We start from the raw sequence: 280,443 nt of genomic DNA, 5'->3' as shown, positions 1-280,443 counted from the left end.
GCTGACTGTGCCTGGGGTTAGGTGAGGCCAGCCTGGCAGAGCATCTCCAAATCCAAGTGTAATTCTTTCGGACCAGAAAGTTGCTGAATATCAGAATATCTGGTGATATATGCACTGCCGAGCTGGAGAGGGACGCAGTGGATTTATAATGCAGCAGGCAGGAGAAGCACAGATGTGTTGAGAGAGAGAGATACTAATTGCTTACATATTTAAAACAGCATCTTTAGTCTGAATGGGAGGCACCATTAAGCAAAACAGAGCTATTAACTGGGGCCACTTGGAAAGCTGCCATTTTCCTTTCTGTGCACAGCTTTTTGCATCAATAAAAGGTACCTTGCTCAGAGTGTGATGCTGCCAGTGTTGTGTGGGTGCTACCCAGGACACTGAGGTACTCTGCATCGGGGTAAGAGTGTCCATAGGTATAGGGATGCATCACACTGGCATAGTGTATGGGAAGATGTTCTCAGCAGAAGACTTTTTTTCTTTATCTGGGTTAAATGGTGGAAAGTATGTGTTAAGGCCAATGTGTTCTCCTGGGGATTCTGAAACTTTTCTAACAAGAGGAGACAAACAAATCACTGTAGCATTTATAGGTAAAAATTACAGCATAGGTGAGTCTGGCACAATTACACTGTAGTATATGTGGCAAATTTACAGTCCAGTATAAAGCTTTTCTAATAGAACATAGTCAGGCCCCAGGGGAGAAAGTGATTTTAGGCGGTGTAAGTAGCCCCATAATTTACCTTTTGCATAAATCTGAGAAAAAACTAATTTTCCTTCTGGTTTATCCTCATTGACTCCTTTTGCTCTCCCTATTTTGGGAGTTTCACAGCAGTGTGACCTGCCTGAGGATGAGGAAAGAGGCTTTGAGGTGACCTTGCTGGTGCAGGGAGTGATGCTGGAGTTTGCTGAGATGCAGCAGGGCAGAGCACTAGACCCCTGTGATTTAGGAGCACCACTCTGCAGCTGGCTTCCCATTTTACCAATCCTTGAGAATACAGATGGAGATATCTGCTCCAGCATCTTTTTCAGCTCCATCCCAGGTGGTGTTTAAGCTTCTTTTGTCTGATCTTTTTGTTCCAGTTGCCAATCACAGTAGCGATGTACAAGAACAGAAGCCCTGATGGAGGCTGAACAGTGAGTGGGGGAATCATTCAGTGCACAGTGGGAGTTGGTTTGCCTGGAGGGGGACCCTCCCTGGGGCAGGGACATCCTATCTGCTAGGATGCCTCTTCTGCTGAAGAGTAGCTTGTCTTTTAAAAGAGTGGCTGGGGTTTGACTCTGCTCCTGCATAAGTCAATGGCAATGCTGCTATTAACTGGAATGAAAAAATTCCTCCTCGCAGAGCGAGCTGAGAGTTAAGCTTGATGCCCTTCACTGGAGAGCTTCACTGCTAGGAGTTTGCACAAAGAGCTCTGTGAATCCTGTACTTGGTGTCATCTGTTGCTTTATTCCTCTGAAAGATGTAGGTCGGAGAGAAAGGTCAGTCCTCAGCTGATCAGGCTTCAAACGGGAGAGCAACACCTTGAAGTACAGCGGGTTTTGAGTGAGGAGGAAGCAGGCTATACAGAAGAAGCAGGAGCAGTGCAGCTTGCTGAAATATTTTGTAATCAATTAGCAAGGTTGTACAACATCACCAAGTGTGACTCTGCAATGAAAACCTGGAGTTCTTGTTGTGCTGCTGAGGAATTAATGGTGCACGAGCAGGAGTCTTACTGAAGTGATAGAAAGAAATGAATACAATAGGTAGTGACTGTAGGAGAGGACATTTTTATCTGCCTTCACTCCAAGTCCATCCTTTAGAGCATCCTGGCCAGATCTGGGGGTGAAGGAGATAATGCACCCTAGTTTCATGCATTGTTCATTATCCTGAAGAACTGCAAGCTGCTTTGGAACATTTGCTGTAGTCTCTCAAGTGTCAAGAGTTGTTCTGCACATTCCATTGGCTGTGAATCCTCACATGATTCAACTTAAGCAGGTGCATCACTGTTGCAGGACTGGGGTCCATAAGCATCCAGAGCCTCAATTTTATGTCTCATTTGCAAGACGAGTTGCAGGCAGATGAGAGCAAACTGTCGCAAATAGAGTGTTGTGGTAGAGTAATATGTCTGAAACAGAATAAAAGGCTATTACATCTTCTAGTTCCTAATAATTTGAGGAAATAATTCTGTGTATCCAGAACATTTGCAGTAAATATAATAAGGTGTACTTAAATAAATAAATAAAATCTTAGCATAATGGCAAAAGTAACTGCACCAGAACAATATTGTGTGTTGCTGCTTTGAAGGGAGAGGAGAAAAGGAATGGCATTTTTACATTTTCCTTTGACCTTTGAGAAATATCAGGAATATGTAATAGCCACATTCACCAACAATAGCTCAGAGGATTCAGGGAATGAGACTTAAACACCTGGGGACATTTACAAACAACTGGCAGAGAGGCAATGAATTTAAGATGTGAATATGAAAGGCACAGATACACAGAGTGCAAAAATAATACATATTTAAAATGCTTTTAATCTATGTGAGAAGCATCTCTGAGGAAGGCAGTGGCTCCTGAACAAGCAAAGAAGGGACAGAGAAGATGACCCAGGAGGTCCCTGCCGTGCTATAACAAATGATAAGACCTGGAGCGGAGAGAGGTCTCAGGGGACATTTCTCCATCAAATTCCTAATGCTGTGGAACACACATAACCTTTATCATATCTGTCAGCCAAAATGAACAAAGTTTACAACCCATTTTATACAGCTAAACAGTTCCCTGACGTGATGAACGGGCGTGACAAGCGGGAGCCTGGATTAATCAGGGTTGCAATGTTTCATTGCCTCATTATTGGCAAAAAACCTGCCCCTAGGTGCTTTCTCCAGTGAAACCCTCAGATCCTCCTGTGAAAGTCAAGCAACCCCCAAGGGGCATGCAGTGGTTTTTTTCCTCCCCAGTAAGTTCATCAGCAGGAAGGAAGGATGCTGACTCAGTTGGTTTGGTGCCCTCCATCTTCTCCTGAATGTTCCAGCTGGTCTCTGTGCAGAGTGAGGGATTGAAGCTCCAGCACCTTTGTTCATGGATGGAGAAACACTGGTGATAAGCAAGCAGCTTCCAGAGCTATCAGTCTCCTCAGCTGGCGTTATTTACCCTTGGGTAAATGTTTTCCAGCTGGATCCCAGAGTGGCTAAAGTGCATACACCTGCCTTCTGGAATGACTGAGGGCCTTACTAAAGGACTCCCAAATGCTGGAGAGATTGTTTGTGATGGGGAGGGTGATATGAATATAGGTTTTGGTTTGGTTTGGTTTGGTTTGCTTTTTTTGGAGGAGCAGGCAGCACTGAGATGCAGTCCTTACACAGGTGTTTAAATATGTCCTAATGCTGGTGAATCTGAGTTTAGCCACATCAGAGGAGTTCATAACTTTCTGTGCTCTGTCTCCTGTTGAACTGAGTGAAGGAGCATCCCTGCTCCTCACCTGTTAGGCTGGAAGGGAGAGCCTTTACTTCTGTGAAGAAAGAGCCAAACCCTTCCTGACTTTCTCTTTTAAGGGATTTTTTGCAATTAGGAAGAAGACTCCAAGTCTATTATCTTCTTTATACTCATAGTGGTGGAGCAGCAACAAGCAAGTGAGAAGAAAATTAAACTATATTAATTTCCAGCTCTGTTAGGTTTTTTTTTTTTTGTGTGTTTGTTTTTTTTTTAATAAAATCAATAGGAAAAGATGGACTCAGTAGGGAACGTGACCTTATTTTCTCAGTGTCTGAAGGGGAAGTGCACACAGTAGAGAGACAAAAATACTCCCATCTACAAAACCAGATCAGGTTCTTTGATGTTGAAGAAGAGAAGTCAAAATGCTTACGTAAACTGGCATCACTTGACTGGCAGTTAGCAGAAGCATCCTAAAGAGAAAAAAAAGAGCAAAGCGAAAATAAACAAAGAAGGCCAACCTCATACCCCACCCAAAAATCCCCCCCAACCGAACCCCACCCATCAGCCCTTTATATTTCTTTCTCTCATGCAGTAAATTGCAATAAAGGTGTGATCCATGCAGCATTTCATCAAATATGACTCGCCGCTGTCAGAGCAAAATGGTTGATATAGAACAAGAAGGATCTTTCCTTCTTTTTGGTCAGGTAAGCTGGTTTGGATTAATAAAAATGCCACATTCACAGTGATATTGATAATTTGCATGTGAAAAGCTTTCCACCCTGTAATGAAAACAATTTTTCAGTTTTGCCACCACTAGTCGCAAGAGATAAGGTCTGCTGTCCTCCCCCTCACAATTAACCACGCAGACACAAACAAAGGCAAAAGGTAGAGGAAAGGGAAAAGGTGGAACGTGTGTGACAATGGCAAATTGTCTCTCATCTGGACCTGATGATGAGGTATTGATATTTCCTGTTATGGTGGCCCCAGCTGGCACAGGGTTACAGCCTGGCCACGTGTGTGTTGTGAAAGCAGAGCTCAGTGCTTGTATGAAGTTTTTATACCATATGAATGGCTTTTTGGGGACCCCCCCGTCCCCCCCCCCAACCCAGGTTTGCACCCCCTCTCCCTATGTGGTTAGCAAGCCACTGGGTGGCAGTGCTGTGTGCACACGTCTGCCTATACACGCTGCACGGGGGGGACTCCCTTTCGGGGGGATGTCTCAAATCTGGCTATGCTTTGCTCATCCTTGCTAAGCTGAAGGCCACTACAGGGCACAAGGCAGAGAGCAGAAGAAAAGGCTGAAAGAAGCTTCATTTTTGAAAAGGATAGATGATTGCTACCTTTCCATGTTTCCATCAACTTCTGCAAAGCTCTGTGGTTGGGATAAGTGAGTGCCCAAGGGTCCATCCCTGGGCACTCCAGTCTGACCCAAGCTGTCCCTGAAGCATTTGTCTTGCATGGTCGTCAGAGGAACAAAGAAGCCCCTTGCTGGTAGTCCTGAAAGAATAATGTCAGGAGAGAGCTGCCCTGTCCTCTGCCTCTCCCCTAACCCCTGTACCTCACCCTTGCTTTTCCTATCCCATAGAGAAATAATTAACCCAGGAAGGCTCCAGGTTCAGTGACTTGGGCCATGCACCTGTGCTTGGTGCATGGGAAGTAAGTTTCTTGCATGCAACCAGCACTTGTTTGAATGTGACACCATATCCCCCCGAGGTAATTCCAAGCTGATGAGTATTTCTCACTTCTAATGGCAGATTTGAAGTGGCTGAGAAACAGACAGAGTTTTCAGATGACAAACTGAGAGCTCAATGGGTTTCAAATGTTTTCTCTTATCTCGGTTCAAAGCTGCTGAGACCATGGCATTTCCTTTAGGTCTATTTCTGCTGTACACCTTCATCATGTTACTTCTTCCTGCATTTCATGGCTTTTAAAGCACAGGTCATACCTGACTCTAGTTTTGGCCTGTTTCAACTTGGCAGGTTTGATTAATTTTTGCCCCATACTTGACAGACACCTAGTTACTCTCCACAGCTGTGTCAAGGAGGTAAATCCACCTAGTTTGGAGAAACAGTTCTACCTGGGGAATGAAGAAGGCTCTGGTGAGGCCTAATAATGACCTTCCAGGACCTCAAAGGGGCTACAAGAAGGATGGAGAGAGACTGTTTACAAAGGCCTGCAGTGATAGGTAAGGAGGCAATGGTTTCAAACTACAGAAGAGCAGATTTAGATTGGATGTTAAGAACAAGTTCTGCACCATGAGGGTACGGGAACACTACAACAGGTTTCCCAGGGAGGCAGTTAAGTCCCCATCCATGGAGATGTTCAAGATGAGGCTCATCAGGGCTCTGGCAACCTGATTTAGTGGAGGATGCTCCTGCTGACTGCAGAGGGAGTTGGACTAGATGACCCTTGGTGGTTCCTTCCAATCCAAACCATTCTATGAGTCTATGAAGAAATAAGCTTGCTATGGGCACCCATAAGTATGGGAGGAAGGTTCTTGTAAGATTATCTACAACTACCTGAAGGGAGGTTGGAGCAAGTATGGGGCATCCTCTTCTCCTTGAGGACAAGCTCCCAGACCAGAGGAAATGATCCCAAGCTGCACCAGGAGAGGTTCAGGCTGGATATTAGGAGATATTTCCTCACTGAAAGGGTTCTCAAACACTGGAGTGGTCTGCCCAGGGCAGTGGTGGAGTCACCATCCCTGGGGGTGTTCCAGCAGCTGTGGACCTGGCACTTAAGGACATGGTTTAGTGTTGACCCTGCAGTGCTGGGTCGAAGGTTGGACTGGATGATCTTCAAGGTCTCATCCAAGCAGATGCATTTTGTGACTCTATGATTTCATTGTTCCTGCCTGTGAGGAGTCAGAGCAAAGAAGAGGACTGTAGAAGACACAAGAATAGATAAAAAAAGAGGAAAACTTTATCACTCTTCTTTGGGGCCATCCAAAACAGTGCAGCTAACCAGTTGAAAATCTATCACCTCAGTGATGAGTACTCCTGAGAAAACCTACAGGGCAGCTGCCTTGCTTTTTCCTCATCTTCAGATGGCCCTTGGGAAAATTCTGATCTAAATCTTTGCAAAATGTGCAGTTTACAACTGCAACTGAAACAACAACAACAACAACAAAAAAGAAGAATCAAAATTCACATGCACACATGGTTCTTGGCAGATGAGAACTTCTCTGCAAGGAAAACAGAAGATGCAACAAGATGTTTCATTTAGCAAAAATGACAAAATCCTAAGGTGCAATGTAAAGAATGTCACTTTTTTTTTTGTATTCTCTCTCTCTCTTGCTAGCAGCTGAAAAAGTGCTGTGCAAAAGGCCTTTAATGGTCCTTTCAGCTCCAGAAAGGCCCTTGGTTTCTGTCTACAGGATCTGTCATTTTGCCTCCCATCAATAATAAATGCTTTTCCTCCTATTTTATAGTAATATTTCTCATCTTTCATGTCCTTTCTAATCCTCATCCATGGGCAGAGCTGCTGAGTGAATTGCCAAGGCTTCAGAACAAAGGGAATTTAAAGAGCGAAAAGTAGGGCACTGGGATTTCCCCCAAAGAGCTCTAGCCAGAAGCTGCAGGAGAGATTGTGGACCCCAGGTTAGCTCCTTCTGCAGGAGCAAGAACAGAACTTCTTTGCATAGAACTCACCAAAGATCTTTGCCTCTTGGTGGTCAGCACCAAGGAAAAAAAAATCACCTACAATCGATTCAGAAAACTCTGAGAGCTCTGCAAACATCCCAATCACATTAGGAGCAGCCAGGGCTTGATCTCTTCAGTATCATATTCCCCTTCTGGATCCTAAATTCGAGTTGTTGAATACATGACCCTGGGTGTGCAGCACCACACACTTGAAAACCCATCTCTTTGGAAAGCTGATTTGTCAGTCCCATGAACAAGTTCCTCAGGAAGGAAAACTTCAGTGCAGCTTGTGCCAAAATGTGATTTTTTTGCTCTGATCTTAGATCATTACTGTCCTCTGTGGTGAGGAACATGAATGATTGATCTGCTGCTGGATTGCACCTAGCACAGCCAAGACACCAGCAGAAGTAGGAGACTGCATGTAACACTGCTCGGAGGTTTAAGTGCATTGTACAAATCTGGAAGGAGTAAGGACAGAGAAAAAGAGCCAGCCTGGGGGAGAGGGACCACATGGATGCAGCAGCCTTCCTGACCTGGTGATTTATTTCTGGCATTCCTAGAGGGGAAGAAACCATGCAAAGATCACGAGGCTGCGTGCTACAATAGGTGGTATGCCCAGATACATTCAGCAAGCAATAACACAAAGCACAAAATCTGCAGACAATGGGGAAATCCTTCTGCTCTGTGTGAGGTTATTGAGTGGTTAGAGTCAAGGAATCAGGGAGTTTTATTTGGAGGAAGAAGAAAGATTTCCCTTGCTTCTTTCTATAAATAAATCACAGGAAGATTTTTGGGTTTGCTTCTTTGAAAGCCAAGGTTTTTCCTCTCCCAGACCACACTTGCTTCCTGGTCTGACCAGCTGATTCCAAGGAATGAGCTGCAGGGAATTTTTGGATACTGATAGCCATCTCAGATCTGTAAGGGAAAAGGCTCTCTTTGTACTGAGATGCCTGGGAAAGATATTTCACAGCGAGCTGCTGTCTCCAATGTAGGTGAACAATGAAAGGAGGGCTGCAAAGAATAGGCCTTCAAAATAGCACAAAAAAAAAAAGGCAGAATCTGTGTCAGTTGAAGCAAGTTGCAATGTTCATTGGCCTGATGAATACTTGCATTGGCAGATGGAAAGTTTAGAAAGCACAGCATTGCAAAAGGGAACTGCACAAAGATGAACTCTGAACTCACCCAAAGGCCTGATTCTGTGAGGTGCTGAGTCCTTGCAGCTTCTGTTGAAAAGCCCTTGGCCACCACAAAGAGAAGTTGCTGAAGTAGTTCACCTTTGGGCTTGAGCAAACCTTGGGTTTCCCCAGGATGATGCAGTCAGCAGCAGAACCTGCAGCAGTGTAGCAAGAGGCAGCCCATGCTGAGGGGAGAGCAAAGGGCAAGGTGGGGTATTCAGCAGCACTCATCAGACCTTTCACATCACAAAACATTAAGCCCTAAATAAGGTCAGAGTCACATTTTAGAGCTCTTGACTCTGTTGTCTAAATTAAACCTCATCACAACTAAGAAATAAGATCTTAAACACCAGCCTGGACCACCCCATTATGTTTCTGAACTTGGGGATTTCAGCTTTGGGGATTTGAAAATGGAGAAACCTCTGTGGCCTTCAGGTCCTTGAGATGTGTGGGGACAGAGGGCACCAAGTGTCCCAACTTCCTCTCCAGCCCTGCAAAGCTGAGGGTCTGGTGACTTGAAGAAGGCTCAGAAGACGGCACTTGACTTGAGGAGCTGCATTTAATTACTCCAGGAGTGGACTTAATGCTTGGACTTGCATCTCAATCAAACTTGTCTGTCATTCATAGATCCCTAGGGGAAGCAAAAATAACCTCCACTTATACATGGGAATATAATAATCAATCAAGCTTTATCGCTCCTGTTTCCATCCTAGCAGCTTATAACCACATAATAAAAGCACATCATGAAAACATCATAAAAACACTCAGTAAAAAACACATTCACCATGCAAGTATTGCCATCTTATCACATCCTGGACAGAAATGCTGAAGAGTTCTTGAGGCTTCTGCTCTGTACTAGCAGCCTCCAGAACGCTACATCACACCTCCCCTTTCCACTTCAGTGTTGTATGTTTATTAAATGGCCATGGAAGGCACAGGTGAATGTTTGTTTTCAGCAAACTAACATCCCTAAAGGTCTCAAGAAGTGTTTTGCCTTCCTGGCTTTGCAAATTTGATCAGAAAAATGTTGTGAGAAAAGCTTCCTCAGCTGCTTTAATTGTAGCACTTTGCTGGAAAAGCCACAGGAGATGGGTGTTGCATTAACACTCTTCTTACCTCTGCTTTCATTTAAGGTTAATCTTCACAGGCACTCTTTGTTTTATTTTGAAGGACACAACTAGCTGCCTTTGCCTCCTGGCTTTAGCTTCATTCCTCTGACATTTTTTTCATCTAACTTTGCCCTATCATTCTATGGTGCTGCTCTGGCAGGAGGATTGGACTCTGTGATCTCCCAAGGTCCCTTCCAACCCCTAGCATCCTGTGATCCTGTGGTGTGCTCTCATTGTAGATGAATCAACACCCTGAACCTGCAACAGCACCTGGACTGAGGGATGATTCTGCACCCTGACAAAGGATACTGGTCCATATTAACTCTGCTTTACAACCAGACTGTTTTGATCCATGTCAGATGACTCTCGCTGCTGTTGTAAAGAGATATCAGTGGCAAAACAGTAGTACCCTTGGTCTTCTTTCCCTACCCTGTGTAGCAGCAACTCCTTCATGGGGGGAAAGTTGCTTAGGCTGCCCTGTGTAGCTGGCCAGTGAACCCATTGGTTTGTCCCTTCACACCATTTCCATGTTTCTCACACAGTTATTTCAGTGAGTAAATAAACCAGAAACAAATCATCAATCCCTTCAGCAGCTTTATCCTTCACTTCAGTAGTCACCTCTCACTAATAAGAACCTCTTGAATTCTTTTCACTTTTCAAATATTTTGTTTTGGGTTTCAAGCCAAAATTACAGTGACACTGTGAACTTAATGGCTCAGCCACAGGTTGATTTTTGTATTTATTTTTCAAGCCACAGATGTTAGCAGTAACATCTAAGATGACTGCACCTGGTTATCTTGGAGATTAAAGGCAATATTATTCCCATTTTTTTCTAGCTGGTTGTTTTGCTTCTTTGGGAAGCACTTCGTGCTCACATGGCTTTGCTTTTTTCCTTCCTTCTCTCTCCTTTGTTTGCTTGACACTTTCCTGCAGAGAAAGGAGAGAAACATAAACTAGGCAAATGTGATTTGATCACAGAGCTGGTAGGGGGCAGGTACAGTCAATCACGCTGCCTTGAACTGTCTTGTGTGTGATCAGCTGGAGCTTGTTTGGAGAGAGTCCCCTGAAATTATGTAGCACAGAGATGCTGATACAAAGCCCACGGTCAAGAGATGCCTTTGCACACACTCTGGATGGGTTGTAGCAAGCAAATATTCCGCCATATAATTTGCAGATGTGGGAGAAGCTGGAAGGTAGTTTACCAAAACCTGTAGATTGATTCAGCTGCAGAGACGAAATTCCTTGCCCTGCTCCTTCAGTTCCTCTCTTGAAACACAAAACCACCATCAGAGGCATTTTTTTCCCCCAAGTTCTCAGCCTCTTCAGAGACACACTGAATGAACCTGAGATCCCCTGGCTTCCCTTCATCTGACCAAAATGCAAGATGCAAAGCAAAGCCCTTGCCAGCAAACACTGCACAGAGGAAGGCAGCAAAGCTGCCCTCCTTATGCCAGCTCTGAATTTGATCCCTGGGATTTTAACTGTTCCTTTATCTACTGAAAAGGAATGTTGAGAAGTTTAATTGGCATGTAATGAGATAACTATAACAAGTTAATTAGTTCTCAGTTAACTTGTGTTTACCATACATTCTGAATATGCTGTTGGCAATTAACGACACCTAATGAACTTGCAATAGCGACTGAGTTTACAGAGATAAGGAAAATAACAATAAGCAATAATAATAGTAATTAGTAATAATTAAAATAATAATAATAATAGTAATAATAATACTACTCACACATGGTTTTGTACTGCCTTAAGAGCCACCAATGATTTAATAGTTATGTGGCTAAATCATCTCTGTCACTGGGAAACAGCCAGGAAAATTCTGGCACATCTAACAGGGTCTGGGAGGAAAGAATTGGTTTTCAAGATGGATCATCTGGATGAGAAAGAATTCCTCAGGAGCTGTAAGAGAATGGCAAAGGAGAAGGGAAAGAAAAGCTGTGGGGTAAGGTCAATTATTCAGGTTAGGCTTAAGCCTGACAAAGAACAAACAATTGGAATAAGGTGGAAACCCCAGAGGATGAAGGGAAAGAGTTAAATTCCTTTCCAAGATCCCTTAAGCAGGTAACTATATAGAGAGCAATTTGTCTCTGTGCTTCCAGTTAACCTCCCCTTAATGCTTTGTGCCATTAAAGTGCCACACTGAATAGGCATTAGAAGGAAAAAAAAAAAAAAGAAACCCTACAAACTAATTTACATTTTAATGAATTTTTAATTGAACCAAAATCTGTTGTTTCTGTTTAAAGATGCAGTGTTGACTTTGTGGTCTGTGCTGCTTCGAGCCAAGTGGGATCTTAATGTGATAAAAACAATGATAAGGCTAAGCTTAATTAGGTTTGAAAGCCTGCCTGGTAAAGTGGTGTGGAATAAACCAGTTTCTGTCCTGCAGGGAAGGTGAGGACAGGGCTGGGCAAAGCTTGCACCACTCAGCTGTCCTGAGAGCCACAAAGCAAGAACCAGAGATGCTGCTTCTTGCTCATGCAAAGCTCAACCAATGGCATGAATGGGGTGGGAGAGAAAAGCCTGATCCCATGTGCAACAGGATCATCCACAGTAACTTTGGCTCCAACCTCTGCTGCCCTTAGATCCAGCTTTAATGCTGGGCAGGACCTACTGGGGTTTCCCCAGTCACTTTTTTTTTTTTTTTTTTCTTTGTAACAGGCTGTATTGAAATGCCAAAGCCTGAAACTTCACTTTCTAAGACCAGGATTTGGAGATGTTGGGCTCTCAAGCCCTTCTCCATCCTGGAGCATGCCTCCAGCAAAATAAACACATCCTCCTCTTATGCATCCAAGCTTAGCTAGAGCTAGGAGACAAGAGACAAGCCCTTGCATAGTGATTTCTGGCTAGCTATGTTTGGATTTAATCAAAAATGCTCCCTAGTATGGAGGTGCACTCATTTGTGCTCTCTCTGGGGCACCTGTAGTTCCATACCAGACATTTTAAGGCATTTTGTTGTGTTTTTAATAGCTTGTGCTGAGTCATTTGCCAGGCTGATGGTGGCACACACACATACCCAAGGAGCTCAATGAAATGGCAGCAAAGCAGTTTTTTTTCCACAGGAGTTTCTTGCAGGCTCTCTTCTTTCATCCTGCTTCTGGCTGCCTCTGCCCCTGTGAGGATTGCTCCCTTCCTAACATGCTCAGGGTTTCACATAATTAAACCTTGGATTTATTAGTTATTATCTGCCAGGTTATTGTTGATTTGCTCCTACAATGAGCATAAAGTGCATTCACCCCTCGCTTCCACAGAGAGCCTGAGTCCTTGACAGTCACAACAAGCCTAAATAAAATCACAGCAATCAAAACCCAGCTATGGCAGCAGGTTTCAAAACCTGTTAGAATCACTATGTGAGCTCCGTCTTCAATATCCTGCTGCTACCTACCAGGCCCTGCATTCTGCAGCAATTTTCTCCACTCTTGCTCTGTTACAACACCTGAATTTCTATTACAAATGAGTCACTAACCTTCCACGCTCAACTCTGACCTTTGCATTATATTGCCACGTTATTTTCGACTTTTCAAAGCAAGAGTTCCCCCAGACAATGTTATTTCATGCCTCCTCCTCCTGGTGGTAGTCATTTGGTAAATTCCTTCCTAAAGAGAACAAGGTTGTCACTAAAAGTATGCTTACATGCATAGGTGGGCACAAAACAGCTAAGACAGAGACCTTCCACCTCATCACACGCCTGCAGCTCCCCTTATGTCTGGTTGGTAGCAAGCAACCTTTCACTGCTCCATCAATTTTTCAGCTGCTGGTGATTTTGCCTTCAAAAGCATTAAACTCCAAACTCTCTTTGCCACTGTGTCTCAGCTGCTGCTCTCTAGGGTTAGATCATCCAAACGGAGCCAGCCACAGCTCTCCTTGCCTTGGCTTGGGGAATTATTCCTGCCTGCCCTGCCTTGCTTTGCAGCAGCAGGAGCTGTCAGTGAAGGCTACTGTTGCTGAGTGTGATAAGCAGAGCAGTCCAAGAATAGCTCTTGGTCTTGACAGGGCACAATCCCAGAATAGCTGGGACATTAGGAAGTTAATGGAGGGGAAAAGGAGTCACTGGGAATTCTGAATTTCGTTCAGGCACATCGGGACCCCCAAAGCCACACATGCTGAGTGAGGTAATTTGTTGAGCACAGGACTCAGCAGGTTCTTGCCTTTGCTGAGGACATCACACTGGGGATTCACCTACATTAGCAGGTTATCAGGACCTCCCTGGGCAGAAGGGGTGCTGATGAGTGCTGGCTTCCCAAAAGCAGTCCTGGCAGGGGTTAGTGTGTTTCCAGTGTATTGTGGTCTTCCTAAACTCCTTCTTTTGATTTGGCCATTGAGCACCAGCAGTCCCAGAGATGGAAGGCTGGCTGCAAATCCAGTCAGCAGGGCTGGGAAGCTCTCAGGAGACAAAGGCTCTAAGGAGAGGCCTTTTTGCATGTCTTTGTACTGCACTCATGTGGGAGCTTGTCACCTTCCTGCCCATAGGAACAAGCTATCCTGAAATCCAGGCAACAGCTGCTAAATGGCAGAGTTGTCTTTGCATTTATAGGGTGATCATTCTTGGAGTGTGTGAACCCAGGCTCCTGCAGATGAACACTAAATGTGAGTGGGTGCCACCTCACTTTGCTTCCTCCTTCAAAAAGGGTCTTTCAACAAATACTGCCCTTCCTCCCCTGCCTTCCTCTACTCTCCTTTTTCCTCCTGTGCTGCTGCTGTCAAGTCAGTTGAACAATTTTCCATTTTGTTCTGACAGTTGCAGGCATTTGAGGCCACCTGGAGCTCCTGTGGCACCAAGCGATGGAACAGACCAAGGGAGTGCAATCTCCCTCTCTAAGCACCCTCAGCAGTGTGGCTGGCAGGTCCCAATGAGCACCACAGCAGAGAAGTCTCTCTGCCACAAAGATCACCTACTAGTCATCTTAGCACATTTCCTTGGAGGGATTTGTAGCTGGGGGCTGTGGCTCTGAATTTAGCCTGATCTGTTCTCAGATCCAGACAACATTCATTTTCCTGCTTTCAGAAATAGACTGGTGAGAATCAGCTTGAATTCCAGGCAAAAGAAATGGCAAAGAGGTAAAAGCCATCATTATTTACTGTTGAGGTCTTTGCTGTCTGCTGGGTCCAGCTGTGCTGACGCCTTCAAGACCAGACCTCGTGGCAGAGCCCAGAGAGAGACACTGGATGTGCTGCCACAGATAGCTTTTCCAGAGCACACTGAGGGGTTAGTGCACCCCAAGGCATGCCTTGGAGGTGTATCCACTGCTGGCATCTGCCTGCAAAGTGCTAGAGGGTGGCATGTGGAGCTGGCTGTGCTTTTCACATGGAGTGGGCACAGCTGGTAGTTCTAGCACAGTGAAAGCTGAATGTCCATTCCCAGGTGCTACCAGCCAGGATTCACTCACCCCATACCTAGCACACAGTTGCTTTTATGATGGGCTGAAAAAATTCCAGCAAAGAAATAGCTGGCTAGCTGCCTTTTTTGCCTATTTAGGTGCTGGTGCTACAGAAAAGACGCTTCTGAAGTGAAGGATCTCTTGGAAATGATTTCTTTCCATAGCTCTATGTAAAAATCTCTCTATTTCTCCCTCACAGCTGAATCAGATCCATTGATCTTACACTGCAAGCCTAGCCTCTCCCTTTTCACCTGCTTCTGCCTCTGTTCTTCATGGTATGGTAATGAATTCAAACTACAAGAGCTCAGTGTCTCCTCATAATGATGCCACTTGTATCACAAAGCCTAATTTTGGGCACCTGGATGGAAAATATTGCCAAGGTCCCATTTATGTAAAGGTTTTTCTTTCTGAAAGAAGAATGATTTTTGCAGTTCTGTTTAGGAAAATGAGAGCAAAGAAAGGAATTCAGTGCAGATGGGTCTACAAAGCATCTGGTCCACGTGCTGCAGGCCACAGGACACTTTCCATCTCTTTACCTAACAATGCCTACAGAAAAAAAATAGGCCAACCATGCAGTGTGCTGCAGGAGGTCTCCCAGGGTCCTAGGTTAGTATTTTGGGGAGAGAAACATACCTGAAAGATGGGTTTGTTTGACAGTTGCTCCAGGGGTTCAAAGGTGCTTCTTCTTCCTCAGAGGGAAGCATGGATCTGGACCTCAGCTGCACACAAGCAGGTTCTGACATCCTTCTTCAAAGCCTCCATCACCACGTCACAAGGCACAGACCTGTGTGCAGAAGAGGTTGAGATGTTTTGCTGAGGGGAAGAGAAGCTTTGGCATACAAGCAGCAAAAGGGCTGGAAGCTGTGATTTCTGAAGCTGCTGCAGCAGGATTTCATCTGCCAGCACTCTGGAAATGGGAGGACCCAGTGAGCATCTTGTTGTACTGCCATTTCCACCCAGGCTAAGGTCAACCGTGATCATTTAGTCCCCCAGCCCTGTAACGGGGTTAGGCATAGAAAAGCTGTCTTTGGAAGTGATTTGATATAATTGACTCAAGCAGAGATCAAAAACTCCTAGGAGATTATGGGTATGGTCTTTGCATGCAGATAGCTCCTAGCACAACAGTTCCCTGACTTTGGTTAGGCCTACTGCAAATTAATAAGGGTAATAAATTATATAATGGATGGAAGAACTCTAACAAAACACTTCTGCCCAAGAAGGTAGATGTGATTTTTTTTTTTCCAATTGCATACTTTTCAGGTTTCATCTGCCAGGCTTCAGCTCCTTTTTGAATAATGAAATAGATGAACAAGTGAAATACACCTGCTTAAAACATGATCCTGATTGAAACACATTGTGGTCAAACGGGGCATGTTCTACATGAGATCAAGGTGATAAAGCAAGGAACGAGATGGACTCGTGCTTCAGAAGTGTTTGAAAGCTTTTCCTGCTCGGCAGGAGTGGCTCACATTCGTGGAACATTTATTCAAGCCTTAGCTGAAAAATAAATCCTTGAGTGTAGCTGTGCTATTGCCAGGTTGCAAAGTGGCAGTGGCCTCTTTAATCATTGTCCCATTCAAGCCCTAATCAGGGCAGCATATGCAGGAATGAGTGGTAGGAGCCCAGAATTCACTGCCCCAGCAGGGTGAGGTTTCCTGTGTCTCTTCTTTCTAATTAGAAGCTCTATTCAAATGTTAATCAGCAACACCGTGATTAAGGAGGATTAAAAGAGAACACTTGGACATCACTTCACTGATGTGGCTAAAGAGGTTTTTATCTTTTTTTTTCCGGTACAAAATTAGGGTTTTCTCCTGGTGGAAGTCGGTTTGATTTCCAAGTGCTGTTTGGCTTCACCTTAGCAGTGACGATGCCACTCCTCCACCACAGTGCTGCAGCTATGGAGGGCAGCTTTACATCCAAGATCTTCTGCCTTTTGTCACTCATCTGAGCCACTGGTCCTTGGGGAGTGTTGCTGCTCTGCTGAAGTAGCAGTGAGGGGCTCAACCACCACAGCCAAGAGGAACTCGGGAAATACTGAGGACAAAGATGACCTGACAGAAGGTCACAGGAATAAGCTCCCTGCTCTTCCAGTATTAGCTTTGAGCTCTCTCCTGAGCTATTCCAGTTTTTTAATGCCCTTCTTGGCCCATATCCCTCCTCTGCCAGTATGGGCTCCTAAACTGCCCTGCTTGGATTTTAATTTTGAGAAAGGAAGAAAATCACTGCTGGGGTGAAATGGACTCAAGTAAATGTGAGCTGAATGGGAGAAGTCAATGAAAGAATATTACAACAGATGGAAATGGACATAACCCTGCAACAGGGAGGGACAAAACCTCAGGAGATTATATCAGGATGACTCCAGACTAGATAGGGATTAAGATGGACAGAATCAATGGACACTTTTTCACCCAGAATTTCTCTGCTCTCCTCTATTCAAGGGAAAGGGTGCTACACAACCAGAGACCATGGCCTTCTCCAGTGTCCTCTCCCAAGGTGTCTGCATCACATGCCATGCCTTGCTCAGCAATGCCATCTCATTCCCAGTGCCTTCCTGTGCCGCAGAATGAGGGGAAACAAAAAGCTCTGTGTTTCTTCTGAGAGCTGACCTCAGCTGGCATAAAGTGAAACCATTTGTCTAATGGTCTAATATTTGGAAAAAGTCCCTTCCAAGAGACTGTACTGGAACTGGCTATTCCTCCAAATACATGCAATGATGTAATTAAAGGTGACAATTTAAACAGAAATTTTAGTAGATAGTGACCTCCTTGTAAGTCTTTATGGCTCCATTACAAAAAGTTAGCAGCAGGTGAGAGTGCCCTACTAAAACCAACGCTGTAACATAACCAGATTCCCAACACAGGAGTATTCCCCTGATCTCTGGGGCCAGGGAGAACTCCATTTGCATCTTTCAGAAAAATTAAAAAAAAAAAAAAAGAAAAAGAAAAAACAGAGCAATCAGCGCATTCCTGGTGGAGAATTTGGATGCTACCCCCTGCATCCATGCATAATCCGCAGCACAGCGTTCATTAAGCTGTGATGATTCATGCCTGGCTTCTCCAGCTGAGGCACAGGATGGGTTCAGCCTTCAGTTGCCCTCACTGTCTGGAGGCATTTAACTGTGGGGGTAACACCACACAGGTTGCTGTATTTTGGGGCTGACTGCTCTGCAAAGCTAAGTGCTGATTTCAGCTGAGCTTCTGGCATACAGAAGTAGGCAAGCAGGGATTCAGCGCTGCACTATGTATTACATATGATTGCATGTGGCAAAAAAAAAACCCACCAACCCCAAACTACCAGTGTCTTTAGTTCTTGATATTGTAGAGGGGGGGGGGGGGGGGGGGAAATAGTGGCAATAACAGGCTGTGTGCTTGCAGAGTACTTCCAGGCTGGGTTAACATTTAAAGTCAGCTAAAGGTTAGCAGAGAGTTGTCAGGGATTTCTGAAAATTAGGGGGTTTCAAAGTGTACAATTCCCACATTGAAATGCTCTTAGCAGTCAACATCCAGCCCAAGCCTTTAAATGGCAGCTGGGCCCTTTGACTTACCTTCATGTCACACTAATAGGCATTCACACCTCAGCCACCACCACTAGAAAAGTAACTCTTTGAGCTGGAGTCCTGTCCTGTCTAACAGAGATAGGCTGTAAGGCTGAGGGGGGCATATCTACACCAGATTTGATGTATCCAGCACAGGCAACAATGATAGCAGATCACAGGATGTTAGGGGTTGAAAGGGACCTCTGGAGATCATTGAGTCCAACCCCCACTGCCAGAGCAGGACCACAGAATCTATTGCAGGTCACACAGCCACACATCCAGATGGGTCTTGCAAGTCTCCAGAGAAGGAGACTCCACAACCCCTCTGGGCAGCCTGCTCCAGTGCTCTGTGACCCTCCCAGTGAAGTTCCTCCTCATGTTGAGGTGGAAACTCCTGTGCTGTAGTTTATATCCATTGCCCCTTGTCCTATCCCAGGGTGCAACTGAGCAGAGCCTGTTGCCTCCCTCAGATATTTATAAACATTTATTAAATCCCCTCTCGGTCTTTTCTCCAAGCTAAAGAGCCCCAGGGCTCTCAGTGGAAGTCTGATGGAATAGCCAACTGTGTAAGCTGTACAAACATGGTCTACTGACCCATGGCAACCCATGGAAACATCTGCATCCCCCCTCCCCACTGTCACTGCTACATGAGGTAGATTAAGTGTGGCTAGATCATTCTGCCCACATTACAGTACAGCTACACAGAAAAAAAATAAAAACCAAACCCAAAAACAACCAGTGGAGAACTGGAGCTGCAACAAACTGTGCCACAGGGAAGGTAAGAAACAATTATTCCCTGTTCTTGCAGCAGAAGAACAAGGGATCATCAAATGAAATTCTCAAATTGCAGACTGAGGCAAAGACAAAACAAGTATTTTTGCACACACACATTCAGACTGTGGAATTGCTTGCCACAGGATTACGTGGAGGCCAAAAATATTCATGGGCAGAAAGTGCTGTCAAGAGGCATTAGAAAGAAAGACTGAAACATTGCCCAAAGTAATGCACACTCTACTGCTGCCCAAAGGGGAAAGGACACAGAGAGAGGTTTCCTCTCTCCCTGTACAGAAAGGTTCTGCTGCTGATTGCTGTTACAGAACAGCAGGGACCTCTGGAGATCATCTAGGCCAAGAGAAGAGGTAGAAGCCAGAGCAAGTCCAAGATACAAGTAGAAGCCAGAGCAAGGCAGCTGCTTGGTTCAGCTGAGTACAACCATTCTTACATCTTCATAAACAGAAAATGTTCTGTTCATGGACTGGCCCTTTCTGGGGAAGTTCAGGATCTCCACTTAACACATTGACAGTTTTGGGTAACTAATCAAATAGTCAAATGTGTCTTTGACTGATGCTGGACAGGGACCATCTTTGTTGGCTGATTGCAATTAATCCCAATAGTCCATCCATAGCCCAATGGATTATCACCATGACTCCTAAAAATCCTCTACAACCACAGAGCTCTGCCAGGACAGAGGAACCCCACGTTAGCAAAGCCATCCATGTCCTTATGCAGTCAGAACAGTGTTGCATGCTTCTCCCTGCATTCAGGGTCTCAGTTCCTCTGTCCCTCAGCATGAGCCAGCAGACTGAGAGGAGCCTGCCTCAGCTTTGTAGCTGCCCAGGTCTCTAACATTTTACTGCTGTCACCATGGCTGTGTCTATACAGCATAATTCAGTGCTCTGCAAAGCTCTATCAGCCAGCTCTGAGTCAGGTAGCATCTGCACTGTTGGCACTTGAGCTGCACACACTTGGAGCTCCCTGGAAGGTAACCTATAGTATTTCTCCCCCACAGGGCTACTTTGGTGTCTCTCACACCTCTGCACCATGGGATACACCTTTGTTTCATTTTAGGCCCGTGGTGATGAAGTCTGACATCCCCTTTGCTCAGCACTGGAAGAGTAAAGACAAAACCTTCAAAGAACAACCGTGTTGGGCTGTGCCATCTTGACACAGCACTCCCTGCCAGCCTTGAGGGGGTGAGGAGGAAGACTGGCAGGAGCAACAAAGCACCAGAGGTACAGACTTACAGCTTCAGTTGTTAGCAGAGCTCCACTGAACTCGGGAGTGACGCTTAGCAAGGCAAGCAGCACATCTCTCATGGTTTCTGCAAGCACCTCTTCAGCAGCCTGCAAGAGTCCTGACAGCCTGCCTGGTGCCATACAGGTCCCAGGTGGTCCAGTCTAGCCTCATCAGAAGCCCATACTTGGAGATGTTTTGTCTGCAGCACAGCTGAGTCACATCTTGGGGCAGCCCCAGGTCTCTCCTTGTGTTCATTGTGGCATTGACATTTCAAGAGCTTGAGGTCTTGTGGACAAGGGTGAAATACTCTTACTAATGAGCTGGCTGTCCTTAGCTAAACTGTGGTCAGCTGGTGCCATTTAGCCAGGAGCATCGAGTAGGTGCCACTGCACTGATCCTCTCCTTGAGAGCTTAGGAGAAAGCCTGGAAAAGGAGGAATTCCCTGTCTCCTTATCTTTTGCTTAAGGAAAAGGTGGCTTTGCATCAGACCCCTTCCTAGTGCTTAATTATGGGGCACTTCCATTGGCAATATAATTCCCTTGAAACATTTAAAAATTAAAAAACCCCAACAAAACCCAAAATAATTAAAATTAAAGAGCTACAAAATGCTTAGGGTTTGACCCAGAATCATTACACTTCCCATGTGCTTAGAAACATATTTATATCCTTCTTGTTTGCGGCTTTCAGCTAACAATATCTCCAGAGCAGTTCTTCCAACCTCCCCTATTTCTTGGCTTGTGAAGAGGTAAAACTCTTGATTGATGATGGCAGGCAGATGTGATGAATGCAGCCCAATCAAAGGTAAACCACCACAGCCTGGCTCATGGGTTTCCCACCCTCACAGGGTGCAGCACACACCAAGTGCTGAGTTTGCTCTTGTTGCAGGCAAAATCCTGCACCATCAGATCTCTATAAAAGTTCACTTCCCAGGGCAAGAAGAAAGCAAATAGATAAACTCAAAGTACCTCCTTACCCCTGTCTGGATGCTAACATGCCCTACTGTGGCAGTAGGTCATTTGTTTTGAGGTGGTATTTGGCTCAACAGGGAGTCCAGACAGGGGAGTGCTCTGTTGGTCTGACAGGTTCCCTTTGCTCTTCCATCCATCAAGCAAATCTTGCCTCAAAGGCACAGCTCAGTTCTGCAGGGAGGCTGGTAGGGGCTTTACAGCAGAGCAGCCTGGAGGAAGGGTCCTGGCTGACCAAGTCAGGTCTCCTCTGGAAGCAGGAGGGGAAGATACTCCTCTTCCTCTGAAGCAGGGATGGGACATTCCACAGCACCATGACAACAGAAACTTTTTTTCCAAATCATAAGTGAAAGGAGTGGTAGACAAGCTGCCAAGGCCAGTGTGAATGAGCAGATGGGTTGCTTTTTAGGGCAGCAAGATTTTGCTTTGCAAAAACTGTAAAGAATAATTGTGTGCAAGGCACTGGGTCCTACCTTAGCCTGAGACTCGGTGGGAACAAAGCTGGATCCCTTTGCTGCTTAGAAAATCTTCAGCAATTGGAAACAGCTGCATCTTATTGATGTGTCTTCAAGGTGCTGTAATCCTCACCCCCAAGCTGTTCTCTGTCTGTTGCAATCCTCACACCCAGGCTGTTCTCTGCCACCCAAAGACACCCTCTTAGTGCATTTTCTTTAGTGCATATAGGTAACCTCTGCCATAAAGAGGTAACTACAAATCTCTGCTGTCCCATAACATCATCCATTGCCATAGTTCCAGACAACCTCTGAGCAGAGGCTAACCAGCATAAAACCTTTTAGGAGTCACCAGGAGTTCTGGAACCCCATTCTGCATGCATGCTTGAAAAACAGGCAGCTGCTTCAAGGCCAGGCTCCTGATACTGATTCACTACTTCTTAGAGCAGCAATAATCAGCCACAGAAGTAGGGGCAGGCCAGGTTCATGTCACATAAGGTAACCATGAAGAAATGACAGTGTGACAGACAACTGCAGGAGGAAGAACCCTCTCCACAGTCAAGGCTCTGCTGATAAAATGATTCAATTTCCAAGCAAGAGCTGCTCAGTCAGCTCCAGAGCCTCAGCTCCTGGAATTTCTCAGATGACACCTTCCAGGATTGAGGAGAAGGAGAGAGGGAATGAAAATGATGAGATGTGGCTGTTTTGGGATAGAGAGCTGGAAGTAAGGATGAACATGCCCATGGCACCGCACAGTCTGTTCTGGGTTTGTATTTTGTTTTGCTCCAAGATGCTGAGTGCTCTGTCAGCGAGGCCAGGAAGCCAGCATTCATCTACAAGCATCCATCCTCTGTTTTCCCACCTCAGCTGTCCACAACTGTGCATACACATCCACAAAATCATCATCAAATTGCCAAAACCTGCTTCTGAGGGCAAATATTAGTCCAAAGCCCTGGATGCTGCCCAGGGCAGTTGGGGCACCAACTTTCTCCAGCTGTTGTAACTAAAGGGGAGCCTGAAACAACTCCTGTGTGCTGAGTCAGGCCTGATGCTGGCCTCTTCCCAGAGATGCTCCTGGCTCTGCCTTTGTTGTGTGGTGTCCAGAGCTGCTGCATGCTTGCTGCACACCTGCACCCCAGAGTTTTACACGAGCAGAAGGGACCAAGGAGGCAGCTCCAGATAAAGATTTTTGGCTGCAGCCCTGAATGCTTCTCTGCCCATGAAATATTTATGATGACATGTTGCCTAGCAATGACCAGATTGCCCTGAACAGGCAGGAGATAAAATATACTATGGGATGTGGGAACCTGAGAGAGATTGTGAAGAGGGGGGAGTGGGGAAAAAAAAAAATCAAAGAAAACCCAACTCCAAACGGTCACTGATTTTGCTGGGCTTAGGATGTTTTCTTAGTAAGAGATGGATTTTGCTCAGTGAAGTGTTGGACTGGTCAGGGTAATTTCACCAGCTAGGTAGAAGCTTACAGGTGATGAAAGCAGGCAGCACTTAGCTTTTATGTAGCAAAATGGTTTATTTTTGTCACTGCTTGTCGAGGTGTGCCCGGACAGGGCTCTTCCATGGCGTTTTCTTCCCTCTCGCTGGTGATGTGCCAAAGCTAATTAAAGTGAGCTGGGTCTATCTGTGAAATGGGATTTGCTGAAACAAACTCATCAGGAAGGCAAAAATAGGTTGGTGTGGTGTTTTTTTTTGTTGTTTTTTTTTTTTTTTTTTTTTTTGTCATTTCAAGGCATTTGTTTGGCTCAGAAAGAAGATGGAGGGAAGAGCTGACACCGGATGTTGTCTGTTTTGCCATCTGATGCTCCTCGTTCATCCAGGTGTGTATTCAGAGCACTTTCAGGTTGTATTTTTTGTTTGTTTGCTTGTTTTTGTTTTTCACCTGCTAGATTTAACTCCACTTCCAGCAAGCTGAAGAGCCAACAGGTGAAGGAGCTTTCATTTCTGCAAAACAACCACCTAAGAAAGGTGCTGCTATGATTGCTTTATGATGGACCTGGGTAAAAAGGAGTGGGAAGAGGGGAAGAGAGAAGTTCTTTTATCTGTGAAAAGAGATCATCTTATGACTTCATTTGCAGCATTTGTTTGCTGGAGCCTTTGCAGAGGGCAGCTGTTAAAGGGGGGCTGCAGGAGCCTTCTCATTCAATTTATCACCAATCTTGCACGAAATGATTCTGCTGCTTTGGTGGGGGCAGAGTAAATCTAACTGCCTCACATATCTGGAGAGTGCCCAATTGCTTTAGTATGCATTGCCTGGCAGTCTTTATTCTCTTCATAATCCTGTGGGCAAGGGATGGCTGCTACCTCCATTTCACAGAATCACAGAGTAGTGCTTAAGGCCAGAAGGGAAATCTGCATCATCCAACTTTAACATAGACTGCAACATCTCATTGCTTACCTCAATTCTTTGTGCCTGGCCAATGTCCTCCTTCCACATCCCACCACCAAGGGAAGGAGACTCTCTGGAGAGATTGTTGCTTTGGTTAACCTCCTGGAAAACTGTGTTTAGGCTCAAATCAATGAATATCTAATTCCATCTTTCTCCAACACTGGTCATCACTGTGGAGCTGCTGGAAGCATTGGGGTGTTTGTGCCATCCTCTTGCAGCAAGTTTGGGGACAAGGTTACCTCATGCCCTCCTGGTTCTCACTTAGATTCAGCAGGGTGGAACTAATTGCTGTCTTCTTCAATAGGCAAACCAAGGCCTGTTTAACCTTTGATGACTGAGTAGATCTGGGAAATTAACCAACCAATCTTAAACACAACAAATTATATGGTCAAAAAGGAGCAGAAAGCAATGGCAGGTCCATTCAGCTGCTAAAATTGAGGTGCAAGGGGCCAGAACATGACCCTCTCTCCTCCATCCAAATCAAAAGCTATCCATCAGAAGTTCAGGGGTGGGGTGATCAGATATGGCACATCTGTGTCAGGAGTCAGGCTCATCAATTACCACTGATGGAGTGTCACCAGGGAGATATTCCCTTTGGCACCGAATCAGATAATGCTGAGTCAAACCTGTGCCCTTCAGGAGATTTCAGAGGCCCTCTCTTCTTCCCCGATGCTATCACTTTTATTAACAGCTGGAAGTGTGAGGAGCAATGAGGAAGCACCAGCTCCCCTGGGTGCAGTGCCTGGCTTTGCCAGTGATTTGCTGGATGCCCTTGGAAAAGCCAATTAAGTCTTTGTTGCCTGGGATTTCTCAGTCGTACGATCCAGAGCTGTTCGCAAGCATAATTAACTCGTGATCTGCCCGTGGTTTCAGGAGTGTGGTTTGCAAGGGGAAGGCAGGATTATTGCAAAAATCAGCTATTGAAAGTATTAATGGACTTTCAAGGCCTGGAGCAATGACTGTGCTCATTTATTTATACAGCATCAGTTAACCACACCACAGAACCCCATCCAGCAGTATCTACACGCAGGCAAGCCTTTAAGTCCTTCCTGCACTCCAGCACACCCTCTAAAGAGGTGGCAAGCCTTGATTTAAGGACCTCAAGTGACAGAAACTTCATCACATCTGTAGATCAGCTGTTGAAGAGCTTGTTTACCTGCACTGCTAAAGTATAACCATATTGCTAGCCTGACTGTATCCAGGATCAGTTCCCACTGCCAGAAGATTAAAGAGCTGTAAATGTGAGCAATCTCTACCCCAAGTGGGAAACTGCAGACGGTGACTGAGTGAGCTCTTTGCATTCTGGTGGATAAGCTGAATAGATTAGGGTTTAAGCCTCTCAGAATAAAGCAGGGTTTCAAGATCTTAAATCATTCCTGGAACTCTCTCCAATTTTTCCAGCATCTTTCTTTGAGTTGATGCCCAAACTGAAGAAAATCAGAAAACCTGATCTCACTGATGTTGCATTTAGATGTAACATCTCTGCACTGCTTACAGCCTCTTTCCATATTTATTCATGGCTCATATTTGTGCTCCTAGCTACAGCTTTGTGAGAACAGTTTGTGTTTGACTTGTTTTCTACTACCATGCTCTGTTTCTATTCCAACAAAGTTTTTGAGTATCTGTTTATAACTTGATCAATGCTTAGGCATAGGGGTAGGATGCGGAACTTGGTATTTTTTTAATCAAAAGATCTTTAAGAGTTGTTTGGATAAATATTCTGACTGCCCAGAAATCAGAATTGGAGAAGTGGAGTCAAATTCACAACTGGAGCTGTTCAACCAAGGCTTGAAAAGATACCCTAGATGGGGATTGGAATTAACTTCCAAGGTGGGGTTTGCCTCTGGAACACATCAAGCCTGGCATCAAGCTCAAGGAGTAGACTTTTTTCTATTCTTTCCTCACTGTGGCTTTGAGCAAGAACCAGCTAAAGGAATTATATAGGATCAGATGCTGCAGGCAATTTATTCTAAATCTTTGTTGCTGAGATGAGAAGGTGAGGAGGACCCCTGACCTGAGCTAGCACAGTAGACTAAAATATAGCCAGGAGGAGATGATCTTGGGCTACCCATACAGGACAGAAGGTGGACAAGGAGATTTGGTGTGAAACTGCTGGCACCTTATTTAAAGCTAGGTTTTGCAATACCTCTATGAGTTGCTGTGAGGCCACAAATGTCCTCATATACATCCAATAAGGACCCATCTCAAGTGCAAAAAACCAAAAATCCCATCCTCTTCCTGTTGTTTCTTCTGTGTTATGTCCTCCACCCCCTGGTTTGTGAGAAGTAGCCCAAGAGTTAAACCTGCAGGGCAAAGCCCTGGGATGCAGCACAGTGAGATGCTGATGCTCTCGCATTTCTTCTGCTGGTCCCAGGGCAATTTATTTGGAGTCCAACCCAGGCAGGAGGTTCTAAGGCTTGGCAAGAGAAGCTTTCCTCTTCTGCTCTGTGCTGAGCAGCTGGCACATATCCTGTGCTTCCACCACAGCCCAGCTGAAACCTGACTTAAAGCAAATCAATTCCCTGACAAGACTGTGAATGCTGCTAGCAAAGGTAACCCTGTGGGCTGTGGTATCCCAAAGCCTTCACCTTGTCCCTGCCAAGAAGACCTGCTGATTGCTCCAGCTATACAATGACTGCTTCTAGAGCAGCTTGTACAGGTACAGGATGCTGCAAACATCCAGGGGGTGTCCTTCTACAAAGTTGTGACCCTTGGAGGAAGACAGGATGAGGAATTCAAGGAAGATGCAGGACAGTGGGAGAACAGCTCAAGGAGGGGTATCTGGGAAAAAGCTCTGTGGGAAGTGAAGGGTGTTGTCAGGCTGGAAAAGGAGAACTAAATGGAAGGGTAGTTGTGGTAAGAAACAATAAAATCCAGGAACTGCTTTAATAAAAAATGAAGGGAAAAAGTTGTGAGTGTAGTAGAGCCACCTGGAGAGAAATTTGGATTTGAAAGCTGCTGTCTTACCTGAACTAAACCCAGGGCTGGCTAATTCCAGTTAATTAACCCAAGTCAAGAACTCAGTTTTCTTGCCAAGGAGATATATATCCTGCTAAGTAGAACAGACAGTAGGAGAAAAACAGACAGCGTAGAGTGAATGCGAGGTCTCAGAGGGACGTCCTAGGGGCTGTATCAGAGCAGGAACAGATTTGAGTGTTTGGTTTTGAGGGAATAAAGGAGAAATGGAGAAGGGGAGATGAGAATTGTCTCAGCTCAATGGTGACTGAAAACTAGGAACTGTCAAACCAAGGGAAAGAGAAGCTGAAGGGAATGAGGACAAAATCCTATACAACAACGGCAAAAAAAAGAGAGAAGGGGGAACGGTTTGCAAGGCTGAAAGGGAAGGCCAAGTTCCTCTGCAAAATCTTGTACAGGAAAACCATGACCAATTGCATAATGAAATGTTTTGGCCTCTGGGAAAGCCTCTGAGGAGCTTCATACAGCACTTCCAGCTGCTGCACTTAGATAGACAAATGTCACCTCAAAGGTTTTGTGTTGCTGTGTTTGGAGCTGGGCTATGCCGTGCTCTGGCACGTCATAATTAACACTATCAAATGATGGCTGTGTGGTTATTGGGGTATATGGTGGAGTGTGTTTTACTCCGGGCAATAAATGTAGTGTTTGCTTTGGGATGTCAATCAATGAAATACCTGTCCTGAGTGCCATTGATTTCTTCATTCATTGCAATACTGCACAGTGAAAACCAACACTCCAGCATTGTCACATCCCCTGCAGCAAGAGTGGCAGAGCTCTCACAAAATCCATTTTGCACAGCACAACTCAGGATTTCAGATGGGAATAAACCTCTGTGAAACTCCCAATGACTGCAGCTTTCCACTGGGATACCAAGAAGCCACCATCCATCACATCTTATTGCTGTGGAAACAGGACTGATGTTCACTTTTACCTCTTCCTTCATCTGATGCTGACTTTCCTTCTGCCTCAATTCAGCAATGGAGAACAAAGCTTCCCCTAAGTGAAAATGTAAGCTCAGCTACCCTGTTGGTTCTGAGGCATGGCTGCAGCCTGCAGAGAGGCTCAGCAGCACAGCTTTGTCTCAGAATGACGACAAAAGCTCCTTATCCTGCCAAGGCAGCACTAAACCCTCCCTGGCACAAAGGGCTGGGCAGGCAGCAGCAGGGCTGTGGAGCTCTGTCCTGAAGATTCCCAGCTTCTGCTCTTTTCTGTTTACAAGGCAAACAGGTTTTGTGCTGCTTTTGGCTCAGTGGGATCCTGCCAATATAACACCACCCCTCTTTTTTAACCTGGGAGGGGCAAACCAGTTGAGTCAAAAGATTGACTCTCATTACAGTGGAGGGGCAGAAGCGATGCAGTGATGCTTCCAGCTCAGGTTGGTGACACAGCTTACTGGATTTTTTTTTAATTAAAAAATACCTGTTTTCTTGCTATTCTTATGCTTCAAACAACAGTCAGTATATCAGGCAGTCCTAGGACAAGGCTGCTGATGCTTACAGCATTTCCTCCCTCACTGGTACCTTCAGTCACGGCTTCTTTCTTTGTTCTGGGGATGCCTCTACAGCCCCCTCCTCCTCCAAACACGAATATATGTGCTGGCAGTTAGACTTAGTACAGGTAGTTATGCTTCTGAGGGTTCTCTCTGGTCTCACCCTCATCTGAACAAGTCAATTAATCTCTCTGCCTCTCTCTTTCTCAGCCTGTAAAAGTGATAATAATGTGGGCACCACCCAGCAGGGCTTATGGAAGTGCTGGCATCTCCCTGGCTGAGAGGGCTGCAGAGGTATGCTGGCATTTTTATCCCAGGCAAAGTACAATGCCCTTGGCTGAGTGGTTGTCATTACATTGCCCAACCACAAGCAGCTTGTGCCCACCCCTGGGATTCAGTGGGTCACCTCCCAGGACCTCCTGCCTGCTGTGGCTTTGAGCCACAGGAGATCCTGCTAAAAATAACAGCACTGGCACTTCAGCTCCTGATGCTTCAGTCCATCTATTTTTCTTTCCTTTTCTTTAAGCACTGATTTCACTGAGATTTCTAAAAAAATATATAAAAATGAGGAAGGAAGAGTGAGAAATCATTCAATTAGAGATGGCCCTGTTAGGCTGAATCAGGCAGGAGGGAGGTGAACCACAAACATCCCGTGCTGGGAGCAAGGGCGTGCGGGGTGCGAGGATCTCTGCTGCAAACAGCTGTGGGGTCTGGTGTGAGCAGAGCAAGGCTGTGAAGGGAGCAGCCCCAGAGGACCTGTGCACTGGGGAGCAGGAGCAGTGCCAGGCTCTCCTGGGAGGACAAACCACCCCCAGGCCACCACAGCTCTCCACGTCTCCCTCCTCCACGCCATGTTGCTCCTCGCAGCACTACAGAACATTACTCCCAGCCTTTCTTGCAGTGAAAAGCCACCCAATTAGGTTTCAGGATGAAAATTTGCCAATTAAGTAACTTTTCTGCAGAGAAAATTGCTGTTCACATGCCATATCACTTCAGGAGGGGATGTCCATTAGTGCTAATTGTGCTGGTGGCTTTGGTAATGCAGGCACTACTCTGTTTGGAAGTCGGAAGGACAAGCTTAATCCTATTTCAGTTACACTACTGAACAGATAGTAGCTGTTAATTACTTTAGTCACTAATTCTCTGGATCACAGTGTAACCCATGATCCAGAGGGGAAAAGTTTGGTATCCCATTATCATAGCCCTGGCATCAACTAATGAATCAAAAAATAAGCAACATGTTTAAATTAAGAGCGATCCTCATGTGCGCCCTGACCACGCTGCTTGCAGCAGGCACTCCTTAAACACTCCACATTTCACTGCAGAAAATGGATTCAATGGAAAACTATCCAGTGGGCATTTCTGGTATCCAGTGAGTGCTTTCTTGGCTTTAGTCCATCTTGTGTCCACTTGGATTTTAAGGAGAGACTAAGTGGCTCTGACATAAATAGAGGGTGAGCAAATTGAAGAAAGGGTAACTAAAGCAAATGAACTTTCCAAGACTCCAAGTGGGTTGTAAGAAGAACCACTCTAATGTCTGGAGAATCTCCACAACTTGTTCCAAGGAAAAGCCTTTAGGTCTCCAGTTGTGTGTACACAAGCAAGACACAGGAGATGGAGCAGATGGAGCCCTTCTCTGAAAAATCCTCTGTATTGCTCAGCAGAACAGATCCTTCCACAAGGATCTGCTATAAAGCAACAGGACCACAGATGGACTCCAAGGGGACCTTAGAACTGCCTTCCACTACCTGAAGGAGTCCTACAGGAAGGCTGCGGAGGGACTTTTCATGAGGGTGCCTACAGACAGGACAAGAGGGAATGGTTGGAAGCTGAGGGACAGCAGGGTCAGACTGGATCTTAGGAAGAAGTTCTTCAGTACGAGGGTGGTGAGACTCTGGAACAGGATGCCCAGGAAGGTTGTGGCTGCCTCCTCCCTGAGGGTGTTCAAGGTCAGGCTGATTGAGGACTTGAACAGCTGAGACTAGTTGAGAGGTGCCCCTGCCCATGGCAGGGAGTTTAGAGGAGATGATCTCTAAGATCCCTTCCAACCTGATCCCTTTTATGATTCTGATACCTTGGCCCTACCCCAAATTTCACTTTTTCATTTGAAAGATATAGATTTGTCTATGGAAACCAATTGCTTCTCACAATTTGTGGTTTAGGGACTGAAAATGTTGGTTTACTATAAAACAATAAACAAAAAAAATCCTTAAATTCTCACCTTTTCCCATCCAGTTCCCATTAGCCTGCGCTCATTCATCTGAAAGCATCCCAGGAAGGGGGTGTTTGGGGTGTGATGTTTTTCAGAATGTAAGCCTAAAGCACCATTTGGAATTCAGCCTTTGTCATGTCTGGAGGGGTGCATGGAGCCTTCAGACTAATTTTTTTTTTTTTTGGTGACAGGTAGACAGGTGAAAGGGAGAAATCACAGGAGGATTCAAAAACGCCTTATAAAACACAGGAACCAACCTGAGTGTTCCCAGGATGCTGGAGCAGATGGCTTTCTGAGAGGTAATCTATTTTCTCCATTTGGTGTTGTGGAAGGCACATAAACATTTCCTAAGGAGAAGATGACTTCTTGTCTTGCAATAAAAGACATCTTGCACTCCATGCAGCCAGCACCTGAACAAGGAAGAGATAAAAATGGGAGGGGAGGGGGAAGGAGGAGGAAGATAAAATAAAATAAAAATCAACTTGCATTTTTGAAGTCTTTGTTGGAAAAAAAAGATGTAGAGAGGGTGAATGCTCCTAATTATTCTCTGAGAAGCATTCCTAGCTTTGGGGAAGCCTGTGGCAGGGTAAGAGGACACATCAGCAAGTGCACACAAATGAGGAGGTACCTGCTGGAAGAAAAACAATGCATAAAACATCCTGCTTATGCAAATGGATGATGATATTACCAGGCACTGATTAGGAAATAAGTCTGACTTGCTTAGAGCTCTTTTTATCTGCAGTATACTGGGGTTTGAAGGTCTCTGCTTGGCTGTAACCTTGGCTTATTCCTGAGGTCAGGTCCAGTGCTTCACAGATTGGCAGAGGAGGGAAGATTCCTTTTGCTCTGAGGTGCAAGACTCCAGAGAGGGCTGATGAGCAGGTCAGGGTGGCTCTTGTGCTTGGCACAGATGAAAAAGGCTCTTTACCCATCCTGTAAGCTGCATTGTTCTTGTTCCTAAGGACGCTCAGGTGTCATCAATTCCTCTCCAGCCTTGCCCCATGAAGAAGGAGAAATACAGAACTAGCTTACAGAGCAGGCTGGTTAGAAGGTCACTGGCTGTGCTTACCAGGGATTATAACTTTCCAGTGTTCTCTGCAGGGACAGAGACATCAGGGAATAGCAGGAATGCCCCAGCACTCTCAGATGATGTCGTCCCAGATACCAAATAGCAGCACAGTTCTTCTTCCATGGCGTTGATTCCTAAGGATATTTTTCTGATAAACAGTGGCCATTAGCACATTCTGCAAGTGCCTTTTCTAAGCCCATCTCATCTTGGCATCCATGACCTGCAGAGACTGGTTCCTAGCTCTAAAAACTGGCAAGAGATCATATTAACAGATGGCCTGGAGTACACACGTGCCAGGACTCATTATACACCTCTTTTTTTCCCCTACTTTTTGTTTCTTGTCTTTTTTTTTTTTTTTTTTTTTTTTTTTTTTTTTTTTTGTAAGAGTTAAGTATGGACTCTGTCCAAGTATGTGGCAACATCTCTCACTGGGCTGATGGTGATACACCTTTGTTACACCAAGAAAGGAGCTGCCTCCATTTGTGATGCAATCTGAAGTCCTCACTCACACTCACAAGGAGGGAAGCATCTGTCTGGTTTGAGTAAACAGCTTTGCATTCGTTTTGGATAGCTTGGAGAGGGCTGATGGCAGCCAACATGAAATGAAGCCACTGGGATCCATCCAGTCCTCAGCAGACTCCTGGTCTCAGCAGATTTTCCCAGCTAAAGAAAATTCCAAACACTCCCTCAGCTGATATTCCCATGGCAGTCACAGGCACAGCACAGGGGAAAGAGGGCATGGAGTAGGAATTTCCTGGCAGATGGCAGCAGGATGCCCAGGTTGCCCGCAGAAAGGGTGAATGGAGCCTCTGGTATTTACAGCCCAGGGCCCATTGCTGGGGCTGCCTCCACTGCAGACCTGGGCAGAGAACCTCCCACAGTTTACAGCTAAAGGGACAGAGGCACCACAGGCACCTCCTGATCTAACAGACACCAAGTTTGAGACTTTAAGCTGAATTTGCCTGACTTCAGGTCTGTGTTGCTTACCTGATGGACAAAGACACCTCCCTTTGTCTTCCTGAAGCTCGTCGTGACACTGCTGCCTCCCTGCTTCTGTCAACTTCCAAATATTTGGGGGTTTTTTTTGGTCTTTTCTTTTTTCCCTGGGAGAAATATGTCGTGCACTGATCTGTCAGTCCTCCTTCAGAGATACTGAATCTATTAAAAAGAAGAACCTGGTTTTAAATGACATGTCATACTAAACTGTCTCATTACCTCCAAAGTGAGATGAAATGCATTCTCTCTAGACATTATTTTTTTTTCCTCCCCCTCATTCCTCAGTGTTATTCTTCATTCATGGGAACAGTGTTTAGCCTGGAAGATTATAGACTGGTCATAAGAAAAGAAAAGGCAAGATTTACTCCAATCATGTCAAAGGGACTTCAGTGAATATTAACTGATAAAGCATAGAGAGATCTCAGCACACCCTCACTGCCTGCCTGCGAATTTAGCCGGAGTGATAAATGGGAGCAGTTTAGAGAGCAGGCAGAAATTGATATGGAAGTGGTTTCTATCTGGAATGCTCTGTATAAATTACTGGATGCTTATCTGTGAGTAATCCCCTTGCATATGCTAACTGTCCAGACACGTACAGCCTATGGCAAAGACGTTTGATAACCTTCGAGTCACAATTGCCGGGGGCCATCTTCATCCTCAATAAATAGTTCATCTCTTTGGGACTCCCATGATAGATCTGTTTGCAAGCATCACAGCTGTTGGTCTAGGAATGCATACTTAAGATAGACATATAGAGATTCTTCTTTTTTTTTAAGCTGTCCTTCCTTCCTTCCTTCCCTGCCCCTCCCCTTCTCTTTTGGTGCCTGCAATTTGTGGCTTCATTTCGTGTAATTTAGCAGCCTTCTCTTCTGCCTCGTTTCTTTTACCCATCAGGTTCCTAATGTACCAATCTAGGAGCTTGTCAGGTAGATGGAGATTAACAACAGGATGGTTTTAGTTTACACTTTCTTGCTATGGATGCTCTGTGGTGGGTAAAAACTACCCCATGCATATTCCTGTGATTCACCCATATGGGAATTTTGTCCACAGTTCTTTCTTGCCACAGAGTTATGTGCTGAGCTGAAAAGGAAACATTTTCTTCTATTTTCTGCAGGCTTGAGATCAGAAATAAACAAAAAAGTGAGGCCAGGATTCAGACAGGGTAAAACTCAAGCATTCAAGAGCATTTCCCAGCACTCAGACAGGTGAGTGACAAATACCATCCTCTTTTGACATAACTCCCCCCCTCCCTCCAGCTTAACATGACATTACAGAGCTTTTGTTTGGCATCAGCTGGGTTTATAGCTCTATTTTCTAGAAATAAAGTCACTACCTCTGCCTGGATATCAGATTGTTTTTTTTTTCCCCAAAGGAAGCCCATCTCCAACCAAGTGAACCAGGAGGAAGTTCATCACACAAAGAGAAAACACCATGCTGCTGAAAGGCTCCAGGCATCTTACAGCAGCAGATCAAAATCAGGTGGTCAGAAGTTGCTACTTCTCCAGCTGTCAAGTGCTAAGCCAGAGATGTCCATCCCATTGTGACCCAGCTCCTGAGTCAGCGACATTTTCAGCCTCACAATGAAGGTGAGCTGTGATCAAGAGCATGTGGCCAGAAGTTGTGGTGTGCTGGGAGGGGATCTGCTGTCCCCACCTGGGGGACACAGCCTTCCATGGAAGGTGAACACAAGACTCGGGAGGTCCCAGCTATTGCCTTTGACTTAAACCTGCTGCTACCCATGAGTCAAAGTGTGCACCTTCCAGCTAGCCTGCAACAAGCTGGGTGAGGGGAGCTGCACTGCCTGCCTCATCCTGGCCAAGAAATAAACTGGAGATCAGTGTTAAAACCTAGGTTTAAGACACTGTTCACCCAACAACATTCTTTGCTCCAACAAATGGTGCTGATAAGTGTAATTTCCCGTGGAATTTATCAGTGAAGCTGGCTCTGCTTGTTTGCTGGACTTGTATTTCTCAGCTGTGGAAGAGGTGCTGATCCCATGCCTCATTCTTGGCATTGCCGGGGTCCCTGGCAAAAAGCTGTGCAGAGATTTCTCCACAGCAAAATACTTCATTAATCAAATGCTGACAGACCTCCTTGCTGTTTTTTTTTCCTCCCCCATGATGGTCAAAAGTGTCATTTTTGCTCCTAAAAGCTGTTGCCTGTAATTCTGCAAGGCACAGGTGCCTCGCACAAGCCTTGGTGGCCTTCAGACTGCAGCTTTTCAGAAAGGACCAACACTTCCCACCAGCCCTCTGGGATCTTGTACAGATGGAGATACAGAGCTTGTAATTGACAAGCTGCTTACCCCCTCTGGGGTTGAACAGCTAGTTCCAGCCAGGCCGTTTCTTCTGGTCAGAGCCTGTGTGAGTGCTGTAAGCTACGGTATCATCTCCAGGCTTGGCTGTCCTCTCTCTCAAAGCAAAAATTAACTCATCCTTTCCCTGATGTGCTGTGTGAAAGCAGCACTCAGCTGCAAGGCAAAGCTAAGATAAGCACCTGGAGTCTATATCTACATCCCACAAGGGGTATTCCACCTCCAGAGGCTATCCCAAGGGCTCATATAGAGACAAAAGTGTCTTGTTCTCAGTAACATTCCTGAGGATGTCCAATGTTTTGCAAGCTTTTTTTTTTTTTTGGTTGCCACTGCACATTGAACTAATGACCTTGGAGAACTGTCAAGAGCAAACCCAACTATGCCCAGTCCAAGCTCAGCACACATGGAGATGGCTCAGATTATGTCTCCCTAGATTTGTAGAATTATAGAATTGTTAGGGTTGGAAGGGACCTCGAGGATCATCCAGTTCCAACCCCCCTGCCATGGGCAGGGACACCTCACACCAGAGCAGGTTGCTCACAGACACATCCAGCTTGGCCTTAAAAACCTCCAGGGATGAGGCTTCCACCACCTCCCTGGGCAACCTGTGCCAGTGTCTCACCACCCTTACAGTGAAGAACTTCTTCCTAACATCCAATCTGAATTAATTTTTGTCAGTTACTCAGATTTACCTTTTCATGCTGATTTCCAGGATCCTTCTGAGGTTCCCCACCATCCTGATGACATTTGACTGCCCAAAAGACCTGAGCTCTTCCTCCTCACTGCAGTTGTGTTGCTAGCAGAGCCATAGCTGAAGGGATGCCCAGCTTGTTTGGGCATTAGAGGAGCAGATACTGCACATTGAGCTCAGCTCTCTATGTGCCTCTTGCCTGCTGACTCCTGCTCATAAGCACCTGAGGACAGATTTTACATCACCATTATTTTTGTCACAAAAAGCTGACATCAGTGACTATTAAGGTCAGTGAGAGGAAGAGACACCTTTGCAGTAGTTTCTTTTGCTGAAATCTAGGAGCTACGGCCCACCTGCCAGGCTATCGATGGAGATAAGCCCAAGGTCCAAACTCAGCAACAAGTTGCTACCCTATTAGACCTGTCCAGTGCAAAGAACATCTCTTGCTACTGCTACACACCTGTGATTTAGGGCAAAGAACCCTTTTTTTTTTTTCTTTTTGCCTCTGAATGCTTTCAACAACAGTTTGCACAAATGTCTTCACACCCAGGGTCTTCTGGATGTGCAGCAGAAACTGGGTCCAAGTTTCATTGTCTCAGCAGAACCACACACTTTTCATCCTGAAGGAGAGAAAACCTAGATGTTATTTCTACCTCCTCTTGCCTTGTTGCTACAGGGATTCTCCCTACCACCTTTCCCAGAGGGGAGAAGAGTTGCCTTCATTCCTAAATTTAGCTTTAATGAGTGCAAAATGAATGAAGCAGCAGGGGAACCTAATCGGGTTAGCAGAGCAGCAGCAGAAAGCAGGAGATGTTTGCATACAGCACTGGGGTTTGATTCTCTGCTGAATCCACAGGAGCCTTGAAAGGCCTCCTGAAACTTCAGTGCTTTTGTGGCTCTATGGAGTTGGTGTGACTGAGGTAGGTAGTCCTTCCTGCCAGTGATGACAGCAGAGCTGCAGTTGGCCCTGGGCAAACACACCTGCCTGCTGACTTTGCTTCTTGGATGCTGTTGATGAAGGGAGAAACAACACAGGCTGGAATGTATAAAGTTCCGTGCAAAATCTTCCACTTGCCACAGCTTGTAGATGTACTTCACTCCCAACATGTACCTTCTGGCTGTTGCTGCTATCATCCATGCTCTCTGCCCTGACAGGGCCTTTCTTCTCCAGACCTGGAGCACTACAGAGCTCTGCTCATTCATCTCATTTTGAAGCAGCATTATTTACTGCATTGATTCAACTCTGAGATCCCCAAACAACATTATCAATGCACCTCAGCTTTTCTCCAGAACTGCTTCTCTGAGTGTCTGCTGATACCCTTTGGTCCTGACTTGCATTATGATTCCCACCCTTTGCAGCCCAAAGCAAGAGTGCTGCTGAACTCAGCTAAGCTGCATGGCAGCAGCAATCTGTGAAACACCTAAATGGATTAGGATGGTCTTCCTGGGTTTTGCAGCTGGGATTGGGGATTTACATCAAATGCCTTGTCCAAGGACCCAAAAACTACTCAACAAACCTTTCAAATCCAAATTCCTTGGTCCATTGCTGGGAAGCAGCTCCATGGGCCAATAGCAAAAACCAGAAACTAGCACCATTAGAACCAAAGTAGCTTCACTGCCCCAAAACACAAAGAAGAATATGCACAGAGATATAAATCATTCAAATGCCACTGCAGGGCATTTTAAGCCAAGACTCCAGACCTAGCACCTGGCACTTGTCAGAAATGACAGAGGATGGCTCATGACTGTAAATGATGAAGGCATTTCCTTTGGTCTCATATGGATGCTGAACCTTCAGAAACAATAAGTTCTACTAGTTTTGTACTGATGCCACCAATTTCTGCAGAGTCCTGGGGCTTCCTTGGAGGCCTGTGGACCAGACACAGATAAAGGATGTGCAGACTGAATTTCAAAAGCATCTCTGCACCCACAAGTGCTAGTCAAGTCATCTGAGGAGGGTGCAAGGCTCCAAATCCTTTCCTAATTAGATCAGCAGTCTTGTCACCTCCCGAGAATGCTTTCTATATCCTCTGGCTTTTGTAGGAATTCTGTATGAAAAGCAGAGATCTGACAAATCTGAGCCTCCTCAGATAGAGAAAGAAAGGTAAAGCCAACAAAGACCTGCTTTTTTGCCTCCCCCTCATAGTTTTGAGTAATGTCAGCCACAGAAACAATCCTTGTTTGTAAATAACCTGTGATCTTTTTCATCCAGAGGGATCTCAGGAGTAAATTAATCCATTTTTTTCCCTAGACATAAAGGGCACTGACACCATGCTAGGTCAGTTTTCTCACTTGGCTTGCAACTATATCAAGGCTGCGCCCACGCATTCACAGAAGAAGAAATAGGTTAATAATATCTTAAGTTTCTCACTAATTTTCTGTGGACTTCTGTTCAGAGGCCTAAGCAGGGAACTTACTTATTTATTTCTTAATTTTATTTACACATTTGTATTTCAGGGACTGAACAAAAACAGACAGCACCACCAATTATTCAATCAAGCACAGAGCCAGCAAATCAGCTGTGGAGGAGCACAGCACTCATTGGAGCATCAGGGGCAGTTCCTCCCTATGGGAGAGACTTCAGCAGTACATAAATTCCTACAAAAGGATGGATTCACATTTCCACTCCAGGTGTGGCCTCACCAGTGCTGAGCACAGGGGGATGATCATCTCCTGTTCCTGCTTTCTAATCCAAGCCAGGATGCCATTGGCTTGCTTGGCCACCTGTGCACCCTGCTGACTCATGTGCAATCAACTATCAACCAACACCCCCAGGTCCTTCTGCAAGTTGCAGCTTTCCCACCACACATCCCCAAGTCTGGAGCTTACCCTGCGCATCCATAAATGCCATGGGCAAGACCTATACAAAGCAACACAAGACAACAGCAATGAAGTACTTGTGAACACTTACAGAAATGATGCTGGAGGGTTTTCCTTGGAGATATTTCTGACCTTTGCCCATGGAAGTTGGTACAAACGATGTTTCTGTTTGCAAGAACAATTGTACAAAGGCAAACACTCAGGAAGATGCATCTGAGTGAACCTGCACCACAAAGGGGCTGACACAGCCACACAGAAATCTCTTTGCTGCCTGCAAAGGTTTCAGTCCCTCAGGAAGGGAACTGAAGCAGTGTGATCTAGGTAATGCATTTTGCAAACCAGAAAATAGCAACAAAAGGCTGGCAAACAGCCAGCTGCAATTGAAACCAACTCGAGGACCCAGGTACCTCCCAGACCAGGCTTGAATAAAAAAAAAACAACACATTGTCATAAAGCCCCAACCTGTTTATTCATGAATAATGCAGGACCAAGAGACAGGTCTGAATTTGTCATGTAAATTATTTACTGGAAGTATGAAATGGCCACCTGTCTCAGCCTGCAGCAGCACCTGAACACAGGCCCTTTAAATCTACAAGGAAAAGATAAAGCTGCTTAAGCTGAAGAGGAACTTCTGCTGAAGAGAAACTTTGCTACTGTACAGCAGTGCAGTCCTGCCCTCAGTCTTAGAGGCATGAGTGGAGGACAGGCGGAGGGAGCTGGGAGTTGTTCAGTCTAGAGAAGTCTCCAGGGGGACCTTAGAGCTGCCTTCCAGTACCTGAAGGGATCCTCCAGGAAGGCTGCAGAGGAACTTTTCATGAGGGTGTCTAGAGACAGGACAAGGGGGAATGGTTTGAAGCTGAGGAAGAGTGGGTGTAAAATGGATCTGAGAAAGAAGTTCTTCAGTATGAGGGTGGTGAGACTCTGGAACACATTGCTTAGAGAGGTTGTGGATGCCTTCTGCTTGGGGGTGTTGAAGGCCAGGTTGAATGAGACCTTGAGCAGCTGAGTCTAGTCGAGAGGTGTCCCTGCCCATGGCAGGAGGCTTGGAGTAGATAATATTTGAGGTTCTTTCCAAACGAAGCCATTCTATGACTTGCAGCTCAGGCTGAGCTGGAAGAGAGCTGAGGTGCTCAGGCTTTCACTGGGTTGTTTTAGTGTTTGGTTGGTTTTTTTTTCTTTTTCCTTTTTTTTTTTCTATGCTATTACTCTACAAAGTGCTTCCAAACAAATCCCAGCAGGTCTATGATAAACAAGAGGTACTCTAGGAAGCCACTTGGCATGCCTGTTTAAATAACCTCTCTTATTCTCCAATTGCCTTGTTTTTCTTGGGGGTTGTCGTAGAGAGGAAGATATTGATGAGTTAATGGTGTGTCAGGGAGTGCAGATGAGAGTGAAATCATTCACTCTGTTGTTGAAAACATTTATTTTGACCTATTTCTCCAGTCTGTGTAACTCCAGTAGCTCTCTCTGCTCCTTCATGTCAGTTTGGGCATTGGGAGGAACATCCTGCAGCAGAGGCACTGCACAGAAAGGGTTAATGCTGCACTGCCAGGGACTAAAGGAGTGTCTGTCATGTTCAATGCATCTGGAAAAAGCAGACACCTTGTAGCAGGGAGGTCAATAGGTTGTTTAGTTATCCTGAGATTCTAGAAGGCAAAAACTCATTTTCACCTCTCTAAAGGAAGGAAAGGTCTTGGCTATCAGTGCATTAGATCTTAAGAATGTCCCATCCAAACAGAGGCTCTTGGAGATGTTACCTTTTAAGAGAAACATCTCTCTGAAATCAGCAAGGTCTTTGCTCCCTCCTTCAGATGAGAAAGGTGATAAATGAAAACAGGCAGTAGGTTCTTAGTCAATTTTCCCTAGAAATAACCCAAAACTTTTCTTCCTGGTGCATTCCAGCTGTGTTTGCACTTAACTAGGAAACTGGTAAAGAAGAGATAAGAGGTGAATGATGCCAGGCCAGGCTGTCTCCAAGTTTTAACCATCAAAAGGCTCCTTCAGCAGAAGCAGCATCTTGAAAAAACACAAGTCATCACATACAGAGCTACCTACAAACTCCAGCCCTGCTAGAAGGTACAAGAACTGTTGAAAATTCTCCTCTGGGTCATTTTTTTCCCCTGCCCTTGCTGAAAGGGTGCACTTTCATCCCTGATCCACACACCACATCTGTCCTTTTCAGATCTCTCTCCCAGCCACTCCAGTCACACTGGCAGGCAGCACTGCCAGTAGGAGAGTTTTGATTGTAGCAGTGTATTAACCAAACATGCTAATTAACTGCCTCTTATTGTCTCACCTTTCCACTCTCAGGTGGCCTGCTGTGCTTTAACAATACTTCAGCATCCTGACTTATTTTGTCTCCTCTGCCATCTGCATACCATTGCCTTCCCATCTGCAGCTTTGCATAGGGATACACAGGAAAAAAAAAACACTAAGTGTGCATTTTGTACTCACCTACTTCTGTAGGCAACCCTTCAAAGGCTGCTGCTGTTCATTTCTAAAGCCTTAACCCAAGTGGTGATGGCATTTAAATACAGCTACAATAACACCAGGCAGCTAATTCCACTGATTGCCACAGAGCAGGGAAAGGAGGGAGGGGAAAAAAGAACCAGCTTAGATAATATTTGCTGAAAAGACAATCCTGGATGTTATTAACCTGATTCTCCTCTGCCATCAAAATTACACCCTGATGTCTCTGGTTCAATGAGAATCAAACCCTGAAAGATAACAAGATCCTTTCTATTAACAAGGCCATAAACTAATGGCTCTTGAAAAACTCAGCACCCCAGGCCTTATGACCCACAGCAAAAACAGATTAGACTTGATGTAAGGGCAAAGAGAGTCCCCTCAAACCTCATCTTCAGCTGCAAAGTGTCTTTCTGTGAAGAGCAAAGCTTTGGTTTGCAGCTCAGTACCTTCTTCTGCACCTCCACTCGTGGTGCAGCAGCATGTTTAGAATATGGGTAAAAAAAATACAATAAAAATAATCAAACACTTTTTTTTTTTTTCTTCTCTCCAATGTCATTTCAACACAGGCTGGGCTGTGTTCTGTCTTCTGGCTTCATCCAGACATCTAGATGTCTTTCAAGTTGCTCTTTCCCCAGGCATTGAGAAGCTGTGTGGGTGTCAGTGCTGGATGAGGACTGATTTCAGTGGGGAATTAGGACATGTTCTGAATGGGGAAGATATGCTTTGTACACACATAAGGCTTGCAGCAAAGAGGTCTCCAGGATTTCAAGTAAGTGCATGATGAAGTAATCTAGGGGGAAGGGTAACATTCAGTGTCCTCCAAGAGCTGCCATGACAACATCATCATATCAGTCATTCACATTAGCTGTTCAGCAGGCTTTCTTCTTGCATGTGAAGAGAGGACTGGGAAGAGAACATATTTAATACCAGAAACCAGCTATGAGAGAAAAGCAGGATGGGGCTCCACTCCAGCCTGAGCATTTCCTAGCCTTCTGAATTTCTGGTTGCTGGATTTGCTGGATTCTTGCACTTGCCTGTTGGAAGCAGCCTGAGGATCCCTGTTCATCTTGCACAGGCCATCCTGCAGCACATTCATTCCTCACTGGCATCTTGAGTCCACCCAAAAATAAGATAAAAGTCTCTGTCCACTTTTTCCTCCCACCTTTCCATAGAAGCTTTCCTAACTTGCTGTATCATGAGACCTTTTTTGTCATCTCCTAAAGGTGAAAACAAGACCTCTGCTGCCCATAATCATCCCATATTCAAGGCTTTTCATTAAAACCTGAAAGCCCTTCTATTTAAGGCCAGGAAGGTGACTAATGGACTAAACAGCCTGAGAGGTGGAGGAACAGCTCTGCTGAAAAGCACTGTGGCAGCCAGCAAGGACCATGTGCTGTGCTCACACCAGTCAATGAGCCCTATGGACCTCAGAGAGGGAACAAACTCCCCTGCTCTTCACTTTGTCCTCCTCAAGCAGCATTTCTCTACCTTCAAGGCTGGTGAAAACACCACATTTCTACAGCTCCCTTTTCCCATTCATGGACTTTCACCTCTTAGAAAATGATGCTCCTGCTGAGACCTCTGTACTCTGAAAAATGCAAGCTCCAGAGGTCTCTGAGTGTGGTGCTCCCAGCCCAAGGCTGAGTCCAGCTCCAGCACCGCACTGGCAGGGCAGCACTGGCAGAATCTTCCCTGGGAGCACCAGCGGGGGACAGGGATTTGTTAAAGAGCAGACACAAAGCCAATTTTTAAATGGATGTTGGCCTCAAACTAACAGGGAAAAGGCCCCACTGGCTTTGATTTTTAAACCCATGAGTTCTTCTCTTAAAGACTAGATCAGTGCAGAGAGGCAACTTAGTGCCAGATAACCCTTTGCTGGCTCAGGAGTACGTTTATCCTCACACTGCCCAGCCAGAGCATGGCTTGCTCTTGGGTAGCTCTGTGCTTCTGCATTGCCCTCACAGCAGCTGTGTCTGCTCCCATGTGCCAGGTTAGGTCATCACAGAATAGCTTAGGTTGGAAGGGACCTCAGAGATCATCTGCTCCAGCCCCCCTGCCATGGGCAGGGACACCTCTCAACTAGACTCAGCTGCTCAAGGCCTCATCCAGCCTGGTCTTGAACACACTTATACTGAAGAACTTCTTCCTAAGATCCAGTCTAACCTTGCTCTCCCTTAGCTTCCAGCCATTCTCCCTTGTCCTGTCTCTAGACACCCTGATGAAAAGTCCCTCTGCAGCCTTCCTGCAGGATCCCTTCAGGTACTGGAAGGCAGCTCTAAGATCCCCCTGGAATCTTCCCTTCTCCGGGCTGAACACCCCCAGCTCCCTCAGCCTGTCCTCATAGCAGAGGTGTTGCAGCCCTTGGATCATCTTTGTGGCCTCCTCTGGACTCACTCCATCAGCTCTGAGTCCTTCTTATGCTGGGGACACCACACATGGATGGAGTATTGGAGGTGGGTCCTCAGCAGAGCAGAGTCAAGGGCAGAATCCCCTCTCTTGCCCTGCTGGCCACACTCCTCGGCTGCAGCCAAGGACACGATTTGCCTTCTGGGCTGCAGGAGGACACTGTTGGCTCATGGTGAGCTTCTCGTCAATCAGTAGAAGTATTTGGCAGTGGGGGCTGGAGTGTCAAGAATTGTCTGTGAGAAAACTCCAGAAGGTCTGTATGCACTTGTATTTCTAAAAAGATCCAAATATTAAATTTCCAAACTTCCACAGAAGTGTCATGTTAAACAGGAAGGATTGCTTGGAGGCAATCAAAACACTTCTGACAAAAGCCCAAATCAGCTATTTTACATGCTGATAGAACTGAAGCTACAGTTTTCCAAGGAAAACTCTAAATGATCCAATTCCAACACGTCTCTGTGAGCCTGCTGAGTTTTCTTTAAATGAAATGCCACTGCAAAGGAAATATTCCCACAAAAAGTAATAATCTTGAGGAAATGACATTTTTTTTTTCTTCAGGGGGAATATTCTGACTGGCTGTATTTAGCAGCTTGGTTTTGCACTTCAGCTGCAGAACTCAAAGGCGTTTGTGTGGAAGGCCAAGTGCCACACCATGGAGCTGAATTCCACCACTTTACGGAGGATATAGTTGCCCTGGAGTGAGATTCCTCCTTGTGCTGCTGAAGGCTGGCTCATAAAACCAAGCCAGGTCTTGAGGTGCAGCACCTCTTCCAAGCAGGCTGAAAAGCTCATTCATTTTTTCCTTCTATCCCTCACCTATCAGCCTCCATCTGGTTATCTTTTGTGTGCATCACAGGCACTTCTGTTGTCAAAGCTTGCAGAGCACTTGTCTCAGTTATGGTTCCTTTGGTGTCAGGGATTGGAGGCTTTCCTACAGACAGCAGCATCACCTGGGAGCATGCTGAGCACTTTCTCACTGCCTTTACTAAAACCTCTTGCAGAGCAACCCCTTTTTTCCTGGTGACAAGAACTCTGTGGATCTGAAGCAAGGAGACAGCATAGTCCAGGGCTGCTCAGGATCAACCAGGACACAAACAGCCCTCTGAAGACAGGCAGGTCCTGGTCTTGCAAGGCACAAACCCACGCTCCTGCCTGGATTTGCAGTATTTGTCATGGAAGTGCTGGGAAACCAGAGATCAGAAATTCTGCCCTGCCATGAGCAGCGTGGGGTCTGTCTTCCCTGACTGGCTGAGCAGGGCTCTTCAAATGAGGTTGTGGTACCAAAGCCGACAACTCTAATGCTTCATCCTTCCAATACTCTTCACTGCTGACCAGCAGACTGCTCTTTGCTTACTCCAGCAAGCACACATCCTGCAGCAAGCAGAGAAACATCAGAATACAAACCCAAGCCAAATTCTTTCAAGCCCTAACAGCTGCTTCCTGACACTTAGTTAGCTCAGAGGCACCATGAAGATCACCTGAGGCTTCAGGAGCTGAGCAAATCCAGTGCAGAGCTAAGACCTTCTGCCAAGTGCATTCCTGGACATCCAACAACCTTCTGAGCTTAGAGCTCCTCAAGACTTCATTATCAATTGCTGCCTTAGACCAAGCCCGGGCTCAGACCAGCAGCTTGGGAAACTGATCAGGATCCTACTATCCATGGGACAGACACCATGTCAGCAAGGCTGACCCAAGGTCCAGGGACAGCAAGAAGGGAAGGCTGAAGAATGCAAATAAACTTACCCAGTTGATGGGACCCATCTATGAGTCCTTTCTAATTAAAGTAGAACTCACAGCACAGCCACAGCCCTGCTGCTAATTAGGGAGGGCTGAGCACTGACACATTAACCTCCAGGTCTCGAAACATTAACTTTACCAGGTGTAACATCTTCTAGGTGACACAGAGGTTAATAATCTGCATCCACAACAGAATCCAGCTCGGTAAACACCCAATTAACCAAGCTCTGTCAGAGGCAGCAGCCAAATGCAAGGTCTAGGATGGCTGAAGGGAGGTCCTGAAAAGCTGAGTGTGATGCCTGCTGGTGTGCACACCCACTGTGGGGGACAGCAAGGGACCTGTAAGGAACAGCCAGTGGAGCATGCCGGAGTGATGCCTTCAGAGGCAGTCTGTGTAGGCTCCAACAACAGCAGTAGCTAGGCTGAGGGAAAGCAATAAAATGAAATAATAAAAGATTCTTTGCTGTCAACACTTAGCAAAACATTCCCCCCCCCCCAGCCTTCCTCCCTCCCTCCTTCTGAACTGTTCTGCAAAGCTTCTGTTGTTTGAAAGTGAATTGAAAGCAACAGTGGCTGGATTCAAGTTGTGTGCGGTAAAATGGAAGTGTGGGGTTTTTTTTTCTCCTGACTTTTAATCTTCATTTTGTCCCCCAGAAGGAGGAATTGGAACAGGGAAGAATAAAAAAAAAAAAAGGAACAAACAAGGAATAAGTGAAAATTCAACTCAGTTGGAATGTAATTGCCTCATTTAGCATAATTTTCTAGAAGCTCAGGAGAAACTGATTCTTTCCATTCAACAGACTTGAAACACTTAAAAATAATGGGGCAAGAAAGTGCCACTTTTGTTCTGACCAAGGCAGCAGCTAGAACCAGTGGAAATGGACATCACCACCTCCTCACCAATGTGCCACTCTGCTGGCCAGACCCTCACTACTGCTTGTTTGGATGGAGATGGAGGGAGAAGCCACTGCAGCTCTGGGAGCAAGAACAGCTGCAGGGGCTCAGGGTGCTTTGCAGGGCTCAGCCACTCCACTGAGCTGTTGTTATTTTAGCTAAAAGCTTTCCCCACCCCCCTCCACAGCTGAACTGGCACAAAGAGTGTCAGACATATTCATCACCACCAACACCCAGCAGTTTTCCTAACTGCACAGCTCAGGTCGCCTCTGAGCTCCTCCTCATTTCGCTGTCTTCCAGGTGTCCAAGTTCCTCCGTTCTGCCACCATACAGGATGTCCTCACTCTCCCTCCCCTTTCCTACAACCATCTTTCCCTGTCCAGCAATCTGCCTTACCTTTGTCACACCACTTCTTCAGCAGGACTTGTCTTCTGGAGGCACTGCATGTGCACTGGAACTTGCTAGTTCACTGCCACTTCTAGCAAATCCTAGAATGGCTTAGGCTGGAAGGGATCTCAGAGCTCAGCTGCTTCAACCCCCCTGCCATGGGCAAGGACACCTCTCAACTAGATTCAGCTGCTCAAGGCCTCAACCAACCTGACCTTTAACACCTCCAGGGAGGAGGCAGCCACAACCTCCCTGGGCAACATGTTCCAGAGTCTCACCACCCTCACACTGAAGAACTTCTTCCTAAGCTCCAGTTTAACCCTGCTTTCCCTCAGCTTCAAACCATTCCCCTTGTCATGTCTCTGGACACCCTGATGAAAAGTTCCTCTGCAGCCTTCCTGCAGGATCCCTTCAGCTATTGGAAGGCAGCTCTAAGGTCCCCCTGGAGTCTTCTCTAGGCTGAACAACTCCCAGCTCCCTCAGCCTATCCTCACAGCAGAGGTGTTTCAACCCTTGGATCATCATCTTCAACCTCAACATCAAATCTCCAACCCAAAAGCCTCAACTCTGCTCTTACTGAAACCAGAAGCTTCCTGAGAGAGACAGAGCACCAAGCTCCCAGCCAGCCAAGCCGTCAGAGCCAAAGAGATCATCCAGTGAGACAGGAGAAGAATGAAAATAGTTTTTAATATCATTTACAGCAAACTTACATTTTGTATTTCACATCACAGAGTTCTAAACTGCTCATCTGGAAAATATAAGCTGCAAAAATACAGAACACAGTACTCAAAATATATCGAGCATGTGGTTTCTCTTTCTGGTCTTTTTTTTTTTTTTCCTCTCTCTCTTTTTTATTATTTTTTTTAAATTTTCTTTATTTTTTCCCAAATCAATTGTACAGTGAAACATTTCCTCTTCCAAACCAGGTCTTGGGTTATATTGGAAGTGCTGCTAAACATCTGCAACATTACCAGCAGCCAAACCAGCACACTTCAAAGATCTTTCTGAGGACCACTTTGCCTTGGGCGCTATAGGAAAATACTAACTTAGAGCCCAAAGCAGGAGAGGCACCTGGGGTCATCCAGGTCCCATGCATGCTGTTACAGACCATCTGTTATGTCCTAGGCAGGAAGAATCACAGAATTATAGAACAGTTTGGGGGGGAAGCAACCTCCAAGGTTGTTCAGTCCAAGCCCCTCTGCAGTCAGCAGGGACATCCTCAACCTGATCAGGTTGTCCAGAGCCCTGTCGAGCCTCACCTTGAATATCTCCAGGGCTGGGGCCTCAACCACCTCCCTGGGCAATCAGTTCCAGTGTTCCACCAAAGAACCTTTTTCACAGACAACCATCCACAAGTGCTGCTGTGCCATGATGATTATGAAGAGCAGCAAAGGCGTGAGGGACAAAGAACACTGACTGGTCTAGCACAGAGGCAGGCAGATACTCTCCCAATACTGTGGGCTCTGCACACAGCCCAGTGGGGGAGTTTTGAGCAGCAAATGTGACAAACTGAATATGTTGGTCTTGTTCCTCTGACAAGACAATCAATGTGGAAGCAGCCTCCACACACTGACAGCAAATTACATCCACAGACCAGCTGTAAACACTTGCCAGAGAATTCCTGAGCTTCTGAAGACTGAAGAAAACTCTCGCCAAGAACCTGGTTAAGCATTGCTTAACTCATGGCAGACCTGCCTCACTGAAATGTGTTCATTTGGTTATTACAACGTGGAGAAGCATGAGGGTGGAGAAGGGAGCAGGTCAAGGAACAAAGGAAATTCCAAATAGTCTTATTAGGCAAAAAGAAAAGCCTCTCAATGCTGGCCAGAGACACAGAGAGGTCAGCTGGTTGAGTTTCAATCCAGGACAACTTCTTTCCCAATCTGCTTTGAATTTTAAACTCTCAAATTTGCTCAGTTGCAGCTGCTGCTAAGAGGTCTCTAGGGTGGAGAATAGCTTAAGTTACAGAGGCAAGGCTCTGCTCCTGACCTCAGGAAAAAGAGTAAAGGCAAAGCAGCCAAACCAACATTTTGCTTTTCCTCCATGATGAATGAAGCATGGCCAAGGAGTGGTTGGGCAGCACTGTGAGCTTCTGCTCACAGACCTCATCAAGCCAAGAGCTTCTCTCCTGCTGTGTCTTTTAAGTTGCCCCCACTTCCCTTCACTCTGGCTGCCTTTCATCTGGTGCTTGTGTCTCATCTATACAGGGCAAAAGGAATTGTCACACTTTCTTACTGCAAACATTTCCCATCTAATGCCATTTATGCATCTCTAGCTCACATGACCCCAGATGTTCCCCATGCCTGGAACGTGATCCAAGTACATACAGCAGGGAAAAAACAAAAAAAACCCAAACAAACAAACAAACAAAACCCCAAAAAACCACCAAACCACAACATTTCTGCAGACTGCATTTGACTTGTATCAAAATCCCAATGAACACCACGTTTATTGGACTTTATTTACATGGTAGTCAGGTATAATACAATATAATACAGCGTTCCATTTGCAGTGGTAGGCACTATGGGTTTTAAAAGGTCACAGCTCTTCCCCTGCTCCCATCCCCACTCCTCCTGCTCTCTGGATGTGGCACCCAAGCCAACCCAGAGCTCTCTTTTGCAACAGTCCCAGCACTACTGCAGCCTGGTCACACCAAGCCCTGCTTTGAGACGGCTCCTTCCCAAGAGCAGATGATGGGAGCTGCTTTCATGTGCTAACATGGTGACTCCCAACCTTTGATGGTCACAGACCATTGGCAACCAGTCATGCACAGCCTCATCACCATGCTTTTCACTGAAAACATTGTGAAGGCAATGGAGGGCTGTAGGCAAGCTACAGACCTCCGAGCACAGCTTATAGGCCACCTGTGATCAACGGAGCACAGCTTTGGTCCTGCTGCACATTAGAGTAGGAAAAGGGTTGTGAGTCTTCAAGAGGGATCATCCTCCTTGGATCAGGCAGAAAGCATCACTGGTGAAGGGCAGGGGTGACTTCTTCCTTTCAAGTTCACACAGTTCAGAGTTGTGAGGCACCAAAAACATAGCACAGAACTGCAGTTACCACCGAGGGGGTCAAGGCTGTGCTGTTTGTGCGATGCTGTACTGCCAGAGAAAGGGGTTTGGAAGGGCTAAGAGATACGTGGCAGGGAGAAATGCCTTTTGCTGTCCCACCAGCTGGCAATCCAGTTGGGAAGCACTAAGATGTGTCAGGCTGTAGGTGACTCCAATTCCCGGGAGACTGCTGCTTCCCGTCTAAGAGCTGTGCAAACACAGCAAATAATATTTGCACCACCTGCTTCACCTTAACACCAATTTGGTTTTGTCTGGGTTCATGCCCTCCTTGTGTTTGCTCTCAGTAATTACACAAATGAAAGCACTAACTGGTAGGAACGCTGGGAGAGGCAGAGAATTTCAAGCATCTGTGAGAGGCTATTCCTGGAAAGCAGCTGGTGAGCTGGAAGCCAGAGCTTTGGCTATCCTGGAGCAGTTGGTGTCCAGTGGCCCTTTGCCCACTGGCATTGGGCAACAATCCTCTTACTCAATCCCTAATCACATACTCCTGAACTGAGTGTTTGTACTGATGAGAAAGAACTCCAATCTAAGGAACTCAGGAAGCAGAAATCTCCCCCATGGTTTCTATGTCCAGTCAGAACAGAGCAATGTGGATGAGTTACAAGAAAGCTTTTCCAAACCCACAGATGCAGACCACAGATGCAGAAGTGACCTTGCAAATACACAGAAGGCATTGCCTTGGCTTTCTTAGCAATTTGCCAGGAAGAAATAAAAGGGAAAGTTCATTTATGAAGTTGCTATAAATTTTTTTGTGCTGAGTTGGGCTTGACAGGTTTCTTATTGCTTTCTGCCATTTGCAGACATCAGCTTTGTGTAGAACAAGCCCAGTGCTACAAATTGTCAGGGTATTGCTAATCTTTTCCTTCCTAGACTAGCCTCTTTTGCCTCCTAGGGTGCCTCCACTCTACTCTGCCATACTTCATCTGAACAAAGTGGGGGGAACATCCCAAACTTGTAGCATCCCAAAGAGCCCATCCCTGGAGTCACTCCATTCATCCAAGAGAGACCGAAGCAAGGTGTTGACAAGTGAAAGAGCAAGTACACCACACATAGCCATGAGCCAACTCTTGCAGCCATCTAAATGGACTCCTCTGTCCATGTGGCTTCTCCTGAATGTCCTTTCAGGATGGATGCTCATAGCTGAGCAGCTGTGGCAAGACTGAAGGTGAAAGCAAAGCGAAGCAGGTTCACAATCTGTCAAAGAAAAGAGGGGTATTGCTTCTGAGGAGACAGAGCCTCCTGCTGCTCCACAGACAACCTCTAAAGATCCTACTTGGCATCACTAGTTAATAAAGTACCTCATGTCTAAGAGCTGCTGAAAGGCCATTTTTTTCAGTGAAGCAATTGTATTAAGTCTCAGATTGGCCTGAAACGTCAATGGAATGATAGAAAACATCATTTGCAGCCCAGAAGTAATAGATTTAGTGTATAAAAGCAGAACAAACTATAATATTTTCAGTATATGTAACACTAAGTGAGACCTGCTGGCATCCCAGGCAGATTTAAATGCCAGCCAGTAACTCTTCACATTGACTTGGTAGAGCCAAGCTGTGCTTTGCCATCGGGAGGAAGGAAGAACTGTGGCTGGAGAAAGAAAGCTGATGGCCAGTTTGGAAGAAATGCCCACAAAGTGTGGGCCTCAGGGAGGTAGGGCAAGTTGGTCTATCCAGCAGCACCAAAAGGTGAATGAAACCATTCAGGGACTCCAGGAGGCTCAGCTTACAATGCCCTACCTGTTCCTTTCCTCCTTGGATAAGTCTCAAGCTTCAGATAACCAAAGGTGAGCCTGGCTCCTGCCAAAGGCTCCTATCATACCACTGCCCATCTAATCAACTGCTGCCTACGTTCACACCAGCTGTGTCTTGGCCTCCTTTTGGGGACAGGAGGGTCATGTTGGAAGAAAAGGAGACAATTCAGAGTCTCCTGGAGTTGCTGCCAACAAATTAAAAAAAAAGGTGTCTCAAGCAGCAGAATGGGATGTTAGGAGAGGTGAACTCAGGTTTAGGCAAGGAAAGCAAAACCTCCAAATGCAGATGGGAACAGGTCAGTATTATTGCTTATATTCAGGGTTGCTCTGCTCTATGCACAGAAAGCCTGTTGAACCTTGCAGGCATTAAGCAAATCTAGAGAAAGATCAGCAGCAAACCTGCTTCTGTTTGCAAAGATAGTTCACATGAAACCAGGGGGATGGATAAGCATGGCTGTGTCTAAAGGCAGAGGGAGAGTAAGTCTGGGAACCCTCATGAACAAAGGAGCAAAGCTGTTATCTCATCAGTGCAGTGAAGCATTTGCATATGTCTTCAATACTGACAAATTCCCCAAGTCATCTGCCCAGAACAAAGCAAACATCACACCAAGACTGCTGAAGTCCTAGGCAAACACTGAGCCCAAGGTGCCCAGCTGTGGCAAACTCACATGGCAGAGGCAGCCATAGCTGACTCGGAGGCTAAAGCTTCACAGTGCTGGTAGCCTTCAGGTTGTCTTGGGTTAGCTGCAGAGTGACACTGCTGGTTGTGAGATGGAGTCACCTTTCTGTCTCCCAGGACCTTGTTCACTGAGAAAAAAATGTGTCTAAGACACAAAGGTAAACCTGAAATACATTGCCTCCAACAGCAATGTGAGGAACACAAAACTTTGATGGAGACAGGACAGACTCCAAATCTCATTAATTTCTTTAATTTTTAAAGAATTCCTTTTCCAAGAAAAACAAGCCGATGCATGTCAGCCATTTGGAAACACCCCAACCACTTTCCAAATGTCTGCAGGCCAGCAGTTAAGTTCTAAAGCATTCAGAATCGTGACTAACTCAGCTAATTGAAGTGAATTCCTCTCTGCAGCCTTCCCTTTTCACCTTTCCAGCAAGGTGAGAACCCAGCTGAGATTAACAGCAGCAGCACTGAGTAGTTCAGTGACTCTCATAGGGGTATGGCAGTGTGAAGCCCCTATTACTTGAATTCCCAAGGAATGGAAGGTTTGTCTAGATAATTCAAGTGATGGCCTTTTAGGTCACACTATACATCCAAGATGTGCTGGGCAAAGTCAGAAAAATGCGTGATTACAGGATGTATAAAAGAAGGTACCTCTGAAAATGCAGCCCCTTGTTAGCAAGGATACGGATTCTAGTGTTATCTGCACCAGTTTTAGACTGGGGTCCCCTTTGGATTCCACTGGGGCTATGCCAAGCTGGCAACTGTACAAGGGAAAGGAAACCCCAACCTGAAGTCATGCAAGGCAACTGGACAACGCCATAGAGACTGCTAAATCTCAAGTAGTTTGTTGGGGTTTTTTTCCCCAACATCCCACTCCTCAGCAGATAGCCATGCAGGGAACACAGTGCCTGGAAATGTCAAAGTAACATTTCTGCTGAGACTTGAGGTCTCAACAAACCCCTGAATTTCAATGCCCCTGAATATGGAGACCAAAAAATGTCCAACATTGGCTCTGGATGGCCCAGCTCAGCCCATGCCCCTGTTTCTGCTCCCTGGAATGGGCATTTTTCTACCTCCATCCTTGTTCTTAAGTTTCCTGCATGGTTAAGGCAGTTGTGGGACGGAAGCGAAGTGCTGGCAGGAGAAGGCCCATACTGCAGTTTGAGAAGTGAGAGGATGTCTGAGACTCTTCATTTGTTCTTTTACAACAAAAATCAGATTACAGACAAAACTATCATCAGAAAAAAAAACAAAACCACAAAGAGCCTACTGGGATGGATGAAGGTTTTGGTCTGTGGGTTTTCTTTAAATTAAAGCTCTGTTCTTGAACCTGTGTCGAAGCACTGACAGTAAAGCCCTTCATGGTGCAGGCATCTGATACACCTTAAAACAAACCCAAAAGAGTGGGACAGGGAGAGGGCTTCTATAAAAGTTCCATTTTCCACAGAATTCAAAAGACAACCACCAAGCAGGAACTGTAAGTTACAGCTTAAAAATAATGTAAGTAACCCCATTCAAATGTGTCTCCCATGCATAACAGGAGAAGAGATGAGAGAAAAAGAATAATAAAAAAGAAAATATTAAGTGTCCTGGAGTCCTGTTTCTGTGACTCCAGGCAAGGGGCACTTTTGACTGTACTGACAAACCAAAGCTCTTGAACCCTTTGTTTTGCATCATGTCAGTGTTGCTATTCTCCTTCACCTTGGACTTTCACAGGAGAAAAGGAAAAAAAAAAACCACCAACCCAAGAAAACCAACCAAAAAAAATTGTGAAAGAGGCTATAGAATTTCAAGCAATCAGACTTTTGAAAGGTTCTATTCTGTGACATTTGTGTTTGTGTCTGGATGTGTGTGTAGGGTAGAAAATTATGAGCTAACGTTTGAAAAGACAGCAGTCGGCGTAATAAATCTGCAGAACCAAGAGGACTGTACAGAGCCATTTCAAAGGCTCATACTTGACAATTATCCATATTTTATGAGACAGTTCTGCACCCTGTGCCTTGTTTTTAGATTCATTGTTTTATGGGTGCAGTAGCTCTGTTTTAGCAGGCAGGATTATTCTAAAGCAATCTAATAGGCTAAAAAGCATCATTTACCACCTGACAATACAATGGCGCTGCATAGCTTAATAACTTTCCTTTTTTTCTTCTTCCTCCTTAAAATCCTTCATTAATCAAGTGATTCTTAACAGGTTGGAAAACCAAGAATCAAATATCTGCAGTTACAGTATTTGTTGAGGGTTTGGCACAGTGGGCTTTATCTGAGACACCCTTTTTGGTTTGCCTGTTTTTTTTTTTTTTTTTTTTCCCTTACTGGTGCTGTGCATAAAAGACAAACATATGGGAAGTCAAGTGGAAGTGTTTTGATAGCCCACCCCCATGTTTCAATGCCTAGAGAAGAGCAAAGTCTGCTAAGAAGAGTTTTGAACACGAGTGGCAAGTTATCAACCTTCTGTAATTGTGCCAACTCTGGGGTGTCCACTGCCAGCAATGGACAAGGACCTGGGGAAGATCAGCCCCTCCACACCAGCTGCATGGAAATGATGATGTCCAGCATTCATGCCAGGTTACTTCTCTAAACATCGGCATGTTCACAACAGCTTCAAAACACAAACCAAAAAAACCAAAAAGAGCTTTTTGATGATGATGATGGTAACCCTTAAACCCCTTCTGACATTTAGTCTATTGGAAACGGGCCTGGTTCCTGGGGAAAAAAAACCTCAAACACCACCAATTTCAATTGCTTCCCAGCAGGGATACTTTGGGAAATAAAAAACCTGCATGCAAAGTAAGCCTGACCTAATGATTCATGAAATCAGATGAAAGCCTCCCCATGCTTCTACGGGCTTAGATAAACCTGCACTGCAAAGCCCAAGCCTGCTCCTGCATGGGTGCCTCTTGAGGAGCTGAATGAACATTTCAGAGGTGCCCAATGCTGGCCAACCTCTGCTCCCATAACCCAGCCTTCCATAGGAACACTATTTGCACATCCAAGGGCAAAACGTGGCCTCCAGGAGGGAAGATTATTCCACCTTCTTCACACAGCTTCCACTAAACTCAGTGGAATTTCTCAGGTGAAAAGAAAAGTAATAATAAAAAAAAAATCAATTGTGTGGGTTGAAGGATTAAGGTCAGAATTCCTTTCATCTTATACACACACACACACACAAACACACTTAAAGAAAACATCCACCACACAATTTCTAGATTGCAAATTATATATATATATATCTATATATCTTTAAAAACTGGAGAGAACATAAACAGACTCTCCATATATATGTAATTCACTGAGTCACATAGAATAGGAAAAAAACCCCAAACCCCCAAAACTATATTATGTAAATCATCACATTATCTCTCATTCTCCAACTGACAATTGTTGGTTTTTTTTTTCTAGAGACACAGTGCATTTGTTCTCTTTCTTTAAAAACATATTATGTGTCTTCATTGGCTTGGTAGCATCTTAGAATGAAGGCTTATGGATGGATAAAAAAAAACAAAACAAAACAAAACTGCAGAGGATTAAACAAACCCCTTGAGTCACATCATGTTTGGGTGACTTAAAATTGGATCCTTCCCCAAACTAGCAATAATAAATCCTGCCTATGGAGGCGAGGTGGGGGTGTGAAGTGTCAGCAATTTAAGGGTTAACATAGATTGGAAAATAAGTTTAAATAATAAAATAATTAAAAAAAAATCATCTTATTAGAGGACTACAGAGACAAGTATTTGGAATTCATCCCCCTTTAAAAAATGACAGCACGTTTGGCAAAGTGTGAGCCTTGAACTTTGCTGGGTTGGAGAGATCTGAGTACAGCTATTCACAGACAGCCACCAAGCTCCAATCTGTGAATAAGCCTGGGCTGGAAGGACTTGGATACCTCTGACAGCATTGCTCGCAACCTGGAAGGTTTCCAGCATCTTTCAAGGTATTTATTGTGGACTGGGAGGCTGGTGACAGAGTGTGACTGGTGGAACAACTCCAGCACCGCTCCCTCTTTGCCACCACAGAGCGCAGTGTGTCTGAACAGCACCCAGACTGGCTAAGCCTTCAAGCTGCCTGCTCCACGGATCCCTGGAACCCTGTTTGCAACTGCAAACGCCTGTTCCAGCATTGCTGTTATCACCTCGCTGCTATCACCTTGCTTTCTCTACGCCTCATGCCCAAGCCTGTCCATTTGCTGAGCTCTCCCGTGAACCTCCGCAGATGCCCGTCGTGGAAGCTCGTACTGTCATCAAAGGGGCTGGCACCCAGCCACAGCGGCTGCCTGCTTTCCCCAGCGCCCTGCAGGGTGTCACAAGTGATCCCATGAGAAGATGGTGCTCTCTCCAGAGCCCTGGCTGGGTCTGACTTTGAGAAAAAGCCCAAAGTTTCCTGTGTTGCCGCTGCCATTTCGCAGGTGTGTTTCGCCGTTCGTGACCTCCTCTTGTTCTTATCAAAAAGGACCCTTGAGTTATCAGCGCAGTTCACCCCTCCACAGTCACTATAAAACAGACTCCATATTTTCACACCACTCGTGATCTTCCAGGTTATAGATAAATTTTGTCCTATGTGATTGGTTTTGGGGCACCGAGTCCCGCCCCAGATTGTCTAGGGTGAGAGTAGAGGCAAAAAACTCACTAGTGCTGAGACCACCTTCGTGGTTCTTGATGTATCTTTTATAGTTCTTCCTCAAGCACTGCCAGGTGGTGGTGTACAGGATGAAGGCGAAGGACTTGAGGGCGATGGCGATGCTGACGTACAGGTATCTGTAGACCACGTTGTCGTAGAGCACGCAGGCTCCTTGCTCCCCACAGAACGTGCTCCAGAACAGGCAGGTGGAGTCGATCCCGGCCCCGAAGATCAGCGGAGGTGGGATAAAACCTGCCAAAAGAAGTGAGACAAACCATGAGGCAGGGCTGTTGGGGCAGCAAAGTGGCTTTGCTGAGGGCATCAAGAACAGTGCGGCCAGCAGGGCTAGGGAGGTTCTTCTCCCCCTCTGCTCTGCACTGCTGAGACCACACTTGGGGTATTGTGTCCAGTTTTGGGCTTCCCAGTTCAAGAGAATCATAAAATCATAGAATCAGTCAGGGTTGGAAGGGACCACAAGGATCATCCAACCCCCCTGCCATGGGCAGGGACACCTCACACTACATCAGGCTGGCCAGAGCCTCATCCAGCCTGGCCTTAAACACCTCCAGGGATGGGGCCTCAACCACCTCCCTGGACAACCCATTCCAGGCTCTCAATACTTTCATGGTGAGAGACAGAGACCTGCTGGAGAGAGCCCAATGGAGAGTCACAAGGATGCTTAGGGGACTTGAGCCTCTCTCCTGTGAAGAGAGACTGAGAGCCCTGGGGCTGGTTAGTCTGGAGAAGAGAAGGTTGACAGGGGATCTGATCAATGGCTATCAATATCTGAGGGGTGGGGGGCAAGTGGAGCAGGCCAAGCTCTTTTTGGTGGTGCACAGTGATAAGACAAGGAATAATGGATACAAACTTGGAACATAGAAGGTTTCACCTCAACATGAGGAGAAACTTCTTTACAGTAAGGGTGATGGAGCCCTGGAACAGACTGCCCAGGGAGGTTGTGGAGTCTCCTTCTCTGGAGACTTTCAAGCCCTGTCTGGATATGTTCCTGTGTGACCTGTGCTAGATTCTATGGTCCTGCTCCAGCAGAGGAGTTGGACTGGAAGATCTCCAGAGGTCCCTTCCAACCCCTAACATCCTGTGACCCTGTGTTTCACCCTCAGGATCAATGTAAACCTTGTTTGTTGTGGTTGGAAGGTCTGGGTAAGCTTTCCATGAGATATAGACACTGGAACAGGTTGCCTAAAATGGTGGTGGAAGCCCCATCCCTGGAATTTATTAAGGCCAGGCTGGATATGGCTCTGGGCAACCTGATCTAGTGGAAAGTATCCCTGGCCATGATGGAAGGAGGGGGGGTTGGAACTAGATGATCCTTGAGGTCCCTTCCAACCCTGACAATTCTGTGATTGTATGTTTTTATGGTCTTTATGGCAGAGAATGGGAAGAGAGGATGCTTTATCAAAGTTAATGGTCCCAGCTGCAGGCTGTGAGTCTAAGTTTTAATGTTTTAAATTGACCTAAACAAAGTCTGTGGATGAGTTTTTAGCTTGGATTTGACATCTACAGATGACGTTCCTGCTGATACCAACACGAAGGAAGGATTTTTCTCAAGTTTAAGTGGCTTTTATTAAGCTTCTCATTTGCCTAATGAGACTGAGTGGAGGGGTAAATGAAAGAGGAGGAGGGCAGCCTCACAGCTTGCTCTGTTTAGATGTTGGCAATTCAGCACTCTGGGGTGTTCACCTGAAGGATGTCATAGAACTCCAGAGCTTGACATCAGCTGAGGCCCTGAGGTCTAGTTTTCGACCTTCCCCTGACACAGAAGAAAGTTTCCTCTAGGTCTAAGGAAAATAAACAACAGCCTCTGATAGATGTCGAAGTTTAAATCTGAAAAGCAGGGATAATTTGTCATTAAATGAAACATCACAGCAGGACTCTCCCACAGCCACTGCACTAACTACTGATAAGCATTTCTCAATCACAGTCTACAGCAGAGCTGCAATCTTACAGCAAAGCAATCACTCCAATCTCATTTAACTAATAAAAAGAGATGTTTTTCTTCTCTCCTTATCCCCATCCTATGGGGATATTGCAGAGGCCCCCCCATTTCCCATTGCCCCGATGGTGATTAGGACATCCAGAGGCCAGCTTTGCATTCCGCCCTGGTCCATTGAATGTGCAGCACTCAGAAGAAAATGTGGCTGTTCTACATACTCTACAGTCCTTCCTTCTGCTGTATGTATGGGGGGGAAGTGGATAAACCCTGGAAAACCCCTTGACTGATAAAACCCTTGCTGTAGGTTAAGACAGCAAGCAAAGGGGAGAGTGGTGTCTCCTGAAATCCAACAGCAGGTAGGCACAACATGCCCTCAGCAGCATCACTGCAGCCCGAGGTGCTGTGCTGCCTGAGACTATAAATACACACACTGACAAACAGACACAAAGCCTGCAGTTTCCAGACAGAGAAGTGTTTTATCTAGGATCCAGTTTCATCATTAACCTGGATTTCCACACACACACAAAAAAAAGAGAGATACTTTCCTTCAGCTTCTCATGAACAAATAGTGACATCCATGACACACTTCCTAGGACTACAAATAAATTGGTTGTCTTCACTGTTCCCTGTGCTACCTGAGATGTCTTTATTTTATTTTGTCAGTGACTAGTACTCTTCAGATTTTGTTTGATCTCCTTTGTATGTTAATGAATGCAGGAGTTAAGAAAGGCTATATGGGCTCGTGGTTCTCCTTTTAACCAGTCATTAATAGCACAAATGTAGCAGATAAAAAACAGATGATGGAAAAGCAAGACAATCTTCTGTATGGAAACACTAGTTCCAGCCATCACATCTCAAAACCTGAATATGTTCTGGAGAAAAATGTCAGTGTCAGCTCCCTGTGTTTCTCATTTCAATGGCTGGGAGTTGCAGGCTGGTGGGGTTTGTGTGTGTGTGTTTGTTTGTTTTTTAAACCTGTGGACAGCCACACACTCAACCTGGAATTTCAAAATCCAGCTGGGCTCCTGACAGACAAAAGCAAAAGGACTGCTTTGCTGAATACAGTTTGTGTGCATGGGTGCTGGGTGCCACCTAAGCAGGTAATGTCCAATTTTGGCAGTGCCCAAGGAGGCAGGAGCCACATGCTTCCTGGACTAAGCAAAAACTGCATTTGGATCAGGATTTGGAAGCATGAGCCCCTGTTGGCTAACATGCTGAGGTGCTGACACACAGCTTTGAGGATGTATAGGCTGAACTTCAGAGAGAGCCATCATCCCCATCTGCTGGCTTCAGATGGCTTTCCATGTTTTCAAGATAATTTGTCCTGGCAATTAGAGTCATGGAATGGTCATCCAAGTCCAACTCCACTGCAGTGAGCAGGGATATCCTCTACTAGATCAGGCTGCTCAGAGCCTGATTGAGCCTGACCTTGAATATCTCTAGGGATGGGGCCTCAACTATCTCCCTGGACAACCTGTTCCAGCATTCCACTACCCTCATAGTCACAAACTTCTTTGTCAGATCCCATGTAAATCTACTCTTCTCAAATTTCAAACCATTGCTCCTCATCCTTTCACCCCAGGCCTTTGCAAACAGTCCCTCTGCAGCCTTCTTGTAGCCCCCTTCAGGTACTGGCAGGCTGCTATTAGGTCTCCCTGGAGCCTTCTCTTCTCCAGACTGAACAACTCCAGCTCCCTCAGCCTGTCCTCATAGCAGAGGTGCTCCAGCTCCCTCACAATTTTTGTGGCCTCCTCTGGACCCACCACTCCATCAGGTCCATGCCCTTCCAGGGTTGAGCTCTCCAGAGATGGATGTAGTACTCCAGGTGAGGTCTCAACAGAGCAGAGCAAAGTGGTAGAATCACCTCTCTGCATCTGCTGGCCACTCTTCTTTTGATGTGGCCCAGGATATGAGTTGCCTTCTGGGCTGCAGGGGCACACTGTTGACTCATGTCCAGCTTCTCATCCACCAGCATCCCCAAGGCCTTTTCTGCTGGGCTGCTCTCATCTTCAACTAGAGGAGGCTGCTCCAAGCCCTGTCAAATCTGACCTTGAATGTGTGTGGGAACAGGGCTTCTACCACCTTCTCTGGGCAACTTGTGCCAGTGTTTCACTGCTCTTATTGTAAAACAGTTCTTCATAAGGCTTGAGGAAGAGCCTGTTTACCTGAACTCCAAAGCTATACCTATATGGATGCAGACACAGGTGTGGAATCTTAAAGAAAAATACATGAAAATTTTTTAAGGAACCAGTGAGTGTTTCAGGTTATTTTTGCCAGAGGAGGGGACAAGTGACAGCAACAACTCAGTGCCTAGACTCTGTGAGATGTGGGAGTTCAAGGGCTGCACCACAGACTGGGAAGACCTTCTGAGAGAAACACATCCTTTTGGTCATGTTGGAAGAAGGGAGACAGCAACATAGGCTTGGAAGAAAAACAAAAGGAAGCACCCTGGTAAGCAGAGGCTTTGCTTGGTGATGTGTGGTGAACACCATCCAGAAATGATGTGTCTGGGATCTTGCAAGTCTAAATCTCTTTGCCATTGCAGACATTTCCCCTCCAAGCCTTTGGCTCCAACAGCACTGCTTTACCTCTTCTTGGAGAAACTGCACTTTAGAGGAGGAAACTTCCCTTTCACATAAGAATTCCTATGGAACAAGATAATACACCCAGGAGGACACCAGGAGAGTTCGGTCTTGTTTCATGTTATTACAGTGAATATTAAAGAGATTCAATCATGTCTGAGCTCTTACTGCAAAGTGCTGCAGAAATTTCTGATATATATATATAAATAATTGCAGAAACTACAGGGCTGTATAAAAAAAGCTGCTTCTGTCTTACTGAAACCTATTAGCTCCAATTGCACCTCCGGGTCTCATCCTTCCTGTATTTAATACCCTCCTTTGGTCCAAGAAGCAGCTATTATCACTCTTGTCTTAAGTCAAAGCTTAAAGGTGAACTGAAAAGCTTTTAAAATAAATCAGTGAAGCTATTCTCAAGCCTTATGTTGTTAAGGGTGAAATTTGGATACCCTTGCTCATATTGCAAAGTACTTTTCTCTTCATCTTCTGTGCGTTTAAGCTCCTCTGCTGATATGCTTTGGGATGGTTTGTCTTATTTCATGGGAGTTCCTTTGTGACAGAGCAACATACAACAATCTGAGTTTAAATTCTCACTGTGGTGGCTGTATTACAAGACAAAACCAAATTCATTCAGCTTCAGTGTAGAGGCCGGAGCCTGGTTTTGGAGGAATTCAAGATGCCACTATCTCAGAAGGTTTCTCTGCTTTGAAAGGGAAAAAAAAAAAAAAAGGAGACAACCTTTACCCTTGAGTGTTTTTCCCTTTGGGAACAACAGCCCAGAGCCATCCTCCTTGCACACTTGCCTGCTGACACTTCACATTCAGCCAACAAGAGCTGAAGACAGGCCAAAGCCCAAGAGCAGCCCCAACAGCTAAAGAAAAAGCTGTCTTTGCAAGGCTTGAACCAGAGCTGACCTATGTCAACCCAAAAGCTTCCCTCTGAGCTATCTGAGCTCTACATAAAATCACAGGAAAGAATTTTCTTTATGACTGCAGTTACCTCAGCAAAAGTAATGAAAATCTAACTGGCTTTATTGTAACCTGGTCTGGGACCACCATGTTCATTCCAGCTAATGGGGAATAAGTCATTACAAAAAAAAAAAAGAGTAAATAAATGAGATCATTTATTCCAAGCAATGAATGGTACTGTTGGATTTTTGGTCCCCTACTTCCTAGTGCTTTGCTACATCCTCTGAGCTGGCTTTTTACTCTCCAGCTGATTTCTTTGATAGCAGGGTGGTCAATTCAGGGAAAGTATTGCTCACGCCCTGCTGTAAAAAATCCAGAAGTAAATTCCCCCTCCACAACAAGGGGAAAACCCCACTCATGAGATGGGCCCACACAGTGATGGATCAGAGAGGATTTTGCTCTGAATCATTGAGATTAATGAGCAGAAATACAGAGGCTTTAAAATACGGAGCCATCTCTTCAAAAGAGGGAAAAAAATAAAGAATCTTCCACTCAGAAAACAAGAAGTGGTTAAGTAACAGCTCAGGGTGTCCTTGTAATTCACACGAGAAGCACATACTGGACCAGAGGAATGGCCACATGCTTGCCAATGTGATGTTAACCCATAGGAGGATACAAGGACTCAGCCTGGCTCATTTCACTGTCTCCATTTCCAGGAGACACAAAGGAGAGGCCAAGCACCCCACAAAACACACGTTCTGTCCCTGAAGGAAGGATGAAAACACATCTGCCTCTGCTTCAGCAACAGGCAAGGCAGCAGCAATTTTGCAAGCTGCTGACATGTTAATAGCAGCTACAGAAGAGTCACTGGCTGTGTGGGACCAGGGCAGAAATGGTCATTTCTCAAGCAGCATTACATTTTCTTCCATTAGCACCATTCAAAGGGCAGGAAAGTGCCTTCAAGAGCCTTGACGTGAGAGCCTTCCCAGAGAGCGCTAAGACCATGCTGGGTCAGACCACCACACTCAAGACAATCACAGCGCTGCACGGAGTAGAAATCAACTTTTGCATGTTAAAAATACAGTTTTCCAGGAGGAAGGAAAAGATGGGAAAGAAGCAGATGAAATTTTTGTACCTACCTAGCAAACGGAGAAGCAGGAAAAGCACCCCCAGAGCGTACGACTTGAGTTCAGGGCTCACGGTTCTGTAGGGAGGAAGGAGGGAGAGAGTGAAATCGATTCTTCTTGTTCTGCTTTGATTAACAGACCCTGTGGCCACTCTCTGCTGTCAGTCAGGATGCCACCGCCACCACCACCTCTTAGAAAAGTCATTAATGGTTTTTTCTTTTTCTCGTCTTCCTTCGTCTGAACTGCCTACAGCCCCAAAAGTAATTGCATTGGTGATGGGTTCAGGAATTTAGCTAAGTCATTAATAACAACAGCTAATCTTGTTGTTGGATGGGGAACAATGAAATTCCCATCCTAGTAAATCATCATTTACAAGCTCCCTATCATGCTTTCGAGGCTCCAGCTGTTGAGAATTGATGAAGAGAAAACTTCTTGTTCTGAAACTTCCCAGAAGACTGGGAACAAGAGAGAGAAAAGAGGATGGCAGACCAAAAGGTTCAAGTCAGCTTGTTCAGTTGAGCCTCCCAGTGAGACATGCTTAAGGAGACTACTTCTCATGGGCATGACTTTAGCATATGAACTTTTTTAATGCTGGGAAGACAATGGTTGTGCTGCCTTTTCCTACAAACCCAACCCACTCTATCACATCAATGTTATGCTGCAAAAGTGCTTTAAAAAAACATGAATCCTGGCTTTCTGATTTGCTTAGCTCAAGGATGTTACTGGCTAAAAGTCATCCTCTTGGGTGTAGGCACAGCAAAGCCTTTGGAATTTCAGGAATCATTAATTCGGTCTTAAGCCTTATAATAGCATTTTTATTTCCCGCAGTATATAAAGGCTGGGAAAGCAGGACACTGATCCCCATGTGAATAGATTCATCACACAGGGGAACTTTGAAGGCCTAAGCTGTCTCTTCTATGAGTTCCTCACGAAGGCCTGCAGGCAGCACAGCTAGTGGCCCCCACAAGTGACAGTGGTGGTCCTCCACATAAATACATTGGATGGGCATCAGGCAACAAAGCAGAAAGACAGAGAAATGAGTTTTGAGAAGAACATTCTGATCACCTGCCCTCATCCCACATGTTACACTGGCCATGGTACATCATACCAGGAGCCCTGCATGCAGCCTGTGACCTCTGGCTGAATGTCAGCAGAGTTTTCAGGCAGATTCCCAGGCTTGACATAAAGTCTTTATGCCATGAAGCACCTACCCTTTGAAAAATGTTCCAGTGATTAATGCCTTGGCTCAAATAAGATTCTACAGTAGGGTGGGGAATGAAGGAAACAGGAGGAATATGAAAGTTTATGCTATGGAAAAAAGTAGATGACTATGTGAAATAGTCACAGTGGGTTTTTCATTGGCAGTGGTGCCCATCAGTCCACCTTTTTGTTGTTAAGACCAAAGCAAATCCCCACACCTTAGGGTGGAGCAAAAGTTGCCACCTGGAGGCACCTCCTTTTCTCACCAGCTACAGCAGTGAACAAATGAGTTTCCTAGACAAGACATCTAATTTGTAGACGCCAAAGTTCATTTTTAAGCTAACCATAGGCACGTGTCACTGCCGTGGACACCAGGGACACACTCATACACCAAAACTTTCTTTTAGCAATCCAAGATGGCAACTGGCAAAAGAGCATGAGATGAAGAGCTCTTCCCTGGGCAATTTTGGGAGCTATCAGTGATTCTGAGGGGAGAACTGTATGCATGTGTGAACTGTTTATTTCCTACAGCTGTGAGCTGAATATTTTTAATATTCCCTTCACTTTTCTTATTCCCTTGTATTCCTCTCCCTGGCTGGCCACTGGTTTATCTCATTTGAAGCTGACAGAAAGACATCTTCATTCAGGATCCTACAGGTGCTGGCAGCTCCCTTGAACAAAGAACACTTCAAACTTCAAATTTCTTTTGCCACAGTATTTATCACCAGAAATTTGATTTCCCTTTGGCTACTGTGGATGCAAAGAGAGAAAGGAACTAGTAGGTGGAATATCTCATTTCATATCCTGCAGGGAGACATGCCCTCACAGAGCTGTTCTGCCCAAGATCCACTCAAGAGTGTGCTTCTAATACGGACCTTATTGATTGAATTGTATTGGAATTTTCCAGGCAGCAGAATGGATCTGCTATTATGCCTCTGGTTATTATTCTCAGCAAGTGACAGCCTGGACAGATAAGTAATTCTGGATCAACGTGGGCTGAGATCTATATGCATATCATAAGGTGAAGTGTTCCGTGTGTCTGGAAATAACACAAGGTCAGTTATTTGAATCAGCTACTTCTGCTCACCTCTTCATTTTGGTTCGACTCAGCGATGTCCTTCAGACTTACAACCTTCCTTCTGTCCTTGGACTTGGTCCAGGGTGAGAGAAGTTAAACTCTAGCCATGGGGGTATTCACCAAAGGTAGCCTTTGCTGCAGTCTTTCATTTTGCCATGGTTTCTATGATCTCCAGGCCACCTCTAAAGGTATCTTAAGAGGCCATTGTGTGCTGAGAACATGGGGCTGCAATTCTGCCCCTTTCCTGATGCAGCTAGAACATCCTTACTTCCTGGACTAGAAGCTGAACCCTTTGCATGCTAATCCCAGCCTTGGTAACAACAACCCTGCACCTTTCTTTGTCGCATCCCTGCAGGGATCTTCTTGGTTTGCAAGCCCAGTCCCTCCTCACTCACATTTTACCAAAGGTGTACTCATGCAGTTCCCATAGCCTATCAGGTCAGCGCTGTAAGCACTGAACTTGGTGGGGCCACGCCAGGGATGAATGAGGGGCTACCAAGCAAAAGAGTGGCCTAGGGAGAAAATGGTTTAATTAACACCTGAAACAATGGGGCTGAAATTCAGGTAGGACTATTTGGGCTTTCACAACCTCTACTCCTGCCTGCATGCAAGGGCAGTAACATATGAGAAAGCCTGTGCCCATAGCTCCTCGTTTGCTAAGGAGGTTCTACATCTTTTGATCTTTTCAAGGTGTCTCTGCCACAGAGGGCTTGGTCAAAGGAGGATTTTGTGATGGCTTGAGCAGAGATTGAGCTCATTCCTGGATCTAGGGACAGGAGTTGCTCCCTCGGCTCCCTGCAGCTCCTCCAGCGGTACCCCACGCCCCACCCCAGCCCTGCTCCCACCCCAGGAGCAGCCCCACGGGACTGATGGGTTGCTGCTGGCAGCAGTCTCACCTGATGAGTATGATGACAGAGGGTGTCTGCGCCATGGCCCCGATCATGCTGCAGACACACATCACACAGAGGAATGTCAGGAAGGCCTCTTCGCAGCCGGGGCTAGGGCACTTGCCGGGAACAACGGTGGCGTTCTCGGCGGGGAGCGAGGTGAGGCACGAGCAGCCGCTCAGGTTCTGCAGGTGAGCACAGCGGATCAGCAGAGGGGAGGGACATGGTCCCCACCACCCACCCATGGTGACAGGGCTGCAGTAACAGCAGCTCAGCATCCTCACTAAGTGCTCATTTCAGAAGGGGCTGGAAAGAATTTCAACTCTGATGCATGCTACCAGCAAGGGAAAGCTGTCCCTTGGCTTGTTTCTTTTCTTCTGCTCCTTTCAACTCTCTCCCATAAATGTCACTGCCACAAAATTATTGCCAAGTTATACCCCTTTGGAGGAGAATAAAGAAACAATCTATGTCCCTGAGACAAGGAAGTTCCCCAAATTATGGTTCTAATTACTTTCTTATTTACCTCCACCCTCTTGGCTGTTGCAATGGCACTGAAGTACATTAGAAGCAGGTAGGTCTGCAGCCTGGCTCTTGGCTGTGGGTTTGGTGCCAGCTTCCAGGGTCCTGAATTCTGGGAAGGAGCCATCCAGGATGGGTGCTTTGGTTTACCAAGAACTGAACTATCACAGCTTGGCAGCACAGACACTGCTGGACTCAAATGCACTCTGGGGCTAATAAATGACATCTGGTTCAGCGGGTTTTGTGTTGAGCTAAAAGTCGAAGTCAGGCAGGAGGAACTTTATCAAGATGTGATCAGAAGAAGGCCAAAAGGACTGCATTTTCCTTTGATCTCTCCAGCAAGTGCAGGGTGTGAAAAGAAGCTTTGTTTGCCAGTCACAGATTTAGGGATTTGGGTTGTTTCTTTTTTCTTTTTTCCTTCTTTCCCAACTCATCCTCCTGAATTTCTGAGTGGGGGATGTCAGTGCAATTAAGGCACACAATAGCACCAAGAAATCCCTTAACGAATTCAGAATGGAGGGATCATAAATGATTCATGGCTTGTCTTCATCAGCCCGCTGGGTTTGCAGGTCACATGTTTTGTAAGAGGAGTAATGCCATAAAATAAAACATATTGAAAACCAGCTAAAGCTCCACCCCCTTCTGCCCCTTTACCACTTCAAGCAGAAATTCCTTCGCTTTTCTGCTGGATTTCCCTTAGGACCTTACAAAAACACACTTTCTGGTTCACTGCCTCCACAGATAAGGATCTGCAGGATGCTACTCCAGCCCTTCTGACACCAATTTCTTTCTTCTGCATAGGAGTCAAATGATTTTCTTCCAAATAAGTGCACAGAGGCCAAGAGAGACCGCAGTGCAGAAGTCCGGGAGAGTTGGAGGAGACACGCAGGTGCCTTTGGGGCTGGCAAACAGTAATTAACAAATTCCTGAGCTGTTGAGTTAGAAGCTGCCACTTGAAGGCTTCGAGAAGGTGACAATTAGCACCACTGTGGTGGTGTTTGCACAGAGACAACAGGAATTTGTAGTTCCTGGCTCTTACTGCAATGCATTGCTAGCAACCAGCCTGGACACAGCCCTGCACCGAAAAATGCCGGGACAAAATTCCTACCACAGCAAACAGGCAGAACTGGCTCATCAATGGAGAGAAAGGACCTGTCTCTGGTAATGGTGGGGCAGATTCTCCTCCCACGGGTGTGGTTTTGACAACCTACGAGCCAGGTCCCCATCTCCACTGCCTGAAAAACGTGCCCCTCAATCTGCTTTTTCAACCATCTGGCACCAAGGTGCCAGCCCAAGGCAGCGGGAGTAGTTTGTATCTACACCTGCCTGCTTAGTGCTGCACCTCATTCTTACCTGGGAGATCTTTGATCTTTTATTCCTGACATGCTGTACAACTCACAGACATCAAACAAGGAAAGATCAAAGACAAAGTTTTACCTTTGTCCTGTGGAGAGGCAACTTTTTGCTGCCCATGCCAAATTGTTATAGATTCCCTTGTCTGCAACCTCACTGCATTCAACCACACATTATCACAGCCTCCCACTGCCCAGCATCTTGCACACCCACATTTTCTAAGTGTATGTGAAGCTGCAAAGATGCAGAGTTTGCACCTTTAGAAGCAGCCTGAGTTTGGGGTAATTATGTATGCATATATACTTTTAATTACTTGGGTTTTTTTTGCACCCTGGCTCTGACATGGAAGGGACAGGCCGGTAATTCAGTGCACAGCTGTGAAAGGTCATTATGGTAATCATAGAGTGGTTTAGATTGGAAGGGACATCAGAGATCATCTACTTTAACTTCCCTGTCATAGGCAGGGACACCTCTCAACTAGACTCAGCTGCTCAAGGCATCGTCCAGCCTGGCCTTGAACACCCCCACAGAGGAGGCAGCCACAGCCTCCCTGGACAACCTGTTCCAGAGTCTCACCACCCTCACACTGAAGAACTTCTTCCCAAGATCCAGTCTAACCCTGCTCTTCCTCAGCTTCAAACCCTGTCCTGTCTCTAGACACCCTAGGAAAAGTTCCTCTGCAGCCTTCCTGGAGGATCCCTTCAGGTACTGGAAGGCAGCTCTAAGGTCCCCCTGCAGTCTTCTCTTCTCCAGGCTGCACAACCCCAGCTCCCTCAGCCTGTCCTCACAGCAGAGGTGTTAGAGCCCTTGGATCATCTTTGTGGCCTCCTCTGGACACACTCCAACAGCTCTGTGTTCCTTTTATGCTGGGGACACCAGAACTGGATGCAGTAATGCCAGGCTGGAATTTATGCATCTCCAGCCAAAAGGGTGAGAAAAGCAATAACATCAGACAAACAAGATGCATGGTCAAAGGCTTCATAGGCAAGGGTCACTCTCAGCAATGGCTTGAAAGAGAAATTCCTAAGGGTACCAGAGCTCTGCCTATCAACACCGATATCCCTACAGCTGCCTGGACAGGTGCAGCTCTGCAAGCAGCTCAGTAAGAAAGGAGAAATGAAAAAGAAAATACTGAGTGAACTACACATTGCTCTCTGAAATTGTTCACAGAGGAAAACTGGAGAGAGGCAGTCAGAAACATCCAATGTAGTAAAGTTAAATAAAGCATTCAGAGAATTTTATGTCTCAGTAAAACGCAACCCTTGGCTCATCACGAGCATATAACATTCACAAGACCCTCTAGACAGCTCATTACCTGGATTATGGGTTTAAAACCTGGTTTGGCAATTTGGCTTTGCCTCAGGGCCATTGCATGGCCAAACTGGTCCATAATTCTTCATAAGGCCCTTTCTAGAGGATGCTATTGCTTCACTAATTTGTGTTTGAAATGTTACTGCAAAAAACCCCTACAAAACAAAGTGATGAAAAGAACCCCAAGATGATGGCAAAAAAAAAAAAAAATCTAAGAAAGAATGAGTAAGAGAGAGGGTGAGGGAGAGTGAGGTTTCTGCTCAGAGGTTTGCTCTTGCAGAGCATGAGGTCAGGCAGCTGCAGACTGAAGGAGCAGAGCTGAATTTTCATTACTGTGGCCCTTCCAGAGGAGTCAGAGCCTTTCCTTGAACTGCACAGTGAGGTCATTCCAGCCATGGGCTACTCAGGCTGTGTTCTTGCTAAGGGCTCAGTGAACTGTGTGCACCCTGTACAAGCTGGGCTCTTGTTAAAACGATCATGCTGTCACCCCAGGTGTTGGCTGGTCTCTTGTTGGGAGGAGGAAAAGGGCAGGAGGTAACAGTGTCACACACTCATGGAATCCCTTGCAGGGTTGCTGGAGGCAGTTTGAAACTGTTATTTCAAGGGATGCCTACACCTCCAGGGCTGGACTGGGAACTGAGGAGAGGTTTAAGCAAGATGAGCTCCCAGGTGGTCTGGTCTGTTGGGCTGCACTTGCTAGCAGCAAGCTTGTACCTCAGCTTACCAACAGTCATAGGCATTCTCTCTCTTTAGGGCAGGAAAGGAGGTTTGATGTCCCTTCAAAAACAAAGAATGAAGTAATGGAGGGATAATTACATGTGGTCAGTACTGATGTCCCTGCAGCTACAAATGGTCACTGTGACCAGGCTGACCTTCCAGGGGCTCCACGCAGGCAGTGTGGCAGTGGTCACCGTGCCTGGCACAGCCCCAGGAACAGACTGAGAACTGCAGGAACCCCACCAATTCCTACCCACAGGAGCAGCAGGCACTCATTTTCAATGTAACTCAGAGGACATTAGCATTTCAGCAGCAAAAAAATAGCAAAAGCAGGTTGTTAAGATACTGTAAAAAAATCCCCCACATCTTTACACAGAGATGGTTTGGTCTGTAAGTTTTCTAAAAGAAATAAACTCTTAGATATGGAGAACTGAAAAATGTAGAATGTCTTTGGAAGAAGTCTCTGTTCCCTTGACAGCTGCTCTTGCCTCTGCCTCAGAGCGAAGCAGGGAAAGAGAGAAGCAAGAGGAGTGGAAGGAACGTTTAAACAAGGATGAATGAAAACAGGGTCTGGTTGTAGGTGTCTAGGAATCAGATTCAGGAAAGGAGCAGGAGGGAAAAGAATAAAAAGATTGAGCAGGGCAAAGATGAGCAGGTGGAGAAGCAAAGTGATAAGGAGCTGCAGGACAACAAAGAAGCTGGTCTCACAGCCCAGGCTAGTCAGCATTTGTGGAGGACCTCGGTTCTGCCAGTAGAAAACTGTGCAGATCTCCTACTGTATTGCTTGCTTCTGTGCCAAGGAGAAAGACCAGAGGAGGAGGAGGAGGATGGGAAGTCCCATCCTGCTCCATGTGTGACACTGGCAGACTGCTGCTGGAGTCAGAAGGTATTTATGTAACAGAGTGAAAAATGACAGTGGCTCAGTCCCACCCAAGGAACCACTGCTGGCTGCAGATGAGCTGCGCTGCCAGATATGCACTAACCTCCCCACCTTGCACTCACAGAATCCTTCCTACAGGCAAGAGGTCCTGAGGAAAGGCCACTCACCGTGCTGCTGCAGCCAGCAAAGCAGGCAGATAAGTATGTGACCCCGTCTGCCCCACAGACTGGAGTGAAGGAATCAGTTTGGCATTCACAGTTGCTATTGCAGGGGGAATATGGGTCCAGAGATGAGGTTGGAGTTGAGCTGTAAGAGAAACAGAAAGAAATTAATGAGCAGCTTGATTATACCAGCCAGCTTTTCCACTCACTGCCACACACAGATAGCTTTGAAGGGGGGCAGTTAAAGCAAACAAATGACATGAAGCAGTGGGTAGGCTATCTGGGTCCCACCTTTCAGAAATCCAGGCTTCAGCCTCCCCATGGGGCCAGAAATGCCATGGCCACTATCTGTCTGCTAGAGGGAACCTAATGCGAGGCTCAGGCTGCCTTGTGACCCCAATGAGAAGCTCCAAGGAAACCCAGTGAGATGGTGTGGAGATTGCTCTGCATTTTTCTAGAACAGTCATCAGGAAGAGCTAAGAGCCTCAAGTTGTCATCTTTTTTAAAAGAGCTGCCATTGCACACTGAGGAGCACCAGGAAAGAAAACACAGAATAAACCTGAGTCCTCTGAATGCTACAGGGCACCCTGTGCCTCACTTCTCCCATTAAAATGGGCCTGTCCTCCCCATATCTGAACGTCCAGGCATCTAAAACCTGCTTCTACAGATTACCCTCAGGCACTTAAAATCAATGTGCAAAGAAGTGTGTCTCCCTTGCTGCCAGGAGACACCAGTGGAGGGGGGATGCGTTGGACTAGATGACCTTTAAAGGTCCCTTCCAACCCAAAGCATTCTGTGATTCTGTGGATCCAATGCCACACAGGTGGCCATAGGTGCAGCAGAATCAGGCCTGGCACCTTTCAGTTCAGGTCAACCAATTTTAGTGGAGCTGTTGTCAGCTCTCACAGCAGTGAGTGACCGGAGAACATCCCAAACTGAGAGCCCCATATGACATTGCCTTTTACATGCTTGCTCTCTCTGGTTGTCTGAAGGCTGCTTGTTGAGGACAACAACATGGCATTTGAGGACAACAACGTGGCTGCCCAGAGAGCTTGTGGAGCCTCTATGGAGGCATTCAAAAAAACCTGTCTGGATGCATTCCTGTGTAACCTACTCTAGGTGACCCTGCTCTGGCAGGGGGACGAACTGGATGACCTTTTGAGGTCCCTTCCAACCCCTGATGTTCTGAGTTTCTGTGGTTTATGTTGGTGAGGCTGTGTGAGGCTTACTTGTTTCCATAGGGAACAGTAACCCCTGCCACAGGTCCTGTGTCACAGCCCAGGAACAGGAAAGACACGTAGCAAGCTGTGGACACCAGGTTCACCAGCATGGCCATCCTGATGGCTCCCAGAGCAGACAGGCTGAGCTTCTTCACCAAGAGGCCACCCAGGAATATGCCCAGACATGCACATGGGATTGCTGTCATCCCTGCAAGAGAAAAAACATTAGCAAGAAGTATGAAGCAGGCTCAAAGAACCACACTACTACTGCTTTTCACCTTCCAGCAGAGACCTGTATGCTAGCATGAGGAAACCTTGTCATGATCAACCACTGGAGCAGCACTAAAGCTGGGGTTGCCCGAAAGGAGAGGAAGAGATGATCGGGATCGACACCGGGTCCGCTGTGCCTGCTTTGGGTTCTCTCTCTTTTCGTTTCTTTTCGGGGTTTGCGGGGCGGAAGGACCCTGGCAGAGAGCGACAACCAGCGGTCGTCCTCTCGCGTGCCTGCTCGGGATTGTGACGTCAGCCGCGGGAACGTTTAAAACCCGGCGGGGCTGAGCGCGCGACGCCAGTTTGGCTGGTGAGCTATAGGCTTCTTGCCTGCGTGCACGTGCCAGGGCAGCTGACAGGGCACAGGGAAAAAAAAAAAAAACAAAAACCAAAAACCAAAACCAACAACTCTCAATAAAATCTCCGATCTCAAGATCTCTTGCCAGCAGGTACCTACCATGGTAACAACTCAGACAAAGGGTGTTAAACATGCAGTAGGTTCCCAGACTGAGTCTCTCTACAAGCATGCTGGTGTTCAGGCTTCTAGCTGCATTGAGTGTTCGAGCCTGGCACTTGGTGTGGAGGGTGAAGGAGACACCTGTGTCAGGTGTGACCAGGTGAATTGTCTCTTAAATTTGGTAGCTGAGCTGAAGGATGAAGTGGCTGAGCTGAAAGCGGAAGTAGCAAGGCTCAGGACCATACGAGAATGTGAAAGGGAGTTGGATATGTGGGAACAGGCTTTGAAACCCTCTCCAGTTGAGGGTGGATACGGGTCCCTGTCAGGGGAAGCAAAGGGAATGCACCCCGACCCTCTTCCCCTTCCCCGCTGCCCTTGAGCAATAACTATGAGACTCTGCAGGCTGAGGGCAATGTGGATGAGAGGATTGCAGAGGAACCGATCAAGGAGATGCCAAAGACGAAGCAGCACCCCAAACCTTAAGGACCAGTGCTACAAAGAAAAAGAGAAAGGCTATAGTTATTGGAGACTCTCTCTTGAGGGGAACAGAGGGACCCATATGTCGTCCCAACCCATCCCATAGGGAGGTGTGCTGCCTACCTGGGGCCCGGGTGAAGGACATCACCCAAAGGTTACCTAAACTAATCCAGCCGTCTGACTATTACCCATTGCTGGTAATCCAGGCTGGAAGTGAAGAAATTGAAAAGAGCAGCACCAGGAAGATTAAAAGGGAATTTAAGGCCCTTGGGAAATCGATTGACGGGGCAGGAGCTCAAGTGGTGTTCTGCTCAGTTCCCTCAGCAGCAGTGGTGTACACTGAGAGGAACAGGAAAACCCACACCATCAACAGTTGGCTTAGGAGATGGTGCCAGCAGCGGAATTTTGGCTTCTTTGATCACGGGGCAACTCTTACTGCACCTGACCTGCTGGACCAAGATGGGTTGAATTTATCTAGAAAGGGTAAGAGGGTGCTGGCACTGGGGTTGGCACAACTCATTGGGAGGGCTTTAAACTAGGTCTGAAGGGGGTGGGTGTGGAAACCAGTCTCCCTGGAGAGGAGGGAGGACCACACAAACTGGTGAAATCAGCAGCCCAGCTGAAGTGCATGTACACCAATGCACGCAGTATGGGCAACAAACAAGAGGAACTGGAACTCTTGGTTCACCAGGAGAACTATGATGTAGTTGCCATCACAGAAACATGGTGGGACGATTCTCACAATTGGAGTACCGCACTGGGGGGTTATAAGCTCTTTAGGAGAGACAGGCAAGGGAGAAGAGGAGGAGGGGTGGCCCTGTATATTAGGGAATCTTTTGATGCCTCAGAACTTGAGGTTGCAGATGAAAGGGTTGAATGCTTGTGGGTTAAAATCAGAGGGAGGCCACACAAAACTGACATCCTGGTTGGAGTCTGTTATAGACCACCCAACCAGGATGAGGAGGCCGATGAGATATTCTATAAGCAGCTGGAAGCTGTCTCAAGATCATCAGACCTTGAACTTGTGGGGGACTTTAACCTACCAGACATCTGCTGGGAACTTAATTCAGCAGAGAGGAGACAGTCCAGAAGGTTCCTAGAGTGCATGGATGACAACTTCCTGATGCAGCTCTTAGGTGAACCTACCAGGGGCAAGGCTCTGCTTGATCTGCTGTTCTCAAATAGAGAAGGGCTGGTGGGAGATGTGATGGTTGGAGGCTGTCTAGGGTGCAGTGATCATGAGATAGTGGAGTTTTCAATATGCAGGGAAATAGGGAGGAGCAGTAACAGAACCCTCACTTTGGACTTCCGGAGGGCAAACTTCAGGTTGTTCAGGCAACTTATTCAGAAAGTTCCCTGGGTAACAGCCCTTAAGAACAAAGGGGTCCAGGATGGTTGGACCTACTTCAAACAGGAGCTCCTAAAGGCACAGGAACTGGCAGTTCCCACATGCCGTAAGACGAGCCGGCGGGGAAGACGACCGGCCTGGATGAGCAAGGAGCTCCTGAAGGATTTAAGGGAAAAAAAGAGGGTTTGTCGCCTTTGGAAAGGGGGGGAGGCAACTAGTGATATGTTTAAGGATGTTGTTCGATCATGTAGAAGAAAAATTAGAGAGGCAAAAGCACAGTTAGAAATTAAACTGGCTGCTTCTGTGAAAGACAACAAAAAGCATTTTTATAAATATATTAATGCAAAAAGAGGGGCAAGAGGAGCCTCCACTCTTTATTGGACGTGGAGGGTAACATTGGAACTAAGGGTGAGGAGAAGGCTGAGATTCTAAATACCTTCTTTGCCTCCATTTTCAACAGTAAGGCAGGAGGACTTCAGGATAACTGGCCTCCTGAGCTGGTTGATGGGGTCAAGGAGCAGTGTTGTACTCCTGAAATCCATGTGGAATTAGTTCGAGACTTGTTGAGTCACTTGGATATTCACAAGTCCATGGGACCTGATGGGATTCATCCTAGGGTGCTGAAAGAGCTGGCAGATGAGCTGGCCAAGCCTCTCTCCATCATTTTCCACCAGTCCTGGCTCACTGGAGAGGTCCCAGAAGACTGGAAACTGGCCAATGTGACACCCATCCACAAGAAGGGACGAACAGAAGAACCTGGGAACTACAGGCCTGTCAGCCTGACCTCAGTGCCAGGGAAAATCATGGAGCAGATTGTCTTGGGGGCAATCACTGTGCACCTGAAGGATGGCCAAGGAATCAGGTCCAGCCAACATGGATTTAGGAAGGGCAGGTCCTGCCTCACCAACCTGATCTCCTTCTATGACCAGGTGACCAGCCTGGTGGACATAGGAAAGGCTGTGGATGTAGTCTACCTGGACTTCAGCAAGGCCTTTGACACTGTCCCCCACAGCAAACTCCTGGCCAAGCTGTCAGCCTGTGGCTTGGACAGCAGCACTCTGCGCTGGGTTAGGAACTGGCTGGAGGGCCGAGCCCACAGAGTGGTGGTGAATGGTGCCACATCCAGCTGGCAGCCTGTCACTAGTGGTGTCCCCCAGGGATCAGTGCTGGGCCCCATCCTGTTCAATATCTTTATTGATGATCTGGATGAGGGGATTGAGTCCATCATCAGTAAATTTGCAGATGACACCAAGCTGGGAGCAGGTGTTGATCTGTTAGAAGGTAGAAGGGCTCTGCAGAGGGACCTTGACAGGCTGGACAGATGGGCAGAGTCCAACAGGATGGCATTCAACAAATCCAAGTGCCGGGTGCTGCACTTCGGCCACAACAACCCCATGCAGAGTCAGGCTGTGCCTGGAGTGCTGGAGTCAGCAGTGGCTGGAGAGCAGCCAGGTGGAAAGGGACCTGGGGGTGCTGGTTGACAGCAGCTGAACATGAGCCAGCAGTGTGCCCAGGTGGCCAAGAGAGCCAATGGCATCCTGGCCTGCATCAGGCATAGTGTGGCCAGCAGGAGCAGGGAGGTCATTGTACCCCTGTACACAGCACTGGTTAGGCCACACCTTGAGTACTGTGTCCAGTTCTGGGCCCCTCAGTTTAGGAAAGATGTTGAATTGCTGGAGCATGTCCAGAGAAGGGCAACGAGGCTGGGGAGAGGCCTTGAGCACAAGCCCTATGAGGAGAGGCTGAGGGAGCTGGGACTGTTTAGCCTGGAGAAGAGGAGGCTCAGGGGAGACCTCATTGCTGTCTACAACTACCTGAAGGGAGGTTGTAGCCAGGAGGGGGTTGGTCTCTTCTCCCAGTGTGATGGTTTGAAACTGTCTTTTTAATTTTTCCTTGCAAAGTTCAAAACAGAGAAAGTGAAAGAGTGTAAATAAGTCACTATTGGGTGTAAGAAAGCAAAATACTGATTGTTCTAAACACTTCCATTGGATAGATAGAAATGTTTAAGAACTATTACCCAAAACAAAGTGGGCACTCTGCACATTCTGCGTTCGGCAGTGGGGGCAGTTGCTGGGCTGTCTGGCTGCTGTTTCTTCTTCTCTTCTGGCTGAAGATAACACACTGACCTTGGCAGCTAAGTTAACAACTTTCTGACTAACAAACTCTGCTTCTCTGTCCAGGGGGGTCTGGGGGGAAGCTCCTGGGAGAGAGAGAGGCCCCTTTGGGAGGGTCCCCTTGGGGGGAAGCAAAGGGAGATCGGTTGTGCTTTTTCTGTTGATTGTATATATTTGTGAATGTTGTGAATTTTGTATATTTGTACATATTCATTGCATTTCATTGTAGATTTTAGACTCTGCTTGTAAATACAGCCTTCATTTGCTTCCAGACTGAGCTAGCCTGGTTATTGTTGGTGGGGGGGGAATTTCAGCTCACACCGACACACTTTTTATTTTTGGCGCTCCAACTCGGGGCTCGATTGCTTGTGATTTATTTCTGCTCAGATTAGGAAGCAAAATGAAGCTGTTTTGGATTCTGAGTCATTCTATTTCATCTATTATCGGTGTGATTGTTTACAGATGGGCCATTTCTGCATGATAGACAAGATTGTGAGATATGTGGCATATAAATCGTTTCTTTGGGTTAAGAACAAGTTACTGAATGTTGGTGAATTCTGTTGTGGTCTTATTGGGCTAAGAAGCTATGGTAACTCAACTATGGATCTGCTAGCAGACACATATGAGTTTGTTACTCCTCTTACAACTACAGAGGGTCTTTGGAACCAGTGGTACCCTAGATATCTTGTGCTAGCCTTAATCTTAATTTTGTTGCTTCTTGGAATAATCATATGGCTACTGATAGCACTGTGTCAAGAAAGACATAAGGCTACTTGCTCTTCCAACTCTGCTGTGAATGTGAAAACCAATCCAGTAAATTTGGTGGCCACTGTAACCAGAAAGCGTAAAGGAGATGCAGATGCTGCAGGAGATGGTGCAGATGGAGATGAGGGTCCTTCTACTCAGGGTCCCTCTGTTAAGAAAGATCCTTCTGATGAGGAAGAGAGGGTTAGCCTTAAAACTCTGGTAGACCTCTCGAGATCCCACATGGATGATGGAGATGTAGGTCAGGATGTAGACCCTGGTAGATTAGCAACTGCTGGCAGAGCCTCTGAACTCAAGGAAATTCAACGGAGGATTACAACAGGATTATGGGGACAGCAACCTCAGGATGATGATGATGAGGAGGAGGAGGATGACATACAGTCAGCTAATGTACCCAGACAGGAAATTAGACATGTGAGGAAAGATTACATCAGAGGAGATAATGAGCCAGTCCTGTCTTGGCTAGCCAGGTGTTTTGATATGGGAGCCCCAGCATTGGTGGTAGGCGACAAGTCGGCCTCTCAGTTGGGGATGCTCTCAAAGGATACAGGCATAGACAGGCATCTAGGCAAGTGCATTGGTAAAGTTTCTCTGTGGGCACGCCTCCTACTGGCAGTCTCGCTGAGGTACCCCAGCAGAGATGATTTACCATGGAACCCTAAGCCTTGGACCACAATAGCTGAGGGAATCAAGCGTCTGAGAGAGTTTGCTGTGAGAGAAGTAATGTATGGAGATCATAAGACTCTGAATCCTGATGAAATTCCTGTTGGAACAGGCCTTGCCAAAAAGCTCATTAAGCTTGCTCCTCCTAATTATGCTACTATTCTGGCAAGCAGGATTGTGGCAAGAAATTATGGTGGAGTGCCTCCTACTGTTGGCCATTTCACTGACCAAATGAGGCAGTTGGAGGATAGTCTTGCACGTACTTCTTTGGTTTCAGCCATTGAAACTCTGTCTGGAAAGATGGAGAATTGCATGAAAGAGCTGAAGGAGGAACTTAAAACCTCCATATCCAACTTGATGAAGGGGGATGATTCTGATTCCTCTTCCTCCAGATGGATACAAGTTTCAGCTGTTAGGAACAGACGTGCTCCAAGAAGGCCATTCCAGAATAGGTCAAACCAAAACAGACAGCAGAGGCAATCACGTGGCAGTATCTGGATAACTCTGCGTGATCAGTTTGGTGAGAACATGAACAGATGGGATGGTCAACCAACTTCTGATCTTTTCAAGAGGTTACGGGAGCTGCAGAGGGGCAGATCCCGAGGTAGCAATACCAGGAGGGTAGCTGTCGCTTCCTCAGTTTCCCAGAACAACTCTGATAGCTCCAACAGTGATCCTAATTCTGGTGCTGGACGTTGTGCCAGCTGTACATGTGGAGGTAATCCCCACCATTAGGGGTGCCCTGCCTTCCGCCAGGGGGAGGTAAGGGATAATGGAGATAACAGAATCTATTGGGATGTGTACATCCAGTGGCCTGGCACTTCAAAATTTCAGAAGTACAGGGCCTTGGTTGACACAGGAGCTCAGTGCACCATAATACCATCAAATTATCAAGGGGGAGAATCTATAACCATTCAGGGAGTCACTGGTGGATCTCAAGAGTTGTTTAAGATAGAGGTTGATATAAGCTTAACTGGGAAGCAGTGGAAGAAACATACTATTGTAACAGGTCCTAATGCACCTTGTATTTTGGGAATTGACTTTCTGAGAGAAGGGCGTTTTAAAGACCCTAAGGGTTACAAATGGGCTTTTGGAATAGCAACTGTAGAAATTGATGGAGGAAAATTGAAGTTGTCCATTAGACCTGAGCTTTCAGATGAATCTGCAGTTGTGGGACAACATGAGATAGAGGATGTAAAGCTGCCGGTTGCTTCTCAAACTGTGCATCACAGACAATACAGAACCAACCGTGACTCTTTGGTGCCCATTCAAAACTTGATTCGTCAGCTGGAGAGTCAGAAGGTCATCAGCAAAACTCATTCACCTTTCAACAGTCCAATCTGGCCTGTGAGAAAGCAGAATGGAGAGTGGCGTCTGACAGTTGATTTCCGTGCCTTGAATGAAGTAACTCCACCCATGAGTGCAGCTGTGCCAGACATGATGGAACTCCAATATGAGCTGGAATCCAAGCAGGCCAAATGGTATGCTACCATAGACATTGCTAATGCTTTCTTCTCTATTCCCATAGCAGAGGAATGCAGGCCTCAGTTTGCTTTCACCTGGAGAGGCATTCAATACACATTCAATCGTTTGCCCCAGGGGTGGATTCACAGTTCAACCATCTGCCATGCAGTGATCCATGATGCTTTGGAGAAAGGTGGAGCTCCAGAACACATTCAGTTCATCGATGACATCATCGTCTGGGGTGAGACTGCTGAAGAAGTCTTCGAGAAAGGTAACAAAATCATTGACATTCTCTTGCAAGCTGGTTTCGCTATCAAGTGAGACAAGGTGAAAGGACCTGCCAGAGAAATCCAGTTTCTGGGAGTGCGGTGGCAAGATGGTCGCCGTCACATCCCAATGGATGTGATAAACAGAGTCTCCACCATGGCAAATCCCATCAATAAGAAAGAAACTCTGCGTTTCTTAGGCATAGTGGGATTTTGGAGACTGCACATTCCTGGATACAGTCAGATTGTGAAACCTCTATATGATGTGACTCGAAAGACAAACAGTTTCCAATGGGGTCCTGAGCAACAAGCAGCCTTTGACCAGATCAAGCGAGAGGTAGTCCAAGCGATGGGTCTGGGACCTGTCCGAGCTGGTCCAGACATTAAGAACATTCTGTACACAGCCACGAGTGACAATGGTCCAACCTGGTGCTTATGGCAAAGAGCTCCAGGGGAGACACGAGGACGTCCTCTTGGTTTCTGGGGTCGTGGCTACAGAGGCTCAGAGGCAAACTACACTCCAACAGAGAAAGAGATTTTAGCTGCTTATGAAGGAGTGAAAGCTGCTTCTGAAGTGATTGGAACTGAGTCACAACTTCTTCTAGCTCCTAGATTGCCAGTTCTGAATTGGATGTTCAAAGGCAAAGGTTCTTCACCACATCATGCAACAGATGCTACCTGGTCTAAGTGGATGGCTCTGATAACACAGAGAGCTCGAATGGGAAATCTCGAAAGGCCTGGTTTGGTGGAGGTGATCACAAACTGGCCAGAAGGCACAAGCTGTGCAAAACCTCCAGAGGAGAGAGTAACTCGTGCTGAGGAAGCTCCTCCTTACAGTGATCTGTCTGATGATGAAAAGAGATATGCTTTGTTCACAGACGGTTCCTGTCGTCTTGTTGGGAACAAGCGGAGATGGAAATCTGCAGTGTGGAGCCCAACGTGCAGAGTTGCAGAAGCGAGAGATGGAGAAGGAGAATCCAGTCAATTCGCAGAGGTAAAAGCTGTCCAGCTAGCTCTTAACATAGCTGAACGTGAGAGATGGCCAAAGCTTTATCTCTACACCGACTCGTGGATGGTAGCCAATGCCTTGTGGGGTTGGCTGAAAGACTGGAAGAAGAATGGCTGGCAGAGGAAAGGAAAGCCAATCTGGGCTGCAGATCTGTGGCAAGACATTGCTGCTCGCATTGAGAGAATCCCAGTGAAAGTGAGACACATCGATGCTCACATTCCTAAGAGCAAAGCTACTGAGGAACAACAACACAACCATCAGGCAGATCTAGCTGCAAGAGTTTCCCAGGTGGACACAAACTCTGATCCTGATCCTGATCTTGACTGGAAACACCGAGGTGAGCTGTTCTTAGCTCGGTGGGCCCATGACTCGTCAGGACATCAAGGCAGAGATGCAACCTACCGATGGGCTCGTGACAGATCCATTGACATTTCCATGGATGCTATCACACAAGTCATCCATGACTGTGACATTTGTGCTGCTATTAAGCAGGCAAAGCGGATCAAGCCCTTGTGGTACGGTGACCGATGGTCCAAGTACAAGTATGGTGAAGCCTGGCAGATTGACTACATCACTCTACCTCGTTCTCCATCTGGTAAGCAGTATGTGCTGACTATGGTAGAGGCAAGCACTGGATGGCTGGAAACTTATCCAGTTCCTCATGCAACTGCACGTAACACCATTCTTGGTCTGGATAGACAAATCCTGTGGAGACACGGAACTCCAGAGAGGATTGAGTCAGACAATGGAACTCACTTCAAGAACAATCTTGTAAAAAAACTGGGCCAAAGAGCACGGCATCGAGTGGATATTCCACATTCCCTACTATGCACCAGCTGCAGGGAAGATCGAACGCTACAACGGTTTGCTGAAAACCACTCTCAAAGCCATGGGGGGTGGATCTTTGAAAAACTGGGAGAAACATTTAGCACAAGCAACCTGGTTGGTGAATAGTAGAGGTTCAGTGAATCGAGCTGGACCTGCCCAATCAGATTTGTTGCGAAAGGAGGAAGGTGATAGAGTTCCTGTTATCAGAGAAAAGAATCTGTTAGGCAAAACTGTTTGGGTATTTTCTCCTTCAGGAGAGGCCAAACCTGTCCGAGGGGTGGTTTCTGCTGAAGGTCCTGGTCACACCTATTGGGTAATGCAAGAAAATGGTGAAATTCAGTGTATTCCACAAAGAAATCTAACTTTGGCTGAGAGAGGTTAAATTCAGAGTGTTGCGCAGATACAGCATCGCGCCCAAGAGGAGAGTTCATGAGATCATACGGTGCACGAACCCTGAGAGCCCTGAGTCACCTGAGAGTCCCTGTTCCTTTCTTCGCTCCATCTGCGAGGAAACAAGCTGTTTGCTGTTTTTCCTGTGATTTGACTCTTTTGAATCATCTACATCTGAGATAGCCGGAATGGACTATGGTCTTTATTCACCTATTGTTGTAGATATTATTTTAGATTAGATAAATGGTAGTAGCAGCCAATGGAATTGTTTAGAAGGGGTGGACTGTGATGGTTTGAAACTGTCTTTTTAATTTTTCCTTGCAAAGTTCAGAACAGAGAAAGTGAAAGAATGTAAATAAGTCACTATTGGGTGTAAGAAAGCAAAATAACGATTGTTCTAAACACTTCCATTGGATAGATAGAAATGTTTAAGAACTATTACCCAAAACAAAGTAGGCACTCTGCACATTCTGCGTTCGGCAGTGGGGGCAGTTGCTGGGCTGTCTGGCTGCTGTTTCTTCTTCTCTTCTGGCTGAAGATAACACACTGACCTTGCAGCTAAGTTAACAACTTTCTGACTAACAAACTCTGCTTCTCTGTCCAGGGGGGTCTGGGGGGGAGCTCCTGGGAGAGAGAGAGGCCCCTTTGGGAGGGTCCCCTTGGGGGGAAGCAAAGGGAGATCGGTTGTGCTTTTCTGTTGATTGTATATATTTGTGAATGTCGTGAATTTTGTATATTTGTACATATTCATTGCATTTCATTGTAGATTTTAGACTCTGCTTGTAAATACAGCTTTTCATTTGCTTCCAGACTGAGCTAGCCTGGTTATTGTCGGTGGGGGGGGGGAATTTCAGCTCACACCGACACACCCAGGCAACTAGCAGCAGAACAAGAGGACACAGTCTCAAGCTGCGCCAGGGGAGGTTTAGGCTGGAGGTGAGGAGAAAGTTCTTCCCAGAGAGAGTGGTTGGCCATTGGAATGGGCTGCCCAGGGAGGTGGTGGAGTCACCATCCCTGGAGGTGTTCAAGAGGGGATTGGACGTGGCACTTGGTGCCATGGTTTAGATAGTCATGAGGTTTAGGGTGACAGGTTGGACTCGATGATCTTTGAGGTCTCTTCCAGCCTTCTTGATTCTATGATTCTATGTTGCCTTGCACAAAGGAACTGGGGAGTTCTTCCAGTTCTTGTCCATATTGGAGAAAGGCATCAAAATTGCTGAGACTGGTCCACCCTAACCTAAGGAGCATCATCTACAACTACCTGAAAGGATGCTGTGGAGAGGCTGGTGCTGGTCTCTTCTCACAGTTAATTAGTGATAGAACAAGAGGGAATGGCCTCAAGCCATAGAGAGAGAGACAGACTGGACAGCAGCAAAATTTTTTTCACAGAAAGAGTGATCAGGCACTGGATTGTACTGCCCAGGGAGGTGGTTGAGTCACCAAGCCTGGATGAGTTTAAAGGTGTTTTGGATGTGGTGCTTGGGGATATGGTTTAGGGGTGAGCCTTGTAGAGCAGAGTTAATGGTTGGGCTTGGAGATCCTGAGGGCCTTTTCCAACCTGAATGTTCCTGTGATTCTGTGATCTCTAATGCTTCCTGCAAGAATTGGCAGGTAAAGCAAAGAATTTTCCAAAATGTCTAGAGGCTTTGGATGCACAGCAGCCTGACCTTCAGAGAACAGGTAATAGTTGCATTTGAAAATATGATGTTTCCCTTACAGAATCTTCTTAAACTGTAAGATGCAAAATCACTGCCAGCAGTGACTCATTTCCAGGCAGAGAAAGGCATTTTATCACACTAACCCTGTCTGGGTCTGCTTTCATCCCTTTGCTGCCAGACCTTACTTACCTGGGCTGAGCTTAGAAGTGCATCCAAGTCCTGGCATTTCTGGACTCCCAGAGATGCCAGGTAGGAAATCTGGCAGCAGCTTTGGTTAAATGGAACAAATTGTGAGGACTGCAGATGTATCAGTTTCCTTGCCCACTAGTAGGTAGGTCAGAAGCAGGACATGCCTTGGCTGATGGGTGATTCTGTCTTTGCTGACCATCCAGCTGTACCCACATGCTGACTGCTCAGGCATCTCCCACCAGTCTCGTGGTTTTCCTTCCCCCAGTTGTCCAACAGTGAAGTTGTTATCCTTTGCCAAGCCTTTGTTTTTTCAGGAAAGATGGAAGAGTCAAACTATTCTGAGACCTCTGCCCTTCTGTCAAATCCTATTAAAATTCACAACTGAGTTCCTATATCACTGGGGGAGGGAAAACTGACTGCAGGGAATTGTTTGTTTTGGAAAACCAAGCCAAAGCCAGAGGAGTTCTGGGGGAAAATAAGTGACTGTCAGGAGAGCAGCTTGCAAGCTCCTTCTCTTAATATTAAGATCCACCCATTTCACAACGTCCCAGTTTTTGACAGATCACTGCCAGCTGCCCATCTGGCAAGCTGTGGTTGCAGATCATCCAAGATCAACTCGCAGAGGTCTTAATTGGGTGCTGCTGAAGGAATGGTTGTCATAAACAAATGGCTGGGCCTGCTTGGGAATGAGCAGCAGGAGAAAATAAATGAAGATCCTGCCTGTGCATCACTGTCCTGCTGAGAAATACATGTATGGGAAACTGCAGAAGCAAGGCATGGGCAGAGAGAAAGGGCATTTGAAAGACAACTAAGTCACATCAGCTTAGCTATTTGAGCTGCTGATTGCAACCCTGTTATTTCCAGCTCAAGAGGAAAGGAGCAAGAGAAATGAGGCTTTCTACTCCAAATGGAGGTAGGCTGGGTTGCCCAGGGAGTTGATTTGGGCCCCATGCCTGGAGATATTCAAGGTGAGGCTCAACAGGGTGCTGGGCAACCTGATCTAGCTGAAGATGTCCCTGCTGACTGCAGAGGGGTTGGACTAGATTGCCTTTGGAGGTCCCTTCCAACCCAGACTGTTCTAGGATTCTGTGAACTCTGGGGTACCTGAATCATAAGACAAGCAGTTTGATGAGCAGCCTCATTGCTTGGCAAGCAACTGCAGTGTTGGGCCACCAAAAAGTCCAGTGTGGGTGAGATTTCTGCTGTACTTCAGGGCAGTCACTGACTTCCATACCCTGGCTGTCTCATACCACTCCTCACACAATGAGATCAGCTACAGGGGAAGTGCTTGCAAGCAGGCTGCAGTGGAGAGTGCAGTCAAGGAGGAAGGATGCTGGAGTTCTGCTCTGGGCTCTGAAGCCAAGGCACAGCTGGACCCCAGCCCTCCCACTCACAGACACAAGTAATGTCTCTGGGTAGCCTAACCAGTGGGACTGGTTGTGGTTACCAGCCACCCTGAATGCTTTCAAAATGTCTCTGACATCGGAGATTTGGGGTCACCCCTGTGGTTACTCACCCAGGAGCTGGTTAGCAGATGAGGTGGTGAGGTTGAACTGCTGCTCCAGGTACTTTCCCAGGAAGGCAGCAAAGCCAGCAACCACTGCAATCTCCATGCAGGCTGCCAGGATGATGCAGGTGAAGACAGGATTGGAGAGCAAGTGCTTAGTTACTTTGGGGATCACTAGAGGAGAGAAAAAAAGGGAGAGGTGACTTTGCATAAGCTCTGCTCAAGGTGCTGGAGGCACTTTGCAGATTTCCTGCAGGATGAACTCTTTCAAATCAGGAGTAATTTTCTGTTTTGCAGAGAGAAGCTCATTGAAATGTGGCAACACCAGAACAAAGTGAAACACCAAAGCAGTGTCAAGTAAAGATTAAGATACCAGGAGGGTGTAAAAAGAAGTCACCCGTCGTTATGTTGACATCTTGCAGATGACTTTGAAATTTTGAAGGATGAGTGTTTTCCCATATTGCCTTTGTTTCCCTCATGGGGAAGTCAATCAAAGCCCTCATATTCTCATTTTCCTTTTCCTTTCCTTATGTGCTCCCCCAGAACAATACTGAGCCAGCCAATGGTGTCTTGAGTGCTGTACTCAGCACCAGGTAAGCTCTTGGAAGCCTTCAGACACAAGCTACCCCAGCTCACACTTCTCCAGCCACCCAGATTTGCTTCATTTTCTTATTCCCTCCTAACACTGGCTCACTCTCTGAGGGTGAAAGTTTATATTCTCCTGCTTGGTCTGAGGCCATAGCCACAAGAGATCTCGTGCCTGGGACAGCATATTAGTCTGCATGTTCCCATAACCCAGAGCTTTGCCAGCCAAGCAATGCCTTCCGTGCTGACTCTACCAGTCTTGGAGCTGCAAGGGTGGAAGGGGACACGATGAGCTATTCACTGTGCAAGATCACAGAATGGCTTGGGTTGGAAGGAACATCAGAGATCATCTCCTCCAACCTCCCTGCCATGGGCAGGGACATCTCTCAACTAGACTCAGCTGCTCAAGGCCTCACCCAGCCTGGCCTTGAACACCCTCAGGGAGGAGGCACCCACAAGTTCCCTGGTCAAACTGTTCCAGAGTCTCACCACCCTCCTACTGAAGAACTTCTTCCTCAGCTCCAGTGTAACCCTGCTCTCCCTCAGCTTCTAACTACTCCCCCTTGTCCTGTCTCTAGACAGCCTGATGAAAAGTCCCTCTGCAGCCTTTCTGGAGGATCCCTTCAGGTATTGGAAGGCAGCTCTAAGGTCTCCCTGGAGTCTTCTCTTCTCCAGGCTGAACAACCCCAGCTGCCTCGGTCTGTACTCATAGCAGAGGTGTTGGAGCCCTTGGATCATCTTTGTGGCCTCTGGACTCGCTCCACCAGCTCTGTGTCCTTGTGCTGGGACACCAGAACTGGACACAGTTCGAGGTGGGGTCTCAGCAGAGCAGAGTCAAGAGGCACATCCCCTCTCTTGCCCTGATGCCCGTGCTCCTCTGGCTGCAGCCCAGCACACAGCTGCCTTCTGCGTGAAGACACTGCTGGCTCATGCTGAGCCTCTCAGCAAACAACATCCCCAAGCCTCTTTTCAGAGCTACTCTCAACCACTCTGCACCCAGCCTGGATTTGTGCCTGACCCAGATGCAGGACTTCGCACTTTAACTTGTTGAACCTCATGCAGTTGCCACTGGCCCACTTCTCCAGCCTGGCAAGATCCTCCCGGATGGATCCCTTCCCTTGAGTGAGTGGCCTGCCCCACACAGCTTGGTGAGTTGCTGAGAGTGCCCTGCATGCCACTGCCCATGTTGCTGACAGGCACACACATTTGCTTATGTTTCATGATCCCTTCTTAATCATTAATGCCCAGAGTCCTCCCCTCCAAGCCCATCTCTATCTCCACTAAACAAGCAGGAGTTCCCTTACCCAGGGATATCTTGCTAATGAATCAGATGCAGCATTTTCTACTCCAGCGAACATTTTAATTATTGCCGAGATAACACAGCCTGAAGAGGAGAGCATCCCAGTGCAGGAGAGAGCCTTGCTTTTGTCTCAATATCTGATGACTAATTTCTCCCTGAATTAAATGTGAAAATCATTAGGTTTGAAAATTATCTCTCCAAAGTGTAGTGAAGCCTCAACGGACCCCCATTTGCATGCTGAGAAATCCATCCCCCACATCACCTATGGTGTATCAGGGTCTGGCAGATGACATTTCTCCAGTGTTGGCCTCATGTTTTCACTTACAGCTTCCTTTTTTTTTGGGTGCAAAGTCTAATTGCACTGGCCTCAGCACAAATCTTTGTCAAGGCTCTGCTTGGGTCCCCTTTCTTTTGTTCTTGGTGGGGTGGGAATGGATTATAATCAGATTTGATCTAACCATTTTGGAAAGGGTCACTCCACAGTTTCTGGTTTCTTTGTATCACAAATGTTTTTCCCTGCTGTATAAAATTCTTGCTTCCTAAGGGTTTGTTGAACATAATGAAGGTGCAGGAGGTAAGGCTATTTTTTTTTTTAGTAGAACAGAAGGAAAAAAAAGAGAAGAGGAAAAAAAATAATAGGAGGGAGGAACGGGGGTGGGGGAATTCAGATGTGGAGAGATCTCAGAAGCCACCTGCTGCCTCCTTCAGTTTTTTGGTGGCCACCTACAGAATTTCCTCTTTTTGCCAGAAAAAGGAGGAAAAATGCAAAGGTGGACTTGGCAGCACTGAGCCTGAAAAGTCATATTTAAGGTATTAATGCCTGTGGTGCCTCTGGAGTTCAGTTTGTGCAAGATTAATGGATTCCTTGAGATGTAGCTTTGTGCCAATTCAAATGCAAAGACACAAAGGTCTACCTCTAACTTTATCCAGCAAGTAATAACAATGACAGCCTATCTTTTGCAGGAGGGAGGTAAAGATCATAGCCATTTATTTCTGAAGTTGGCAAGGCTGGTACCCAACCATCGTGCATTACCAAGGTCAAAATCCATCTTTTGTGCTTGGAAATGGACAGCAAAAATTTCACAGAGTTATTGCCCCATCTCACACAGGAGAGGAGGCCCTTCTGACTGCCTTGCCTGGCAGTGTTGGGCTGTGAGCTCCATCACTTCATCATTGCTTCTCCTCCCTATGTGTCCAGGTGTGAGTTTTCCAGGACAGATCCTGTCTGCCACTGTATGTTTCACCACTACCTACTGCAACAGGGTTCTGTACCAGCTGGAGGATATAACTCCAAACCCAGCTCAAAGAGTGCAGAGACAATGCCTGGCAGCCTCCACCATCTCCTCAGGCAGGGCCAGCTCATTCCCTTTCATTTGCTGAGGGAGATGACAGGAGGCTCCCCATAGAAATGAATATCCTTTCATCTCACTACTGCCACGTGTTAGGATGAATCATTTGACACCTGCTGCTGCCTTATCTGTCTCAGTTCTTGGGGTGAAATACCTCTGGGAACAAGATTAAAAGTCAGCAGTGAAGTTTAAAAATCTCTCAGTAGACCAGAGTGACATGCTTTCAGCTGCCTGGCATATGGTGCTGGGTGTGAAGGGGGAATGGGAAATGTCTTGATGGGGGACAGTAAAGCCCTGGGGAACACAACAACCAAGCATGGTGCTTCTTCACTGGAGCTGATCCCAGCAACCCCATGATAGACATTACCCTGCATCACAGTGGCCCAGAGGCTAGCTCAACACTTTGTAGCTATAAATCTGAGGCTGAAGCCCATTCTCCACATGGGAGAAGGGAAAGGTCTTTTGGATTCAGAAGAGCCCCAAAAATCTACTTGGAGAAGCCCTGAGCTGTATCACACACGGCACACTCAGAAGGATCAGCTCATTTAACATCCTTAACTCCATGCACCCGACGTGCCACAGAAATGGTGGCAGAAAAGCAATTCCCAGGGCACTGAGAAGAGCAAGAAACCTCAGCCTCTTCTCACTGCTGAAGCACTGAAAACCCAACTCTTCAGACTACCCACATGCAGCCTTGGTGATAGGATCACCCAGAGGTTGAAAAGAACCAAGCAGGATGTCCCAAAGCTCTCCAATACCCCTACTGATCCCTCAACTTCCACCTTCTAAGAACCCAAGCAACCCTTGTGCTGAGGCACAGGGCATCCTCCCTATCTCCTGCTGTGGGTGACAGGGCAGAGGTTTGACAAGCACACACATTTCTGTACACCAAGTAGCTTTGATTTGTCACTAAACATCGGGGAGTACCCAGGGATAATTGGCAACCTCATTACATGAGGTTTAACTACTCTCTAGAAACGACAAACTATAATCATCACGTTGGTGCTTGGAATGAATTGTTTGGAACATTACAATCACCAAGGCCCCCTTTTCCAGTTGGAGCACCCTACAGAGACGTGTTTTCAATTTGCAGTAAAGATGAGGAACACAGAAAGCAAAGTAATAAATTAGAGGGAGGTTTACAGCCCTGTCCACCTAGGACAGTACTGCGAGGGAAAGGCAAAAGATGTAGTGTTGAGCCCAAATGCTACTTCCTGATAGCAATGTAGGCAGCAAACCTCAGATCTGAATAGAAAACAAAAGGCAAATCTCCACCTGGCTTGAGGAATAAGGGATGAAGAAAATACTGCAAGCAGCAAGAAGAAAAAACCTGCATGAAAGAGGCAGCTCCTGTAAAAGAGGAGATGGAGTAAGGCAAGAGGTGCTAAAGATATCTCAGGTGAGTCTCATATGCCACATGGCCTTGGCAAAATCAGAATCACAGAATGGCTCAGGTTGGAAGGGGCCTCAGAGATCATCTGCTCCAACCTCCCTGCCATGGGCAGGGATGCCTCTCAACTAGACTCAGCTGCTCAAGATCTCATCCAACATGGCCTTGAACACCCCCAGGGAGGAGGCATCCACAACCTCCCTGGGCAACCTCTTCCAGAGTCTCACCACCCCCATACTGAAGAACTTCTTCCTAAGATCCAGTCACAAAAGATATGAAGGAAAAGTATGATACCCATGTCAAAGAAGCTTCCTGACAGATACAAGCTTGAAGCAACAGCACCATTCTCATGGACGAAAAGGGGAAGTCCTTCTACTTGATCATCTTGACTCCAGCAACCACCTTCGCTGGATTTCAGAGGGGGACATAAACCTCTCTCACCCAAATCATGGAGGCCACAGGAAGGCACAGTGGCTCTTTGGGGGACAGACATACTCTGCCTGACCTCAGCTGCTGCTCAGCTTCTGCCCAGCAGCGTGCAGGCTGAAGGTCTTTCTGAATTGATCAAAACTTCTGATAACAGGGATGTTGGTTTGGAAATAGTCAAGAAGAATCTGCCCACAAAGCCCTCTTCCTCAGGAAATCCAAGCCAAAGGAAACTTGGAGACTGATAGGATCTGATGTGATAGGGCCTTTTATAACCAGCCTCTACTCCCTTGTCTATGATCAGAATTTCTCAGCAAGCTTTTCAGATGTTGGTAGTGAGCCAAAACCCAAATCCAAAAAGGAATCAAAGCCATGATATCTGCCTGGATCAGGGCAGAAGACTCTGCTGTGACCATGAATGAAGGTACAAATGAAGCCCTCTCCAAAAGGTTGTCACTATGACTTGTTAGAGCTGTGAATTTAAAACTACTCATGTTAGCTGTTAATCCTGCTCAGTCCCTGAGGACTCCAAGCCCTCCATGGCCCAGGTTCACCCTGCACAGCTGGAAGCTTCTGGCCCAGCATTGTATGTTTCCTTCCCAAGAGCACTTTTGGGGAGAGAAATCCAGGATTCAGAGCTGCTCCCTCTCTAGGTATTTAGCAGACTGGTAAAGAGAGCAGGAGGGAGACAAACAGAAGACAAGACAGCTGTCAGCTGCACATCCCAACTCTCCCATGATCTTGAAAATGAAGCTGGACATAAACCAAAATGTTTCCAAATCTAGAGAATTTGTAGTTTTGAAATTCATTTAATTCCACAGTGAGCTTTCTTTTCAATCTTTGTGAATGAGCCTTTCTCTCCAAACCTGAAGGATTCCATATCAATTTCAATCCTTTTAGGTTTTTAATCTGTCTCACTAGACAGACAGGCAGGAGGTAATGAATTTCTGGTTTAAATCATTACTAAACAAAATGCATTGAGAACAGAATGTTTCAGGAGTGCTAAAGATAAAGCCTTACAGGAAACATGTTGAAACAAAATTTCATTGGAACTGGCCATTCAATTCAGTAGAAATGACATTTCTGCATGAAAAAAGAAATGGTGTTAACAAAGCATTTCCAAGCACAACCTGGAGCAGGTGGTAGGTTAGAGGCAGATGCTGGACAGATGTGAGCAGAGGGCACAGGTGCTCTGACACAGCTGAGCATCATCTCCAGCCCTGCATAGCAGAGGGGTCCCCAAGCCAGAGCAGAGGTAGAAAAGTGAAGTTATGCCCTCAGGACAGCAAGGACTTCTACAACTCACACCTGCAGTGCTTCCACAGACCATAGGGAGAGAGCAGGGCTGGAACAACCCTGCCAGGCTGCCAGCTAAGAGCAAAGAGAGAGCAATGGCAGCATTTATCCATCCTCCTCCTGCCATTAAGCCTTCATTTCCTTGTGCTCCCAAAATGGATCTGCACTGCTTAACTGAAATACCAATCAGGTAAGGTCAGCACCAATCAGCATTCATATACCAGTTTAGCACAGGTAAGCACCTGCCAGGACTGAGCCATCATGCCCCTGCCAGCACAACTCTGCTGAGCTGCTGTGGCAGCCACCCACTGCCTCTGCTGCCTTTGATGGCCTCTTCACCTTCTGACATTCAAAGGCACAGACTTCATTTGAAGTTTGAAGCTCCTCTTAAGGATGCTTCTTTTCCCAGCATGGAAATAGCCCTCATCAGGAGATGCTGTGGCTTCCCAAAAGCTGGGCCCTCCCTCCAGCTTAGACCTTGTAGAGATGTAAAAAGACTTTCTGATACTTTGAGCAGGTTCTTTTTATATTAGTCACAGCTCTTCTGTATGCTAAGCCTAGAAGCAGGCAAGGAAATCTCACCCAGCCCTGTATCTCACTCTTACAATCAAATCTTGCAGTGCCTTGAGTAACCTCCCAGGTGCCAGCATGCTGTGCTGCTAGCTGACAGCTATGATGCAGCTGGGAGCATGCTTCCAGCTCACACCACCCTGCTGCTTCTCCTGCCATGTCCACTCAACTTGCAGCAGGCTCTGCAACAGTTTAAACAAAAATCCACCAGCTCCCTGCAATGACCATAAAAGAGACTCAGTTCAGGCTCTGAGGATGCACTGCTGATGCAAAGTGGGTCCACATGATCAGTCCAGGGTAACAACTCTTCCTCCCCATCCTGTGCACAAGAGATGGACTATCCTGCAGCTCCACACACATATGGACTTACACCTTGCATACACCTGCCCAGGACCATGCTGCAGAGACAGAGACAACATTTGCTAAAGAGGAGTCTGAGTTATGACCACACACACCACAATGAGTATTTCCACTCACCACAATGAGTATTTCCACCCACAACCTCAACTCCATGTTCTATGTGGTACATCCTGTAACCATGGCAGGTACATCCTCTGCCATTCAGCTTCACAAACACATACAAGCCCCAAACATGCCATGGCAGGACAGAAGATGTGGCTATGAATGCACAGATATATTTTTAACCTCTCTGCACAAACACATTTTTAGCCTCTCTACATAATTACTGTATATCATTTTTTCATCCTAGGGAAAAAGCTAAGCAGTTGAACTTTTCCCAAAGGAAACTTTATATAATCAACAAAGAAGTAACAGATACTAGGTCCTACCACAAAAAGGATGCATATACATGTTTCAGCTGCTGTCAACATAATGGATATGCACAGCAAGACTGCAGACCTAAGCAATGCTGACCAGGAATGGTGAGGCACATTTGCCACCCCTTGCCTGAACATCCTCTCCAGGCAGGCACTTCAGCAAACACAACCCTTGACCATATTCCCACTGCAACAGCAGTGGCAAGGGACTTGAAAAGAGGTAGCAGCTGCCAACACTGTGCTGTCTGTGACAGGATCAAAAGCATAACTAAAAAGGTCATTCCATGTCTTATTTGATGTGATGGAAATTGTATTTCAAAGTCCATCTTACACAGAGACTTCTGGAACACCAACTGATCTGAAATGGCGTTACCTGCAACGTGGAAGCCTGGTGCCTCCTGATGTAATCAATACTTTGAAGCACATGGATGTGGCAGTTCAATTTCTCTGCTTCAACGAGCAATAGATGCTCTTGGAACCCCTCCATGGCCTCCCTGTGTGCAAGAAACTCAGCTTGGTCAGCACCATCTTTGGGAATAACTGCTGCTCCTCCATGCAGCAGGGACATTGCCAAATGCTTTCACTTTTTCTGTCTGGAAACCTGCAAAAACATCCCAGTGCCCATTCCAAAAAAACTCAGTGGCCGAAGCAGATGCTGTGATGCATCCATGACAAAAGGCACACAATCATCCAGGTGGACATACCATGGGGAAAAGCCCATGCCTCAAACTTGAGAAAGTCCTTGCACCAGAGATGAAACAATAAAGAAATTAATTTCACTGCCAACTTTGCAACCAGTTTCTCTCTTTACCTTTATTCTGAATTATCTCAAGTGAAAACGCCACACCTTTGACCTTCCCTAATGAACATCCACATCAACAAGTCAAGACATTTTTGTATTTAAGAAAACACCTTTTTTTTGTTGTTCCCCCCTCTCCAGTCTGTTTTCCCTTCCCAGCAGCACCTCATTCAATTCCTAATTAAGGCAACTGCAGAGGGAGTGATTTTGTCCTCGTTTATCTAAATGCATTAGGCAGTAATGAAACCTGCTCTGCCACAACGACAGAGAGTGGGAAGCAGCCACCAGTGCTGCAGAACAACGCTCTCAGATGAAGGTTTTTCCAGTGCAGCCTACAGAAGGGTATCTGCCCACACTCTCCCACAAAATCCTGGATCCTTAGCTGACCTTAATTAGAGCTAGGTCCATTTCCATCACTGCAGGACACGACGTGGAATTTTCTATTCTAATTTGCTACAAGTGATGCTCTGCTCTGACACTTTGCTGCTGTTCTGGGCTGGTGTCTGCCTCTTCCCTCTCTCAGTTTAGGAGCTGTAGTGGTGCCCAGCACTCACTGCTTTGTATCTGGGATTGCACTAAGCTGCAGCTCACATGCTGGGAGCTCCCAGTTTCTTTTAACCACCCTTGCTCTCCATTTCAGGAGGCAGAGGTGAACAGGACAGCAGACTGGAGAGAAGTTCACAAATTGCTCTGGCAACTGCGTTCCCCTTCAGGTTTCTTTATCGACTCCAGAGGCCTATCATCCATTCCTGAAGCTTTGTAGTTTAAAAAAAAACCCACCAAGCCTTTCAAGTGGAACAAAGCCTCTCTTTAATACGAGGACAATGCCAGAGATGATCAGAAGCTAGCGACTTAGATTGCAGGATACTGGGTTTTCTGGAGTAGAGGTAGATGGACCAAATCAGAGACCAACTGAAAAACCCACCCTGCTGTTAGCCTGTTGCTGACTGCCACAGAATACACAGAATCACAGAATTATTGAGGCTGGAATAGACCTCCGAGATCCTGGATCCAAGCTAAGGAGGGTAGATTTAGATTAGATGTTAGGAAGAAGTTCTTCACCATAAGGGTGGTGAGACACTGGAATAGGTTGCCCAGGAGGTGGTGGAAGCCTCATCCCTGGATGTTTTTGCAGCCAGGCTGGATGTGGCTCTGGACAACCTGATCTAGTGGAAAGTGTTCCTACCCGTGGGAGGCAGCTGGCACTAGATGATCCTTGGGGTCCCTTCCATCCCTGACAATTCTGTGATCATCAGTCCAGCCTATGACCTAACACCACCACATCAACTAGACCATGACAATAAGTGCCACATCCAATCTTTCCTTAAACATCTCCAGGAATGGTGACTCTACCACCTCCCTGGGCAATCCATCCCAGTGCCTAATAACCCTTTCCATGAGGAAGTGCTTCCTAACATCCAACCTAACTCTCCCCTGGTGCAGCTTCAGGCCACGCCCTCTTGTCTTGTCACAAGTTTCCTGGAGGAAGAGCCTGAGCCCCACCTTACTCCAACTTCCCTTCAGGTAGCTGCAGAGTGTGATAAGCTCCATTGGAATGCACTGCCCAGGGAGGTGGAGGGATTGACGTCCCTGGAGGTGTTTAAGACAAGCCTGGATGAGGCACTTAGCGCCATGGTCTGGTTGATTAGTTAGGGTTGGGTGACCAGTTGGACTTGACGACCTTGGAGATCTCTTCCAACCTGGCTGATGCTGTGAAGGTCCCCCCCAACCCCGAGCCTCCTCTAGCCCAGCTCCCTGCAGGGCCTCACCTCGCAGCTGCTGGAAGCAGGTGGTGCTGCTCTCGCCGTCCAGGGGGTGCCGCAGGACCCCGTTGCTGGGCTTGTGCCTGTCGCAGTCCCTGTCGGGGAGCATGGCCTGCTCGCTCTCCCCGGTGCGCTCCGGCCGCGGCGGCAGCGCCTGCGGGAAGCCGAACATGGGCAGGGACGAGAAGAAGAGTAAGGCACCGCAGAGCAGGAAGCCTCCCCACCACGCACCGATCCACCGCGGGTCGTCCGGCGTGATGTCCAGCTTGCCTGCAAGGGAACACACACACCCGTGGGTGGCTCGGCCATGCTCCCGAGGGTCGGCACAGCCAGGCTAGGGAGGGACCCTTCACAACAGGACGAGGGGCAACGGTTTGGAACTGGAGCAGGAGGCATATCCAACGTGACCTGGACAGGCTGCAGAGCTGGGTGCAGGCAAACCTCATGAAGTTTAATAAGGACAAGTGCAGGGTCCTACATCTGGGGAGAAGTAACAACAGGCACCAGGACAGGTTAGAGGCTGCCCTGCTGGAAAGCAGCTCCACAGAGCAAGACCTTGGAGTGCTGGTGGACAGCAAGTTCTGCATGGGACAACAATGTGCTCTGGTGGCCAAGAGAGCCAATGGGATCCTGGGATGCATCAAGAAAGGTGTCTAGGGAAGTTCTTCTACCTCTCTACTCTGCCCTGGTGAAACCACACCTGCAATCCTGTGTCCAGTTTGGGGCTCCCCAGTTCAAGAGAGACAGAGACCTGCTGGAGAGAATCCAAGGGAGAGCCACAAGGATGCTTAGGGGACTTGAGCATCTCCCCTGTGAAGAGAGACTGAGAGCCCTGGGGCTGTTTAGTCTGGAGAAGGGAAGACTGAGAGGGGATCTGATCAATGTCTATCAATATCTGAGGGGTGGGTGTCAGGAGGAGGGGGCCAGGCTCCTTTTGGTGGTACGCAGTGATAGGACAAGGAACAATGGGTTCACACTTGAACATAGATGATTTCACCTCAACATGAGGAGAAACTTCTTTACAGTGTGGGTGACAGAGCCCTGGAACAGGGTGCCCTGGGGGGTTGTGGAGTCTCCTTCTCTGGAGATTTTCAAGACCCAGGTGGATGCATTCCTGTGCAGACTCCTCTAAGTGATGCTGCTCTGGCAGGGGGGTTGGACCTGATGATCTCTTGAGGTCCCTTCCAACCTCTGATATACTGTGAGACTGTGACATTTAGGTTGGATGTCAGGAGGAAGTTCTGCACGATAAGGGTGGGGGGATGCTGGGATAGGTTTGCCAGAGATGTTGTTGAGGCCCCAGCCCTGGAGACATTCAAGGTGAAACTTGCTGGAGCCCTGGGCAACCTGCTCTAGTTGGAGATGTTCCTGCTGAGTGCAGGGGGAGCTGGACAAGATGAACTTTGACAGCCCCTTCTAACCTGATGCATTCTGTGATGTTGAAGTCCGTTATTGGGGCTTTGTTGTCTGGTGAGGGGCTCCTAGACATTAGGTGAGGACCCATCGTGCATCCCACACCCATACCATGTGAGCCACCAGTGTATAATGACCTTCATATCCAAGAGGTCCTAAGGATGAGTGAGGTTCTAAGGATCACCTTGTTTGACTAGATGGTACATCCAGCTTCTGCACCAACATCCTGCAATCAGAGCTTCTTTCCAATGTCTTTGGCTCTGCCAGCTCTAAGAAGTTGCCATACACCAGCTAGCGTCCCTCATGCTGGCACTAAGATTTTGGACATCACTGTCCCAGTGTGTCAAATGTGCACACAGCTGACGCATCTACCAGCAAATACTTGCACAGAGAAGCAACAGAACACAGAAGAACATTGCCTCTACACCTCAGCTTACTTCCCCCCCCGCCCCAGGAGGTCAATGCTTTGAATTCACAGCCCTTTTCAGTGAAGAACAGATGAACATTTGGGGTTTAAAGTCAGCTGTGACTGTGTGAAGGATGAAGCACTTGTAGATACTGGGAAAACATGCCCACTGCATCAAGAGGGCTCAGAAGGGCAGAGAAAGCATCAGAAAATGAAGAAAAAGGAAGCAAAAGGCTACAGTATCCTGCAGACCATCATGCAGCAGAGGTAAGGAAAATGGGGGCTCTGGAGTCAGTTTAGGGGGAATAAAAATAAGCAGCAGGAGAGAAGAAGCTTTGCTCCTAAAGCTGCCTCGATCGGCAAGGCAGCAGAGGGTGCCCAGCGCCTGAGCTGACTCCCAGGGGAGGCGTGGGGCTGCGTGGCTGGAATGACAAGCTCCTCTGTTCATGATGTCTGTCTGGTTACTGCCACGCTGAAAAATCTGTCTCAAGTGAGGCAATCAAGTTGTCTCTCAAGCAGAGACAGAGGGAAACTCTTTTCCCCTTAAGGAAAATAACACATAGCTCTCCAATGTATATAAAGCTGGGAAACCAATGGTTTGGAGGGACTGCTTTTTTCTGTCGTAATTCCCTCCTGCCTAAAGTGCTTTTTTTTTTTTTTTCCCCAGGTTCTTGAGAACACCACCATGTGAAGAGCCACATAAACCAAGGTCTTCTTCATAGCCCCTTCTTCAAATAGGTCCTGTATGGAGCTCAGCACAGCAGTGTGCCCTGGCATCCCACACCTCCTGCCTGGAACAGAGAGCAGAACAGCGCTCAGCCTTTTCGAGCTCGGTTTCCTCACACCACTCCAAGCTGTAAGGACGATCCAGCTGCCATGTGGAAACCCTCCCATACAAAAATAGATGGAGGCTGTGCATGCCCCAGCCCTCACACAGCAGCAATGGACCATGGCCAAAGCCAGCTGGACCTGCAGCTGGAAAGTGCTATACCCTTCCTGTGACCTGCTGAGCCACAAGCCCTGCAGGCTTCTCAGTGATAGCACACCACCATTCTCCTCTGTGCTTCTGCTTTTGTCTCTTTTGAGTTCCAAATATGGAGCAGAGTCTTATGTTAAAAATGACTGGATCACATCCCATTTTTTTAGCTGAGCCAGCATCTTGCATTTGGTGGTAACCAGCTGCAGATGCCTAGGAAAACCCAGAAGAATAATGACAACAGACACCTGATCACATTCTGGTGATTTGTGTCTCAGGAGCTTTCTGAGCTACATTTGGTGTCATATTAATTTTTTTCTCCTATAAAATTGTCCAATTGTTTTTTATTCCATTTGTAGACTTTTAACATCCTACAGTGAGGAGTTCCACAGCTTCACCTCCAAGGAAAAGAGATACCTTCTCCTGCACATTTATGTCCTGGAGTTAATTATACTTAATGGTTAAATATGTAACAGGATTGAAAGAAGTTCCTCTGTCTAAAGGTTAGATCAGATGATCCTTGAGGTCCCTTCCAACTTGGTAATCTGTGATCTTTGCTAAAGCCAGTGAAGGAAAATGGGCCATGTGGTGTTTGACTAAGGCACAGGCCAAAGTGTCAGCCCTCAAAAAAAGATACTTCTTTCCTGCTCATCAAATGTCATTTAGATTCTTCAGCTGCCACAAGACTAAGAAAAGGCAGCACCACTTTTCCAGTTTTGCACAGTTCTGTTCCAAGTCCTGCAAGGTTCAGCTCCATCCAGATACATCTTGTGAAGATGTATTTCCAACATCTAGAATATTGTGCCCAGTTCTGGGCCCCTCAGTTCAAGAAGGACCTCAGGGACCTGCTTCAAAGAGTCGAGTGCAGAGCCAAAAAGAGGATGATGGGAGTGGAACATCTCCCTGCTGAGGAAAGGCCGAGGGAGCTGGGGCTCTTTAGCTGGGAGAAGAGAAGACTGAGAGGTAACCTCATTCCTGTTGATAAAGACGTGCACAGGGCAGTGTCAGGACAGACCCAGGCTCTGCTCAGTGATGCTCAACGACAGGACAAGGGGCAATGGGTGCAAGCTGGAGTAGAGCAGGTTCCACGTGGACATAAAGGAAAAACTTTTTCACTGTGAGGGTGACAAAACACTGGAACAGGCTGACCAGAGAGGCTCTCTGGAGACATTCCTGTGTGACCTACCCTAGGTGACCCTGCTCTGGCAGTGGGATTGGACTTGACGATCTCTTGAGGTGCCTTTCAACCCCTAATATTCTATGATTCTGTGATCACAGAATCAGAATGGACTCCCAAAGGGGACACCACTCCTGTGGCTGTATAAGAGCCTATGGGATCAGCTAGAGATGAGAACTGTAGAAAAAGCCTCAGAAGAACTGAGGGAGCAGGAGGCAACTTCAGGTTTGCAACCTAACCAAGGGCTCGGGGAGCAGTGAGGGCCAGGCTGTCACACACTGCCCTCTAACGGCCAGGCGCGCGTAGTGCAGGCGGCCATGAATTCGGAGAGCTCCTTCTTGATGAACAAAAAGTCAGTTTGCAAGCAATCTGCTTTAACCCAAGTGCAGAGTCCAGGTGAGCAATAACTAGCACTGCTTCGGCAAAAGAGCAGTTATGCAGTAGGGACCGAGCCTGTCCATCCAAAGAAAGTCATTTGCAGAAGGTGCTGAGCATGGGTCTTACTGGTGTGTACCCACCAGAGAGCCTGGGCAGCACTCCCAGGTCCTGGGGATGGCAGCTCTTCAGATTTCATCTCATGCTCTGGACACAGCTTGCCTGGCAAGACTATGTCCATGGCCAGCTGGTGTGCCCTGTCACAGTGATATTTAAGATGTTCCTCTAACAGCTGGGCTGAGAGTTATCTCACAGCAGAAAAGGCCATGGAAGGGAGCAAATTTTAGCAACTTTGAACCTGTTATCTATGGAGAGAGTTGGAAACTTTTGAATCCCAGTCATAAACCCCCTCTAAGAGGCACTCAAAGTGAAACAAGCAGCATTTTGCTGCTTGTGAGCATCAGCATTTTTGTCCTGCTGATACATTAGCATATTTGATTTGGAAGCAAACCCAGTTCTCCTTACTTGTGTCAATGAAGACAGCATCCACATAGATTTTGGTACAAAAGGAGCCCAAGATAAATCCACAGGCTGGTCCAAATACCAACATCGTAAACAGGATCCCTAGAAGAGGAGAGAAAAGAGAAAATTAGTACTAGGCTCAGGTTATTCATTGCAAGTTGTTTTGCTTGTCTTGTGTTTTGCAAAATTGCTCTGTTGATGACAAACAGACAGGGACATGTGCCCGTGTCAAAGGCTTGAGAGGTCAAAGAGCATCCTGAATGCTTTCTGCTTTTCCATCTCTCTAGAGGAAAAAGAATAGATACAGCTGTGATAATGCTGAAGGATTTCTGTTGAGCTGAGTGTGGACCTAAGCTGCGTTTTGGTTAGCTGGCTGCTCTTAAAAGATGCCTTATTCAAAAGCACAAGATAAAGAAGGCCTGCCTTCTCCCCATGGGGAAGTCTCTACCTTTGCCACCTCCAACTAAATGCCTGTGAGACAATGCTATTTTCAGAATTTAGGGCCAGCAAAGCTATGAAAACGCAGCATTGCCACAAGTTGCTGGATAAAGTCCCTTCACAGGAGCAGAACACTCCACCAAATCTGTGAAGCCCTTCTCCCCATTATATCCACCCTGCAAATACTCCCCAAGGCACACAGCTCTTCCAACCCCTCACAGCTGCTCACTGCTCCTGCAAAACCTGCAGGGAATTGCCAATGTACTGCTAGGCAAAGAGCTATTATGAGTAAATCACTTATTTGCTTCAATACAGTATTTAGAAGTATTTATTCCCACTCCCATTTTGGCCCTGGAACAGGAAGGCTACAGGCACGCTGCCAGCTCTCAATTATCTGGGGTGGAAAGGCAGGGGGACACAAGGATAATCCAGACAAAGAAGCAGCAAAGATAACACAAAACATTTGTAAATTAGACAGTAGGAACATACTTGGTACCTTTGTATTTGGGACAGAAAGCCAAGAAGAACTCCCCAAGGATTCTTGTAACTGGCTTTCTGAAGGAAGCAGGGGCAAGTCTGAACAGCATGGAGCAGAGCCAGACCTGCTTGTTCACTCTGGGGCAGACCACTGCTGATGGAGCTGTGGGCCTGCTGAGGTAGGCAGCACCTCAGGGCTCTTGGTCTGTGATGTGCCAGCCTGTCCTGACACCAGACTTGGTGTTGCTGCTCTTCAGAAATGTCCCAGGCAGGAGCTTAGTCACATCTGAGTGTGGCATACATGGTGACATCTCTCTGAAAACCTCTCTGGGGGTGCTGCCTGGCACCTTGATGCAGTCTTAATGCACACCATCACAGCTACCAAGTTCCTTAGCTGGATACTCCTAATTCCAAAGTTTTCTCTCTGTGCACTTCTCAGGAGCTATAGAAACAATCAGAGCTGTAAAACACTCCCACCTCTACAGAAGGTGAGCAGCACCTGCTGATGACAGCTTGGCCAAGCAGAGTAAGCTGGTATGGTCAGAAAGAACTCCACCTTCAGTTTTAAAATGCAGAGCACAAACTAATTCCTCCAGGTTTGTGGTGGATTAATAACTAGGAGCAGAGCAACGGTGTCCCCAGCCAGCCACTCCTGCAGAAACCCAGAGTGCTAAAGCCTTCATAGCTATCACCCACAGAAACAAGAGGGAGAAACAAAGGTGGTGGGAGGAAGAAAAGAGTGTCAGGTCATATGAGCCACAGTAAAGAGTTGCTGCTGTCAGGACAGTGACAGAAGCTGCCATCCCTTGCCCCATCTCAGCTAAATTCAAAGCTACATTATGGCATCACATCACTGTCCATGCTGCCAGCTTAAATTAGTCCCCAGGGTCCCTGACCATGATGTCCATGTGAGCAGTGAAGGATGCCATGTCCCCTCCTGCAGCTCCATGGCAGCAGTGGAGGATGCCATCTCCCCTCCTGCAGCTCCATGGCAGCAGTGGAGGATGCCATCTCCCCTCCTGCAGCTCCACGGCAGCAGTGGAGGATGCCATCTCCCCTCCTGCAGCTCCACGGCAGCAGTGGAGGATGCCATCTCCCCTCCTGCAGCTCCATGGCAGCAGTGGAGGATGCCATCTCCCCTCCTGCAGCTCCATGGCAGCAGTGAAGGATGCCATCTCCCCTCCTGCAGCTCCACGGCAGCAGTGGAGGATGCCATCTCCCCTTCTGCAGCTCCATGGCAGCAGTGGAGGATGCCATCTCCCCTCCTGCAGCTCCATGGCAGCAGTGGAGGATGCCATCTCCCCTCCTGCAGCTCCATGGCAGCAGTGGAGGATGCCATCTCCCCTCCTGCAGCTCCATGTGAGCAGTGAAGGATGCCATCTCCCCTCCTGCAGCTCCATGTGAGCAGTGGAGGATGCCATCTCCCCTCCTGCAGCTCCATGGCAGCAGTGGAGGATGCCATCTCCCCTCCTGCAGCTCCATGGCAGCAGTGGAGGATGCCATCTCCCCTTCTGCAGCTCCATGAGAGCAGTGAAGGATGCCATCTCCCCTTCTGCAGCTCCATGTGAGCTGTGGAGGATGCCATCTCCCCTCCTGCAGTCACCTTGTCCCCAGGCATTGGGCTTGTGCTCCATGATCCAGCAGCAAGCCAGGGAATTTGTGCTCCTCCATCAACAGAGCTGCTTAGGATGTCTGTGCTTTGCTCCTCCAGAGACCTGTAAAGCCTCATGTGGGAGGATCCCAGTCCTGGTTACCTGCAGCAGCACTTTGAGGGGCATGAAATGAGGGAATAGGTCTGGAAAGCAGGGAAAAAAGGGATTTCCACCAGCACATCCAGACCACCTCCCTCCTCCCCAGCCCCAAGGCCTGCCCCACTTTAAGGCTACCAAATTTCCAGTGGCATTTCATAGAATATCCACATCTGGGTTTTTCTGGTCACTAGATGGCATTACTGTCTGCCACACATCCCACAAGTGCCAGATGCAGCAGGGCAGCCCACCCTGGCTCCCCAAACTGGGATCCTGCAGCCCCTGGGGGGATCACACTGGTGGCAGGGTGCTGCCTTCACCCACATATCTCCACACACACCACCAGGTTGTGCCCTTTGGCTGTTTGCATGCAGGAAATCACCAATTTCCAAAATAACTCTTCTAAAACTGCAGAGTTTCTGGTCAAAGAGCTTAAACAGCTAGCATCTAGCAGAGGACTGGCCACAACTATCAGTCTGATGAACAATTCAGCAAGCAAAGCCCAGGTTTACCTCTGATTATGGTCAAACATGCACACACACACTGAGCCTCTCACTAGAGCACCACCTGAGGCAAACAGAGCCCATGGTTTGAACCAGGAGCCCCTGGATTTCAGCAGGAGTCACAATATTGCTCTGCTCCCTAGAAGGAATAAGGGAAAGGACATCCCAGGCAGCCCTGAGCACGTCCTCTTACCCAGTCCTGGGTCCTCATCCCAGATCCTGGTACCCAGCACCCAGAGACACTTTCTACTCCAAGGCTCCCTGAGTGTTCACATCTGCAGGGATGACTCTCTGCAAGGCAAGGCTGCTGTGAGCATACCACAGCACCTAGGGGTGTGACAAGTCCTCACAGGCACTAAGGAGGTGCTGAAGTGCTGTTGGGACCTGTGTGTGCAAGCAAAAGGACTGAGGGGCCAACAGACAGCTGACTCAGGGCACCCACAACCCAGGAGAGGGCACTTTGCAGCTCTGGACATCGCAGGGTTGGTTCAAGACCCTGAGGGCAGGAGGAATCAGGCATGACCTGCTCTCCACAGGCAGCAGATATTTGCTTTCTCTCTCCTTTTTTTTTTTTTTTCCTTTTTTTTTTATTGAAACCTGTTACTGGCTGGTGGTCTTCTGTAAGTGATTAAGTGCTCTGGGGAACTGGGAACACACCAAAATTGTTGTTTGGCAGCAATGCAGGCACTCACCTGGCAGGACAAGCACAAGGACCAGTTCTAACCCTCTAGGGGCAACATCTCTGGATGTAGCAGTGTTGGGCTGAAGGAGGACAGATGCTTGACCTGTGATGACCTCCAAAGCACAGGCAGGGTTGTCAGACTGGGGGCATACATGCAAACCCACAGAACTGATGTGTGCTTCATGGAGCAAAGGGCAAGACAAAGAACATGGAAACAGGCCATCCTCCACCAAAACAACACCAACAAGAATATTTTCCCCTTTTTCCAAAGCAGAAGAGAACAGGAACCTTTAGCTGGTGACCCACCAGCAGCAGGGAGATGCTTGCAGAGGCAGTTATCTAAAACATAAAGCAGATACTACGAAAGCTGCACCTGGTGTTGCACCTGCACCAGGTCAACCCTGCCCTTCTTCATCCCATGGCAAACCACCACCTCAGAAGCAGTCATGGGCTCAGTTATCAAAAAACCACACTTCCAATGCCTGAAGGCTGGGAGGTGTTATCTGCTCTGCAGTGTCCTCACTAGAGGGCAATGTGGGATAGAGCATCCCCTGAACAGGGACGTGGGTACCTGAGATCTTACAGTGAGATATCAAACTATTATTCACCTCCAGGCTGGCTTAAGAAGCCCTCCTGTTAATTGCATTTTTACTTTTTGTGTACTGTTTGTCCTAAAATCAAGCAAACAACTGGCTTATCCCATGCCCTTGTTGGTACCTTGTCTTGAGACTCCAAACAAAACCTTACTGTTGCAGTAATGGTGCTTCACACTTTATCTGACAGCTCAAACAGGTCTTGGCAAAGCCCAAGGCATGGACTGTCACAATGCATAGTGCAGGGCCTGCACAGGGCTGGACCATGCTCGAGGATCAATGGAGCACATCAGTGGTCACAAGAATTAAGCTGTTAGGTGATGGGATAGTGCCTGTGGCTGAACGTGAATATGGAATTGAGGGCTCAAGGGGAAATCAGCCAAGTTAGAATTTGCTTAAGACATCCTTCCTCTTTTGAGACATTCTGCATGATTGATAGCTAGCCCTGTTACTAAGAAAACACTTTCCACATCCTCCACCTAGTCATGCAACCTCAAAGCTGCTGCAGTAGATAAGGAGCTCTAGCAAAACTCCTTTTCCCAGTCCTGAGCCTGCTGCCAAGGATAAAGATGTGCTAACTTGTGGCTAGCTTGAACACCACTTCCTAGGTGTTCTCCCATCTTAACTTCCAGATCAGCTTGACGTGATAGAGCCAGAGGGCATCAATACCAGGAGCAAACAGACCAAAGGACTAATCCTGGCTCCATCAGCCTCTTGCAAAACTACTGATGGCAGCATAACTGGTGACCAGTATGAGATACTAAAGCCTCTTCTCTTTCATTCTCAGCTTCAATTTTATTTCTACTGCCTAGAGCAGCAATGAACATCCTCCTCAAGAGGAGGAAGGGAAAACATCTAATATTGCCCTAGAAAAAAATGCTTCTTGCTCTGTAAGGCTGGCTGAACCTCTTTGAAGGACCTGTGCTTGGTCCTGCAACCAACACCTCAAGAAAGTGCAGGGCATGTCTCTGGTGCAGTCATATAGAGACCAGTGAAAAGTCAGAAAGCTTTCTCCTTTATGCAGTTTGGTGTGCTTTTAATTTTAGATCTTAGAATTCTTTTTTTTAAATTATCACTAAATTATGGCAATTCTTAGAAATCAGTCAACAGCTGTGAATTAAAAGACAAAACTAAGCAAAATTACTTTGTTTTGGGACAGTCTGAACACTTGGTTTGGTAATTCACAAACACTTCTTGTGAGTTTGGGCTCTTTTAAAGCACAGTTACATTTCCCTTTGAAAAAAGCTAATCATTTGCAACTTTGCTGCTCTGTTCCCTTTACCACTCTCCTTGCTCCCCAAAAGGCAGGGAAATAAAACAACGTTTAAAAAAAAAAAAAAAAAAAAAGGGAGAAGCAAGTCAGGCTGGAGTGCAAAATCAGAAGTATTTTCCGTATTTTCCTCCCCATCTTGTCAAATGGAACAATTTGCTAAATCCTGCATTGTCCTGCCAATTAACAGACATTTTCCAGGGGCTGAGGGAAGAATGGAGACAGAAGGGAGTATTAGAGCTGACATCTTGTGATGTGATTTTATCACTAGTAATGCCCAGGACTGATAATGCAGTTTTCCATTAGAGCAAAAGAAGGAGCAGCAGCAGGGACCTGTGGAGAGACTGTGGCACAAAGATGCTCAGTCACTCATGCAAAATGCACAAGAACCAAGCTGCAAAGACAAGGATAAAGAATGTCAATATTGCAGTAATAAAGAGCTGTCCCTGGGTAACCCAGGCTGCTTTCCAGCAGCAACAGGAGCCCAAAACACAAGTAAAGTGGTGGTGTTCACAACACAAAGTGGGTGAAGCATTAATTCCATCTAATGAATCAACTGGGGACAGTAACTCCTAGCAGAATCCCTCCCGGCTAGAAATAAGACACAGAGGGAGATGTAGCAAGGTTTGCCAGCCTCACCAAGGTGCAGCAAGGAAGCATCATCTCAGGCACAGCTCACTGAGGAGTAAGAACAGGTTCAGCACACAGCCACAGGATGAAAAAAAGCCAACACATGCAGCTAAAGAACACCAAGTTGCTCCACTCCAAAGCCTCAGCAGAGGCTAAGGACACAAGGAATCTCATTTTGGAGACCTGCCAACAAGCACCAGGTGAAGGTGAGATAGGCAGGTGAGCCAGGAGGAGGAAATGCAGCAGCATCTCCCACAGCAGGAGAGCACATAAGGTTATCATGGCAGGAGCCATTCCTCTTACTGCAGCCACAGATGTTTCCCATCATACATTCATCTGAACTTCCCAGTCCCTTCTGATGAGATGTCTCCTACGCTTGTCCTCTTCTATCTGCAGGCTCATTTCTTTCCATGGAACCCTGAAGCAAACCCTAGGAGTCCGGGGCTTGTTTTGCTTTCTAAAGGAACTAATGCACTTTGTGAGGGGATTTAGTGAATGGTGGTAGGAATGCCAGAAGTACCTTTTTAACATGGAGAAAGGAGAAAAAAAAATCATGTTAAGCTGTCAGCGCCTCCCCTCTCACATTCCTCCCAAGCCCTAATATGAGGCACTACAGCATCTATCATTTGTTTTGCCCAGTAACAGCCTATGCAATAATGTGTAACAGCAGGATAGGTACTTCTGAATTCATCCACACAATGCTTGGATACAAGCTAAGGCTTGCTTCATGAACACAACTCAGTCAAGCTCTCTGACATCAAAGGAACCAGCCCAGGAACACAGGAGGTGGTGTAAACAAGACTTTATCCCCAAAGATATTGAAGGCTTCTGTCCTTGTCTGCCTTGATATCAAACTGGTGCAAACATCAAACCTCTCAGGTAAGAGTCAGTACTACCTCCAGATTATCAGCACTGTGACCTTTTTCATGCCTTTACTCTGGGTGCCACATGTCTTTCAACTTAAAGCCCAGTTTTTGGAGGTGTGGGATTTGATGAGCATCTCAGCTTGGTACCCAAGAATCTACCTAGCACTGAGGACCCATTTCATAGCTCTGTGCAGGCATCCTGCTGCCAGGATTCAACTGCTATTCATATTTGTGCTAGCTGGTCAAAAACCTACCTTGAGCATGCTCTCCTGAACTCCAGTCTCCATCCTGTGCTCAAGGGTTACCAACCTTCCTGACCTTACCAAGAACATACTCAGATGACACAGCATTTGCCAACCATGGGCAAACACCTGGTGTTGCAGAGGACACTGTTTTATGTAGCTATGCAGAGGTCTCACAGTCTCACAGGATATCAGAGGTTGGAAGGGACCTCAAGAGATCATCAGGTCCAACCCCCCTGCCAGAGCAGGATCACTTAAGGTAGTCTGCACAGGAATGCATCCAGGTGGGGCTTGAACATCTCCAGAGAAGGAGACACTCCACAACCCCCCAGGGCAGCCTGTTCCAGGGCTCTGTCACCCACACTGTAAAGAAGTTTCTCCTCATGTTGAGCTGGAATCTTCTATGTTCAAGTTTGAACCCATTGTTCCTTGTCCTATCACTGTGAACCACCCAAAAGAGCCTGGCCCCCTCCTCCTGACATCCACCCCTCAGATATTGATAGACATTGATCAGATCCCCTCTCAGTCTTCTCTTCTCCAGACTAAACAGCCCCAGGGCTCTCAGTCTCTCTTCACAGGGCAGATGCTCAAGTCCCCTAAGCATCCTTGTGGCTCTCCCTTGGATTCTCTCCAGCAGGTCTCTGTCTCTCTTGAACCGGGGAGCCCCAAAACTGGACACAGTATTGCAGGTGTGGTCTGACCAGGGCAGAGTAGACCTGCTGGACACACCTTTAGACTGATACATGCTGGGATTATGGTCCCTTTGAGCCAGGCTATTCCTGCCTTGACATTACCATGAAATCAGAGTGTAGGAGGCACACTTTCAGCAAAGCATATGGCTATAGCAATGCCTCCTCCCTCTTGTACCACCCCAAGGGACTGCTTTGGGTCAGTTGGGAAGATCTGGTCTTGGTGATCCTGCTGTTCCAGGGGCGTTGGACTGGATGAGCTTTTAGGTCACTTTCAGTAACATTCTGTGATTTTGTGATGTGTGAGACTCTCTTCACTGCAAAGCTTATCTTGTCATCACATCAAGCAGCTACATGTCTGTGAAGTGAGAAGCAATCTCTGTCAGAGATGAGTGACCAGGGGCTTCAGTGATCAGAGGTCACACAATGCAGGTATCAGGTACAAAGAGGAAGGCTGAGCACACACACTCACATCTGTGACCCTGGGGATGCTGCTGCAGACATGGGGCACCACCCTGCTAGGGACATCATCCCCAGCTCCCTGCCTGCTGCAGGAGCAAGCTCTTTCTAAAAGCACATGGGGAGGTGGCTTTGCAAAGCACGAGATAATCCCCAAACCCTGCTTGTCCCACATTCCCTGCTGCCTGGAGGACGGGGCAGGCCAGTGGGAAGGGATTACTGGAATATTGTAATTTGTGTGCTGTGCAACCTGCTCTTAAAGAGACACCAGCCCAGCACAGCCTGCAAGAATCCCAGGTGTCCCAATACAGACTGGAGATGCTGTATTCTCCTGCATGGAAGGCACTGGCCCCCAAGGGCTTCCGATGAAAGGCTCTGCACCCGCAGATGGTGGGCAGAGCTCAGCCCTTCAGTGCTTATTTTCTTGATTTCTCTCAGTTGGTGTAACCTCAAAACTGCACAAGAAGGCTAGAAGAAGGCTGCTTCCCACCCGACGGCTTCTTCCTGCAGCAAAACTCGCCAGAGTCATCCCACACTGCCCACCCTCCCCAGCAGACAGCACACCCATGAGCCACCCCCTTCCCACACAGCCACAGGGATGCCCACATTCCTGCAGAGCCCAGCAACAACACTCAGCTCCCAGTTTCCACTCCTCAGCTTTCCTGGGGACAGTTCTCCTCATCTACCATGGGAAGGCATTGCTTTTCCTGCTACTTGACCCCTTGTCTGCACAGCCAGCCGCCTGCCGGTGCGTCCCGCTCCGGGCTTCCTCGCACTGCTGTGCCTCACTGTGGGAAGCTCAGATAGGTGGTGCTGGACCAATGGCATCTTTTGATTTGTTTTCCTTCCTCAGTGCAACCACTGAAGCGAAGGGAATGTTCCAGCAATCCTGACAGATGCTTCCAAGCGCCTGCAGCTGTCAATTAATGAGGAGCAACTTTGGGAGAATTTACTTTAACGTTCAGTCTTTGTTCTGATGGAGATCAAAGCAGTTCCAGCCCTGCACTGCTATGAGATGAGGTGGGGAGGAGCGAAGTTGACTTCTCTCATTTCCATGGGACCCCCATAGATGGGTGCAGTATTTAATTGCCCTGCCTTTAGCCAATGAAATGAATTATTACCTAGTTTGAAATCAGGCAGCATTGGACATCTCCCATCAGCTTCTTCCCTTCTACTCCTATCAAACCTTTCCATCAATTTACCAAATTGCTTTCAGCAGCCTTGTAAAATCAGCTCCTGTTTCATAAAGATTTATTCTAATGTAAGCTGCTCACCATTGTATGGAAATGCTGCAGAATGACTTATTTACCCCTGTGCTTAATAAGACTTAATGACTGTGTCTAAAGCTGCTTGGAGGGTTTCATTTACTTAGCAAGAGACAGGAAAAAAATGCACCCATACTACAGATAAAACAAACTTCTAGTGTGGTTCTTCCAGAGCTGCTGAAAGAGCTCCTGGTGGTGGCCTTCCTCCTGGCCTGCTGGAAAAAGCCCTTCACAGCACAGTTCTTTGTTCTGGCCTATATTTAGCATTCAAATGTTAATCCCTAAAGAGGTTACTAGGACTTGAAGCTAGGTTAGGAGGAGGTTTCTCCCCAGACTGCCAGTGTCCCTTTAAATATTGATTTCCACCAGAATCACAGAATCAATAAGGTTGGAAAAGACCTCAGAATTTCTCTGAGGAAATGCCTGTTGACTTTGAGATGAAATCTTGACTCCTATAAGCAGGTATTTTGCCTGGTGAACTACTCTGATTTTTCAAGCTATTACCAAGCTTGAAGTTGGCTTTATCAGCAAATCCCTGTTCCCAGCACTACCCAGGCTGATGTTACACCAATGACTGACAGTCCCAGGGGATCCTGAGGTGCACACATGATGTTTGCCAAGTGGCACAAAAAGTGATGGGACTTTTGCACTGTAAGCTCAAGCACACAAACTTCTAGTCCCATAATGACCAGGTGAACTTCTGACAGCTCAGAAGCACACCCCCTAGCTGCCTTGTGCCCTCATTCTGACAAGCACAGAAATAAAGAAAATCCAAGCAAAAAATTCCCCCCCCACCTCTGCCCCCAAACTCCACCCAAAGCCCCACCCAAGGAATCCCAAACCAACCAAAAACCCAGCCCAGAGCCCTGTTTGTATTGACCTTTAGGTCATCACTTAGCCCAGCTGCTGAAATAGGATCACCAAGGTTGCAGAGAAATGAATCATGCCATGACAAAAGCTCCACAACCCTCAAAACTGCATTTGCAAGCAACCCAAAACCTGAAGTCTCCAGTCTGTGAGCTCTACAAGGTGAACTGTGGGGATGCTCCCACTACAAAAGTCTTGGGGTTACTTTGTGCCCATCAGCTGACACTGGGAGCAAACTGCTCCCCATTCCTGAACCACCTTCCTCCCCAGCATCCTTGTATCCTTCTAGGCAGCAGAGGGATTGCTTGCTGTGTTTCTCTCCTTCCTGATGGGAAGCTGGAGAAAAAATTTGCTTATGCTAATCAATCCCTGGCACCAGTCACAGGAGACATTAATCCAGTAGCAATCTCCATCAGTCTCTGCATATTTAACTGAAGCAGTGAACACTCACGGAGGATTACGGACGCAGTGGTATTGTTGTAGCAGTGTTTTCCTACTCAAGCAGCAGTCACTCTGATGCCCTGTCTTCTAATATTTACATATGCTATACACATAAACAACCTGCAGAATCACATCAGTCCATGCAAGCACCCTGGGCAGACTTGTGGTGATTTAATACATCTATCTGCACTGTCCAATGCTGTCTTCATTCCCCTCTACCAAAAAGCTTCTGATCACAGAATCACAGAAGATACCTGGTGGGAAGAGACCTTGAAGATCACCCAGTCCAACCTTTGACCCAGAATTGAAGGGCCAACCCTAAACCACAGAATCATACAATGGTTTAGGTTGGATAGGACCCCCCCCCTTCCATGGGCAGGGATGCCTTCCAAGCCCAGCCTTGAACACCTTGAACCATGTCCCTAAGTGCCAGGTCCACAGGCTTCTTGAACACCCCCAGGGATGGTGAGTCCACCACTGCCCTGGGCAGGCCATTCCAATGTTTGAGAACCCTTTCAGTGAAGAAAAATTTCCAAATATCCAGCCTGAACCTCCCCTAGTGCAGCTTGCAACCATTTCCTCTGGTCCTGTCACTTGCCATCAAGGAGAAGAGGCTGCCCCCTCCTTGCTCCAACCTCCCTTCTCTCTCTAGAGAGCTGTCCCTCAGCCTCTTCCTCTCCAGACTGAACACCCCCAGCTCCCTCAGATGCTCCTCATAGGCCAGGTGCTCCAGGCCCTTCTCCAGCCTCCTTCATGGTGCTTATTTACACAAAGCAGCATCCTTGAAGGCATACATATTGCTTAGCACTCATAAAAGTTAAGTCTCTTTCTCCAATGTTAGAGACTCAGGCTGGGCTAGGGAAACTGTTGAAAAGAGAGTTTAATAGTCCCGTTTTCCATCACTTTCTGCAAAAAGTGAAGCAAGAAAGAAGAGAAAGCAAGCAAGAAAGAAGAGAAAGCAAGCAAGAAAGAAGAGAAAGCAAGCAAGAAAGAAGAGAAAGCAAGCAAGAAAGAAGAGAAAGCAAGCAAGAAAGAAGAGAAAGCAAGAAGCCCAAACTCATGCTCTGGCCAGCTAGGTGTTATCACAAAAAGCCAACGCTGATCCATCTCTGAAGTGTAAGGACAAATCACTTGCTCTACCACCTCTCCCTTGCTGGATCACACTCTGGTCCCTGAAAGTTGCTTGTTATCACATCAGAAGAAGCCAAGTCAGTTTCAGGAGCGGGTGTAAGAACAAACCTAACTATAGAGTGGATATCCAGGGCAGGTTACAAACACCCTGAGCCCACGAGACACGGATCCCACACCTTCACCACAGGGCTGCAGAGATGCCAGCCATAGCTGTGGGCTTGAACCAGCCATTTCCACCTTGCAAGCACATTTTCTCTGTCTTAATCACCTTGGGAAGCAGCCACCAAAGAGACTCTGGAAGGAAAAAGAGCTGTGCTCAAAACACCCAGAAGACTCTTTTAAAGGGTTTAGTCGCATGCTTTCAAGCTGTGCTCATCTCCTCCCAGCAGTTAAGCACCAACACCTGCTTCACCAAATTTGCAGGGCCATGCTAGCTAAAAACCAGCCAGATCTCCTGGTGTTCTATCCCCAGGAATTGTTCCAACAGCATGGAAATGCACTTTCAGGGCAGTTTTCCCACTCTGCAATTCTCCTCTGAGTTTGCTGACCAGTTTCTCCTTTAACTCTGTGTGGTTTTGATCCTCCCTAGGGATACACCAGAGAAACACACAGAATCCTTCACATCCCTCTCTCCCGTGCTCAGGCAAGCTGTCTACCCCACCTATGAGCACAACCCTTACTTGTTAAACAGACATGGGCCCCTTTTGAGGCTCTTGCATGTTTTTTTTCCTCTCCACCAGTTGAATTCTGCATCAGCCAGCCCCCTCTCGTTCTCTTTGTATGCTAAAGCACACTAGGAATAAAACCCAGCAGATCACAGGGCCGAGAATACAATGAGCTATTCACACATGCAAGGAAAAGCTCAGAGCCTGACAAAAGTGAATTTTGGCATTTGTCAGCATGGAGGTTGGTGCAACACCGCCTTCTTTTCTTTTCTTTTTTTTTTTTTTTTAATTTTACTTCTTTACTTTTTGGTCTTAAGCTGTGCACCGATTTCAGCACAGACGTAACACATTCGCTTGAGGATAAGGCTGCCAGGACTGCCTCCCTCTCTCTTTAACCTCAGCCTTGGGGGTATCCCTTCCCATCCCACGTACCTTACATGACAAAATGGTAAGTCCCACTTCTAACTGACATTTTATGTCAATACAGACAGCTTGCTGCTTTTCTAAGCAGTGATGCAGTTTGGAAGAAAAGTTCAGCTCTTCCTCCCCCCCTCAGACCTCCCCCGTACCAGCCTCACCATTTGAAAGGCTCTTGCCTGCAAAACTTCCCACTCCTCCTTCCCACCTCTCGCCTGACAACAGCAGAGGACCACTGCTGCATTTCCAACCCTTTTAATGCCTCTTGGTGTTTCCCATTTCTTCCTTGTGCTGACAGTGCCGGGGATTTTGAGGCTTCCCCGCTGAGTATCAGCCAGAGAAGACATTGCCCAAAGTCAGAGGACATAAACTCATTTGGCCTGGTATGGTGCTGCATATCACAACAGCCAGCAGCTCCCCAAACACCCCTCTCCTCCAGCTGATCACACACACACACATGCATAGTTCTCCATCCCAAACACAGCATCTGCCACAGGATCTGTTTCCCTGAAACACAGGTGGAAAGTTCACACTTACTGCTCTTCAGGCATTTCTGTGCCAAGGCAAACCTCTCATTACCCTGCAGTCCCTATCACCCCTGCTCCAGAGCTGCCAGCTCGGCCAACAGCTCCCTGGGAACTTCAGCAGTTCTCAATTTTTTTTAATTCTCTCCTTTATGTCATGGGTTTTTTTTTTGTTTGCTTGGTTTTGGGTTGTTTGTTTGTTTTTCTCTTTTTTTTTAAGTCTGGAAGGAAAAACTCAGGATAATGAAACAGCAACATAATATATGGTTTGCTCTTCTGCAAAGGAAAGCAGGAAGAAGAAAGCAGCCAAAAAAAGCAACAGTTGCCCAAGAACTGTCTGAGCCACTCCTTGCCCTCCCAAAAGCCATCAGCAAACCTCTCATTTTTAGCAAGAGCAGCTTTCACTTTTTATGCCTCTCTGTTTGTGATGTCTCCTCAAACTTCCCTTTGTCTGGCTGCTGCTCAGCTAGAGACTACACTGCATGGTGGAGGATGGCTCAAGCACCTAGTGCTGGGTAAGCCCATCCTAAATTCCTGAGGCAAAGAGAGATCTGGGAATCGCCAATGACGTCAGGAAATCTGCTGGGAACCTAGTGCTGATAAGAGTTATCAGCACCAACCACTTAGGAAAGTGCTGTGCTTTCCTCTGCAGAACAGATCTAATCTAGTCTAGCAACGGCTGAGCTGTCAGGAAGGAAAGGAAATTGAAAACAAAACTTCAGTTGTTCCACTTCCTCTTACTGCAAAGTCCATTAGAGGAAAACATTTGCTCCTGTCAGCACTCATTCTGCACTGACCCACATCCCACTGAGCTCTATGGGAACTCTTGCACAGACTTCACCTGGCTTTGGATCAAACCCACTGCTCCATGCTGAGGCTGGCCAGACATGTAGGGGGCTAGCCTGCGACCTGCCAGACTTTTACTAGTGAGCAGCTATGGCTTGACACTGGGATCTTTGCACCTTTTTTCCACCCATCTTCTCCCTTTGAGGTCCCTCACTGCAGGGGCTGCTCAGCCCTTGCCCAAGCACAGGTTGCAGCTCTACCTGCTTCACTGAGGCAGTGGCAAGAGTATGCTGAGGTCTTCCCATACCTTCTGTGGGGATTGCTGTGGGCAAGGTTGGGGCTCCAGATGTGCCATGCTTCATGACCACCTCACTTCTCAATAGGCTCTATGCAAACTGCTCAGCAAGAGAAAATTGGGAAGTGTTAATATTTATTGGTGAGACAGACAGCACTGTGTTCCCACAAAACATTTCAGAGCAGGCAGTGGGGGTGGCCCAGCCTGACACCCCCCTTCAAGCATCCCTGCTACTCACCCCATGTGGTGAGGTCTGAGGGATAGCAGATGCTAGTCTGCTCTGGGGGATGGGGAGGCAGGCTGGCTGCAGGATAATCCCCCAATCTAAGATTACTTGCAGTATAATTTCTAGCAGTCAGTTGCATTACAAGCACAAACTTTACAGGCTGGATCCAGGGGACTCTGGTCCTCACAGTGTTACTCAGCATTCCATCCCTACTGCCCAGCTTTCTCTCCACTTCCCAAAATTACAGCCCATGGAGACATCTTCCTGAGGTTTCTTACAAACTTGGAAGCCATGTGGAGCTGCCAGCCTCTCCAGTGCTGCTTTCATAAGAGTATTTACCTTTGTGCCAAGGAGACCCCTGTCCCTCAAGAGTCCCTTTCTCTCCAGGGGAGAGAACAGCTGCTGCTATCAATTATGGGCTTGTCTCCCTTAATTAAGCAGCCACAGCCACAGCTGAAAGATGAAAACAAAGTCCTCTTCCAGCCCTACTGGAGAGGGATAGGATGGAGGTGCTGGAAGAAGAGAGCACTCCTCACCCACAGCAGACCTAGACTTGCCTTTTAAGTTGGGAAGTGAATTAAAAGCACTCTGAATAACCCATTTTAAAGTCAAACATGTGAGAATGCTTCAAGGTGTTTAGTAGGAGGTAGCCCTGGCCTGAGGGAAGCCAGCCTAGTGGGCCAAGGAGGATGGACCTAGGACCACACATGATAGCCTTCAGTTACTGAAGCAAGACCTCCAAGATTGTTCCTATACTCCTCCTCCTCTTCCTGGCTGCTCAGTGATCTCACAGGAGCTGGTGTGTGGCTGCAGGATTTGTGACTTTGTGATGGAGTTCATGTTTTCAAGATGGTGCAGGTTTGTTTGAGGGGTTCTTGTTGCTGTTGTTGGTAAAAGAAATAAAATTGATTTCTAAATGAGTACAAGCCCCTTAATTCCCAAGCCTTGGGCTTCAAGCTGGTTTTCTTTCTAAGTATCCTTTCACAGATTAAAAACAAACAAAAAAGAAAAGGAGTTGCACCCAATCTGCAAATGTCTGAGTAGTATTCCTGAAAGTCACTCTGCTACTGTCACTCCCTGGCTCCTGCCTGTCTCCAGCATGACTCTCCTAATGAATTCATGGAGACCCTCTCATTTCTCTGACTGTTTATTACCCTGCTTCCAGCAATCACCTCCAGGAAGAAGTTGAGACCTCACAGGTAAGTGCTCAGAAAATGAAACCAGTTTCAGACTGGGTCTGGCTGAACCTGAGCTGGATTATGAGGTTTATAGTACTTGTTACCACCCATATGCTTCAAGTCCTGCCAGCACTGGCATTTCCAAGCCCAGTCCTGCAAAGCAATTCAAGTTGAGATCCTCAATAGTTTTAAAATAATCCTGCTGAAAGAACTGCCACAAAGAGGAACCCCACAGGGGATGTTTCAAGAGGCTGGAAAGAGCAGTTTGCAAACCAACAAATAGAGCTTCCTGCTTCTTATACAATCATTTGATAGAATCATTAAGATTGGGAAAGTCTTCTAAGTTCATCGAGTCCAACCACCAACCAATTTCATCAAGTTTCTCTCTATTGCAAAGTCCTGGTAAGCACAATTGGTCAGAAAGCCCTGGACAGACCAATGGGCCACTGGAAAAAATCATCACACTGAGTCAGGAGGCTGCTTATCTTTTCACTTTTGGTAGGGGGAAAAGAAGGACAAGATGTTGATAATTCTTCACAGAATTTTGAATTGGAACATGTTAGTCCTGGGGGTTGGAAAAAAAAAAAAACCACAACCATTGTCACTTCCATGTCATACATTTTCACATTTTAAGTCAGAGAAGCCCATGTTCCAGGGAGGACTGAGATCCCCCAGGAGGAAACAGATATCTAGCCAGTTAGATAACAAAGCCTGCTCACTTTACAATCTGACTATGCCAAGCCAGCACCTGGCACAGAAGGTCAGCCATGCCCTGGGCTGCATCCAAAGCAGGGTGACCAGCAGCACGAGGGAGGTGATTCTGCCCCTCTGCTCTGGTGAGACTCCACCTGGAGCAGTGTGCCCAGTTCTGGTGCCTCCAGCAGAAGAGGGACATGGAGCTGCTGGAGGAGGAGGAGGACCATGAAAATTATAGACGGTTGGAGCATCCTCCCTACGGGGAAAGGCTGAGAAAGTTGGGGCTGTTCAGCCTGGAGAAAAGAAGGCTCCAGAGAGACCTTAGAGCAGCCTTCCAGTAGCTGAAGGGGGCTGCCAGAAAGCTTGAGAGGGACTTTTAATGACAGCTTGTAGTGATAGGATGAGAGGGAATGGATTGAAGCTTGAGAAGGGCAGATTTAGACTCGAGATTAGGAAGAAATTCTTTGCAGTGAGGGTGGTGAGACACTGGAGCAGGTTGCCCAGGGAGCTGTTCAAGGCCAGGTTGGATGAGGAGTCGAGCAACCTGGGCTAGTAGAAGGTGTCCCTGTCTGTGGCAGAGGGGCTGGAGCTGGATGATCTTTAAGGTCCCTTCCAAGCTAAACCATTCTATGAATCTCTATATAGCACATACAAAAAAATGAAGAGGCAACTGAACCACTCAAGTTTCAGAGATTTTGTTCTCAAAACATTCCGTCACGCAACATTTCGATGCTTGCCACATTTTCCTCCGTCCAGAGAAACAAAGACCCAGCCCATGAAAACTGAACCCCTCACAGGGGGCAAAGCACCATCTCCCACCCCACTGTGCTGAGCCCCCACAGGACCTTGCCTGGCCAGACCATGCAGACTGCCACATGTTTCAGCTGGTGTGGCTCTGGATGATGATCTACTTCTATTATTTTTGGCAGGCTTTGCCGTATTCTTTTGGACAGTAATTACATTTTCCAGGGCAGGCTTTCTGCCAGAGCTCAAAATGATGACCAGCAGGCCTTTTTTAACCACCTGCTAGGATTCCAGCCTTGATTAGCTATTAATGTGCTGTTGAAACCCGTTGCACCCTTTCAGGTTCCCCTACCAACCTGGCTTCAGGGAGAGGTAGACTTGAAAGGAAACACTGTAAGCAGTGAAAGGTCTGCAAGTGCAGAGATTTTGTACACTGGTGCTTGTCTCTGTGAACATTCAGACTGCACCAACCTTGGCCTCACTATACCCACATCAGCTGGGATTGAGCAGCTTTAACAGAATATGAAAAAACCTGATAGTAATGATAGCCAAAAATGGAAATAAAACTTCCTGTAAAAATCTGGAGGGTTTTTTTTCCCCACTAGACAAATATCAGACTCCCTGTGCTCTGGCTGGCTCCAAGGAATGAGACAGGCTTGAAATGTCTAAGCTTCTGCAGATGTCTGAGTGCCTTCTGACTGCCTCCTCCCTAAGAAACGTTACCTCCATGGACTCATTCAGACCTGACAGAAAGCAGGGGTCTTAAACATATCAAATTCCATGATTGCCACCAATATGTGGTCATGGGGAGCAGCAATAGCTCTGTGCTAACTCCAAAGGTCAAGAGCAATAGCCAGGCCATGAGTGTTGTCTGCATTTATAGCTTGATGCTCATTATGTGGTGTCACAGAGAGATCTTTAAGCACAGTCAGAAGTTCATCTGTGGGTTGGTAGGATGCAGCAGGCTCCCCTTGGCAGAGGAATAGGTCTTTCATTCCAAAGAAAACCTCTCATTTCCTCCACCCTCAAATTTCCATCCTCTAATTTTTGCCATCTCCTAGCTCCCAAAATAAGAAGTCAGCAGCCCTGACAGAGGAGGATCCAGCTTTGCAGAAGGAAGACTCACACTCTGTCTTGCTGAAGGGAAGCAAGGGGCTCCTGTCACTGGGTACCACACATTTCAGGAATTTTCTTCACTATACCAGAGAGAACAAAGGATGGAGGCATCATGAGGATAAGGGATATGACTGGGATAGTCCACCAAGTTTTAGGGAGCCAAGATCCTAATCCTACAGATCCTTTCTCCAGCACTGCTATCAAGGGATGCCCAGATTCCACATTAGATACTTCAGACTGCTCAAAGTTTGTGCAGTCACCCATGGAACACTGTGTCCTTCTCCTTTTAATAATCATCAGGTCTTAATTTTGCCTCCAGTCATCAAGCACAGAAACAAACCAAGGGCTTGGCACATGTCACAGGTATGAAGGCCACAGACATCTGGCACCTTCACACAGCAGCACTCCTGAAGTGAGCAATCACAATTACACTCCATAGGAACGTCTGTTCTCTACAGGTACCAAAGGTTAAAGGAAATATGACTGACAACATCACTGATGTCCTGCACAGGAACTAAAAACTCAGCAAAAACTCCACTTACCCTGATTTAGGACCACTCAAATCATAGAATCAAAGAACAGCATGGGTTGGAAGTGATCTCCAAAGGTCATCCAGTCCAGCCCCTTTGCAGTCAGCAGGGACATCCTCAACTAGATCAGGTTGCCCAGAGCCCTGTTGAGCCTCACCTTGAATATCTCCAGGGATGGAGCCCTAACCACTTCCCTGGGCAACCTGTTCCAGTGTTCCATCACCCTCATGGTGCAGAACTTGTTCCTCACATCCAATCTAAATCTGCTCTGCTCTAGTTTCAAGCCTTTGTCCATCATCCTATCACCACAGGCCTCTCTCCATCCTTCTTTTAGCCCCCTTTGGGTACTGGAAGGTTGTCATTAGGTCTGCCTGGAGTCTTCTCTTCTCCAGGCTGAGCACCCCCAGCTCCCTCAGCCTTTGTCACAGAGGTGTTCCAACCCCCTGATCACTTTCATGGTATGAGTTGGCAGACTTGGTTAGGAGTGTGCATTGGCCAGCCCTTTCCAAGCTCCCTGACACTGCTTGCATTCCACCAAAGCCATCAGGATTTCTGCAGGCAGGCTTTCCATGGCATCCTCCCAGGCTGCAGCTGCAGGGCTGCAGTTAAGAGCTGGTTTGCAGCTCACCTCAGAGTACATCTCAATAGAGTTACCCACAGATATTGATAAAAAGAAATGTGATACTCTGCTGTAGGTCACCGAATCCACATCCTGCAGGGGATACAGGAAAATGACAAACAGCTTTGAGGTAAAAGCATCACCAATGAAACAGCCATCTCTAGGGAACACTCTGCCTTCACTGTCAATCTGTTATCATCTCCCAGAAGGTTTTTATTATTAAAAGGATCCAGAGTAGACACAGAGAAAGCTCTTGATGTCTGTTGTGATCATTTCTGCTTTGCAAGGCCCTGCCAGAAAACATGGTGCTTGCTTCTCCTCTGCCAGCATGACCTGAACTCTGGGGAAGAGATGGGGATGTGGTTTTTGACATTTTCCTCTTTGCCCTCCTTTTCTCAATGAAGCTGCAACTCTGAAACCATCTAAACCTTTCACTTTTCCCCCTTGATGTGGTCAAATCCACAATCTGATTAGGTTAGCACTCCATGCAGATAAACATCTCCCAACGTTGTGGCTGCTCCTCAGTGCACCTGGAAAAGTGAAGCACACAACCCTCAGCTTTAGAGGCTTTGGTTCCACTCTGGGATAGTTGGCAAAGCAGTCCAGGAAAAAGAAAAGATTTTTCCATCCACGTGGAAATATTTCCTTTAGCCCAACGTTAAGACAAACCATTAGACCTTGTGATTTTGGTTGCCAAAAGAAACATTCCCAATATGCTTCACTGAAGCTGCTGAAACATTCTGTGCTGATAGAGGGAAAAGCAGCTACCTAGACTTGGCCTCGCTTCTTACTACGTTAGGTTAAAAAAATCCTTCAGCCCCACCCAAATAAGAGATTGTTGAAAATCTCCTGTTGAATATTTGGATAGGTTGATGGAATCCTGCAAAACAGCTCAATGAGGCTCAACAAGTTGAAGGGCAAGGTTCTGCATCTGGGTGGGGACAATCTCAGGCACAAATCCAGGCTGGCTGCAGAGTGGGTTAAAAGCAGCTCTGAAGAAAGAGGCTTGGGGGTGTTGTTTGCTGAGAAGCTCACCATGAGCTGGCAGTGCCCTCATGCAGCCCAGCAGGCAGCTGTGTGCTGGGCTGCAGCCAGAGCAATGCGGCCAGCAGGGCAAGAGAGGGGATTCTGCCCATTGACTCTGCTCTGCTGAGAGCCCACCTCCAATCCTGCCTCCAGTTCTGGTGTCCCCAGCAGAAGAAGAACACAGAACTTATGGAATGAGTCCAGAGGAGGCCACAAAGATGATCCAAGGGCTGGAACACCTCTGCTGTGAGGACAGGCTGAGGGAGCTGGGGGTGTTCAGCCTGGAGAAGAGAAGACTCTGTGGGGGACCTTAGAGCTGTCTTCCAGTAGCTGAAGGGATCCTCCAGGAAGGCTGCAGAGGAACTTTTCATCAGGATGTCTAGAGACAGGACAAGGGAGAATGGTTTGAAGCTGAGGCAGAGCAGGGTTAGACTGGATCTGAGGAAGAAGTTCTTCAGTAGGAGGGTGGTGAGACTCTGGAACTGGCTGCCCAGGGAGATTGTGGATGCTTCCTGCCTGTGAGTGTTGTTCAAGACCAGGTTGGATGAGGCCTTGAGCAGCTGAGTCTAGTTGAGACATGACCCTGCCCATGGCAGGAAGATTGGAGCAGGTGATCCCTAAGGTCCCTTCCAACCTGGACCATTCTAAGACTCTATAAATTTGGAATCTATGAATTCACAGAAAATTGCCAGAGAGAAGTGTCCAGCAGACACCTTGCAATCACCCTGCAAGTTCCACGTGCAGACCTGGTGTGTTCTGTTTTCCCAGATGAACAGTGCAGGGATGACCTAGGAGGTTTCTGATCTGAAAGCCACCTTTATAGATGTCCTCAAACATGGAAGCTGTAGCAGCAAGTTTTAATCATTGCCTCATTGCCCTTTTGCAGGATTATGCACAAGGCCATAGCAGGGCATGTGTCTAAAGGAAATGAACTGGGCACTGAAATCAGCCTGTACTAGTCTCCAGTGCACTAATTGAAGCCTTCAGGCAAATTATTATAACTTCCTACTCAGGAAAGGGAAAAGTTTTCTTTCCCACTGAATGACCATTAAGCACATAACATTAACAGGGGAGAGGAGCCATTCAGAAGGATAATTGAAGCGTGTGTCACAAAGCAGAGTTTGGCAATATGCAATCTGCAGAGTCCAAGCAGATTAGAGTCCATCTAGTTTATGACTGCAGGCAAGTGTATCACAGCTCAGCAGCATCATGGCAAAGCTCTCTTGGGTCACATCAACTTTACTACCATGGTTGGTGTAAGACTCCTCTTCCTAGCCTCTGCAAGGAGATGGTTCTCAGGTGCCCTCATGTACAATTTTACTGCACAGAAATTGAGCCTTCATGGTCATTGTTAATAACTGAACTGGTGAGCAGGTGGAGGAAAGGAAGACAGAAACAAAGTGTACTTGATGCTGTATGAGAAAACTCCTGCTCCTTTCAACAGCAGGTGCTGGAACACAAAAAAGCTGCTGACTGACACAGCCTGAAATCATAAAAGCCTTCTGGGGACACATAGACCTGTCATGCTGTTTAGAAAGGGCCCCCCACCCATCCTGAAGTGACACCACCACACAGGCACTGCTGCCAAAGGTGTGTTTGATCCAGCCCTTGCACTGCTCACCAGCACTCATCCTGCTCTTCACAGGCAGCTGGACAGGAAACCTGCTGCAACTGCCCTGTCTTGTGATGCAGGCAGTGAACAAAGCCCCAGCCCCTGAAACACTGCTTTCCACTCCACCATGGTCTGCACAGGAAAGTGCCTCTGGTTCTGTCACAACAGGAGAAGGTAACATGGAGGAAAATGGGTCACATCTTGGAGAGAGGACAAGTCTTTCCATAAGTCTTTATAAACCTTTCATATGGCCCTTGAAATAATTCTGGAAGTGTTGAAGATGAGAAAGGTTTTAATGTGTTTGAAAGGGGGGGGGAAGGAGCTTGAGAGACATTCTGCATGCCACAACACCTACAGATCCTCCTCATCTGCCCTTAGAGACAGGTCCTGAAAGCCCACCCCATTGCATGGAGGTGCTTGCTTTCACTTCACTCTTCTCATGCCTGCTGACATGAGTGATTACAAGTTCACTCTTCAGACTGAGCAACTCCACTTCCAAACTTCCTGGATGTTCTCAACTCTGCACTTCTAGAAAAACATCCCAGTGAGGACTGTTTTGTTTTGCTTTATTTCATTAGTGTGATCAAAACCAGCTAACCTCCCTCACACCTGTGCTTCATGTTCTGTCAAAGGAAAAGGCAGCACTCCCATTACTAGCTCAGGCATTAAGAGTATTCTTCCCTATCCTGCCTCCCAGAGACCACATTTCAATTCCTTCCCTTGTTGGAGGACTACTTACACCATTCCCTATCTGATCCCAGACTCTGCATGTGACCTTTGGAGGTCCCTTCCAACCCAGACCATTCCATGATTCTGTGATCCTACTCCTGAATTGGAAACAAGCCACACACATTCCCAAATTCCTCCCCAGCTCATATGCTAGCTCAGGATCTGAATTTTACAGCTCAGAAAAGCAAACTGGGAAAAAAAGAAAAAAAAGGAAGCAGCAGCAGTCAGAAAAAATGACATTTGTTGCATACTAAAAATCTCCCCCTTTCAGTACCAAGTGCTTTTCTCTCAGTGCAGAGGTTCTCAGACACATCTACATAAGATGCTTGAGCAAGCTTAGCTCTCTGGAATATGTCATGCTAGACCCAAATCACAGTGCTGTGATGTCATGGCCAACAGCAGCTGAACTCCCAAGACTTGCCTTTTTTGTACCAAAATAGCACTGAAGCCTGAACAGGAAGTTCTGAAATATTCATAACAACAGAATTAGAGGTAACACTTAATCCTCATTACTCACTATTGGTATTTAGTGCAGCATAATGTCTGGCTCGCGAATTATCCAGAGGCAGAAGGCAACAGAAGTCAATACATGTGAGGAAGGCACTGTCACACCAGACAAGTGACTCTGTGCTGCCTGCTGGCCCTGTGTAAGCTTTGTGGGAAGAGGGAATGCAAATTCCTCTCTCTTTACCTGTCATTGTAAGAAAAAGTAGAGCTGGCACGAATAAAAAGGAAAGCAGACAGTTTCAGGTTTTGCTTCCAGCTACCTGGAGCTGTATTTACAGCAGCAGTGTATGAGCTGCACTGAAAATGCCCTATTTAAGGAGAGTTTGCTCAGTGGTTCTCAGTCACCACACCACCATGCCTGCCCAAGAGCAGTGACACTGTGCTGGGAGACTTGAACCACAGTCAAGTATTGCCATTCAAGTGCAGCTGTGCCTCTTTTTGCTTCTCATTCTTCCTTTGGCAAGCAGTAAGGACAGGCCAGCTGTGTGGCCCTTGGTGTAAGGTATCCTACCTTGCTCAGGTCGAGAGGAACCAAACTAGCAAAGATCTGTTTATACTGCTCATGCTTACCTGGGTCATTTTGGTGTAAGGAGGAATCAGATGAGCAACTGCCTGCTGGGATCAAGGGTCAGCATCTCCTCAATGCCAGGTAGAAGAAGAAACTCTGCAGCTGACACAGTGAGAAGCTAGAAAAGGTCACACCTCTGTGGCCTCAGTTTAGTAACATCTCTCCTTTCAGGGAGTGCATGTTCCACAGTCCTTGACCTCCAAGTCTTTTGCAAAAGAAAGTCAAAATAGTGCCTTTCTTCCCTCTGAAGATAGAAGAAACTGAGCCTACTTCCCACTGCTGGCAAACAGCAGAGGAGACGATAAAGCTGAGCTCTCTGGGCTCTCCCCAGCACTCCGTCACCAAACATCTGGTCTCACACACATCGTGCCGGGTACCACATTTTGTCTGTGCTGCATCTCCCCCCTTTGCTTCTCTTACAAAGACAGGAAAGCAGCAGCCAGGCTGAGACTCCATCTACCCCTGCCACAGAGACTTCCTTACCCTCCAGCCATGCTCTCTGTCTCCCGAATGAAAGCTCCTGTTTCATCCCACTGTCATGACCAAGGTATCTCACTTCCACTCAACACACTCAAGCCTTTCAAGAATGGTGGCTGTCACATTCTGATAAGACCAGCAAACACCAGGACTGTGAGCAGAAGCTTTGAGTTTGCTGGCCCACTGAGCAGTGATGGAGAGAACAGACATCCACACAGGCTCTGTACCAACCAATAAGGTCCTGAAAACCTGACTGCCAACTAATCAAGCCCTTGAAAGTAGTGTAGGGAAAGCCTTCTCCCTTCTTTTAAGGAGTATGAAGATGGATGTGCTGTAAATGAGGACATGTTTGATACCACCATGTACTGCACAGGTTCTGCATGCCCAGGGCACAATTCAGGGTATTGCCACCACAGTCAGGGCTGTGACAAGGTTATAGCTACAGCAGAGTCACTCCTGCTGGCTTCCAGTCTGCCAGCACCTGTATCTCTGCGTTTCCACTCTGCAAACGGTCACAAGTCTGATCTCCAAAGCAAAGTAAATAGTAAAGGTGAAGACTGACTTTCAACTTGCAAGGCTCTTGCATGCATCAACCAAGTTTAAATCATTTCAGCTACACACCACACTGCAGAGCAGTCTCTGTCCTAAAATGACAGGTGGTGCAGGTCAGCGATAGGGATCTCCAGCTGGCTGTGCAATACATTACAGGTGTGGGATAGCAGGCAGTGTGGCAGCCCTCTAGTTTGTGTAGAGCATGTTGCAAGGTAGCAAAGAAGGAGGTTCACTCATCAACAGACAAGAGTCAAACTGCCAGAGCATGTACTTCCCAACCCTGGATCCCACCCTGTGGAGACGGAGATGTGTAACCACGAAACAAAGCAGGACTGCCACCTCCAGCATTAAAAACAAATGAGCAAAAAGTCTGCTGCTTACTCACAGCTCCTTTGTGCCATGCCTATTGTGTGGGCAGCAAAAGCTGTTTGCAGATTGCTAACAGTAGTTGCCACTGCCATCTTCCAAACTGCCATTTGCAACTGATTAATTAATATTGCCTGGGTACAGGCTGTAATGTTAATTAAGCTAAGGGGGAATTGGAGAAAGCAATACTGATGAGTGCTACAAGGCTCTAGAAGTGGTTGAACATGGCTGTCTTTCCCCTCCAGAAAGGGTGAAAACAAACAAACAAGCAAAGTATAGACCAGAACAAAAAAGGGGTCCTAGTACATTTTTAAACAGATCACATTTGGCTTGTTTCAAATAAATGCTATGCAATTTAATTTCCAGGGCCAGAGGCAAGAATACAGCCCTGCTGTCTTGTCTTCATCTGTCTTCTAATAAACTGATTAGAGCCCAACACATTAAAGCCCTGTGCACCATTATCTCTTATTCAGGTCCCTAAAAGATGTTAATTAACCCACATGTTCTGGGAAGCTCCATTGTAGCACATACAATGGGGAGCCACATGGCACACTCAAAGCACGTGTTGCTTACTGGTTTTGACTTAATTACATGGGCAGGATGCCAAGGTGGATCTGGAAGAAAACAATATAGTATTGCAGAGACAATGTCCAGATGTACACATCAGTTTGCTGGGGAAAAAAAATTAAAAAAAAAAAAAAAAAGGAAAAACAAAAGAGAATCTACCTTTCTCTGTTCTTACAAAACAACATCCAGAAAAAAAAATAATCTAGCCTGGTCATATTTAGGTTGTCAGGGAAATTTAGTACTAAACAAGATAGGTTTGGGTTCATAAAGCAGCACTCAAAGAGTTGCTCTTGCAGGATGGTCTGAAACAGAAGTGCTTTTTAGGTTGAAGTGCAAACTATAAAGTAATTGTAGAAAGAGGTGAAGAGGGTCTTGACTCAGCTCCTGGTTCCTTGGCCACTGAAAAGGGAGAGGAAACATTAAGAAGGTAGAAGAGGTAGAAACTTTGACTGGAAAACTTGGGGCCAGGTTTTGAAAGCTGGCAAAGCTGTAAGCACTCAAAGCAGCACAGCACAAAGGGATGCAACGCAGCTTCCTCTGTCTCCAGATCTAACCAGACATCAGGCAGACCACCTAACCTCCTTCAAAGTCTGAAGTACTTCAATGGTGTTTCTTAGACCCAATTAGCAAACACAGAGGTAAAGTTAATAGAAACCAGGAAGGTTTCTGAAGTGCTGGGGACTCTTTTTTCCCAGCATGGGGGTTCTGGTTAAGGTGGTGGGCAGCTTGGGCTGCACTGATGAGAAGGCACCACAGAATCACCCAGTGCATGGGCTAAACGCATCACCGGTGAAAAGAGATGTTGAATATCAACATAAATCACTGACAGGTGATTTGGGGCCAGTCCAAACATTACTAGAGATAAGCAAACATCATCCCTACAACAGATCAAACAGGATGAAAGGTAGCACTTTGGCCATCACATTAACTCACCTCTCTCTCTTTTTCCTTTTTTTTTTTTGTACATCGTAGAAAGAAAACAAAAGGAAAACCAACCCAACACAGACTTTTGCTATAAGGCTGGATCCAAGCACTGTAGGTAGGTGGGGTTGCAAGAGGAGATCAATCCCTGGTAGGAACTAGCTCTCCTGCTGAGACTGCACCCAAAGTAACATGGTTGGCTGGGCTAGGAGCACACCACAGAATCATTTAGGTTGGAAAAGACCTGTGAGATCATCAAGTCCAACCTTTAACCCAGCATTAATTGTTCTCACCTTCAAAGGAGCCACAAAAAAGCAGCTGACATCAAAGGAACTGGCTGATAAGGGCAGCACTTTGCTCTGGGCAGGAACTGGTTCTGTCCCCCAGGGCCTTCAGGTTCTGTTTCTCCACCATAAATCAAAGCCAACGCCATAAATCTGCTAACATAAACTCCTGGTGGGAATCATGCAAACATGGGAGGGCTGGAGAGAGCCTACCTTCTTCAACTCTTTGTGCTGCTGGTATTGTTTTTAATGCTAGATCTGCCAAACATGCATTGCAGCCAGCACAACCAACAGCTGCTTCTGGGAGCGTGGTACTTTATGAGTTATGTTTTATGGCCATGCATAGCCATTGTGCTCAGCTTTCAGATGCCTCTGCTGTCAGGATTTTATACTCAAATGCAGAGGGACAACTTTTCTCAGACTACAGGAACTTGAAGATGTCACAAAATTTGTGTTAGAATTTAATGTTAAATAAAAACAATGTATGCCTGAAACTTAAGCTGTCCTTAAAGCCCTTGGGTGTTGTAGGGAACCAAGTATCAGGGCCAAGTTATCCCATGTATATTTATCACAGATGTCATCATCTTCCTCACACACATGGAAATCCAGAGAGGAAAAAGGCAGTCTGAGGTTCTCTTGTATTTATTTCATTGAATCAAAGCTTTTTCTTTACCCATGCAGGTCCTGCTTCACCTAACACAAATGTCAACCTCGCTCTGTGCTTGCTTTGAAGCCTCAAGAGCGTAGCCTTTATAGATGGACCACTGGACTGGAGAGATCATGGGTCTTGACCTCTCCTGTTTTGTTGGCAGGGGCTTTGAAAATTAATTCTTTAACAAAATAAATATTTATTATATTTATTTTGTTTGACTTTGTGTTGTTGGTTTGGGTTTGAGGTTTTTTTGGTTGGTTGGTTTGGGTTTGGGTTGTGTTGTTGGTTTGGGTTTGAGGTTTTTTTGGTTGGTTGGTTTGGGTTTGGGTTGTGTTGTTGGTTTGGGTTTGAGGTTTTTTTGGTTGGTTGGTTTGGGTTTGGGTTGTGTTGTTGGTTTGGGTTTGAGGTTTTTTTGGTTGGTTGGTTTGGGTTTGGGTTGTGTTGTTGGTTTGGGTTTGAGGTTTTTTTGGTTGGTTGGTTTGGGTTTGGGTTTTGTTGTTGGTTTGGGTTTGAGGTTTTTTTGGTTGGTTGGTTTGGGTTTGGGTTTTGTTGTTGGTTTGGGTTTGAGGTTTTTTTGGTTGGTTGGTTTGGGTTTGGGTTTTGTTGTTGGTTTGGGTTTGAGGTTTTTTTGGTTGGTTGGTTTGGGTTTGGGTTTTGTTGTTGGTTTGGGTTTGAGGTTTTTTTGGTTGGTTGGTTTGGGTTTGGGTTTTGTTGTTGGTTTGGGTTTGAGGTTTTTTTGGTTGGTTGGTTTGGGTTTGGGTTTTGTTGTTGGTTTGGGTTTGAGGTTTTTTTGGTTGGTTGGTTTGGGTTTGGGTTTTGTTGTTGGTTTGGGTTTGAGGTTTTTTTGGTTGGTTGGTTTGGGTTTGGGTTTTGTTGTTGGTTTGGGTTTGAGGTTTTTTTGGTTGGTTGGTTTGGGTTTGGGTTTTGTTGTTGGTTTGGGTTTGAGGTTTTTTTGGTTGGTTGGTTTGGGTTTGGGTTTTGTTGTTGGTTTGGGTTTGAGGTTTTTTTGGTTGGTTGGTTTGGGTTTGGGTTTTGTTGTTGGTTTGGGTTTGAGGTTTTTTTGGTTGGTTGGTTTGGGTTTGGGTTTTGTTGTTGGTTTGGGTTTGAGGTTTTTTTGGTTGGTTGGTTTGGGTTTGGGTTTTGTTGTTGGTTTGGGTTTGAGGTTTTTTTGGTTGGTTGGTTTGGGTTTGGGTTTTGTTGTTGGTTTGGGTTTGAGGTTTTTTTGGTTGGTTGGTTTGGGTTTGGGTTTTGTTGTTGGTTTGGGTTTGAGGTTTTTTTGGTTGGTTGGTTTGGGTTTGGGTTTTTTGTTGGTTTGGGTTGAGGTTTTTTTGGTTGGTTGGTTTGGGTTTGGGTTTTTTTGTTGGTTTGGGTTTGAGGTTTTTTTGGTTGGTTGGTTTGGGTTTGGGTTTTTTTGTTGGTTTGGGTTTGAGGTTTTTTTGGTTGGTTGGTTTGGGTTTGGGTTTTTTTGTTGGTTTGGGTTTGAGGTTTTTTTGGTTGGTTGGTTTGGGTTTGGGTTTTTTTGTTGGTTTGGGTTTGAGGTTTTTTTGGTTGGTTGGTTTGGGTTTGGGTTTTTTTGTTGGTTTGGGTTTGAGGTTTTTTTGGTTGGTTGGTTTGGGTTTGGGTTTTTTTGTTGGTTTGGGTTTGAGGTTTTTTTGGTTGGTTGGTTTGGGTTTGGGTTTTTTTGTTGGTTTGGGTTTGAGGTTTTTTTGGTTGGTTGGTTTGGGTTTGGGTTTTTTTGTTGGTTTGGGTTTGAGGTTTTTTTGGTTGGTTGGTTTGGGTTTGGGTTTTTTTGTTGGTTTGGGTTTGAGGTTTTTTTGGTTGGTTGGTTTGGGTTTGGGTTTTTTTGTTGGTTTGGGTTTGAGGTTTTTTTGGTTGGTTGGTTTGGGTTTGGGTTTTTTTGTTGGTTTGGGTTTGAGGTTTTTTTGGTTGGTTGGTTTGGGTTTGGGTTTTTTTGTTGGTTTGGGTTTGAGGTTTTTTTGGTTGGTTGGTTTGGGTTTGGGTTTTTTTGTTGGTTTGGGTTTGAGGTTTTTTTGGTTGGTTGGTTTGGGTTTGGGTTTTTTTGTTGGTTTGGGTTTGAGGTTTTTTTGGTTGGTTGGTTTGGGTTTGGGTTTTTTTGTTGGTTTGGGTTTGAGGTTTTTTTGGTTGGTTGGTTTGGGTTTGGGTTTTTTTGTTGGTTTGGGTTTGAGGTTTTTTTGGTTGGTTGGTTTAGGTTTGGGTTTTTTTGTTGGTTTGGGTTTGAGGTTTTTTTGGTTGGTTGGTTTAGGTTTGGGTTTTTTTGTTGGTTTGGGTTTGAGGTTTTTTTGGTTGGTTGGTTTAGGTTTGGGTTTTTTTGTTGGTTTGGGTTTGAGGTTTTTTTGGTTGGTTGGTTTAGGTTTGGGTTTTTTTGTTGGTTTGGGTTTGAGGTTTTTTTGGTTGGTTGGTTTAGGTTTGGGTTTTTTTGTTGGTTTGGGTTTGAGGTTTTTTTGGTTGGTTGGTTTAGGTTTGGGTTTTTTTGTTGGTTTGGGTTTGAGGTTTTTTTGGTTGGTTGGTTTAGGTTTGGGTTTTTTTGTTGGTTTGGGTTTGAGGTTTTTTTGGTTGGTTGGTTTAGGTTTGGGTTTTTTTGTTGGTTTGGGTTTGAGGTTTTTTTGGTTGGTTGGTTTAGGTTTGGGTTTTTTTGTTGGTTTGGGTTTGAGGTTTTTTTGGTTGGTTGGTTTAGGTTTGGGTTTTTTTGTTGGTTTGGGTTTGAGGTTTTTTTTGGTTGGTTGGTTTAGGTTTGGGTTTTTTTGTTGGTTTGGGTTTGAGGTTTTTTTGGTTGGTTGGTTTAGGTTTGGGTTTTTTTGTTGGTTTGGGTTTGAGGTTTTTTTTGGTTGGTTGGTTTAGGTTTGGGTTTTTTTGTTGGTTTGGGTTTGAGGTTTTTTTGGTTGGTTGGTTTAGGTTTGGGTTTTTTTGTTGGTTTGGGTTTGAGGTTTTTTTGGTTGGTTGGTTTAGGTTTGGGTTTTTTGTTGGTTTGGGTTTGAGGTTTTTTTGGTTGGTTGGTTTAGGTTTGGGTTTTTTTGTTGGTTTGGGTTTGAGGTTTTTTTGGTTGGTTGGTTTAGGTTTGGGTTTTTTTGTTGGTTTGGGTTTGAGGTTTTTTTGGTTGGTTGGTTTAGGTTTGGGTTTTTTTGTTGGTTTGGGTTTGAGGTTTTTTGGTTGGTTGGTTTGGTTTGGGTTTTTTGTTGGTTTGGGTTTGAGGTTTTTTTGGTTGGTTGGTTTAGGTTTGGGTTTTTTTGTTGGTTTGGGTTTGAGGTTTTTTTTGGTTGGTTGGTTTAGGTTTGGGTTTTTTTGTTGGTTTGGGTTTGAGGTTTTTTTGGTTGGTTGGTTTAGGTTTGGGTTTTTTTGTTGGTTTGGGTTTGAGGTTTTTTTGGTTGGTTGGTTTGGTTTGGGTTTGGGTTTGTTTTGGTTGGTTGGGTTTGGGTTTTGAGGTTTTTTTGGTTGGTTGGTTTGGTTTGGGTTTTTTTGTTGGTTTGGGTTTGAGGTTTTTTTGGTTGGTTGGTTTAGGTTTGGGTTTTTTTGTTGGTTTGGGTTTGAGGTTTTTTTGGTTGGTTGGTTTAGGTTTGGGTTTTTTTGTTGGTTTGGGTTTGAGGTTTTTTTGGTTGGTTGGTTTAGGTTTGGGTTTTTTTGTTGGTTTGGGTTTGAGGTTTTTTTGGTTGGTTGGTTTAGGTTTGGGTTTTTTTGTTGGTTTGGGTTTGAGGTTTTTTTGGTTGGTTGGTTTAGGTTTGGGTTTTTTTGTTGGTTTGGGTTTGAGGTTTTTTTGGTTGGTTGGTTTAGGTTTGGGTTTTTTTGTTGGTTTGGGTTTGAGGTTTTTTTGGTTGGTTGGTTTAGGTTTGGGTTTTTTTGTTGGTTTGGGTTTGAGGTTTTTTTGGTTGGTTGGTTTAGGTTTGGGTTTTTTTGTTGGTTTGGGTTTGAGGTTTTTTTGGTTGGTTGGTTTAGGTTTGGGTTTTTTTGTTGGTTTGGGTTTGAGGTTTTTTTGGTTGGTTGGTTTAGGTTTGGGTTTTTTTGTTGGTTTGGGTTTGAGGTTTTTTTGGTTGGTTGGTTTGGTTTGGGTTTTTTTGTTGGTTTGGGTTTGGTTTTTTGGTTGTTGGTTTGGTTTGGGTTTTTTTGTTGGTTTGGGTTTGAGGTTTTTTGGTTGGTTGGTTTGGTTTGGGTTTTTTTGTTGGTTTGGGTTTGAGGTTTTTTTGGTTGGTTGGTTTAGGTTTGGGTTTTTTTGTTGGTTTGGGTTTGAGGTTTTTTTGGTTGGTTGGTTTAGGTTTGGGTTTTTTGTTGGTTTGGGTTTGAGGTTTTTTTGGTTGGTTGGTTTAGGTTTGGGTTTTTTTGTTGGTTTGGGTTTGAGGTTTTTTTGGTTGGTTGGTTTAGGTTTGGGTTTTTTTGTTGGTTTGGGTTTGAGGTTTTTTGGTTGGTTGGTTTAGGTTTGGGTTTTTTGTTGGTTTGGGTTTGAGGTTTTTTTGGTTGGTTGGTTTAGGTTTGGGTTTTTTTGTTGGTTTGGGTTTGAGGTTTTTTTGGTTGGTTGGTTTAGGTTTGGGTTTTTTTGTTGGTTTGGGTTTGAGGTTTTTTTGGTTGGTTGGTTTAGGTTTGGGGTTTTTTTTGTTGGTTTGGGTTTGGATTTTTATTTTTTTGTTTGATTGTTTTGGGTTTGGGTTTTTTTTGTTGTGTTGGTTTGGGTTTGAGTTTTGGTTGGTTGGTTGGTTTGAGTTTGTTTTTTGTTGTTGGTTGGGGTTTAGGTTTTTTTTTTTGCTTGGTTGGTTTGGGTTTGTTTTTTTCTTTTTTTTTTTGTTTGGTTGGGGATTTTTTGTTTATTTGTTTTGTCTGTGGGTGCTTTTCTCATTTTTGCTTGGTTATTTCTTGTTGTTTCTTAAACAAAACAAACCAAAGCAAACAACAACCAGAAGAACGTGGTAGTATCTGAAATATCTATTCAGCAACACAGGAAGAACCCATTCAAGGTTTATTCTGCTGGTAGAACTGCAAATGGCAAGGAGAACACAGTCCCAAGGCGGATGGCAAGAGAACACAGTTAGCCAGCACCACCAGGGTTTCGTTGCATCTTATGTGGACCCTCTGCACCTCCACACAGCAATTTCTGCTGCTGACAAAGGCAGTATTTTTATGATCAACCAACACCAATGCTGATGCCATTCTATGCCTGTGTATGGCAGTGTAAGCAACAACGCAGCGTTAATTGAACGGCTGAGCCTTCATTTCACCACACATTAACGCTGCTAAAAATGATATCATTCAGCTCCCTGGGTACACTTTACTGTATGCCATAAAGTACCTCAAGAGAAAAAAAAGGAGAGGAAAGACAAAGCAGATCAGAAGGCTGAAAGCTCCTAGCAGCTTCTCCCCTTTTGGAGGGCTCTTATTTAATCAGCTTTTATTTCTATTATTTATCATGTGGAAGCAACCGTGCTGCTTCAGTTGCTGTAGCTTAGAATGTAATAAAATATGGTTGTGACACAACAATACCTGGATCCTCCAGCCAAGCCCTGCATTTCAGTGTCAGGATGGACAAAGTATTAATCACCTGATGCAGCTGCTGCTGCCTTTGTGAGCAGAGCACATATTTCACCGCGCCCCGCCACGTCTCTTCTCCTCAGGGCCTTTTATTCAAAAGAGCCTGGGAGTTACTGAACTGTAAGGCTTGCAAGCTAGAAATCTGACCAAATCTCCAGGTTCATAATGCTCTTGGAAGATATTGAAATCAATGAGCAGCCCTAGACCCTTAAATCACAGCCAAATAGCACCCAACACACCGTTACACAACAAATCTTTTCTAAGAAGAAGCGGCTGATGAAGCTTAGCTCCTGGCATCATTATTTGCAATGTTTTGTAACCAAGGAGGCCAGGTTCCTGCTTATGGATTAGGTCAGAGTCAGAAAGCATTTAGGCTGGAAAAAAAAAAAAAACCAAACTCTGTAGGCTTCATCTTGGGGTGGTGAGTTTTGCAGTGAGTTTTGATTAAAGAGAATATTATCGTAGAATCATAGCATCATTTTGGGTGGAAAAGAACTTTAAGATGGTCACAGCCAACTGTTCCTATTGATTAGCTGTTAGACCACTGATGGAAGCATTTTCCAAGAGGCTCCAGCATTAGGTCTAATATTAGCACAATGCAACTGCACAGTAAGAACTCATTGCTTGGATGGGGGGAAATGCTGAAGGGAAATCTCCTCCTCCTTTGATGCTGCTGACCATGCAACATGGGCTGCCAAAACTACATCAAGGCTCTTGCCTTGGTCCAGCAGAAGGAACCCAGTGGCTCCTTGCAGCTTGCTCCCCAGCTTTCAAACCAAGCTCATCTGATCACCTCAGACTGTAAAAACAAAGAACACAGAAACACAAAGGAGAATATGAACATTTCTTTTGGCTGCAGTGTCAGTCCTGATGAGAACTGGGTCATTAAAGAACAGCTATTCCGGCCATTATATCTAATTACAGAAAGGAACCAGCCTCTAAAAATAAAGCTTCCAAGTGCCTGAACTATATTAAAGGCAGATAATTAACAATCAAATAGAAGAGGCCATCGTCCCCATCACACTGAGCCCAGGTTTCCCACTGAGACATCAGTCAAGTACATAGCTACCACAAGCAGCCCTATGCAAAGGACAACAGCCACAGCTCCTGACTGATGACACCAATACACACTCCTCTCTTTCTGGGAACTTTGGAAAGCAAGGAACACCACACCACTTCCCTCTTTTTTGCTGCTGAAGAAAACCTTTCTTCACTGAATTCACAGATACAGCTGAGCCAGTACTCAGCACCGGTGAGGCCACACCTCGAGCGCTGCGTTCAGGTCTGGGTCCCTCACTAAAGGAAGGGCATTGAGGGGCTGGAGTGTGTCTAGAGAAGGGCAACCAGGCTGGAGAAGGGCCTGGAGCACCTGGGCTATGAGGAGGGGCTGAGGGAGCTGGGGGTGTGCAGTCTGGAGAAGAGGAGGCTGAGGGGAGACCTCATCGCCCTCTACAACTACCTGAAGGGAGGTTGAAGTGAGGAGGGGGAAGCCTCTTCTCCTTGATGACAAGTAACAGGACTAAAGGAAATGGTTCCAAGCTGCACCAGGGGAGGTTCAGGATGGATATTAGGAAATATTTCTTCATTGAAAGGGTTCTCAAACACTGGAATTGTCTGCCCAGGGCAGTGGTGGAGTCATCATCCCTGGGGGTGTTCAAGCATCATGGGGACCTGGTGCTTAGGGACGTGGTTTAGTGTTGCCCCTTCAGTGCTGGGTCAAGGGATGGACTGTATGATCTTCAAGGTGTCTTCCAATCAGATAGATTCTGTGATTCTAATTCTGTGACCCACAAACTGGCTAGGCATCTATCTCTCTCCAGCTCAGATGCATCCCTGTTATTTAGACAGGTAAGTGATGCATCTAATTTATAGACACTGCAACCCCCAAGGACTGAGAAACACACCCAGAGGCAATTCAGTCCTCCTGAGACACAAACTATCCTTTGGCAATGCATACATCTTTCCAGCTTTCAATCTCTGAAAAAAAAGTGCCAGACATTGAGACTGTCCCTCCAGATGAGGATGTCTGAAGGCCACCCTTCATCAAAACATTAGCAGGGACTGCAAAGCCAAGCTTCCTGGTGGGAGCTGAGAGCAAAACACCTTTGGAACAAGAAGATGGGAGGCAGGGTACAGGGAATTGAACAACCACAGATGGGCAGAGCCTCAAAGCTTGTTTGATGTAGGTAAACATGGCAAAGATCAGACGTGGCTTTGAAGCATTTGGAGTTGCAAAGCTGGAGTGGAGTCTCACAAAAATAATCTTGTTCATGGCACATCTTGTTCCTCCTATTTCTGAATGCGATGGGTGCGCTGCGAGAACAGCCTCTGCCATCGCTGAGCAGCATATTGTATTCCCAGACCAGGCAGCAACAGAAAAGCAGGAGTGAGTGAAGCAAAAGCAGCCTGTCACTGTGGCATTATCACCCTCAAAAATACTCTATGTTTGGGAAAAGAAAAGGGGAAAAAAAAAAAGTCCATATTGCTGAATAGGAAATAAGTTTTTTTCACATCATTGTGGAACTTCTCACAAGGAGAATTTTACAGAGAAGACCTAAAACCTAAAGCAGATTTGAGAAATTCATTGGTGTTAGGGTGAAAGCCCTTCCTCACCTCTTCTTCTCCAGAAGAGCATCAGTGTAGTCTGAGGCAGGGCAAGCCAGCTCACAGCATCAGTCCACAAAAAGTTTCTGCTGTGCCCTTCCCATTGCTTGCTGGTGACATGAGACAAGCTGCTTCAGGTCTCTGTGCTTCAGCTTCCCTCACCATTAAGCTGAGGTGAAGATTTGGCAATGAACTACATAGGACATGGACAGCCCCAGCAGCCAAGTGAGGAAAAGGCAGTGACCTTGAGCCACACATTCACTCCTTCAACATGACCAAACTATGCATGGAAGAACAGCCAAAGTCCTCTTGAATGCATTCACTCTTGTCTTCCTCTTCATCCTCTCCTTTCCTGGCCATGCTCTGCTATTCTTCTCAGGGCCAGGCTGTTATTTGGGCATTTAAGAACAGCTGGCTGGAAAAAAAACCCAAACCAAAACCAGGTAAAAAGCAGAACTGATGAGGACCAGACACTCCTAATCCAACAAGCTGCTCAAGAAGACCAAGCCCTGGGGTCAGAGTGTGAGCATACTGAGATGCACTCTTAGAAAAGATGGCAAGGATCAGTCAGGGGAAGACTTAAAGTGAGCTGAAGCAGCGGCAGAAAACCTTCAAGCAGAGATGTCCAGGCAGATCAGACACTTTGTGACCACAGCATATTCAGCCTGTTGCTCAGGTTCTGTTTGAACCATCCTTTCCCTCCCTCAGAGGATCATTATCTTACACCCTCCTTTTTTCACTTTTAGCCAAGCTCCTTTCACTCTTCTCCATCTTCTCACAGGCACTGTTCACCTGCCTGCACACCACACCCCCCTCCCTGCTCTGTGTTTATCAAGTTTATTCAGATCCCAGCTCTACAAAGATGCTCATTACCTCACACCTGCAAAGACTTTGTTATAGCCAGACTTTCAAAGGCTTAGAAGAGGGATTAAATAGCATCCAGCAGACAGTGAGTTGTGGGAATCAGCAAGTTTTTTTTTCACGCAGGGCTATTCAGGGTAATTACTAATCATATATTCATTGCAGATGCAACCTTTTCTGACCCAGTTCTCAATAGGCAACATCTGTCTGCTACAAAAATGTGCAACATTGTGCTACAACTCTTGTATATGCAAAAAGGAACTATTTTGTACAAAAAGCCCTCCTTTTGCTCAGAAATCCTTCTACAGACTGGATGGGTTTTACCACTTTCTCACACTGCCTGCCTTCCATTGCCAACCATCAAGGAACTTGCATTGCTTCCCACTGCACCTCTTCAGGGCTATGGGCAATGTCTTGTCAACTGCTTCACTGCCCTTATAGTCTATAGATGCTCTTTCCTGGTCCTAAGAACCTAAGAGTAGTATGGCTGAAAGCTCTTGAGGGTGAGGAAAAAGTAGGGGAAGGTTGTGCAGCATCTGATCCTTTCTGTTCTCTCCAAAGCCCTCACAGCTCCAGCCAAGCCAGCCTCTCTGTTTACCTACCTGCTATTCCAAATTTGCTGACTGCTCACAGGTTACCCACCCCCTCTGAGAGTGGTGCCAAGGGATGGGGAAGGACAGATGAAGCTCATCTGTGCCCATTTTGTCACTGGTTAACCCACTGCAATTACCACAACGTTCGTGTTCTGTAATAGGCAACAAGCTCTTAACAAAGCGATGCACAGAAGGCTCCTGCAGATCACAGCTGGGAGCATGGCTGAGAGCTCAGAAGCACTGCTGGTTAAAAATAGGACAGTACAAGAAAGAGGTAGAATTTGTAACTTCTAAAAATAGCCTTCCCTAACAGGATGTTTTTTTACCTACCTCACCAGCCACGTGCATCAGGCAAGTACCAACAGCCATGCCAGGAGTTTTGCCTGGTTGTAATTTATTATTTCAGAAACATCTGAGCATAACTCACAAATTATTAAAAAAAAAAAACAACAAAAAACAAACCATAATGACTCATTCTGAGAGCTACATTCAAAAACACTCCCTTCCCCCTACCAAGAGACATATTCCAGGACCATGTGAGTAAGACAACACAGTGGCAGCCTCCAAATAACTCAGGCTCTGCTTGTTGAACAATTTTGGCAAACCTGCTTCCTGATTCAGTGTTTCAGACCTGCAACAAGAGGAGGGAGAGATTACAAGAGCAGGTTTGCAGGGAGGCTGAGAGAAATGTAGGTCGAGCAAAGTGAATTTCCTATGAGGTGTAGGAGAGCAATGTTGTCACACCATGATGGTCTCCAGCTGTTACACCACCAAAATACCCAGTTAACATTTACAATACAGTGCCGCAGAGCTGACACATCTGACAGCAGCTCTGCAGGGCACAGTCACCAGCACAGGACTGAGCACTTGTAGAAAGTGGAGAGACACTGTTTGCACGAATGTCTTCCTGACATGTCTGGACTTCACAAAACGGCTCAGGTTGGAAGGGACCTTAGAGATCCTCTACTCCAACCTCCCTGCCATGGGCAGGGACACCTCTCAACTAGACTCAGCTGCTCAAGACCTCATCCAACCTGGCCTTCAACACCCCCAGGGAGGAGGCAACCACAACCTCCCTGGGCAGCCTATTCCAGAGTCTCACCACCTTCATAATTGAAGAGCTTCTTCCTAAGATCCAGTCTGACCCTGCTCTTCCTCAGCTTCAAACCATTCCCCCTTGTCCTGTCTCTAGATACCCTCATGAAAAGTTCCTCTGCAGCCTTCCTGTAGGACCTCTTCAGATATTGGAAGGCAGCTCTAAGGTCCTCCCTGAGTCGTCTCTTCTCCAGGCTGAACAACCCCAGCTCCTCAGTCTATCCTCACAGCAGAGATGTTTCAGCCCTTGGATCATCTTTGTGGCCTCCTCTGGACTCCCTCCAACAGCTCTGTGTCCTTCTTATGATGGGGACCCCAGAATTGGACACAGTTTTGGGGGTGGAGTCTTACAGAAGCAGAGTAAAGGGGCAGAATCTCTTCACTTGCCCTGCTCTTGTTGCAACCTAGGGTACAATTTGCCTTCTGGGCTGCCTGAGCACATATTGGGATGAGGAGGATTAAAATCAAATGATTCTCCAAATTCCTGCTGCCTTCTCTTGCTCTGCCAGCACCCCTGCTAAAGTCATTGTTAATGAATTGCATCACAGTTCTTTTTTCACAGGGACAAGGGAAGCTCAAACTGCACTGTGGGAGGCAATGTGATCCAGCAGATGCAGCACAGGACTAGCAGTGGAGATGCTGTTCCTAAGTCTTCCACTGGCTTGTGGTACAATCCCTGTGCATGAAATCTGCCTTTTTGTGCTCCAAAAGCACAAAGCTTCCAGATCTCCAAAGTCAGACTTCTCTGTTAAGATCTTTCAGATTCAGGCATGCTCAAGATACAGACTTGGTTTCTGCTAAAATGAGGGCAGGAAAGCCTCAGCACCAATAAAGAGCCAAGGACCACCCAAGCAAAGTGTGTTAAGTTAGTGGAATTCCTCTGGCTTTTTATTTGTCCATAATAATCAACAGGCCATGATGCTGGCAGGCTGCCCCACGACTCTGACAGCAGCTAATAAAAATTATGGATTCGGTTTTTCCCTTGATGTGGGCATAACAGGGGAGAAGCATTGAATGTATTGATCTATTTTTAAGACAAGGGAGTAAAGCAGCACTCTCTGACAAAGGCACTACAGGTTTTCCAAAGGAGAAGATGGCTCAGTTTGGGCAGTCCAAAGGATATTGCCTTTTTTTTTTTTTTTTTTTGGTAGTGGTGGAAAACTGGTCTGATTCCACCAAACACAAAGTGAAAAGGCCAAAGTGAAGGGAATGAGAATTCAGTGCCTTTCGAAACACAAGCCTCTCTCCTTAGGTGCTTGGACTTAGCCTTTGGCAGAATAGGAAGCAAAGAGAAATATAAGCATTCCTTTCTCTTCTACATCCTGGGCTGGCTATATTTATAGTGCTACAGAGGTTGTTGACAGGTTGGTTCAAATGTCAGAGTAGCAACACCTGACAAAGCCTCACTTTTCTCAGCAGACTCCTTGGAGCGATAGCTAATGATAAACTATGCACAGTATGACACAGCTGCTGTGTAACCAGCACCCCAGGTTTGCACTCTGGGAAGACAAGAGATGCATTGACACTCTTTCTACCTCCCACCTGGGCTCTAGGAGGCAGCTCACCAAAGGTTCATTTGGTACAACCTGCCTCAGGGCTTTGCTTTTCAGCTTTAACGTTTTACAGCACAGAATGGTCTGGGAGCAACTTGAGACACGCAGTCACAACTGACTGCAGGTAAAGAGACTCTCCTTGCACTGCAGAATTGCACTTCCTAGCATAACCATGAAGGACAACTCTCCTGAAGTTTATTTCTTCTCTATTTTGCATCTTGTATTCTGGCTCCTCTTTGAAAGCATATTTCTCTCCTCATTACATAGTGGCAGGATAGATCCTTATGTCAGCTAACCTTAGTTTGCTTTGTGGGGTCAATAGTTTCATCTACATTTTAGTCCAATTACCTCATCCACCAAGACCACAATCACTTGTGCTTTAAATACCCATCTCTCAAAAAGGTGCTTGGTCTCAACTTGGCAACTTCAAGAGATGGAGAAGTTTGTCCACAGGTTGATTGTGGAGCACTGGAAGGAAAAGTGCTGGCATAGCTGACATATGTATTGTGCACATGTGACATGACTGTGTAATGTCCTCACTTACTGGTTACTGGTCTGGTAGAACAGTTTCCACAATCTGATGTTACAGAGCTGAAAGGTTGTTGAGCAACCACAAACAATAGAGGCCAGAGTCTGCTTCATGGCATTATCATAGCATTAGAGAATGGTTTGTGTTGGAAAGGATCTTAAAGATCATTTAGTTCCTATCCACCTTCTACTTACATTGGAAAAAAAGCAGAGCTATCAAGTTGATATTACAGCAATTCCTCAAGCCTATACAATAACTTGAAAGAAACAGAGGGAATTTGGGGTGGCTGAAGGAAAGAATTGCTTGTTCCTGGGAAAAAGGTATAACTGAGGTCCCATGTTTGTACTTTGAAAAAAAGAGAAAAAAAAGAGAGCAGAAAAGCACATTGCACTGTACCTGCAGCCAAAACCATCTACTGCGTCTCCTTAGATTCCCACTGAAACTGAAGTGACCAGATGAAGATTGATCTCTGGTAGAGTATAAAAAGCAGCCAGAAGGGTTTTGAGCTTTGTTTTCTGTACTTATAGCAACAGGCTAGTGCTTGGGCAAGCAGCTCTGCTGCTGTGTAGATCCATGGCCTCTCTATACATGCAAAGGCAAAGAGAGGAACTGATGAAAGGCTGCCGTGACACGCCTTTGATGCATCAAAAGCTACGCTGTCTGCCTCTCTCAACAACTGAGCCATAACCATACAGGAAACTCTTCTGAAGTTTATTTCTTCTCTAATTTGCATCTTGTTTTCAGGCTCCTCTTTTGTAACTTGTGCTTTGAAAGCACATTTCCCTTCCAGCAGCAAAATAGAGCCTGGAAGATGAGAAACCTCCCTCCCACCATTGCAAGGATTCCTCGCTTGCTGCCTACGTGTCTTCTGACGCTGGGCCGACCCTACCCATCTGTAGGAAGGGGAAGCTCCCTCTCAGAGCTCACCCACTAACCACCTTCAAGGTCTCTGAAGGAATCTCCATTCCCTTTGTTGCACCCACAATAATTTGTGCTACATCAGAAAAACACACAGATGCTTACTGTGGATTCATACCCACTTCACCACCATGAGTGCCTGCTCCTGTGCTTTCCTTAGCCTAGTTTCTAAGCCTATGAACTGGCCTGATGCAAACCCTGCAGAACTGGCTGTGACTGCAGAGCTTCAGCAGCTACTCTGAGCTCAACTAGCAGACCATGGAGCATCACACTGATGGGCCATAGTCCCTAAGTTTGATTTGAAGGAACAATAGGACATTTGATAGTCAAGACATTTGCTGAGCAAGAGCAGCTAGGCAGAGGTCTATGAGGAAGCTTTAATTTGTCTAACAACCTTGAGGCAGGGTAATAAAAGCACATTCCAAATTCCAACAACCCTCTAAACCAGAAATTGTTTTCACTTTTGCTCTTTTCAAGGGATTATGTTGCAACCCTGAGCACATTAGGGTGCTTCCACTCTACACCCATATGCTTGTAGGGTTCTGCGACTGTGGCCTCCTAGGATGTGGGTTAAAACACATTTTTTGTTTTGTGAAGGGACTTTAAACACAAGAATGTCTAATGCTGCCAAACTCAAGGGGGGGGGGGGGTGAGGGAGGGAGGGGGAATGCAAGAGAAAAGCATAAATTTTCAGTAACTACTGCTTCAGGCCTCTTTTTGAACCTAGAACTCATTTCTGGAGGAAGTCTAAAACAAGTAGAGGACCACAACATAAAGGTATGTTAGCCATACATTCAGACCTCTGTTTGCAGTGCCAGTTATGCCTTGCAGGAGTTATTGCTCTAATCTTCACACTTCTTCAAGAGGCAACACATAGACTGGACAGAGCTGTACCCACACTTTCAAGTTCAGTGGATGACCCCAGAATGCAGCTAAAGTGACAGCTCTGAAATCATGCAAAGAAGAGATTCATCCAGTTCCTGGCATCCTAGCAACAGCTCCATGGCTACAACCTATGTGTCTAGCCCTAAATGAAGGGGAAAAAAAAAAAAAACACAAAAACGGGGGAGGGGATTTTGAGGTCAAAACATTGTGTTTGTTTCATTTTCTCATGAATAATGTAAAAATAGCAGGATGAAATCTTGCCTCCTGCCCCAATCGTGGTTTCTTAGTCATCAGAATTCTAGTGGTGCCTTTTCCATCTCTCTCTGCCTCTCATAGGTAGATGGCTGACAATTCAGTAAACTAAGCTGAAATGAAGGCTCAGCAGAGCACAAAATTTGAGGCTAGTTGCAGCCTTTGAACCAGACCATTATGATATTTTGGGTCAGTGAGTAGGAAAACAAGTTGGGACAGAGAAATGTCAAAGCATAAAGCTGTCAGGGAACAAAACAAAGAAAAAAGAAAAGTCAGAAACAATATACTTTCATTCCTCCCTGAAGATGACTCTGTTTGTGACACAATACAGAAGTCATTTTACACACCAGAGATCCATAAAGTCCTCTGAGACGGAATGGCAGCAACTGATATTTCACTCTGGAGCAGGTAGAGTGAGCTTCATCACTCTTGATCTCACATTTCAAGAGTTGACTTTGACCATGAAATTTTATTGGTAACACAAAATTTTCCAATATAGCTGAGCTGACAGTTTTGTAGTGCTGAGAAAAGGAAACACATTTATTTTGATCATTTTATCTCCTCAGAGACAAAGCTAACAGTTTAGGAAAAGATGTAAACTTCAGGTCATACATCTTCTATATGGCTAAGCTAGAATCACAGAACATTACAGAACATTAGGGGATAGAAGGGACCTCAAAAGATCATCTTCTCCAAGCCCCCTGCCAGAGTAGGATCACCTAGAGCAGGTCACACATGAACACATCCCAGCAGATCTGGAATGTCTCCAGAGAGGACTCCACCATCTCTCTGGGCAGCCCACCCCAGCATTTTGTCATCCTCACAGTGAAACAGTTTTTCCTTACATTCACATGGAATCTTCTGTTCTCCAGCTTGCACCCATTGCCCCTTGTCCTGTCATGGGGATCTCTGAGCAGAGCCTGGCTCTGTCCTCCTGACACTGCCCTGCACATCTTTATGAACACAACTGAGGTCACCCCTCAGGCTCCTCTGCACCAAGCTCAAGAGCCCCAGCTCCCTCAGCCTGTCCTCACAAGGAGAGGTTCCACTCCCTTCAGCATCTTTGTAGCTCTGCACTCGACTCTTTAAAGCAGTTCCCTCAGGTCCTTCTTGAACTGAAGGGCCCAGAACTGGACACAATATTCCAGATGTGGCCTCACCAGGGCAGAGTAGAGGGGGGAGGAGAATCTCTCTCAACCTACTAACCATACCCCTTCTAACACACCCCAGGATGCCATTGGCTTTGGCTGCAGGGGCACATTGCTGGCTCATTGAAGTATTTCCTTGGCTTGGAAACACAGAAGTTCAATGAACTCCCTGATCTCTTCAAAAGCCTGACAGTCAGCCTTGCAACAACACTGTCTTGGTTTTTGGTTTGAGGGTTTTGGGTTTTTTTTTTAAGCAAACTCAACACAGAGCCTATAATGTCATCACTAGAAATAGCCTTATGAAAAGGGAGCAAAGATACTTGTTAAATCCACTTAGGATAAATTTGCACTCACTCATGTATTAAAATCAATGACAAGAGATGAAGCATCTGAAGTGATGCATGAACAGTGCTGTAATTCTTAGCTCATGGTTGCCCTTCAAAATAACTTGGTTGAAGTTCTTCCAATCAGACAGTGCTGGGATTCAACAATTAACTTCAGCCATTGTGTGCAGTACCTACTGTAACCCCATTGTAAAAGAGGAAAGAATTTGAAACTGGAGCAAATACGTCTCCCCAGATGAACATTTCTGTGTGTAGATATGAGGGGAAAGAGACAAGTTGAAGGCTCTAAATGCCTCAGAAAAATCACAAAAGATAGGTTTAATCTGAGACACAGATGATCAGTAACCACAAATTATCATTATCATCCTATGGCTCTTAAAAGGTTTATGTAAAACTGCATGTGAAGGCCTCCTGCCCCAGCCCACTGTGCCACTCCCCCACTGGCTTTAACTGGAGTCTTTGCTGTGAGCTCAGTGTCAATGCCAAAAAAACCCTGAAGAGATGCAAAGATTGAGTTCATTCGGGATGGTCACCAAAGGACCATGTAGAGAAAACATCAGCAGCTGCACATGGGCAATTCTCCCTACCACCACAGCTCTCTAGATGGAGAGGGATGATCTTCAGGACAGACAATCTGACTCTCATAAGCTTAAGTCATATCTGAAACTCATTTCAGATGTTTTAAAATTATAATTTAAATTAACTTCCACTTTCTTCTGTACATTATCTACTGAACTGAGGAATTCCCTTCCCCAGCTCCTAGGGAAAAGCTGGCATGAATACATTTTGTCAAACACAGCCTATCAGTCTGCAGCTCAGACATCCCAAGGGATACCTTAGCACACAAGCCATGGAAAACTGGACTGGGTGAGCCACCAGCACACAGTGCTAGTGGAAATCATCTCACATTCAACCCTGAGAGGGCAGGGCTGTAGTAAATACTTCCAAACTCTCATTTCTCTGGTTCCACTTAATGTACTTGTGTTGAAAAGATAAAAGATAAGAGAACAAGTGCAGTTAAAATAGCCACTTGCACAAAATACTGAGCTTGATCCATCCTGGTCAAGGATCCTGAAATATAAAGACAATGCAAAAGAAGGCTATAAAATAATGGACTTGATTGTTTTCAAGTGGGTCTTTCTCTCTCCAGGAGAGCTGCCTTTATGGAAGCCAGGGTGCCTTCAGAAATACAGTGCCCTTAATTAGCGGGAATAGTCTGTGAGTAAATCTGTTTGATTTAACCTAGAATCCAGAAGTCTGCTCTTTTCTTGTGCTTATTCCCTAATCAGTTGTTCAGAAGAGAACAGCAAAGCCAATTGTCAAGTGCTTTCATCAGCTGAATGCATCTTGGATGCCTTCTAGATGCCCCCAGCCCCACATGTGATGCCACACCCTGTCATCCCCCTCTCACTCAGATCATTGTGCCAACCCAAGTAACTCCTTCCCAAGCAAAGTGCTGCTAGGTATGGAACTAGCAATGTGTTTTAGGGCGCTTAACTAAGAAGAGGAAGATCAAGCACTGAGTAATCAACCAGGGGATGAGTCAGCTGCTTCTTGCAGATAGCTCACAGGGAACAATTTGGCTTACACTAATATTTATTGCTATATTCCCAAAGACCTTAAAAAGAAGAAAATAGCTTCCCCTCCAATTAATTTGTAGTAGTGGTACTCACTGCCACATAATGAGAAAGAAAAGTTTAGATGGTTTCAGAAAGCAATGGGACAAAAACAAGAAATCTCTCTTAGTGCTAAATTACAGTCAGTATATGACATCTGGAGAGACAGACACTCAACTTATATGATCCAAGTGGTTTATGTTTGCTCAGTATTTGGCCACCATGGATAGGTCCTCATACAACCACAAACATGCCAGCACAGGCAAGAGTTCTCTAGGTGCCCAAGCTTGTATTGATGGCATTGAGTCCTGACTGGTCTTACAGAATCCAAGGCAACCTCTGAACAGCTTTTGGGAATAAAGAAACATTACTAATTTTGCATAAATGCAGAGAGGGTGAAACACAGAGCTGCAAAGATAGTGAACTACAGGGTCACAAACAAGAAGCAGGAGCAGCACAACAACCTGGATCCCAGTCCAAGGATCCTCAATCCAGTAATTCAGGCTGAGCAGCATGAAACCTTGAAGTGGATTCTGGCTGCAGCCACTGTGGTTAGAAGCGCTTTTCTCTGTCATTCCTCTCTAATCAAATGTTTTGCTTTGCAAAGACAAATTACATTCCTAGCTTTTATTTACTTGGGGACTGCTGTGACCCAGCAATCAGCTTCAATACTCTCCTGTCAGGTTTAAAATGATGATGGCCAACTCACATGAGAGGCCATTCATCTCTGAAATACATCAGGCTGCTGCCATTGCCTGACTGCTGCTCACACACCACAGAACAGCTGGCTTAGAGGTCTGAGGTTCAGGAGAAACAGGCTTTCTCCAAGTGACATTTACAATGCACTCCCCCATGGGTCCACACTCATGCAGGCTTTTCTCTTGAGTTTCACTGCACAAGGGAAGTCACTCATCAACAGGCAGCATCTCTATAAAACAGTGAGCAGGTTCCAGAAACAGATCCAACCACCTCTCCTGCCACCATATGCTGCAAATGGTGGAGCAGTCTTTTTTTGCTCCCAGTCATGGTCAAATGGTAGACTGACACCATGACTGACATCACAGTGAATTAGTAACACATAGGCTACAAGCTGGTCATCATTTTCTCAAATCTTCTTTTATTAAGAAGCAGTTTTTCTATAACGAGGTGAAAAATAATTCCAGTAATATTTTTTCCAATTAAAGGGAAAAAAAAGAGGGAGAGAGAGAGAGAAAAGAATTAATTATCAGGAAATTTCATAGGGAAATGATGAATGTCAAAAATTGCTTAAGTGCCAGAAGGTAATCTCAGTCTATTCTATTCCTTAGCAATTCCATCCCCAGCAAGACTGAGACACCTCAGGCAGTTTAGTCCAGAGAAGAGAAGGCTGAGAGGGCACCTGATCAACATCTATAAACATCTGAGGGGTGGGTGTCAAGGTGAAGGTGCCAGGCTCTTTGTGGTGCCCAGTGATAGGACAAAGAACAACAGGTACAAGCTGGAACCCAGGAGGTTCCACCTCAACATGAGGACACACTTCTGTATGGTGAGGTTGGTGGAGCCCTGGAGCAGGCTGCCCAGAGAGGTTGTGGAGTCTCCTTCTCTGGAGACTTTGAAAACCCTCCTGGATGTATTCCTGTGTGACCTGCCCAGGGTGATCCTGCTCTGGCAGAGGCGTTGGACTGGATGACCTCTGGAGGTCCCTTCCCACCCCTAACATTCTGTGATTCTTATGGCCATGGTAGGAGCACTGGGAGGCCTCAGCCCAGACTGACTTCTCATAGCCACTATTACATGCTCCCAAACCAAAGTCCCTCTTTCTGACACACAAAGATATGGAGACATGTCTTGGTTCCAGCTGTTCAACAGACAGAGAAATCAGGGCAGTTAATTGGGGCTTGGAGCTGGCACAAACTTCACTTTTCTTTGGAGATAGGGATCATAAAAGACAGCCTAACTCTCCATCCCAAAAGTCAAACAGCTGTAGGGGTTGAAGTGGGATTTCCAAAGGATGCAAGTCAGAGAGGCAATGGCTCAGATTACCCTATTCAACTTCTGCAAGCTGAAAAAAAAAAAACCCAAAAAACACAACCCTACCACAACAGACAGTCCACCCCTAATTCTTTTCTTTATTAGAAGTCAGTGCAAGACCATATGTGCTCCAACTTTCTGGACCCAAGACAGCCACCTGGCACCAAAGCACTGCACCCAATTAACATGATGGATTGATTTCTCCAAGAGGCCAAATTAATGCAAAGCTTTAGTGTTATCCAGCTTGTATCAGCACCTTACAGTTCACAGAGCAGGTGACACTGCTCTGGCAGCACTGTGAAGATGCAGGGGAAATGTGCATCCCTAATGCTGCCTGGCTGGCCAAGCACACAGCCAGGATTGGAGGAAACCTCAGGTGACTGCCACAAGACCTCTGCTTAGGCAGGTATCATACAACAGGATCACAGAAATGTCACCCAGCCATGATGTTTGCAACCTTGCCTGTAACCTTCCAGTAAGTCTTTTCATTAGCCAGATGCTCTCTGCCCACTGAACCCCATGCCTTACATCACACTTCAACATCTTGCCAAAAAGGACTTTTCCTTCTCCCATTTATGCCCAGACAATACCTCTTGATTCATCTCAGCATTGTTCTAGGCAGTCTTGGGGTCCCATGATTTATTCACCTAAGGAGTGTTTTTTAGAGGCAAGAGAACTGGCTAAATTCACCTGCCAAGCCTTCACAGCAGCAGTAACACAGATCACACTTCGAGGGTCCCATTGCAGGTCACTAAGACTTTTCAAACTGCAAGCAGACAAACAGGAACTCAGGAACTCTCACTAGAAGGAAAACTATCCCTGGAGACCCAAGTACTGCAACAGACTCAACAACTATAGCTTCAAAAACGGTGCACAATTGTACTTCTCTGTAATCCCAAGAGCAGATTTCCTTTTTTCCCCTTTGTGAAGCTAAAATGAGGGAACAAACCACATGGAAAAGGAGCTAAGGCAGTAAAATAAGGCTCATCTCTGCTCAAGCTTGTAGGCATTGCTGCAGTCTAACATCACAAACTCTTCTCATAGTATTTTGGCTGTTGCAACCTCAGCCAGAACATCAAAACCCACAGAAACAAGAGACTAATTTTCATTATTATTTTCTAAAAGCTAGCCAAATGGAAAACAGGACCTTACCTAGAGATATGACAAACTAGAAAGCTCTCCCCTCCTCTAAAGAGGAAACCAAGAATAGTCCTGATGGAAAAAGTCACCCGAAAACTGTTTGCAGAGCATCATACACAGGAACACCTCTCTCAGATGCCAACCACTTGGCTCTCAGATGGACACACACAGGGGAAATTCTTTACAGAAGAGGTAGCTCCCTTCATAGGAGTCTGAGGGGTGCCACCACCACTGCTCAGTGCAGACATCACCTTCCAGAAACAGTCTGAGGACATTGTGGTGACCTCCACTCTCAGATGTAAAGCTTGAATTAAAACTGGCTTTTGGAGGCAGCACCTGACTTAAGCTCTCAGAGTAGCTTGGCACCTGTCCACGAAATTGGGAATGAGCAAAATGAAGAATAGCAGCCACAAAAAGCACTGATGTGAAGTCAGACAGACAGACAGGCTGCAGACAAGCCTATGGAGAGCAGTAGTGAGGACTGATGGAGTGCCAGAGGGTTACACAGCACAGTTTTGCCTGCCTTCCTGGCTACCAGCATTGTCCTCTGAGCAGCTCCACTGCCAGTGCAAGATGTGTTCTCCTTTGGGGTCTTGTTGGTTAATATTTGCTCTCTGCTCTTCCTGCCTTGGTGCCATGTACTGATGCACAAGTCCCAGCAGCAGCAGTGGCCATGAGTAAGAGAGGGGAAGGCAGGCTGTCAGCCATCCACAAATAAAGCAGTTACTGTCTTGCAGTTCAGATCCAAAGAAACCCTTTGGAAACTTGTCCCAGTGCTTCTGGTATTCCATAGACTGTCAAATGCCTCAGTAAGAAGCTGGGAGCCTGGTTCCTAGGGATGGGAGAAGTCTGCCTGCATATGTCTGTGCACACATGCATAGGATGATCCAGGCTGCCTAAAATAACTGCCTAAGCACCAGCAGTCAGAGGCAGATGTCTCTGATGACCTTGATGCTGAATTTTTTGGAGGTCATGGGAAAACCCATGAGGCTTTAGCAACTGTGACCCAGAGCACTAACTGGGTGAACAGTCCACAACCAGACCTAACTACGAGCTAGACTAACAGCTACGCATACAGGATCACAAAGACAAGTCCCCCCACACTCCCATCCCAACCTCAGTGCCAGGCAGTCTCTGGAACCTGCAAGGACTTTAGCAGTGATGGGAACAGAACAAGGATTGCTCTCTTGCCTTGGTGCAGGCAGATTTTTGTCTACCACGAGTGAATCAACCCTCAAGAGCCCACAGTAACCCAGTGCACAATGTGTGTATCATTAAAGAATACATAGATTCAAAAAGCAAGTTGAGTGAAGGGTCTGGTAGGGAGTGGGGAACACACCACTGTTCTCATGAACACACTAAACGTTATTCCCACCTCCTGCCCACAAAAATCCCAGGCCAAACTTCCAGCTTCTACCACCACATTCATGCATGAATGACACCACAGCCACTTGCAATCTATAAAGTTACAGCTATAAGATTACAGCAGCAGCAATGACATAAATAGCTGTGACAGGTACAGATGAGAACAAAGATGAACAGTCAGGGATTTATTGTCCATCAGGTGCTGCATTAGCAGATGACAACCAGAAGCAGCAAAGAAGCCTGCAGCCACCCTAGCTGCCTTTACCCCCATATCTCAAGCTCCACATCTGCTGTAAGAATTTCAACTTCCTCAGCAGCTCCCTGGTACTGGCATGGTGGCATTTCCAATCCACACTTGTCCATAGACAAAGCTGCTGCCTGACCTCATCTCCACCAGAGCTGGCATGCCACCAGACCCCATCACCACCCCACGCCACAAGGATGCACCCTGTACCCCACGCTGCACTTTACAGAGCAGTGCTGAGCTGTGACCTACATCAACCAGTGTGACCACACGGGCAGGCTGCTTAGAGCTAAATGAAAGGCCTAAAAACTTGAAGATTTGGAGGATTACAAGGCAGATGAGGCTGAGCCAGGTCCTAATCCTAAGTATTTGCCCGATTTTGTGTGCTAAAATGAGATCTCTGTGACACCACGTACCGCCAGCTTTTGTACACAACCTTGTGGGGTTTGCTTTCTCAGCTCCTTCCATCCCCATCAATTTCAGCATTGGAACTTCGAAGACTATGCATAGTGAGTGGGACATCCCAGTTTGGCCCTTTGGATTTAGTGTTCTCTGGAGCTAGCTGAACACACAAACCCTCCCTTTCCCCTCTGCTCTGACGATAGCACTGCTTTGTGCCAAAAGTCAAGGTGGCAACCCCAGCTGCTGAGCAAGGTCAGGAAATAAAAACAATGCTGCTTTCTCACAGCATCATTTTGATTAGTTAAGTGTAAAAAGCCCTTATTGGGGAAAATCAGGAAGGTTAGATGGCACTGCTGCTCCAGCCAAAGTATCCCAGTTGGGAAGAAGCAAGGCTGGGAGGAACGGATGGAGCAGGAGAATTCACTGACACTTCAATTTTGGAGGAAGATAGCAACTAGAAACACTGACCTGATCCTCTTGCTGACTCCCCTCCATTAGCCATTTAGCTGTGTTGTCTTCTCTGACCTGAGCTTTTGTGGGGTTGAGCTGTGCATGTGCCTGGACACCATTCTGCCTCCTCCACCTGCTACAAGCAGCACAGGTTCCCACTGCAGCATTAGGATACCACCATTCAAAGCACTGACAGAAGGTGCTGGGAGGCACTGCCTAACCTACTCAAATGCCCAGCTCAGGGTTTCATTAACCAGCATCTCTTTATCTTGTGAAGACTTACAGCACCTCTCTGTCCAAACCGAGCCATAATACTTCTTGGTATGGCTTCATGACTTCATGCAAATCACTCTGCCCTCCTTGCCAGTTTTGGGAAGCCCAGATAAACAACCCACAGAGTATCATGCTGCTTTTCTTTTCCTCTGTTGTTTAAACTGCTCTGTAGATTTCTGGGATCCAGAACACTCTCTTTATTAAATAATGCAATTAGCCACTTGGATCTGGAGGACTATCATTAGTCTGCAGCTTAACAACATAGGTTAGAAAACATGCAGTTTAGACACAATGTGGCATGGGGACTCAGATATTGTTTCAACATCAGGGCATGCTCCAGTACTCAAAACTGGGCTGGGACAGCATCAGAGTGTCTAGGCCTGCATAGCAGACTCCAGCACAGCACAGAGAAAAGGCTAATTCAAAGCCTGTGCATCTACAGCTTGGTACAAAACAGTTTAAACTTCCTCTGTGGTTTCTCCTTCCATCCCATCTGTTCTTGGATAAGTGAGATTCTTCTTATCTAGATACCCATTCCCACATGTGGTTTCATTAGACTGGTGGATGAGGTTTCCTTAGCCTCTGCAACCCACCAGAGTGGTGAACAGAACCAGCTCATGAATAACAACAGATGCTCAGAGAGAAAATAATACAGAAACCCAAAGCTCACTTATCCTTGCTTTTTTGTTTTATTGAAGTAGGTTTTCATTAGCTGATAAACACTCTGACAGTGCAATTACTCCATGAGAAATCATCATGCAGAACAAATCAGTGCATCCACAAGCCTGTCTCCATTCTCCAGCCTCCAAGGGGACCACTTCCCCCATTGATCAATGCATAGGGGAAGGAGATGCTAATTCGTCCTAATAATACTTTGCCTTTCATCTGAGATTTTCAAAGCACTCAACACTGAGCATTTGTTTGTTAATGTTTAGAGGACCCCAGAGAATGGAGGGCCTCACTGCATTAGGAAACTGATACAGTCAAAACAGCATCATCCCTGTATGCTGAAGACTGTGGTCTTTTCAGATTGCATAGCTATGGTACAGAGGAAACTAAGGCAAAGGAACTTCCAGTACCTGCAAGGAGCCTGCACGAAAGCTGGGAAGGGAATTCTTACATGGGCTTGTAGGGACAGGATGAGGAGCAATGGATTAAAGCTAGATGAGGGTAGATTTAGACTAGATAGTAGGAAGAAATTACTTACAGTGAGGGTGTGCTGAGATACTGGAACTGACTGCTCAGGGAGGTTGTGGATGCTCCCTCCCTGGAGGTGTCCAAGGCCAGTTTGGATGAAGCCTTGAGCAGCCTGGTCTAGCAGAAAGTGTCCCTGCCAACATCAGAGGAGTTGGAACTAGATGATCTTTAAGGTCCCCTTCAACCTAACCCATTCTATGAATTTGTGTATAATCACTCACTGAGATGATTATGAAGACAGTTCTGTTTCCCTGTGTCTCAGTCTTACTCACTGGATCAGACTGAAGGTTGCAGTCAAGGTCCCTGCACCAGAGGCACAATACCCACCCATGCAACAGACAGGAGAGGCCAAAGGAACTTGGATTTGCAGGAGCAGGAGAAGTCAAAGAAGAAAAACATATTTCTCCTTAAAAAGGGTCCCAGCTAGCTCCCCAATGCCTGCACAGAGAGAGATCCACCACAAATGCCAGGAAGAAACACGTGGCAAAGCGTTTATGTGAACAAGTCACTCCTCTCTTCAATTTCAGCTCTTTCTTCCAAAGCAGAATGCTTTATATATTCCTTGGATCTATAAATAATTTCTGTATCTGAAAGAAAAGAGGCAAGATCTTGCAAATTTAGGTGTCATATGCCTACACACAAGTATTTCTGTATAGAAATATCTGCACGCACAAGGCTCCCTATCCTGGCACTCAGCTTTCTCCAGACAGCTCATTTCTTTCCCCGCTCCTCTCCTCCTTTGCAGGATCACAGTAATGAAGTTAGGCCTGGCAACATTAGTGAAGCACTTATTTAATACACCCTTTCAAATTCAGCTGATATCTGCCCAGATAATAACAAGAGTGCAGCTGAGGCCCCTTTGTCAGTAGCCTTGAAGGAGTCATAAGCACAAAGATAATAAGAAATCTTATTACCAGCTGGGGGACAAGAGAAAAAAGAAAAACACAGATTTGGAGAGAGGCAAAAACCAAGAATCAACTCCAGGCAAATGCATGTGAACAGGGCTTTCAAATGCAGTACCCTATAACAGGGTTTTAAATGTGTCCAACACACCTATCCAATTAAAAAGTCATTTTATAAGATGTTGGGCAGCAGCCCTACTTCTGCCAGGACACAGAAGTAAATATTTATCCTCAGCTGAAGAGAAAAAATTGCTTTTCTGTTTCAAGTCCAGGCCATGATTTTTTTTTCTTCTGTTCTCTCCCTTTCTACAGTCTCAATGAACAAAAATGGCATTCTTGCTTCACAGAGGATGCCTTTACATCTCTCTTCAGAAGCACAAACTCTCTGCATGTATCTGGAGATGCCATCTAAATCTTCAAATGCATTCCCAAAGTTGATTTCAGTACCAAGATGCTTTTAAAATAAGCCATCTTGAAGAGTAATAGCACTACATAACTTGCCTGCAAGGTGACTGAAATCACCTTATTTGCTGGAATTTCTCAGGATTCAGACACATGACATCTTTCTGTGAATTATTTATCTCCTGTTTCTCATCTAACATTGGGGTTTTTTTTGGTAATTTTTGACCATTTCACATTTTTATACTTGAAACTGGATATCACTGAAAACAAGAATACAAAGGTTTTGTAGCCCTACAAAGGAGAGACACTGATATAAAGAAATCACAAAGAGTCTGATCACCAGAACGACTTATACAAACCCTTATGGAAGCTATGCCCAAATTAGTGATTTCTCCCCCCCTCCAGCCTCTCCTCTTAAAATAAGGCTGCCACACAATTAGCCATCTCCTAGCAGTGCTCTATACCACTGCTTAACCTTGCACAAGATGGGAGAAGAACTTTTGCTAGTGAAGACACAAGGACCCACCACCACTAGACCTTCAAAAGCCAAGGCTAAGCAATGCTTTGAGGAAAACTTTTTCACCAATTTGAGCCTGAAAAGGAAAGAGGAAAAAGAGGGCAGCTCCTTATTAATGACAGACATTTCTCAGTAGCAGATCTTTCTCAGTAGCAGATCTTCACAAAGCAAAGTTTGTATCATTTCCCAGTTTGGGGGCTTGGAAATCTGAGCCATCATGGAGGTGGTTTGCCAAGGGGCACTCACAGTGACTCTGCTCCTTCTGATTTATTAATAAACTCTCCATACACTGACTCAGCTGGAAAATATGATGGCCTCTAAAGCCAGATGATAGCTGGTTTATGGCCCAGAAAGGTAACACCAGTTGAGCATATTTCTAAGCATGTTTCTAAAAGCAAAGTTATATTTAAGTGCTCGGACGTTACAGCTGATCTCACCCCAGGAGATAAACTCTGCAGGGCCTTGCAGTGTGCCCCCACTGGAGGCAGAAACAACTCTCTCCAGCAGCTGCACATGGGGCTTTGTTTGCTTATTTCAGCTTGGTTTTTAACCTCAAAAAGCAGAACAAACAGCATTTTAAGTCAGCCCAAACATTTAGCTTCACATGACCCATTTCTCGCTGTGATGATTGCATACACATCATTTATAGGTCACCAAACTGTGACTTGCAGTGAGGAGCACAGCAGCTGTGCAACAGCTCAGAAACCACACAGTAACATCATACCCTTGTACCTGAGCACTGAGAGGCTGAAGCCTTTTCATCACCCCAGATTTTGGTACAGAATGACCATTTCCAATAGTTACATTACCTGCAGATCAAACAGAGTCAGGACACAGGAGACAGACCCATCTGACCTGCTGGCATGATCAGCTTAGATTTGAGAATTCTTTACAAGCTTAAAAGATGCTTGATGAATGTCTGCCTAGCCCAGAATAGTTGTTCTGGTTGAATCCAGTAGAAACAAAAAAAAGGCTGGCAAGTAGCCTCCCCTTTGCTGCTCTGACAAGGAGTAACTACAAGCACTAGCTTGCCTGCAATGAGAACAGCTCACTCCTCCACCCTAACCTTCCCTGACCTAGTGGAGGGTATGGACCTCTGAAGATGATGATGGCTGTGCCCTGCATCAGGTTTGGGATTTAAACAGCCAGTTAAGCCTGCAACAGAGCTCTGGACTGAGACTCTAGGTCTGCTAGGCAATGCAAACATGGCACATGCTGTTGCAACAGGATGCTTATAGGGACCTTGCTATGCAACCCTGCGTTGTTCCAGCTCCTGTGCCAGCCCTACCCCTGTGCTCAAGTCTCTGCCTGGGATGTACTTGGGAGCTGTGCTGGCTTAGTTCAGCTCTGTGCCTAATCAAAATTAAAAGCCTCTTAACACTGCAGTCTGCCAAGACTTCAAAGGAAAGGTTGGTTAAATAGCATGACTACCTGCAGACCCAGAGGAACAAGATTTTCTTTTCCTGTCATAAATGACAGCCTATAACTGTATATGGCTGTGTGTTGTGGCAGGAAGCTGTGCCAAGAGCTACTAAACCTCTCCATCTATTGTCCATCCCCAAAGAGTCCTGCCCTAGCAGTTCTCTCCCACAGCTGCTATGTCAACAAGAGAGTTCTCTGTGCTCAAGGATCTGCTGCTTCTCCTCTTCACTCTTTCCACAGCTAAGAAGCACCACCTTTAAGAGCTGACAGCTTAAGGCAATGGTGGATGCCTCCTGTCTTCACACATCTGTCACTGACCCTGCCCTGCTAGCCCTCAGTAAGCACTTCAAGAGGTGTTTCCCTGGTTTTGGGAGAAGAGCAGAGCTGTGTGGCACTCGTCCAGTAATCACATTCACTTCCTGCAGTGGATGTTTCTGCAGGACACTTGAAGTCACTGCACTCACTCACGCATTTCTACTCTTTTCCATTGACATCTAAAGAAGCAAACAGGTAGCCTGGCTTTCATGGACACCATTTCACTCCATGGGCATCAGATCCCAAAGGGCTGACAACACCTGAGCACAGTTCAGTGTACCACACTAGATACCACAAACCTACTTTATTCTGCTGCAGGCTTTGATACCTGACTTTGCACATCCTGCCTTTGGCTTCTACAGAAATTCATCAAGATGTTCCTGTGCCCATCCTAACTGGAGCCTTCCTGACCAGCTCAGAATTAAATCTAATCACCAGCTTATTGCCTAAACTTGATTATTGCCTGTGAGCGGCAGGAAACAGGGAACATTGTATAAAATTGAGATCAGGGCCAGGCTTGATAAAACTTGATAAGAATTATCTCTGGAAATGTATGTACTGGTGGTGTCTGCAAACAGAGCCTCTGTACCAGGGTAGAATTGCCTGTCCAGAGCTGTAAGCCTCTGCCCTGCCTCTGGGCTGGCCTGTAGAAAGCCCTATAGAGTATGTGACAGTTAAACTAATCCAGGTGATAAAAGACAGGGAAAAAAAGTCAAGGAATAGGGAAAACCCAACAAACGGCCCAGCTATGCTTTCAGGACCAAGGATCCTCTCTGCTATGCACCTTTTGAAGAGCAGCATTGGACTACAAACCCATGCCAATGTCACTGCAGCATCCAGGGGAGGCCAAATACCCTGAGCAGCTGCATACTTTGACTTTAATCAAGACAACATCTGAAAATTGGGAAGTCCTCTATGCACAGCCCCTTGTGTGGCACTTGCATCACCTCCAGAGCTGCATGGAGGTGTCCAAATGAGAATGCAGGTAGAGTAAGTATGCAACAGCTCAGCAGTTTTGCTGTTCTGGAACATGTCTATCTGCAGAGATAAAATATTTTGTGGCCATATGTATTAAAAAATAATCAAATTTAGCTCTTTCTGAAGTTCTATTTTGATGATTAGAGACATTTCTTTTATATTCCCTCTTCAGGGAGGGTTATGTTAGTCTTGGGTATAAAATACCGATAATCAGCTGCTTCTTTCACCAGTGCAGACAACTATCTTGCTTCCCCAGTTTAATTTATCCCTAGATCCCCTGGGAAAGCAAGCTTGCTTTGTTCAAGGCTTGTTAGAGCCCGAAACAAGACATACAGTGGTGTTGAAGTCTTGTCATGACACCAGCTGTTGTCAGAGTTAAACTGGCAATCTCTCCAAAAGCTCAAGTAGAGGAGCAATGCCTGGAAATGAAGCAAGGAGAGGGGCTGTCTTTTCTGTGCAACAGCTGGGAAAGAAAGCTACAAGCTTCTTTTCAAGTCTAGTCCTCATCTAACTGAAAAGATTAGAACAAAATCAAACACTAAGCCACTCTGGAAGCGACAGAGGAGGAGGACGACACATACAAGCAAACAGCCTGCATGGAGAAAAAAAAAAAAATCAGCTGAAGAAGCAACAGCCTTAGTTTCCTCCTAGAAAACACACTGGGGAGTTAAACATAGGCTTGGCTCTGCAAAACTTTGGAGAATACCATCTCCCACTTGATCTGCATCCTTTCCCACATGCATTCCATAGCATATTTAAGAAGCAGCTTTCAGAGGATTGCCGTAACACTACAGGGAGGCAGCACAACAGAGAGGCTCCAGCCTGAGTGGCAGCCTCCCACCCGGTATCCCAGAACCAAATCTGAACCCCACAGCCCAGCCAGCCCCACTATGTGTGAAACCAAAGTGGCTGGCAGCTCTGGGTGGAGGTAAAGTTGTAGAAAGCCAAGGTGGGAAAACACATTTATAAAACATAACTGTCTGGGGAGAGCTACAACATCTTACAGGGTAGCTCAGTAAGCCCAGGCAGGATGCAGAAATTCTGCTCCACTCTTACTCTCTGTGCCTGTGTTACAAAGACAAAATTGAAACCAGCAAGTATGACTGATATACCTCTGTAGTATAAGGGATGCCCACTGCAGCTGGGCTGTGCTACTAGCTCACTGGGCACCAAGACAGACAACAAGAGGAAAAGGCACCTGCTGCTTCCTTCTCCCCAGGGCAGGACTACAGCTGGAGGACCCAGACAGTCCAATGGAAAGCAGAACATAGAATCATACAACTGTCTGGGCCAGAAGGGACCTCCAAAGGTCACCCATCCGACCTCCCCACAGTCAGCAGGGACATCCCCAACTCGTCAAGCCTCACCTTGAATATCTCCAGGGAAGGAGTCTCAACCACCTCCTTGGGCAACCTGCTCCAGTGATCCACCACCCTCATGGTAAAGAACTTGTTCCTAACATTCAATCCAAATCTGCTCTTCTCTAGTTTGAAGCCACTGCCCCTCATCCTGTCACTGCAGGCATTTGCCAACAGTCCCTCTTCATCCTTCTTGTAGCCCCTTTCAGGTACTGGCAGGTACTTTCAGGTACTGGCAGCCCCTTTCAGGAACTGCTATTAGGTCTCCCCAAACCCTCTTCTTCTCCAGGCTGAACACACCCAGGCTCCCTCAGCTTGTCCTCATAGCAGAGGTGCTCCAACTTCCTGATCATTCTTGTGGCCCTCCTCTGGACCTGCTCCATCAGGTCCATGTCCTTACTATACCAAGGACTCCAGAGCCATACACAGTACTTTGTTCCAATTCCTGTATAAATGGATTGGAAGGATCAGGTATAGAAAATGCACCTCAATGAGAACTTTTTGGACTTTCCTCTACTTCTCTTCCAAACCACATCTCTGGTTTCAAGGAAGCACCACATGTCACAGCACTTCAGTACTTTTTTTTTTTTTTTTTTTTGCCTTGACTGTAAGCAAAAAACACATGGATAAACTGAATACCAGTGATTACCATGAAAGCATCTGACAGTATTCCAAGTGAGAGCATTTCAGCACCACAAATAAAACCTTCAATAAAACCAGAAAAGGTCCAGCCACAGCCCAGGATGAACGACTGGTAGCGCCCTGTGGTCTGACAGATAATTTCCATCCTAGCAGCAACCCTCGCTTTCACCTCTTTGAAAATATTACTGAAAGCCCACAGGGTACTGTAAAGTTTATAACTGGGAAAAGCATAATTGAAATAATTCATCCAAGGTCTTGGAGGAGTAGAGTTTCAACTGGATTATAATTCAAGCAGTTCTTCTCCAATTGCCCTCCCTGCACACGAGCTCATACTCTGTTGCTGAGGATTCAATGCGGACTCATTTTTACTCCACGAAAACCTAGCTGTCTTTGCTGACAGAGTTCCCATTCTGTAAACTATATTATTGTTACAGGAACACAAAGGAAAATATCTGACAATGAAAAATTAAACAGATTCCACCAAGTGCCTCAGCTCAATACAAAGAGCAGATGTTAAAACCTTTGAGTGGTGTCAAAATATCTCTCTCAAAAGTGGCAGGCTTTGAATGGCTTGGTAATTAAAAACTCTGAAGACTGTTGGCTTTAGTTCAGCACACTTCATGTTCACAGAAAGGCTTATTTCTTCCCTCCACAGTGCCAGATATTGATGCACAACCAAGATATTTGAAAAGCTAGTCAGTCCCCAACTTCCATGAGAGAAGGGTTAGAATGCTGAAATCCCAGCAACTGCAGAGACTGCTCATGTATCCATCAGTCTGCCTGGGTAATACACAGAAATTTGCCAGCCCACATAAAGCCACAACCAATTTTAACACCTTGCAGAGGAGGGAAGGGTTTCTTCCCACAGGCACTGCCAACTCTGAATGGGGAATGAGTCAACCAACACCTCAATGATGTCTTCACAAATGTCTGTCTCAATACTGGACCTTTTTCAGGTAAGGCTCTAATGGAGCTCAAAGACCACCATCCTTCCACATCATCATCACCTTTCATCATCATCTTCACTAAATTCTTCCACTAGAAAGAAACCCTGGACATCCAAGCAAAATTGTAGGCAGACCAACCCACATTACCCACCTGAGGCTGCTCAGATTCAGCCAAATGGTGAGGCTGATTATGTGCAAGGCAACAGCTTTGGCTTGGAAATTTTTACCACCTTTAGTAACTATGAAAGCAAGCTGTCCCATGAAGACTTTAGGGCAAAACCCATGAAATTAGCAGGTACACAAGATCATCCAGAGATGAGAGATGCCACAGCAGTCCAGTTCACACAGCAGCACAGAAAGAAGGGTCCAACAAAGAGCTACAAGGATCATTAAGGGACTTGAACATCTCTCCGAGGAAGAAACACTGAGAGAACTGGGACTGTTTAGTCCAGAGAAGACAAGGCTGAGAGGGGATCTTAATAATGTTTATAAATATCTGAGGAGGAAGCGTCAGGAGAAAAGCTCTTTTCAGTGACACCTGTTACCATGACAGGGAATAATGGATAGAAGCTAGAACACAGAGGGGGCCACCCCAACACAAGGAGAAACTTTACTGTGAGGGTGAAGGAACACTGAAGCAGGCTGTCCAGAGAGGTTATGGAGTCTGCTTCTCTGGAGACTTTCAAAGCCAACCTGGACATGTTGCTGTGTGGCCTGGCCTAGGTGAAGCTGCTTTGGCAGGGGGGTTGGACCTGATGATCTCTGGAGGTCACTCCCAAACCCTAAGATTCCACGATTCTAAGGTTGACCCCTGTATCCCAGCAGCTGAAGAACAGGTACCTCATAGAGATACTAAACAACCCCAAGGGACAGTGCAAATGAAGAGCAGAGAAGGCTGAAGCAGAACATGGAAGTAACCAAAGCCCAATGATCCTAGAAGCCAGGTATTGCCCAAAGAGAGCTCTGTTTGGAACATACTGAAGAGGAGGCTCCAAAGCCGTCACACCTTGGCTGAACTCCATCACTGAACTCCAGAGAGGATCAGGGTATATTCCTCCCAGGATATACAGAGCATATTGAAACATTCAAACTCCCCCATAAATATGTTATAGACCAAGTGGAAAAAAAAAGAAAAAAACCCAAACAAACAAAACCAAAAAAACCCACAAACAAACAAAAAGACAGGAGTCTTCTTTTTGCACCAGAAGTATTTTTCACACAAAAGCCATGTTAGTAACTACAATTTTCCCCTCCCATTGACTTTAATCAGAGCCTTATGCCTAGAACAGCACACAGCTTTTACCAGAACATGGTGGGTGAAAGTAACTTCTACTTTAACAGACTAAGAGTAGCAAGAAAGACAGAAAAACAGAAAAAAAACCAAACAAACCCTCCAACCACCCTGCGTGCCTAGAATTGGAAGGGATTATGGCATATCCATTCTCTGCCTCAATTCAGGGATTTGAAATGCATACTCAAATCAGTTCCTAAAACTTTGGTACAAGAGCAGAAACTCATTTTCAGAAAAGATGTAGTTTGCTTAACTTGTTCCTTCCTGCAGAATGAACGAGGTGGACCAGGTCACCACCAAGATACAGACATGGAAGCTGATAAGCAAAACCTGGATGTTAGAAAGACCATGCAAAAAATTCTTTAGAATCATAGAATGGTCTGGGTAGGAAAGAACCTCCAAAGGTCATCTAGTCCAACCTCCCCCTGCAGTCAGCAGGGGCATCCTCAACTGCAGGTTGCCCAGAGGCCTGTCAAGCCTCCCTTTGAATATCTCCAGGGATGAAGCCTCAGTCCCCTCCCTGGGCAACCTGTTCCAGTGTTCCACTATCCTCATGGTAAAGAACTTGTTCCTAACACCCAATCTAAATCTACTCTTATATTGTCAGTATGGTGTCAGTGGTTCAATGCTGGTGTATCAGAAGGATACCATTGGCCCTGTTGGCCACAAGGGCACATTGCTGTCCCTCTGCTTCTTATTATTTCCTGAGCCTAATATATCATTTCAGATAGAGGTGCAGAAAGTCAGTTTGTTTTGCTGTTGTCAGTTTTGTTTTGCAACAAAAATTATTCAGAGACTGCTCCAGTCTTTTGTTTTCTCCACCTTTTTCTTTTTACTAAATTGCCAAATTTTAATATCCTCTTAAAATAAGTTAATCCTTCAATTAAAGGAGTAAGCCATTATAGGTGGTTTTTAAAACTCTAGTGTCACTCAGGAAATAAACCTTGGTCTTGTCAATAGTTGGCATGGGACATGGTTTAATGGTCATGATGCTGTTAGGTTGATGGATGGACTCAATCATTTTAGAGGTCTTTCCCAACCAAAACAATTCTATGATCCTATGCTGTGTCTCTGCATATTTTAGGAGTATTTTACCATCCTTATAATAAAAGGAATTCTGAAAGGTTGAACCAGATGATTCCTGAGGCCCCTTCCAACATGGAATTCTGTGTGATTTTGTTATCTAAATTACCAGAACTAGGGAATTAACCAAGTCTTCTCCAAAAAGCCGAGATGCTTCAAGCAAACTTCAATTCTGAAATGGAAACCCACCCCCTCAAACCTATACTTAGAAAGAAAAATCCCTAAAAACTACAGTCTGAGATTTCATTTAGGAAACTGAAAACAATTTGTAACAGGAGTTTCAAAATGCTTCTGAAGCTCCTTAAAATGCCTCAAGCTTGACTGTTTGCAAGCTGACAAGCCAGGCAGCAGGCAGACGAAGGAGGCTGTGAAGGGGATTTTGAAGTGAAGGAGTCTTGCATGGTGCACACCTTTGAGCAGGGATATGGGAAACACTACAAACCCTACTTCCAGAGCTTGCAAGCTTGGAAGCCTCGACTGCTGTGAAACATGAAGACAGTTCAACTTCTAGACTCTTATTTGTCAGTTCTGTTACTCTGAAGGGCCTATTAACAATAACCTTCATATTTGCATAAGGTTTCAAAGCCCTGTGCAAACACCTACTGATCCTCTCAACAAAGCTGTGAGGTAAGCAAATGACTCTCATCATTGCCATTTCGTAGACGAGGAAAGCTGAAATACATAAAAGTTAAAGCCAGTATTTCCCAGCCAACAGAATGAACCCACATTTTCACTTAATCGATGAAAAGCCAGGCTGGAGACATACAACAAAGATCCAAACAAGCTTTTGGGCATGTACAACTCTAGTCCTACTGAAGGCAAAGCTCATGGGTGCTTGACCAGGCTCAGCTACCTCACTCAAGGGCATGCAGCAAGTGAGCTGCAAAGCTAGAAGAATCCTGCCTCAAATTCTGCCCTGTGCCCAAATTCACTTTGATCTCAACTCATATTAAGCAGATATTTAGACCTCTGTATTTTATAAGTTCCCACCATTTTCACAGAAAAGGTAGAAAAGTTCATCTTCTCCCTGCAAGACAGAAAAATTGCAGTGGGAATCCATACTGGTGACTCTACATTAGGGAACCTTATAAAAGCATCCCAAAGGGAAAAGATTCAACTGGGTGTGTTAACTCTGGAGATAAAGCCAATGAATCTCAGTCCCAAATCCATGGGGAAAATGGGCTTTGCTAGTTTCAGTGCTCACAAATTCTCACAGGGTTTTGCATCAGTGACTTTCCAGGGAAGACAGCATCAGGTTGAAGTGTCACACAGATCACTTGCTCCCAACTGCAAGTCTGGCTAGGTTTCTGAGGAGCATGGTATGCACACTTTCCTGAAGAGGCTGGTATGGTCTTCTGCTCAGTATTAATGCTCCTTACTATGCCTGATGCTCATCTTCAACAGGACAGAGGTAAACTCTGCTTGGGTCTTATGTCTATAGGTAAGAAGCTGCACAGTGAGTATAGCAAGAGATGGGTTCCAGGTTCTTCCTTCCAGAAGATACTGAATATTATTCTAACAAGCACCACTCCAGCTCTCCCTTTGAACAGTTCACCCCTTAAACCCAAAAGCTCAGTTCTAGTGATATACCAGTCAGGGCTGGGAGGTTTGATTCTCACCCAGCAGTGCCCCTCAGGACAAACTACAGTAGTTGCTTCTTCCTCAGTGCTGGAGGAAGAAGCTGTTGCTGTACACAGTAGAGGTGGTCACTGTTTTCATGTCTGGTTTGTTCTGCATGCATTTGTCAAGGACACAAGTGTTCAGGCTAGACATTTTATCATCTTGCTCTTAAAAGCTTTAACAAACATCACAGTCTGGAAAAATTGATTAGTTAGTAAAGAGAACAAAGTTGAGCAAGCAAGAACACTTTTAAGACCTAAAAAAAAAAAAAGGGCAAAAAAAAAAGACACATCCAAAAGTCATTTATGTCTGGAAGAATAAAAACCCCCAAATAAACAATGCATCAAAAGCAGCACAGGCTAATTTATAAGCCAAAAGCCTTTTGTATGGAGTATACTGAACTGTGAAACAGGTTTGAGCGCAGGCCAAGCTGGGTTGCCTAGGCTGATGTGTGATTATCCAGCATGACTTTGCATTACAGCACAAGGGCACTGGTGTGATCTACAATAGGGAGCTGCAGAGAAATCACAGGTGGAGAGGTAAATAGCTGAGCATTTTCCACACAGCAAACAAGAACAGATCCAGATTTTCATTTCAAGTACAAGAAGCTCTGAGTTGGGCCAGTTTTCAGTCACAGGACAGGGAGGAGAAGAGCAAATTAATTCTTGTTTGATTTATACTAAGCCAGAATCCAGTCCCTTACTTGCTTTTTCTGCTGAAACAAACAGATTAGATACATTAAACTGATGACACCAACACTTATCTTGAGAGTCAAGATGCAAAGTAACAAACATGGATTTGCTGTCACAAGCACAAGGAGCAAGACCTAGATTTTCATAAATCTCAGCTGTTGCTCAGGCAACAGCCACTTTTAAACAGCTATCATGCAGAGAGCATTTTCACAAAGCTAGCCCATAGCAGCTGTGACTCAGTTTACTTGCTGCAAGCAGAGATGAGAACCTCAGGGTGAGAGAAAGCAGCATGCACTTCATCATCCCTGCAGGAGGAAAGCCTCCCTGGGGTCACTCTAAAAGCTGATGCATCCCAAGAAGGAAGCTCTGCTGTTCACTATGTTAGCAGACTGGGATCTCAGCTGTTACTCTCCCTGGGTAGAGGTGAGATGAGTCAGGGCTGCAGACCTGCCCTGTGGTTCTACAGTATCCCTATGAAGTTGCAGAAACCTCACAGACCAGCCCTGCCAAATACAAAAGTTAGACCTGAAGCAAAGTTCTCCTTATCCCAATGGCTACAGAAGCTCAAGACCTAGAAAGCTATCAGGCAAGGGCAAAGCCTCCATTTCCCAATTCCCTGCCTCCCCCTGTACTGGAATGCAGCATCCCTGTCTTCTGAACACATTTGATGGCTATTCAATTTTTCCTCCCTCTGTTTCTTGCTGTCCATAGAGAAACAACTCCTTCCCTGTCAGCCTGTTCCTACTCACCTGATCCATTGTTTCAGCTCATTCTGACTGGCTGTGTGGGAAGGCATGCTTAATAAATGAGGACGAAATGTGTGATTATCTGGTTTGAATTCGTGTTCCAGTGAGGTGGTACACATATGCCAGCATGTTTCAACTATTCCTGCTGAGCAGTTTGGATATAGCCTCAAGAGCTGCTTGGGGTGGAAAATTGGTAGCAAAGCTCTGTTTCAGTTGGTTCTGCTCTCAGAGCACAGAGCTGAATTAGATCATAGAATAGCTTAGAGTGGAAGGAACCTTAGAGATCATCTCCTCCAACCTCCCCACCATGGGCAGGGATGTCTGACAACTACACTCAGCTGGTTCAAGACCTCATCCAACCTGGCCTTGAATACGCCCAGGGAGGAGGCAGCCACAACCTCTCTGGGCAGCTTATTCCAGAGTCTCACCATCCTTGTACTGAAGAATTTCCTCCTCAGATCCAGTCTAACCCTGCTCTCTCCCTCAGCTTCAAACCATTCCCGCTTGTCCTGTCTCTAGACACCCTCAAGAAAAGTTTCTCTGCAGCCTTCCTGGAAGATCCCTTCAGGTACTGGAAGGCAGCTCTAAGGTCCCCCTGCAGTCTTCTCCAGGCTGAACACCCCCAAGCTCCCCCACCTATCCTGATAGCAGATATGTTCCAGCCCTTGGATCATCTTTGTGGCCTCCTCTGGACTCTCTCCAACAGCTCTGTGTCCTTCTTATGCTGGGGACACCACAAATGGAGGCAGTATTTGAAGTGAGGTCTCAGCAGAGCAGAGTCAATGGGCAGAATCCCCTCTCTTGCCCTGCTGGCCACACTCCTCTGGCTGCAGCCCAGCACAGCTGCTTTCTGGGCTGCATGAGGGCACTGCCAGCTCATGGTGAGCTTCACACTTAAATATCATACCCCAAAAGATCTTGCAATAACCTTTAGTGCTCTGTAAAATACAAGTAGCCTGCTTTGCTTTGCAACAACAAAACCCTCTCATTTTAATTCTCTCCTCCAAACACATAAAACTGGAGTTGTTCACATTTGGACAGCATTAAAATCTATATTATCCAGTAGACAGTAAAAAGTGCATGAATGAGGGAATGAGGCAATAAGGCATAAACAATTTTTAGGTGGTAAGTCCCACAGAGGACAATGTTGGGAACTGTGGGACCTATATTTACAAAAACTGGAACAAGAGCTCTAAATAACATTTGAAGAAGAAAAAAAAAAAAAAGGAATTGCAGACAAATAAGGAATAAGTGACTGCCTTAGAAACAGAAGAGAATCATAGAATCAACCAGGTTGGAAGGGACCTCCAAGATCATCCATCTACCCTACCACCCTATCCAATCCACTAGACCATGGCACTAAGTGCCTCATCCAGGCTTTCCTCAAACATCTCCAGGGATGGTGACTCCACCACCTACCTGGGCAGCCCATTCCAACAGGCAATCTCTCTCTCTGTGTGAAGAACTTCCTCCTAATATCCAGTGTATACCTCCCCTGGCACAGCTTGAGACTGTGTCCCCTCGTTCTGCTGCTGGTTGCCTGGGAGAAGAGACCAACCCCCACCTGGTCCCTTCAGGTAGGGAGGTTGTAGCCTTGCCACAGGCAAAAACCACAGTAGGCATGCAGGAGCCAAGGAGAGGGAACAGAAGGAGAAAAGGATTCAAACATGGAGCCAAAGTCAAAATACCCAACAAATGTTACTTTGATTTGTCTGTGCCACAGCACTCCAGTTACCTGGAGTGACCCTATGGAAGGAGCCCAGCAGCAACAAGGGTTATAGGGAGATGCTGTGGCCAGATTGTCATAGAAATGCAGGGCACTTTCAGGTTAAACAAAGACCAAGACTGTTTCCTCTGTGCATGATGGCAAAGCAGCAGTCTGCATGCTGACCCTGCAGAGGTAAAAAGACAGGAGGGTTTAGCTGAAATTAAATAGGCAGTGGATTAGTATGGGATTTTTATCCTTGACCTGGCTTTCCCCACTGCAGACAGCTTACACCCAAACACGGTGGCAGACAAGAAAGCAGCAGCCAAGGGATACAATTTTGCCCTGGCACAATCAGAGGAAGTTTTCTGTGTGTTTCTGCACACAAAGGAAAAATTGTTTCCTGCAATCACAGGAAAACTCCTTCCTCCTCTCCCAAAACCACCTACCAGCATTCCACACAGCAGTGCTGAGTCCTGTACAAGGTTGCTTCCACTCCCTCCAAAAAAAAAAAAAAAAAAAACAAACCAAAACAAAACAACAAACCATTTTTATTGCTTTAATTCACATTCTACATGCACCCAGGATTTACATTTGAAAACAAATGGAAAAAGAGTTGCAGACAGTGCTATGAAGCAGGATCCTTCCTCTCAGCCAGTTCAGAACACACATGAATCAGAAACAAACCCTAGGAAGTTTGTTCCATCCTTCCATTCACAGCATGAGGGTTTCCCTTCCCCAGGCACTTTTCAGAGGCTGAGGCTGCCTCAATAACCACTTCATCCTACACTCTGGGATGAAACACTGTAGGCAGGAGCTGGCTTTCAGTTAAAACACAGTCCAGAGCATTTTCTGCATTTAGCCTGGCAGCAAGGCCTGCAGCCCACCCTGTGCTGGCAGGCTGGATGAGGAATGTTTGCCTAAAATAGTTGTGGATCTTACTAACTACAAACTAGTTCTGCTTCAAGTGCCACAGAGACAGCAGCTACTTAAAAGCTTCTTCAAAGTAGGTAAAAATATTGAGGTCAGGCAATAACTTAAGTATTTATTTTTAAGCTGTGACGCACAAAAAAACCTCTGGCACCACTCCTTTCCTCGTCCCAATCCCCTCTTGCACCCCAGCAGGGTATGGTTAGAGCAGCCTCAGGGCTGCTGTGTCCTGAGGCAGCCAGCTCAGCAGCCATTTAGGATCCCCAGTGACCAGGAGGACTTTGAGGTCCCTGACTTGCCAGCCCCAGCTGACCCATGAAATCGGAGTAAGGGGTGGGATTATGCCAGGTGGCAAAGCTTTCCTCCCATGGCCCCAGCCACCAGCTTCACCCAAGAGCCATAGGACTGGGAAATGACATTCCCCTCAATGCAAAGGCTGATGCAGGTGTGAGGAATGGCAGCAGCAAGGCAGCCCTATCACCCCTCAGACAGAACATTCCTTGCTGTGCAGCAAAGTGACTTCATCCCTTTTCTTAGAATCACAGAAGCAGTCAGGGTTGGAAAGGACCACAAGGATCATCTAGTTCCAACCCCCCTGCCACGGGCAGGGACACCTCACACTAGAGCAGGCTGGCCAGAGCCTCATCCAGCCTGGGGCCTCAACCACCTCCCTGGACAACCCATTCCAGGGTCTCACCACTCTCATGCTGAAGAACTTCTTCCTCACATCCAGCCTGAATCTCCCCACTTCCAGATTTATTCCATTCCCCCTAGTCCTGTCACTACCTGCATTGAATTATGAAACAACCCCCAGAAAAACTCTTGCAGCAACTACCTTGGCATTTCCCAAACAACCAAAACTTTGACACTTCCTTTTGAAGTTTATTCCCCACCTGCCATCCTAGGGGTTTGGGTTTTTTTAACCCTTGAAATATTTAAGAGTGGCCAATCCCACTCACGTGCCCAGCCTGATGCTTCTTATGCTGGTCCAACTGGCTCCCATCACTTTGAAACTCCACCAGTGCTCCTGGGTATTCAGAAGCAACAGGATGAAAGCAAGGCATGACCTGAATCTCAGGACAGTGTGTTCCCTGAGCAAGCAACACCTGCCTCTCCTGAGAATGTGAAAATAAGGATGACTTTGCTGCTCTGTCACAAATCCCTATTCAGTATTTCAGTTTACTGGACTTAACTTGCCCTGGCACACAATGCAGCCAAAGGAAAAACTCTCCCTTGAGCAGCTGCAGTTGCTTGTTTTAAAGCAAAATAATCCTGTGTAGGTCCTCAGGATGGATCACTGGAAATGTTGGGATGCTGTGATGTTAACAGCCCCTCCCAAGATGACACATGTAATCCTTTGGCTTTAAAATAAAAGCCAACTGAACCACAGAGGGGACATTCTCCTTCAGGTGCCTTCCCCCTCTGGAAACAGCTCAGGAAATGCTTTTTACCCACTTCTGCACTGTAACCATCTCTTTGGTAAAGAGAATCAGCAGATTAACATCCTACAAAAGCATCCTACTATGACTTTGAGGACAAAACATTGCTGTAATGTTTCCAGAGGGTGAAGCAGGAGAGAACAAGAACTGCACAAACAGAGCTTGTCCCCAGAGCAAGAGCTGAAGATTAGCTCACACAAACTGCTGGAGCAGCTGAGCTTTCTGGGGTCAGAGGAGGAAATTTCAGTCCTTAAGCAGTTTTGCCTATGCCAGTTAGCTGCTGTTGGAACAATCTCTGTCCACGTGCACTTTCACACGCATCCCCTCACCCACATCACCAGCAGCATGCTCTGCCCTTTCTTCAGTCCCTTAATACCAACACCAACTGCAGCTCAGCTCTGCAGAAAGGAGGAAGCTCTAACAAAGCAGGGGGAAATCAATACATGACAGCTATAATTCTCTGCTCAATAATTACACAGAATTTACGCTGCTGAGTAGGCTCCCTCCATCGATTTCTACAAAAAATATTTACTGCAGCAGCCACACAGGTGTAGGGCTCACTTCTGAGGCTCTGAAATCGATGCACTGAAAAGGGAAAATAACCAACAATTTCAGACTGCACAATGCTATAATACCTTTATAGTCAGCAACACATCTCCACACAGGCACCTACAGTGGTTTTCCCCACACCCTCTCTATTTCTCTTTTGTTCAAAAGAGCCAAAGGATTCCCTGTGCAATTGCTCAAATGTCCTGCTCTCAGCTACTTGCTGCTACTTTCAAACAGATCACATTCCAGGTTAGCAGCTCTTAAGCATTTATCACAGTTCTCAGTAAGAAATGAGTTGTATTATAGAAGAGCTCGAGTCCAACCAGAGAGAAGAAGCATTCCTGGAATCAAGACAACCAGCTCCACCCCATGACAATTGCAGGGCTGTCAAGATCACTGGACAGGTATACTGCTTTAATATCTCAGTGCCAAGTTATTACAAAGCTAGAGAGTGCTCAAGCTGTAAATTACACTGTCATGGGGGAAAAAAGATAAAAAAGAATAAATCAACACAACTCCATCCTGATATCAAAAGGCTTCTCAGTGCTTTCTGCAAAACTAGGAGAGGAATTGAGAAGGGAATTAAATACCATGATGCCACTAACTCTGAAGCAAACACATATTTTAGGTGTGAATTTCTGTCTAGACAGCCTTAGAAACAAACAAAAAAAAAAAAACAGGAGTAGGAAAGAGAGACAAGGTGAGACCATGAAAATGGAAATACGGAAGGAGACAGTCACTGGACTGGGAATTTAAGATGAAGATAAGAAATGACTGAGTTGAGATGAACAAAACCCTGCTCTCTCAGGGCTTGTGAGTAGCCAGGTAGATGATGTAAAGTGTGATGCGGAAAGGATACAATTTGTAGAACTTGCTGTTGTAAGATGTTGTAAATCTTAAAGCATAAATCAGCTTAAAATCAGGTTAGATAAATTTGGAAAGTATTGGCTCAGCAATGGTCCAGATGCAGCCTCCAATCCAAACCACTGAATAGTCAGAAGCTGGTTGCAAACACCCGAGAGCAGATCATCCTTACCTTGCGTTGCTTCTTCCAGACTTGAACATTTGTTACCGGTTACTATGTGAGACAGGATACAGGCCAAGAGGGCTTCTGGCCACAGCTGTTCCCAAGTTTAATGTGGCATAGAAATCCCTGAACTCTTGCCAGTGCAAATGGCATGATTGTGGATGTGTAAGGAAGGGCAACTCAGCAGCACCACAGAATGATGGACACAAAGTCTCTTTCAATTTCAGAGGAGGAAAAAAAAATTAAAAATCACCATCTAATTACTTCCCTGCTGTTGGATGGTGTCCAGAGGGAAAAAAGCAAGATGGACCATGAATTTGAGATTGATTTTCCACAAAACATCAATGTAGAGCAGTTCCTACAGACTCTTACTAAAAGAAACTGCCTTTCCTCTCTGAAATGAGAACAGAAAGCACAAGCCTTCCACTCCTGAGCAGGCCTGGATCCAAACTCATAGATCACACTGCTACATACAGATAAAGAGTAGCCTCATGAATCCAGCTCCTCTTAATTGCAAATCTTTTGATTTTAATTTTCTAATTTTCTATTTGATGTAAAGAAACTCATTTTTAACTCCAGGGGAAAAAATAAACCAAAGGCAGAAGGTCAACAGTGCATAAGCAGTCTCATTTCTTAGTTTTGCCTGCTGATGCTACTAATGCACCATGAATTTCATAAGAGTGACTCACTAAGTAATAAAACATCATGTTTGATTTCTCTCCTCCTTAAAACTTCCAAGAGGAAGAATTTTAAGGAGTGTCATCAGGGCAGCAAGCTGGACATGCAGGGCTGGGTACAGCATTCACATCTTGGAAGCCAAGCACTTTGCAGGGCTGTGCAACAATAAACAGCAGCTCAGTGTCTGACATGCATGAGGAGAGCTAGCTGCAATTACAAACAAAGCAGAAAGGCAGAGGAAATGCTTCCAGGAGACAAGCATTAGAACGGTTTGTTGAACAACATTTCTTAGTGTGGCAGGGGTCCCTTCGATACCTCCTGTGAGCCCTTTGTTAGTTTTCCCTATGCTGGGAACAAACCAAGCCACAGGAGCAGTGAGAGAACAGTAACAGGAATAAAACCTGCACCTAGGCTACAGGGTAATAAATATTTATTGCCCTTCCTTTTTTGCACACTATGGAAACAGATGCAAAAAGAAGTTCAGTGACTTGTGGGAAGTGAGCCAAAATCAGCTCTTCTGCTGCTGCACACCAGCAGAGTCAGCAGAACAGCTCCTAGTTACTTTCTTAATGATGTAAAAATGTCTGTCCACCCAGGACAGGCCTAGGATACTGTGTTCATAACCCCTGACATTCCTGCTCCACTCCACATACACCACTGCCAGCAGTGCCATATGCTCAGCAGCCCTCCACGCTGGGAGCAGCACATCCCTCTGTGCCAGGCAAGGCAATGCACCAACAACTACTGAGATGCATACCACTCACTCCTCAAGCATTGCAAAGACATAGTAGTTGTTGCTACTTTGTTACGAAGCCAACATTTTAAGAGAGTCTGTTGTCCAAGGCCCAACTACCAGCTCTTCTTCTCATGTGATGAGAACCTATTTTTGTACCTTTTCACTCAACTCTTTCCAGGGAAGGATGTTTAAATTCTCTCAGACCTCTTCCAACAACCACACACTCACAAAACTGTTTGCTCGCTTGTTGTGCTGCCAGAAGCATGCAAATACTACAACCAGCCAAACAGAAGCAGCACAACTGCACTTGGTTGTTGACTGCTTTCCCTCCTCCTTGATGAAAAGCAAGTTTCCACCATCCAAAATACAGCTGAAAAAAAACCCTACCAACCAAAATAAAAAAAAAGCCCACCCCAAACCCCCCAAACAAAAAAAAAAACCTACCCCCCAAAAAAAAAAAAAACAAAACAAAAAAACCAAACCAACAACAAAACAAAAACAACAGGAAAAAAAACCTCAAATCCAAAAACCCCAACTGCAATATGTAGGGAAGAGGCTTCAGACCAACTGGTGTCACAAAATTTGACCCCAAGCATCTCAAAATCAGACTTATTTCAGTCAATAACCTGGCTCCCACATGGATGGGTGGAAGATTTGGTTGATGTGTGTTGTCACTTTCAGGTCACCAGTTCCACCTAGTATCTCAAGTGATTGGTTCCTGCTGGCTCATACCTCACTGGATGCTAGAGAGGCACAGATGGATCTCTCCAATTATTTAATTGCTGAGGCAGCAAATGAATCCAGCACACTTTTCCCAATGAACTCAGGCTTTGAGGACCCATTCATTGACAGGGTTGGCAGAGTTCATGCAAACCCCACAAAAACAGGCTGAGGAAGAAGGTTCTTTTTCCTGAGTGGACCACTCTGAAAAGTCTTGTTAAGAGTGAGCTCTGGAATGTAAACAGGGTGGAAAGGGTACAGAAAGACCACTGGGGAACAAGAAATTTGCTCCCAGGACATGTGATGCTTCCTCAAAGCGAGAGAAGGTGGGGAGACAAGGCAGGCTGTATAGGTGATGCTTCCTCAAAGCAAGAGAAGGTGGGGAGACAAGGCAGGCTGTATAGGTGATGCTTCCTCAAAGCGAGAGAAGGTGGGGAGACAAGGCAGGCTGTATAGGTGATGCTTCCTCAAAGCAAGAGAAGGTGGGGAGACAAGGCAGGCTGTATAGGTGATGCTTCCTCGAAGCAAGAGAAGGTGGGGAGACAAGGCAGGCTGTATAGGTGATGCTTCCTCGAAGCAAGAGAAGGTGGGGAGACAAGGCAGGCTGTATAGGTGATGCTTCCTCAAAGCAAGAGAAGGTGGGGAGACAAGACAGGCTGTGTATCAATTGTTCAAGATGCATTTCTTTCCATAAATGAGTGGCTGAAGTTCACTGCATGCTGCCAGAGGCCATCAGGGAAGCATGTAATGTGCATCAGTTCAAGGAAAGAGAGAGAAACCTGGGGCAAGGGGCTGGTGATACAGAAACCAAGGAGGTCTCTGGGCTGGAGAGGAGGAAAGGCTGAACACTGGGAAGGGACCACATACACTCATAAAGGTCTCCAGGTAACACTGGTAACAGCAGGTGAGATGGGTGGGTGCTGTTTCATGAGCTCACAAGAGGCCTCTGCAAACAGTGGCACCTGCCAGCTGGTGGAAGCTGCTGCTCTGTTTCCATGCACACTCTGCCCACGGTTTCCTAATGCAGTTTAGGTTTTATTTTTTTTCCCCCTCATCCACGTCTGAAACGTTTCCAGTTGATACAAAAAAACAAACAAACAAACAAACAAAAAACCAAACTACACCACCAAACACTTTCTTTTTGTGGAAACATGAAAGCTCTCCATTATTCAGCACTTATTCCACATGGATGAAGGTCAGAGGCCTCCTTAAAGAGCCTTCCTGCAGCCTGCAACATTAATAGCTGCACCATGAGAAAATTAATTTCATTTTCTGAGATCTTTTGACACTGAACAAAGTGTGATGGGATGGGAAGGAAGCATAGCAGCAATTCCTTGCATGACTTTAAGGGAATTAACCCCAAGGTGCTAGGACTGAACCCCACAGATCATTTCTGCTCTCTCCAGCGTATGCAAAGGGCTCTAGGGTAAGCTGGTCCATACTGGTTAGCAGCAAATCCCAAACCCCTGCTCTAGAACATGATGTTAAATATTCACAAATTACAGCCAGAGCTCTTCCAGGAGTGACATTCACAACATGTGGGCATGTTCACAGAAGAATTCCAGGAAGCCTTAAAAATGCTTAGATGCTTAATAAGGTGAATTACTAGGGAAAAAGTCACTTTAGTCATCAGGGAAAAACAAAAACACACACACACCAAAACCACAAGATTCAAACTACACCCTTAAAGGAAGGAGAAATGGGAGCAAAACAAATAATAGATTGCTGTGAATGATATCAGCTCCCTCTTGTCCCACTAGGAAAAATCACCACTTTCATTATATTCCCAGTGCCAAGCGCTGGGTCTCAATAGCTGCATCTCTGCTGGAAATATGCAGGGGTTAAAAAATAAAAGAAGAAAAAAAAGACAGGGCTGACCATCATACAGTGCCTCTTTAGTTCTCATTGCAACAGTTCCAGCGGTCAGAGCCCTCTAGCAGAAAGCTTAACAAACCTCTGAAGATCCAACGGATGCTCATGATGACAGATCCAGGCCATACAGCTGGTCCCAGGGCCAGCTCCTCCAGAGCAGCATCCAAACCCATGACCCAGGCTGAGGCTCTACGTCTACTTTGTCTGAAGCTTGGCCCCAAAACAAGAGTTCAGAAGCCCAAGTTCCCCCATGCACAGTCCCCACTGAAAGGCTCACCACAGCAGATGTGTTGGTGCTGCAGTGCCAGACACTTTGGCAGAACTCAAGGTTAAAGGCCACCATGCTCACTGCAGCTGAGCATCACCCAGGGTGTCTTGCTCCAAGCTGCTCCTCACCTCTCTTCACCAGAGGTTACCTAGCAAAACCACCTGATACAGCCACCCCCAACCCCGTTCTGCCAAAACAATCCACATCACCTTCAATCCTTCAAACAATTTATCTTCTGAACCTGGATCTTTCAGGCTGAACAGGGCCTGGTGGCATAAGCAGCTCTGCTAGGAGCCTTGGTAGGATGGGACAACCCTCATTAGCCACCCACAGCCAGAAAGAGACAGAGCCAGACCCCTAGGAGAACCCATCTGGGAAGGCAATAAAGACACTGAAGGGCTCTGAGGCTGAATGCAAACCCACTGAGGGTGGAAAAGGAAAGAGTTTGGCAGCAGGGAGTCGCAAAGGGAAGAACGCTGAGGCAAGGGAGTATAAAATTAAGTGGGAGGATAAAGCAGTGCTGTGACCTGCCTTATTACTATGGGTAAAGAAAGAGGAGCAAGGAAAGGCAACACCAGTGCCCTGCTTTCTGCTGTCCTGACCTACCCCTGTGTAGGTCACCAGTACCAGACGGTATAAACAACCCAAAGGAGATTTGCCATCATGGTGCAGAAATCATATGCCATTTAGAAGCCCTGGAATTAAGTTGATTTTGCAATTCCACAACAAGCACAGCAGGAAAATGAAAAAGTCAGTGGGTTAAAAGTCAGGATCTCCCTCAGTGCTTGAGACAGTGTTTGCTTTTAGCTGTGCTGCACAGCCCAAAGACGAAAGCTTAAGCCACGACATTAAGGTTCATACGGCTGAGAAGATACTGGCATTTGGGCAGACATCAGCAGTTCTTTCAAGCAAGTTACAGATACCAAGGGCTGGAAAGTTAGAAGCATTTCTACTGTGCAAACCGTGACATGCCAAGATGTTTATTCTTTTGTAAATCATGCTCCACACAGACTTTTAACTACTGAGCTCCTCGCAGCTGAAAAGCAGACACCCCTGTCCCATACACACAGAGTTTTTGCTCCGGGCACACTGATGCTCCTGGCTTCTCCTCACTTCAGCTTGGTTCCTCAAAGGGCATTTGGGACTTGCAGAGCTTCCAGAAGTCCTAATACTAGGGAGAAATGCTAGGAAAATGCCTCTAGGTAGCCACAACAAGGCTTGTGAGCACACCCGGGTGATGAGAGCATCTTACTAGCACCGAATGCAGATCAGAGGCAGTGTGCAACCACCTATCGCCTGCTAAATGATCAGCTCCTGTTTTCAGACAGTCTTTTCAACCTCTGCACTCCCTAGAAAGGGCTTCTTGCTTCTCCAAAGGGCACAAGGAGAAAGCAGGATGGGAGAAGGGCAGCCCAGGACATGCTGCCCACTGTGGAGCTCCCAGCAGGAGTGCTGCCAGTTCCCACGGCCAGCGAGACCGCTGCCTGCAGCGGCTTTGCTTTAAAGACCCAGGCAAGCTGCAACCCCAGAGGCCAGAACTGCCCAAATGAGGTTCCTTTTTACCCTCAATGAAAATAACAGGCTTTTCAGCTGCTGGCCAAATATTAAATGTCACTTCCATGCTAGTTTTCAAGCTTGCACACAAGCATTTGTTTTTCAGAGAAGGCTCCAGAAAGCCTCGTGCCTTCTGCACAGACAGGCACAGCCAAGATCTAGAAACCAATCCAGCAGAACTGATGAAAGCTGATTTTACTCCTCCTGCAATTATGATGTCTGTGATTTCTGTTGATATAAAAAGTTAGATAAAACTTGGGAAAAATTAAAGCTTTCATAAAAAGATAATAATATATGGCCAGTGTTTCTGCTACACAAAAACCTATTAAAGGCATTCTTCTGTTCAGAAATTCATGTTCAAATTAAGCATTTTATTAGTTAAGTACATTTTTTGCAAGGGTTGTTTTATTTTTCTCTTTTTGTGTGTGTGTGTTTTGTTGGTTTTGTCTGGTTGTTTTTTATTTTGTTGGGGTTTTGGTGGTGTGGGATTTGGTTTCTTTTTTTCTTTTCTTCTCCCCCTCCCCCCCTTCTTCTTTATTTATTTATTTTTTTCTTCTCCTAAATAAACTCTCTCAATTTGGTGCTAGAAAACCCTGAAAGAGTAGAAAGAAAAGGGAGCCAGCATATCCTGTTGAGGGTTAGAGCATGTCCAGCTGCAGAAGAAATGCAGACAAACAGAAGGAAAGAACTCAGCCAACAGGATTTTGGGCCCATAGGATGTCAAGGTCCAGGAAACACTTTGTCTCCTTGCCATGATTCCCAACAACACAAAGGGCAGAAGATCAAGGTACAGCTCCTGCTCAGGTTGGTTGTGCACAGACACAATTGCTAACAGCACCACTGCAAATTAAGTTCTACATCACCCTTGAAATGGGCCAGGACCACAAGGCAAAGATGAACCTTTACTTGTTAATAACTTCTTTTTCTCCCTAGAGAGATGACATTTAAAAGAAAAAAAAAAGTCCATTTTAATTTCCCTTGAAGTAACTTGGGAAAGAATCATTCTGATTTAACCTTGGGCATTCTTTATCTTTTTAGCCCTTTTTATTTTTTTTTAAAAGTCTACAACTTCCCCTGAAGGGAGCCAGTCAACTAGTTGTCTGTAAATGGAGATTTACTTACACCAGCTGCATGCAAGCAGGATTAGATCTTCATCATCATTTTTAGAGCATCCTAGGTGTATGCACAGCACTGCACAAATGAAGAGCTGTGCCAGACAAATAACAGGTTGCCCAACCAAAAGGGTTTACATTAATTACATTAATCCAGTAGAGACATAGGAGTGTGATTAAACAGCCTCTACTGCCTGGGATTTGGCTGCTACCCAGCAGTAACCCTGCACAATCTGTGTTTGAACCATGCGTGTGCATAAGAGGGATACTTCAAACACCTACCTTCAACGTTAAAGCCAAAGACTTGAGTAGATGATGGCATCCTTAGATGCAGGAGCAGTTCCTGGAGAGCAGCATCTCCAGAGATGAGCCCCAAGTCCCTCAGCTCAGCTTCTGCAGAGCAGTTGGCCTCTCTCTCAGCTGCAGTGAATCCAAGGGCACCAGGGACTTGAAGTTAGGTAGCAACTTTAATTAAACCCCAAAAGCCTCTTTAAAGAACAGCAGAAGTAGACACAAGAAAAACTTTGGTGCTAAACCATAATCATAAACTATTCCCTAGGTACCTGATACAGGACAAAATCTCTTTCAGGAGGGGAGGAAGACTCAGCCACACTGACCCTCCATGCAGACACTTGTGGTTAGAGTTGGACTCCTACTGAATGGCAAAAGTTTGTCACCTTTGAATCTGCCTTTTCTTCGGCTGTAACACAACAGTTAGGAACACAACTGGCTGAAAAAGGACACTGATTCACATGCAGCAACAAAGCCTAGGGCATCAATGGACTCACAACCCACAGCTCCACCAAATCCCGTGTTTGTGACAAGCAGAAAAGCAGAAGACCCCTCAGGCAACTGAAGCAGGTGCCAAATAAGAAGCCTTTAACTTTAGTTGGAGGCAGTAAGCCTCACTGGTCAGTACTGGGCCTTCTGAGCTCTTCCACTACCTTCCCATGAAGGGCCAGAGGTTACCAAGGGCAGAAGGTGCAGATCCTGCAGACTGGACCTGTGACTGGTTTGTGCTACTTGCCCACTAAGCCAGCTTCACCCCAACAATGCCTACACCCAGCACACTCACCACTGGGGGTGGCACTGGGAGTGACACAGCAGGCTGCAGCACGGACTCTGCTCCTGCAGTTTCAGGACAGCCAAAGGTTAGCTCAGCTTTTGACCTAGCTGGCAGCAGACCCTCAGTGCTGCTATGAGGACCCTGCTGATACAGTATCCACTGCTGTAACTAGAGCCCAGGTTAGCCATCAGCCCTGCCTCCGCCTGCCTGTCTGTCTCCCACCCAAAGCTATTTCCCAGGAGAGAAAGAGAGCAACTAGTCCTGAGTCACTGCTAGCACGCATGGGGAGCTCTGCTTATCCTATCCCCTGAGCAAGCTCTACCAGGCCATTTGGTTCTGAACATCACCTTTGGCAAGCAGACAGCAGTTCTGTGCTACCTAGCACAGCTCCAGAGAAGCTGGCAGGAAAAACAACGATTCATCTGCTAAACATGGATCCCATTGCACAGCAGCTGGATCCAGCACTGAAAGCTGTAAGGATCAAGCCCAGATGCACAGCTTCTGAGGTGTGAAATGAGACTCATTCCTAAACATCACATCCCATTTCTATACTCACACCTGACAATGAAACAAGACCCTGAAACCAAATGGGGTTCATTTAAATAAATCCTATTCCTCTCTCTTGCATCCCTCTCAGAGAATCTCCAGGACATTGTAGAAGAACCAAGACACTGAGTGTCCCAAGACTGAGGCCACAATCCTCCTTTTCCCTGCTTGAAATGCTCTCTTGCCAAGTATCCTGGACAGAAAACCAAAGTAGCAACTGAAACGTATATACTCACAGAAGGTAGGAGAAACATAATTAAAGCTGTTTCTAAATTCCCAGTCTCATATGTGAGCTGAGATGCTATGCACAGAACATAATTTCTCTGTCTCAGCATGGGAGATGGGACAGAAATCTGGTAGACAATGCAAAGAAAGGGAGGAATCAAAGAATCAGTGCTTGGGAAGTGCAAAAGTAGAGATCACTGCTACAAAAGTCCTGTTTGCAAAGTGTTGTTTTATATTATGATAGAAAACTCCCCTCAAGCAAGCAAGGAAGAATGTGAAAGTCTATTCCATACTACTGCAAGCTTCATGGCAGATAAGCTCTCTGCCAGTGGTTAAAATCCAGACCTGTGAGTTTGCTGTACCTGTCATTCCCAGACCCTCAGCTCAGAGCTGCTTTTAGATGAGCTGCTGACAGCAGATTTGGTCAAGGTTTGCATTCTGTTTGAAAAGCTGAACATCCCCAGCATAAAAGGCAACAATGTTTTCCTTGGGTCAGCAAAACAGGGCAAATGCAGCTTTTATTTTTCACCCTAACCCTGGAAGGGGCAGGGAGAGGGGGGAGATAGAGCTCATGGCTCAGAGGCCAGAGTACTCTCAGCCACACTGCTGGGAATGAGCTTGCTTTGTAGCTGCAGAACATCATCCAATTCACAGTTGGAGGTTTTCCAGTTAATAAGATGGCCATATGGGGCATTAAAAAAAACCAAACGCAAAACCCCAAAAAGCATTTCCTTCCTTTGCTACCTCCAGTCCCTCCAAAACACGCCAGCCAAAAAGGAAACCGGCAGTCAGTGGTATTCCTGAAATTCCAGAGTGTGCTTCCCCCCCCTTCCCCTTGTGAGCTTTTTACCCAATGCAAGTTTTATCAGCACATTTGATCAGTGTGCTATGGGCAGAAGGCAAATAACAAGGGGTTGGAGGCAGTAATTAGCATCTGCAGCACACAGTAGGATCTCTTTGGGAACAAGGCTCCTAGCACACTTACTTCCCCTCCTGCCACCACCCACACCTACCACCAAAGCACACTGTTTATTCCCCCCAAAGCAAGCTTGCTTTGCAAGGAAATGGAGGGCATGTGTGCCCTTTGCCCTACCAGGAGGCATGCAGCAATGCCTTTGACAATCTTCCCAATAATTTTGCTCCAGAAAAGCAACATTGAGCCCAGGTTCTATTTGGACACCTAATTCCCATGGTTGTCCATTTAAAATAAATAGCCTGAATTTTAACAGAACCAGATCCTCCTCTGGTGTGAAGATCCAAGCTTTTGTAGACTTAATGTAGGTGACCTCATACCATGTTTCTCCTACAGCACCTTAGCTCCCATCTTAACTTTTGTTGCCTCAATACCTCTGTGTGTGTATGTCCCCACCTTGACAGGGTGCTGCTCACCTCCCCACTTCACCTCACTTTTGCCAACATCCTTATTCTTGCCTTTGCTGAATGCAGCCTTCTCTCATGCAGATTTCCCAAGTCCTTATCCTGTCCTAAGTCACCTCCAACAGCTCCCTAGTGCACTGTAGATTCAGCTTCAAATTTGTCTGCCTGGGCTGCAGTAAGCAGGAAGGACTTTCTCAAGCATATCCTTACCCAGTTCTACACCTCCTCAACTTGCCTACTCCTCCCTCTGCTCCTCTGGCTCAGCTCTAGAATTTACTGATCCTCCAGGGCTAATAAAGGCCAAACTTGCTGACTTTAAGGTACAGAGCAAGTCTCATCTGTTTACTCAGACTCGGACTATCAGAGGACAGCGAGACTAATTTATTCAGAAAGCTTTGCTTGAGCTGCTCCAGTCTCCACATTACTGTGGTTTGCGGGGGGGGGGGAGGGGGGAGATGCAGGATGAGAGATAAACTCAGGGAGCTACACATGGGAACATTTTACACAGCAACACTGGAGAGCAGCACAGCTTCATTTTCACTTCTCTTGTTTATCTGACTTCAACAGGTCCTTTATGCATCAGCAAAACCCACTGAAGACTACATTTTTTCACCCAATGGGATGATGGCCTGCCCTAATCTTTGCCAGCTGCATCTATCTGTGCTTTATCCTCCCCATCCCAGGGCACTTTCTTACCAGAGCACTCCTATCAGTAGGAGGATGTGGTATGGTCAGGGTGATGGCATCTCTAGCAGCAACAAGATTTTTGACAGGCAGCTGCCACTTCAAAGGTATCTTCACTTCAGGAGAATGGTTTCATGCTCCCTTTACCACCTCCATAGGCTTAAAGGCAAAATCCTAAGCATCCACATAAGAAAATAAATAGGCTCAGGAAGAAAAATGCACAACCTAACAAGGAGTTGAGAAGAGCCACAAAGAACTGTGGAATTTGCTGCTGTCTGTTGTGCAGGCCATAAGAATTAGCTTCAAGTCCCCTGTGCTGGGGGCTCCTGGAAGCAGGTTATGGAGCAGCACGGAGCCTGACTGTCTTCAGCCACACTTCTTGTGCCTCGCTGACCACTGTGCAAGCAGAGTGTTGGTTTCAGTTTAACCATCCAACACTTAGAGACAAAACTTAGAAACAAAAGTTTGCAGAGGTGGAACAGGCTAGTGCTAGAAGAGAAACACCCAGGACCATTAACCCCCTCTGCCAGTGAAAAGGAACGGAGGTCTGCAGCCATGGATGAGACACTTTTGCAGGAAGGCAATGAAATGGTTTAGGTCTCTGAGCAGTTGCAGGGCAATGGAGTCAACTCCTGGGGTTTATTTTCACCCTCCTGCTCAGACATTGCTGGAATAAAAGAATTTGTTTAACCCATGCTTAACTTGACTTTTGCTACTACTTGCAAATCAAGTCCCTCCAGGATGCTAGGCACCTAATGAGGTGGGATATCACAGAAGAGACCAGGTTGCCATTTGATATGTAATTGTCATGAACCTAGCAAGGGAAGCAGGGTTTGGAGAGACAAAAGGCAGCTTTTACCAGATCAGGTGACAGCTGGAAACCCAAAAGTAAATCCTTAAGTAGTCTCACTGGTCAGTTCAAGATCCACCAAGCGTGACCACATGTGTTTTCCAGATGCTGATCAAACAGAAGGTGTCATCTGCCCCTGCAAACTTCTGATCCTCTGGCACCTGTGGGAATCTCTTCACAGCTTACACAGACCTACTGCAAACGGTTGATAGCTTCCTGTAATGCTGCTTCTTGCAGAGCCTACAACACAGCATGCCTGTCTACCAGCAGGACCAGAGCAGCATGCCTGTAGAGAGGGCAGCAATGACAGGAGCCAAAGAATGCACTAAAACATCTTCAAACTCATGCTGCAGGCACATAGGTTTCTATGTGGAGGGGAAATATTAAACACAGCTCACACCACAAAACCAATGAGGAACAGAAAGCTACAAGGCAACCCACAGCTGAGCACAGTAAAGCTCAGTGCCCAAGATACCTTGACAGCATGGCCAGGGTACTTTGGAGCTCAGCTCTTTGATGCCATCACCTCCTTCAGTTCTCTCAGTGTGTAGCTTACAACTCTGCAGATGGAAACCTTTCTCTAACTAGTAGTAGCCTTTTGATGATCAGTCTGAATGAATTAGGACATCCATATGTTGTTAGCTGATGGCTAACAAGATACAAGTGGGCTTTCATCACAAGGGTAATTGGTCTCTGCAGTGATGACTAATACAGCAGATCTGTCCCATTTGTCTTTTTTTTTCCCTCCCCTCTAGTAATGTCATTTCATTCCAGCTCTAATGAATATCACTGTCTTCTACAAACAGTTACAGCAGGAATGGTTTGTCCAACACTGAGGATAGGAATGTACAGAAAACCACAGAGTAAAAAAGGCAAGGTAAGCAGAGGGAGCCAGCAGGGAATGAATTGATGCACAGTGATCTTGCTCTTCTATCTGTTAGAGCTCTCAAATCTCTGCTGTTGCTTTGATCTGCTGCCTTTGGCCAGATCCTGCACCTTGTAATAGAGGCAGCCTTGTTTAGCTGCAGTGAGCTGCTCTGAGGTATTAAGTCAAAAGCAACGTGACATGTTGTTAATAGCCATCCCAGAAACTATTTAAATCCTCACGTGTTAATTGGTTAATAAAGGGCCAAAATTTGGATAGCCTGCTCCAGACAAAAATCCCTATTATTTAAATCAAAAGGGGACTTAGGGAGAGCAGAAGTCCCTCTAAGGAAAAGCCAAGTACCTCATTAGAAGCACAGCTAATGTAACTGCTGTATGTCAGCAAAAAGAGATCCAAAAAAAGACTCTCCAAGTGCTTTCAAAAGAGCAAAGTTCAAAGGAACAATTGAGGGACCAAACCCAAACTTTGAGAAGGCAAAGCCAGAAGGATTTATGTGAAGCTGAAGGGAAAGCTCCTAGCTGAATAACCCCAGAGCAACCCCCCAAGCACAGGCCTTCTGCAGCCCTTCTCTGGCTGTGGTCACTGTGCCAGCCTCCCCTTCCTCATGCCAAGTGGCAAGGGTCTGTAGCTTGCAGTGCTCCTCAACCCACAGTGCAAACACTGCAAATAGCTCATCCCTCCCCAGAGCCATGCAGATCACATCACTGAGGGTTACTTGGGATCTTGCAGATAACCAAGTAAGAGGCAGCCACAGGTGGGGAGGTGTAGCCAGGCTGGCCAGTTTTCCATGCAGCTCAAAGTGTGACAAACATGACCAAAAGCAGCAGCAACAGGGGTCTGAAGCCCTGCTGGCATTGTGCAGGACATGTCTATTAGGGTATGCAATAAGGCAGTAAGTACTGGCAGCTTTCTAGGCAGTGATCATCTTTTAATACTGCTTCAGGTCACTACCCATTTTTTGTTGCAAGGTTGCAGTGGTACAGCATAACTCAGAGGGCTGAGGAGGAGTGGAATAATCATTTCCTAAAATATCTTCCATGACAAATTGTTTCAGTAGAAGACAACACAAGCATTAAGATCAAGTAAGGAGACTTCAAGCACTACTTGTGAGGCCAGTGTCCTCATTTGTGCTGGTGAAGGGGCAGATCCTTTGCTGTGTGGCACATGGAAAACAGTTCCAAGTGCCCTTGGCATCACACCATAAACAGGGACCAAAACATCCTTATGTGCAATGAGTTGGGGAGTCCCTATCAAATTCCCAGACTGACAGCACAATCCAGCTTGCTCCCACTTGTTCTATCAAGGAAGTACAATACAGCCTTCAGCTCTTGACATGAGCATCTCAGCACCTTCCAATCTATTTAATGTTATGAATCTTAGGACTAAAATGTCCTGTCCTTTACATATCTGCCTTTTAAATGACAAGGTCAGCCCCAGGAATAATTTCCCTCACTAGGCTCTCCCAGCTGATGAATGTTTTAAATACACTACAGAAAGAAACCAACATGCTCCAGAAATGGAGTGATTTTTACAAGACACTAGAGTCAGCAAATCCCAATTAAGCCAGAAATCAGCTGCAAAGCACAGGAGAGAGCAGAGAGTAACACAGAAACAACTCACACCCTCAGTATGTTCTCTACACAAAGTCATTTGTGTTGGGCCCAGGCTTTGTTTACTAAGCTTGTAACAACAACAAACAGCTATTAATAGGGGAAGAAATAAACAAACTGTTAGCAGAAGGTTAAGGTAACTGGAGCAATTGCTGGAAAAGAATGGAGCCCACAGCAGTTATGACTTAGTTATGACTTGGTGCACATATACATTTAATTGAATAAATACATCCCTTCAGCTACCGCCTCTCACAACTCAGCCTTGCTGCCTGCAGTGGGGAAGCTGATTCCCATTAATTGATTATTGTTATTGCTCTAATACAGCCTACAGGCTTGTTTATGTTGCCATTTAATTTGCCAGGATGTTACCAGCAGCACTGTGAAAGGGGACATGTGTAAGGCAGCCAGCCCTGCTGACACACAGCAAAACGAGAACACGGCTCGTCCCAAAGGGGAGGCATCAGAAAAGGCTGCAGGTTGCCAAGGGATCAGCAGGTTAGCCCAACATGGTTAATATCACCATGTCCACATGAAGCCATGCAGCTTAATCTCATCACAGCCAGGCCATGGAGAAGGCAACCCAATGAATCTGCTGCAAAGATACCTTTCAATAACCAGCAGGGATCATGGCACTCGCTCTGGCAACAGCACTCCTTGTAGTTTAGTGTTAATATCCTGTTTCTCTCAACCCCTTGGAGACTGTGGCAGAAAGGAAAAGGCTCTCCAAAGCACTCGCAGGAGGAGGCGTTTACTGAACAGAACATTCAGAAGAGTCTGTTAAGTCTTCAGGCTAAAAATATTACGTACCTATAAAACTACATAGACCAGCAAGGAGAAAAGCAATTCTCTGGAACAGGTGCTCATGGCTCCACAAATTCATGTGCCCACACTCATCAAGGATTGAGCTTGGGAAAATACACAGGGGAAAACACAGATAGGAAGCTAGCTAAGATCCACCACAGAAGACCTTTAAAACCTGCTTCTACTAGGAAAAAAGAGTTAAGGAAAGCACAAGGCTGGCAGAGCCTTAAGTGGGTGAGCTCAGAGAAGCATGTTCCAGCAAGAAGGGCTAATGTGAATAAAGTGCCCTTGTTGTTTGCAGACCACAAATGAGCACACAAGGAAGGAGTCCAGCCAAGTGGGAAAGGCTGTGAGGAGTGAAAGAGATAAGCAGTCAGAATGGGTAGGGCTGTATAGACTTTTCAAGCTGTGCAGACCTCTAAAGACCTTCCAATCGATACCCATCAACAGAAGACCTCAAGAGACTGGTGATACAACCTGTATGCTATAAACAAGCAATTACTCCACTTGCTATGATTTGGAAATGTAGGTTCAAACATACACTTAAGAAATCTGGAAAAGGTGAGACTGAGCAAAACACATTCATCCTCTGCACAAGAAACTTTTCAGCAGAGACAAAACTAGCCAGAAGCAACCAGAAATCTAAGTGAATTTCTTGATGGGGAGGTGAACAACAACAACAAACCAAAAAGACAAACAAAAAAACCCCATGCAGAATGAACAAAATCTTCTACAGAATTGGGAAGGGACAGGAAAAAAATTACCATGTCAACACATTTTTGTTTGTATCCAGAGTCCTCACTGACTGTATCCAAAACATATCCTGCTGCAGGTACCACGCTGTGTAAAGATTTCCAGCCTGAAAGCAAAACATCAGCAAAATTTGCTCTTTCAGCTCCCAAATACACTTGTTTCTCAGCATCATGTGTCAAAACAGAGATACATTTAGTGTTATGCAAGGTGCTGTCCATAACTGCCCATTCTATGGTCCTTCAAACATAGGAACTGGTACTGGGTAGGCAATGAGGGTACACCTCTGGTTTCTAGGATTTTTTTTTTTTCTATTTAATGGCACTGCAGACCTTTGCCTTTGTTTATAAAATCAGAAACCCCATTTCAAGTGAGTCTATCACACCACCCAGCTTGGTGGTGGTGGCCATCAGCAAACCTGCTGAGCATGAACTCAATGCCACTGTCCATGTCGCTGACAAAGGCGTTAAACAGCACTGGACGCAGTGCAGATCCCTGAGGAACTCCACTTGTCACTGGTCTCCACCTGGGCATTGAGGCACTGATCACAACCCTTTGAGTCCATCCACCTAGCCAGTTCCATAAGGGGTTCATCCATCAAGTCCAGGCCTCTCCATATTAGAGACAAGGATGTCATGCAGGACAGTGTCAGATGCCTTGCACAACCCCAGGTAGACGATGTCAGTTGATCTTCCTTTATCTACCAGAGCTGTAACTGCCATAGAAGGCCACCAAGATTTGTCAGGCATGATTTGCCCTTTGCAAAGCCATGTTGGCTGTCACCTCTTTTTTCCATTCACCTTAGCATAGTTACCAGGAGGATCTGCTCTATCACCTTACCTGGCATAAGGGTGAGACTGACTGGTCTGTAGTTCCCTGGGTTTTCTTTGCTCCCCCTTTTAAAAATGGGAGTTTTGTTTCCCTCTTTTCCAATCTGTGGGAACTTAGCCAGACTGCCAGGACTGCTCAAATATGATGGTTAGTGGCCTAGGAACCTCAGCCACCAGTGCCTTCAGAACCCATGGATGTATCTCATCAGGTCCCATGGACTTGTGCACCTTCAGGTTCTCCAGGTGTTCCCTTCAGAATACACAGGAGATGGTTTCAAAATTCACAGCCACTGCTTACCTTACCAACAGGAACTCCCTAATAGAAATCCAAGCACTATTTCTTTGTCTTACTACACACAAACATCAAACTGATGATTTCAGCAGCTTATGCTGATAACTTGCTATTAACTCACCACTATACAAACTAACTCTCAGATTCAATTCTTGTCAGTTGAGAAAATGCTTCTCCTTCTCCAAAACACAATGGCTGCTGTCATTTTGACTGACGTCAGCTACCCTAAGTGATTTGTCAAATGGACAAATTTATCCCTGGAGACAGCAAGATTCCAACTAGGGCAATGTTTGTCTTCCTCTGCAGTAAATCTTGCGATGATGCTTAAAGCAAGCAAGAAAGTACCAGAAGTGAGAGGGAGCATTTCTCCATGACTGTCAGTGCAAAACAAAAACTGCTTCCACACATTCAAGGCAAAATAACCCAATGCTGCTGCAGAGGTCAAACTCAGCAGTGACAGAGTCCTGTCCCTCTTACTGGAGTAATCCCATCTGGGCAGATGTGGACAGAGAATGTCTCCTGCTGGACCAACCATAAGACAACCCAAGATGCAGACAGAAATGGCCAAACAGAAGCCTGGGAGATGAAAGAGAATCAAGCAGCTAAAGTGACACATCCAGCAGGACTGAGTTTTCCATTTTTCTGTTCCTCTGCCACAAAGGAGGGCAAGAACAGCTCTGCCCCTGAGCACACCACACTCAGGCACACCCTTGCACCAGCAGTAACCCAGGAGCACTCATCTTCCTCATCACTGACTCCTTGACTCAAGACCTGGCCCTTGTGCAATTTCCTTGAGGTTATTCTTCACATTGCAGCAGTTTCTAGAAGTCAGTGAGGAGTCTGAAATGGCAGGTTCTTAATGTGTAGGGTGTCCATGAAGTTAAACACAGACAGCTTCAGACTTAAAGACAATCTCCAATGCATCCAAGATCAACACAGCATTCTTCTGAATGAGCCACACAACCTGGCAGTGCTCCCTCCAGCATCAATATCAATTTCCTCCATCAACAGGAGACAATAATAGCAACTTCCTCTATATAATGCAGCCCTTAATTGCCCCAGATCAAATGCTGGCTCCCAGAGACTTTTCATTCTGCTCTATAAGTAACCACATTGCAGACAAGACCAAATAACTTTCATCAGCAAACGGTAAATGCTGCAGGAAGCTCAGAAGATGCATATGGAGACTGCTAGTAACATCAATCTACCACATCATTGCACTTGCTCTGGAGACATAAACCACTGCTGAGAGCAGCATGGGCTCGCCAGTGACCAGAAAACATGTGCAAGCTCTTGCTCATCTGAGAGGCAGAAAATCCATACAGCTACTGTCAGATCAAGTTTTCCCCACCCTGTATCAGCACCATGATGCCTTTGATCCCCTTCCCCGAATGACAATGTCTTCATTGATTTCAATAGAACTCAGCAAGACCTAGCAGAAAACCAACTAAAGAGGGAAATGTCAAGTGAGTCATTAGTGGGTAGAGAAAGAAGCTGTGTAGTAAGTAGTCTTCAACATACTTTTTCTCATTTGATATAAATGATACCACAAATTGAGGGAGTCCTTTGACATTAGAGAAGCTGCAGCAGAAATGAGCCCTGCAGAGTCTGCTCAAGCAAGGAATTATTCTACTTTACATGGTTCACTAATGCCAAAGGCCAATAAATAGGTAAAATGAATCTGCTTGTTTGGAAACCTCTAGGTGGGGGAGCAGATTTTAAATAGAACAGAATCAAGCCAACCAAAAGAATTCTCCCAACTTCAAATAGCTAAGAAAATTGCTCTCTTTTTTAAGCTTTTGGTTGCTACTGTCAACGTGACAACCTTTGTGTTGAGCAGGATTCTGGAATAGGCTTCCCAGGGAGGTTGTGGATACCTCCTCCCTGGGGGTGTTCAAGGCCAGGTTGGATGAGACCTGGAGGAGCCAAGTCCAGTTGAGAAGCATCCCAGCCCATGGCAGTGGGGTTGGAGTAGATGATCTCTGAGGTCCCTTCCAAGCTAAGCCATTCTATGCTGAAATGGAAGGAGAATGTATTTCCCATCACTAGCAGAGGTAGGCATGGTCTCATTAGCTTTCTAACTTAGATTGCAAATGTGTTGTCTTCTGAACATCCTTTGGTGTGCACTTCCACACGTGCATCTTTTTGATTTCATGAGCCCTTGGTTACCACAACAGAGCTTTTTCTTTTTTTCTTTTTTTTTTTTTCCCTCCTAGGGCTTATTACTACAACAACAGAGTTTGGGTTTGGTAGCAACACATTGCAAGCCTCAAAAAAAAAAGAAAATCTACTAGCTCAAGAAGCATGAAAGCCCATGTCAGCAGCCCATGCCACAAAGTTATCTTCCTGTAAATATCTCAGCTCTGTTTCTCTAATTACAAAACTATGAAGTCCCACCTCCTTGGCAGAGCATAAGCCTGAGCAACCTCTGCCTTCAAAGGATGCAGAACACTGCATACACCATCTGTGGTGTGCCTGTCACTGCAGAGAAGCCACAAGTAATCAGATTTGATGAGCCTCATGGTCAGAAATACCTCTGATCTGGAATATTGTGTCCAGTTCTGGGCCCCTCAGTTCAAGAAGGACCTCAGGGAGCTGCTTGAAAGAGTCCAGTGCCGACCCACAAAAGTGATGGAGTGGAACATCTTCCTTATGAGGAGAGACTGAGGGAGCTGAGGGCTCTTTAGCTTGAAGAGGAGGAAACAGAGAGGTGACCTCATTCATGCTTATAAAGATGTGCAGGGTGAGTGCCCAGAAGCTGGAGCCAGGCTCTGCTGGGTGATGCCCAATGCCAGCACAAGGGGCAATGGTGGAAGTTGAGGCATAGGAAGTTCCATGGAAACAAGAGGAAAAAAAAAAATGTTTACTGTGAGGTTTACAGAACATTGGAACAGGCTGCCCAAGGGGGTTGTAGAGTCTCTCTCTCTGGAGATATTCAAGACCTACCTGGATGCATTCCTGTGTGATCTGGCATAGGTGATCCTGCTCTGGCAGGTGGGTTGGACTGGATGATTTTTTGAGGTCCTTTCCAGTGCCTGGCCTTCTGTGGTTCTGTGATATCATGTTGCACAGATGCTGTTCCTTGCACTAGTGGTTAACACCAAAGTTTCCCCTTAAATTCCATATGGTATTACGTCTGCATACACGTGTCAGTACTAACACAAAAAGAAGGGTGGGTGTGGGAGGGAAGGGCTGTTCTTGGGCTTTACAGGTTTTTGATATTACTTTTAATTAGGTGTCTACCTGTATTGTCATTTCACTGTAAAGAGACTGGATTAGATATTGCAGGAAAGAAAAAAACAAACATCTCTGGGTGCACATAGTTATTCCTGTCTAATTCACTGCCTTGGGACACAAGGGTTTTTTTACTGCAACAGGTAAAGAATTACTTAGTACTTAGCTGTCAGGTGAGAGACTGCTTCTTCCCCTACAGCTGCAATACAGCATAGATAGATGGATAGATAGATACACACACAGAGAAAAGCTTCTTGACTGCAATATATGTATATACACACACACAGAGAAAGCTTCTTGACTGCCAGGGTGGGAGAGCACTGGAACATGCTGCCCAGAGAGGTTGTGGAGTCTGTTTCTGGAGGCTTTACAAACCCTCCTGGATGTGTTCCTGGCTGATTTAGTCTAGGTGATCCTGCTCTAGCAAAGGGGTTGGACTGGATGATCTTCAGAGGTCCCTTCCAACCCCTCCCATTAAGTGATGCTGTGATATGTAACCAACCATAGCAATATACTGAAGAGATCACAGACTGGCCACTCTGATCATTTCTCAGCCACAGCTAGCCATGAAAGAAAGTTTGGTCAGGCTATTACCGCTGTTCTTAATTAGTTTCTATCCTGAGAGAACAAACTCTGCCAGACCTGCTCCTAATTTAAACTGAGGGAACTCGCCCAAAAGCCTTCTCTCCGGTTACCCACAGCGTAGCCCCTACTGAGGGAGTGTGCTATTATGAGAAAGCAAACTGATATAAATATAGCACAGTGACAGGACACACTCTGCAGTTATTTCCTCTGTGAAACAGAGAAGAATGAAGTGGGTAAGATGCTCAGCCAGCTTTCTGCTAAGGCCACTGAAAATTACATTGATGACAACACAAAATAATGAGTTCAAGACAAAGCTGAGCAAATAGTTCTCAAGCAACAACTTGAACTGAAGAATTTTGACCTGAGGAGACACATTTCCACAGCTGCTTCTCCATTTATATTCATTCACAGAATAGATTTTTTCTTTTTAACAGTAATTTTTCTCCTGTTAGCATTTATTTTTTACTAGCCAAAACTGATTGCAGGTTGATGTAGAAATTCATCATCCCATAGCTGAAAAACCTACTTGTGATGGATAGACTTGAGAGAGAGCAGATATTAAACTGCATTGCTGGTGTGGCTGATTGGTTGAATATGCATACATACACTCTTCTGCAATCCATAATTCATATGGAGAAATTCAAAGAATGATTTTTTTTTCCCTAGCTAAAAGCCAATGAAGCAAACAACCCCAAACTGCCTTTAAAAAAATACAAATAAAAAACCCCAACAAACACTCTACATGTAGAGAGAAACATGTTTAGAAGCACATGGGAAGGAAAAAAAAATCATGAAGCAGCACATACAAAGCAGAAATCTTTCTCCTTTTTTGGCAGTATTTTCCCAGCTACAGTCAAAGTGCCAACTTTAAAGAAGTTATTTTAGCATGCAAGATGAATGCATCTCAGGAACAGAAAGAATCACTCCTCCTAATCTTCCTCTTATGCACCCTCCTCAATCCTGTTCTCAGACACGAAGCACTGCTTAAAAAATGCCTGTGAAACAGCCTGAAAGCAGTTGCTGCTTCTCTATATAGTTATTTATAATAGATAATCTCAGAATCACTCTTAATTCCAGTCCATCATTTATGGTGTTGGCAAAGTTGCTCCAGTGAATTTAGTCTCATTATTCACCTCGGGGTTGTACAGTATCTTGTATTCTATGTGCCACCCTGCTTCATCCAATGGATCCCTCACAAGCATTTGTAGAGCCAAGTGAGGGTGAGTAATGATCCAAGGACAAAGCTAAATGCTGACAGAGAACAATTCTATGTCCAGTTACATCAACACACTTTGAATATGCAGGAGAACATCTTTGAAGTGGCAGTACATCCAGCAATGCCAGAGCATGCTGTGTACTTACCCAGGGAAGGTGGTTGGGGCCCCATCCCTGGAGATAATCAAGGTTAGGCTCAACAGGGCTCTGGGCAACCTGATCTAGTTGAGGATGCTCCTGTTGACTGCAGGGGGACTTGGATCAGATGACCTTTGGGGGGCTTGGATCAGATGACCTTTGGAGGTCCCTTCCAACCCAGACCATTCTATTATTCTAGTTAGATTCCCAACAGGCCTCTGCACTATCCCAAAACATGGAACACCATTCAGAACATCAGCTGGACTGTTCAGCTTTGCTGTCTGTGCTCACACTCCAGCTGCATTCCATTATGCTTGGGAACTTGATAAAAATGTCTTTGCAAGCAAAGCCCAAAGCGGTAACAGGAGCATCCATTCAGGTGAAAACCACATTAAAGACAAGGAGGGTGGGACAAGTGCACAGAGGCTTTCGGTTACTAGAAACTATACTAATAAGTACAGAAAAATCACATCAATGGCAGCACACACTTCACTGATTTACCATACTGGAGCCATTTCTCTAGTGACAAGTCCTGCAGCAAGAAGAATGAGCCAAGCTGGTCACTTTGGTTGTTTTTTTTCACCCCCGAGAGAACTTCATCCCCAACATCATCTTTAAACTTGCTGGAAAAGGTACAACTGCTGGAACTCATGAGCACTTCACTTCAATAACAGAGTTGCTTCATTGGGTAACTGAAGCCAAATTTCTTATCTTAACTATCTGGAAGAATTCTGCAACTTGATCACCAGAATCATGAGTTCTGCTTCAGGTTCACCAGTTCTCAAAATAGACCTCACCAGCTTCCACATCCCATTCCTTCAGAGGGATCACGTTATCTGCGCTACCACCACAGCATGCTGGCTCACACCACCTACTGTGTAACAGGCACTTCCTTGCTAGGATGTACTGGTGGCATTGAGAAGACAGGTGTTTCCTCTCAGTTTCCTTATATTGCAATAATCAGACAAACAAGGAAGGGAATTGCTCTATCTTGGAGGGAGGGGGGAAAAAAAAAAACATCATTGCATATGCCAATTAGAAATTCTTCATCCATAAGTCACCAGTAAGAGAATTTAAACTAATCTGGGCAAGCAAAACAGGAGGAGTGAACAGTTTCCTAACTATCCAGCAATAATCACCATGGCTGTCAGCCTTGCCCATTGCCTCAACACAAGCAAACATCACTCTGTTACCCTGCTGCCTACAGCTGCTTGGTGTTGAGCCCCACACCAAGTTATCTTCTCAAGCACATGGCGGTGAGGTGTCAAAGCAGCCCTTCCACTGGCATCAAGCTGAAAACAAGAGTGCAATAGCAGGTCACAGGGAAAAGCTGTTTTGAGAATTTTTGGGAGCCTTACCTATGTACAAGGAGGAATCTTTCCGCCTCACATGGTCATCGATGTAGGAAACTCCCAGGGGCTGGACAGGGGTAGCACCAATGCCCAGGAGGACCTGTGCTCCAATGAGCAGCAAGTACATCATGTTGGTTGCAGTCCTGTTCCTGCAGATAAGGTCAGGGTCTGGTCCCTCATCGCTGGCAGACCCGTTGGCAGCACACACGTCCCTCCCCTCGGCTCCCCAGCGTATTTCTCCCGATTCATATTCGTACTGGTGGGTCAGAAATTCGGGCAAGGCAGAAAGGAGGGCACCCAAGGCCATGACTATCCCTCCACATCCTATCAAGCGTGGTCGGTGTCCTCGGGCTCCGAAGTAGCTCACGAAGAGGATGAGGGCCAGGTTGCCAATCTCAAAGCTGCTGGCGATGACGCCCACGTCAGCACTCTGGAGGTTGAATCGCCGCTCCAAGGTGGTTAAAACACTCACCTGCAACAGAAAACCCAACAGACAGTCACTAGAAGGGAATGCAACCTGCCCTCTCTCCTCCTTACATGTTCTGCTAAAGCTTAAGCTTGACTGTCCCTCAGAGCCCAAAACACACATCAAGGGCATCCAAATCACAGTACAGCAGTAGCTGACCTCCAAGCGTGCTCTGGCTATTTCAAACAGCCACATCTGAAGGTCCTGATACCAACTGACATTTCACAGCCTACCACCTGTTCACTTCCAAATTCCTCTGTGCATCAATGGATATTTTGGGTGCCTGCAGAGACCCAAGGCTCCACGATTGGTTGCCCTCTCTTCAGGCTCCCTTTCTGTTTGCATGCACATCCTCCACATTGTCCCAGGAAATCAAGGCACAGACCACACCAAGCCTCACACCACACTGGACACCCAGTCTCTCTCTTGGTGTAACAGTCAGCAAGCAGCAGAGAACCTGGCTCTGCTCTGGCCAGCCTGATCTAGTGTGAGGTGTCCCTGCCCATGGCAGGGGGGTTGGAACTGGATGATCCTTGTGGTCCCTTCCAACCCTGACTGATTCTATGATTCTACAACCTTATGGATGCTTGGCTCACACACCAGCAGGAGGCCATCAAGTCAGTCAGAAACAGTGATGCACAAATAGGCAATTCGTCCAGAATAAAAGGCTTCTAATAAAGTATATAAATAAAATGCTGATCAAAGGGTTTAAACTGATTGTGGATTAGTTAATGACTGGGATCTTCACTTACAGACTAATTTTGAGAAGACAGGCCAATTAAGGTTCACATAGAAGATTTAAGTCCACCAGGAAGAAAGGAAGATTTGACAAACAGTGGTTATTTAACACTAAGAAGAGAAGCCCATGAATAGTTCTTCAAATATTTAACATTACTGCAAAAAGGAATGACCTGCCCTTTTTATTCAAAGTGGGTAGGACAAGAAGTGACAGGTTTAAACTGCAGCAGAGATGACTCAGGTTAAATACAAGGTAGGGAGAAATCAGACTTCTACTGCTAAGGATTACAAAGCACTAAAACAAGCTGCCTAGAGAGGCTGCAGAGGTCTTTCAAAGAGCACAGACCAGCATCTGCCAGGAATGACACAGGTATGACTGCTCTGGCCCCAGGGCAGGAAAATGAACCTCTTGAGGGCTCTTCCAGTCTTGATGACACAGTGCAGTAAAACATATCATGGATTTCCTGCAACAGTCTTAAGGGTATCAGGGTATGAAGATGAAACATTGGGTACCTCACTTACTGTTATTCCTGCTCAAGAAAGAAAACTTAGCACATTCTCATGTCTACAGCAGTGACGCCCTTATGTATTTTTTCCTTGAAAGAAATCTTGAATGTGTCACAGAAATGCCAAAAACTTACCTTGGATAAAAGACTACCTTGTTTTTCAAATTTCTAAAGATGAAGACATTTAAGGTTGTCCTAAACCAGGCAGATTTATCTATTAAATATAAAAAAATAAAGCACTAAAGGCCTCAGAGCAGAAGGCAGCCTCTGGAAAGACTAAAAATAGCCTCCCACTGGAGGCACTGAAAATCTTTGCTGATAAACCTCACGAAGCAGGAGCCAGTCTGACCAACTTTAAAGTATTCTGACAGCAGCTCTGCTCTGAGGGCAGCTAGCCTCTGTTAGGGCACAGTTGGACAAAGACAATCCCATCAGCAACAAAATGGGACAATAGAAACAACCCACTTCTGCTGCTTTGCATAAAGCTATTAAACCCAACCTTGATGTGTCCAAGTGAGAGCTCCAAAACTGGACTGTTTCAACTAATTCTGAAAATTCAGCCTTGATTCCATATAGCCATTCATCATTTTCCATTACCACTGTAATCCTCCTCTATTAAAGAGTCAAGAACTGAGTAAGGCAAAAAAAAAAAAACAAACCACCAACCCTAAACCAAAATGAATCCAACCCTACGACTGCAAGGCAGTATCACACAGAATCAACCAGGTTGGGAGAGATCATCAAGTCCAACTGATCACCCAACCCTAACTAATCAACCAGACCATGGCACTAAGTGCTTCATCCAGGCTTTTCTTTAAACACCTCCAGTAATTCCTCCCCACACCAAAGCCAGTTGAAGATGTGTGTGCCAGGGGGACAGAAGAGTGCCACTTCATCTGAAACACCACATGCAGGTACTTGGTGGGAGGAAATGGCTCTGTGATTCACTATGTCCTCTTGTACAAGGGCACAGCATGGCTTGTCCCTCTTTAGTGACCATGGCCACGCTGCTTCAGCACACACCCAACAGCAACCTCACTGTTCCCAGCCCTCCATGAAAGCCAGGGCAGCAGAACTGAGCAGGTGGGGACAGACACTGCTAGAAAACATTACATTGGTATTTTCAAAGCAAGGCACACCACAGTGGAGGGATATGGACAATATCCCACTGCCCCAGGCAGCCCCACCAGGCACTCACACCATGGAGCTGTGCCTAGTGGTCAGACACTGGACTACGCTGCCCAGGGAGGTAGAGGAGTCACCATCCTTAGAGTTATTAAAAAAAATGTGTAGACATGGCACTTCAGGACATGGTGGTGTTAGGTCAACAGCTTGACTTCATCTTAGAGGTCTTTTCCAACTGGAACAATTCTGTGATCATCAACAACAGAAGCCTGGTTTTATTGCAAGGTGTAATCCAATAGGGCTGGTGCAATCTGGTAGGAGTCCAGACTTAACATCATGCAGCAAACACCAACAGACACTTGAAGCAATGCAGAGTCCCTGCTATGGGAGCCCTCCTTCATGCTACCAAGTCCAGCAAGTCTCTAGAAGAACTCTGCTATAGTTAAGACCCCAGGAACTCCAATTTTGGCAGAACAGGGAACCTTTCTGAGATGACAACATGAATCTGAGTGAGCAAAATAATGTCTACAGGCTCAGGATCTAGAAAGACCACATAGTCCAGCCTCCTGCCTTTCTGTGGGCACATCACCTAACACACAATAACAAGAAGTCATTAAAACTTATACCAGGACTGCACTATCTCCTCCTCTTGCAGAGCCACAGCAGCCTGTACACTTAAGTTTGTCTTGGGTGATTTTGAAGACTAACTTGAAAAGGGGCCCCCTAAAGTCCACCTTAAAACTGTCTTCAATGACTGGAAAGAAAGGAAAATGATCTCACATAAAGCACACAGTGATAAATGACTCAAAAAACCCCAAACAAACAAAAAACCAAAGAGAAAACAAACCAAAGGAAAACAAACAAACCAAACCAACCAACAAACAAAAAAAACCCCAAACCACCAAGAAAACAAAACAAAACAAAAAATCCACACATAAAAAGCAAAGAAATCAGTCAGCACCTTAAAATGTTCCAGCCATAGCAACTTATATAGCAAGCCTTGTACCTAAACCCAGGAAGCTTTTGCCATGCCATTCTGGACTTATTTCAATAACAGAAGCTCACATCCATCATTCCTGTCTGTCCCAAATCTGTAGATCTTGGCATTTCTGAACCAAGGCAAATTTGTTCTCCTTCTAAGCTGTTTATTTGATATTAATGCTCAGCAAAAACTCAATCCACAAACCTGCTTCACACTATTGTCCCACTTTATCACTAAGAAATGAAATGAAGGCTGGGGGCACCATTCTGGAGTCAGAGAGACAGTGCATTGCAAATGAATATCATATTGTTCCTATCTCCAGCCATCAAGTCATATTCACCCACAGAGTCTGCAGATAAAGTTCATTGTATTAATAATACAGGATTATATATAGAAAACACATTGACTTGATGCCTGAAGGGCCTGGTTGTTGGTGTTTTTTTTTTTTTTTGTTAAATGTTTCTTTTTAATGTAAAATACATTTTCTCAGTTCTGTGGTAGGAGATTGGACTTGAATAGACATGTCTGCAGTGCTACAGGGTGTAAAATAATTGCCTGGCAACTATGTTCCCAAAGGAAAACAAACGCAGAGTGTCTCCCACAGTCTCCATTACAGAGCCTAGGAACACGAGGTTCCTCGAAGAGCCAAAGCCACCACCCCAGAAACAAAGCCACTGCTTCCACACACCTCCAGTCACTCCAGATCTCATCTCATCCTCTCTTCCAGCAGCCACAGCGGCTGGGGCAAAGTGCATCTGCAAGCTCTCCTCTCCACAGAGCTGGTACCCATGGGCTCAGCCCCCCTTGCCACCCACTCGCCCAGCTGGCAGCACAGCCATCAGGCTCAGGCTTCAAGCCCAAGGGAACACAATGCTGATCCCCTGCTCTGATGTTTTCCTGCTCCACAGTTCCAGTGTTGAGATGATCACTTGTGGTTGAGCCCAATTTTTTTCTAAGCTGCAGAAAATTCCCTTGGCATTTTGCCCACCCCGTCCCTATCAGATGTCTTGGAGGAGAGTAACAAACTTCATTCCCTTTGCCTAGCCCCAAGCATCAGGATTCCTTGCTGCTCCTTACCCTGCTCAAAGAGTGAGGGCATCAGAACCTCCCATCTCAGGCTTCTAATCTAATTCCAACACCATTCCCAGTCCAAAGTCAGTGGAAACTTAGAAGTGTTCTCACTGCAGATGCTGACACCCATGCTGGCTCTGGGCACAGGAACATAAGGGAATGCAAAAAAAAAAAAAAAAAGAGTGGTGATGTGAACACACCCAAGCTGGCTCTGCTCAAGGTCTGGAAATCATCTCTGCAAAGAAATTTGCATTCACATGACAGGGATAATAGACACTGCAGCTGAACCAGTGCTGAGAAGTAGGGTGTTATCAGCTTGGCTGCTGCTGCATGTGCCTATGCTGTTTCTAGGCCAGCACTGGAAAAATCTGCAAGGAGTTTGCAGCTAAGATCTGTGCCTCACTGGTGTGAAAATTTCATTTTATATTCCAGTAACCAGCTCTGAGATTTGACACAGTCCAAACTAAGCCTGCATTCAAGGTCAGGATGTTCAGGAGCCTGAGAAGAAAGGGCATTACACCATGCAGCAAGAGGAAAAGCATACCACGCTCCAGGTCAAGGCAAGACATGTTTTTGGCAGCCCCTCCCTCTCTGGCACCAGGCAGAAAACTTTTCTGCTGCCTCCTGTATCCCAGAGTGCATCTCCTCCCCACACTTCAGCAGTCACAGCATCCCCCCATGCCACCTGCCCTCAGCCAACACAGGGCTCAAAGCAAGTGTCCCTGGGTGACTCTTGGCTGGGTTTTGCAGCTCTGCTACAAACAGAACAATGCTACATGCTGTTGCACATTGCAAACTGCACCCACAGAAGATATCCTGTTTGGTCAGGATTTGATGCACCAGCACAAAGCCACAGTTTGTTTCAAAAGAGCTTAAAACAGGAAAAAAACCCCAACATCACACACCTCTCAGTTAAATGAGTTTATTTTCCACTACTCTAAGTGAAACTGGGATCCACTCTGATCAAACACACAAGGTAAAGACCTAACCTTTAAGCCAGGCAATCATTGCAGCAAACAATGCAGCTGCGCTGTCCTCATCTTCTCCAACTCCTTCCTAAGGATCCTGCATGGGACACAAAGGACTGACCCTCTTTCCCTGCCTCCCCCTGGGGAAGAGAAGGAGCACTGCCCCATTTAGAGAGATGTGACAAAAGAGATCATCAGGGGTGGTATTTGCAGCTACCCCCTCACATCCATCTCAGGAAGTCAGCCTGAGTCACCAGCAGCTGAAAATAGACCCAGGTACAGAGCACCAGGCCACACCACACTTCCTAGCAAAACTTGAAAGGCTTTTTTTCTTGCTGCTGCTCTGCAGCAGATGTGCACCAGGGCTGAGATCTGTGGCTTTTTCCACCTTCTGAAGTCCCAGCCCATGCTGATATTATAACAACCAACTGTCCACACAAGCTTTCTGCCTCCAAGTCTGCTGTTCAAGATTCACCTCACTGTCTGCAGGCAAGTGCTAATTTAGCCTCTGGCAGGGTATCTACATGACTACACCCAGTGCCAGATTCTATTTGTAGAAAACCTTGCTCTTTAGTAGCAAATTATGAAGCTGATATTTGAATCCTTCCTTATTTTGAAATGCTACGTCTTTTTCACTGGCAGCAAAACAATGCATCATAAGCATGCAAAGAAGCACAAGCCTCAGCCCTGCAACTGCAGGTTTGTGTGTTTTAAAAAGTGTAGCACAGAACACTGTTGCTGGCACATTCTGAACCCAGGGGATGAAGAATTCCATGTGGAGTAAGTACACAGCAGCAGGGGCTCGTGAGTAGGCTGGCCACTCAGCTCTGTCAAAACAAACAGCCCAGGGGGAGCAGCTGGAGCATCTTTTGACATATTCAGAGAAGGATCTCTCTTTTTTTAAAGTAGGTGTGTAAAGCCAGGGTAATCTAAACTGGGTACAACCCAAGTGTAGGCTCCTACTGCATCTAAGGCACTCTTGGCCATATACAGGACTGGCAATACAGAATCACAGAATTGTTTTGGCTGGAAAAGACCTCCAAGATCATCCAAGTCCAACCCTCAACCCAGACCACCATGGTCATTAAACCATGCTATTCAAACATGTCCCATCTCCATGGCTTTTCAATCCTTCCAGGGATGGGGATTCCATCACTGCCCTGAACAGCCTGGTCCAGGCCTCGACAACCCTTTGGGGGAAGAAACTGTTCCTAGTGTCCAAAACAACTGCATAAAGACATGGGTCCAGGACTCTGCAAACAGGGCACCATTGCCCTGGGTTCACTTCCAGTGGAGGAGGAGATGAAACTTATGCTTCTTAAAAGAAAAAAAGCCCCTTCTTATGTACTACAAAAGCACTGGAGAGGCAGGGTTCTTATCTGTCACACTGCAAGACCCTTATTTCTCCATCTCCATAAACAAGTTTACTGTTTACCTAATAAAATACTTCCTAACACCACACTTCTATGCCTGCAGAGAAGGCTCTCTTCTATGAACAGAGCTACTCACCACAACAGAAACCACAATGCAAGCCCGCCAAGAAAACTTGTCATGCAAAGAACTTCATGGTATCTTAATTTGAAATCAAGAGCTGAATTCAGAGCTAAGGGTTGTGTCTGAGTTATGCCACAGAGCAGATCCAGAGGTCTGCAGAGCTGGTTGCAGCAGCATTCCCAGCTGCCAGGCATGAACCAGGGCAGAAGTGACACAGGCAGGACACTCTGAAGCAGCATTAATAAAAGCTTTGACAGAAGCAGAATTCAGTTTTTCCCAGTTGGGGGACAAAGGGGATTATATAAAGGCCATATACTGTCAGAGGAGGTTTTCTGATGGGTCCTACCACTTCTTCTCTCATCTGCTCTGGCTCTGCTCCTATCTCTTGTGCTCCTCTCCCTACCCAGCAGTCAGGATGCCTGGCCATGGCAAATGAGAACTCAGCTTAAAGAGAAGTTAGAGGCACTTCTCATCAGGCAGTACCTGAAACGCTTTAATGCACTAAGCCTTAGGAGGAAGGAAGCCATTTAAAAAGGAACCACAATGGCCATGTTGTGCATTTTGTGTATTCTTAACAACTCACAAAAGCAACACCAAATTACTGCAAGCATGGGCAGGTGGAATTAGGGTGCCTCTAGCACCTAAGTAGCAACACCTCCAGCTCCTCCCAAAGCCACGTGAGCTGCTTGCTTATCCCCATCTCACACCCTGCAGCCCACACAAGAGCTGTCCCTGCCTTTCTGCTGATTTGCTAAGTAACACCCTCCTACAAAGCTCTTCACAAACACCTCAGTTCTCCTTCCACATTGGCTCTGTGCAGAGCCAAGGCTACAAGGGAAGCTGCTTGCCAGCTGCTGCCAACCCTCCCACTGAAGAACAGGTCAGGCTGGGAAGTGAGTGTAGAGGGTCAGGGCTTGAAGATGATCTTCAATCTATTCCCACCCAAGAAGCTGGGTATTAGCTGAACATTTCCTGTGTGAAGGGCAGGGGGTGGAAGTCAGAAAGGGCAGACTTGTGGCATTTGCACGTTTAAGTTTGGCAGTCCTGAGTGCAGCACAAGCCATGGAACTTTCTTTCTCATGCCACTGTTATCTCCTCATTTTGTCACTTCTCAAATGCAGCAAAGCCCTTTCCTCCTGAAGAGCAAGTGATTTAGAAGTACCTTTAAGAGTAACACACACAAAATAAAAGAATAAATAAGAAATCTTAAGGAATGGGAGATCTAGCCAGAACAATGGACTTATCTCACTTGTCCCACCATGATCCCTGTGAAAATGGAGATATAGACATTGATATCTCTCACCAGATGATGGGAGCTCTGGGCCTTGGGATTCACTATGAAATGAGCTATCAAAAAGCCAATGAGCAAATGCATCTGCTGAGGCCATACACACAGATGGCTGAATTTCACCCGTTTCTGCAGGATTAACAATAACCCATGTCAGAGCCAGGCACCAAACAGCAGCTGACAAGAGTCCCCTCCCTGTAGAAATACCAGAGCCTGCAAAAATTCAGTGACCATGTGCAAGGAAGACAGAAGTCACCACCTCTTCCATTTACCTGCTGGAGTCTGACATAAGCAAAACCACAACATAAGAGAGGTTCCCATGGACTCCTACAGCAGGGGCACAGCAAATTCTGCAAGGAACCCAGAATTCAGGCACTGCAGAGTGGGAACACCATCAAGCTAAGGACATTCACAGAGCAATTGGCTAGTGCAGCCAACATGAGCACTGTTATCTTTTCTCCTTGTACTTCCCCAGCCTCTGGTTTCTTTTAACCCTGGTTTTGCAGGTGCATGACAGACCATCCAGGACAAGAGCTGCACACATGGCTGCATTATTTCCCACCACCAGCAGAAATCTGTCACCTCCAGGTGCATTGCTTAAAGCCCTGCTAAGCTTCCCTGGAATACACATCAAGCAAAGGGAAATGAAAGGCATATGTACGAAACCAGCCCAGACAAAGCCTCTGTTGCCTTAGCAGCGTGGCCCCTGCAGCCTCTCTCTCAAACAGAGATGGCACTAATGGATCTGTGATGGGATGAGTCCAGCTCAGCTTGCACAGAGGAAGCTGGGAAACTAGCACTTGCATTAGCCTGCAGGTTACATTAACTGAGAGGGTTTGACTGGTGAGAGGATCATTACTCATCCACTTCATCCAGTCTCACAAACTGCTCTGCTACATCTTCTTTCACCCAAGCCCAGTAAAAAGTTTTTCTCATAGATCCATGTACATTTTCTTCCCACCACATGTCCTCCACAGCCTTTTCAAATCCTGTGTTTTCATCTCCTTCCACACATCCTTCACAGACAGGTTCTCTTAACTCAGCTTCTTCCTGGTTCCTACCTCCCCAAGGTACTAATTACAATACAGTTTATTAGCCAGGCACATAATATTTAGACTCTAAATTTGGCCTGCTTTAGGGAAGCTGGGCACCACTGAAGCACTCCACTGCAGTCAATAACAGGGAAGGAGATTTTTCAAAAGCATTTTAGAGGCTTGGGAACAAGAGTCCCATTTTCAAAGAGATGCTTCAAGTAAGTCACTTCTGTCAACATGAGCATGGCTTAGACAATATCTTAGGAAAATAATACCCTTGGGCTCTTTTAAAATCCATCACTAACAAAGAGCAAGTAAAGCAGCCCCAAGTAGTCTTTTTCCTGTGAAGGCTTGAAAAGCCAAGGGCAGGATGCTTCAATTTCAACCCTGTGGTTTCAGACAGGTGTGAAGGGAGCAGGGACAACATTCAGCTGGCAACAAGGCTGCACTACAGCCCAGGGTGAAGGGAGAAGCCTCAGGGATCAGCTATAGGTAGGATAACACAAAATGACCAGTTAATTAGTTCAACTTGCTATGGTAGCTGATAGACACCTGGTTCAGGGTCCAAGCCAGGGTGCTTATTTCATTCCAGTTACCATCACTGTAGCATCCAGTGCCCAACATCCCAGCCCACAGGATGGTCATGAAGTCAGACAATACCACAGCTAGCACATGTGCTGATGGAGAGAAAGCTCAAAGGAGGCCTGGGGAAGCCCATAACAAAGCCAGGAAATGAGTCCAAACATCTCTGGTCTGCTCTTCACCAGAGGATACAAATAGTAGCTGCTCCTCGGCCAAAAAGCATTACCCCAAAGCTGTCCTCCCCCAAGCCTGCCACATGCCATGTTGTCCAAGTGTGAATAAAACCAGATCTCTCTGGGCATGAACATTAGTTTGTCTTGACTGATGAAGGGAATCAGTTTGGACATAACAGCTCTGAACAGCCAGCTGCAAAGTAAGAGCCTGACTTGAAAACATTACCCACGTGTGGCAGGAATTTCACTCTGTCCCTGCCAAGATGCCACCACCAACAGAATCTGCCTAGCCAGTATTGGCTTAGGAGAAACAAGTTGCTGTTGCCTCATCATTGCCTCACTTGTGCAAGCAGCAGGAGCAAGAGGGAGGCCAGGGAAATACACAGTGACAGAGACTCCTGGAAACACTCCATGAACTTAATTTTTTGTGATGCTGTCTGGAGTTCTGAGTGCAGTCAGAATGCTGAGAATCAAATTGGAAGCTTCTGAATCTATATACTAGGCACCACAGGGGGCAAATAAAGGAGAAAGCAAAGGTCATTTTAGTTTCAACTTCGACTTCCAGCATAGCAAAGTTGTGTGCATCAAAGACTTCATATCGTGAAGCCTCCTCAGTGCAACGCCTAACAGAAATCCATAACATTTTGGTCAAATATGACATTGCAGTAAGCAAGTTCAGCATAGGAGTAATCAGCCACACTCCATTCATGCCAAAAGGTCCTGCTACCTACATTAGATGACCTCACTCTGACACAGGCCATTTGCAGAACATTTCTGCTCATTTTGGGCAACTACTCCCCCAAACTAATGCCATCTCAGAGCAAGTATTGAGCTGAGCCATTAAAATAAGAGCCTGGGAAGAAATTTCCAGACCTGAGACCACACACCCTTATGCTGATTCCCAGACTCACCCTGGCTTCCACAAGAAATCTAATTAATTGAAGCCACATAATGACTATGTGCTGCCACCCAACTTGCAGGACTTTCTCCATATGTAAAAGGAGCTCTCCCAGAAGTTAAATTCTGCCTTCCTACCTCCATACCAGACTCTCCCACTCTCCCTCCCTTTACTCATGTGATGGTTTGAAACTGTCTTTTTAATTTTTCCTTGCAAAGTTCAGAACAGAGAAAGTGAAAGAATGTAAATAAGTCACTATTGGGTGTAAGAAAGCAAAATACTGATTGTTCTAAACACTTCCATTGGATAGATAGAAATGTTTAAGAACTATTACCCAAAACAAAGTGGGCACTCTGCACATTCTGCGTTCGGCAGTGGGGGCAGTTGCTGGGCTGTCTGGCTGCTGTTTCTTCTTCTCTTCTGGCTGAAGATAACACACTGACCTTGGCAGCTAAGTTAACAACTTTCTGCTCTAACTAAACTCTGCTTCTCTGTCCAGGGGGGTCTGGGGGGAAGCTCCTGGGAGAGGGAGGCCCCTTTGGGAGGGTCCCCTTGGGGGGGAAGCAAAGGGAGATCGGTTGTGCTTTTTCTGTTGATTGTATATATTTGTGAATGTCGTGAATTTTGTATATTTGTACATATTCATTGCATTTCATTGTAGATTTTAGACTCTGCTTGTAAATACAGCTTTTCATTTGCTTCCAGACTGGGCTAGCCTGGTTATTGTTGGTGGGGGGGGAATTTCAGCTCACACCGACACAACTCAAAATCCCAACTACACAGGGTCTTCAAATGGTTTCAAGCCCTGACCCTCAAGAAGTGAAAATCTTGTGTTCTGGATTTAAACAAGCCTGTTTCTCCTGGAAGCAACCTTCTAGTCTCAGCAATGCAGTGAAAGCAGAGAAAACTTTGCAGACAGATTTACTTCCCTGCTAACCAAATTGCTCACTGGATACCTGCCCACAGAATACCAAAGACATGTTAACCTGGGAGCATCTTGAAAGCTCAGATAATGACAAGGGTCCCTAAGCACTACTCAGAGATACACTTCAAGAGCCTGCAATTTGAGAATAGCACAGAACTGATTCTAGAGGCTGAATCCAATATTTCCCAAGAGTCATTACACACAACTACAGCAATTCATTAGGGATCTATTTAAATAAGAAGGCAAAATAAAAAATCCTGGCAAAAAGCCTGTCCAGTATTGAATTAAGTTGAATGATCCGAATCAATAAACGCCATCTCGGCTACAAGAGGCTTCACCATAAGCCCCAAATGCTTCCATGAGACACAGCAAGAAGAAACGTGAAACTTCTGCCTTCTTGGTAAGAGCTAGCACTTGGATTAAGAGCAACAGAGCAGCCTTGATGCATCCTAATCCACAGAAAACACTGGACTTCTGTACAAGGCCAGCATGGAAGAAAGCTTGCTCAGTGGTGCCAAATGACAGAGCAAACCCACAAAGCTGTGCCTCTAGCACATGGTTTGCGTGTGCCTTAACTTCAATAGCCATCCAATAACTTCCAAGCTGGTTCTGGAATCCATTCAGAGGGATCTGTCAATGCAGAAGTGGCCTCAATTGAGCAAATAAACTCTTGGAAGCAAACAGTTTATCTTGCTCCGTGGAATACTTGAAATCTTTTTTCCAGCCTTTGCTCTCCAGTTCTTTAAAGTTGGCAGGTTGGAATCCCAAAGATTATGTGAAAGCCCTTCAGTTAACCCTAAGCCAGCTCCCTTGATGTAAATTTTTAACAGTATTAAATATCATAGATTATAGCAAGAGAAAAACAGACAACAAAACCCAACCTAGACTAGCATCATAGCACCATGACCCAAGGGATCAAGCTAGCCTCATGGTTTCTGATACCACTTTCTGATGACAGAAATACAACCTTGGAGCCAAAGCACCCCTTCTTTGGGCCAAAGCTGGAGAACAAGATGCAGCAAGTTTCTGCAGGAGCACAGCTGAGCTCAGTGGGCATGCAAGAGAAAAACAGAAACAAAACCCAACCTAGACTAGCACCATAGCACCATGACCCAAGGGCTCAAGCTAGCCACATGGCTCTTGATAGCACTTTTGATGACAGAAATACAGATTTGGAGCCAAAGCACCCCTTCTTTGGGCCAAAGCTGGAGAACAAGATGCAGCAGGTTTCTGCAGGAACACAGTTGAGCTCAGAGGGCATTCAATGAACTGAGCACCTCACTAAGCCCAGCTCCTGCCTTGTGGTCCTGTAGTTACAGGATCATCCAAACCAGCTGATGTTGCGAAGCTAACGTCAGCACCCTTCACAAACAAGCACCCCTAGACAAGGCATCCCTTCAGCTAAAGCTCCTGTCCCTCAGGCAGCAGCTGCACTGACTTCAGACATAAGGACCTGCATTATAACTAGCCATAGGCAGTAGGAAACAAAGTGTGCATCTCATGCAGAGGCTGAAAGGCCCTTTGTAATTAACTGCTCTCAGCCCTGTATGTTGAACCAGTCAAAACCCAAAGCCCACGGTTCTCCTTCGCTGGGAAGCCCTAAAAATGCTGCCCACTCTTTCTCATGAAGGGCCCAACACTTTCCTTGCCCATCACACAAACCACTGGGCACAGGTTATTCCCACCATCAAATTTTACAGGCCATGCCTGCAGGAGACAAAATCTCACCATGGTTTGGTTGCACAGATGTGTTCCTCCTTGGGCTGCACCTACTTGCCTCCCAGCAGCATACCACAGGAAATGCTGACTGACCACCGAGTGCAAACAGGTTCCAAGCACTGGGGAAACTTCTGCAAAGAGCCTGCCAGTACTCAGACAGAATTAATGCTTTACTTTAGCTCATGGATGAGGTCAGATGTTCTTCCAGCAGACTGCAGCAAGCACCTGATGGGGACATGCTCCCAGACAGCCTAGTAAGAAGACCTAGGATGAGGGAAAGGGGTGTTTTAATTTTTGCCTTTTTTTTTTAAGCATCCAATTTTATTTTAAATGGTAATAAAAATTAATTTTCATGGCCTAGGGGTCAAGTCTGGTTTGCCCCGGTAACTGCTAGTCTTTATCTTAACCCAGGAGCTTTTTCACCTCATTTTCTGCTGCCCCTGCCCTCTGGAAAAGGGTAGTGGCTGGGTGGGAATCTGGCTGCAGTTCAAGGTTAACCCACCACAATACCTCACCAAGCAAGATGGGTATCCTTTTAAAAAAAAAAAAGTTAAAAAGCTTAAGAACTTGTCAAAAGAAGTTTTAATAAGACCTAACAATTACAGTTGTTCTTGCAGCTCAGAGGAACAAGAAGCCAGCCACAGGACTGAAAACCTCGAAACCTAAACTCAAGTTTTTCCTCTCCAGAAGTCAAGCCCTTAGTGACATGTTGCTACACTGCTGTTTCCCAGTTACAGGGAGAGAAAGCATCAATCCCTAATTTGGCATCCTAGTACATCATGCAACACTCAAACCCTGTCAGGATGAGGAGTAAGCATGTTTCCAACAGATGAAAGTCATCAGCACAGCACAATGAGCAGCAGGAGACCACTGGGGGCATTTCTCCTTCATATTTTTCAAAATAATTTTCTTGCAGTCAGTATTTTTTAGCTTCTCTTTTGGAAGCTTCAAATGCTATCCCCATTCTCTCTTGGCATTTCTCATGTGCCAAACTAAGTTTTACATGAAGTTGAGACATAGAAAGAGGTAGCAGCTACTTCACATCCTTCTCAGAAATTAAAACAAGAACCTCAAACATACCTTTTTGCAGCTCTTCCTGTTGAAGTTCTACCAGAGAAAACAAAGACTGCTCACTGTTTAACACAATGGTTTGCAAGCACAGAATGGCTTAGGTTGGAATGGACCTCAGAGATCATCTGCTACAACCTCCTTGCAGGGATGCCTCTCAACTAGACATGGCTGATTGAGGCTTCATCCAGTCTGGCCTTGAACACCCCACAGAGGAGGCAGCCACAACCTCCCTGGGCAGCCTATTCCATAGTCTCACCACCCTCAAACTGAAGAACTCCTTCCCAAATTCCAGGCTAACCCTGCTCTCCCTCAGATTCAAACCATTCCCCCTTGTCCTGTCTCTAGACACCTGCAGCCTTCCTGGAGGATCTCTTCACCTATTGGAAGGCAGCTCTAAGGCCCCACTGGAGTCTTCTCTAGGCTGAAAAACCCCAGCAACTTGAAATGAAATCAGCCCATGGTGGGGCAGTTAGAGTAGAGGATCTCTAAGGTCCCTTCCAACCTAAGGCATTCTCTGATTCTAGAAAAATCTAACTTCTGGAGTGTGTATGGGGGAGGTGGGTAAAAAAAACAATATGTATGCATATATATATACACACCACTATACATCATTTCAAATGTTAAGCCTTTTCTGGAAATTTCCTGTATTTCTCCACATCCACACCTCACAACTCTTCCCAAACTGCCAAGCTTTCTTTCAGTTTCTTTGTGGCAGAGTTTGCAAATTGCCTTTTATAAGAGAAAGGAAAAAACCACCAACACAAAAAAAAAAAACACAAAACAACACATAAAACCCCCAAAATAAAAAAAAACCCACACTTCACCAACCACAACCAGAGAAAACGTTGGATTCAGATGCAAACATCAAAGCACTGAAAAAAAAACCCCAAACAAAACAACAACAACAACAAACAACTTGAAAGCAAATCCGCCTTAGTTGCTTCAGAAACCCTAATGCTGGGTGAGTCACAAAGAACTCAATACAAGTGAAATATCCAGGTTCCTTTAAAAAAAACCTTTCCTGTCATTTTATGGATCACCAGAAAACTGAATTTGAAGTCTCTCCCCACAGTCAGTAAACTCAGGCATTATGAATTATACAGGTAAACAGCACACTAAGTGTCTTTAAAGGACATTTAAATATTAACAATTGACAATTGCAGAAATCCTTACCCAGCAAACAGATCATTATGGAGCATGGAAAAAATGAATTCTGTGCTCCCACATCTGCCTTTGCAGCCACTTATTTAAAAGTCACTGGGCCTGCAAACATGCAGAAATCATCCATGCAAGAGATGCAGACACCAAATAGAGAAAGTTGTGAAAAATCTACAGGAAAAGGAGAAAGTAGAAGGCAGGAAGAAAGTAGACTATGATGGGAAAGGCAACAGAGAGGAAAAAGAAGCCAAAGCAAACCACTTCTGTTCTTCTTGAAAATAAGTAACAGTGACAAAAAATATTCCAGCCCATCTGAGGTAAAGATTCTGCTTTTACACTGCAAGCAGTTATGTAAAATTGAGTGTGTTCAAGCACTGCTGCAGTGTGAGCCCCTGCAAAAGATCTCCAGCCTCAGTACAACAGGCACTGTGCAGCAGCAGCAGGAGGGTGCCTGCCTCCTGCCCTCAGTAAGGAATATTCAGGTATCAAAATCCAGGAGGACATTACATTCAGAATAAGGCTAGGAAAGAGAAAGTTGCTAACTGGAAAGCTGATTTTATTTCTAAGGTCTTTGCCAGATTTGCTAAGGGAGGAGGGGCAGATCCAATCATACCTGTGCTGTAGGTCTTCATCTTTGCACGATTACAACTGCTTCCCAACTTCAAATCTTGGGAAAAGGAACTGTTCCTTTTCTCCATGCTTTGAGCCATCCACTCAAACTGAAACATCTTGGATGCAGGGAGCATCTTATGCTTCCCATAAAAGGGCAGAGCCTTCCCAGCATTGATGGGAAGAAGCACCAGACACTCCAGGAACTCCCCAAACAGTTTCCTGTTACTGTTGGGTGTATTGATAGTGTACAAAGCATAGCAGTGTTAAATCTCTACTTACTGGAGCAAGGAATGCTATTTGCATTACAGCATGCATCTACAAAGAGACAGAGAGTCTAGTGATTGCTCCAAGGTGACCTGGAGATAGGACTCTTGAGGTTCTAGTCCTGGTTTTGCTGCAGAGTTATAATGAAACCTTGTAAATCAAAATCAGTGGCCCATTTTTTTCTATGCAACAGGAAAACTTAATTCCTCCAAACTCCACTGGAGCACTTAAAGGAGTTACTACACAAAGTACTGTCATGTGTTTACTTAAACTTCTTTGGATGATGCATGAAATATATCACTATGCAGCTTCATCTGGTGTTGATCAGAACACAAAGCTACACTAATTCATCCAAGCTGCAATCTCACCCACTAAATACTATGCCATCATTTAATCTTGCAGCCGTGAAGAAATAACTGAAGGCCAAGGAGTGTACAAAGCAAGGAAACATTTTAGATTATTATACACAGAGGACAAATCCTTCTTGATAAATTGCAGAATAACTCTTTTGAAGCAATAAATTTACACTGCTGTAGCAGAACAGAAGTTGGCTGTTGGTCCTTTACAATATCCTGAAATCATGGGAAAAGAAAGCCCATGCAATCTGAGAGATATCCTTTTCTGGGAAACAGAGAAGGAGAGGGATTGCCATTCAACTGAGCCCTCCCTCAGACAGGGGCTATGGTACAGTTTAAGGAGTCATACAGAACTATTCACAGAGTATATCTGGTTGGAAGAGTCCTCCAACATCCTCCACTCCAACCCTCCACCCAGCACTGCAGGGTCAACACTAAACCATGTCCCTAAGCTTCAGGTCCACAAGCTGCTTGAACACCCCCAGGGATGGTGCCTCCAGCACTGCCCTGGGCAGGACCATTCCAACATCTGAGAACCCTTTCAGTGAAGAAATATTTCCTAATATCCAGCCTGAACCTCCCCTGGTGCAGCTCGAAACCATTTCCTCTGGTCCTGTTTCTTGTCACCAAGGAGCAGAGGCTGCCCCCTCCTCGCTCCAACCTCCCTTCAAGGAGCTGTAGAGAGCAATGAGGTCTCCCCTCAGCCTCCTCTTCTCCAGGCTGCCCACCCCCAGCTCCCTTAGCCCCTCCTCATAACCCAGGTGCTCCAGGCCCTTCTCCAGCCTCATTGCCCTTCTCTGGACACACTCCATCTCCTCAGTATCCTTCCTGAAGCAAGTGGCCCAGACCTGAACAAAGCACTCCAGGTGTGGCCTCACCAGTGCTGAGCACAGGGGGATGATCACCTCCTGTTCCTGCTTTCCAATCCAAGCCAGGATGCCATTGGCTTGCTTGGCCACCTGTGCACACTGCTGACTCATGTGCAATCAACTATCAACCAACACCCTCAGGTTCCTCTCCAAGCCACAGCTTTCCAACCACACATCCAAGTCCGTATCTTACCCTGGGGCTGCTGTGACACAAAATTACTGCACACAGCAAGAACAACGGGGAGGTCCCTCCCAACCCCCATCATTCCATGATCAATGTGTTCTCTGATCTAATTCAAGATCCCTTTAAACCTCAGCTGCATGAATACTGCAGGCCATTAAAACTCAGAGCTAGTTGTCACACAGGCACACAGCAAACGTTAAAGGGATTTTGGAAGTGAGGGCTGGCCAAAAGAAATGAGACATTGGTGGTTACAGTGGATCATAACATTTCTAACATGCTGCTCTTTCTTCCAAGGCTTACAATACCACTTGGCCCTTGCAAAGAAAACTAAAAAACTGCCAAATTTTCTGCTAAGAATAATTTTTTTAAAAGGCAATAATTTAGTTCATCAAGTGCACTTGTCCTTTAAATGCATTTTAGCAAGAAGTCATCAAATTGTAAGTTTGGATTCACTCTGCAAAAGGCACACAGTTTATAATGGAGGAGACAAACACATTACCTCTACACTTCTCCACCATAAGTAGGAAAAAACCCACAACTTTAAACCAATGTGCCAAGGCCAGCTACTCACAAGCCTTCCTGATACTCAAACATCCAGCCTACACCTGATCACATTTGTTTCCACTAATTTGTTGAAGTTTTTATGTTGAGTCAATGCCACATTCCCCAAGCCAAGCCCCACAGGAATCTGATGGCATCAGAACCCAGAGCTGGATCTGGTTTCTCCTCCACTCTGCAGTCACAGACTCAAAAATCAAAAGGCTTCTTAGAGAAGAAATATGAATGTAGTCAAAAGAGCTTGTTGAGAATAACTTTCTGTGCAACTCAGCTGCAAAACAGACAATATTCTCTAATGGGAAAGGCATACTAGAAACAACTTTCCCGAAATAACATTGCCAGCAAAGATATATTAAGGGAAAATGAACTGTAAGCAATAACCAGCCAATGCTTGGCAGCCTTCATCCTCACTAAAACATTTATTTTCACTCCATTTTTTTTCGCCTTAAATACCCCAGTGACAAATAAATTATGAGCATTACAGCTAATTTATTACTCAGCAGTGCTGAGGGTGAAAAGATGGAAATAAAAAAAGGACAGCGATATTTTAAAGCTGATTCTTATTCTAGGAGAATAAATACTTTAATAAAACCACTAATAAATTCAACACGAAAACAGTTAAGTGGGAATGGTCTGAAGCACCTGAAACTGGAATTGCTTGCTGCCAGTCTTCTCTGCCCATGCCAAGCCATTCAGGCTCTGCTGCTGTTAACTAAGGCAAAGCTTTACCAATAGCTTCAGCAACAGTCAAGCTCTGCCTCGGTTTCCCCATTTGTAACTTACCTTTCTCCCAGATCAATCAGACTGCAAATACTATGGGGCAAATTCTGTTGCATAGCACCAAGCACAACAGAAAGCTCTGAAGCACTGCAGTACTCCTAAATTAAAATAGTCTTTGATGGCATCCTCCATGTGGACCTCTCTGATTTCAAGGAATGCTTGACCAGGTCTCTACAACAGGACAGAAAACACCTGTCTGTAACAGGCAAAGGGTATTACATGTGTCACATTTAACACAGGAAGGGGGTGTACACAACATCAACTTAAATCCAAGAGTCAAACACCCTTCCTAATCCCTCAATTCCTTGGTATCCATCCCACAGGACCCCTATTTCTGACTGTTCCAGCAGGAGCCCTTTGATGATTAACTTCTGTATTTACCTTTGAATATGGAATTTCAAAAATTTTCATCAATGTCTCAAACTCTATCAGCAACAAAACTGCAAGAGCCTGTCTCAGAGAGCACTTACAACACACAGTCTCACCTGGACTCACATGCACTGTTTTTACTGCAGTTATCTTAAGAGGGCCTTTTCAAGCTGCACTCAAAACACTGCTCCTCCAAGCAAAGCTCTAGCCAGGAAGCTAAGCGTGGCTCAAAAGTTTTCATTCAGCAAAACCCAAAACAATTTGGCATTCATTCCCACGCAAACACCAATGCGCCCGCCTTGGGAGGGACCAATTATTTTCCTTTCCATCTCATGCTGAGGCCAGTCATCCTCTATCACTTGACAAAACACATGAATAGTTGCATTCAAAGCTGCAGCAAACAGAGACATCTCAGTAAAGCTCTGTAAAAACAGCTCTGTGGAGCGCACCAAATAACCATTTCTCAGCCCACTTCCCATATGCATCCCCTTTAGATAAAGGAGCCCGTGACTTTGGCAGATGTTGGATGCTTGCAACTAGGTCAGTTTGAACCGGAGCGAGCTGAGGCTAAGGCTAGAGAGAGAAAATTAAATCATGCTCCTGCTCCACAAACTGTGGCTGTCAAACCCAGAGCTCTTCGCCTTCTGCTAAAGCAATGATTTCACCACCGGCTAGGAAAAAGGTTTGACTGGTTAGGGTGATAAAAAGCCTGGGCGATAAACAGTCAGGAGCACTTGGAACGTTATTACCAGTTCAAATGTTTCAAACTACAACGCAGACAGGAATCCAGGAGTGGGGGGAGAGCAAGGAAGGGAAGCGCTGCCAAGGTATGTGAATCAGCCTTATCGAAATCCTCATCGCCGCGCGGCCGGTGTGACTGATGGCATTGCTGCATTCACCCGAGAGGCACAGGGCTCCCACTGGGAAGCGGAGGTTCCAGCCTTTCCCTCCTGCTGCCAGCTGCACCAGTCATGCTCAGCTCTTTAATCCACAGACCTACGCTGCAGGAGAGCAACTGGGGGGATGGAAATCATCTGAGCTTTTTAAAGTTGCCGCAAAAAAGCCCTGACTAACTTCTGCAGCAGGAATGCCTGCAGACTACAAGCAGCATTTCCCCACTGCAGATGCTGGGAAATTCAAGTTTCCAAAAGCAAGCAAGGAGTAATTAGATGAGGCCAAATAAATGCATACACAAAACCTTGCAAGAATATGCAAATAACAGGGTGTATTCAGCAGCCCCAGAAATTAAGGCAGCAGCGGAGGCTTGCATTTGCATAAACTATGCAGGATACAGCATCAAGTCGTTTTGGAACATGTGCCTTTTGCAAACAGCAAGCCCAATAATTGACAAACATCTTGGAAGGAGACATTAATCAAATACACCCTAAAAACCTCATGTGACAGACCTCAGAGACACCAGGCTAATTAACCAGAGACCTCTACTGCTGGCATCCTGGGGTACTTTTGCTGCTGAGTTCTGTGGGAAAAGAATTGGACTTTATAGATTTTTATCAGCATTTATTATTTATAAAGCCCTGTTGGCAAGCATGATGTTTTATGAACAAAAAAAGTGAACAATCTCTGCTTCAAAACCACATAATGAACGAATGCATACTATGTGCATGCATTCAAGTGGGTGCTGCTAGCTGATTTTGCAGCAAACGTGGAGAAAAAGAAGTTTTTATATCTCTAAAAAGAAGGAAAAATACCCACTTCTAAGTAGACTGATGTGAAAAGCCAAGCCAAACCAAATCTGAACTCTTCAGTCACTCTTAAAAGCCAAGCTCTTGCCCGTTCTTACCAAGCTGAGTTTTTGGGCTCTGTGCAGAGCAAGGCAGGCAAACCCAAGGAAACCAACTTGTCACCGTATAAGGCAAAAAAAAGGTTTCTCTTCCTGAGTTACAAATAACTAAGGAAAGTCACACATGTGGCCAAGCAAAGCAGAAGTATGAAGGCATCCTCGCTCACTGCTGACAGGCTAAAATTAGTAGTTTATTCAACTTCCCAGAACTACACAATGTGTCTGTCCTCTACAGCATCTCCCTATTTGTCTGTCTTTCTCTTTGCTCTCTTGCTTTGTCTCGTCTGCTAATTTGTCCCTCAGGGAGCAGCACAGTGCACCGCTGCCAAGCCCAACAAGCCTCCTGCTTACCCCAGGAGCCCGAGTAAATGAATATCCACTTGTAGTTACACCTGGGCAATGCTGCCCTGCCTCGACTGATTCCACCTGAGAGCAACACTCAGCCCCACAGGACACTCAGTCTACAGAAACGATTAAGTTCTCCACACTTTCCACCAAGCACCTTTCCTGCTGCTGCTCTCATTCCCCTGCAACACCTGTAAGCACAGCACCCACCCAGAGTCACTTTAGCACAGACTCACTGTCCAAAGACAATTCCATATTTGCATCTGTTCGTTGTACAAAGAGCTGCATGGCATTTGCAATGACGACAGATAAATTACACAGGGAAGGGAGGAACACTTGCTCAGTGCAGCTGGGCCACTGCTTATGCATGCTGAAGATTGTTAATTCAGGGTTTGGGGTTTTTTCTTCCCCTCACTGACCAGTTGTCTGTTAGGGGATCCGGCTGGCCACGGGTGCATGATGTCATCCTGGGCAAGAGGGTATGAGGTTTAACAAGGCCAAGGGCAGGGTCCTATACTTTGGCCACGACAACCCCATGCAGCACTACAGACCAGGGGATGAACAGCTGGAGAGCAGCCTGGCAGAGAGGGACCTGGGAGTGCTGGGTGACAACCAGCTGAGCATGAGCCAGCAGTGTACCCAGGTGGCTCAGAAGACCAACGGCATCTTGGCTTGTATCAGGAATAGCGTGGCCAGCAGACTAGGGATGTCACTCTACCCCTGTACTCAGCCTCACCTCAAGCACAGTGTGCAGTCCTGGGATCACTGTGTACAGTCCTGGGCTCCTCCCTTCAAGAAAGATATGGAGGTGTTGGAGCAGATCCAAAGGATAGCAACAAGACTGGGGAAAGGACTGAAGGGAAAGTCTGATGAGGGGAGGCTGATGGAGCTGGGGTTATTTAGCATGGGGAAGAGGAGACTCATGGGGGACCTTACCCTACTCTACAACTACCTGAAGGGAAGTTGTAGGAAGGTGGGGCTCAGGCTCTGCCCCCAGTCAACTTGTGATGAGAGGGCATGGCCTGAGGCTGCGACAGGAAAGGTTTAGGTTGGATGTTAAAAAGCACTTCCTCATGGAAAGGCAATTAAACACTGGAATGGACTGCTCAGGGAGGTGGTGGAGTCACTATTCCTGGAGATGTTTAAGGAAAGATTGGATGTGGCACTTAATGACATGGTCTAGTCAATGCAGTGGTGTTAGGTCTGATGATCTTAGAGATCTATTCCAGCCTCAATAATTCTGTGATTTGCAATCCTGCAGAACAGCAGAGAGTAGAGACAGCAGCAGCTCAGTTTGCTTAACCCCCAGGAGGAGGGAGGCAGGACTCCCAGAATTGCAGCAGTGTTTTCCCTTGCCAGCAGGGCTGAGGTGCATAGAACACTGCAAAGGAGTGAGGGGGAGCGAGCGTGCTACTCCAGTACAAAACATGCCACAAGGGCTGGGGAACAAGAAACACTAAACTGTTGAGGAGAAAGCAAGAACAAGAATTTGAGAAAATGCCACACTAGAGCCTGTTCTCCCGATCCTGTGCTCAGCAACTGCAGCAAAGTGTGCCAACATCCAGTCCTCTACAGATTCATACACTTGCAGCATGCTGGTGCCCACTCGCTGGGTGACATCACCTCAGCCAGCTCTCCCTTGGTCACTACTTTGAGGAAGCACCATCCCACACTCATTCATGCTGACAACTCATATTGCAAGTAGCTCATCAGAAACAATGTATTTATTTACTAAGGTGTTACTCGTGTGAAAGAGACATGTCCCTATCTGTCTCCTGCAAACTGAGTGATATCCACCTATGCCCACACAAGGAACTGCTGAATTTACCTCCACAGATGTAATGTGGTTTCCTTTGGAATTCCAAGTATGCCACAAACTAAACTTACATGTTTTATTACATGGAGAGATGACTGCTAATTTCCATTTCCTATTAATAGGGAATATTAACCATGCTTAGTTTAGCCACGTACCTTGAAAAATTACAGCTCACGTTCAGTACAAATTTGCATAAGTACTTTGAACATGTGAGAAAGGAGCAGGGCTAAACACTGAATACAAGCAATCCAAATGCAGAGCTCTTACACTTACTGTACATTACGTGTATGGCCTCAGAAAACCCTCAGAGATTATGAATACATTTCTTTTCCATGGAAACTATAATTCTCAAATCCAGCAAGCTATTTTGAGAAATTTAAATCAACTCTACACTTTCATCTGCTGGAAGAAGAACACTTCATTTTCACAGGCTGCCTCTCTCGGTGCATACTCAAAGGTACAAGCCCAGCCGTACGGATATCTTTCCAACTCTTCTACTACAGTTCTGCCGCTGACACCAAGATCTCCCTATGCAGATTCAGTCCAAAGTCCTATTTTGCCTGTTCTCTACCTAACGCCAAGGCGACGGGGCAGCTAGGCTTAACGCCGCAGCATCACTCGAGGAGAAGAAGGAAATTTACAAACGCGGGAGGCACGAAGTAAATGCCCCACTCGATTTCCTCGGTATTTGCTCAGCATAAACTGGAGAGGCTGGCGTTTGATCCGAGTTACCAGTCAGAGCGGGAACTAGCAGCAGTGAGCAGCCAGCCGCATGCCCGGCCGTGCTCCGGGAGTGCAGGGCAGCGGCTGCAGAAGTTAACCGCCGCACAAGCGGGAGGGCCGGCAAAGGGTAACCCCCCCCCCGCACTGCTGAGTCATTTACGCCGTGAAACGCTAGCCTCTCGTAAAACCCACCCAGGGAGTAGTGGGGTGAGGGGATTGCTGCCCGGCGACCTGCCCCGGCTGCGCGGAAACTTCCCCTCGGTGGCAGCCGGCGCATCCCCTGCTCCGCGGCTCAGCCCCGCCGCGCCAGCTCGGCGGGTCAGGCGGGGGGCGCTCCGCGGGCCGGCTCCCACTCACCAGGTAGGCTCCCACTGTGCCCTGGGCCAGCATCAGTGCGCACTCGGACACCAGGAAGAGCTGGATGCTGGAGAAGCAGGAGACCTTCCTTCGCCGCCTCCGCTGCCGCGGCGCGCTGGCCCCAGGGAGCTCGCTGCCGCCACCGTCGCCGCCGGCCCCCGAGCTCCGCTTCCCCGGCATCCTCCCGGGCACCGCCGCCGCGGGATGGCGGGCCCCGCGGCTGCTCCGCGCCTTCCTCCTTCTCGGGGTGCCAATCACAGCGGCAGCCCGCGGCGGCTGCCTCTCCGCCCGCGGGCTGCTGCTGCCATGGCCAGCGCGCCGCCTTCGCCTTCTTCTCCTCCAACCGTCTCTTCTCTCCTCCCCTCGCCCTGCCGCGCTCCCTCTCTCCGCCGGCCCCGCGCAGGCCGGATCCGCGCCCCCGCCGGCGAGGGGCGGAGGAAAACGCGGGGCTGGCGCCGGCGGAGGCTCCGCGGCGGGCGGGGCGACCCCGTCCCGGGATACGCACGGGGCGGTGCAGCCGGTTCTTATCGGCGCGGAGGGGGCGGCCGCCGCCACCCCCCACCCCCCCGGAGCCGGCTCCTCCCGGTGCGAGGCCGGAGTCCGCAAGCGGAGGGAGCGGAGAAGGTCTCCGCACGGGGCTGGAAGTTTTTTTTTACGCAGGTTGAGGACAAGATGCCCCTAGGTAGGCCTGGCCCGCATCTCCCTCCTGGCATCCCGAGGCCTGGGTGCCCTACTTTCATACTCCTGCAAATGCTCCTTTCCGAAGGGCAAAAAGGAGGTTCTATAAAAATTGCATGTTCCAAAAAATAAGTAGCATTAGGTGCCGTGTGTGGTGGCATCGCTGCCACGTGGGCAGGACACTGTGCTTCGTGTCCCAGCCACGTGCCTCTCCGATGGTGCCTTTTGCTGTCACTCTCACCTCCAGTTCTAATTTCAAGAGATATCTTCTTTTAAAAACCACTAATCATCACTTCTACTATTACGGATCACGTTCCTCCTTGGCGGAATAGCAAAACCTGATCAGCTTTGCTCTCCAAGTGCACTCTCCCAGTTCATTTCTGGGTGGGGGCTGCTGCTTTGCCTTCTCATGTTATAGAGCTTCCAGTTCACTGGAAGTTTAGATACTTAATCCATTTAGTACTGGGACCTCTGTGGTCCTTGTGAGGAATAGTTTTCTGTGGAAACACAGATCAAATTTTTCAGAAATAACTGCATGATTTGGATCCTAAACTTCATTTTCAAGGCTGGTTGGGGCTTTGAACCTCCTGAATACTTACAAAGATGCCTTTGAAAATGGACCTGGGGATCATTCTGATTTTTTCACCAGTCACACTAGAAAGCTGAGCACTGGCATTTTAAATAAGCACCCTTTTTGAGTTTCTTCTCTGAAAATATCATCGTTTGGGAGCTTGATAAACACAATGCTGAAAACTAATCTTGAGCAGAGTCTCCACCTGGGTTGATGAGTCTTTATCAAGCCCAGCTGGTGCACATTGCCCCAGCAGAACTGCAGACCATAGGTAGCAAGAAATGCAAGAGACCTCAGCTGCTGGCCTTTGCTCTTCAGCTGCAAGCAGCTCCCTCCTATGCTGAACTTTGGCTCACCACAGCTTTTCCAGCAGGTCATATCGACACGTGTCCATAGTCCTCTCTGCTCCAGTGGCATGGCCTCCAACACTGATGGCTTGAGGCATTTAAACAACTAGTGGGAATAACATTCTGGTGCTTGTAACTGAATGGTCTTAGGTTTAATGAGATACATATCAACCTTTCAGACATTGTACAGCTCACAAGATGCACATTAGAAGCTACCTGAGGTCTCAAACGCCAAGGTTTCTGCATGAGGTCATAAAAAACTGGCTCATCCATACAGGGTTCTGCCAGTTCATAAGGTGTTTGTTTCCCATTCAGGGTGAACTGGTTCTTCCATTAAAAGAAAACAACAAAAAAGCTCATTTTCTTGAAATCTCTTTAGACTTCAAAAGTGCTCATCTCCTTCCTAACATGTCTGTTTAGGGACCTGTGCTATAAAAATTCTGGCGGTAGAAAGCTAGAAAGGTCTCTGCCTCTAGCTGGGTAGATTCACAGACTAATTCAATTAGCGTGGCTAGACAGATGTTTTGCTCTAGGTGGATGCTGTAGTGCCTTATGAACAGGATGGGCAAACTAACAGACTTTTCAAGAAGTGAAAGTGGAGGATCATCTCTTAAAACACTTGAGCATGAAGAGTTATAACAGAAGAAGTCTTAAAATTCCCTGAAAAAAAAAAAAACAAAACAAAACAACTCACATTTTTGGGTCATGGTGGCCTTTTGCCTGCTCTAGGTTAGGTGCTGATAGCAGTAGAGCTCTGAAAACCCATATAATGCACCAAGTGTGTATTTGGAAGCCCAGACAAATTTCTGTGCATCCTCTCACAGTCACCAACATTCAAGTTGATGCTTTAAAGCTCTTGGATGTATATATTTCCTCTGGGCAACTTGATCTAGTTGAGAATGCCCCTGCTTACTGCACAGGTGATGACCTTTGGAGGTCTCTTCCAACCCAGACCATTCTGTGGTTCTATGATTCTATATGCAGGTGCCATCACCTGTTTTGGTCATGTCTTAGACATCCTGTTGGAAGAGTTTGTCCAGGCAGAGGAAACAGATAGACTGCTTATCTGTCACAAGGGAAACAGCTGGTAGAAAAATTTGTCTCTAATGCTACTTAGCTGAAACCTCTGGTTGGATAGTTTATTGCAGCAGAGCACAATTATTCTGTCCAGAAGAGACAGAATGCCTGGATTCTTTTTCTCCTCTTTCTGTTGTGTACTTCCTGTAGAAAAATCCCTCCTAGCCTTGCTGAAAGGAAGAATGAAGGTATTGCATCTCCACTCAAGAATGTCAGTAGACCTGAGTTTGCTTTCTGCCACCTTTCAACAGACCATATTCCTGAGAGATGTCAGTAGACAGGGATGCTTCAGGGATGGACAAGTGACCTGTTTGGATTTAATAGTTGATTGTTGTTATGCTCAGTTTTCCTGGTCTAAATTGACCTAGCTTTAGCTGCTAATGTCCTTGTCTGCTGGACATCTCCTTGTTGAATACTTGGGTGCTTTTGTCAACCTTCAGGTAACCTTAGCAGCTGGATTTTTCTTGATCTGTCAGCATCCCAAAGCAGTTTTTGCTTTAGTTCTTTTTTTCCCTCCTGTTTGTGGTTATCTTATTGAAAATGAGCTGTGTAGTCATGTGCTTTGATACTAGACAGGTGTAACCTTCTTCATCCATGCCAGTGCCTATGGTACATGGGGTTTACGGCTAGCACAAAGAAGTAAGGGAGAGCTATGAAGGATGAGGACCTTAGTGAAGCACTAAACGGATATCTTACACCTCAAGGGGCAAAAGCACCAACTGAAAAAGAAAAATCTAAGCTTAACCATCAAGATTGCTGGTAACAGGAGGAAGAACAGCAGAGGATGCTTTTCCTTAAGCAGAGCTGGTGGAAACCTCCTCTGTGTGAAATGTGCCAAGGCAAGCAGCTGATCTGTATCATTAGGCATCTCTACAATTGCCATTGGAATCTTATTCCCAAGCCCTCCGGACATATTTTACAGTCCAGGAAGCTAATGTGTTCTTCATCCAGTACAGCCTCACTGGAGCAGTGGTGGGCACACAGTGTGCCTCTTCTTGCTGAGGGTGCAGCAGAGAAAAACAAGGACAGGTGCTAAGAAGATGATGGGCTCATTGGAGACATACTGGTCCTGTGATGTGTGTTAAAAACCCCAACACCACCACAAAAGCTGTGCTGCAGCCATAACCCTTCTCTCCCCAAAACTGTTCTGTATATCTTCTACAAGGCCACTGCAGATTTTGTTGCTCTGCTTTTACACTGCTGTAGGTCAGGAGCTGCTATTAGAGTTTGATGTTCACCCAAGTGCCTGCATCCTTGCCCTTCCCCATGGCTATGGTGTTATGACAGGGGTTTATGCAGTTCAGCATTAGGGTTTCTCTCCTGCCCTGTGGCCCTGGGTGCCACCCTAGCTGCCAATCACTGTTAATCTGGGATAATTGCAAGAGTGACTGAGGAACATCATCTTGAGAGCCACCTTTGGGACATGCTTGCTTCGGTCTGCTGGCTTGACTCTTCTTCTGCCCCTTGATCTGTCAGCATAAGTTCTTTCTCCCAGCTGCAAAGATATCATGGTGCCACATTAGGTGCTGGAAAAGAATGTTCCTGAGGGATTGGTATCCTGCTCCACTCAAAATTACATCAGTGAAGTTAAAAATCATGCACAGCTCTCTCAGATATCACTCTCGGACATCCATTTGGGTTTCTTTCCAGGACGGTGCAGCCGTGTTGAGGCCAGTTTTCATTTGCTGGATGAAAGGAAACTTCATGTGCTTTCAAATTTGCATGTAGCATAAATCATGTCCCATCAGCACCAGTCCTGCACCCCTGGCTGGTCCTACACACTGCACTTATCTGTGGGAAGGTTTGCATATTAAGACAACGAAGAGTAACTTCAGATATGTTCAAAGAGCAAGAAAGAACACATAAATAAATAAGAAATCCCAGGACTCTAGCTAAGAGGCTTTTCCTTGTGATGGCTTTGAATTTATGTCTTCTGATTCTCTGGTGCAAAACCCTGTGGATCAGCTGGTACAGGGGGGAGGTGGCAGGAAAGGGTTTTAGTCATCTACCAGTGTAGAGTGGAGGTATAAGTGTGCCCATCAGCCAAGGCTGTGCAACAGTAAGGAGGGTTGAGACTGGGACAGCTTGTGGGTATATCAGCAGCTGTCATTTCCAGGATACCACAATGCTAACAGTTTTAATGCAGTTTCTTTCTATAAACACTTCTAACTTGACTGCCTTGCTATTTTGAGTCCTGCTGGAGACTTGGACTCATTAAAAAGGCATTTCCTTCAGACAAGCTGATTAGATTGCAGTTCCTTCCCCCCAGATGATGAAAGGCTGAAGAACACCTCGGTGAAGCTAAAAACTGCTGCAGATTAAGACATGTTAGTTTAACAAGAGGTGCAGGTTCACCCTGGTATCTCTCACAATGAAAACAGTTTAAAAAGAGAGGAGGTCCTTGAAGGCAAGAATTGGATGACTTGTCTACAACCTGCATTGCATAAGCCTGGCTCCTAACCTATAATTATGGTTTTCCCAAATAAAGGAGACTCAGATCTGAAGGCAGCTGAGTAATCTCTAATGCCTTTGACTCCATGAGCCCTGAGGCCATGAGACACTTTTACAGGAGAACTAAGTACCCAGCAGGATCATGGTCTAAATGGAAATCAGAATGAATTTTGAATTAAAGCAATGTGATTTAGCAAACACAGTATAATTGTGGAGTACCTGCAAATATTGACATCCGCCTTATGCCTCATTTAGTAGGAAACTTAATTTGCAGAATCAGAAAATGAAAAGCAAATTACTGGACAATAGACTACCACTTTCCCAGCTCTTAATCAGCATCTCATAAAGCAATGGTTGTCCAAAAGGTAAGCCAATATGCAATAAAAAGATTCCATATCTTTGTTGCAGGGGTGAGACCTTGAAGCTCTAATTCGAGAAGATAAAAATATTGAAAAATAAAAAAGGAAATGTCATCCCTTGGGATTTTCCAAAGTGATGGGCATTTATGAATCAGGTAAGATAGGTGTGGTTGCAGCACCTTATTACAAATGTTCCACTTTCCTGACACTGTCACACTCTGGAAAGTATCCTTGGCCAGATTCATCTGCGGCTGATGATGCAGCAGAAGGCAATGCTCCCTGGAGTCAGTAAGAATTCATCTTCCAGGTGGTGGGGCAGCACCCCCACCCCTGGAGTGGTGATGCCATCTTTCCTTATCTAGTGGAGGATGGCCCTGCTGACTGCAGGGGGGCTGGACTAGATGTGACTTCATCCAACACTTCCTTTGGATATCCCTGGAGATATTCAAGGTGAGGCTCTGGGCAGTTGAGGATCTAGTTGAGGATGTCCCTGCTGACTGTAGAGCAGGTTGGACTGGATGACCTTCTGAGGTCCCTTCCAACCCAGACCATTCTCTGTTTCTATGATTCCTATCTTTTGGGTAGGAAGCCATACTAAGCTCTCTCACAGCTGCAATTGCTGGTGACACATGGACAATTCTGCCTAACTCTGAGCATTAGTCTCAGTGGGTCAGCCCAAAGTTCACTCCTGGGATTTAATTTTGCCCCCTTACTTGTTTATTTTTGTGTTTTCTGGACACAGCTTGGTTCCTTCTATATATGCATCCACTTCATAAGTAACTTCCTTTAACAACAAAATGCATCAGAGCTTGCATCTGGAAGTTTGTAAAGAGCTTTGGGCCAAGGGGGCCATAAGCACTTTGTAAAGCAAGTGGAGTTCCAGCCAGGTACTGAACAGTTGTATCCTGACACTTCTTGCTAGATAATAAACTTGGTGGACTCAATACTTGTAAATCAAACTGTGTCCTTAATAAAGAAATTATCTACACAAACACTCAGTGGCAGCTTGAAACCTAGCCCTGGGTGCACAGGCTGGCTTCCTGTGGAGTCTTTTATTTACAGCCTCTGCCTGTATTCTCCCTGGATCCTGCACTTGTGTGTGAGTGCTTTCAGTCTACTATTGGTGCCTGATTTATTCCTGTTTTTTGGTGGTCATATTTTTTTTTCCCTGTAGATGTTATGTGCAGCAGATATCTGGCTCATGGTACTAGTTTCTGAGTTTATTGACATTTCTGGTGTATCTCTTTGAAGAATAGATTTTATTAACATCCCCAAGCTGGTAAAAAATAACCCCGTTTTAGGGCTTTGCTGAATTAGCTAGATCTCCCCAGTGGAAGTGACTTTCCTGTGTGGTTTTGTGGTGAATTTGTACAATTAGAGTCTCTCTAACATGTTGTAGTCACAGAGAAAAAATCTGCTGTGGAGGATTTTACTTCTCTCATGACAAGGTAAAGGTGTTTGAACCTAAATGCCGAGCAGATAGCAGTTAAGTAGTGTCCTGTGCCGTCAGTGAAAGAATCAAGACGGTCAGGAAACACAAAGTAGACAAGGAAGGAACTGCACTGACAGTGCTCTGATGTTCACCCACAGCTTCTCAAAACAAAAGCAGCTCCTCTAAAGCAGCCTTTTTATTGCCTCTTTGGCCAGAACTGAATTGTCTCACCCTTTGAACTGATGCATGATGCCAATTCAATAGCTCCTGAGCAGCAGGTAAGAGTATTGTTGGGTGTTACCTTATATAGTTATGTAATTTCAGTTGGGCTGGCTTGATGTAAAAGAACACCCTTATGTCACCTTAGCTATACCAATACCTTCAGGTACCATAAGGCCAGCCACAATCTTTTTGACTGAACACATACCCCTGAGTTGAATTGGAATTAATAAGCAACATTCTGCCTTTGAAAAATGGCAGCAATGTGAGTCTATAGTGAATATTTTAGCCAAAATTCAAGGTTTTGCTTCTGCCTTATACTCTAAGAACCTCTAATAATTAGCTCACAGCATTCTTGACAGCTTTTTTGTATTGCTTTTTTTTTTTTTTTTTTTCCAGGGAGGTAGTTGAGGCCCCATCCCTGGATATGTTCAGGGTGAGGCTCAACAGGGCTCTGGGCAACCTGATCTAGTTGAGGATGTCCCTGCTGACTGCAGAGAGGCTTGGACTGGATGACCTTTGGAGATCCCTTCCAAACCAGACCATGCTATGATCCTCAAAAAAGGTTTGCATGCAGGCTAAGGGAAGCAAATAGGAACCCCAAGAAAGCATCTGGGTTTTTAAAACATGTATTTCATTCTGAAGGACACTGGTTAACCCTTCCTATGCCTTAGTGGTTCAGCTTTTAGAATTAATGGGATCCCTAAATCACTCTGGGTCTGTGAAAGCCTGTGAAACTGCAATTTCTACAACACCATGTTGTAAATATTAATGCCTGAGTGTAGTAACTGATGTTTAAAGCAATGGTCATCTGGTCTAAACATTTAAATCAAGTGTGAGGAGAGCCTTTACTGCAGTCACTGCAACAGACTGGCTGCAGACCTTGCTGCAGATCCCCCCTGTCCAAAAAACACTCAGGTTTTGCTGCATCTTTTTCATTCTCAAGGTCTCAGTAGAAGGAACTTCATATTATGAAGGCTCCTTACAGAGTTTGGCATGAAGGAGTCTAATATCTCTGAAGTCATGATAAAAATGCAGGGCAGAGGAATGCAGGGGAGAGGGGAGTCATTGACCTTGCTGGAACTCAGAGGAAGATAAAGGAGAAGTCACTTGCTTTTGGACTGACCTCCAATATGAAAACAGGGCAATGCAATGAAAGGTCAAAGAATAAAAACAAGTCACTTGATAGCACCTCAGTAAGGCAGGAAAGATTTGCTCTACTTGATCTTGAAATTAGCAAAGCTATCGGGGGAAAAATGCCCAATTCAGAGCCCATATGTTTGATTGCTCTAACAGAACAACTCTGCCATGAAGCCTCCCCAGGAAAGGCAGGATGTGGGAGAGGACATTTCTGAGCTTCTTGGAAGTTTCTCAAACACATCTGATTCTTAATTCTAGAGCATTTAATGAAGAGAAAATGAAGTGCAGCAACAAGGAGAGGAAAAGCCTGACTGGTTCTTTAAATTAAAGATATATTCCTGCTCCACTTTCCATTGCTATTGGAAAAAAGAAAATAATTGGGTTACAGGAAATATCCTGAAATCTGTCACATTATTGTTTACTGTTTAGGTAGAGTGACCTGGGAGCACTCAGTAGTTATTATTCATTGAAAAGGAGTCACAAGTTCTATCTGCTACATTTTCAAAGTGTGAGGAGTTGTCCTCAAACCAAGAATGTATTCTCCTAACACTGAAGGTGCATCAGTAAAGGTTTGGATGTCAATGATTATCTCACAGCAGAGAGCAGCATAGCTAGTTCAAATGGATGAAAAGATAAATAATCTCTCATAGCTCAGGTAACTTTCTCTCCTCTCTAGATTAAGAAACATGTTCCAGCTTCTTATCCCTATCACAAGGTGGGCTTCACTCCCCCACTAAAATTGGTCATTTTCCCAAAGGAGAGCATATGCACTTACACAGTGACATTTCAGACAGCAGTGAGATGTTGCTTCCGGAGATATTCCCTGAGCTCAGTAGGCTTTGATGCCTTAAAGCCATCACAACCAATGATGTCACCACAAGGATGGGAACCATGTCTCCCATCCTGCTCTGTCTCCCATCCTGCAATGCCCTTTCTTCTGGTCTCTCTGGAGGATATGTAAGCCACAACAGCCACATGTAAATACCTTCCACTATCAGCCTTTGCACCTCTACTTTTGCTTCTTTTCTGACTTTCAAAGCCTCTTTTTTTTTTTTTTTTTTCCTGAACATGTCCTATCAATTACCAAGGATATGTTTGGTTGCATAACTGGGATGAAGGATAGCTATTTAGAGGTGATTGTTAATGTTATTTTTATATATCTGTGGTGATAAAAAATTCTCCTTCCAAATCAATCATAAATGTTTCTTCAGTGATTTGTGACTAGTATGTGGAAGCTGAGAGAGATGTCTTTGAATGCAGATCTTGTTATAAATTATTTCCTTGAATTTTTGTTCCTAAATGCCATCATTGGCTATTATTAATAGTCTGTGCTCATCACATTGAAGCAAAATATAATACATCTTAAAACAACCAGCCTACTTATACAAAAAAAAGAAAATTCTTGCATAGCTTCCTCCATATCTCATTAATCTTTTGACAAGGATGAAGGATCTTGATTCTTTCCACTGCTAGCACCAAAGAAAAGATGCAATATTGGAACAGAGCACTGAAGCTGCACACCTTCTAAAGGGGTGAGAATCAAGGTCTTTAAAAAAATGTTGGCTTTGATGACATTCAACTTTGTTGACTTACACGAATTCCAGCAGTGCTGAGCTGATCCATCGTGGGCTGAAGCTCTAGAGGTACCATTCTCCCAAGTACAAAGCCTGAGGCTTCACTCTCCACTGTGTGGATCTTCATTTACCACCTGAGCAACAGGAGATGATAATGGTCATTCCAGAGTGGTTTACACTGCATTCAGTTTTCTCATCATGCTTGGTCAAGCTGAATAGCCTGTCAAAGAACTAAAACTGCTGTTTGCTTGAGAAGAGCTTGTTACCAGATCTCATCAAAGTATAGAATCACACAATGCCTTAGCTTGGAAGGGACCTTAGACATCATCTACTCCAACTTCCCTGCCATGGGCAGGGATGGGTTAGGATGCCTCAAAGCATCCTAAAGGATGGGATGGGTTAGGATGCCCTAAAGTTACTCAAGACCTCATCCAACCTGGCCTTCCACACTCCCAGAGAGGAGGCAATCATTACCTTCCTGGGCAGCCTATTCCAGAGTCTCACCACCTTTGTACTGAAGTTCTTCCTAAGCTCCAGTCTAACCCTGCTCTCCCTCAGCTTCAAACCATTCTCCTCCTTGTCCTATTTCTAGACATCCTCATGAAGAATCCTTCTGCAGCCTTCCTGTAGGATCTCCTTAGGTGCTGGAAGGCAGGTCTAAGGTATATAAAGTATTTATATAATATTCTCCTTATTGTTGTTTTGAGTAAGAGAGATGCTTTCCCCATAATAAATACGCATGTTTCTGTGAAACTCATCTTTGTATGGATTTTTTTTCTCCTAAGAACTGCATATTTTGTTTACTTGATTGTCTGTCAGCATCCTTCCTTCAGTAAGTAAAACCTATGCTCAAGATTTTAATACCTTTTATCTCTGTGTTTATCTGGGAACTTCAATAAAAACATAAAGATATGTCCATTTTAAGTTTCAAAATGGGAAATGAGATATCACCATTTTTTGTCAAATTGCTTTTTCTCTGTCTTGACTAATTAGGCAGCTGTAAGGGCAGAATGTATCTTACAGCTCCTTGTGTCTTACAAATTTGTCTAATAGTGCTGACTTTGCCACAGTTTCCATATCCTACTGAGCTTTATTTTTTTGTGGTTTCAGTTTTCCTAATAGAAGCATTAGAGGGACACATTTACATGCTTGCCCTGATTTATGAGTACACTTTATATGTAGGGAGATTAAATTGCAGTGGGTTGGATCTGTTTGGGTTTCCTCAATAGCCTCTGATTGGTTGTAACACAGGTAGCCCTCACAGTAAATCAAGTGCCTCAGCTGTACTACAACAAAGTGAGGCTGTGACTCATTACCTGGGAGACAAACCCTTCCTCCTGTGGTAACTCCTTAAACTGGGCAGGTTGTTTACCATGCTTGCAGTCACCCCAGCTGATGGTATCATTCAGGAAAATCTGATGCTCCATGTAGAATGTGAAGTATTTCATGGCTCACAGATGACTCATTAAGAGCTGAGCAAATTCAAAATATGCTTTTCTGAGGAAGTTTGACAGAGTGATGAATGTCACCATCACTGGGCTCCAGGGGAAGCACCTGGAAGCACTAGGTTAATGTACAGAAGGTTTTATTGGGAAGTCAGTGTCTCTGCAAGGCTTAAGGAAGAAATCACATTCCTACAGATCAGTAGGTTCCAGCCTGGGCTGCCAGGCTCAGGTTTTTTGGAAGGCAGGCATGTGAGTCCTGCAGAAGCAGCACAAACACAGGCTTCGAGCTGGAGATGTTATGAACAGTGCTGAAATAAAGAAGTCCCTGAGCTAGGAGGCATGGCTACTACAAGCCTGAGGGCATGCAAGATTTAGCTAATGCCCACTGTTTGCAGAACATCTGAACCCAGTCTGAAAGCAGGAACATACAGCAGCTAGTTAGTTTATCCTCTCTCTGTTATTTACCACCTGCAATATATTGCATTATACTTCTTTCTCTCCAGCACACTTTGCTCTCCATGCAAATAAAGTATCAGTGCTCAGACAGACTCCTTGAATATTTTCCCCATCATGCCATTCTTACAAACTCACATGGTGTTCACCCTCCAACAAGAAAACCAAACCCCCAAGCCCCCCTTGATTCCACCTACAAGCTGGCCTGCATAGCCACGCCGAGAGGATCCTGGCCATTCTCTTTGTGATATGTGTCTCACTGTCACTTGGACGGCAAGCCCATCACTCAGACTCCAAGCCATCTGAGATGAGCTCTGTGTTCATGTTTTCTGTTAAGTGGCTAGTGAGCAGGGGAGGCAGAGGGGGATATGAAATAATTATGACAGTAATAATACATCTGATAGGGTTCAGTTCCGCTTTAGCACTAAATGGGTAGCTGAAAGCCTCCCTGTGGATCTTTCCCATCTTGAGCAGCAATGATTATAACAGATGCATCAGTTATTAATTTAATGGCTTGCATGACAAATAATACTGATACATGTGTTTAGAAAATCTGGGACCAACTGGCATGTTTTGATTAGCTGCAAATGAATGATGCTACCACGTCTGTAATGTGTTCATAAAATGTATAGATGTGGGCCACTTTTTTTTTTAGCTGAAGCAAGGCAACATATGTCTGCTAATGTGCTGTGTGTCCTTTGCCTCCAACTTCATAAGAACTTCTATGAAATCAAGGGAAAGCAGGGGGGAAGGAAGAGGGGAAGGAAGAGGGGAAGGAAGAGGGGAAGGAAGAGGGGAAGGAAGAGGGGAAGGAAGAGGGGAAGGAAGAGGGGAAGGAAGAGGGGAAGGAAGAGGGGAAGGAAAAGAAAAGGAAAAGAAAAGGAAAAGAAAAGGAAAAGAAAAGGAAAAGAAAAGGAAAAGAGAAAAAAGGGAAAAGGCTTTCTTCTATGACTTTTAAAGTACCTGCAAACAGCAAAGGATTAATAAATCCCAAACAGGAATGAGGAAACACTGAAGATAAAAACTGCTGATCCATTTAAACGCAGATGAAATGATTTGACGACATACTGGAAAGGAATATTAAACAGATACAAGCTATTAATTTTCCCTGAGGAAAGCCTGGGAGCTTGAGCAGCAGAAAGATCAGGTTAACCCTTCACAGTGGAGAGGATCTCACCATAAATCACAGCTTCTTACTCTTCTGGGGGATGTTGGTGCAGCTCAGGCAGTAACTGGAAAGTGTTTGGGAGAGGTGATAATGTTTATAGAAAGGAGGAACAGTCTGGGAGGTGGAAAGAGGTTGAAAGTTACAAGGAAAACTAGCAAGTGGCAAAATCTGAATGGAGGAATATTAATTCCTTTCATTTGTTTCTTAGAGTGGATGGGGGGGATGCTAAGGGGTGAGGCTGATCTTGATGAGCACAGTTTGTGCTGTTAGAGCTCTTCACAGGAACAGTGACCTTCCAGCTCATAGGTCAGCATCTCATTTTACAAGCTCCCTGTGGGCTGGGCTCTTCTGCTTTTTCAGTGTCTGTGTGGTGCTATTTGAGCATCTTCCATGTTGAGCTTAAGAAACATGAAGGTTTTATAAGACTCAAGATGTTACTGGCTCAGCCCTCTTTTTGAAGCTAAAACTCTGCTCAGTACTTTTGGAGGGGAGCAAGGAGGCTGGGAAGAGCTGTGCAAGCAGTTCACCTGGTGAATATCAGCCTTGATACCTCTATTCCAAGCACTCCTTCACCTGAAACAGAACATTCAACCTCCTCTCAGCTCTCTATCCAGCCAACTTTTTCCCTTGTCCTTAAAAAAAAACCATGCATAAACTGCACAACAAATCCACAGGAGAAAATAAAAGCCACTCTATTCATGGCTTACTACTTCTTCAACTATCCTGTTGCCTAGTGCTGGAAATACTGTTGTGAACACCTCTACATCAGCCTTTTCTATCATGATTAAGACTATGCCAGTCAGAAAGGTCACCATACGATAGACTCCAGACCACAAGTCCCCACAAGCCAGTGTAACTAACACATTCAACATTGGATTGCAGCTTGGTCAAGTGACTAGTGTAGTGTGAGAAATTAAATCAATACTCACCCTCGTGAGAAATGTTAGAAATGAGCATTCACTGTCAGCCACTTTCAGATGGCTGAGAGCCTGGGCTGCCATATTTTCATCTTTTACAACCTTAAAAAAAAAACCAACACCCTGAAGCTCAATAGCAGTGGCAATGCTGAGCACTTGCTCCTGCAAAGCCTTTCTTTGACTTCATCAATGGACTCAATTTATGGAGCAGCAGTCTTCTCCTTGGAGGTTGTTGTAGCCCTGCCAGGAGGGATGTGCTCTACTTGGACATTGATTCCAGCAGAAACAGCTGAACTGGGGAAGATTGGAGTCCCTCTGCCTGGAAAAAAAATACCCCAAACAAAATCACTGTAACTGTTTCTAGGGGGTTGTATTTCTAGCTCTCAGAAGATAATTGTTCCAGGTATAGCTGGGTATGTTCTTAATGGCTTGCACATAGTGTGGAACAAAAGCCTTTATTCCCTCCGTCCTGTCTCCCTTCCCAATCTTCCCCATTTTGAACACATGTTCAGCACCAGAACAGACAAATCTGTCACTGGCAATTTCACTAATCTCTGTCACCATGATACCATGCTGCATCTAGTTGAATCAGAATTAAACAGATGTTCACAGAGGGCAGGCTGATGCCTGTCTCACCATCTATTTTTCAGTTATATGCTTTTTTTTTTTTTTGGTCTTCAAAGACAGTTTGTTTTGTGTTTTTTTCCCCCTACATTTTGTAGTTCTTGTTGTTTATTTCAGAGGTGCCTCAGTTGAGCAAGCAGATAGGATTTCAGGATTTAGGATATCAGGTAGTGATAGGACTAGGGGGAATGGAATAAAGCTGGACATGAGGAAGAAGTTCTTCACCATGAGAGTGGTGAGAGCCTGGAATGGGTTGCCCAAGGAGGTGGTTGAGGCCCCATCCCTGGAGGTGTTTAAGGCCAGGCTGGATGAGGCTCTGGCCAGCCTGATCTAGTGTGAGGTGTCCTTGCCCATGGCAGGGGGGTTGGAACTAGATGGTCCTTGTGGTCCCTTCCAACCCTGACTGCTTCTGTGATTCTATGATTCAGATTGATCTTATTATCTGTTTACAACAGGTTGATCTTGAGTTCAGAAGCATGGCTGTTTAAAAAAAGCATTGAAGCTGCAGTCATGAATACTGGAGTGTGTTTTATGTACAACCTTCTGGTCTTGAAAGCAGAGAGAAGTGCTGAAGCATTTAGCATGTGTGCTCCTTGAATAGCTATTTTCCAGGTCAGTCTTACAAGCAGCCCCTTCCTTTCAAGAGCAACTCCAATACTGAATCTGTAAGTCCAGACACACTCTTAAAATTTGGCTTTGTCTGAAAAATATCATTAATAATATGAAATAACATTGTGTTTGTGTAACCTTTCTATAGAAGGAGCTTCTAATTGGTACAGATAGCAGTGCAAAGAAGCACTCGGAAGCAGCATTGATTACAATTCACTTTGGGACACCACTCACTAAAGGGCAATCACTTATTTTATTAATTGCTTTGAAAGTAAGCTTTAGAGAAAGCTGCATATGAAATAGTGATGGGACTCTTAATGATTCCTCTTGTAGTCTATGGCAGTGTTTCTGCTGACTTCAGGAGGAGAAAGTTGTGCCTTCTCTTTCAGCAGCAAGAGTTGAAGCCATGGCTTGGATGGGCCTGGATCTGGTTGTAAGGAAACTGGCTGTTGAAAAGGCAAACGTAGCAAAGAAGTGCCAAACCCACAGGTCTGCTCTACTGAAAACACATTCATTGCAAACACCTCCAAAAGAGCAAGGAGAGAAAATTAAGTCTGGGTATGTTTCGTTTCTCCAGGCAATTTTTTCTGCCTGGGTTACCAGAATCTATTATTTTCAGTTGTTTAATGAAAAAAAAAAAAAAAGAAGAAAAGAAAAAAGTCACAGAGTGTAATTGTTAAAAGGAGCTGTGGGAAATGTAACAGCATGACAAGAAATTACATGTCTTATTTATCTCCACCAGAGTTGCTCCTCCAGGAGGTGTGTGCTGGTGGAATGGATTGCATAGGAGTGTGTGCCTCTGATGTTCGTCAGAGGTACTTCCCCGTGTCTCTGTAGCAGTTTGCTCCCACTGTTAAGTCCTAAAGGTAAATGCAAACCTAGGCCTGGACTAATTTATGAGTCTCACCACAGAATTATTCCCCTCCCTGCCCTATGCTATTAATGCTGAGGCAGAAACGAAGCAGGTCAGGCAGAACTGGAGATCTGTGGGTAGCCTCCTGACTACAGGAAAAATTCAATCAAAGCTCAAGGAACAGTTAGTTATCCCTAGGGAAGAGGGCTGGTGCTTACAAGCTTTCTCTGTAGATGCTTGAAAAACATCCTCAAGCATGATGTGTGGTGAGTGCACAACCCTAGACCAACAAATTTGGACTGAAATAGAGAGCAGAAGAGGTAAGATAAGAAGATTGGAGCTTAGGAAGAAGTTCTTCAGTGCAAGGGTGGTGAGACTCTGCAATAGGCTGCCCAGGGAGGTTGTGGATGCCTCCTCTCTGGGGTTGGTCAAGGCCAGGCTGGATGAGGCTTTGAGCAGCTGAGTCTAGCTTTGAGGCATCCCTGCCTATAGCAGGAAGGTTGGAGTAAATGATCTCTAAGGTCCCTTCCAATCTAAGCCATTCTAGGATTCTATGCAAGTGAGGGTTTGGGTACATTGATTTCATGGAAGCAGCAGTACAAAATCAGCTCTTGATTAACCAGATGAGAATTCTTCTGAGCACTGATTTAACAGCATGCTGATGTGCTGATAGCATTTACCACCATCCTGGTTAATGCTGCTGCACTTTGCTCCACAAAAATTCGCTCCTTTTTCACAGATAACCCATCTGAGGGCATCGAGGCTCATCTGAGATGGATGGCTTCTTATTTGGAAGACTCTAGCTACTGTTTTGATCAACACAGTGTAAAAAAAAAAAAAAAACCCTGAAGGGAATCTAAATCTTTTTCCTTTTTGCTGTTGTTATGTATATTGGGAGGGAAAGGGAGCCAACAAATAATGAACAATATTGCAATTATACCTTCAGAAGGCTTGGCTTATGCAGGGCAACTGGGTCAACAGATGGTGAATGCAATTTGGTGTACAAAAGTATGAAATAACTGATCTGGAGAGAAAGATTACAGTGGAGAGTGTGTATAAATTGAACATGGATCATGAAAAGTATATTGGGCTATTATGGGAAACCACTGAAGCCTGAGCACAGATGCTGCAAAAGACAGCACATCAAACCACACTGGCACAGTAACAGAACCAAAGACAAAAGGTGAGGGTGCTATTGTTTTAGTCTTTTGTGAGTGCTACAGGCTTTGATCTGCTGCAAGGAGAGAGCTGCCTCAGAGGAGAGGCACTGAAGGATCCTGTCAGGAGCAGAAAGTTCACAGGAGCTGGGCTAATTCACACCACAAACTACAGGGTGATGTGGTTGATTTTAGAGAAAAACCTTGAAGGAAAGGCTCCATCAGGGCATTGCATTTCTTGCACTAGCACTCAGGAAGACAGAGCATCTTATTAGTGCTGGCAGAATAGGTCTGGAGGAGGCAAAAAGGCCAGGCTACCTCTTCCAAAGAGAAATGCAAGCACAAAATGAGTAAAATGAGGACAAGCACTTTGAGAGTGCTTAATGGGAAGCACCAAGTTTTTAGTCGGTAATAGCCACTTCATCAGACAGCCCTTATAGAAAGTCCTTCTCATCCCAGCTCATCAGCAGAAGCAATGCAGCACTGGGGCATTCCTAGGGCAGAAGTACAGTTTAGCTGACAAAGCAGACTAAAATGTGTCAGTAAATTTTGGGCAGTGTTTCTAGCTGTGCTGCTTGCTCTTCAATGGAACATGTGCCCCAGACAGTGATGGAGATCCCCAAGGAAGTGCTGGCTGAGCTGGTTCCCAGGGTGAACCGGGGCAAATGATGATGTGCCTGCACCACGCTGGGAGTCACACCTCAGCACCTCTGCATCCTGTGCAGCATGACAGCCCAGGCTGGGTATGCCCCCCAGATAACTACCTCAACCAAGGTTACCCATCTGTGTTATGATTTAAAAAACAAATAAACAAACAAAGTATTGACCTATTTCAGATGGATGTTATAAAGGAGCTGGCTGGGATGGCAGCACTGTCTCTCAAAATAGGGAAAGATTGTCTTGGGGTGTCCTCTTACCTAGGGATGGGACTGCAGAGTTAACAGCAGAATGCAGGCTCTAGGGACCTGTTGCTGGGATCTGAGGAAAAAAAAAAATTATAGGGCTAGCACTGGATGGGTCCAGTATAGAAGGACTCTTGAAGGAATCCTTAAAAAAGGGAAGAGTTGTGGGACATTTTGGTTGCTGAAATAGCTCACTGCAGATCTCTCTATATTAAACAAACTATAAAAATCATTGAATGGCTTAGGTTGGAAGGGACCTCAGAGATCATCTACTACCATTTCTCAACTAGACTCAGCTGCTCAAAGCCTTGTCCAGCCTGGCCTTGAACTACCCCAGAGAGGAGGCATCAACAACCTCCCTAGGCAGCCTATTCAACAGTCCCATCACCCTTGTACAGAAGAACTTCTTTCTAAGATCCAGTCTAACCCTGCTCTCCCTCAGCTTCAACCATTCCCCCTTGTCCTGTCTCTAGACACCCTGATGAAAAGTCCCTCTGCAGCCTTCCTGTAGGATCCCTTCAGGTACTGGAAGGCAGCTCTAAGGTCCCCCTGGAGTCTTCTCTTCTCCAGGCTGAACACCCCACAGCTCCCTCAGCCTATCCTCATAGCAGAGGCACTCAAGCTCTTGGATCATCTTAGTGGCTTCTTCTGAACTCACTCCAACAGCTCTGTGTCTTTGTTTTGCTGAGGACATCAGCACTGGACACAGTATTCAAGGTGGGGTTGCAGAAGGGTAGATTAAAGAGGCAGAGCCACCTCTCCACACTACACCAGAAAGCCATGACCAACCCTTCTGTCTAAACCCAAACCCACTCCTGTGTTCACTGTCACTTTCTAACAAAACTGTGGTGCCATGGAGTCCCTGCTGGTCTGAACTTTGTGATGGTTTTAAAGACTGTGTCTTTAATTTTTCTCCACAAAGTTCAAGCAGAGAAGGTTAGAGAATGTAAACAAATCACTGTTGGGTGTAAGAAAGCAAAATAATGATTATTTTAAACACTTCCATTGGAGAAATAGAAATTTTTAAGAACCACTACTCAAAACAAGGTTGGGGAGTTGGGCAGTTCACAGCTTGCTGGGCTTCTGGCTGGCTGCTGCTGCTGCTGCTCCTCTGGCTGAAGATACTCACACTGACCTTGATGAGCTAAGCCTAACAGCCTCTCTGCTTCTTAACTCTCTGCCTTCTGCCAAGGGGGTCGGGGGGGGGGGGGGGGGGGGGGGGTGAGGCCCCTTGGGGGAAGCAAAGGGAGCTTAGTTGTGCTTTTCTGTTGATTGTACCTATTTGTAAATGTTGTGATTAGTGTCTATTTGTGCATATTCATTGCATTTCATCATAGATTGTAGATTTGCTTGTAAACACAGCTTGCATTTGCTTCCAGACTGAGCTGGCCTGGTTATTGTCAGTGGGGAAGATTGCAGCTCTCACACTGTTACAAGCTTTCATGGCATTCCTACCTGGCAAGGGTAGTGTTGCACAGCTGGCCTGGACCAGCAGGACATCACTGTTTTCCTTATTTCCTCACTGGCTTAGTTCCTCTTGGTTGGACATTTGGTGGGTGGAGGATTGTCTCAGTCCATTTCCCACCCACAACAGTGAGAATCAACTTATTTACACTCTTACAATCTTGATGAGCAGAACTGATAGAGAGGCAGGAGTAAATTCAGGTTTGCTTTTTCATCTGCTTGGTTACACAGTCCAGAAATCAAATTAAACCCTCACCCTAGAAATGTGCCCTTTGGTGACGTGGGCTTAATGCCTGCAAAGGTCCTTGGAGTGCTGAGGAGTCAGGATGGTGTGGTCCAAAAAGCTGAAGCACAGTAAAAACCTGACTTTGGGATTTACTGGCAGAAATAGAAAATAAGAGCATTGGAGAAAATCAGTTTAGTGCGAGTAAAAATGGATATTTTAGGAAAAAAATAGTTTTCTTCAGCTTTGGATTATTTACCATTATAAACTTTTCTCCCTTAAAAAAAAAAAAAAAAAATCAGTTCCAGGTCAATTTTTCAGTGAAAATTCCTGTCTCAGCTTGAAGAGGCAAATCTCTTCAGCTTAAAGCTTCCCCCTGCAACTGGCATGCCTGAAGTGGGACATTTTGTCTTAAAAATGTGAATTTGAAAATTAGGACATAAAAACTCCCTCCCTCACTTCCCCCAGCCTTCTCTGTTAGCCAAAGTCAGCTCACTTGTGTCATCTCAGTCCCTCTGAATTTCTATTTAAGGGCAGTTTTCTTGCTGACAGTACTTCAGCTGGATCCTTCCCTGGAGCCACCAAATCCTTAGGCTCCAGTTCTGTTTTGTCTTTTTTTCATTGTATATCCTTCCTTTGGAAATCTGGGAGCTGAGAGACTGAATGGAGAGATTTTCTAACTTCTTTGACCATTTTTTTTTTCTGATTTTCTTCCCCTCCTCTCTCATAGATAATCTCCACTCCCTCAGATCTCAGAACTTAACACATCTGAAAATAAGGATTCAAGCTGGAAGACAGGCCAGGAATACATAAGCCAAGGGCATGGGCAGAGTTATGGTAATTAAGGTGAAGTCCTGATGCAAAGCAACCCTTTAGGGATAGGTTAGTGTTAGTTAGCTTTAAAAGAAATTGCAAGAGTGTGCTCAGACCTTATTAGCAGATATTCCCTGGGTAGGGAACATGTAAAACATCTTAAGAGTTAGGCTGAAAAAGGAAAGCTTCAGTAAGGGCTACTTAGCTCTAAGGAAAGCCCAAGAAGGATTTAATTTAGATGTAACCTAGTGAGAGATTTCTCCTTAGGAGATGTTACCTGCTCTCTTTGAATCTTTGCTCTCTCTGCATCTTTGCTCTCTTTGCAGGAGTCACTGACATTCCAGCTGTCCAACCCTGGCCAATAGGTGGTACCTATAGACCATGACAAACACAAGTCAGGCAATGACCTGCAGGACAGAAATCCCGCTGTGATCACCAGACTAAAGCTGAGGTGCGTACCCCAACAACGAAAACCTGCAGCATGAGTGCCAAAGCAGGTAACAGAAGGAATTTGGATGGCACCTACGTGGCATCTGAAATGAGGCAGCAGGGGAATGCTGGGGTCCCAAACTCCACCAGAGCACAACTTCTAGCACAGAAACTGTACTGGTGATGAAGTGTTAAATCAGACATGCAGTGTCTCCTGGCTCTCATTTAGTTTCTGTCCCTTCATCCTGAATTTGGCAGACAACACTATGTGGTCTAGCAGCTCTGGGAAGTTTCTGATGCCATCCCCTTAGGGAGAGACTGGGATGAGCAGAGCCATGTTAATGTGCTGCAGCACCTGAACCAGCAGACCATCTCTCCTGTTTTCCTGAGCTGGCCTTACTGCATGGGCAGAGCTTAAGCTTCTCTGCATTGCACAGTGTGGTCACTCCTGTGTATCTTTCCAGGCCAAATTGGCAAGGTCCCTGTACCCAGGGTAAGTCACGCTCCGCTGCGGCAATCCTCTGTGACTTGGTCCCAGGGGAAAGCTCTCTTTGTGTTAGGCACTGTGTCAGTAACAACCTGTGTGCCTTCCCAAAACAAGGAGGCCAGGGAAGCAGAGGAGGAGGTGTGACCTCAGCAGACACTCAAGAAGGAGCAGGGGAGGACATTCACTGCACCAAGCCAGAGCTAGCACAAAGGAGAACACATTAAGCTCGCAGCTGTAATAATGGCCTTCAGACCTGGAGCTGGGGAATTCAGCTCTCCCAAATGTCCAACCACACTGCCCCTGAGCTCTTCAGCTCCCTGTATCCTCAGCACTGCTTGCTGTCTCATGTGTAACCCAAATCAATCTCTCCCCCTCCGCAAGCAGTACACAGAATCACAGACACATTCAGGTTGGAAAAAGCCCCTCAGGATCACCAAGTCCAACCATTAGCCCTACTCTACAAGGCTCACCCCTAAACCATATCCCCAAGCACCACATCCAAGCCACCTTTAAACACATCCAGGGTTGGTGACTCAACCACCTCCCTGGGCAGCACATTCCAATCCCTGACCACTCTTGCTAGGAAAAAAATTTTCCTGATGTCCAGTCTAAACCTACCCAGTCATAGCTTGAGGCCATTCCCTCTTGTTCTATCACTGATTACCTGTGAGAAGAGACCAGCACCAGCCTCTCCACTACATCCTTTCAGGTAGTTGAGAGCATTGAGGTCTTTCCTCAGCCTCCTCTTTTCCAAACTAACCATCCCCAGCTCCCTCAGTCACTCTTCATAAGACTTCTTCTCCCCTGCAGCCATGCTATGTATTTATCTCCCACCTGTTCTGGTTGCTGCTCAGAAGCAGCAGCAATTCTGAAGTGCTCTGCATCCCCCCAGCATTTCACAAGCATTCCCTGACATCAGCTCTCCAGACAGCCAGTGCTTTCTGACATAAATTTGCTGCTTTTAGTTTCAGCACAAAAGGCTGAGAGGAAAGGTGTTGGCACGATGCTCTCGCTGCCAGAAAGCTCAACCAAGAATGGAAATTCAAACTGGGTGTAATGAGAGGTGAAGATCATCTTCACTCACACTGTTGGTGCAAGAAGTCTGGTTAATATTTAAAGGCAGGAGCCACAGTTCTTCTTGCAATGTTTCTTATTCTCCATAGATAGAGTCTTGTTAATTGTGACTGTCAAAAAAAAAAAAGTAGCTAAAAACCTCATAAATCACTTTTTTGCCTGTATGGAGTATCAATAAAATACAATCTACACAATCTCACACTCTGACCATACTCCCAGCTGTCAACCCAGATAAAGCATTTCTGTCTTTCAGGAGAAACAAAATGTTGTCAGATCTGTCACCTTTAGGAAACACAGCAGCCCTTTTTTTCCTTCCTCCTGGCTCAACTCTGAAGTACCTCTCACTTGAGTGACTCCAGTTTTGATGATCAAGCAGCCCCTTTTCAAACACCTAGGAAATCCCTACCCCAAACAGGGAAGGATCTGGATATTAACTGTGCTCAAACACAGACCCGTGGCTGGGAGATGGTGTCTGCAGACATAACTGTGCAAGAATTCTCCCCTGAGTGTACAGAAGTGTTTATAGCCTCTTCTCTACCTTCAGGGAAAGGCAAAATCACTTCTTGTTGACATATTAAATCTTCAAGCTTCATTTTGAAGTTTTCTGCTGAAGTGTAGCAAGATGCCCCATCCCTGGAGACATTCAAGGTCAGGCTGGATGGGGCTCTGAGCAATCTCATTTAGTTGGGAATGCCCTTGTTCACTGCAGGCATGTTGGACTAGATGACCTGCAAAAGGTCCCTTCCAACCCTTCCAAGATCTACCAAAAGCACTTGTTGTGTGCTGGCTGCTGTACCTCCTCAAAAATCATCCTCACTGGCAGGTTGGATGGATGGAGAAGTGCAGCCATTTAAAGTGGCTTAAAGAAAGCCACTGAATAAAGCCAAACACAATAAAGTGAAGCTGAGAATCATAGAATCAATCAGGGTTGGAAGGGATCACAAGGATCATCTAGTTCCAACCCCCCTGCCATGGGCAAGGACACCTCACACTAGATCAGGCTGGCCAGAGCCTTGGCTTTCCACAACATCATGCTTAGCAGCTGGATTTTGTAGTAGCCTGAAAGGCTTCAACTCTGGTCTAATCTATTGGTGTCTCTTTGCTGAGCACATTGCCTAGTGGTCTAATAAAGATGAAGACCATGGTTCAGCCTTTCCTTCACCTTATTCTTTCAGCTGAAAGCTGGCAGAATTTAGCCTACAGGTTCAAGAGTTTGGAAGCAAGTTACAGGCAGACATGTAGCTATGTGGCTGTGTAGAGAGAATGACCTCAGCAAGCTTCAGAAGCTCAGCAAGAAGGAAACAGTTAAGAATGAAAAGAAAAGAAGAGAAAAGAAAAGAGAAAAGAAAAGAGAAAAGAAAAGAGAAAAGAAAAGAGAAAAGAAAAGAGAAAAGAAAAGAGAAAAGAAAAGAGAAAAGAAAAGAGAAAAGAAAAGAGAAAAGAAAAGAGAAAAGAGAAAAGAAAAGAAAAGAGAAAAGAGAAAAGAAAAGAGAAAAGAAAAGAGAAAAGAAAAGAGAAAAGAAAAGAGAAAAGAAAAGAGAAAAGAAAAGAGAAAAGAAAAGAGAAAAGAAAAGAGAAAAGAAAAGAGAAAAGAAAAGAGAAAAGAAAAGAGAAAAGAAAAGAGAAAAGAAAAGAGAAAAGAAAAGAGAAAAGAAAAGAGAAAAGAAAAGAGAAAAGAGAAAAGAAAAGAGAAAAGAAAAGAGAAAAGAAAAGAGAAAAGAAAAGAGAAAAGAAAAGAGAAAAGAAAAGAAAAGAAAACAAATTCTAAAATCAGAGAACTCAGAATAAATATATCCAGAGGGATAATCCCAGGGAAAAAAATACATAACTGGGTAGATGCCTCCCCACTCCTCTTTTGGCCTCTTACTGTTTTGCAGCCACAACCAGAAATGATCCTCCCTTCTTCCCCAGGCTGAACTCAGTCTCTCACCACGTCAGCAGCTGGCACCTCCTCAGCACTCACAGAGACATTTTGGGCATTGCCAAGACTATTCCCCCTGCCAGGGGAAGGATTATTATCTGCTGAATCAATGAAACCTGTGTCAAACTCAACTGTCCTTCCAATACTCTGAGCACTTTATCGCTGCATGTGTCTGAGGAAATGGGAACTGTTTACTGAGACACAACTTACAGCCCATTGCTGCAGGTGGTGTATGCTCTAGGTTGGAGTTGAAGTAGATGCAATAGGTACTTGCACTTGTTGATGCATAAATTTGGAGCTAGTAAGGTACAGTGAAACAAAAACCCAACCTTTCCCTCACTGGAAATGAAGGAGCAGTCACAAAGGTTAAAAAATTCCATAGTGGCATCCTTTGGGCTCAAGTTATACAACAACTACAGCATTAGAGCTGTGTGTGGAAATTTTTCAGGTGACCTCAGCAAGGAGAAGTTTGCCTAAGATCACTTTCCAGTAATGTTTTATCCAAACACATACTCACACACACTACACAAATCCTAGCTGTGGGTCTCCTGAGTAGAGAGGGCTGAACACATGGCAGGTACTGTGCGTGTGAAGTATACTTTGCCCCAAGCTCCTGGAAATCCCGAAGATTTCCAGAGCATTTCAAATGTCACACTGTAGGTTGGCCATTTCCACCCTAGGCAGTAATCTGACTTCTGCCTTTTAACTTCTACCAGGATTTTTTTAAACAGGGCTCCTCTTCTACATCAATGTTTAAGGTTCTAGATGATCAAATTCTGGCTGTTATGTTATTTATTCTGTATTAAGGCTTCTTGGTGCCCATCTCATTTCTCCCCCCTCGTGGCACTGCTAAGTGACTCTTGCTAGGGCACACTCAGACTACAGAGATTTACAGAAGAAACATCTGGGTTGTTTTGTTTTTTTTTTTTCCCCCAAACTGAGAGTCCTGTAGCTCATAGCCTGCAGTGTTTCCAGGATGTGAACACCAGCACACAGTCAGCAGGACAACACGTCAGTCCCTAGCAGAAGCCAAACCCAGCACGTGTGAGGCCGAAGTCAAAGGGCTAAACCCATGCACTCAGAGCAGATCTTTAAAACTTTGTGCACAAGGCATAGGCTTTTTAGCCAGCTGCAAAAGGCCTTTGGGAAGTATTAAAACCCTTGGCCACAGCACTCACTTCTCCATTGGAGGCACTGGTGATTAGTCAGACTTAAAATTAGATATATATATATATAAAAAAAAAAGCACTAACCTGGGCTGAAGCCTTGCCCAGAGATCTCCTGGACCTGGCATCATTCCTATTTTGGGCCAAGTGCTCATTAAGGGCAGTAGGACTTTGATCTCAGAAAGAGCTAAGCAGGGATATTTATGAGTGAAGGGAGTGCTGTTTCAAGGAGGATGGGGTAGAAACAGGATCACAGGATGCCAAGGGATGGAAGGGACCCAAAGAGATCATCGAGTCCAACCCCCCAACAACTGCTCAAGAAATGGAGAAATTCAGTGAGGAAGGATAACAGATTGGAGGTTGTGCAGCTGTAAAAGAGAATAAATACACTCTAAAACATCTGAAGAAGGAAGACCACAAAACTCCTGACTGAGACAACCTCCATGGCATCACTTGGCACACTGGCAATCCCAGCCTTGTTTTGCTCCTACTCCAACATCTACAGAAGCACCACAAGTTTTCCTTGAGTGAGAACAAGCAATGTTGATGACTTTGGCATTTTTTTACCCTTCCTCCTACCTGGTATCTCCATAACATTCCCTGATGAGCAAACCATTTCCTGTTCACCTTTATTGTTTCTGCCATAACTTTAGTTTTATATGTTTTGGAGCCATGAGACAGTGTCTTGTGCTTGTAACCATGGCAAGCAGGTGCCCTTATGTGTCATTCCCAGTGAAAAAAACAGAAGCCCTAATACTCCACTTAATTTTACAGCCTCATGTGTGAAAACATTAGCTAATGGGGAAGGAGAAAGCCAGATTTCATCCTGAGGTATGGATGTTTGAAGCTGATTTCCCCAGCTTTTGACCAAGCACCATCACTCTTTTTTATTATTTCTTTTTTCATCCTCATCACAAGAAAAAAAAAAAAAAACATTGAAGCTTTTTTAAAGTGCCAGATTCTACAAGCAACAGGCTGGGAGTAACCACTTCATTAGTCTCCATGCCCTCCTTCCTACACGTATCAAGACCAGTACATTGTAAAAAGGGTTAGCTGGACTCAGCAGTGAATGAACAACTCAGCTGGGTAAAGAACAGAGGAGAAATAGATTGGGGTAGGATGGCGGAGGAAAGCAAAATAATAATTTCTTTGTTTTCTCTCTTTCTTTGAACAGAAATGAATCGCATTTATTCTTTTCCCTGGCTTCAGCTGAAGCTAGGTGAGTGCTTGGGTGCCTGCTGAAGGAGTGGTGGTGCTCACTCTTGGTCCTCACTCACTGTGATATTACAAATTCTACCCAAACATAGGAAATTTTTTTCCTGATCTGCCTGACATGGCTACGTGAGACTTCTACCAAGGATAGAAGACAGAAGGCAGGGTATGGTGAAGCTATTTTCTTGCAGAATAGGCCAGGAACTTAGAAACCATCACTGATGGAGCTGAGAAGATGAGGTTAAGTGCTGAAACAAAAGCCCACAGAGGAACTAATTTTTAAATCTTGCAGAGAACGAGGAAATAAATATCTAGCTAAATGAGTTCATATTTCCCCCCCTAGCAGCTGTGAGCATGAAATATCAGATCATAACACAGCAATACCCTGCTACATCATCAGTGTGTTAACCACCTCATTCACACAGGAGCAAGGTTGTGGGTAACAAGGACCTTTCATTAAAAGCTGATCTCAAAAGGAAGTGGTTTTGCTCAGCATTTACCTTTTTCGGGGGCACTCCTGAGAAGATGTGAAGATTGCCTGAGCTGGGAGAGATGTCTTGGGAAAGCTGGTGGTATGGACAGGCCAGGAGGTCTTGTCTCCTGGTGGGGCAGATTCCTCTAACTGGCTGTGCCTTTTACGCCTCCCAGCACACTGGCTCTGCTTCTCTTATCACCTGAGCTACTCACATTGTTCTGATTGGATCTGGCACCTGGAAGAAATTTCTTTCAGGAATGAGGAACCAGCAGTAGAGCACAGTGCAGCTGGTGTCATCCTAGGAGTGAGAAACAAGGCTGGCAGACAACTCAAGTTTGACCTATATAGAAAGATCCATCTGTCTAGGGCAATATTGCCACACTTCCTAGAAGCAGCTTCTTCACCTACTTTACCTGTTGGTGTTCTGACAGCTTGGCAAGAATTGGCTCTTTCCTGAGCAGGTCTTTTTGTTCTCTGCCTTTTCACCCAAAATGGGATGCTAGAGAAGGATTTAGCTGTCCAGACTTACCAACCTGGCATGGTTTTCAGCAACATCCTAAGAGTTCCCTTGAGGCTCTCCTGCTCAGTCCTTCCCTCCCCTTCCCTCCCCTTCCCTCCCCTCCCCTTCCCTCCCCTCCCCTCCCCTCCCCTTCCCTTCCCTTCCCTTCCCTTCCCTTCCCTTCCCTTCCCTTCCCTTCCCTTCCCTTCCCTTCCCTTCCCTTCCCTTCCCTTCCCTTCCCTTCCCTTCCCTTCCCTTCCCTTCCCTTCCCTTCCCTTCCCTTCCCTTCCCTTCCCTTCCCTTCCCACTGCAATTCACACAAACTGTTCTATTAATAAATGGACCTTTCTCTGCACCAATCAGACAAGCATAGGGAATATGGAGCAATAAATGACAAAGCAGCCCCACATCTTTCATAGCATCATTGGCCTTCATATCTTTCCTCCAGTTGATTTCATCATGGTTGAATGATCTTCAGTATTAGATGCAGGGGGAAAGTTCAAGATCCTGACTCCAGAATCCTTTGTATGTGGCTTTACAAATGACTCACCTGTAAATGGAATGAAATGTCAGAAGATGATGTCAAAGAAATGAAGATATCACCACAACTACTCATGTGGAGCATAATGTCCCAGACCTTCTCTCTATTATTTCAAAAGCACCCACATTTCAAAAGAGGGGGGGAGGATTTTTTTTTCCCCCTCCTCAGCACAGGGGAAACTGATGCTGTAGAACTGCAAACACAATGGTGGTGCATGCTGTATGAGGAGCAGCCACTTGCTGCCTTGGAAACATTGAAAAGGCCATGCCTCTGATTCTAGTTTCTCTTCCTCTCACCCTCCAATTACGTAAGCCCCACTCATTTAGGCTTGGGTTCAACCTGCTTTTCCTCCTAGTATCAATTACACTATTAGTCTATTGCAATGTCAGAGGAACCTGGAGGGAGGGTAAAAAGCCTTGTGGGCTCCTCATGGGAGGAAGCAGGATGTTTTTCCTGGATGAGTGTTACTCTAAGTGGGATACAATGGAAGAGATTCTCCCTGTCAATGGTGGTGCCAGTGTTACAGCAACAGCCACCCCTCCTGTTCAGCCATCAGGGTGGTTGAACTGGTAATCTAGATGTAATTGGGCACGACTGATTCTGTTTAATGGGGCTTTTGATAAATAGCTCTCCTGTCTAATTGGTACAGTCATCAGAGGGGGGGGACTGGCCCAAAGTGTGAGGCAACACAGGCACCTAACTCCCACTGAAATCAATTACACTGAAATCAATGAGAGTTAAACAGCTGAATAGCTTTAAAAATCTGGCCCTCGGTGCACCCCAGATCTGTAATTTATCAAAACACCAAATAAATGCCATGCCTGCTTGATTTCAATGGGTGTGATTGGCTTATGGATCTTGTTACTGGAAAGCCCTCAGATGTTAATTAAAGGTCCCCTGCTGTTTATCCAGAATCTGAGTCTGTTGGTGCACAAGTGCAAAGCCAATGTACTTGGGTCTGACTCTGCTTCAGCAAGGCTCTCAGGTGGCATCCAGCAGGCCTTTTGGTTTTGACTGTGATGGGGAAGGGGATACAGGATTTGACTGACCTCTGCTCTCACCTCACACAGCCATTTGGGGCAGCTCTTAGCAGAATAATTATTTGAGGCAAAATTCAGAGCTCTTTGCTCCATCAAAACCCTCCTGAACATTTCTGGACACAAAATCAAGGTCCTTTTCTGTATGTTGCAGTGCTGCACACAGAATTAGGGGCTTGGCATGAGTGCTTTATTCTTTTAAAGAAAAGGATAATTAAATTAGGGTGTAGTGGTGCTTGCTGGCATGACCTTATTGCTCTGTTACGGCTGCTAAGCAGAGCACCTGATCTTCTCCTAACTGTTGTAAAGTGGTTCAGTGCTTTGCAAGCTATTTTATTGCTCAGTAGCACCTGATACTGAACTATGTCTCAATCCCTACATCCTTGAGAAACTGAGAGTCACGCCGGGACTGCTTCTGAAAGGACTTCTGCTTCTTCAAGGATCAGTGTTTGAAGTGTCCTGCAGTGGGTAGTAATGAACTAATGAGCAACAGATTTACATCCCCCCTGTACTACCACATTACTTTTGTGTTTAGTAGGTTAATCACAGTACCTTTCAGTCCATTTTCTATCTACTCTTCGATTTCCTCACACCCACTGATCCTTTGGCTGCAGTATTTTCTCAGAGCTGTCAGCTGAGAAGAAATTGAAAATTCTGTTGACTGATGTGAAGGTTGGGGTGGCACTGGAGGATGAGTGGCCAAATTCACCTTCGCTGCAGCAGCCAGGCCCTCGGGGGTTCCTGAGAATTAGAGCACCTCTAGGATCACAGTGGGGTTGTCTGCAGGCTCGGATGGAGTCACTGGATTGCTTCATTTATGAGGGTGTTTTCATGATGCCTCATAACCTGTCAAAGCAGATGTCAAGTGTCAGTCTTTTAGAGCATGGCAAATGATTCCCAGTCTGAGATGGCTTCATGTTGCTGATTAGACTGCAGATGTGCCATCAAAGACATCAGATTCTGCCACCCAAACCTGGTGACAACATGTCAACTCTTCAGTGATCTACGCTCTGGCTTGGTGACTGCCTTGTTCTTTCCTGCTCAGAATAGCAGTACTTCCTCACCCCTCCAGCAAATGACACATTTCTCACATTTCTGTGGCCCAGCTTGGTCAAAAGGCTGGGAGGTGTGAAAGAAAAGTAGCAACACAAAGTTGCATCACTTGTTCCCAGCATAAGTCGTGCTGGCACTGTTTGCGTTGTCCTTGTTAAACACGCCAGCCTGCACTTGGGTTTGTCATGCCGTGTGGCACAATCTGCTCAGAACTCTGCTGCCAAGGGTTAGCCACTCTTTTGCTCCTCTCATGGTACCCAAGTGTCTTGGTGTAGCCAGCCAGCTAGTTTACTCCAGCCTGAAGCCAGGCAGCAGGCACTGAGGATATGGTGTGGTTAATATTGAAGCCCCAGCTGCAATGGGTGTGTCTAATGTCCTCAGTGGATGGAAGGCAGCGAAAGATGCAAGTACTCTTTAGTGGGATTTGGGGAAAAAATAAGAACGCTTCATTCCACATGAGGAGAGAGAGAAGGCCTTGACAAAAAAAGCCACAAGGTGTCTTTTTATACTTTGGTTTCTTTGGAAATAGCACCTTGAGTTCCTGCATAAAACCTTCTGCTGAAATGCTCAGTTTTGGGCCACTGGTACATAGCTGCCTCCCCCACCCCCACCCCGAGCTGAGCTCATGGTTCTGGGAGGTGCCTGGAAGGGACATGTTTTAAACAACAGTTGGGTGTGTTTGGACTCATGCTTTTCTTTCTTTCCTTCTCTACCTGAAGTTCCTTTATGTTTCCTTGAGGCAGCAGGCATGCACTTTAACATACTCCAACCTGCTCTTCCACCAACTAATACAGGTCACATTGTCCCAATGACAGCAGCTGGGAGGTGTCCATCAATACCTTGTCTATTACTGGTTTAACACAAAGTGCCTTCAGATCCTTTCAATGTGCACTTACAACAGACCCCAAGTGTTGCTTCCTCTTTATTTTTTTTTTCTCCTAATCTGATGCATTTCTGGCACTGGGAAATGTCTCTGTGAATCTCTGTATTTCTTAGAATGACCTTGCTGGCTTTGTGGCCACAGCATTTTTTTTTTTTTTTTGTAAAAGCCAGTTAAATTACACAGAATTTCTTTCTGTGCTGCAGTTAAAAAAATAATTTTAAAAAAATCACATTTTCCTTTCTTAATTTTCTCCTTACATGTTAACAAGGCATCCCTCGCTTAAGAGTTCACTCAGCAGAGGAAGGTGATCTCTATTCCCCTCCATGGCAGTTCACAGATGCTCCATTCAGGTGGGCACAGTGTTAATGATGCTGCCATAAGGACCACTTTGTATTTATTGGCTTCTTCATTTAGTTGGTATAAAGAATGCCTGGCTCAGAGGATTACACTGAGGAGTGAAATCAAATCAGCTTAAAAAAGGGGAAATAAGAAATCTCTCACTGGATGCAGCACGGAGCTTTCAAATCCTGTTTATTTACTTTTTGTTTGTGGGTGGCATTTGCTTCACTCCCCATCAGTCATGCCAGCCATTGATATTTCTTCTGTCAGACACTAACAGCATCTGACTGACTGACACTATCTGTCTATTGACTGCCTCAATTTTCAACCTTTCTGGATTTGCAGCCCCCCCCAAGAGCTTCCTAGCTGAGGAATTTAAGCCATCTGACAAAGAGCATTAGCCTGAGTTACTCAGCATGGACCTCAGAAATAAACCAGAAAGCTCAGAAGCCTTAGGTAGATAACCCTGATTCTATAGGATAGATATTTACACACCACCATTGACGTCTCAGGTGTCATCAGTCTCTAGCTGGATGAAACAGTCAATTAGAAACCTGGCAGAAAATGCAGAATGAGATTGTTCTGGGCATTAGGAAGGCAGATCCATAGCTGGATCCATTTGCTGTCTCTCTGGGCTGAGACAGTGTTTCCAAGAGGGGCATTCTCTCATTCAAGAGGACTTATGTGATCCAAACATCATTTACACCCTGTGTCAATGGATAAGGAGGAGCTAGGACAGCCTCTCTTGCAGTAATATGAGACAAAATAGGAGACTCTAGCTTAGATCCTGTCTCCGTCCTGAATGGCTATTTCTAGGGCTTGATTACACTTTCTTTTGCACCTAAAATAGTATTGGAGACATATTCTTTTGGGTTGCTCCCTAGGAATCAATTGCACTTTTCAGAATCACACTGTCAGTGTGTGTGTTTCCAGTGGCTCCAGGTAGGCACCACATAATATGCAAGCTATGACTTGCATAACACTTAGGGGCTTAACTTTCAGAAGTGCCTTTGCCCCATGGAAATGAGCAGGAGCAAATCATAATGCTCAGTTTCCTCTTCTCACAATTTCTTAAATAAATAGAAGAATCATAGAATCATTAAAGTTGGAAAAGACCTTTAAGATCATTGAGTCTGACCATAACCCAACTACCAGGACCACTAAACCATATCCTGAAGCACCACATCTACAGCTTCTTCAAAACCTCCAGGGATGTGGACTCCACCACCTCCCTGGGCAGCCTGTTCCAACCCCTCACCACTCTCTCACTAAAGAAGTTTTTCCTCATGTCCAATCTAACCTTCCCCTGGCACAATTCAAACCCATTTCCTCTCATCCTGTCACTGGTTATTTGGGAGAAGAGACCAACAGCAGCCTCACTGCAGCCTCCTTTCAAGTAGCTGTAGAGAGCAATAAAATCTCCCCTCAGCCTTCTCTTCTCCAGGCTAAATAACCCCAGATCCCTCAGCTGCTTCTTGCACAACTTGTCCTCCAGGTCCCTCACCTTGCACTTCTCTGGACACCTTCAAGAACCTCAAAGTGTTTCCTATCCTGTGGTGCCCAGAACTGAAGGGAGTTCTCAAGCTGTGGCCTCACCAGGGCTGTCTGAGGGGCACAATCACTTTCCTGCTACTGCTGGACATTATTCCTCACCCAGGCCAGGATGCTGTCGGCATGTTGGCCACTGGGCACGCTGCTGGCTCATGTTCAGCTGGCCGTCCTAGTCATGGACAGAGACTGAGAGTTTCTGCAACATTCAAATATCAGTTAGATTTGCTACCTCTGCTCAGCTGAAGAGCTTTTTCCCAGTCAAAGCCTCAAAGCTGAAGTTTTGAGGAAGATCACATCCAACACTTTTATATGAGCTCTTCATAGCCAAGAAGTTTAAGGGCTCTATGGAGTTGTGTTGGTTTAGCTTACAGTGTGACCTAATTTCATCAGACTTATTATGGCTTCTGTGGTAATTTACATTTCCCTCATTTAAGATTAAATTTCTAATGATTTAGACTGGAATATGATAAAATCATTTCAAAGTAGAAAAGTTGTCTTGAGGTGGTAGGAAAGAGCACTTCTACTTACAGTGAGTTCTGGGTCGACTAATCCTGAGTATTTTAAAAGCCACTCCTCCCTGGATATCATGCACCAGTGATGAAAGAGGAAAAAGTTGTCCTCCACTCATCTTGTGAGGTGTTAATGAAGCATTTCATCCTCTAATGGGACCACTGGGACTGCAGTTGTCTATATTTTATTTTAATTGTTGTTCGTTTTCCAGGGATCAATACCTAGTTCCTAGAAAAGATGCAAAAAAATCCAGTAATGTAAAGGCAAAGAATTACCTCGAGGTACATTGAGGGCTGGTATGCAGGTAATGAAATCTGCTCTGCAGTGTGAGCCAATTTAAACTTCTCCACTGCATTGATCTCCCTTTGCAAGATGCAGAGCAGAAAGGAAAAAAAAAAAAAGAAGCTATTGTGTAGCATAAACTATCAAAACAGCAGCTTATCAACTGTGCGGTTTGGATTTGATCAGTCATTTAACAGCACAGCCTCAGTGGGGCTCTGGCAAGAGAGGGAACAGAACCCAGCACACAGGGCAGTCAGAGAGGCCACTAATAGCTCAGAAGCTGGTGCCAGGATTCATTGCCACCAACTCTGCCTAACCTTCTCCAGAAGAGGCTTTGTGTTTAATACAAGCTGCAACTGTACCAGACAAAAGATTTTTTGGCAAGACTTTGGTTTGATGTCCAGTTGCCAACGCTTGAGGGCTTGGCAAGAACAAAAGCAGCAAGGCTGAAGCATTTTGTAGGGCACTTGTTGCAGTTTTTAGAAATGCTTCTCTGGTTTTTTTTTTTTGTGCTGCAGTGTGTTTTCAGTTGTCTGCACATCTTCTACCATAAGAAGTTCTCATGAGAAACTTTTGCCTGTCTCAGGAATGGCAATAAGACACTGTTAGAACAGACACCAGCAAGTGCTGTGGGAAAAGCTACGATTTCCATGTGTCATTGCTCCATCCTGTCCCCAATCCAGGCTCATCCTGGTCTCTGTAAACTTTCCAATGTCACCAGGCCAATTTTTTTTTTTCCTTTTTCCTACCTTAAACCATCTGCAAGAGCTGTTCTCAGCTGCTATGCAAAATGCAGTACTGCAGGCTGGAAATATTCATTATTTCCCCATTAGAAATTTGCTAATTCAGTATAAAAGAAGCATCCCAATCTGCTGGAATTTCTGTGCAAATCCACCAAATAGCAAAAGAAACCTCCCTCACCAGCCATGTTTAATCTCTGCCTGGTTTTCTGCTGGGCTGGCACCTCAGAAGGCCTTCTGGCAGCCCTGGTAATGCTGTGCTTGGCAGCAGCTCTGCTTCAGAATCATTTTTATTAAAAATTATGGCACATACCCAGAATGAAGATCTCAGCCTCTAAGTTGTGGCACTGCACTGATGGGGTGGCCTTGTTTCTGTAACTCCTGTGATGTGATCCTTGAAGGTGTGGTTGGTAAAAATTCTTTGTAAAGATTTTCCCTAGTCGCTTGGAGATTTCAGTCAGGCACAGGATTTTCCTACATCGTTTGTTGCAGCACTAATTGCTTGATTGTAACTGCCTGATTACAGCTGGAAAAGGACTTCAGAGTCTTGGTGGGCAATCCATGGGTCAGCAAGGTGGCCAAGAAGGCCAATGTTATCCTGGGTGCACTAAGAAAAGTGTGTCCAGCAGGTTGAGAGAGGTTCTCCTGACCATCTACTCTGCCCTAGTGAGGCCATATCTGAAGTATTGTGTCCAGTTGTGGCCTCCCAGGTTCAAGAGAGACAGAGAAATACTAGAGAGAGCCCAATGGAGGGTCACAAGGATGATTAAGGAACTGGAACATCTGTCTTAGGAGGAGTCACCATCCCCAGAGATGTTCAAGAGGGGATTGGATGTAGCACTTGATGAGTTCTTGGGTGACAGGTTGGACTTTGATGATCCTTGAGGTCTTTTCCAACCTGTTTCTGTGATTCTGTGAAAGGCTGAGAGACCTGGGTCTGTTCAGCCTGGAGAAGGCTGAGAAGGGCTCTTGTTAATGTCTATAAATATCAGAAGGGTGGGTGTCAAGAAGGGGCCAGTCTCTTTTCTGTGATACCCTGTGATAGGAAGAGAGGTAATGTGTACAAACCAGACCACAGGAACTTCTGCCTCAACATCAGGAAAAACCTCTTTACTCTGAAGGGTGTCAGAGCACTGGAGCAGGCTGCCCAGAGAGGTTGTGGAATTTCCTTCTCTGGAGGCTTCCAAAACCTGCCTGGATGCATTCCTGTGCACTCTGCTCCAGGTGATCCTGCTTTAGTAGGGTCCCTTCCAACCCCTACTGTTCTCTGATTCTGTGACAATATGCTAAATGCTGCTCCACACAGATCAAGGTGGAAGAGCTTGTAAGGTGTGTAATTAAGCTCTATGTTGTACTGAGTGGGTAGGAACATCCAGCACAGAGGTGTGGTCTGCTCCTCTGCTCTGGAAGGAGAAGCAGCTTGATTGTGATGCCCTGAAAGGAAGACTGTCCCCCATCTTTCTGGATGATGAACGAAACAGTGGTGTTGTCTACAGTACTTTAAAAGGTGACTGAGAAAGGCTCAAAGCTTTACCCCTGCCAAGCTGAGCTTGTGGTGACAACCTGTCATCAACAAAAGAAGTCAGAGCCTGAAAGCTTAGTTTGGACCAAAGAAGGTTTTAAGCAGAAGGGTGGATCTATGTACTGTGATTATGAGGGCATGTGGGTTTCAGGGGAGTCCAGGGTATAAAAGCCAGAAGGAAGAAGATCTAAGACACATTCAGAAAGATCCCAACCCAGTCTACTTCAAAAAAGGTAGGAGCCCCATCCTAGGTTAACGTGCTGCATCATTTTCTCCCTCTATTTCTGCTAATGAGGTTCTGCTTCTGCTTCTCCACAGGGTCAACATTCAACATAGCCTCTCTTACAGACCCAGAGACCGTTTCTCATTGCTGCCTGTGAAAATCAGATGATTTGTGCCCCATTGTAATGGAAAAGCAAAGCACTCATGGTGCTGGAACAGCCATCCAAGCCTGAGAGGAGAGCTGGCACCTTCCCCCTGACATCTCAAAGAAACCTTGCTGTGTTTTTGCTGCTAAATGATGCTATGGACAGAAGCACTGAGACCATTCTCTTTCTGAGCTCCAGGGACAGATGTTTCAGAGAGATGCCATTAATCTCCAAATGATTACAATCTCTTTTTTTAACTCAATTGCAAGGCAATTCAGTTTGGGGGAAGGAGAGCAAGGTGACAGCATGGGTGACTGTGAGGAAGGGGACTGTCAATCCCACTGCCTGGTGAGGTTCAAGTGGTGCTCCATCCCTGTGAGTTTCAGTTACCAAAGCACTATATTCTGATACACAGCAATTATGCTTCCATCTTGGTCTTTGTCCTTTTTATTTGCTGCTGCCATTGAATGCCATGCATTGTGTGTCCAGGTCAAGAAAGGCTTGAGAAATTCATTAAAAGCTTCCACAAAGAGAGCAATTTTTCAGATAAATGTACAAAGAAGAGACTGGTCCCCTCTGATGATTAATACCAATAAGTATTCATCAAGTCAGGTGCCAGGCTTTGCAGTTGGATAGGAGCATTCAGAGCTGTGATGAGTAAAGGCCTCCTAGCCCTGAGCCTAGAAGCCAGATATATCAGCAAATGCATGGGCAGCAGCTCCCAGAAATACAACATTAGTTCTAGTCACTGTACTGTTGTGTGTTTTCACTGGCAGGCTAAAAGTGCCAAACCTTCATAAATCTTTCCATGCAGGCAGTGCCTTCAGCACCGTTGGTTTAGCTTTAATCCTTTGGGGGTTGTTGTCATCTTTCATTCACCCTCCAGGGGGATTCAGGTGGCCCCAAACCCAGACTGTGTCTGGCTGATCTCTGCAGGAGTTTTGGACAAAACCACCTGAGAAGTTTAGTCAAGCAGATGTGTAACCAAGCCACCATAACTTGGTGGTGAATATTTAATCCACAGGTTGACACACTGCCCAGAGATTTATCGTGGTCATGCTTGAGCAGGGCTGGTTCAGCAGCTCAGGCTGTGGTTTGCACTGGGAGCTGGAGAGCAGCACTGCTTCGACGCATTGTGTGTCATCAGGCAGCAGGGTGAAACGCCCCCACCCCCCAGTATTCAAACAGAAATCCCCCTCCTTTAAATGCCACTTCTTGTCTCTGTCTACTAGACTTAATTTTGAACCACATGAAGTGATGCCCCAGATTTCCACTGTCAAGAGTATCTGTTAGGTCAGAGCTCCGTGTGTTTGTTTTATCACAGGAGCCGGACTTTTTGGCTCTGGCTTGGATGAGTGATCTGTTTGATGAAATGTTTTGAGTATATATGCTGTAGGGTTTTCTCCCTTTCAATCTCCTTCCCAGAAAAAAAAAAAAAAAAAAAAAAGAGAAAGAAAAAAAAAAGGAGCCACAGAGAATGAAACACCTCTGGCATCCTGCCAGCCTCTACTCCAGAGCCTCCTGCTCTGATGCCACACAAGTCAGATTCTCCTTGATGTTACACTTGGGTAATTCCATTGAAACAAGGAAGATTTTTACAGTGTGGTCAAGAAGAAAACTTGGAATGCAAGTTTTTAAAGATATACTTACTTCATTCTCTTTTTTTTTTCTTGTTGCTGGAAAAAAAGATGTATTTAGAGCATTTGCCTTCCTTTTTGCTCTCTTGTGGGTGTACCTCTTGTAAAATTTTCCATTGTTGGAAGTGTCTGTTAAAAGGACAAGAAGAGACAAGCTGTATAACTTCCCCCCTCCCCCCCCCCCCCCCCAAAAGCTTCCCTCTGCAGAAGAGCTTGCAAGAAATGTAGAGAGAACGTGGGCATTTAATGCTGTCTTTAGACACAAGTAATTCTAAAAGGCCTTTAGGATGTCAGCCTACAAATGAATGACATTTCCAGCAGAGTACTAAAGGGGATATTAACTGTTCCCTAGTGATGGAGACTGAAGATAGAGATAAATGAAATGATGCACCCCTAGTCTCACACATGCACAAACACACTCAGAGAGTCACAGACAGCTTGGGTCCCCAAGCCATGGATCAGCACACTGGCCACTGGCAAATCTTGGTTTGTGGTCAGTCTGCTGCTAATAGGAGTCAGCCAAAATACCATCAGAAGTCTGTAGGAAGCCAGTGTTAATCTTGAGATAAACTGCTATATTTGATCTCTAATTGCAATTATTTTGATCCACAACACCTCTACCTTGCACAGAGACTGTGTCTATCTACATAACACCCCAGCAGGAATCAATACCACCCCACCCAGAAATTTCTGGTGAGCTGTTTATAATGACAGTGGCAGCACATTCAGCTGACTACCATCATCTGATCTTCTGTATGGGACCCTGCATGGGCTGGCTGAAGGCTGTCACAATCACCCTGTTATCAGAGGCCAAGATAACTAAGTACAGCAGAAGGAAGAAGAAAGCAATTACACATGAAACAAACCAGCAAGCACAGGGAAGTCTTGCACCCCTGTTATGTTCCCATATCCATTAGATAATTTCTCTCTATGTATTGTTAATTCTACTTCAGAGTTTTACAGCTCTCTAAGTGCACAGTATTGACCGTGTAATGGTTCATTTAATTTAGAATAAAAGATATAATTCACTGACATACAACCGAGTCTCAAAACTACCATCCTGCAGCAAAGTCAATCTTTCTTTGCTCTTTGGTGTTTGAAAGCTGCAAACCACAAACGATCATCAGACTTCTTGATTGTTATTCTTAACTGAAAGAGGAAGGACTGAGAAGATACAGCTTTCAGGAAACCCAAAATCCATCTCCTCCTCAAAATGTTCTGACAGAGTCTCTCTTTTACTTCTCACAATTAATCTGTCTCTAAAAAGCAGGTTGGTTGCCTATTTATTTATTTATCTATCTAAGTGTATGTCTCTAGAAGCAGACCCCAGCTTGGCACTGTGTTTAGTAGATGAAGCTCAATATAGAGTAGAAACAGCTCACTTTTTATAGCAGTTTATCCTCTCTTCCCAGATGAAAATCCAGTGGGGCATACATATCTCTTGCAGCTGAGACACATCAGGTTTTAACCTGAGACTTCTCCCACTGAGAATGTTTGCCTGGGGCTGTCTCCTGTGCTTTCTCCCTGGTGACTTGTTCTGTGCTCTGAAATAGTGGTGGAGGGTTGGAGCAGGCTGCCCAGGGAGGTGGTGGAGTTGCCACCCCTGGAGGTGTTCTAGAACCAGGTGTAGATGTGGTGCTTCAGGATATAGCTTAGTGGTCATTGTAGCTGGCTTACAGTTGGACTCAATGTTCTTAAAGGTCTTTTCCAACCTTAATAATTCCATGAACACAACTCTTCATACTCTGCATTCTTCATCTGTGAAACTGTCTTTAAAAACAGCCTTAAGAGCACACTGAGATTGTGCAGCCAGGTGTTCCACATGGAAGCTGTGCCATGGATTCCTTTTGCCTAGCCAGTCTTAATTCAGTCCCCTTATACATAAGAATTTTGAATAAGTGAAATCCCCCCAGCAGAATCTGATTTGAAGGGAGTCTTATGAGGAAAAGCATTCATCAGCTTCACCATGAATATCATCTCTAATTCTGCCTGTAACGAGAGTCTCATTGCTGTCCAGATTAAATACTGTGGTGTTTTTGTGAAGCATTAGATAAGAGCCAGCATTACTGCTTGGACATGCAGCCTTATTGCCATAGCAGGAGAGGTTTCTTTTGCTGTCATCTGTAGCCTCTGTTCTATGTCCCACTGGATCTCCAGGGAGGGCCCCTTTTGAGAATGAGATAGAGACTCCACACCAGCAGAGCAGCACTAATTGGGAGATGACAAATATTTACTGTTGGACCTCTGAAAATGTGATCCTGGATCCCAGCTGCCTGCTAGAAGGACCAATTTATTTAGGCTGACTCAGATAATGAAATGCACAAGTAAGATTCTCTCAGTCAGTCTCAATTCTTTCCTCACACGACTGCAGATCTCTTGAGTTGTGTTCTTCAAGGATTACCTATTTTCTTCACTTAGGAAGCATGGAGTTAAGTCATCTAAATATTGGGTCTCTCCCAAAGATCAGAAAATGGATCTGTCATTCAAAATACCAGCAGTATTTTAGTCAAAATTCCACCCTAACAGTGGTGGAAATCACTCAGACACACACAGGAGCCAACACACAAGCAGATCAAAGGGTCAAGTATTTGATCTGAAGACTGCCAGTGAGTCCATGTCCAGTGCTTTGGGCAGGTTAGCTCTTGCTTAATACACAGCCTGCACACCTGCCTGCAGTAGCATGGAAATAATCCCATGGTGCTAACCCAAAACCTCACTGCTTCTCTGTTCAGCAGCCTCCATCCACCCCAGGAAGGGATGCTGCCTTAATTTTAAAGGTGGTGAATCAGCAGGAAAATAGCTTCAGTCCCAGCAAGCAGCTGTGAACATTGCTGGGATGGCATCCTCAGGACTGTGCCCAGTCTGTGCAAGGGCCCAGCTCAGAGCTGGAAGCATTTCTACAGAGAAGAAATATTCCACCCTCAGTCTCCAGTGAGCATACCAGTGTGCCTCAGGGTTTGGGTACATCTCTGTGCCAAGAGCTGCTCCAACTCTCATTTCCTTACCAGGCACCACATAGATTTTGCCCAATGATTTGCAGCAGAAGAGAATGGCTGGGGAAAGCTCCCCATATCTACTGTCAACCCACCAACTGCCCAGTGCTCTGCAAGATCCTTGTACCAGGCTCCCCACCAGCCATGTACACACCAAGAATTGTCCTCAGCTACCACTGGGTGATAGAGATGTTTGAGAAGATCCTGTAAACAGCATCTAGGAATAAAAGAGGGGAACTCAGCTCTTCAGATAAAATAGCCACCTAAGGGACTAAAATTGTTCATTAATTTATTTCAGGTTGAACCTTTATACAAGTTTATGCACTTATTTTGCCTCACAGAATCTTTTCAAGCATCATCAGCTCTCACTTAACAGGAGGCACATCCCTGCTGGTGTTGGAAAGCCCCTCCCAGCTTCAGCAAAGCACTCACAAACCATACTGGTTTTACACTGCACTCTCTACCCATATCCCAAATTTCTGCTAGTCATCAGCTTCTGATCATTTCCCATTTCTGCTGCCACTGTGTTCACATTTCTTCTCCAGAGGTACCAGAGCATCCACGGACAGCAGGTACTGATCAGAGCTGAAATGCTCCAGAGACAAGGCTGATGGACCAGCCTGGGTCCCTGCAGACAAGGAGGCTCAGCTGAGAGACCCCTGTGTCCATGCACTGTGAGCACCCTGCAGACTTGTTTGCTTCCTGGTGACAAGCAAAAAGCTGATGAGAACAGCTCTCAGGTCATCCAAGCCACAACCTTCCTCCTCTCTGTGAAAGTCACTGCCTAGTTCTTACTATCAGATGGACTTCAATGTCCTGACACATCCCTTCTAGCAAAGAAAAATGCTTAATATACAAAGCCCTTATACCAGCATTTTGAGAACACTTCCCAATAAAATAAATCAAATAAAAACAGAGGGAAATTTCCAACTGATAAAAGTGGACCAGCCTGTCAGTGCAGCTGCCCTAAAAACAATCAGTCATACCTGGGAGCTAAGCTCCCATGAAAGGCAATTGCATCTTGGTCCTGGTAATGCTTTTTGTCATTGCAGTATGTCTTTAAGGTACCTCCAGCCCCAGCATGGCTAGTTTAACATAATCTCTTCTGATGGCAAATAGGAATTGTAGCTGCAGCCAAAAGAAGCCTTGACAGGGTTGCTTTCCTCTTTGCACCACCCATGCGAAGGATATAAGCAGGAAAATATCCCAGGCAGCACATCAGCTGGCTTATATTGTCACAAAGGATTCACAGAAGACACTACCACTTTCTGATGACTCCATCATTAAATCCAGCTCCCCTGGAGCATGATTAATGCAACCACAGATGAGGCAACGCTGAGGATAACAAAATGAACTAGCAATATCTACTCTTGGAGTAATTCTGAGTCATCACCGATTATCTGCTGCATGATCAAGGAAGGAAACCAGCAGAGCCAAGTTGATTTATGCTCCAGGTGCAAGACACTCTGCCAAACTCAGGCCAGTGTCACTGCATGGTCCTCAGAACCAACTACAATGGCTCTACATGAAGGAAGAGCTGGGGTTAGCCTGTGGTGAGAGCCCTGTGCTTGCCAGAAGGAAACCAGATGAAAACTGAGAAAGGCACCATTTGGATTTGTTTTTTGCTGTGGTGTTTTATAAGTTCCCTTGGAAACAATTTGGTGTTTGACATCTGATGCTTTCTAAAGACGTTTGCTGTGTTTGTAGCATTTTGAGAGAAAACCTGAAACCATCCCTACCTCTTTAATGCATCACAACCAGAGCTGACTGTAGCAATAAATCATAACTGATTCCAGTCTATTCTCATTGATTTTAGTGGAATAAAGGCTTTGCCCAAAGGAATAAACCCATGTGAATAGTTTGTTAGCTTCCCATCTCCTCTTTCTCAATTGATTATTACTTTGATTTCTCCTTTGATGCCTGGTCGTGGAAGGCAATTCAGTAACTAATCCTGGTGAAGGATTCGTGTTCTTCTTGTTATCTGTGAGGAAAACTATTTGTGTTTCATCTGCAAAGAGATTAGCAGGGGTTAAACCTCACCAGAGATGGAGACAATATGATAGCAGCTTTGTCTCCTGATTGGCTGAGAACAAGGCAGGAGGTTTGACTTTCAGGTATAAATATTTCCAATTTGCTTGCTGGGAGGCTCCATGTGGGTGCAACACTCCAGGGGTATAGACCATGAAAAGGCAGAGCTGTTCCTCATATTAGCTTTGCCTAGGCTTCTGGAGTTTGACCCTGCCATCCACGTCACAGCTCTGTACTCTCAGATATCCCCAGATATTGGGAAAATATCAAGGATGCAATAAAAGAATTGTGCTTCTGAAGTCACTTCCACAGCAGCAAGCAAGAATGCATCCAGCTGAGCTAAAAGTGATAGCTGCCACAATGAACTAACTTTAATTTCCCACACAATTACTTTCCTTTTTTTTTCTTCTTTTTTTTTTTTTTTTTTTTTTTCCCCCAGTTTGTTGGAGTTAATACTCTGGCACAGAAAGATGGATGGTTAGAAAAGAGGCTCTGGCCACCAATGAGGAGGCTGAATGCATTTGATTAGGTTTCCATTTAAGGAGAGATATTCTTTGGGAAATTGAATCTCACTCCTACTTAGAGACTGATACAAGCTCATCAGGTGAGGAGAGGTTTAGTTAATATTTCAACACAGCAGCTGCTAGTAGCACAATGCCCCTGATTTGAGAGGAATAGTTGCTGCCTTCAGCTTAGACTTGAAAATGGAGGAGACCAGATTCACTGGGCATGGGCAAAAGAAATCTCATTTTGGTTTTAATTGGGAACCAGCGAAGAGAAAACCTGTTGTGCTGTGGCTGTCAGATGGATCAATACCTCTGTCAGAAAGGTTTCAATCCCTGGCATGAAGCAGCAGCAACTGCACCAGTTCTGTGCAAACCTGGATGGGGGAAAACTGGTATCTGGTGTTTCCTTCTCCCCCATTTCCTACAGCCTGCCACAAACCCTAATGTCTTCTGGTCAAGACAAAGCTGTTTAGTTGAAATGAAAATGAAGTTTTAAGAGGTGACTGTAGTGTCTTTGCTTATCAGTGGCCACCCAGATCTGCACCATAGGAAAGTCTCCATTAGGGTGAAATCTGTGTCCTGATGCCTATGCTTCACCAGGACTAGATTAACATGAAGACTACACTAAAAATATCCCATTTTGCTCAGTTGTTAAGGAGCAGGCAAGAGGTTCAGAGGAACCTTTTCAAAGCAGAGCAGAAGATTTAGTGGTGGAACTTCTGTTGTCATTAAATCCCAGCCACTGCTTTGCAAAGTTCCCATCTAAGTGCTACCTTAAATCTGTAATGCAGTAATGGCATTAAACAGGGCAGGGCCATTAAAGCCCTGGCTTAAATCTTGGATTGCCATAATGCTATTAAATAGGACGATGGCAAACCTAGCACTTGGGCTTGATTAATTATGGGAGAGGGATATGCTGGACTGACCAGCACTGTCATAGGCAAATTGGTTATTAAAAGGTTATGCTCTTTTCTTTTCTTTCTTAAATACCTCTTAAATGCTCTATCAGCTCCATCTGAAGGGAAAGAGAGTACATCCTTGAGGTCACCTGCAGGTGAGTGTTCCCTCAGGACAGCATGCAGGCTTTCCTCTACTGCTGGCTGTGCAGGGAAAGCAGGTCTAAGCTTTCCACCAAGCAATGCTTTGTATTGTTAAATTGCATCTATATTGTAAGGTGAGGAGCAGACACCCGCTCTGCTGCTTTTTGTAAGAGAAGGTGAGGGTCAGGAGATGCCTTGCTGAACAGTCTCAAGCACCTGCTTTTGTTTTATCTTTTGCTGATGGCTCTCCAACAATAAATCCTTTAGCTTTTCAAAGACAAAAGTGAGAACAGTGGCTAAAAGGAGCTTCCCAGGGCTGGGGGTAATTCTGCTGTACCAGCCAGAATTGGTGGTTGAGAGAAAAGAAACAGTGGTCCCAAGCAGCAAGCTCACCTTGGCCTCATGTTATCTCCTCCAAGGCTCAGCTACTGTGGGACTTCTGCCTGCAGTGGAGCAAGAAAGCTTCTGGGAACCTGCTGAGAAGGTAGGCCTAAGGAGTTCAAGGAGAAAAGCTGTGTTTGCCCATGCTCAGTAGTGTTGGTATCTCTGGCAGCTGGTGGAGGTCCCTGGGAGGTAATTTGACCCAAAGGAAGTCTGCAGGCATCCCAGCCCCAAAGGTGACCAGAGAGGGTAAATGTTGCTAGACCACAGGGACTATCCAAAACTGTTTCTAGCATTTCTGGATGCTCCTACATCTTGGAGATCTGGAAGGAGAAGGAAACCAGCCTCATGTTCAACCCACAATGCTGGACACCTTGCCTTTTCTATTTACTTTCTTCCTTCTCTCCTTCAGTGAAGTCTGACTGCAGATGGTTGCCAAGAGCCTTAGATGCTGTTTTCATAAAGTGGAGTGGAGCTGCTAAAACATTTCAAGTATTTAGAAGAAGCTGGGGTGTTTTATTCCCCTAAGAAACACTGTTAAGATTTGTTTGAAGCTTCTGAGGCTTAATGAACCATGGCTGTGCCTGTAGCTTTTTCACATTTGAAAACTTTTGTTGCTAATTAACTTCATTAATAGTACTTAGAGGCACGTTGGCCAATATTTACTGAGTGTTGGCATTACTGCAAAGTGCCAATGGACTCAGTGGCTCAGCAAATGGATTCCCTACAGAAAACTCTACCGGAGTTGAACTCATCGTGGTCAGACTGTTTCTATTTTGTGAAAATAAAAAATGAAAGCCTCATTGATGCTGTTGTTTAAACAAACAACAAAAAAAACCACCCCACAATGACTTTAAATGAATAGAAGGAACTTCCTAATCCTGCTGTGGCTGTTATTGATAGCTTCATTCCCACAATGAATTCTCAGCACACACAGAGAGCTCTCTGCAGGATCATGGCCTCAAGCTGAACAGGGCTGCACAAGAGTGATCCTGACTCTGCACAGGCATCGCAGTGATTGAGGGAAGATGCTGCAGAAACATCTGCTCCCAAAAAGCCCATAGAATGAGAGGTGCTTGGTGGCACCCAGGGATATCACTGGGGGTGTTGGCTTGGCTCTCAGTGCCTGCACTGATTTGCTCTACCTGGATGACTTTGGCAGCAGCCTGGCAGTGTTTTTGACACCTTGGTAGCCACCTGACAGTCACTGAGCGCATCCCCTGAGCACGGGGGGCTGGTGGCTTGTGATGAGAGCATCTTCCCTGGTCAGCTGAAGAGGGAGTTGCACCACACTTAGCTTTCTGTTGCAGCACTGCCCTCTGGAAATGTGGGGAGGTTTCTGGGACACAGCTCTCTGAAGTCCAGTGTAAAGTGCAGCTAATTGGACATCCCTGTGACAAGAAATGGATCTTCTGTACAGCTGTAAAACTGTGTCATCATTGCAAGACAAGTAGCTGGAAGTTTTTCTCCCCAGGATTTTCAGTGACTTCTCCCTATTGTTCTGTCTTTTCTTCTTTATTTTGTTTGTTTGAATGGTGTTGAGTTTTTTTGTTTCTTTTTCTTTTTCTCTTTTAAGTTTATTTTGGGTTTGGGTTTATTGCTGTTGTGGGTTTTTGTTTGGGCTTTTTTTTTTTTGGGTGGTTTTTTGTGTGCTTTGGTTCGGGTTGGGTTTTGTTGTTGTTTGGGTTTGGGTTTTTTTGTTTGTTTTGTTTTGTTTTGTTTTAATAATCTTTTTCCTTTTCCTTAACCTCTCTTATTTACACTACAACCTTCAGGGGACACTGTTGAGCTATCCACTATAAATCTAAAATACATACCTCCAGGTTGGCGTATATTCAAATATATATAAATATATACATAAAAATAGATGAATCTCTTTAATTTCTAGCCAGCCTGTCCAGATTGTGTTCTACAAAGGGAATTCTACTGAGCAGAAAAATGTTTAAACTATGGGTTGGGTTCTTTTTATCTCACAAGAGCTTTTCTGTTGGTATGATGGTTCTGAGATGCTTCTCTCCAGTTCTTTTGGCTTTTACTCCACTGAAGAGACTTTAGTGTGTTCCAGAAGCTGATGGGAAGAAAGTGGCTGAAGTCCCATGGGAGCAGAATCCTCTCCTGGTTTTGCTGCAACTCATCCCTCTTTTTTTGACATGAGATTCCAAGTCACAAGGGATTGCCGAGGTAGTGAGGGCATCTAGAAAAGGAGGAATAGCTCAGCAGGCAATGGCTGCAGAAGCAAGGAGGTTTGTTAAGATTTGATTGTCTCCAGGCTATTATCCACAACACCAGATGCATTTGGGTCTTGTACAAAAAAGGGACAGCTCAGGAATTAAGCTCAGGAATTAACTCCTGCTCTATATGGCTACATTTCTTTTAAGGGTTTTGATTTTTCCTCTTTCATTGTCCATAGAGATGGTATGTGGGAGAAAGCTAGAAAGATAGGGGGAAAATATTCTTTGGATGCCATGGGTTTGGAGTATTGCTGAAGGTCTCTTGGAGCTGTATATGCTGATGTAGAGGAGGCCTGGTTCAGCCCCTCAGTCTTATGTGTCTTCAGGAGATGATAATTTTTCTGTGCCTACAAGGCCATACCAGCATTGCCTGAGGTCCCTTAACATGCTGCTGCCTGTCACTGTAGTTGGAATCCTACATGAAAAGCATCATAGGACTGTGCACAAATGGAAGTTTGGGCCTCTGGAGAGCACTGCTCCTCCAGGGTTTTACATTAGGTTGCTCTGGAAAAATGGAAAGGTTTCAGATTTTTATTTTTTTTTTTCTATGAGATCTCACATGCGGAACAAAAAAGTAATGAAAATAGATCTGGCAATACTTTTAAGTAATAACTTAAAAGGCAGTGTCCATGCTGCTACTTTTTCAGATGAGAAGGGAAAGATCAGTATTAAATACACTTCTAAACACTCCAGGAGGTATGTGGAAGGAAGACAGGAACTTAGGCAATGGCAGTGCTTTACTGTAATGCATCAAAAGGATTGCAGAAGAGTCCTAATGCAAAATCCAAAAGGAGGAAACACTTGGACTAGCATCATGAGGACCACTTCTGCTCCTGCCTACTTATCATCAGCCAAACTGCCAGAAAGGGAATCTGCACCTTCTACCAAGCTACAAGGCCACTCATCTCTCTTTGTGTCACTGGGTTCAGTAGTACAGTTCTGCTGCTGGCCCTTCTATGAGCAGGACTGGACCAGTGCTGCCAGTACAAAAAGAGAGGAGTTGCTGCAATTACAGGGGCTGGAAGAGGTGTTTGATGTAAAGAATTTGACACAGGAGCAGCTCCTCTGGTGTTTCCACCACTGGCTAGCCTCTGGAGGCTGTAAACGGGTGTAAGGCTTTGGAATGGTTTAGCCATCTCTAAAGGGCTGTAGGGGTTTTATCCACTTCAACTCCCTAAGCCTTTAGTGCCAAATCCAGGTCCCTTGTAAGTCTCCAGTGAAATCACCAGAGGTTTCAGTGGGTAGAGGATTGGGTCCCTGGAGCACTTTAAGTAATTTAACCCACCCTAAAGCAGCTTGAAGCAGCTTAAGTGTTAAGCTTCTTGTTCCAGAGTTTTCAGCTTGCAGACCCAGCCTGTAAAATACTCCAGGCAGCTCATTGTGTGCTTGACTGTGAGCACACAGAGAGACATCTGCTTTAAAACACAGAGATAACCCCAGGAGCCCCTGTTAGCAAACTCTAAAAGTGTTTTGCTTCTAGGAGGAAGAAAAAAAGTCGGGGGGGGGGGGGGGGGGGTGGGGACGGGACACTTTGTTATTTTTTAAATGCAGAAAAATAGCAATTTCCAGCAGCTAGCAGATGAGGTGCTGTTACCTGACAGGAGAGATGGTGCTGAAGGCTCTGGGTGGTGGTGATCACCTTTCTGGTAATGCCACTTGCTGCTGTATTTCTAAGCAGCCTTTGTGCCATCAGGAGCACCAATAGCTCTTTAATGTACCCTGCTCTTGAATGATGACTGAGAAATAAACCACCTGGGAAATAAAGTCACAAAACCCCTTTTTGAAGAAGTCCTTTTGCTTCTTTGACCCCAAAAGGGGTGTCCCTGGAAGTTTCCAAGTGAAAAATACCCTGCAGAGCTTCTCTGGCCTTTGCTTATGGCACTGGTGAAACAAATGAGGGAGGAAGACTTTCACCTCCCTCCCAGTGCAGGTACTCTGGGTCAGGATGAAGCTTTGCTATAAAAGGGAGGCTGAGAGGTGAAGCTGCCATTACCACCAACCCAGCTGCACCTATGAGACAGGTATGCTTCTGTTGTAACCAGAACTCTGTCTCCAGGGATTTCTTCCTTGCTCCCAGTAGCAACAAGCTCTGTCAAAATCACTGCTGCTTCAATGTCTTCCCACCAGGTACTGATCTGTAGCAGTGAGCTCCTGTGTTTTCCATGGGAATGGTAGCATTTGCATCATCTCCTCCAGCTCATGGGTTAGGAGAGAAATCAGGACCCTCCAGGGATTCCTCATGGCTGCTGAGCAGTTATCAACCCTTCTTATTAAGGGTTACCTGACTGAGCATCCTCACTTCCGAGTGAAGCTTGACACCGAGCATGTGGTGGAAGTACCAACTGCCTTGGTGGGCAGCAGCTGTTAGTCTGAGGGCAGCAGTGGCATTTACAGAGCAGTGCCTTTCACATCATGGGGAGAGGTGATGCTCCTCCCAGGTGAACTCTACAAAATGTGATACCTCCATCTCCTTGTCTTGGAGGCTTTGAGAGAGCAGCCACTATTCCTGATTGTCCCTGAAACACACAGAGAAGGGAGAAGGCAGCAGATGCTCACCAGAAGCCATTAGAAACAAAGACAAAAAGCTTCCTGAAAGCTAAGGATAAACTTCAGTGTCTGCAGGTTAAGGAAGGTGAGAATTAGAAACATTGCCCTTTTCTCCAAGCCCTGGGAAGAAAGGGATCAGACACTGCAGAGACAAGAGCATATTTCAGTCTGCAGCAGCTCCAGCCACTTTAAAAGTGGTAGCAGATCACCAAGTGGCATTTGGGCAGGACTGCTGCAAACAGAGAAGTGTTTTTAAAGGGAAAGGGAGGGAGAGAAACCAGACAAAAATTTCACTGCTTTCCCAGCCTTCTGTTTGCATGAGAGCACCTGTTCCACTCTTGTATTTTCATCTCTTGGGTTTTTGTTTTTTTTGCACATCTGCAAATGAAGGCAATTATGGCCAGGCCTGGTCAAGGGGATATTTTAGGGAACTTATTAAGTCTTGCTGAAATCACTGCAGTTTGCTAGTTAAAGTATAACAACAGAGACTGAGATGTTGTCTGAGACTTTAGCCAAACTGTCTCCCTGGAGATGAATGTCTCCCTTCCCTGCAGGAGATTCAGTGTCCCTGCAGTAAAGTGGGAGGCTCTGATGGTGCCCAGCTCACATCTGAGTGAGCTCCAGGAGCAGATACAGAAAAAGAGGGACTGTAGCCCTCTGTCAGCTACTGCAGTATGTATTCATGGCTGTGCCTGCTCTATAGCACCATTGCTTACCACTATCTCAGTATTTCTTCTCTGTCTTCCAGTCCATCCCTCTTCCCCTGCTTAGCCCAAGCTCCTTTCTTCCTCTCACAGCTACTAATTTGAAGACACTAGAAATTTTCCTTCCAGTTTTGCATACTTTGCTGCCACTTTCCTTTCCCCCTCTTCTATTTCTCTCCCACCATGTTCATCACCTTCTGCCTTTCCTTGCCCTCCTCTGTCTTCGTCAGCCCTCCCTTTCTCAAACTCCTGGTTGCCTCTAGATAATTTTCACATACCAAATTACAGCTGCAGATCAGCACACCAGGGTCTGAATCCTGCCAGTCTTCCTGAGCTTTTTTGACTCAGCCTCTTCCTGACTCTCCTTCCCTATCTATAAGCTAAAGCTGGAAACAAAACAAAACAAAACTAGGGACCATGATTCCCTTCAACTCAGGGTACCATATAAATGCAGGGGGGATTGCCATTAACCTCTTCTGTAAGAAGCTGGAGCAGGCAGATTTGCTGGTGGAGGCCACTGGCTCCTTTTCTTGGCTGGCACACACACCCTTCTCATGTGAAATTTTACTGAAGAACTTATTTTCCCCCTTTTCTCTCCCAGGCTGTGGTGTGCTTGGCACAGGAGCTGCAGTCCATGCAGTAGTATTATTAGGCAATAAAGAGTGCCAGTGAATGATTAAAAGCCAGGCACAGCTGCTGATATTGATTTTTAAAGTTCTGTAAAAACTGCATATTGTTGGGTTTTGGGAGTTTTGGTTGTTTTTTTGTTTTGGTTTTTTTTTTTTTTACTGGGCATGACAAGGTGTCCCATGGGGAATCTTCACAATACCACTCTGCAAGAAGGAAAATAGTGAAGCTTTTGATTTGCAGAGGCTCTTTTAGGTAGCCATGACATGAGCTGCCACTGCCAGCAGGGACAAGGTGCTGGCTTTGGCTCTATACTTTCTGTAATTTCCACTCTCTAATGATAAGAGAACTTCCACCATGCCAGGAAAAGCAGAGAGTGAAGCCTGCAGAAAGGAGGCAGGAACAAACTGTGCAGACACTGATGAATGTTGGTAATATATTCTGCCATTCTCCCTAGAGTTTTATTGGCTGAACAGCTTCTGTCAGAGGCCATCCTCTTCTCCTGCCTGCTTTCCAGTCCCCACACTCTTTCCTTCTTTCCTGCCTCCTCATGTTGTTCTTTTCCTCAGGTTAAAGCACTTCTGTTGGCATGATGTTTATAACTATCCACTTTCTCACTCTGTCTACACATCCTGTTTCCACTTCTCATGAGTCCTTCAGGACAGAGAACGTGCACTGGACCTTCCTCAACAAATGTATCTACACTGGGGAGCAGAGGAGGAACACTCACACCTCTTTACCAGCTCATGCATTACACCACAGAGCATTTCCAGCTCACAATCCTTCACAAGGTGATAACCTCCACCAAATAGCTGATCACAAGCAGGCTGTTTGAGTGGGAGCTCTTTAGCCATCACTGCTATTTTCAGAGCAGTTGTCTAAGCCAGGTGCCTCTTACCATCATACTCTTGGCCCTAAAACCTAATGCAATTATAAAAATAATTGGGAAATGCTTTGCATGCTGATAGGCTCTGTTCAGATTAATTTACAGGTATTTTTGTCTGCAAAGAGATAAAGAAACATTGCAGAAAAATGCCTAAGGTGTATAACATGGGAATTGGATTCCCAGCCCTGATTAGAAGGCAGCAAAACTGATGCCTAAGAGTGGTTGGTGTCTTTGAAAAGCTCTCTGTTTGATTTCAGGAGAAGGCAGAAATTAATGGCTTCCCCCTGCATCAAAAGCTCTTGCAGAAGACAGAAGACACACAGCTTTCAACACACCTTTGTGATTTCACAGAGACACAGAATGCTAGGGGTTGGGAGGGATTCCACAACCTCTCTGGGCAGCCTGTTCCGGTGCTCCAGAAACATCACAGTAAAGCTCCTCCTCATGTTGAGGTGGAACCTCCTGTGTTCCAGCTTGTCCCCACTCTTGCTTGTCCTGTCACTGGGCACCACCACAAAGAGCCTGGCAGCTTCATCCTGACACCCAGCCCTCAGATATTTATAGACTTTGATAAGCTTCCCTCTCAGCCTTCTCTTCTCCAGACTAAACATAAGATTTGAGGAACATTCCATTTAGAGACTCAGAACCCAAATCCCATTTTAACATTCATCTATACAAGTCCAAGCCCTGCTTGGAAAAGTGCTCAGAAGGTGCCTCTGCACATGTAAACCTCTCATCCTGTATGGCTTTTGGAATTGAAAATTTAATGCACTGGAAAGCAGCAATCCTCTGGGTGTCAGATGTAATCTCCTGGATGCTGTCCTTTGCTCTGATAAATGGTAAAAAATAAAAATAAGCCCTTTTGCAGAAGAAGAGATCTGAAACACAGCCCTAGGACCCAGACTGCAGACAATGCTTGTGAGAATTTGAGTTATGCATGTGTGAAGGGAGGAATAGAAACACTGCTTGAGCAAAGAACAGGAGCAGCAGAAGCCCCTGCTGCTGTGCAAAGCTCACCAGGGGAGGAAGAAGAGAGACCCAGGTGACACATCTGGGACCACAGACACTTTTAATTCCCAGGAGTCACTGTAAAAGAAGCCTTTTGTAAAGTGGAGTTAATTTAATTAATCTTGAGACAATTAAAAAAAAAAAAGAAAAAAGAAACAATCACTGCCAGCTATGTTGCTTTTAAATAAGAAGAGATACTAACTATTTCTGTAGATTTCAATGGGCCAAGATTTAGCATCCTTTATAGCCCCATCTGCCTAAAGGCCTAGTATCTTATCTGATCATTGCCATGGCAACAGCTCTGGGATTAGAAAAGCATGAATGTTTAGGAATAGTTGCTGGAATTTCATGGAAGATGATGAATTGAGGATTACTTCCCTACCTCCGTGTTACCATGGAAATGCACATTTACAAATTGCAGAGGATTTAACACACCACCATTATTAGGATCAGTTTGGGCTGCTTTTCTGAAGAGCCCCAGGAGAAGGAGACACCTCTCCTGGTTTGCACCTTGCTGCCCCACTGAGCATGACAGAAGGAGAGGACACAGGCTCAAGCTGTGCCGGGGGAGGTTTAGGCTGGCTGTTGGGAAGAGATTCTTCACAGACAGAGAGGTTTGCCATTGGCATGGGCTGCCTGGGGAGATGGAGGAGTCACCATCTCTGGAAGTGTTTAAAATAAGCCTGAATGAGGCACTTGGTGCCCTGGTTTAGTTGGTTAGATGGTGTTGGGTGATAGGTTGGACTGGATGAGGCACTTGGTGCCAAGGTTCAGTTGGTTAGATGGTGTTGGGTGATAGGTTGGACTGGATGAGGCACTTGGTGCCAAGGTTCAGTTGGTTAGATGGTGTTGGGTGATAGGTTGGACTGGATGAGGCACTTGCTGCCATGGTTCAGTTGGTTAGATGGTGTTGGGTGATAGGTTGGACTGGATGAGGCACTTGGTGCCATGGTTCAGTTGGTTAGATGGTGTTGGGTGATAGGTTGGACTGGATGAGGCACTTGGTGCCATGGTTTAGTTGGTTAGATGGTGTTGGGTGATAGGTTGGACTGGATGAGGCACTTGCTGCCATGGTTCAGTTGGTTAGATGGTGTTGGGTGATAGGTTGGACTGGATGAGGCACTTGCTGCCATGGTTCAGTTGGTTAGATGGTGTTGGGTGATAGGTTGGACTGGATGAGGCACTTGGTGCCATGGTTTAGTTGGTTAGATGGTGTTGGGTGATAGGTTGGACTGGATGAGGCACTTGGTGCCCTGGTTCAGTTGGTTAGATGGTGTTGGGTGATAGGTTGGACTGGATGAGGCACTTGGTGCCCTGGTTCAGTTGGTTAGATGGTGTTGGGTGATAGGTTGGACTGGATGAGGCACTTGCTGCCATGGTTCAGTTGGTTAGATGGTGTTGGGTGATAGGTTGGACTGGATGAGGCACTTGCTGCCATGGTTCAGTTGGTTAGATGATGTTGGGTGATAGGTTGGACTGGATGAGGCACTTGGTGCCCTGGTTTAGTTGGTTAGATGGTGTTGGGTGATAGGTTGGACTGGATGAGGCACTTGGTGCCATGGTTTAGTTGTTAGATGGTGTTGGGTGATAGGTTGGACTGGATGAGGCACTTGGTGCCCTGGTTCAGTTGGTTAGATGGTGTTGGGTGATAGGTTGGACTGGATGATCTTGAAGGTCTTTTCCAACCTGGTTAATTCTGTGATACAGATGGTGTAGAAGTAGACCTGGGCAAGGGGAAACAATTGTCAGGTCTTGGTCCTAATTCTCTTTTCACAGACTCAGGGGTTGGAGAGGAGCTCCAGAGATCACCCAGTCAAACCCCCCTGCCTAAGCAGGATCACCCAGGGCAGGTCACACAAAAATGCATCCAGGTGGGTTGGGAAATTCTCCAGGGAAAGAGATTCCACAACCTCTCCCAGCAGGCACTCTTACCACAAAGCCTCCTCAACGAAAGCTAGAGAGGGGAAAGGGTTAAAAAACATGAGAGTACTTCATGCATAGAAAAGCCACTAACCAAACCCCAAAAATCCCTCTCAATATATGTATATTTAATGGAATTTGGTACATGGATGAATGGGTTTATGAAATACCACATCCCACTTGATGACTTGAAAGACCCTTTTCAGACTTGCAAATCTAAGGTAATTTTAAAGACTGTTTTCATTGCTCTAGCAAAATTCTTAAGTGTGAACTAAATCCACAGTATTTCTTTTTTTTTTTGGGGGGGGGGGGGGGTAGGGAGGGGTAAATTACTCCTAAAATATTCCATATTGCAGTAACCTTCTCTGCCCTACCTCCAGGACTTAAGTAGGACTTGAGACTAATTTTTAGCAAAGCCTTGAAAAATAGACACTTCCCATCTTTGATGCCCAGAGCAAAAGGCAGCAGAAAAAAATAATCCCCACCCATACATAAACCATGAAAATTCAGTGGGTCAGATAAATCACCACTGGAAATTCTTTCATCACAGACACTCTCACCATACAAAGAAGCATTTCACCATACAAAGAATTGCAAATATCATAACATAAACTACAATGACATAATAACTCAAAGAAAGAGATTGGAGCTGAGCTGTGAATTTCCATCTAAAGGCCCCAGAGCACCTCTGAAACAAACAAACAAACAAACAAGTAAGATTTGAAGCAGCCTGAGAAAGAAATATTAGTGTCAGTTTGTAAATCAGGAACCTGAGTTCAGGGAAGCTGACCCCAAGGGTCAGCAGCCTGGTTGAGGATGTGGCTCTAGTCTGGCATTATGCAAAACTTGACTGGGATTTGCTGGCTGTAAGTCTCCAATAAGGGATGGGTGTTGTGATGATGTAAGTGATAATGATGCAGATGGAAGGATCTCCTTGGAGGAGAAGCAAAAGTGTCCTCTGAGGAGTTGTGTGGCTGAGACAGCTCCCAAACAAACCCATCAGCCTTGACAGTCACATCAATGCCAGTTCTGTATTGAGACTGACAGCCTCACTCTCTAAAACTAGGCAATCTATGCCAGGGGGAAATTTCCTGAAGCAAGAACAACTTCTGTTCACCAACTTTGCTGTTCTTCATGGCCCTGTATAGATCCTGGGTTTGCTGCAGGTACACTGTGAAGATGTCACCAGGCTGTGCTGGATGCCTCAGAGCCCAGAGGAAGGGGTGGAAGGAGAGTACAGGCTTCCCCACAGAGGGAAGAAGCAGTATGAAGGCTCACAACCTCTGCACAGACACCCAGGGTACATTTTAGGTATTAGGAGCCAGTCAAAACCCAAGGACACAGTGATTCTGAGGACACATTGCCCACCTGGCCTTTCCATGAGAGGGTGAGGTGCTCAGTGGTGGTCCATTAGTGTAGCCATCATTTTGGAAGCCATCACTGGGTGGATCTCATCCTTCTTTTGCACTGTGGGGGAAGGCTCATCCTCGTTAATGCAGCACAACATCCTTCCAAACCCACCTAGGCTTAGTGACACGTTTGGGTGCTGGCAAGAAGCCAGCTCAAGGGCTGGCATACTCCTGGTGGGCTTGCTGATGACTGAAGGAGGCAGCTGGTGCTGCATGAGTGGGGAACTGGCTCTGAAAGTCGCATGTTGTCACGCCTCGCGGCCTGCCAGCAGCTGAACACCCAGCCCCCCACGGAACTTCCCACCAGGGCAGAGGCAAAGGAGCAGAGAAAAAAGGGAAAAGAAAAGATGTCTGTGCCACTCATGATCTCCTAGGGGCATCCAGGCAGCCATGCCCACGTTGTTTCATCCACATCCCACGGAGGGCATGTGGCAGGATGCTGGATGCTGAGCAGCTCCCAGAGCGCTCTGCTCTCCATCCTGCATCCACCTGGGACCCTCCCACGCTTGCCCCCTCCTCTCCCCTTGCTCGTGTGCTAGGCTCTCCAATTACCACAGCTGATTAATTAGCCAGATTGCACAGTGGCATGATTGACAGCAGCTTGCTTTTTAAAAAAATGTTCTCCCTTACCACCTTTTCCTTGCAGAATTTTTGTTTTCTTAAAGCACCTCTGTTTTCTTTCACTTTATTTCTCTCTATGTCGGACAAATGAATTCTGGACTGTGCCTTTCTGGGAAAAACTGCTGGCAGATGCCCCTGCCTGCCTGGAAGCCCTGCCTGGGAGCTCTGCTTCCCCTCAGCTGACCTCCTGAAGATTTTCTCATGAGTAATTTAGAAAATACCTGGAGCAGTCAGAGCTGCAAGGAAGCAGCGAGCAGGCATGGCATCTTCCCAATGGTGAGAAAATCCGAAGTGAATCAGCTCTTTGGAGAACCTCCACCCTTTCCTCCAAGATAAGCTCCCCTGCTGGACATAGAACCAGAGACAATGAAGGAGAACAGCCTGGATGGGGTGTGGTTTCCTCCTTCTCCTTCCCTCTACCAGCTCTGAGCTTTGGGAATAGCATTTCCAAAGGCTGCAAGCCCTTGGCTGGCTTCACTGCCCCACTTTTGTGTGCTCAGAAATATCCCCAGCACACCAGAGTGAGTGTGTTATCCTGGAGCCCAGCCAGCCACTGGCACATGCAGCCTCCACATGCCACTGCCTCTTTCAGTGCAACTGCTGGTGCTTGCTCCCAGGAGGTCATGCAAGGCTTCAGGTGTCCAAGGGCAGAGAAGCCCCCAGTGATGTGCTTTTGCCTGTGGAAATGGGGGGCTGCCAGGCACCCTGCAGGGGGAAATGGAAGGACAAGCTACTTGCACACTTCTGAGTTGCCAGCTCTATTTTTGGCTGCTTCAAGCTGGAGCAAGTGCCATAGGAAAAAGGTGGAGAAAAAAACCAACTTACTAAAGCTCAAGAAGTAAGAGTCTTCAGATTTTCTTAGCAGCTCCTTGACAGCTTTTAGCTGCTGAAGTTTAAATATTGCAGGGCAATAGAAAGGCTATTTTGGAGGATGACGGGGGGCAGCCAACAGCTTGAAAGGCCTTCTCTGCCAGTCCTGCACAGATAAAACGCTTGTAACTTTCCACACACAAGGAAATAAATGGATTTCAATCACCTAAAGCATTGATCATGAAATCACCAAGACAGAAGGTGTCCAGCCTTAACCACCCGGATGCTTCTCTTTGAGAGGCAGGGGTTTGGGACCAACCTGAACCTAAACCTGACATCTCCATCAAAGGCAAAGATTTTGGGCAAGGTCCTTCCTCTCACTGTGCCACCTGTAGCACAGGGACAGTCCTCATTTTGCACCTGCCTTCTCTAGGGCAGCAAGAAATGCTTTGCAGGACCATGGCTCCCTGAAAGACTGGTGCAACAGAAGCTGACCTCAGTGTCATACACACCATGACACAGGCAAGCTTCTCTTAGTTACACACAGGAAAACCAAACAAATCTCTTCGTAAACCTTTTTATGCAAGTTTCTTTGTGAAGAAAAGAGTTGAAAAGAAAAAAAATACTTCTTTTCATATGAAGAGAAGGCAATCAAATACTTCTAGGATATATAGCCTTGGGAGATCCTTAGTTGTTATCACCTTCCCTAAATCCTTACCAGCACAACTGTGGGATTCAGTAGTTTGCTCTGTTGCAATGCAATTTTCTACACTGTCTGACATGAAATGGAATTGCAGACCTGGTCCCCATATGACTGCCTTGAATTTGTTGCATGGGACATGAGGAATATTACAGCAGGGTAAAACCCAAACAGCTCTGGGTTTCACATAGGAAGGAG

At 45.7% G+C, this 280,443-nt stretch overlaps 1 protein-coding gene across 1 annotated transcript; it reads right to left on the bottom strand.

Moving 5' to 3' along the window:
* Nucleotides 1-56,538: 56,538 nt before the first annotated feature.
* On the bottom strand, nucleotides 56,539-221,812 carry SLCO3A1 (solute carrier organic anion transporter family member 3A1). Its single transcript, XM_054388085.1, has 10 exons — nucleotides 221,633-221,812; nucleotides 196,407-196,872; nucleotides 101,092-101,190; nucleotides 96,226-96,489; nucleotides 85,975-86,139; nucleotides 72,570-72,768; nucleotides 71,347-71,485; nucleotides 66,409-66,584; nucleotides 63,247-63,311; nucleotides 56,539-56,918 (listed from the first exon to the last, which is right to left on the bottom strand). Exons 1-10 carry the CDS (start codon nucleotides 221,810-221,812, stop codon nucleotides 56,539-56,541), a joined length of 2,133 nt encoding a protein of 710 aa, XP_054244060.1.
* Between the last annotated feature and the right edge of the window lie 58,631 nt (nucleotides 221,813-280,443).

Source organism: Indicator indicator, chromosome 16 (assembly GCF_027791375.1).
Source record: "Indicator indicator isolate 239-I01 chromosome 16, UM_Iind_1.1, whole genome shotgun sequence".
Classification (NCBI taxonomy): domain Eukaryota; kingdom Metazoa; phylum Chordata; class Aves; order Piciformes; family Indicatoridae; genus Indicator; species Indicator indicator.
Note: the sequence above shows the minus strand (reverse complement) of the source record. Positions and strands in the feature narration are given on the sequence as shown.

Excerpts from the sequence above, each read along its gene's own strand:
- SLCO3A1 (XM_054388085.1), bottom strand. The coding sequence starts at position 221,812 with ATGCCGGGGAAGCGGAGCTCGGGGGCCGGCGGCGACGGTGGCGGCAGC. Across the intron at positions 101,191-196,406 it reads AGATTCCTCCTTGTACATAG|GGATCCTGTTTACGATGTTG; the intron begins GTAAGGCTCCCA and ends CTCCTCTTCTAG. Across the intron at positions 96,490-101,091 it reads TGCTGTCTTCATTGACACAA|GCAAGCTGGACATCACGCCG; the intron begins GTAAGGAGAACT and ends GTTCCCTTGCAG.